Source organism: Dryobates pubescens, chromosome 5 (genome assembly GCF_014839835.1).
Source record: "Dryobates pubescens isolate bDryPub1 chromosome 5, bDryPub1.pri, whole genome shotgun sequence".
NCBI lineage: Eukaryota > Metazoa > Chordata > Aves > Piciformes > Picidae > Dryobates > Dryobates pubescens.
The window spans coordinates 30,636,932-30,925,289 of record NC_071616.1 but is presented as its reverse complement, the minus strand read 5'-3'; the positions used below and the strand labels follow the sequence as shown (position 1 = coordinate 30,925,289).

Sequence of the window (288,358 nt, the reverse complement as noted above, 5' to 3'; positions counted from 1 at the left end):
GGTCAGGGACAGCTACTAGACCATGCAAGACTAATCTCTCCCTCAGGAGGGTTTTAAATTATATCTTACTTTATCTGATTGAACTTCAAGTAGAAACTGATCTATAGGTTTTGCTTGTGGACTTTGTGGCATTACAGAAATGAGGTTATTAGCAAGAGTCACCTAAGGGCTTGTCTGCAGGGGAAACTCAAAAGAGATGTAAGATTGCACCGAAAGGCATACAGTACAAGGGCAGAATGCCTGTGATTAGCAAGTTAAGACAAAGGTGTAGTGGCAGATAACTGACCCATGTCAAACAGCAAGCGTTATGACATCTTTGCCTTCTTATATTCCTGCCCTCAAGTTGATGAGGGTGGAGAAGAGGGAATGGAGGAATCTTCATCAGAAGTCCAAACTACAGGCCACATTCATTATCCTTGCGTCAAAAGCAAAGTGTGTTACCAAATTTGCTTCTTCATCCCCATCAAAGTAGTACCACCTACATTAGCAAAACAACTTTGCATAAAATAGCATTTGTTCTGTGGGGCTTGGAGTAGAAGGGTAATGACAAGAGCCTAAGACTGCCATGCCAAGTTATCATTCAGTCAAAAGCATTCTTAGCTAGAAAGGAACTTTAGTAGAAGAGGCAGTAGTTCATCAGATATTAGAAAGCAGTCAGGTGGTCAAGGGGAAAAGGTCTACTTCCAGCACTATGTAGAAATCTTTTCTGATGTTTCCTCCCTATCATGGATGATCTCCATCCCACAGCAATGAATGTCTCCCATTCATTGGCAGCAATGACAGAAACTTCAATGTACAAGGAGTTTGCGAGTATTTGTACTACACGTTAATAGAGGGGATGAAGGGCTTTTTTCCACTCTGCTGTGTGGACTCTCTGAATGTCAAGGTAATAATAGATGCACCCCTGAGGAACTAGAGAGTTCACTATTGTTGATATCACCACTAAGACCTTATTAGGAATGATTTGCAGCTCAGAAACTTGCTAGTGTGATTGTGTATCTGATCTCAGGATTCAACGGAGTCCTCTGCAGTATTTACTTTTCTTTGCCCACCCAGCCTCAGATGATTCTTGTGACTGACTAAAATTTCAATTAATTCTTTCATCAACTTTAGGATGAGAGAACTTCTGGTCTACTCTGCAGTATTTCACTGTCCTAGCATTTGCAAATTTGTATGGAGGAAGTTACACTAGAATTTAAGTTTGAAATATAGGCTATGTATATTAGGAATTTAATTATAATAACCTTGGGGACAGTGTTTTGAATAGTTCTCTTGAACTAATTAGTTGACTGGCTTTTTAAAGCTTAACTGCTAATAATTTTATTGTCACAGATAATAATTTGAAATGCAGCTAACAATGAGTGCAATTACATCCTTCACTATTTTTTCAATAGGTAAGCTTTATCAAGATAATAGGTCTGATCATTCTTTGCATTAGCTGCCACGCTGCATTGTTACTGTGGTTTGCGAGTGTCAGGAAAAAGTAAAAACTACCTCTCAGTGTCTGCAAGGTTTCATTTTCTTTGTTTTCTCACCATGACTTTTTGCTATCACAAAACTCTTTGGTGCTAACTGAAATATATCAGAATAGATCAGAAACATTTTCAGGGCTTCTTTCAGCTAGCCCTGCTTTCAATGCCAGCATTAGTATCACAGTATCACAGTATCACAGTATAACCAAGGTTGGAAGAGACCCCAAGGATCATCAAGTCCAACCTGTCCCAACAGACCTTAGAAAGCATTTTGTGTTGTAGGAGCTGAAAAGAGAGGCAAGGAAATATTCTGAGGGACTTTTCGGTGGTTTTTTGGGTTTTTTACACAAAAATTAGAGAAAGTTGGGGGGCAGTATTAAGTGAAGTCAAAATGATTGTGCATGGGAAGGTAATGAATTAATTAAGAATACATACAATAACCTTGATTTACCCAGGAAACAACAGTTTAACCAATTACTAATTTTTGTTACCCGTAGCAGCAGCTTTGTCAAAACCACATCTCAGAAATTCAGGGTATGTAATAACCAAAACTGGGCACTGCCTAGAACGGGACTTAGTGACTTTCCACTCTGCTATTACAAGTTTAAAAGCTGTAACTTTTCATTTACCATTAAACATAGAGATTTTGCAGAACTCGCAGTGTAATTCCCACTCTTAGTCTTGCACGTCACTGACATTCTGTGTCAATACAGTTCCTTTTATCCATGCACTTTTTATATACAGACTGATGAACCTGCACTCAGAACCGAATACAGAAGTCCTTAGTTAGCATCACAGTATCACAGGATGTTAGGGGTTGGAAGGGACCTCAGGAGATCATGAAGTCCAACTCCCCTGCCAGAGCAGGACCATAGAATCTATCTCAGGTCACACAGGAATGCATCCAGATGGGTCTTGAAAGTCTCCAGAGGAGACTCCACAACCTCTCTGGGGAGGCTGTTCCAGTGCTCTGTGAGCCTCACAGTGAAGAAGTTCCTCCGTATGTTGAGATGGAACCTCCTGTGCTGTAGTTATATCTATTGCCCCTTTTATAAATATTTATTAAATCCCCTCTCAGTCTTCTCTTCTCCAGACTAAAAAGCCCCAGGTCTCTCAGCCTCTCCTCATGGGGCATGTGCTCCTGTCCCTTAATCGTCCTCGTAGCCCTCTGTGTGACTCTCTCAAGTAGATCCCTGTTCCTCTCGAACTGGGGAACCCAAAACTGGATGCAACATTCCAGGTGAGGTCTCACCGGGGCAGAGCAGAGGGAGAGGAGAATCTTTCTTGATCTGCTGGACCCACTCCTTTTAATGCACCCCAGGATTCCACTGGCCTTCTTGGCCACAAGGGCACATAGCTGGCCCATGGATAATTTGTTATCCACCAGGACTTCCAGACCTTCTCCATGGGGCTGCTCTCTTCTAGCAGATCACCTCCTAACATGTACTGGTGCAGTTTATTATTCCTTTCCAGATGAAGGACTCTGCACTTATCCTTGTTGAACCTCATTAGGTTCCCCTTTGCCCAGCTCTCCAGTGTGTCCAGACAGCACTTCCTCAGGATGAAGTCAGTGGAAGCTGTGTGATAGGTAGGGGTAAAATGCTGACTGAAGAGGCTGCCATGGAGCAGAAAATATACGTGAATTGACCTTGCTTTCATTTAAATGAAATACATTGAACCAAGAGGCTGAATGAAGTAGGTCTCAAATTCCAGTAACCCAGTCCCATCCCAGTGGACTTTAATTTTCCTACTCAGTTACAGGACTTTAATTCAATTACTATGAAATAACTGATGCCAATGTCCTTTTGACTCAAACAGATATGACATAACTTTTATGAGACAAAATAATACGTCACCATAATCTTATTTTTGGATTTTATTTCTGACTTAAACTTTGTAGGCCATAGTGGGCAGCTGTATTAAGGAATCTGGGGATTGTTGATAGCAGGAGTTGCTTCAGGAAAGTTTATTAAAAAGAATCCTTGGTAAATCATCTAGCAGAGCACTGAGGATTAAGCAAACTATTCAGCCTGAATCCCCATCGTCTGCAAAACTGATATTTATAGAGTTCTCTGTATTGCCTAGACCTTTAGCAAACTATTTTTAGTGGCTAATTGTCCAGCTGCATTACATCTTCACCTAGATTCTCTTTCTTAGCCAAAAGGAAATTGAACCCCTGAGAAAGAAGAAAAAAAATTGGAATATTAAATGACATTGGAAATGCTGGAGTAGTAGAACATTAATGTCTTGCAAAAAATCACAGGAAAATATATCTTTAAAAAGATAAAAATTAACTTGACTGTGAGAGTGTGTTGAAAAAAGCAATCTAAGGGCTTTTGCAGCGAGGTTAAGCAACAAAGAGATATAAATTAAGGATTGCCTTTTAAAAAGCAGATCAGAACACTAAGAGATAAATGCAAATGAAGGGTAGAAGCTGCATGAAGCCAAGAGAGCAAGAATATGTGGAAAGCCCAAGGGAGGATGGATAAATGGATAAAAGACATGCTGGATCAGAGGCTTCAGCTGTTATAGCAACATCACTGAAGGCTGGATGAGATACAGGCTGCTGTCAGTGGTGGTTTAGGCATACTAGGTTTGCCTGAACCAGTCTGACATTTCCTCAGATGTGTTTATCAACTCTGTTTGAGGGCAGCTGGCCCCTGGCACTTTGCAGCTCTAAGGGGAGGAGCAAGAATTGATTCTTCATGATTGATGCTGCTGTGCTTGAGTGCAGTCACTAATTCCTCTGCACAGCTGCACAGCAAGTCCCCTCATCCCTGAAGCACAGCTGGAACACAGCCTGTCTGTGCTATGTTGGGCTGTATACTGTTAACAGTTCCAGTTTCTGAGGGACACCTGTAATACTCCAGTACACTGCTTTTGCATCAGCTGGGTGAAGGTGAATTGAGCAGACATGCTAAGAAAGCTATGCAGAATGGGTCAGAGATGAAAATTGCGGTGAACACTAGGCATTAAAAATCCCTGATTCTAATGTCAAGGGATTATCTGAAGTTTCTATCCGGTTTAGACTCAGCCCTTTGTTTTCTTCTCTGCTACTCAGAACTTAGAATGTGGGCTATTTGTGTTAGCACTTTAATTATAATAACCTCACAGGCAATGTTTTGAAAAGCTTCACTGAACTTACTGGCTGACTGACATTTTTAAGCTAAGCAAGCAGCAGTGGTGTTGCAGTATGCCACAGCTAGCACACTGTCTCCAGTTACATCTCTGCTACCATTCTGACTCAGGTCTCAAGCGCTACAATAAACACTAACTGTTTTATCATCCACAAGATCCACATCTTTGAATTCTTCCTGGCTCAAATTTGGAACAAGCACACTGCTTCACCAAAGCCCAGAAGGGCCACCTCAGGCTGACAGGCAGCTTGTTAGACCCAGTGAGTTCAAGCTTCCAAAAACCTGCCAAAAGGTACAGCTGGAGCAAAGTATGACAGGCTTAGCTTGGGCTGAAAAAAACAGTCCATGGTGGTGGACACTGACCCAGATAGCAAGCTCCTGAAGTCCAGATTGCTTCATTTTCCCAGATACTGGTACCTAACATAGGCAAATTACAGCTTATTCAGGTGTTACTGCACTTGTTGCAACACAAAAGTTATCACAGAGCCTCTGAAATGTGGTCTGAGTTTTGAAAAGAAAGCAGACATGTTTCTCCTCTGAGTATACAGAGCAGGCAGCAGGGACACACTGCTCAAGCCAGCACCCAGCAGAAATATTTTCAAGGGGCAACCAGATGGTTTCAGAGCAGTCATGACAATGCTTTCTACTTTTGCTCCCACTGTTCTACTGGTAAGGAGTCTGCAGTTATGAAGCAGTTAATTATAACAGCTGAACAAGCTTTTTTTCCCTCCACCAATAAATCCAGTCTGTCTAGTTAAAAAAAAAATCTAGTAGCCTCAGATGGCCCTTCTTTGCAAGCTGAATACTCTGTTGGCACACAGATATCTGACTGACCTGGAGATCTGCTGTAACATGCACTGTGATTGTAATTTTTGAAGTTCTACATTGAATAACAGTTGCTATTATTAATTGAAAGAGGACCCAAATGTATCAGCATTTCCATCAGCCTCACAGGAGAAGAGACCTGCAGAGCCCAGGAAACTTGTTAAATATAAGGAAAAGTATTAAAAACAGAGGAAAAAAAATCCCTTTTGTTCAAAACATAAAAGAAGCAGGAATAACTGCTTTAGTAGTCTGCCAACTGGCAGGGTATGTTGCCAAAGGCAGGGCTCTTTGTACCAGAAAGCAAAACTCTTTCCAATTCACTGAAAACGTTTACAGTTTAACTAATTATCAAAAAGCGGTGAACAATGTATAAGACAAACAATGAATACAAAACACATAATGATAGCTAGATGCAAATACTACTGTTCCTTTGCAAATCCAAGATTTAAGAAGAGCCCTTTCTATATTGAAGGTCATGTTGTTACTCTTCCAGCTATTCATAATCTTCATGGAAGCCCACTTTGCAAATATGGTAGATACTTTTCATGTAGCCATTTCTATGATCCTAGGAATTCTTGGGGATTTTTTCATCTAGCTTCCAGAATAAAACAAGTTACAAGTAGTAACTGCATTTATCTTGCTGCAAATTAAACATGCACATCCCAAGTTCTCACACAGATAATTCTAAAATGACAAGCCCAAAGAAAAAGTGATAATCAAGTTACTCAGTGCTTATAAAGTTATAAATCACTGAGGAATTTCTAATCTACAAGGGAAGTCTCTCATGGATTACACTTCAGCATTCTGAGATTAAAACTTTCTCATGTTATTTAGTTTAATTTATAATACAGTACTTTCAATAAAAATTAAGCATAGAAACCACATCCTTGTCTTGAGGAAGCCTCTACAGGAAGATATGTTCGTGTTTAAATTATGGTCTCTTTATTGCATAGTTCAACAGAATAGCTTTTCAATGGTGTATTTTATCAAGCTAAACAAATATTAGCATGTTGGTAGAGACTATTGTCTCAATACAGCTGCTACATGCAGAAATATCCTTGTGGGTTTGCCCTTTATTAATTTCTATTACAAATGGCATTTGGTATGGATTAAAGCTCGTGCTATGGTGATGTAATCAACAATACCAGGCCTCTTAAAGGACCAAGGAGACATATTTGTAGCCTCTTTTCAGGAGGGAATATATCACGTGATTTGAAACTGTTTATATGTATGGGTACCAGGGTTATTTGCAAGTCTCACAATCACAGCAGGGGGATTACAAGCAAGAGCATTGTTGTCCAAAAATAGCCTGTAGCTTGGTGACCAAAAGGAATAACTCCTCTGTTTATCTTCAGAAGCAAAGAACGTGCTTTGCTTGTGAGAAGCCTATGCACCGGGTCTGTCTGAGAGGTAATCAGATATAGCCAGATGGGCAGTCAGATACATGCAGCATTAGGCAACATTCTGCCTGTTCTGTTGTCAGCAGAGCAGCCTCTTTGCTTTGAATAGAGATGGACACAGTTGAAAATAACCTTATTTTAAGGCATAAATTCTCCATTTACAGTCTCCAGATTAATTTATGTTCACATTAAAGTAAGATGCAACTGGATACATTTAGAGAGCCAGTCACAGAGAAACAGGCAAAAAAGACAAACTGTCATTTTGGTTTTCCAAATTTAGGGTTACGTTTCTAAATTTTATTCCAGCTTCACCTTGTCCTGAAGACTAGTTCTACTTGCATGAAGGCAAGAAAGATTGTAATAACCTGAAGAATCCATTTGGTTTAGTGATGCCAGCAGGGATTAATTGTCTATATGTAAGATACATAGATTCTAAATGAACAGTGCTTCATCCTTTCTAAACTCAAACTCTCTTGCTCTTTTTCATCCTCCTTCAAGTCACAATAAATTACACACAAATAAGATTTTAAAAGGATTCTTCCTTCTGCTCTATGCATTTCATTAAGTTCAAATGTTTTGTACTGCACCTTCAGTCTGTACAGCCAGGACCTGGTGTTCCCATCACTGGATTATAAACTGCATGGTAAAAAGGCCATATTTTATCTCTGCAACATCTCTCTTTAGCACACCATCAAAGCCTATAGACAGACATCAGTATAAAAATGCAAGCAAAGTTAGTATCACATCTTGCACAGATAGTTAGTTAAATATCTTGGGGAGTTGCAGTAAGATATTCCTGGTTGATTTCCTTCTGTGATTCAAGTGTTAGGAAATATTCCCTGAAAATATAGAAAACATTATTTTTCTTTAAACACAACAGTCACTCTCCTGGTAAACAGTGAAGAATTTAATTCACCTGCACTTTCTCATTACCAAAGAGGCCTCTGTTCTTTTAAAGCATCCTTATTCATATGCTGACAGCACAGCAAATAACATCCATACTAGAAGCCAAACAGATTCATTAGTTGTCCTTCCACTCATAGCTAACTGGCTCCAAAATATGATCTCTTGCCAAGAGATCCAGTAAGCGTGGATTTACCTACTGTTACTCCCTTGTGAAGATTGCCTTGCATCATCATTCAAAATCCCAACACACTGAGCTCCCTCTTCATCTGGGGATGCATTTGGCCTGTGTCCAGTCTTGAACATCAGTATTTTAATTGCTTTCTTTTAAAAGGGAGAGATTTAATGACAAAGGAGCAGGGGCAAGGAGAAGCTTGATCTGGAGGTCGGGACACACAGAACTGGGTCAATATTATAGCTGCTGTCTGTGGTGTTCAAACTTCTTCCTACTCACCTTCAAACAACTCTTGCAATTTTTTTAATAACACTCTATGAAAGGAACTCTACACAAATTAACAGGAACATTAAACTTGTGAAATAAGTGATCAGGCATCAAAGTGTGGAACACCCTGGAAGAGCCTGACATGATAGCATGATAGCTTGTTATGCTCAAGGAATTCTGTGTTGTTTTAGCAAGCAGAAGAGAATTAAAAGAGCAATGTCTGATTAAAAATAGTATCTTTAGAAGACAAACATATTTTTCTTTTTAGTGTTACTGTTAACACCTCAGGTTATTACAAGTAAACGTCTTCACTGTTCATTGATGGTTGTCAGTTACTTTCTTGATGGCTGTATTGCATCAGGTGAGGAAAAAAAAGGTCTCAGCTTTCACTTTTTGGCTTTATCTCACTGGCACAAATCCAGAGCCATCAAACTTATTTACTTGCAGAAAGTCTAGAAACATAAGTCAGAATTTCTTCACTTCTTTTCTGACTAAAGAAAAGTAGACTTTTTTTTAATCCTTAGATTTTGAAAGTGCTTGGAGTTAGATATGAGAGATTGGGTTTTTTTAGAAATGTATGATGTTTTAGCAGAATCTGTACAACATTAAAGCATGTGGTATATTGAAAGATTTTATATTTAATTTCTCTGCTGGCTCAACCAAATTAAAAATTATTGACTCTGATTCCCTATTCCCATTGTCAAAAATGATATCACATTGCCATAAGCTATGCTTAGATATGTCAATTTTTGTTACATATCTGGAAAGCAAATTAGTAGACTTGTGAAGAAAACAGTCTCTTCTGTAAGATCTCCTGCTGTTGAACTAAGCAAGAGGAGTATAAATTTTCTTCAAAAAAACATAATAATAAATATCTCTGAGATGCGCTCAGAATGCCTGGAATGCTACCAGTCCAGAATGAAAATGCAATTGGTACTCTCCAGGCCCCTTACCACAATCTGGAGAAACAAACCATGAAGACATTTATTAATGATCTCGCCAATGACTATCACCAGACCTAGAGTATCACCTCAGCTTTTTGAGCAAAGTTTTGTCGTAGTTATCACCTTCAGTAACAACAGCTACTAATAAAGCTTCCTTTGTAGTAAGAAACAGAGTGCAGGTGACATCACTTACAGAAGATGGGAATGTAATTTTGGGGTAAGTCCTTGGCTGGAATCAGGGAATGGTATAGAAGTATCCTATGCTGTCTGGAAAAGGCAGGGAAAATCAGCGTAAAGGAAGCCTGGGCACATCTGCTTTCTATTCACGTGTGCACTGGGGGCAGGGAAGGCGATAATGGTTGCTTCTGCCACTGGGCAGAGCTAACAGGCAGGTCCAGCAGGACATGCAGTGGTGCCTTACCAAGACTAACTGCCCCCAGCCCTGGGAGCAGCCATTTTCACCGAGGGGCCAGCATAACGCCTGGTCGCAGTCTCTGTCCCCCACTGCAGGAGCCTGCAGCTTTCTGCTGGGTTAGGTCTGCTGTGTGTAATTTGACAGTAGAACAATTGTAAAAGACTCTTAAGTTCGCCATCTGAAAATAGGCCCTGTTTGTTTGCAAAGAAATATCTTTGAAAAAATGGAATCCCAACCACGTTAGTGGAAAGCTCGGAATTTTAGGCAGTACCCAATGCAGTGCCTCTTCCTCTGCATGCGAGCGGCACTGCGGGTCCTGCATCCAGGCCCGCGGGTGCTCAGCAGCAGCAGCCGTGGAGGCTGCTTTCGCCGTAAGCTCCTACCACAGGCACCTCGTAGTGCTGCGGCTGGCCGGGTCCATTACCGCCCCACAACGCAGCACCTGCCGCTGAGGGGATTTCAAACGCAAATCTGACGGGGTGAAAGGAGGCGTATGCTCCCGTGTGCGTTAACTAATCCCGGCTCCCTCTCCTTTCTACTTGTTAAGACCCACACCGCCCGCTTTGGGCCCAGTTCTCAGGAGCTCCCGCGACCCGGCTGCAGCTGGCCTGAGAGGGGTGACAGCCGAGAGCGCGGCCGGCGCGGCCCGCTCGCTCCGAGGAGCTGGCTCTCCCTCTGGAGGCCTCCGGCAGTATCGGCCGCCCTCCGCCGCTTGTGTAACCACCGCATCCAGGGTGCCCAGGGCTCGTTCGGCCTGAAGTGAAAGCGCAATCTGCATGCTAACACTAGGCGGTTTAGCTCCCGCTCCCACTTCCAAACTGCTATAGCGGCACACGCAGCGACCTCTCAGCCGTTTAGAAAAGCCTCCGTGGCAGGTCAGATACACAGCTAAGACAAACAGGAATAGCTGAATCCTATTCCTAAACCAGTGAATGGATGTGGAGAGCACAGCAGCCAAGAGCTGCGTGCATGATCTTCCTTTCTACGGCTACAACGTTACAGCCCCATACCTGAACACAGGTATCAGTTACGCTGGGCTGTTGCTCGGAAAGCTGCAGAGGCAGTTCTTGAACGTTTGCTCTGGATGAGCCTATGAGAATAAACAATGCAGCCTTTAGAAGCACGCATGTCTGCTTCTTGAGACCATCTGTGGCATATGTAGTGCTCTGATTGGTCACATGGTGAAACCCAGCTCCCTGTTTTCACTCTGAACGTCCTCTCGAGGGATTGGTTTTATCACCACCTCCATGAACCTGCCCCAAGGCCTCTGGGAGGACTGCCAAACCAAGGAACTGTCTAGGATGATAGTCAACTAGTAACACTGAGATTAGAGCCAAGCACTGTTTTCCCAGATGGGATGGGGAGGCAATGCTGCAAACAAGGAGTCATTCCAAGCAAACTCTTATGAGCAAGAACCCCAACAAATACAAGCATTTTTTGGGCCTCATGGTGAAAAAACGAATGCATATTTTTAAAGCATGGTGCAAAAGAGGATTTGTGTGGAGGTTTCTATCTCTTTGTATATTTAAAAGGGGAAAGGAAAAAAAAACCCAACACCCCCCAACAACAACCCCCACCCCCACCCCACCCCCCCAAAAACAAAACCTCAAAAAACCCCGCAAAGGATTATTACACCTCCTCTGTCCAGCCTCCAGCAGGGAAATAAAACTAACAGCTCGGCTTGCCTGACAAGCTGTGAAGAGTCAGATAATCCTGTCCAGTTTATTCTCCACTCAGGGGCAATTTGTTCCTTTTAAACCCCTTAACAGCATTTTGCCAAAGCTTCCATCAGGGAAATTGTGATGCGAGCTGTACACACATTGACTCTGCCATCCCCCCACTGCTCCACCCAAGTCCACAGCTGGCACAAACCCATGGGTTAGCTCAGCGGCCAACATTATTGTTAACACAAGTTTAATCAAGTGTTCGTTTCCAAGCCGTTCCCCTTCATTACCATACCCCCACACACCGCCCACTGTAGCTCCTCCGCCACCAAAATACCCCAAAATTATTTTTTTTGCTCATGGGCCCCCGGGATAGGGGCACCTAAAGCATAATTAAAGGCCCCAGCGAGGATCGAACTCGCGACCCCTGGTTTACAAGACCAGTGCTCTAACCACTGAGCTATGGAGCCACCGCTAAAAGGTGGCCCAGCTGTCCCTAACAGCCCGGCATAGGCCTTCCCCGCCGCCCCTGGCTAGGCCCTACGACCCCGCGCGGCCCGGCGCAGCGCCTGCAGCCCGCCGGCCGCGGCGGGAGGCGGCTCGCGCTGCAGAGCAGCATCTGGGCCGCCGCCGGGAGGAGCCCGCGGCCCGCCGACAGCCGCTCCTCGCCCGGCGGGAAGGGGGCGGTGCCCCGGCCGCCAGCACCCAGCGGGCGCTCACGGCGCTTCCGGCCGATCGACGCCGCGGCTGCGTGGGGCGTGCCCGAGCTGAAGGCGCGGTAGGGCGTTCGTGAGGCGGGAAAGCCTTGGGGAGTCCGCAGCCGTTCAAGGAAAAAGCAAAAACAAGGCGAGAATTCAGAAGTAGGTGAATGTTTGAAATACAGCCTGACTTTTGCAGGTTAGGAGTAAAAACTGCCGCGATAAAGCTGTGCGAGATGGTCCAAGTTGGTTTTTTTCTGAAAAGGCTTGGATCCTCTTGGGAAGTTTGAGAAGCGGTGCTGCAGGACTGAGGTATTACCTCGGCCTCTCCAAGTGTCACTTGCCCGCTGACCCCCAGGGTAGGGCTGAGCGCTAACCTTAGGGGAGATTTCTAGCTTGTTCTTCCTCCTGGTACCACAAAGGGTGGAGGCTGTGGAGTTCGGACGTAGAAACTGGAAGCTCCCGCTAGTAACTGGAGGGTGGAAGATGGCAATGCCGCAAGGCCTGTGTAAGGGTACCCGGATCCAGTGCTGGTGCCTCGTATCATCACTGGGTATCATCGCTGCACACGTTAAAGCAGATGCCTTGCATCTGGATCATATTAATTACGTGTGTAGTAATTATTGTGAAAATACTCAGTGAAAATGAAGTGTTTAAATCCACTAAGAGCTTCCTTTTAATTATGTGTTCTGAAAATAACAAGAAAGTGTAAGCTGTGTTTCTAGTTATCAGGACAAAGATATTCTTGTTAAAATTGCAGAACTATCTGTTAATCAGACATTATTTGCTGTGTTGTTTCTTGCTAGGGATATGTCTTCTCTGAGATACTATCCTTGATAATAAGCCAGGTTGCAAGCTTTTTGATCTTTAGGATCAATGCCAATGCCAGCATTCATGGTTTTCTGGATGGCAGAGATCTTGCCAGAAGGTTTTATAAGATGCGTGCTGACATGTGTCTATGTACACCTCTGTAATGCACTGGAAGTTTAAGAGAACTACATTGTAGAAAACAGATTATTCATTATCATGATAGCATTGACATGATTAGTTGGATACCCTGGAAAACAGAAAATATCCTATTACCTTTTAAAAGACTGCAATTGTCTCCTGTGCAGCACTTTTTCCACTCAGCCTGACTTACCACATGCCCACCTGTGAAGACAGGAAAGTCAGTGAAATCCCCACTGGAGGCTATTATGCAAATGCATCAGTGCATAGCAAGTCCAGAACATATTTTTAAGCATTATTGAAAACAACACACCCTCCCCTCAAAACACCAAAAATCCAAACCAAAACACATGCAAAAAAATCCAATAAAAAGAACCCTTTATGAAATCTTGTAGCACGTTACTGTATTGTTCTATTAAACCTCCCTTGTGTTCTTCTGCCACAGCACATCACTGCTAAGGCAGAACAACCAAAAAATATTTCAGGAATTTTTTTAAGTATTAATGGGGATAGACCTGCCACCCCTAGGGCAAGAGCTGTCCCAAATTCCAGCTATAGGACAAAGGAACCCTCTTTGAACAAGAATAATTGTACAGAGTTTAGTGTTATAACCCTTACACCCCTGAGAAAGACAGTCCTCAAGAACTAATGGGCACTTCTGCTGATTAAATTAACCTGAGTAAAGCAGACAAGTATACACTGAAAAAAACGCAGTACAGAATGCAGCTGAGACTCACAAAGACAGGATTGTAGAAAACCTGTGTGAGAGCTAGCAGCACAGCTGAAGTGACGGGCATTTAGCTTCTCACTTCAGCAGTGCCTGACTGCTAGAGTAAAAGGTGTTCACCTCTCACACACCAAAAGATACTGGAGGAGAACAAAACTGATAGTGGTAGCACGTATCAATGGGAGCAGTAAAGTATTTTCTGCATTCTTCAAAGGGAGCGTTATGTTAAAAAACCCCAACCACCACAATGATAATTGGAAATAAATTCTTACCTCTCTTATCAGCATCTTAAATGACTGACAGTAAGAGTTTGAAAGCTTGGCTTTTTCTGTCCCTGTTCTCTATTCTAAGCTCATTTACAACAGTAAAACAAGATTGGTTTTCATTTGGTCCTGGAGGACATGCATCAAACCCCCACAGCAAGAATACTGAATCTTGATTAAGCAGTTACTTAGTCCAAAAATGAGTGACAATGTCAGAGATGTCTGAATCCAAGATAAGTGAACAGATCTGGTTCTCAAAGTGGAGCTAACTGCGCTTTAAAATGTTCATGCACTGGCACTTTGTTGCTATGTACACATCACTTTAGGGAAGTACAAATCATCTCTAAACCCCCCTTCTGATTACTATGGAAATACGAATCAACAAATAAACCGATACATCATTTGCATTCATATCATTACTCTTCTATTCCTCTACACTGCTCTATTTTATCTCTCCTCCCCATCTTTCAGACATTTTCAGAGCCAAACCAGTATCTACTTGGCAGTATTCCTTTAAACACATATTCTTATTTCATGTCAATATTACTGAGTATCCCATCCTTTTATAACAGAGGGCAATTCTTTGCATTTGAAGTCTACAAATGCTTGTCTATATTAAGCTCCTAAAATCTATTATTGCGGTAATCTCTGCCTCACTAAGTCTGTACATCAGTGCCTGAGCTGGGAAAGCCTCTGTTTCTTCAGTGCATTAGTATTGACAAAGCTAGTCCTTCAAATACATTTTTAATAACCTTTTTATATAGTGCAATATCACTGAAAGTTCACTGCATTTATTTTTGTCAGTTCAGAACATTGTGATTTCAGCTGAGAGGATGGAAAATACTTTTGTATTAGTGCTCATCATTTTAAGGGCCCCAAAATGTTAATATTGTGAACATTAATATTCTGTCTTCATAAGTAAGCTGGTTCTGCACATATTGCAGTTGGACTAATGGGAGAAACCAGAAAAGTAGCTTTGTGGATCAGGAGCACTACCAAATTGCAGGGATCTCCTCTAAAGTCACTGATTTCTCTCCTTTTTGATTCTTTTTTAATGTCACTGTACCGGAGTAGTAGCATAGTCTTGCCTTTCATGTTACTTGAGACATCAAAGGGGAGGTACTGAGCATCTGCCTCTTTGCTGTTTTCCACCTTTTCCAGGCACTGACATCTAATGACTACAACACACTGCAAAAATAGAATAGCATCCCTATGCATGAGTGGCATGCTGGTCTTTATTGTGCCAGAGGCTTCAGCTAAGATCTTTCCAGCTGCTAGAATCTGTGAGAGTAAGTCTAGTCACATGGTAAACACACTCATACCCTGGACCATGGTCTGGTCCTGCTCCTGAGCTCACCAGGTCATGGCATAGGTTAGGACCCGTGACAAGGCTGTGGGCAGGAGAAGAAAAGCACCCAGCTAGCTGCCTCTTTCCCATAGCAAAACCTCCTGTTCTGGGAAAGTGAGGTGCCAAAGCAGAAAGTTGTGCTAGAGGTGTGATGAATGTCCAGCTGGGAAGTCTCAAGTCAATGAGGAAGAGACAAAGTCCACAGGAATGAGTTTTCAGAGTCAGCGCATGATGCTCCAATGGTCCGCCTCAGGCAGTTGCCTAAGTTCCCACTGGAGTAAAGGAAGAAACAGCTCTGAAGTGCCAAATTGGGTGGTCATATCTCTGAACCTGTATGTGTTTCAGGAGCCATTAATGGGGCTGGCACTGACTGGGATTCTTCCTGGCAGTATGAGTAGATGAGACAAGCAGTAAATTGATTTGCCCTGCACATTTACAACAGTTTACCGATCTTGTCCCTTGGTCTCTGGTGAGGGCCTTGGAAGAGGATATGCCTGTGTTGTGAATCAGCAGAGGATTTTGACATCATCCATTGTCTTTCAAGAACATGAAATTTGTTTCCCAGATGTCCCTTACAATTAATCTATGTATTCATGGGTAAAGTTTAATTCTCTCACATTATGCTGCAATGCAGGTCACCTGTGTGTTCTCTGTGCCAGTCTGTTTCCCAAGTGAAGAAGGAATTTCTTAAGAGTGGACCAAGACTCCTTCCTGCAGGGGGCCTGCTGCAGTCTGTTTCTCATTGCAATGAAGAAAAAAAAATACTTTGCATTTCCCCCTCTTTAGTTCCTTCAATATTCACTTCCATTATGGGCTTATTTTTTCATTAGGAGGGTAGGCCAGGAGGAAGGCCTACCAGACAGCTCCATTGTGTCTATGAGATAATGCTGTAGCAAATGAAAACACCAAAGTAAGTTTCTTTTTTCAATAGGCAAGCTGGTAGGAAATGGGTTCCCAATGGGACAGAGCTGGGGCAGAGTGGAGTTCATATAAGATTTTCCACAGCATTTCATAGCTCTCCAGTTAAGAACAGGCATCAAGCTACAGCAAGGGTCAACACGTAATTTTCTCTGACACAAAGTGCATGCTGCTCATGCCATTAAACCATGTCAAGGTAATGCAGTGAATATTACACTGACTTGCCAAACTGCATTAACTGTAATGCTTTCTCTCCAAGACTTTAAGGTGATGCCTGTGGAATAATAGTTGCATGAGGCTGCTGGGAAATCTGACCTAGTATTAGCATCTTTGCAAAGGCTCAAATCCTTCAGCCCTCTTGAAACAGGAAAAAAAAAATTCATTCCTGTGAACAAGCACCCTAATATTAATATAAAATACTACATTACACTTTCAAAAGGGAGAAGAATGGGTTATTAAATAGAGCACCTCACCAAGAACAGAGCAGGTCTGGTTTTCCTTAAAAAGGAAAGAAACTGTCAGAAGCTTGAATATTATTTCAGACAATCCTGGCTGTAAAATCAATGCAGGGACCAGTCTCATATATAATTTTTATTTTGCACTGTGCAATATTATAAGGAGTGGAAGCAACTCAATCTGCCATTCCTATGAAAACATCATTGGGCATTATTGGAAGACCAGGAAAGTATGACAGTCTCTTTGAGAGCACTGAGAGCAGAGGCCTATTTCAGTTTTTATGGAATTTCAATGTAGCCAGTATATTTCATCACAAGCCCTATCATATCTCCAGATTCCTGAGTTATTTTCACTATTTGGGAGGGGGATTATCACTTCCTCCAGTCCTTTGTTTGATTTCAGCTGAATCCCCCAGAAAGCAGTACATCACTCTTCTCTACCTACATTTCATCTTGACATCCTCCTGTGAAAAATGACAGGTTTTCTTGCTTACGCAAGACTTCTTTTATAGTGTAATAAAATTTCACTGCTTTTAGGTGGCTTATTTAGAATCCTGGGGCTATTCTAGTTGAAACCTAGGAGCTCTGTGTTCCAGTAACAGGCTCTGAACCAATAGCACTCTATTCTCTTGATAAAACATTTCATTTTTGTTTGGGAAAAGAATTCAAGTGTTCACTTAGGCCGTTTGTTGAAACTTCAAGCAGTCTTTTGCTCCTGCTTGCTTATTGTCAACAGGAGTATCTATTGCAAATTGAAACTCCACCAACTCACTTAAACAGGCTGCAAGAGTGATGACTTCATCATCACCAAGTTGAGCTGCATCTGAATCTCAGCCCAGTTGTCATATTCCTCCACTGTGTGACCAGGAACCCCATTTTTATATTCACAAATCACTAACAGATTTAGAGGCCAAAGCTAAGCAGTGTCAACACAGCCCAATCTCAGTGATCTGGAGTTAAGGCCAATGTGAAGTCTGCAGGAGGAAAGAGGTAGCATTTTTCTCTCTGTTCTTAGAAACGGGACACGTGGTCTCAGAACTTTCTGGGAAAAACTAAACATTAGTTTTCCATCTGGAATTTTGTCTTACAGAAATCACAGCTTCAAGTATTTAGTTATAATAATGAAAAAGAAAGGCCCTAAACCAGAAATTAATTAATATGGAAAGATCTGGCTTTCTAATTAAAAAAAAATAATAAAAGGGGAGTTTGCAAATAATTACTTGAGTTTCTAAAGTAAATAGATTTCATTGTCCAAATATGTGTGGAGATTTGCTTTTAAAGCTGGCACTTACACATGCCAGTATAATTTTCTTATCATTAATGCACTTCTAAAAAACATTCTCTGATCATTCATTCACCTGGTTTACATCCTAGTGGTAGATACTGAGCCTTGAAATGTAGTTCTTTGGGGATGCTGAGCAGCGATATGCTGGAGCTTTTCATATATTGCATTATTATTCTTTATTAACACAAATGGCAAAAAGAACTTTATATTACTATCACAATGACTCCATTCTTAGGGGGGGCGTGGGGGGGAAGGGCAAAAAACCTGACAGAAATCATCATAACAGCTCTTGGCAGTATCTTCAGTATGAGTTATTAAGGACTGCTCTGTCAAGAAGCCAAGTTTCTTGTTTTGAAAAAAGCCCAAAGAATTCATTTAAAATTACAGAATAAAATGGCTTGGAGAAGCTATTAAGCATTGTACAGTAAGTAAAATCAGTCTGTTTTAATATAGTAAATACTGTTGGCTGAAAGTCATATTTTAGCATACATTTATTATAAGAAACTACTTAGATAATGAAAGTAAAGGAAGTCTAATTTTGTTTTCATCATTTATGCAGTTTGCTTGCTTATTTCATTTAATTCTGCTTGGAAAATGGAAACAGACCGCTTTTTTCCCTTGGCAATATCATTTTTCTGGTGGTCAGGCACTTACCAAGGCTGCAGTGATTTGGTTTCAGACACCTCAGGGAAAATGGTTAAATCCTGTTTTCAGTGGAGAGATGGGAAGGGGTATTCTTGGAAACACACATACGTAATTTGTCAGCTCAGAGCCTGCCCATGAACACTTTGCTGACCGTAAGCCAAACAGCACTTACTAGGCCATGCTTTGGGTCTAGACCCAAGGTTTCTGTCACACATTCTAACTCTCCGAAATCAGTGCCCTCTAGAAAATGTGCCCACAAACCATTCCCATGCCATATTCTCAGCCAGGAGCCAGCACTTGGGTTCAGTTTGGTTCCAGGAGCGCCTGCATTTTGATCAGGTTCCAGACTTCTACTGGACACGGGGCACTGAACTGCCACCATGGGCCCCAACCTAAGGCAAACTCGGTTGGCTCCTATCAGTGACTGATTCTTCCCTGTTTAACACAATGAGGAGAATTTGGCATAAGTGGAGTCACATCTGAAGAATAAGGAAGCAATCCACAGCTCTGAGAATTTTTTCAAAGGTGTTTTAAGACCCAGCTTCAAACAGTGCAGTGCAGGCCACTATCAGAAGTTAGAAGCCTATTTACTTGTGAAAATCTGGACAGTAGTTATTGGAGGCCAGTTAAGCACATACCTCTCTTTTTACAGTTCCTCTTAACTGGAGTAAAACTCAGATCCAAAGATATCTATCCATCAGTGAAACACAGCTACAGACTTTATCTCACTAATGGGCTGAAGCTCGATCTGACATCCTTGAATTTCAGGGAGACCTCAATCTGAATCGTCTGTTTTCAATACAGTCTCAGGTTTTTTTATTGCAAATCCCCAATCTTCCAGTGAGATAAAAATTCAGCTCAGTAGAACACATTTTCTGGTCCTACATTTGCTGAGTACAGGGATGTGAGGGATTACACCTAAGGCAATCTTGGAGTTTACACTCCTTTCTCCAGGAGTTGTTAAGATTGTAACAGGGAGATTTTATTACAGTTTAATATTAAACATCTTCATTCAACTAAGGTTGTTAGAAGAACCTTATTTCTTGCAAATTCTTATACACTAGAGGGTGCAAACATCCTTGTAATAAGTCCAGAAATAAGTGGTCTTACCAGTAGCAGCAAGGGAAGTGCCTGGTCCTGTACTAAAGCTTGTGTGGAAGATACCTAATTTTTAAGTGATGTTTGACTCATACATATGAGTAAATAAGAGCACTGCTTTCAGTAGCAGCTTTTTGATGTTTTCTGGGTTTATATGTGGAGAAGAGAAAATGCTAATTCAGGAGTTACGTAAGAGAAGTCAGGCTGAGCCTTCTATGCCATTGCCTGCAGCTTTTTCATGTTCTGTGGTGACTCAGACATTGCCATAAGCTTTGTGAAGGGACAGTCTCAACTTTTTACCTCTACATTTTCGTATATTTGTGTCATGAGCTGGGCTTCTAACGCAGGCACTGGCTGAAGTCCTTGTTTCAGAGCACGTCCTTCTGTTAGATTAAGATCTGGTTCTTGCAAGTCATGGTGTGAGATACAGTGGACTAAGCAAGGCAATGTTATTCCACCTGCATGAGTTCCACCTGACAGTGTTGATTTTCTCAGCCTGTGCCAACAGGGCATTTAAGCACGCACTTAACAAGAAGCAGTAGTGGTGTGCTGAAAGTGATGGGATTGCTCACATGCACAGTCATTAATCAGGTGTTTATGTACCTGTAAAAGCAACAGAGCTGTGGTGGGTACAAGCACAGAATCCCAGCTCCAGCAGCAGTAAGCCCTGAGTCCCTCTTCTTATGCATCATTACTAATGTGCCTTTACTCACAGATAGGGAACAGAGAGCATCTGAAGAAATATCACCCTCTCATGATAACGTATTCTCCTTTTAGGTCACAGAAATCATTCTGCAGCTACAAAGAAATGCTTATGAATGCAGGATCCTCTTGTGCAACATTTCTTCCTTTGCATTTATTCATTTTCCCATTCCTTATCTCAGTAACGCATGATCAGAGTCAGAAAGCCCCTTCTCCTAAATCATGTACACCAATGACTAAAATCTGAACTAATAAATTAAGGTTGGAAAGAAAATCTCATGGTTTAATGCACTTAGGCTTTTACATCTATCTTGCCTGGATTCCGTTTGTCCAAATGTATGGGAGTTTTGTAGATGTCTTTGCATCTCAGACACAAATGCTGCCTTGTGATTTATGGAACCCTACCTAAATACTTCAGACTCTCTGCCTGCAACTTGGTACCGTTCATGCCATCAGCTTTTATTTACGCAGAGTGTTTCATATTACCCTTTTTGTTTTTTTTTCCCTTGTGATACCTTCTATGCCACTTCATTACATCAAAATAAAACAAGTGGATTAAAGCAATTTAATGCATTATGGTTATTTCTTTCTAAGGGAGAGTAGATAATTCAGAACACCATTAAGACAGAATCCTGATTGAATCTGGTGCAGCCATAAACTATCTTAAATGAATGTTAATAGAGAAGGACAATTATTGTTGACTTCAGAATGCAAACAGGAACTTCAGATTGATCACTATCAGCCCATTAGAGCTGACTGAATTCTGCACAGTGTTTTAACAGTTGCTTGGCAATGGTAAATAAGCTCCTCTGTCTCTTATCAGTAGAGGTATAGTTAGAACAATACCTATTATTGAACTGAATAGGTATGAAATTAGCTTATATTGTGCCTCTCTTTGAGATGGCACTTGGCAGCAAAGTGAGTTTAGGCTGCAGGCAGAAGCAGTGTTGGTTGTTTTTTTTTCTGGGAGCTATCTGTGGAAATAAAATGAAACTGAGGCATTGCTGTGGCTGTTTATCAGAAATCATCATCAAAAAACTTTTCTTGTGTTTGTGTGTGCAGGAAGAAAGAGGTTCTCCTTCAGATGTCTTCTTTGGGTGAATTTCCAGGGATGTGACAACATTAATGACTAGAGCCTATCCAAAAATGCAAATGCAGCAGTACTGCACAGCCACCTCCTCTCCTTCCGCCCCAAGCACATCCAGTGAAGTGCTTCAGCTCTGATCTGGGGCAACATACTGGAGATTAAGTCACCAAAGACAAGAATCAGAAGGACAACTCAGGCACTTGTTATTTACTGTTGGAACTCCTTTCTTTTAAGTGTGCACCTTAAGTGTTCACACAGCTGCAAAAGTCAACATCTGCAGCAACTTTCACGCTTAGCATGCAGGGTGCACAGTCATCACAATAGGGAATGTTTAGCAGAGCAGTGTGGTGTAACTCGTGACTCTGTGAGGTCTTAATTATGTCTTTCTAGTTAGAATTCATACTTGCAGCTCCTGCCTCCCACATGAATACCCCAATAGAATCACAGAATGCCAGGTTGGAAAGGACCCCAAGGATCATCCGTTCCAACCTTTCTAGATTGTAGTGTAGTTTAAATGAGATGGCCCAGCAGCCTGTCAAGTAGAACCTTAAAACTGACCACCGTAGAGGAATCCACTATTTCACTTGGGAGATGATTCCAATGTCTAACTGCTCTCATTGTGAAAAATTTTCTTCTGGATTCTGATTGGAATCTCCCCAGGAGTAGCTTTTACCCATTAGACCTTGTCTTTTCCATGTGACTCCTCATAAAAAAAGAGGTAAATAACATGGTTGTAGGCTGCTTTGAGCTAGATACTTTAAAAGACAAAGTGATCTTAGACAAGGGCTGTTTACCCAAACAAAAAATTCAGATTTTAGGCCAGCTTGTCTGGTGTCTTGTCCAGGCATGTGTGTGGAAATGAAGAACGCTTCTACTTTGCAATAGACTGGTTTGTATCTAGTACTTTGGGGCAGTGGAAGGTTTGGGTCTGAGTATCTCAGTCTGAGGAAATAATTTATCTTGCATCTTTGTGAACTCTCTTAACAGAGAGATCTGCTAAGCTACTGCAGAGATAACATGGCACTGCTTGCTCTTTCTCCAGCTACACTTCACAGAAAACAGGACCCACATAATTGATCTGTACCAGGTTTAATCAGGACAGTCTAACAAAGGAATCCCTGCTTCTGAAACCTGAGTGTAACACTCTGTGATTTTATGTACCTGGCTTCTGAAGCTTCTCAGTATTGAAGCACTTTTTTGCACAGGCAGAAGCAGAAGTTAAGCACTCTGCTGACAACACTGCAAAGAGGCCAGGAAGCAAAGGGACTGTCAAGTTGTTGGATGCAGAAATACAACAGAAGACAGGTCATGTACCAGCTGAATTTATGCAGCAGCTGAATCCAGGATCCATGGAAGTGCAGAATGTATGATTTTTGAAGGGACCTTCTGAGATCATCTAGTCCAATGCCTCTGCTCAAGCAGAGTCACCTGGAACCAGAACTGTGTCTGGTTGGGCTTTGATAGATCCATAGATGCAGACATGACCTCTCTGTGTAACTTGTGGCAGTGGCTGACCATCTTCAGAGTTAAAAATAATTAAAGACTTCCTGTGTTCAGTTTGAATTTCATGTGGTTTAACTTGTATCACTGAGCACTACTAAGAAGAGTTTGTCTCCCTTGCCTGCCTGCCTTCCTTCTGAAAATTTCTTCAATCCTTTAGTCACCTTCATGTTAAGTCCATATTTGTCTTGTATGAGGAAACCCAGAACTGAACACAATTCTGATGTAGAATGCGGGCAACTCTAGTTCCTCTCTTGACTTGAGCCTCTGTATTCTCGTTCATTAATTTGTTCAGTCCTCAGCCCTTTGTTGCAGCTTCTAACACATGTGGAAAGGATAGTAGTGACAATTTATGGTTTGCACACCTTTCAGTCAGAAGTAGGTTTGAAACTGTTGGATTCATTATGCCAACAAGTACACATAATCTGTGAATGACTTAGGAATTCTTGCAATGCAAGTTACTCTCATGTTCCATAAAATGAGCTTTGTTACCAGCCTTGCTGCCTTCCAAAAAGTGCCAAATGCTCCCTCTTTCATTAATCATCCATGTAACTTTCCAGTGTACTTCATGGGAAAAAAAATAATAATTTTTTTTCTTGAGATGCTGGGTTCTAAAAATGCCTATGGTAATAATCAGTCATTTACACTGATTTAAATTAGCCCAGTTAGTATTTTTCCTAATAATTTGATTGCAATAACCAGACACAGTAAGAGCAGTTTAACCTGAGCTTAAAGCTGGAGTCACAGATGAAAGGTTTGATCACTCATTCTTCCCTGAATTCCTGTCCCGCAGCTAAATAACTACTTTCAGCAAACTAAATGAAAAAATGAAATTCTCAAGTAGAGATATAAAATGAAGTGGAACTACAAAATTTCCCATTAAAAGTATAAAGGACTCCTTATGAGAAAAGCACAGCTGGGAAGATGGGCAAGTTGAAAAGTGGCTTTGGCTGCCTGGTAACCAAGCAGTCATGTCCTAGTAGGAGCTGTCCAGGGGCCAAGCAATAGTGGAGCCATCTCCCCATTTCCCCAGTTGTGTGGATTAGAAAATTAGATGTGGGCTTCCTGCTCGTGAAGAGTGAGTGGTATTTGTGGTGGATTAAATAAAGAGAAAATATTTCAGGGTGCTTGAAAATGACTGTAACTAAACACTGGGGGTTTGACCCATCACATAATCGTGTGCCCTGAATAATGCCAAGGAAGTCATCTAAGGCTATAAATGGATCTGTTCCTAAATGCCAACAGATGCTGCATCTCCTCATCTCTTGCCTTCTGTTGTGAAAATTCTTCACCAGAACTGTAATCTCACTAATACTTACTCTTGAGGCTTGCAAACTAGATTATGGTTTTAAAATACTAGGCTTCCTGGTATCTCTCTCAAATCCTACACCATCTCTGTTGTTGTCTCACATCCCTGAAGAGATTAACAACATTTCCAAGGTTTCAAATATAGATATTTCTTTCCAGAGCTGTCTGCTTTGCCTAGTATGAGCAATGTTGTTTTCATTTAAATAGCTCTACCCACATCACTGTTTTTAAAGCTATGACAATTGTTGTCATACCACAACCATTTAATGATAGGATCTAAAGTTCTGGGCCTAATAGCTGTCATCTACCGCAACCCAACTGAAAATCCTGATGAGATCCCCTCACTTAGAGTGACCAAGACTCTGGCACACAGAAGTCATGTATCTTAAATGCAGTGTAGGATCCTATGTATATTCAATATAGGAAATAGATTAAAAAACCATACCAAACCAAAAAACCAACATAGAATCCTGCTCATGCAAAGCCAGCAACAATTTCACACTCCATTCTCCTGGACTGGGGTTTCACAGTGAGGATTAAACTTTCTACTTTCTCTCTAAAATCGTCTGCTAATGTTTCACATTTTATAATACTTTTTATTAATTTTTCAAATATTGCCTTCTGTTTCATGAGCTCTTAAACAAAAAAATCCTGAAAGTGGAGGAGGATTTGTGTCACCCACCATCACAGAGTGAATAGGAACCTCATACAACATTCAGCAGATAATCAGCTCCAAGAGTTTGCAATATTTTTGTCATGGAGTAGCTCTAGCCTGCAGTTTGATCCTCTGCTTTCTCATCTTCTGTGATACGCTTCTTCTGGCTGCAGGAACTTGAGTTAAAAAAAACTCAACCACAGAAAACTTGTCTGTATGCAAACTACTGTCAGTGCTGCAACAGATCTTCCTCTCCTTTAATGTGTTACATGTAGTTCTCTCAGGTGTTAATTAAATCAGCAGAATGAGCGTTGAGTAAGTTTTGGGGGAATTTAAAAGATTTTTTTTTTTAGTAAAAAGGTGAGTGCCTCTTTGAATCAGTCCTGCTATCAGAGTGCAGTATTAGCAGGAGGTTTTTTTCCCTACCTTATTATACAATAAATGTTACACACAACATCCTTTGCAGTTTGAGTTCCTGTCAGAAGGCAAAAATGAACACCAACATTTCCTAACAGCCAAGCATCACATATACCAGGATTACAAGCTATGTTACTATTTCCCAGACTCTAGCATCTAAGCTTGGCCTTATCCAACTTCCCCATCCATCACAGCACACTACTTTTTTGGTATCATGTCATCATATTTCCATAATCATTAATCATGTTATCCAATAAATCCTAGAGCTATTATTTAAGCTGCTCTCTTAACAGCTGTCCATTCACATATTGCCAGCTTGGGTGCTCATTTACCAGCGTGCCTTTGATCTGGGAACTGTTCAATCAGATCAATAGAATGTAAGGGAAATGCAAATGGTTTGAAACAAGAGAAATTCTTTCATATGCAATATTCACATTTGGAACAAGCCTTTCAACTCTGCAGCTGAAGCTTTTCTTTATAGTGATAAAGTTCATTATAACGATTTAACAAATTACAGCTAGGTAATGGCAAAGCATACTGCATTTAGCAGCAGAGCAAGTGCTGGCTGTGAGGAGGAGCTGGTAGCTCCCAGTCACACATGCGCTGGCAAGCCCCCTCCTTCTCAGTGACCGAGGAGATGGGAAACCAGACTTTTCCCTGTGGGAGACGGATATAGTGAGAGACAAAGGCCATCTGCATGTTCAGGTCTGTGAGAAACTGTTTATCCCCGTGCTTCCCAGAGGTCTCAGACTTGCCTTCTGCATCCCTTTGTGGGTCCTGGTCCACCCTTCAGATCCTTTCCCATCAAACTCTTCCACTCCTTTTCACACCCTTTCTTGCTCTCCTATGTGTTGCTATCACAGAACTATTGACTTTGGGTGATCATTTTTATTGGCCTGGTTTTCATGATAGGTTTTATCATGTATGAGAGGACCTCTTTGGCTTCAGGGAGATGTACAGCTCCCATCTGTCTGTCAAGAAGATGCATGAGGAATGAGCAAGATTACTAAACACAGTTTCCTGTCTGTAATGACCAAATGCCAAATGCAGATATAAATTGTAGTGCAGCTGGAAAGCTGATTAATTAAAAAATCCTAATGCCACAGACAAATACTCAAGTGTTGAATGGTATTTTATCAGCATCCTAGAATGAGGGTAGATTATGATCAAATATTTTTCAGCTTCCTCTAGTGAAGCTTTCTTAGGCATTTTAGTATTGTGAAACAATACTTTTTCTGCAGCCCTCTTTTTTTATGGTACCAACATTCTTAGTCACAATTTACCATGGTGTTGTATAAATTTCCCCTCTAAAGAAGATGAAAAGGGAGGAAGAACAAGTAATACACATCTCTATAAATTATTCTATTCCATGCTTTGTTTGTTGAAGTGAAAGCTGTATGATAAATGATGCCACATGGCTGTGCAGTTCATCATTTTACCACAAACCTGCACAACCTAACATTTGTATTGTAATACCACCCCTGGGCCTCCAGTGGGGCAACCCCCCTGTGCTTGATGTTGTACACGTATAATGAGTGGCAGGCCATTCCTCAAAGGCTTTACAAGCTAGAGACAACAGATTCCTACTAATCAAAGATGCCTTCTTTCTCCAAACAAAGAAGCAGCACATTTTTTTTCCATGACACTTGTAGCTGCAGATACGTTTGGCAGGGGGTTGGGAGATGGGGACAATTTTTATGATGCTGGAGGTAGAAGCTGAAGAAAATAGTCTTGCTTCATGAGAGACAGAAGGGATGCAGTGGAGAGCATTTATAATTATCTTGAAATAGCCAAAAGCAATCATCCTGTGGTACATACGGAGTTCAGAGTTCTGTGGTGCAGCGATATGGTTTTAACGGCCTTCATTCAGGACAATTTATTTCCCTCTTACCTGTCTACCCCTTACCAATAATTTAGTCCCTAAGTTCCTATTGGTAAATACATGATATATATACATGTACATAAATAAAGGATTGAATCCACAACAGAGGAACAGGTGTTTGACCACAACTCAATCTTTTAATATAAATAGTTACTATGATATGATTAATGAGTGTCTATCTATCTATGCATAGCATCATCATTGACTAGTAAATGTAAGGATATACTTGATCTCAACTTCAAGATTTTATTGAGGAGGGTTAGCAAAATCTGGTGCAATTTGGTGCTTTTCTCTTGAGAAGGTACACTGTAACTTGCTCTGAAAAGAATGGAAGAACTTGAAAGACTATCAAAAGGTTCTTGTTACATGTAATTTGTACATGAAGCTGAAATGCAGTCCACCTTCCATTCAAGGCACCGTGAACACTATCACTTAGTTCAAAATGGGTAAAATAACCTCCAAACCGAATGTTACAGAATGGTTAATCAAGTGAGAGAGACAAATAGGTAAGATGAAAACTGATTAGTTGTGATTTAACTCTATCCAGCAACTAAGCACCACACAGATGCTCACTCACTCCTCCACCCTCCCAATGAAACAGAGAGAACAGGGGAAAAAAAATTGTGGGTTGAGACAAGAATGGTATAACAATTGAAATAAGATAAAATAACAAGTTGTAATAAAAGTATCAGTAGAACATACAAACAAGTTATATGCAATGCTATTGCTCACCACCCACCAACCAATGCCTGGTCCATTCCCAGCTAGCAATCCCAGAGGAGAAAAACCTGAAACTGCAATCTGGAAGAGAAAGAGCTTCTTGGCCAACCCTCACCTAACCTATCTACTGAGAATGATGTTGTATGATACGGAATATTCTCTTGGCCCATTTGGGTCCGTTGCTCTGGCTATGCTCCCTTCCAGCTTCTGGGGCACTTGCAGACTAGTAAGACATGGGAATTTGAAAAGTCTTCACTTTCTTAGCAGAAACTAAAATTATCAGTATATTGTCAGCATTCTTGTCGTACGAAATCCCATACTGAATCCAAAACACAGAACTACTCTAGCTACTAAGAGGGAAAAATTAAATCTATTCCAGCCAAAATGAGGAATAGAATAGAATAGAATAGAATAGAATAGAATAGAATAGAATTAGAATAGAATTAACCAGGTTGGAAAAGACCTTTGAGATCATCAAATCCAACCTATTATCCAACACCATCTAATCAACTAAACCATGACACCAAGCGCCTCATCCAGTCTCTTCTTAAACACCTCCAGTGATGGTGACTCCACCACCTCCCTGGGCAGCCCATTCCAATGGCAAATCACACTTCCTGTGAAGAATTTCTTCCTAACATCCAGCCTGAACCTCCCCTGGTGCAGCTTGAGACTGTGTCCTCTTGTTCTGTTGGTGGTTGCCTAGGAGAAGAGACCAACCCCCACCTGGCTACAGCCTCCCTTCAGGTCGCTGTAGGCAGCAATAAGGTCTCCTCTGAGCCTCCTCTTCTCCAGGCTAAGCAACCCCAGCTTGCTCAGCCTCTCCTCATAGGGCTTGTGCTCCAAACCCCTCACCAGCTTTGTTGCCCTTCTCTGGACACCTTCCAGCAACTCAACATCTTTCCTAAACTGAGGAGCCCCAAACTGGAGACAGGACTCAAGGTGTGGCCTAACCAGTGCTGAGTAGAGGGGCAGAATTACTTCCCTGCTCTTGCTGGCCACACTATTCCTGATACAGGCCAGGATGCCATTGGCCTTCTTGGCCACCTGGGCACACTGCTGGCTCATGTTCAGCATACTGCCCCTGGGTCCCTTTCTGCCTGTCTGCTCTCCAGCCATTCTGACCCTAGCCTGTAGCACTGCATGGACAATCCTTTGGGGGATATACTTGAGTTTTTGTTACTCACACCTTGTGCTGAGAAAACCATCCTTATTCCAAGGATTTTGCTCTTAAGACATGCACCAGCAACCTGTGGACATAAGAAGATGCACACGTTTACAATAGCAGGTCAAGTCATGGGCTGACATAATAAACAGCATAGTTGCTTGGGCTTTGGCAGCTTCCATGAAGCTTCTGTGACTGCACATGAGCAATGAGGATTTCTACCACTAAGATACTTCCCACTGCATGTTTGTGAGCAATACTGGACATGACTAAGTTATCAGATCTGATAACAAATGATAATGTGGAATTCTGGGGAAAGAAAGTGTCTGATCACAACTGGGGAGTCATTTATGTGTTGAAACATGGGTGCCTAGTGCTACTTTAAAATCCTTTAAGATTTCACAAGATGATGGCCAATATGATTCAGGTGAACTGTATCCTTGTTAAAAGGATACAAAGGAAGGACAGGTGATACCTCTTAGCATATCTTAGCATATCTGACTGCAACAGCATCAGTAACTACTACTAGGAACCCAAACCCCACTGCTGACTTCCCATGCAGAAGAAAGAAACATGTTTTGAAGTGCTAGGAAGCAGCAGATCAGCAAAACACAGGAAAACATGAGTAGTGGAAATTAAATATGGGAGGAATATTTAAATTGAAAAAACAGAGACTGGGAGCAGGAGGGAAGGAGAGAGATACCTTGAGAGAGGGAGGAATAGCATGAAATAGATGTTCCTTTTGTGGTATGTATAACACTACCACTACAAAACCTGCTTCAGAGAGAAACGTGGCCTAAAATCAAAAGGGACCTCCTGCTGTTGCTGCTGCTGATAGGGTGGCTACAAATAACGTGTGGAAAGTGGCATAGGAGAGGGAAATGAAGCAGTGGCAAGGAATGAGGTATATCTGGAGAATGAGAAGTAAGAAGTTTAGGTCCATCCCATCTTGTACAGATTGCAGTGGGAGCACGGTGTCTTCTAATGATATGAGCCAGAATTCAGCAGTCTTGGCTGATGGAAATGAGCCCATGCTCCTGAGGGAAAAACCAGCCTGACCTTCTCCCTGTCTTTATTCCTACAATTCATAATCACAGGTATGTGTTCTCTTCATTACTTTCCAGGCAGGTGACAGTAAAATGACAGTGGCTGACAGTCTTTTAAATAGAATATGTCAAGAGTAAATGTTCCAAAGAACATGCACAATTGTTCAGCAACAACAAAAATAGTTAATGTCCCACTTTCTATTAAGCAACTGTAAAATATTTTAACCCCTTTCAGATTTTTTTTTTCCATTCTGTAATTCATCTGATTTCCAAAACTTATTTGGAACCAGTCCCAAAACTTCAACAATGTACACATAGTTGCTGTGACTGGATCTCATTTAACCTGGTGAGAAGCTTTCAAAGAGCTGGTTCCTACCAGTGCTCACGGCAGTATGGGCATAACTGTTGATACCATGCAATCTGGGTTGATACAGGCTGGCATGTGTACTCCTGGCTCAGATTTTCTCCAGTGGCTCATCTTCTTAAGTTCTTCTGAGATGCAGCTCACCCAGATGCTTAGTTTCCACTTGTGGTTTACCATTGCTACTAATGAAAGGAGTTTATTTCTAAAAAATGGGTTTGCACTGTGGGATGTTAATATGTCTTCTGTTTAGAATCGATGATTCTAAACAAGAAATAAAAGGCTGCCATGCAAAACCAGGGTAAAAGTAGCAGGGAACTTAAGGGGTATGGCTATGAGAAACTAGCCAGAATTAATCCTTCTGAAAATGTCCTAGTAACAGTAACTCCTCATCCATGGACATACCTCATCCCACCAGGAAAAAAGCAAAGCACCCTTAGGGCTCACATGCAAACAGACACATGGGAATGCAGTGTAAATATAGACAAGACATAAAACTGCTTTAGAAATAACTTCCAGCAGCAGAAATCTACCAGCAGGGAAAGGTCATTTGTAAGGTTTGTTTACAACAAGGCAAGACTAAACACTGTTGTGCAGTCTCCTGGCTTTCTGAGTCAGAAGAGGTTTTCCACAGGCCACTGACTCCTCCTTTGGGAAACATGGGCAAGATATTGCAGAAGTCCTGTCTAAACACTGGCCCTGAAGAGTGTAGAAAGTAATACAATAATGTATTGAGTCACACATGGGTTGTAACAGGGAAGTTTAATCCTATTTCTCAGCAATGATACGTATAAATAAGTAAATAAAAGGATCTTGGAGAGATCACAAATGGCTTCTAGAATTACCTATCTCTACCAAGTAAGTGGAAGGTGAATTTGCTTCATATTCTGCTGCAATTTCTTATGGAATTGGAAGTCCTCTTCTTCAACAACCATCTCCTTTGAAAAGGAATTTCCTTTCCTCCCTACTGCAGTTTCTGCATGCCCAGGGACAAAAACTCCCCACATTAACCTGCTGTGTCAGGGTACTGGTTGGGAAAATATGACCTTGAGTGCCTGAACACAAATGACTACCAGGTTTTTCCTCACACCAGTAACCCTGGGAAGCTGTGTCTTTCAGTGAAGTTGACAGAAAAAAAGCTTTTGTGGCCTCTGTGTATCTGTATTTGTGTGAATTGTATGCTCTCTGCCATAGATCTCCACCCCCTGCTGTGGGATGCCAGCACTCACAAATACCAACTTTTTGGAGGAGCTGCCCATGCATCAGGACCCCTCTCACACAGCACACCTGGGTAAGGAGGAAGCATGGGCATTTTGGCCCACGTAGGAGTTCTCTTTGAGCGACCAGTCTGGCATTCTGTTTTGATATAGTAGCTGCTACTTTACAGTCATACCTCATGCCATCCATTTGTGTTGCAGATGTCCTTAAAGTGGAAAGTCAATCTGCTGGGTGCCAACACTCAACCCTCAGAGCAATCTGTGCTGTGCAGTGTCAGTAGCCATGGCTTCAATGTACACGAGACAGGTAACATGGATCGTTATTTTTTCCATTGAGTGCTCAGCCAATTTTGGCTTATTTTTGTTGTTGGACATGCCTCTTATCTACCTGAGATGTATGCATCTCACATGTTCAAAATAAATAATTGGATCCTGACCAGACAACACTAAACAATCATATTTTTCACTGATAATCAAAATTTAGTTCTAATATGAAGGAAATACGGATTTATTATTAACATATGAATTTATTTCTAATATGGATGGCTCTTCTGTCTGTATGCTTTAGCCAATAATCAATAGAAGGCATAGGACTATTCAGGGTCTCATTCCTCAGACTCCACTTTTTATGTCAGTCGTAGACAAATTACAAATACGTAACAAATGTTACCAAGAAAAAATACATTTAATTTACACTGCAACCCAGCTGGAGAAGCAACACATAAGCCATGCCAGGAAAATGTTCAGAACAAGCCAGTGATTCCCATTTATCATTTGCTTAGTCATAGTCAATATTTTTTTTTAACATGTAGAATATCTTTTCCTTTAGTTGAAGTGTTGTTTGTTTGTTGGGGTTTGGTTTTGTTTTGTTTTTTTTCTGAAAGGCTGTGGGGTTTTTTGTTCAGGAAGGCACAACTATTATATTGTTGGTCATTTGCTTTACAGTGATCTCATGTTTCAGAATACAAATTCAAATATGGGAAAAAAACCCCAAACAACCAATTACCAGGGCTGAGACACAAAAGATTCTGCTTATTTGCATGGAAGCTAACTAAGTTGCATTTACAAATTTTCTGAGCACACCATGAGTGGTAACATATCCTTTAACCTGTTTCCATCCCCCCCCCCCCCTTCTCTTTTACAGACAGATTGCTGCATTCATTTAACAACCAAACCAAACCTGGAATTTTGCTTCTCGTCATTATTATGACATTTCATGAAATTAATCTTACCTATTAAACAAGAATAAATAGGTGAAATTATGTACTGTGCTATTTAATTAGCCATCTAATAGTTTTACTGACCTGCTGTATTTCTTCTGTCCAGGCTGTTTTTTAAGTTTTGTACTTGCATTGATTGTTCTCTGTTTATACTTTCTATTTCTTTTGTGTATGAACAGGCTTCAGTACACAGGATCCTGCCAACTTTTTTTTTTGACAGTACCATCCCACCTTTGTGCAGTTCAACAGGAAAAGAGTTAAGGCTGGGTTGCATCACAAACACCTCGTGTTCAGGTATGCTCTAGTCACTGCAGACTATTCTGCTAACTAGACACTCTCTTCTACAGGAATAAAAATCTTTTCATTTCCCTACTCAGGCACAGGCTGTTGTTAATCCTTCCTGTACAGATATTAACTCAGTTGAGAGAAAGAGGGCCAGAGAGATTGTGGAAATAAAAACCTGAGAAATAGTCTGAGGAAAGCATCTGAGCTGGAGCAGCCCAGAGGTGGTGGTTGACACAGGGGCAGTTACAGCATACTCCATAGTGGATACCCACCTGCAGCCAGAATCCAATACACAGTCTTCCTGTGAAGCACTCAGTGTGAGAGAAAGAGGCTGAGTGTCCTTTTTCCATAAGTGGTAACTGCAATCAGAGGACCAAAACAACAATTTTGTTGCGTGTGGCAATTCCTCCTTTCAATCTGCAGCCCCCTGCTCTCAGTATTCCTCCTACAGGAATTAACTCTGCATTGCACGAAAAGAGACCTATTGTTGTGCTGCCCGCTGGCTGTGCGGTGCAGTACAGACCAGGAGGAATCCTTTCCCTTCAATGTTGTCTTAGACCACTGTGAGGACCATATTCCAGCATGGAAGCCAGTAGACAAATATGACATCTCTCATGACAGAAAGACAGGGAGTGCTTTAGCAACACAGTCATCCACTAAACAAATACAGACACAGTGTATGGGGGAGACAATGTTGCATTTGCTGTTTGGTTTTGGAAACTTGCCAGCATAGCTATTTAATTCTGTCTCCTGATGTCCTTATTCCTCACTTTTAAGTAAATTTTGTTAGAAGATGGACTAATTCCAAGTGACCTTTCCCTTGTTTTTTTTGGTTTTGAGTGTTAGACATTTTTGATAGAAGCCAATGGCCAAAAGGCAAAAAAAAAATTAATTAGCTAAGCATGCCATTTGCCCTCAAAACACCTTCACAGATACACTTGTGCAAAGTGAAGAACAAGAGGGAACCAGATAATAGAAAGACTTTGGGATTTTTCTTTTCCCATTGCACAGTCAGAAGAATAAAAGGAGATATTTGTGAAAAGCCACCACGGACTGAGCCTGCAGTCTGATAAACAACAATAACCTTTTCTTGACACTAATTCCTTTATTATATTTTTAGAAGAATTTAAAAGCCACTTATTTCTGAAAACTATGATTTCAGGAAAAAGTGTAATTTTCACATTTCCTCTGATGTCTTGTATGCCCTGCTGTGTTATGACATTTCAAGTTTCATCAAGTCACATTAATTTACATTCTCACATGTTTTCTCAGTGGAACCTGCTCTTTGGGTCAATTTTCATTCATTGCTTGATCACTTTAATGTATTTGTATTGCTGAATACTTGGGCCATATTAACTGATCTTTCCCTACCCCATGCTTGCAATTCATTAGCAATCATTTCTCTTCTCTGCACGAAGAAAGGAAAAAAGAAATGAGACAGAGAGAGAGAAAATGAGAGAAAGACAAAGACTTGGAAAGAAAGTGAACAGCAGTTCAGTGTGCAGCCTGCTCTGTTGCTCAGGATTTGGTTATATTAGCTGTGATCCTGGTGTGATCAATGTAGATTGGTGATCCAATAGAATGCTGTATAATAAATGCAGTTAACTGGTTGTAAGATATTTATTTCAGCCTTCTGAGCTTTGCTAGGTGTGTTCAAATCGGTGCGGGTAAGCCTCTGTTTAGAGGTTTGTATTGGTGTTAGGTAAAGCAATCTGTTGGATCCCACCAGTGTGGGAAGCTGATAAATTTTCCAGGTTCATGCAATTATGAGGTAGAGCCCCATTTGTGGGCTTGTTCCTTACAGCACTATTTCAGTTGTCCATGCCTCAACTTGAGCTTGAGAAGAAGCCCAAATTTCCAAATATGAGGCCCCTAAACTGAGTTTGTTTGGCGCTGCCAGCACAACTGAGTGGAGCACCTCTCCTGTGAGGACAGGCTAAGGGAATTGGGGTTGTTCAGTTTGGAGAAGAGAAGGTTCTGAGGAGACCTTATTGTGGCCTGAAGGTATCTGAAGGGGACCTACAAGAAAGCTGGGGAGGGACTTTTTAGGATATCAGGCAGTGACAGGACTAGGAGGTTTGGGTCCAAGCTAGAGGAGGGGGGAGATTTAGATTAGACATCAGGAAGAAGTTCTTTACTATACGGGTGAAGAGACATTGGAACAGATTGCCCAGGAAGGTGGTGGAAGCTCCATCCCTGGATGTTTTTGAAGCCAGGCTGGATGTGGCTCTGGGCAACATGAAGGTGTCCCTGCCTATGGCAGGGGGGTTGGATCATGTAATATCCTTTGGGTGCCTTCCAACCCTGACAATTCTGTGATTCTGTGAAAATATCACCATTCATCTCCTGACACAGATAAAGGTCAAATGTTGAAGCATTAAGTAAAGAAAACAGCCAATTTTGTCTACCCTTTCCTTGTATTTATTAGATTAATGACTGAATGAACCATGATGTTTCTCCCCAGCTCTTGCCACTCTCTGCTTGAGGGTGGCACTTTAATACAAATGAGTAATAAGGCACTTAGAAAACTTTGCAAGCCCTCAGTAAACTCTCATTTCCTCTTCAATATTAGGAAACCTCCTCTTCTCTGGTACTGCTCCAATACTCTTACTGCCAGCCACAATGAAAGTCAGGTAAAATGGGCTCTGATGCACTGTGTAGGTAGCTGCTAATCAGCAAGGGTTGCAATGCCTGCACAAGATAGGAGTCTTTTTTTTCAGCCATGGTTTAGCCAAACATGGTGAGGGCCGGAAGCCTCACTTTGGGTGAAAGAAAGCAACCTGCACTTAAACAAATCATGTTGCCTACAGCTCTCTGTCAGTGAGGATTCATATGCATATCTGATAAGATCATGCATCTTAATCAGTCCTCTCCTGCTGATAACATACTCTCTAGACTTACCCCATAGTGAGATTTTGCCTGTAACCCCATCTTATGGAGTTTGCAACCAAACCATAGTCTCCACAGGTAAGTGGAGCCTGCAGCAACATAGCAAGTGCAGCTATGTTTATCCATGTGGATAAACACCTACCCCTCCCACACCTACCCTGAGAAGTGAGGACGTTGTAAAAAATCTAGCTGATGACTAATCTCAAGCTGTATAATTCCATCTCCTATCCTAAAAGCAGCTCCACCAGTGGAAGGAGGGAAGGCTGGAGGTGGGGAATTGTCCAAGACAAACATTTCTGGCACTTTAGTTGCATTGTCATTAAGTTGTTTGAAGCAATGAGGCCACATGGAACTTGAGTGGTAGCTGGATTTCATTTCAAACCTCTTCTCCAAGCTCCAGCAAATGCTGGTGGAGTTGCCCTGAAGGTCTGACACCAGAAAACTCTAAGGTCAGAGGAGAGACTTCCAAACGTGACCACAGCTACAAAGAGCCCAGCCTGCCCATAGTGATGTCCTCCTGTCCCTGAATGAGTAGAAGGATGATGCTAAAGCTTCCTGTAGAGAGTCGAGTGGAGCAACCTGATAGATCAAAGCCTAGGAGAGCAGGGGGCACAGAAGGCTTATCCCAGTCTGTATATCAAGTGGTCCAGTGCCATGTGCTCAGTGGGAGAGCTATCAGCACAGCCCAGGGAAAGCAGCACAGATCTGACAGCACAGCTGTTCCCCACTGAACACTGGTGGCAGAATGGAATGTAATCTGCGTGCTCGTGTTCAGAGATTAAAGAAAACAACTGGCTCGACAGGACATGTTGTCCTGCCATGGAGAACAGAAAAGGATGCTTACATAAAATGGCCTGGCAGCGGCACACGGGAGGTACAAGCAGACTCATTTTCTCCTGCAGGCAGCGCAGAAAGGGATTACTGTTTGTGGGGGGAGGGAGGGAGGCAGGCAGAACAGGGAGACAGAAATTAGGAGTCCAGATGTCTGTTCTCTATATACAGTTTCCAAGGGCTTTGGAAATAAAATAGAATAAAGCATACTGTGCCACAAAGTCAGACATGTATGCAGGACTCCACATCTGTTCACGACTGAGTTTGTGTTACATGACCTTAAGCAAAACTAACCAGCTGGACTGAGTCTCCTCAGTCTTCTCCAGCACCTGTGAACCTGAGAGGCAGGTTTTGCAGAGCTAAAAGTCAGTCCTTCCCTTCTACTGAGATGCAGCTGTCTAAATGTCTTGGTGTGTCTTAAGAGATCTCTGAGTACAGGGTGGGAGAACTGCAAGGGAAGAAGGGGCTAGTGCAGCTAGCTGCACAGCTAGCTAGCTGTAGCTTTGGCAGCTACAGTCCATATTAACTCTGCTTCAGAAAGGTTAATCACTGGCTATGGAATAATTCATCCTATTCTGGAACCTAAGTGCAAAACGGGGCAAGTTTAGGCTGGCCAAAATATAGTAAATCAGAACTGAAATAGTATTATAAGTAGTATTCAAACTATTTATATTCTTTCAAACAGAGAAACAATGCCAAAATGCTAGAGGCTGCTTTACCTTACCCCTTAGAGGAATATGATTCTCAGCACTAGGAGACTGAAAGAAAGAAACAGTTTAGAAGTCCTGATACCTTCCAAACACCAGATGCAGCATCTTACCTAGACCACCTTGACTTTTTAGCTCCATGTTGTGTCTTTTCTCATGGGAGGTCATCTCTGCTGTGATAAAAATAGAAAACTTGCCATCTGCATGTGCCCAAAGTTAAGAAATAAGAATGTAAGAAACAAACAAGCGACACTCTTCTTGGTATTTCTTCCCTGCTTCCTTCTTGAAGCCATTTTCTGTGTTCTTAAGGATGCTGTCTGCTGGTGGTAAGCAGCAAGATGGGAGCCTGTCACAGGAAAATGTGCAGAAGTTTCCTATTTTACTTACTGCCAGTTGCCAGCAGGACAGAAAATCATCCATAGCCAGTCAGCATAGGAAAATTACTTTTTAAATGATGTGCACTGCACAGTATGTGGAGACTGAGATCAATGGAGGACAATAGAAATGTAAATTGACAGATCACTAATAATTGTTGGCATTAACTAATCAGATGGGATTTTAAAGTTCACACTGTGAACATTGATATTTTCTGTGTGATGGGAAGATGGTTTCAACTGATATTTTTTCTATTAATAAGTGTTTGAAAGGCTGTTGGAAGAAATTATTGCTGTAGTAATCAGAGCTCTCTGTGTGAAATCGCTTCATAGGCTTTGAGTTTCATAAAGCAGGAGACAGTCTGTATTGAAAATAGTGTGAGCCTTTACCTGGCTACCTAATAACAAAGTTAAATTTATCTTTGCTCTTTTCATTCATTCATCAATATGCTGTTTTCATTATAATCTCTGGAAGACAGGCAAAGCCACTGAAGAAATTCTGGGATTTACCTGGAGAGGGGCTTCTGCCACCCACCAGTGCTGAACAAGAGTTCTGCTGTGCTGCCTAGACCGTCTGCAGACTTCACCAGACAGTGCTCTGCCAGGATGGGACTACCCATATAGACTCTCCTGGGTTGCTGCCAACGGGAACAGAGACAAAGGATGCCAGCTCTGTGTCTTTCTGATAAAACTGCTAGATGCCACTGGCTTACATGTCTGCAGCCCCGAGGGATCCTGCATCAGCCCTGCAGTGAGTGCAGTTATATTTGTTTAAGCAAACACTGACATATTTATCTTCTCACTAATGAGGGTCAAGCCATATCAGATTTAATGGCATCTTTAGACTATAGTGCACATTGAGTTAGACATTTCCCTGTGTTTGCACAGGTGTTCAGTGCATCAGCCAGGGCCTATGGAAGAGCCCTGCTGGTTGTTACAAATGTAAACACGTTGATTTGTAAAGATGAGAATGTTCTCAGAATCATAGAATCATCTACACTGAAAAAGACTCTTAAGATTATCAAGTCCAGCTCTTAACTACTACCAGGTCTGTTTTCTGAGCATGCATCAGTTGTGTGATTAGTTCATGTAATTTATCATGAGATGACTACACACCATGGTTTCTGGCTCTCACTTGGACTGGGAAAAACTCTTATTCCCATTTCCCAGAGTGGAGCTGAACTAATAGTGTCACTTGTAGTGATATGCAGCAATGCTGTGCTAGCTACTGTGTGAAATTCAAACCAACCTTCCTTTTGGCTAAAGAGCTGTATTCATGGCATAATACAGATACAATATTATGCAAGGAGTCTGGAAATCAGTGTTTGGCCCTCAGTCCATAATAGAATAGATCTTTGGTCAAGAAAGACAATAGCTCTTAACACCTTCTGATACTCTTTCCCTGCAGCCTGCTCCAGGGGTGAACAGGTCCACTCCCACGTCATATCAAATGCTTTTGTTTCCTCCTCATGTTCCCCACTCTCCTTTCTGCTTTTACCTTATGATCAATACAGCCTTAAGCTTAGGGAATATTATCAGAGCCATGATTGCAACCTCTAACGTTATAATCCATAGGGTTGCTGGGAGCATTAGAACATCCAGGATAAATTAATTCAGTGTAAGTAAAAGCTTTGAAGCTAGGAGCATCACCAGGCTTTTGAAGCTTAAGCCCTGTTTAGATTACTTGATTAAAGTAGGTCCAAAGCTTCACCAGTCAATATATTTTGCTTGGGAGCAGTGTTCATACAGAAGCATGTTTAATTGGATCTGCAGAACCCCACCCAGAAGAGGTCCTTTAGAGCAAAATGAGATAATGTGCATGGTGGGGAGAGGGGCAAAATCATTGCTGTGGTTTTGTGTGTGCCTGTGGAGATTACTTGCAGCAGTTGAACAGAATAGCCTGTGTAAAGGGAAAGGGAGCAGGGAAATGACTAGAAAATTATAGGCTTGGAAAAGAAATAACAGAATCTTCTCCTGAAAGTGTCTTCCTGCTGAGCTGTTCTCAAGGTAACTGAGTTCTGCTGCTCACAGCACAGCACAGCTGGGATACCCTGACCTGTTCACTTGGCACCAACTGCCTTGTGTACCTGCACCCAGGGTTCCCACCAGCTAACCAGTCTCTTATCACCCCAGTTGCTGAGTGGGCTTAGCTCTGTCAGGCTGAAGATTTTCCTCACCAGTTAGGAGTGGAAAATGGTTTGCATGTTGCACCATATGCCCACATGCCTCCCCAGATACATAATGAACGTCCGCATTCAGGCTCTGGGTAAGTGTGAGCCACAGTACAAGGGAAAGCACAAGTCTCTGTTGCCAGAGGTGGCTAAAACCCAGCCAGGATGTGCTGTGTATTTGAGGCAATAAATCCACCCAGTATTTGCCTCTGTAACAGCCAGAGACTGAGACCAAAAATTTACAGTATGAAAGCTCCAATTCAAAGATAGACAGGCAGTGAGATGTCTTGGGTAATAGTGAGACTGGGCTGGGGTCTTTTCTGTCAGTTTATATATCAGCAGATGAAACCCAGCAATTTGCTAAGGGCCACGGCAAAGGAGAGGCCCAGATGAAAATGTTGTCAGGGCAGGACCCTTTCAGCTGATTATCCCTGTTGAATGCCCATTCACACCTCAGCTCTAGGCTTCAGCTGTTTCTCTACCTAGGCATGGGCTGAGGCTTTGCTCTAGAGTCCCAGCCCTGACTCCCATGAAAAATACCAGTCTTGTCTACATGCTCCTTTCCTTTGGCAGCTCCTTTGCAGCCTGAGCTGTACCAGGCCTCCAGGTTTTTTCTTTCTCCTAACACTAACTTTAACATTAGGAGTGAGCTAAATCTCATCCAAAAACCCTGGCCATGTCCCAGGCAGAAAGTCCTCATGGCAGCTCACCCATTCCTTTGGCAGTCACTTCCAAGTGTCTCATTTTTTTTCTCAAAATCTGTGTTTTCTACTAACGTCTTCTTTCTAAAATGAAATAGGTTTGTCTTTTTATAAGCACCACGTATTTTAGTGGCATTTACAGTGTGCATGAATAAACAACTGGAGGCACTTGAAGGGATACAAGCTTTGCCTGCCTTTGAGCAAATAATCTTTTATTCTGCCCCTGAACCAGAAATAATTATAATTCTACCTTGCTAACACAGCCAGGCACAAGTTATTGCTTTCCTGTTTCAAGATGAATTGCTAAAAAAATTTAAAATCTCCTAACTCTTGGAAATAATGAATCCTTTATTTTTATTATTTTTTTTAATTTGCCACTACTGCCTAACCCTAAACCTGAGCACCCAATCTAGGCTTCTCAGCCCAGCTGTTCGTGGCTTCTTGTCCATGCTCAGTCCTTCTTCAGTGGTGACTTGTCCTACAGTCAGGGTTCCTGTATGATGACTCCATTTGCTGTAAACACCATGTTGAGGGAGAGGATATGACCAGCGTGGTGGAGGTGACTGATTTGCTTCCAGTTAGATACATTGTCATAGACTATTAATTTTACTGCAGCCTCATTTCAAGGAGTGGCAAAGCAGAGGGCAAGCAAACAGCTACCATCTGCATGGGAGCATTAAATGCCCAGGCAATTAGACTTCTTATTCACCAAATTTCAGCAGTCCCCTGTTTTCACATTTGTTTACACTGCAGCTTACTAAGGCAAAGACAGTGCCTGTGTGAGGCCTAAGTGGCCAGACACCAGGTTAAGTCAGAGGGCTCTGCAAATAGCTGCAGAAACAGAGAGGTGAAAGGTACTTAGTACCCAGATTTCATGTTTCAGGCTGCCTGCCACCACCTAGGATATGGTTCAGTTGCCTGAAATGAAGCAAAAAAAGATAGTGAAGAAGAAGAAAGGAGATTGGAGACGTGATTTTTCAGCAGCAGAGGTGTATCCTGACACAGTACCCAGGAATCAGTTGATGATTCTCTTCTGAATCATTTAACAAGTGGAATAATTTCAAGGCAATTTTGTTCTCACTCACATCAGCATTCATCAATCTCCATCCAGCCCACTGGAGGTAATGGCATTTAATCTAACTAAGGTTCAGGAAAGCCTTGTAGGCAGTTTTAAAATATCATTTAACTTGGTCCAGCAGATGGGAGGAGGTTCTCCTCACTCTCTGCTCTGCCCTGGTGAGACCACACCTGGAATATTACATCCAGTTTTGGGTTCCCCGGTTCAACAGGGACAGAGATCTACTCGAGAGAGTCCAGAGGAGGGCTGTGAGGATGATTAAGGGCACATGCCCTTTGAGGAGAGTCTGAGAGACCTGGGGCTTTTTAGTCTGGAGAAGAGAAGACTGAGAGGGGATTTAATAAATGTTTATAACTATGTGAGGGCTGGGTGTCAAGAGGGAGGGGACAGGCTCTTCTCAGTTGCACCCTGTGATAGGAAAAGGGGCAGTGGATATGAACTACAGCACAGGAGGTTCCACCTCAACATGACGAGGAACTTCTTCACTGTGAGGGTGTGATGAAGAGGTTATTAATTATAAATAATGAAATATTATAAAAATAACGGTTGTTATTAAAAACTATCAATAACCGATTAATTACTATTTTATATACAGATTTTAGTGCGTGATTGTGAAATATACCCGATAACTGGTTTAGTATTTACAATTTGAACCCAATTAGAATATTTACAGAATTAATTCCTATTAAAGGAACGAAGGGTGCAATTCCGCCGCTTGTCCACCAGGCGGCGACTCGGCAAGACGCTGGCGGCTTAACTGTATGCAGCGCAAGTATTACAGCGTGTCAGAGGCAATTCGAGCAGAGGCTTAAGTCTCTGACATGATGCTAGGCGCGGGTGCTTTAAACTGAATGTTAGTGAGTGCCAGCATGTGAAAGATACACTGAGTCTTCTGTTTGTAGCGAGGTTAGTTGCTAGGCTGCGGCAGGCTGCTGTCCGCCCGGGGCTGGCTCCTGGGCTGCTCCGTTCCGCGGGGGACTCTCGGGGGGAGGGCTTCCCTCCGGAAGGTGACGGTGGGGGGCAACCTTCTTCCTCCCGCGGCGGCTGAGAGGGGTCGAAACACAGGCTAGCCCGTCGGCAGGCTCCCTTGGAGAGGCAGGGAGCGGTCCTGCGGGGCTGGCCCTAGCGGAGTCGGCCCGCGGGGCCGGGTGGGGCCGGGTAGGGCCGGGCGGGGCCGGGGTCGGCCCTCGCGCGGCAGCAGGCCTCAGGGCCGGCGGGAGAGGCGCGGGCGCGAGCAGCGGCGGCTTCGCCTTTGCTTGGCTCGAAGGAGCGGGAGGAACTTTCTGGAGGCGTTCCCGGCTTTGGGTTACCCTGGGATTTGCAGCTCACGGAGCGGCGGCAGCGGCGGCTCCTCTTGTCTCCTGCAACGGCGGGGTCAGGCAGGTACGCCTGGGGCATCAGCCTTCACCACAGAGGGTCATGGAGTACTGGAACAGGCTCCCAGGGAGGTTGTGGAGTCTCCTTCTCTGGAGACTTTCAAGATCCACTTGGATGCATTCCTGTGCGACCTCAGATAGATTCTACAGTCCTGCTCTGGCAGGGAGGGTTGGATTCGATGATCTTCGGAGGTCCCTTCCAACCGCTAACGTCCTGTGTGAGCCTGTGTGAGCTTTGGTGCCTAGGTGAGGAAGTTACACAAGGCAGCTGGGCCTCAGGTGGCCGGGGAGCGTCACGCTGCCAGGACAGTGGCAGTGGTCGCATGGAACACACAGCCATGGTACTTTGGAATAGGCAAAAAGTGATGAGGGAGAAGTCCCTCAGGAACAAAAGGGCTAGCAGAGGCAAAGCCACATCGGCTTCCTACATCAGATGCTTATCATGGAACTGCCCAGTTAGAAAAAATCCTTAAGATTATTGAGTCCAGCCATACCCTAGTATCCCCCTGTATACAACTGTTAGGGTCAGAACTTCTAACAGAGCTTCTCACCCAGTCCTTTCCCTATGGCTCCTGGATGCCTCAGGTAGCACTAGGAACCTCCCATGCTATCACTTTTCCTCCTTGGCAGCCAGTGGGAGCTTTTCGTTCCCTTCCCCCCTGCCTTGCTCGCACAGCTCAGCAGTTCAAAATGGCTGACTGAATGCTCTTTGCAGGCTTGTAGACAATATTCCCCAAATCCCTTTTTTTTTTTTTTGTGAATCACCAGCTAGATTTCGCTGCAGGGGCACAGCTCCTCCCCACTGCTGCACCAGGAGGAGATAGCAGGTGGTGGCTGCCAGGAGCAGGGTTCTGGTCTCTCCTCCTGATTGATGAGCTGCTTTGTACAACACTGTCATACGCCAAGCCAGTTCTATTTGATTACACCCCAGGTAGCGTGGCTTCTGTAACTGAGATGGTGAATGAACTAAGTTGGAATGAGCAAGTGTATTAATTAGTATGCTGATAGCAGAATAAAGTTATTTTTGAAATCACTGAACAGCACTGCTCTTTACTATGATTGCAGGGATTATGTAAGATGATGATTAAAATCAGGTCCCTGCATCACAGTCTGATCCGTGGTTTAGAGATGCAAAAACAAAGCTGCAAAGGAACGAGAGGCAGTTGTATTATTTTAAAAGGCTCTCTGTTTGCCTGTCCTAATGAAGGGGCAAGCAGCTATGCCATCCACCTCTTTGTTGCCATTCTAACTCACCATACTTTTTCTATTATATTTTGCTAATAAGCCATTTGGGGGTTTTTAGACTAGGTGCATACATCTGGAAATGTCGGCTCAGGAGGAATCTGCTGCATCATCCCACAATTCAGAGATGAGTTACAGGGTGTCCCTAATGCACAGCTTCTGACCCCTTAAGTGCTTCTAGCAAGGGTGGTTTCTTCCTATTTGTTGATGTACTAAAATTCATTTCAAAAAGCAGAAGAAAAATGTAATCACTGTCTTTGTGGATTGTCTAACTGATTGCAAACAGTTAATGAGAAGTTGTGTCTCAGCAGCAGGACCAAGCTACCAAAAAAAAGATGCTGTTGCTTTCAGTGGCAGTTATTTGGGAAAAGCCTCTAGAAATTGATTGTCATTAAAGACCTGGAGAGAACATTGCTTATGACGATAAGCAGAGATTTTGAAACACTGTGTTTACAGTCTCCTGCACTGTAATGCTCAGATTGCTGTATGTACACAATCATCATCTGATTTCTTACACCGTGGTGAATGGCAGCACTGCTGATCAGACAGAAAGCAGCAACCAATCCTAATGTGAAGAGAAATACAAACAAAATCTGCAGATTTATAGGCAATCAAAATTATGTCAAACAGCATAAGATTAAGAGCAGTGTCTGTGTTTGTTATTAATTTTGACAGATGTTTGCTGTAGAGTATTTTCCACGGAGTTTCTCACCACTGTTAATCATCTGTATTTTATGATGACGTTTAAAAACTCTCTAATTATCTTGTGTGGGTTGAATGTGTCCAGTCAAAGCACCACACTGTGTTAAAGCTGAAGATTTATTGCTTTATAATATTTCTTTAAGAAGCAGACCTCACAGAAATAATTTCCTGTCGTAACAGAGGATTTGCAGTACATAGAACAAAGCTTTTGTTGTTATTTATGTTCTCTTCTTTCTTTCTAGGTAACTTCACCAGACTCTGCATATGACAGCAGAAGGGTCAAAGGCAGCCTCTTCACTGGGGAGCCCTTGTATGAAGGAAGGAGGCCATCTAGACCTAGGTATTTAGTGCATACTCATTAAGTACCTACTTCTGCACACAAGCTGGGGGAGCCTGGGGAGCCTGCATGGCTTCCCCTGAGTGCCCTGACTAGGCGAGGTCTGTCTTGCTTGCTTATTAGAGTCCCTCAAAGCCTTGCACCTCTGGCTGCACAGCTGCTGAACTTCAGCAAGGAGACTCCAGATGGGGACATGTGGTAGCTCTGCAGTCTCAGTGGGAAGCAACCTGCTGTGCAACTGTATTCTGTAGTAAAATTTGCAATGTAAAAGCTCAGTCCTATACACACCTTGTGTTGCACACTGGTACAACCATACATGTCCCCAGCCACATCTGTTTCTACATGGTGAGGAGGAGCAGGTGCCCTGCCAGCGCACTTTACCTGGAGAGTACCAAAGGGGAGATGCACAAGGGGGACTGCCCCTCTTGTGCACAGCACAGAGGCAGCTGCCCCAAGGTGTCTGTCTGTACCAGTGATTGTCATCTTGGCCACGAGTTTAGGTTGGTGCTTTCCCTCTAGCCCATGCAGCCCCTGAGGGCTCCATTCTGGAGTACAGCCATGGTTCCTGCCCCCTGGATTTCTCAGGGCCAGAACAGGTCCTGAGTGGGCCAAGCTCAACCACCACCACAGGTGAGGGGGGTGATGAGCTGCAGAGGCTAGGAGATTGCAGCATGGGAGCAGCAGCACCAACCTGATGGGAGCCCGGGGTATGACCCTGAGATGGTCACAGCTGGCAGATTTGGCAGATTAAGTGTAACCTATGGGTGCTGAGACTGGAGAGGAGGTAGGACAGGTGTTTCTCTAAGTGGCTGGCTTTTCATGTCCATTCTGAATACCCAAATGAGTGATCAAAAGTCTCTGTTAATTGGCAGTGAAGTAAATCTTGCCACTTTGGGTTGCTTTGCCCATGGCAGGCCCATTGCAAGGCTGTACAAAAAAGCCTTTAGCAGAACTGGGATTAGCTACTGAAATAGCATACCTGGTCTAAGAGGTTTAAGGCCCTCAAGTCATGCCCTACACTGAGACAAGCCCAAGCCTGGTCTCTTGGCAAGCTTGCTGGCTTGCATGTAAAGGCTCAACCATTTTCTATGGATCCATCCACAAACAGTGCTTCATGATACATGCTTAACTGGCAGTGGATGGGAGGGGGGATCTGTTAGAGGAAGACGATGGTCCAGAGCACAGTTGTTTTTAATCCTTTTCACCAGTCTCCTCTCGTCTACATGGCTGAGGTGTTTTGTTGTTATTTCTGGTTGCTGAGGATAGGTTATAAGCAGACTTTTCCAGACAATATATTAAAGTATGAATTGCCTGGTCAGATACTGGCATTTTTACGCTCCTTTCTGTGTATCTTGGACATTTACTGCTTCTACCCCACTTGCCCTAGGACCTGTTGACACCCACCTTGTTCCTCAGATGTCTACTGTAGTGGTCTCCAATACAAACCACTCAGGAGGTGTCAAAACAAGTGAGGGGGAGGCTTTGATAGCTCTGGGTCAGATGGAGTTCCAGCTTCAGCAACTGTACATTGTCATTACACAAGTGAGAAAAGACTGCCCTGCTTCAGCATCATCTCAAAGCAGGTGTGGGCAGGCTGTGGGGTGATGAAGGAGGGGCTTTTTCATTCTCAGCCCTTTAAAAAGTTTAACCTATAGATATGTAGGGCAGTTCACAGAACACTTTCAAACCAGTATTTTTAAGATTTTACTATTTAGTATAACTGGAGAAAGCTATGAGGCAAGCACAATTTTTTCTTATCCACTGTCTGAAGAGATGACTTTTGCCCTCTTTTCTTTAACTCCAGACAGATTGAATTGCTGGATCTATTGAAAGAGGTGCTGAACAGGCTGATTTTAGCACTGGTGAACAAAGACCATTACTGATTTCTGCAACAGCCCAAGGTAACCATGGAAGGCATGAAGTATCTGAAGAGGAGGCTACTTCCTAGCTGGATACAGACTGAGTAAGTTGAGGCAACTAGCTTTGCAGCTCTTGGCTCCACAGGATTTCCTCCTGCAAAATGTCCCTTCATCCTGCAAGGTAAGACGGTAAAGTAATTTTGAGTTCTGGTGGTACAGAAACCAGAAAAAAACCTAGGGAGATTCGAAAGTGGTGCTTTTCAGGATGCTATATATATATATACTGTTATATATGTCTTGTTACTGAACCTGACTGTTGCTAATTAAAAAAAGAAAAAAAAAGAAGATACACCTCCCAGTGAAACCAGCTGTTTCCAGGCTGCAAAACTGATGAGAAAGGAAGATGAGGCCCTAACTTAACAGCAGTTTACTATGTCTGGCCATTTGCACAACAGCAAATTAACAGGTGCCGATACCTGCTGCTGTGCAGGTACAGGTACATCCCACAAGGACCAGAACTATTTAATCATGAAAGAAGTAATTCATAAAGAAAAAAAAAAAAACAAACACAAAAAAATCACAGTTGTTCCTCCTTGCATTGGGGCATATTTTGAAGCCAATATTCACACAACTACAGTTGTTCAATTGATGCAACTCAGTAATTTTTATTGCAACTGGAAGACAATACATCACAGAAACTTTATGGTAGGTTTTGGGAAAGTGTTATTTACAATAATAATTGATGAAATAGTTTGTCTTTGGCAATATGATTACACATCAAGAAAATGTAAAATGCAAGTATGCCTCTAAATCAACATTTTCATATTTCCTAAAGATCAGTTGATTGCACTTGCCTTCGGACTGCTCGTTTAGGTAAACACAAATACAACTTAACATCACTGTTCATTCCCCGTCACAGTTTGTATTTTAATATTGATGAGACTGGCAGTTTCAGATGCCAAGTACAGCAAAAAAAGCTGGCTTATCACTGTACTAAATTAACTTATTGGCCAGTTAAGGTCCTGTGACCCTTAAGCATTAATACTACATCTCTTGGTCTTTTGATTGCTTTATCACTTTTTTTTTTTTTTCTGTAAAACAAAATAGTTCAGAAATTACAGATCAGAGTATAAAAAAAATGTACAAGTCCATAATGCTTTTCTTACACACACAAATCATTCCCCCCGACATTTTACATCATGGCAGTTTTAAGTAGTGAGTGTGAATGATGCAGGCATGGAACTGGTTATCAAATACAGGTACGACTTTAAATTGTTGTCCCACACACATACTCAGGAAATGCACAGTGCTCTAGCAACTTAAAAATGTACTTGAGTTCAATGTTATTTGAACAAAAAAGGAAGTCTTGGGATTTCAGGCCAGAGTAAACAAATGAAAAAAGATTCCTATTTCTGGATTATTTGCCACCCCAGAATCTAGCACGTAATTTTAGCATCTAAAAATCTCTTCCAGCACTGAGGACCAGCACAAGTTGTCATTTATCCCTTAAACCCTCAGATGATGAGCTCTTGTAACTTCTGGCCTGATCCAAAGCCCAATGAAATCAACTGAAAAAAACACAAGTGAAACAACCACCCCCCTGCCCCCCCTTCCACTGATTGTGAAAGGATGTTATATTGGGTTGATTTCCTCCTCTTTGCAAAGGAAATGTGATACAGTAGAAAAAACATTATATAGCTTCAGATAAATATACCTTGTTTCAGTACTAAAACAAAACCCAAACTTCCCAAACCAGGAAAGGCTACTTATTAGTACAACTCAAAAGTGACCTTTAAATCATTTCTGGTTTTAAATGTACACCAGCAAAATACAGCACCATAGACACATTAGGTTGAGACTTTTTTTTCTTTTGGTCAGTGAAGCTAGTACTTGCTTGCTGAACTGTGGAAGAATTATAAGGTCATGTACATGATCAAAGATAAAGCAACCCAGCTGACAAGTCTCTGCTTAATTCAAGAATAACCAGTACTAAAATTAAAAAAGCAAAAATAAAACCCCCTAATAAACCACCATCAATTAATACTTCCTAAATAAAAGGGGATCAACAGATGAATTCACAAATGTATGCAGAATTTATACAGAACACCGAATGTTGTGTGTAAATCTTATAAACTCCAGCTCAAAACAGAAACACACAAAATGTATAGTTTGACTTACACATCCCATTTCAAAGGAAAAGAGACATCATTACAACTTGGTAACTGTGCTAACTGCAATATAAACCAAACAGAAATTCAGAGTTTGGCAGATAACTAAGAAGAGGGTTATCACTTAGGTTATATAGCAAAGTGTTGATGTATATTACATAGAGTAGTATAAATAATAAAAAAGTATTATTTAAATTAGATCACAGTGCTGCATTATGTGCATAACAGTGTTTGTTATATTACTGGAGGGCTGTGAAGAACACTACTAAAACTTAACTGGTCAGACAGTCAACACTGATATTCTGTTACAACCAGGAGGATGTGTGGTGTAAATGCTCTTTTGGTGGCAAAGTCAAGAAAATGTTTTAAAATATTTCTGTAAAATATGCCAATGAGCTTCTCAGGTGGTAGTGACATACCTGAAGGACCTGGGTTTGCATTCTCCATGATGTGAAGTAAACTGCATCTGAAATTGGAAATTCATTCTCTAAACAGTTTTAATCTGATCCTGGAACATAGGAGAATAATGTCTTCAAAAATGCCTATGGTCAAATCCGAGGAAAATTGGTACTAGTGAAATGGTAAAGATTTCCAGGAGCACTTGGGTGTCTATGGCTCTACTGACTGCAGAGGAGTTTAGACACCCTCAGGTTTTAGAAAAGCTCAGATCGTGCCTGCCTGCATCTTTAGATCTAGATTTCAGAGGCAAAATCTCAGTCAAAATCAATCACAGCTAGAGAGAAGCTAGGACAAAATGTAGTTCTGATCATTTTATCCATGGTGCCATTTGTTGTACAATTCCAGACTACATTCTCTGCTAATCTGTGTTGATGAAACTCTACCTCACCCCAGTGAAGAATGCAGCCCCCAGAATGTCTCTGTATCTTTTCTGAAGATACAAAGTAATTCAGTCAAATAGTGGTATCCGATGCACCTCTTTTGGGATTCCCTTCTCCCAGTACGGTAAGAGAGGAACCAGAATAAGGACCTCAGCTGAATTTCCAGAGAGAAGAGAACACAGCCATATGACAGTTTTCTAGTCCTGCATCAGCCTTTTCAGCTGTAAACCTCTGTGATCTTGGTAGAACTACTGCTGGTTTTGCCAGAACACCAGAAATAGACTGCTTTCAGAAACATTTATAGGGTGATACATTAAAGCTGCCCGAGATCTGTGCTTGGACTTTTAAATGCAGGCAAAATCTGCATCAGAATGCAGCAGGACATTCAACTGCTTGAAGAATGCAAGCAGGACTGGCAGATTTCACCTTCCCTGCAGACACTGGTGAAAACTGCTTGTGGCATTAGCTCTGGCCTGTAAGAGCTCTTTGCAGCAGAAGACATATTCTAATGGAACCCAGCAGTCCTTACAATTCATGCCTATGCAAAACTCAACACTAAGTGCTTGCTGACCTGCTGGGATTCCCCTAGCCTCCACTGAAGAAATGCTAATTTGGCAATACTGATAAAGTGAGGAAAATAGAAAGTTACAAGATCTGACAACTTCTCACCCCAAAATGGCTTAGTAAGGAAAGCAAACAAGCAAAACCATGCTACCTTATGTCTGGCAAGTGAGAGAGTTCATAATACAGTGCAATTTCCACTCTGGTTTGGCATGATTCAGTCAAAGTGGAGACAACTGGATTCAAACGCTGACATGTTTTCTGGAAAACAAATCAGTCTCAATTCTTATGAAAAAGAGTAGCTCCCTGATGGAACAGAACCAGTTTTGACAAAGCCACCATTGTCAGCCAGGCACAAAAACTTTTCTAAACCTGACTCCTAAATGTTTTATTCCAATACAAATTATGTAATTCTCAACAATAGTTATGAGTAAGGGTCAGGAAGAACAAGTTGTTTGTAAACTCCAGAAATAATCTGTCAATGGCATTAGCCCTCAACTGAACTGCTTGGTTCCTCTATGTAACTTTGTGAACTCCTACTGACCACCTCCTTAGCAGACCAGACTAGGAGCAACAAATTTTACATGAAAATAGATGCTTGCCAACATTTTAGGTTTACCAGCAATTTTATAAAGGAGTTGTTGAAGTCTTAGATAGATACTATTTATATATATAGATAGATAACTTGCCTGATTAGATCTTTATGCAAAATGACTGTTTTCTAAGGTGAGTAATACTAGTGGTAAATATGTATTTAGCCACCAAGAGTCCACATTACTGAATGGTACTGTTCAGCAAACATTGATCTCATTGCATTGTACGCTGCAATTGTTCCAGTGAATTTGCTCCAGAATAAGCGTCCTGACTGTGGACAGAATCTGGCAACTGGCACACAACCACATCACTCTCTCTAGATGACAGAGATGGATGAGCCACAGTTTGATTGTATTTCCTGTCACTAAATTTGACTTTTCAATGTTGCTTTTTTAGTAAATACTACACCACTCTCAAGCTGGTACAACCATGCATTAATGATCAAAGGTGGTGGCAAGCTAATACTATAGCACTTTATATTTCAAATGATTCTTCCCAAAGTCCATAAAAAGATGAAGGACCAAGTGTTTTTGTGCAGGGGTTGTGTGGTTCATTGCCTGTAGACTCTGGCTGCAGGGAGCGTGGGTCTGGGAAGAAACTGATTATCCTGGTGCAATCACACAAGGGAAAAGCTATGGCTCGCTCATCCCTGTGCTACCTAACCAAGAGACTGTTTTTTCCTGCTTTTGCCACCTGTACTCCCTCTAATGTTGGAAATCAACCTTGCATGCATCAGTCCCAGCAAATGAAGGGAAGTGCAGAGCTGTTCCTTGCACTGTCCTTGGCTCTCTCCTTCCTTATCTGCATAGCTGGCAGTTGTGCTGGGCTATGGCACTTGTCAGGCAGCTCCTGGATCACACTGGGCGAGACGGGAGAGCTGCTACGCTGTCCCTAGCGTGGGCCTGTTCTCTACTTGGTGAAGTGCTTGCAGAACGTGTGAACAGGTCCGCACAAATCTGCTCTCCGGTCCTGCTGTTTCCTAACCAAAGGCACACCACAGGCATCTCCAAATGAAATTTTTAGTTCACTGACTGGGAAGTTGAAGCCTTCTCTAACTCACTCTTTATAAACTAGATCTGTCTTAGTGAAACTGCTGCCTGAAACAGTTGTTAGCGATAAATACAAGTTTGTAGTTTATTTAAGAAACAGACTGTTTTGTTCTGTTAAATGCTTGGTTCCTGGGATTTTCTTTTTGCTTCTAGGATATTCTAAGTGTAGAATTTTTCATGCCAAATTCACAAATCAAGGTGAGAGAGACTGTCTTACTTATTTCACAGCTTCCCTCTGCTGCCAGGATCTCCTATCTAAGAGTGGTCACTACCAGGAGAGTAGCACTGTACCTGAATTGCTCTCTCTGTAACACTGTTTTGTTCCTCTGGACACCTCAGTAAGGCTCTTTACTAACTTCATTTTCTCATGGCAAATTAGCAAAGCTATTTTCTTGTCTACTTATTCCTGAATCAAATCAGATAATTTACCTCAATTACCTCCCATTATTCTCTTGATTCTGTCATACACACTCACTACTAAATTTGCCCTCAGATTATTGCGTCATGTTACACATGTACAGACGAAGAAAGGACACACTTTTACTTTTTTTTTTTTCTACTTTTTTAAAACAGAAGTAGGGAGAGGGGGGCTGAATGTGCAGACAAGGCAGTATAATTCAACCATCCAAGCCCTACCAGAGCATGAAGATTTTATTTTTTAATATTGCAGAGTAAGTTCCCCAACAGTCAGTGTTTGTCCCTGAAGAAGGTTAAACCTTAAAACACCTGCTTCAAAAAAACCTCAACAACAACAAAAAAAAGAACCAAAACAAAACCATAAACCCAAAACAAACAAAAATAACCCCCCCAAATGCTAAGCCTAAGGGCTTAAAAATTAGAGGCATAGCCTTTTTCTCTGTTTTCTATATTTATATGAAAATAATTCATGCTTCATGCTAAATACATTATTTACCTTACAAGAACTTTGTAATCTTTGAATTAAAAAAATGGTTTGCTTTTTGTATTCACCCCCTCCCAAAAGGAATCCATGTAATGCAGATCAAATTTCTTCTGCTGGCTACGCTGGTTGAATCTGAAAATCTGTTGTCATTTTTGCACAGACGAATCCTGACTGATGGCAACTGCACTCTCATTTCTGAGGGCAGCGCAGGAGCTCTTTTGCCGAACTTCTGAATTTTGCTGTTCACCAATACTCTTTCCTTTTATTTTTATATTTATTACTAATGGCAGGTTTTGTAGCTTTGTTTTCCCAATCAGATCAAGAATTTGATCCACAGAAAAAGATTCTGATGAATTTCCTTCTTTAGTATCTACTGTAATTTCTTACACTTGATTGCTTTTCACTCAGGCAGTTTAGAAGACATAGCTTGTTTTTCCCTATTATTATTTTTTGCACGCAGTGCCAATCTTTGGGCTTATGGCTTTTTGAACATTGTTTTAATTTAATGTAGAAGACGGAATTCAATGATTAACGATGCTACTAACAGTGACTCCCCTCCCGTTTCTTGTTATTTCACTGAAACCCATTGCATACATAGTTCAAATTTCCTCAAACTTTAAGTTGTCAGTCTTCACATTATGAGCCACATACAGTATGTGAAGCACTGAAAGTGCATTACGGTTTGCACAGTTGCCACCAGTGGCTGTCCAAAGACTTTTATGGCACAAAGTATGCAAGTGCCACTAGATCTTGGTTTGGTGTCGAGAAGTACATGCCTCCTCTTTCCCCCAAACCTCTTTTATTCACATTCACTTCTAACCCAATCATAAAAACAATTTCTTAAGGGCCAGGCCTGAATGATTACCAAATTCTGCACCGCTCTTCTAGTGTAAGAGAGGTTTCAAAGTGCCGAATTTTACTCCCATCACATTAATGTTGATGTCACTGTGTATTCAACCATGCATTTTTGACAAGCTGGAGAAAGCAATGGCGATTTTTTTGTTTTCCCTGTTAGCTTTTTGTCTTCAGGTAATGAAAAGCTTTTGTAAATTAGCTGAATGTCAGTATGAGTTCTATGGCTTCAATCTCCTTTAAAAATAAAAATCTTAAGGGTCCAAAAAAACTAAAAAGGAAAAAGAAACAAAAGAAAAATCAAACAGAAAGAAAAACAAAAAAGGAATAAATTGCTGATATTGCCACAAATCATTAGAATTCACCTGACGTGCTGAAACAAAACTTTGAAAGTTCAAACAAATCATTGATTTGTTCTAATTTTTTGTGGTTTCCTTTTGCTCTTTTTGCCCCTTTGCCGTCCGATTGGTGATGTTATTCAAACAGGATCGAATTCCTGCTAAATGCAGGAGAGATCCTGCTGCTTCTTTCATCTCCTCATCATCACTCTCAGGGGGCTTTTCTGTACGTCTCTTTTTAAGAGGCAGTGTGTCACTTGGTACTTTTTTCGCCTTCATTAAATGTTGCCTTTTCTTATGCTGGGATGCGTACCCACTGTCAGCTAAGGAATCCTTGGTCTCCTTCCGATTTTGCCTTTTGTCCTCCTCCTCTGTTTCACTATGGCTCTCGTGGCTCTGGAAGCTAACTTCACTTCCTTCACTGCTGTCTTGGCTACCTTTAGTTGCAAATTCATACTGGTCGTCAGCAGATGAAGAGGAAATGGAGTCACTAGCAGGTGACGTACTCCTGTGGTTGGAAGATTTGGCACTGCTGTAGTTGTGATCCTCCTTTGGGTCACCACTTACAACTGGAGAGCCACAGCACTGCTCACTTTCTGTCCGCATCCGGTAGTTTGTTACTCCATTCCTGTAAAAACAAACCAAATCAATCTTAGAGGCCATAGAGATGTGATCCTGCTTTGCTGCAAAAGCCAACTGACAGACAATGTAAAATCATGACTGTCAAAGTAATGTCCATGCAAGTTGTTTTCAAAGTTTGACTCAAAATGTTTGTGGACTGGACCCCATGTGTAAAACAAGCTGGAAGACATGTAATGGCACAAGAGGCAAGAGCAAGTAGGGGATGGTTATGACTAAATGATGTCTGAACAGTCTTGATATACATTTGAAATAATAGTTTACACTTGCAAAAAAAGTTACAAAGAAAAAAACCCCACATTTTTTCCCGCTGGATAGTAAATTAACTCTGATAAACTTGCCTAAATATTCTCTCCCCATTTCCATATCAAATGATACTCCCAAAAATGTGGGTAAGAGACATTAGCTTTCTGGAGTAGTTGCTTGCCTCCTTTCAATGACTCTTCTCCAACCCTAGTCTTCTAAGGGTAAGGGGACATTTTACCTTGAAGCAGCACAACTTCCATTTAAGGACTCCTTCCAATAGAAGCCGCAACTAAGTATAAACCCCCATGTCAAGTTTGATTATGTTCAGTTTTTGAATAACTTTCAAAGCACTACAATCTAAAGCAGCTAGCTGCCAACAAAATAATACAAGATGTTTAAAAACAAAATGATATCTGCTTTTGCTCTAGAAGGTGTCATTTTCCCCTTCAGTTGTACTGCACTTGGTGCTGTGGGAACTACTGCAGCACGATGTATTTACAAACCAACAGTCTTCCTTTCCTGCACTGGAAAGTATAATAGCATTGCCACTGACTTTACAACACAGAATACAAAGCTTGCAAATCTGTAAAAGAAGGGACAGACTCTGTGAAGTGCTTAACTCCTGCTGAAAAAAAGGGAGACTATACTTATCACCGAGTAAAGACATCATAGTCACCTGCCAGTCCACCAGCCTTGAACCCCTGTATCAGTTAAAAAAACCTTCCAAGCAAGACTGTTTTAACTACCACATGATAAACTCCTTTAAAATCTAGCTTTGCCATCTTCAGGCTACCACTGGGGTGCTTTTGCACATGCACAGCAGTATTAGATTAAAGGCTTTTCTTAAATGTATGCACCGAACACAGGTATTTCTTAAGAGGAATGGCACTGGCAAGTCCAGAATATTACTGCTCTTCTACCCAAAAAAGGGAAAAGTGCTTTAGGTTCCAGGGAATGGTCCTCATGCCTGGTTTCTTTATAGAAACAGCGGAGCATTATCTATTTCTGAAAGGGAAGCCTGAAAGATGGAAAATATAAGGATGATATACAATTCCACAGTTCCTATTCATCTAAATGCACAAGAAACAAGCTTTTGTGAGCCAGTGACAAGACAATGCTTAGAAGGTAGCAAATTAATCAGTCATTCCAAATATTTTCATTTACAGTATTTTCAAAGATATGTATATGTATGTAATAGAAGGCTCAGCTATTAGCAAATAAAGCCACTTGCTCCACAAAATTATTTTCCCCTAGATTTTTGAATAGCTTTATGATCCATAAATTATACACAGAACCCAGAAGGAATACACAAAGCTTCTTCAATTATTAATAACTAAATGCAATGTCATTCATGATTGTGCAGCAAGCCAGCTGCATTTACTCTTGTGATGGTTTGACACTGCAGGGGTTGCCATTACAGGATGCCTAATGCTTAAAAGAAATCATCCATACTAAACTAGTTGTAAGGTGAATTTATAACCAACTTCTTAAGATCAGTCATTACAGGGAGGCATGTGATGCATTTTAAGTGACAGATTCTTCATTTTTAGGGTAAATTTACATTTAAAGATGTTAAAAATTATCATAAATTAGCATAAAATTAAAGTGATTTGATTTTACTAGACAGCTAATAGTCATAGCACTGTGGCTCAAGAAAAATCACGTGCTACTAATTTTCCATTAAGAAATGGGAATAAATTCATGCTCCAAGGAAATAAACGCAGGACAGAATTGGTGGGAACTCAAATGAGATTCCTATTGACTAGGTTATTAGTGAACAAAACTTCTAATGCACAGGGTATCAAGATGCCCATTTTCATGTTTATTAGAGATAGTCCTATTTTTTAGTTTGTACTGAGACTATTAATGAACGTAAAGCTACAGTTCCACGGAGCAGAGCAACCATATGCCAAAAAGATAATCCTGATTTGCCCCACTCCTGAGTCTCTTGTGTTTGCTTTTACATAAAAGGGCTATAATTTGGATTCGAAAGCTCTGCCCATGGGACTTACTCTAGGTAGTAATGAACAAAGAATGAAAGGCAATGCCCAGGGAAAAGGTGTACTGCTATAGGGTAAGCATCCCATAGGGAGAAACTGCAAATCGGGATAATGATAAAGAAAAATAGAAATCCACAGAAAGGTGCAAAAAAGAAACCACTTAAAAAAATGAGGTAAGGAAATACCAATACACTTTGGAAGAAAGGTATCTATGGTGGAACTGGTCAGGATATGGGACAGTATTTGCATCTCAGAAAAATATTTGGTTTTCACTTACATTTTGAAAGATTTCCAACCAGTTCTGCTTGGGTACATAAAAAAGGGAAGAGAAAGCATGTCAAATAGAGAATTATCAAAGGACATCTACAGAAATGAAAATGAGTTATACAGGCAGAGCGTTTTAGGATATTCTCAAGATCAAAAGTCATGAACCCTGAAAGTAAATTAATCTGATTTTTATTTTGATACGCAATAGCTTAAACATAAGATATAACAAATTACTTGATACAAGGAGAGAAATAAAGAGCTGAATAAATTAATATTGAAGTAATTTGCATTCTGCACGCACTTTTGGGATATCCTAAAGCTTTATATTGTACATATACACTCACATACATAATTGCTCACGAATTAATCTGTGATCCACTTAATTCAATCTAGATCATCAGTGGACAGAACAGCCCTAGCTTTCAGGCGATAGCTGAATCTATTTTTGCTCATGGTTCTGATTTGTTACTTAAGCTATAGCGGATTTTTAAAACAAGTGCTTGCTCTGGTGTGTGGAGAGGGGAAGAATTAGAGAGGGGAAGTAAAGTTATTTAAGGACTCTGTGCTTATTTAACAGTGGTGGGAAATTTGCATCAGGTCATACCTTAGTTTTTCCCTGTTTGTTTTATTCAGAACTTTATTTCAAAATTTCTAGAAACATATTTTCAGATGCTTTAAAGCAGTGGCTTGCCCTTTCAGGAAAGTCCATGTGACAGTCTTCTAGAGAGGATTTGTTTGACAGATCTTATCTGCCGTTACACAGAGGTAGAATGCACAGATTCTTCTTGAAATATTTCAATTTGTCTGTAGCACAATGTCACAACCTTCAAGCACTGCAGAGTTAACTAAGCCTGACTCCATTCCCATTGTTAATGAATGGGAGTTCTGCTACTAACATTGTCAGGAGCCAGACGGGACTCACAGAAGCTAGGGAAGTCAGTAAGGAAATAATGTCCTTTCCACACTGTTAGTGCCTCTGCCTTTCAGAGGAGTCTTCCTCAGGATGTGACAAAAGTAAGTCTGTCATTTCACCAGATACAGATGTATCTTCCTTAAATTTCTTTACTAGCTTAAAAAAAAAAAAAAGATACATAATCACACTCTGAAAAATAGCAATAAGTTTTGCTGAAAAATACTGTATTCCACACCAGAGACAGGTATATGCCTTTGATGAGAAAAGCAAGCCTATGTGGACTTTAAATATCACCTTATCTATTGCCCGATCCTTCTGGATGACAGCTATTGTGTACCTATAGGTGACAGCTTTGGTATATAATTGGAAACATCCAGTTAAAAGATACAAAGAAAGCAGTACAGGTAAGTTGGGTTTGTGGATTTTGACAGGTTTCAGGTTTGCTAAAAAACCCCAAAACTAAACCAAACCAAACAAAAAAAACCAAACCCACAACACTTTTTGTACTGTACAGGTAACACAATTTCAAAGGGAAATTCAGGACAGTCAGAACTTTCAGCTACAGGCAGTTGAACACAAAACTACTTAGTTACCACTATGCGCCAGCAGACATGAGGACGAGCAACCATATGAAAAGGAAGTGGTGCTCACTTGCTTTATGATGAGAGTCTGTCAGGTGTTATTGTGTTAAAAGTCAACAAGTTGGTTACATTATTGATAGAAGCTCTTAAAAGGTACTTCACAGCATAATTGTATGCAAAGGACCACAATAAATGTGGGTCATGAACTGCCAGTAGCAAGAGCACTGTCAGTAACAACAGCAGATCTGAAGTTAAGACAAATGCAGCCCTCTGCATTTTACTAAAAATAATAATCATCGAGCCAGCCAGTTATTTTTTCATTTAGTTAAAGCTCCCTTCAGGTCTCAATGATATCTCATCCTGCTTGTTACAGGTGGAAAGGGGGATGGAATGCAACCAGGATGACTGGAGCTTTGTTAAACTGATTGTGGCAGTGCTAAGCAAGAAAATAATACACAGTTACGAATTTATTAAAGGAAGCACCTACCGGTTCCTTTGCTTAAGCAAAAATTCTAATTGACTGATAACGTAAGCATAATTGTACTCATGCTTTGGAATCTACGCTGCACATGTTACTTATGATCGATTTAATCACTGCTTGAACGGCTGCTTCAGGGCAGTAAGAAACAAGGAAAAATAAAGCCAGCATGAGACAGTAAGTCACCATAATGAAAGCTAGGCCCAAGGAATAATCTAGTAATTATCCTGTATGTTTATAGTGAAAATAATAATAAATAACAACCTTGTATTTTTAGCAAATACTACCGAAAGTAATTTAAGTTACTACCTAGGCATAGGTGGCACATAAAGAAGTTTTGCCAAGGTTTTCAACTAGCCTGAAATAATAGCTTAGATTCTTTCTGAGGAAGTAGAAGCCAAAACAGGCAGTTAAGCAAAAAAGTCTATGCTATCCTTCATCCTGAGATTTTTGATGCATTGACAAAAAAAAAGCAGATCTGGCCAAAGCATCTTTACTAGGACTGACTCATTATCTCTTCCCAGATCCTAAAGGTTTTACTCAGTTCTTAAGGCTTCCTATGAACTGCAAACTCTTCTTCCCTCTTTTTTACCTCCATCTCTCATGCATTTCCTGGCTAGTGTTATAGGATGGGGTTTTCACCTGGCCTTCTCATCAGAAAAGGTAACACAACAGACCATTAGGGCCTTCTGGCCAGGACTAACAGCACCTTAATCTGGCCATGGAAATGAGGAAGCCTAGCCTACACAGTACAAAATGCACTCAAGACCAGAACTTCATAATCCCTGGATTCCCTGAGAGCCCATATGAACAATGTTCAGTGGCCTCTGTAGCAGTGAACATTTGGGGCAGAGAAAAAAGAAGGCCTATTACATAAAAATTACCAAGGATATTTTACAAAACATCTTTCACTGAACTGGACCAGCTTAAAGGCTACACAACTGGTGGGGCCCTCTGTGGACTGGAATTTCATCAATCTCACCTCAGTGTATTTGCCCACTTCAGGGAGATGAGGCTTAAGCTCAGTAAGTCTGCTGCACTGCGTCAGAATGTGGACACTAACACAAACCACTCATGCAATAGAGATAATCCAAAGTAACTACAAACATCCGGGTGGAAGATGTCTGCTGAATGTACTGAAATCATATCTCAAACAGCTCTAATATGTCAGCTTCCAAGACTGTGCTCTTTCAAAAGGTTAGTGTAATTGGTGACACCATACTCATGTGGAAGGTGATCATACATGATAAAGCTTCTTGAATGTTAACAGATGCATTGGCCACTTTGATAGAGACCATGCCTACTGATGTGGAGTAAGTCCTTCTAAATAAACATTTAAAAGGTGTTTTTCACCTTTAGATACACATAGTAAGAGCAAGGGCTCACCTTCAAAGCACAACCAACTCCTTGCTGTGTACGCAGGGCTCTACTGGCTTTGCTTGCTTCCATTTAATACCTTTGTTAAGTCAGCATTTTATATACATCCAGACCATCACTGCATTTGCTTTTAGATTCTCTCAGGGAACTATATGGGGATATGGTCTACCAAAAATGTATGTGATGGATCTCATGTTAGAGACACGCTGTGCAGCTTTGAAGCGTTATTTTCCCCTGCTGTCTTCGGGTGGGCTTTAAACGTGTCAGCCACAACAGGGAAAATATAGATGGTAAACAAGCTAAAAGTGGTATGAATAAAGTAAATAAAAAGCTACTGTCAAAACACATTCAATTATGCTCTGCTGTGGAGATTTAACACCAGAGGATGATTTTCAAAATAAAAATAGTGTGGGATGGCTTTGCCATTTGTAGATTAGCTTGGAACGAAAGGCCTGTTTGTGCAATTTAAGCCAAATGCGCTACAACATAATGATGCTCTCCTCAACTGCTTTTCTTTATTCATGGAAAGTGATGGATTTGTTGTGTTTGTTAAATGCTTCTCAGTAGGGTTTTATAAAATCCAAACTATTTAATTCAATTGCACTTTACTTTATATATAAAAATTGCATGTAAGTACATAGCAACAGCAACACAGCAATACATTGTACATCAGCAAAATGTGCCAATACATTCATTCACACTCTTAAAGAACAATAGCACAATAAACTTTACAACTGATGGAGCTAACACATCAGAAATCACAGATTTCAGCATCTTAGCCCAGTTTTATGGTTTTGGCCTCCTTTCTCAGTAACAGATTAGTCAAAACACTCTACCAAATTACAACTGCATATATAAACCCAGGCCAAGTTTTCTGTTACTCTGTTTTGACAATAATGGCACAACAGGACAACACACTGCAAGTTATTTGTGTGCAGTCTGGGGGGCAGCAAAACCAAAGATCATTAAAATATTTAGAAAATTAACATAAAATGAAACAAACAGCTCAGATACCAAAGAAATGCCAAAAGAAGACCAGCACCTTACAGAAGAATCTGCAACTCATTCCTCTATATAGTAACTAAAGAAAGCCAGTTATGAGGTTTTATTTATTATGTGAGCATCTACTGCAACAAAACCACTACATCTTATGTGAATGATGAACCCACCTTTTAAAAGCAGGTTTAGGCCGGTCATTTTGAGCACTGAAGGAACTCTTCCCAAGAAAATACACGTTTGAGTAAAAACCTCTTGTAAAGAAGCTGCCTGGCTTCTCAATATATAGGCAGAGGCACATAATTTCTGCAAATAACTTTTGATAGGAGACTGCACCATCTCGTGTAGCTGCCCAGAAGACCTCTCTCCTGGTGAAAGCTGGAAGGGGAAAGCAAACTTCCTGCACCTGAACAGCCCTGCCAGCCTCACTGGAGTATCTCCCTCTATGTAGGAATGATAGCTCCGTGAGAGCAGTACTCCTATTCTTAACAGCCACAGAAGGTGGCTGCACAGATCCTGTGGTAAATTCCCCTTCCTGCACATGATAAGCAGAAGTTATGAGATGCATTGGAAGTTCAACATGACAGGCCCTACTTAGCCCTGTGTATCTGAGAAAGGAGTAAGTACCAAGAGACAGGTGTCTTTTCTACAGTAACTGGTAACAGAATAATACAGTTTTGAGAGGACCAGATGATCCAAGAGGGATCATGCATCCAGACTGACCTTACTAATTAGAAATTCTGAACCTTACTCTCACTGAGAGAAACAAGACAAAACTGCCTGCTGAACTGGTTCTATTGCAGAGTCCCCTAACTTCTCAAAAGCTTTCAAAGCTCCTTCTGCCCCTTTGCTGCCCCCTTTCAATTACTGTAAGGAGGAACCTTTAAATATGAGGAGACATCATGCAGACCAGGAATATATTCATAGCAAGCTATTTCCTTTCCCGCCTTAGGCAGTATTAGAGAACAAAAAGAATTAGAAATGTCTGCATTAGCTTATTATAAATACTTTTCTCTGAGACACAGCAAAAAGAATGTAAGCGAGGGAGGGCTAAAATCCCTTATTTCCCAGTTCTATAATAGCAGGTAGCTTGTAAAGACCCTATTCTTCCTGCTGGAAAAAATAATGAGAAGTAATCCTGAGAAAATATGTAAAATTTAACTATATACAGCCTTACAGCATAGCAATTTGAAGAAATTATGAAGAAACTTATGAAAAATGGTCTGAGCATTAAATGCAGATAAACTCAAGAAAGAACATTCAGACTACTACGTCCTTCCATGTAGCTTGGACACCTCATTAAAATTATGTATAATTAATGATCCAGTAGTCCCAAAGCTCTGTAATTCCCACTGGAGCAGAATGTAACTCCTGGCTAAAGCCAGTGGCAAAGCTACTGAAGACAGTTGACTTTCAGTGCTAGCAAGACCAGACTGTAGTAAAGAGAGATGTGGAGGAACTCTGCAGACTTTCAGAGGGTGATCCTCAGGGTTGTATCCCTTCAATGCAGCAAGTATGAAAACCAGCTGAAACAGCTGCCCAGAAATTACAGATTTTACTGCAATTAGTGTCTTTCCCTCCATGCATTTTAAGCATCACGAGTACACAAATGTCATAGGTTCTCACTTTTCTCTTGAAATACTGTGCTCAAAGGGTTAGACACTGGTTCTGAAAGGGATAAAAAAATCAAGAGCAAATGGGGGGAAAAATCCCAAATAAATAATAACAGAGCAAGTAGCTGCCAAGATACTTTTATTTCACTACCTTGCAGCCATTTAGTGAGATACGAGGGTGCAATTGGAACAGCCCAGTAAAGTCAGGTCAGTGCCAAGTATGAAACCCCACCCAGAATACCCAACTGCCTGGGCTGAAATGACTTTTGCAAATACTGGAAGTTCAGAAAGATAAGAGCACTGGCAGAGCACTTAACTAAATTAAACTACTGGACTGATGGAAAATTGAGCTACACCAGAGGCAAACTGTTCTTCCACCGAACCACAGTTCTTAATGCCATCACTAGATGTCTCTTACTGCCCTGCTTTCTGAAAAAGCTGAGTATCTTCAAACAACATTTTACCCTTGAATATTTTTGTATAACCTTGAAATAGAACCTGTAGTGAAAGAAAACTGCCTCAGAAAGACCTAAATTAATAACAAAGTAACAGTTTTATGTTTAGGTATCTTTCAGAATTTGTTTTAACATTATTGTCACTGGCGTTTCATACAGGAAATGGTTTTCTGGAACAGTGAGGAGCATGAGAAAGCATTTGCACTTAGAAAAAAGGTCGCTGAAGTAGGTTCTCCCTATAACCTGCTTTTTACAAATCAGTGTGCAACAGACAGACATGCCACAACTATCCTGCAAATAACAATAACCCAAGAATTTTAGGTGGCAGAATTTTACTTAATTTAGAACCGCAGAAATATTAGCAAGCAGTAAGTATCTGCTGACCAGAGCTTACATACACTTTTACTGATCTATTTCATAATGGTGCCACAACGAGCCACCCTTACCTTACGGCAACAGCCACGCTTCCTATAGGGTTGATTGGCAATGGCCTGGCTCCAGGAAGTATTCCTCTGCTCAGAACTCGAGCTCCATTTTGTATCACTCCCGCAGGAACTGAAAAAAAAAAAAGGGGGAAAAAATAAAGAAACCAAGAGAACATTTTTCCCTTTCTGAAAAGTTAGAAAAATGAAGGAGCAAAATGTGGGCCCGAAGCTGTTCAGTGACTTGAGAGAGGCTTTTGTAGTACACTGCTTACCGTGAACATTGCAGCCTTGCCTCTCGTGGATGCCACGCTATTTCCAATGCTATTGTCATGGCAAAAAGTTAACAGCAACCAATGATAACATGGCTTGTGGAAGCCACTGCCTGACCTAGGTTGCTACAGACCATTCTTTGTACAAGCAAATCACTTTTGTAATCACCATTCTGCTGGGAATGCATGTGCTTAAGAGTCAAAACCAGCTACAAGCATTAACATAAAAATGTCATCTACAGTAAGAAACGATGTCTCTTCACAGGTGAACAGAATACAAGCACTGCACAGTAAAAACATAGGTATATCCTTTTATCATCCAGTGTACTTCTTGAGCAGCAATTTCTTGACCTCTGTCTCCAGCAAAATAAAACATTAACTACAAATATGGATTTACTAGTAAGGGAAGGAGGCTAAAAAGGCATTAGCTCCATACCACTAATTAGCCCAGCTCTTTTGCCAGTGATGACCTCTCTCACCCAGCCTGATAGCAGTTATGCTTCTCCAGCACACAGCTGAGTCACAACCAAGTCTCCCCTGCCCAATGCGGAGTGCTGATGCCACTGACACTGAACTACAGGTAGCGGCCACTAGAGAGGAGAGATGTCACTGAGGCCTTTTAGCTGGGCTGTGCATCAAACCCTGCAGCTCTGGACAGCAAGATTTTAACCTACAACCAAATGCTGCTTTTCTATCCAGGCATAATCCCGTGTGCTGCTCAGCCTAGGGCAACCAGCTGAAGGAGTAGCAGAGCAAGCACTACAAAGACACCACCAAAGGAAGAGTCTGTCCTTAGCAGATCTTAAGCATTTTCCTCCTCCACTGTGGGATGCAGGACTACTGAAGAATTTCTTATCCTAGGCACTTACAACTTATGTGTAGTGCCACTTGTTTGCACAGTTATTCTGTCCCCTCAATTTGGAACAGTAAGCTCCAATAGCCTCAACCTGTCCACAGCTAGATAATTCACTGGCTTTTTCTTTATGTCATCATTCACACTGTAACTTCCCCTGATGAGGAATGTCCAAACCCGGAACGGTCATCATTACTCTGGATGTGTTAAACACAATAAATACCTCAGAGAAACGTAAACCACATCACTTTACATACGCCTACAGAATTGTATGTTTAAACAAATAACAGGCAAACTAGAGAAAGCATTCAGCCTAAGAATCAAGACACACTTTACACGCCCAGATGCTCACACCCAGAAATGTTAGTGTATTCTGAGGCAGAGAAACAGAGGCTCAGAACTACATTATTTCTAAACTGCTGAAGGTACATTTCAACCTCCTATCAACACCAAGCCAGATTTACACATCCCTTCCTGCTATCCTGATGCTCACCTTGCTTTACTCCAGACCACACAGGTTAGTTTTGAGAAAATAATCTTTTCCCTACTGGTGATAGCACATCACCCCCTAATCAAATCCTGTCACTGCATTATACCCACCTTTGCTTTTGGGCCCCTCTAAAGAACAAGTCACTTATATTTAGGCATTTTAGTACAGGCTCAAATGGCCAAAATTACAGGACCCACTTTATAATAATGAGAGATAGCTTTCACGACCAAAATAATTAAAAAATCTTTTATCTTCTATTTATACATCACTACACTGTGCACTTTTCCCTCCAGCACTAGATTATAAGAAATTGATCGAATCTGAATGTCGTCTTATATTTGTTTCAACAGCATGACCTTTAGTTGCCCAAATTCCAGTGTCATGAAAGAAAAGCCATCTGCTCAAAGATATGGCTAACCTAACATGAACAGATAAAAGGTGAATTCAAAGCAATACATACACCTGCTAAGTATCAAAAGACTGACAAAAAGACAATTTCCAGTGGGAATGGTTTTTCCGATAGGCTTTCAAGAGGGACAGATTTTGTACTGCAATACAAAGTACAGTTTCTCCACATTAACAAAGTCCTGTTAGAAGAAATGAACTAGTTTTGACCAAGACAGATCTGGGGATTTTCTCTTTACTCTGATAAAACCACAGAGTTTTATATTGAAATTAAACATGTATGCATACACTCAGAAGCATGTCAGTTAGCTATGGATGTTGTGTAAATATACACATATGTAAAACTACAAAGCAAGCACACTTAAAGTTCTGTTGCAGAAGGAAAGCGACAGGCTCCTTGATGCCCAGACTCTTCCTACTATGGTTACACCATTATCCTAGTTTGTTGGCATTTAGCTGATGCATACCTTATCCCTTCTTCTGTCCTACTCTCTCTTTCTACCTCATGGACAACTCTCACTACTTGTTTAAAAGATAACCTGTTCATTTCCTCATTAACTTCTCTGAAAAGAACGTCTCATGTCTTTCCTTCTTTACCTTCTCCAAGTTTCCTATATATATGTAAAATACGCTGCCAAGTGTCATTGCTTAGACTCCTATACACTGGCATCCTCACTGGAACACACCCTTGACCCAAGCTTGCTGTTTTGCAAGCCCTGGCATGCTATTTGGGAACATGATGTTGTCCTTCCCACCCCACCATTAAAAAATACAAAACAAAAAAAGAGAAGAAAAAAGTAAGTTAGCTGTCCTCTTAAAATGTCCCCAAGGATACAACTTGGTATCTACTGCCTATGAAATTCACTTCACTTACATCTGGACTCTTCATGCCAGAGGAGGCCTTAACTGTGATTCTAACTCTTTTGTGAAGTACACCACAGCTCTGTACATTGAATCACCGCTCAGAATTCAGTTAACTGTTTCACCTTGAAGCAGCAGTGTTACTGTTACTGATTTTTATTGTTTCCCTAAACTCTGAATTATGATGCAGTAGTACCACTACACATCACCAATTAAGTTATGCAGACAGTCAAACAGAAAGGTCGTATGCAAGGGATCAACTGAAGGACACTGGATGATGCAGTAAACATCTGGAACCATAATGAAAAACACACCAAAACAACCCACCACAACTGGCTGGTAAATTAATTTCTGTAGCATTTTAACTGAAAATGAAAACTGGGATCAAAATACTTCAATGGTAACAGGTATTAATTTCTAGTTATCCACCTAGCTAAAGTATCATTGTAAGACTGATACACTGTTCATACATCCCTGCTTACACCAATTAAAGCATCAACACTCATCCTTCCCCTACCAAAATGACAGTAATTGTTTTTCAAATTTCTATGTACACAAACTGGAAATACACTTCTCCTGCCTTTGTGCAGGCAGTATGAGGATGTTTGCTTATTAACCAAGGGATCACTTTCACATGTTGGTTGGTACTTTTGAAGGGATGTGGATTATTTACTAGAAAGTACATGATGCTTTTATTCTGAAGTTGTATTTATGCCCTACGAGCTTTAACTATGTTTCAAAACCATGTTTGGAGGCATTTTTATTTTAGATTGAAGACTGAAGTTGTGGAGGTAAGGAAATTTACTCTAAGCCCTATCATCAATCAGTGCCAGTGTGGACTAACACCTTACAGTCCAGATTCTTCCTTTTTTCAAATGCTTCTTTAACCAACAGTACAGGCAGGTCACATGGTTCCCAGTTCCTGGGTGGAAGTGTGAAATATCGTTTAGACCCTTTCTATGCAAGTGCCAGACAGGTGTTTACGTCTGAGAAACTCAGCTCAAGAAAACCATGCAAAAGGATCTGCACTCGTACTCAAGCCTCTGGAGGAGCATGGCCTTGTACATACATTAGCTGAGTAGAATAACCCAAACTATGTACTTCTTTCATCACATTCCTCAGCAGATTGCATCCATAATATCTTACATCTAAGCATGCATGCAAGTGAAGAGAACTTCCCCCTTCCAGGTGAGCTAACTATATCATCCAAGCCCTTCATAAAAATCAAACCCATGTCAGACTGGGTCCCTTCCTGAAGATTTGATTGTCTAAGATGCAACACAGCAATTTGACAAAATTGACACAGAAAGGAGGAAATACTTGATGAAGAGAGTCACCAGGCACACTGACACCCCAACAGCTCACAAGTAAGGAAATCAACTTGCTGGTTAAATGTTGGCATGTGGAAGTTAAACTGTAAGCACTGCGAGTGATCGGCTGTGAACCAAGAAAATTAAAAAGAAAGGGGTAACAAGCATGTTCTTCATGTCATGAGGGAAACAAGCATACACTCCATTAAACTGTCTAGCTCAAGGTAGCCAATATTTAAACTGAGAAAGGTTGAACAATATTTACTGAAAATGAACTTTAAAAACTTGAATGTCAGAGCATGAAGGTATTCTGAAGGGACAGAATGGTTCTCTGCCTCTTCTGTCATCTAGTGGCAGATGCATTTACCTCAGGGCTGTCTTCTCTGAGCCATCTCTTGTAGCACAGAAGAAACCATTACAGACATGAGAACCGAGTTTCTGCTATGATCTGTCAGCTTTGGCTTTTTTCTTCCCATTTCTCTTCCGGGAGAGTGTTTATCGGAACACCTTCTGTCAGGTTACAAGAATGGAACGTAGAGAATTGCTAATGATCTATAATTGATGGGACATTAGAATTTGCCAAAAAGCAAATGTTACTTGCCAAATAGACAACTTTATTCACTTCAACTCTCTTATCTGAGGCATAAATCTGATGCCACCAACCTAACTTCTGTTTTACTGCTCAAGGACAGTTTTGCAGCTCTTATATTCCATAGTCTGTAGTCCTAAAACTGCAAATCAAGGATGCATCCAACAAGCCGCTTACTCTAAACAAAAATCTGAGTGGGGAGGAGGGAAGTATATCCTGATAATCCTATGACATTCATACCATGTCTAAGGACATTTAATAAAAATAATTCAATATCCTGAGTTATTTTCTGTACAAACAGAAAAACAGAGAGTAGCAATTCCTTGTTTTGATAATGCTGGAACTGCTCAATCACAATCTAAACCATGCTGCTAAATCAAAACATGAAGAGTAAGAATAAAGAAGTATCATAGAATTGCCTGGCTGGAAAAGAATAGAATAAACCAGGTTGGAAGAGACCTTCGAGATCATCGTGTCCAACCTATCATCCAACACCACCTAATCAACTAAACCATGCAACCAAGCATCCTGTCAAGCCTCGCCCTGAACACCCCCAGCGACGGCGACCCCACCACCTCCTCGGGCAGCCCATTCCAGTGGGCAATCACTCTCTCTGTGTAAAACTTCCTCCTAACCTCCAGCCTAAACCTCCCCTAACACAGCCTGAGACTGTGTCCTCTTGTTCTGGTACTGGTTGCCTGGGAGAAGAGACCAACCTCTGCCTCACTACAACCCCCCTTCAGGTAGTTACAGAGAGCAATAAGGTCACCCCTGCGTCTCCTCCTGTGCAGGCTAAGCAACCCCACTCCCTCAGTCTCTCCTCATAGGGCTTATGATCATCACGTCAAGTCACAACCAAACATCTTCCTGGACACAACTGTTAGAAACTATTAAAAAAAGTAAGCTTTCTTTCAGATTCTATTTCCCCACTTTAATTACTTAATACTGAAACACTGAAGTAAAAACAAAAACCAAAAAATCCTCTAAATTAGAAGCTGAGGATGCCATCCCCCCACCAAATCCCAGTAACTGCTATGGAAAGTTTTAAACCTATGCAGATGTTTTTTCCCCAATTTTCACTTGATACAGAACTGTCGCAAAAATAGCTTCATGAAAATTTTCCTGTCAATGATTTATCACTTTCTGATATAAAAAGTTAGGCTGGAAGCTGTCTAATAATCAGTGACTCTTCCACAAGCTGTACAAATAGAAGATTATCAGTTTTCATAAACAATTAAAAATGTTCATGAAAACCAGCATGTTCTAGTTGATCCTGTTTGGAGTATTAAAGTCTGTTAGTAAGGCAATTTTGTATATTTTTCTCTTGATTCCTGTAAATACATCTTCCACATATACAATCCCCTTACATTAGCTTAGAAAGCAAATTTCACTGGGGTACAATTTTAGAAGCATAGAGACAGAGTATTAGTAGCTATCTCTTTAGGGAATTATTTCTCCCATCAAATGTAAAATATATCCTGGAGTTTATACGCTTTGAGACAAAGATTAATAAAGATTTCCAACTAGGGAGATGCTAATCTCAGTCTTGGAAAGTATTTTATTTTTAAGAAGCACCCAGCAAAACTATGCTCACTACTTTCCCAAACATCTGTACCACAGAACTTCAGACTTCTGTAAAGAAACACCTTCCAGAAAACCGGTGTTGCAACGTCTCCTGAATGCCACCACTTTCCAGCTAACCTGGGTGAATTGTGGTGAGCAGTATCAAAAACCAAAGATGAATGTTCAGAGCTGAGAGGACTCAGTTTCCTGGTTTCTACCCAAACCCTTTCTGGAATCACTGTTTGCAGTTGTTTGTTGTATTTAACTTCAGCTTGTGCCATGTGCTTCTATTTCTGTGCAACAGGCAAAGGACTACTCATGAATTTGAAGCCATGGATGATATCACTGAGTTTGGAGCTTCTTGAATTAAATCAAGATTGCAAGTATAATGAGTTTGACCACAGCACTGTTTCACTAGCAGTACACTATACACACTCCCTTCTGGTCTTTCCTGAATAGCCAATGGTTCCACATTCAGAATGATCTCACTATTAAGAAGGTATTGCTACTTAAAATGCTTACAGTGACTTGAGTCTCAGGAAGTCCAAACACATTGCAAACCCACCAAAACTAATCTCCATGTTATCAATGGCAAACCACAATGGTTTGGTAAAACTGAATGACCTGCCCAGGACACTGCATTCTTAAGAGTCTGGAAAGCTGCAATAGAGTGAGAGCTGGCAACACTGGGAAGAACTGAAGTATTGAAAATGTTAAAAAGATGTACAAAACGAACGAAGGAGCTAGCAGCAGTGACTTCTAAATTGAGCTTTATCATTTGTTCACCTTGTCCTCTTCCTCTGTCCCCTCCATGAATCAGATTTTCATCAGGCAATACAGGCCCAGAAAACGGATACAACTTGCCCAAGATGGCCCAGCCCAAACCCAGTTCCCTGCAGGCTGAAATAGTTTTCAGTGCAAGTCATGTATTTTTAAATATTCATGTACTGGCTACTACTAACATCCAAAGTACTTGTGATAGCTACTGCTGCAGAAAGCAGACGTTTCAGTTGCTGTTTCTTTCTAAACACAATCAAACCATACAAAACTTAACAAAATACACAGATTCACCTAAAATAAGGCCTAAAAAAATTTAAATCTGTGCTCCATAGCATGGCTTTCCTTAGGCTATCAACAGTATCTTTCATGCTTTAGTTTTGGTGGCAGGTGGATTGTCTATTTCAGCAGTCTTGCATAAAGCTGGCTACTTTGAACTTCTACCTTGAAACACCTGGGCTGTGAAAATACTGCAGATTTCTGATGTCAACACATCAACTATAACTGTATTATTCCTAGCCTTTAATGACAATGTAAACAAACAATTTAATGAATCTATAAAGGAAAACCTGTCCAGACACAAGCCAATCATATTAATGGTGGTTTAGTCTTTTATTCTGCCGTTTTTTCTGTGCATGGAAACTAAAGCATAGTGTGAATGGGGTAAATGGTAAGAAATGTATGTGCCAGACCAGACTTCATACAAAAGCAAAAGCTGATTTTAAAATTCATTTGTGGTTGTTATCAGCTTCACATTGGATATGGTATTGTAAATGGCCATTTAAAACTGTAAAGCTAACTGATCAATCTGTTACAAAGCAGGAGTAGTTTACTCTGGATTTTCTAATGCCACCGAGACACTTTCTGACAGACTATATTAAAAGACTAGATTTTAATAAGACTTTGATTTGTCAAGGTGTTACAGTGAGAAATGACTCAGCTTCTGCCTTCATCTGACCATCTTTGTTGTGGAAGTAATTGGCACACTAAGTCAGACATTCAGACTGAAAGGGTGCTCACAGTCAGGTATGAACACCTCTGGTCAAGCTATGTCTCTCTCTCTGCAGATCACTTCCTGACAAGTTTATCTTCAGAAGACAAGGCGTTCTGCAGCCCCCATGGCTTGTGCACACTTGACACCATAGTCTGATATGACAAACAGAACTCTAAATCTTCAAGCCATCAAACAGCAGCAGCATGCTTACTACCCTGATCATTCACAGCTTGATTTACAGACCACCATAGTCACTGATAGAGCAGAGAATAATCTGTGAGCTTCCAGATGATGCTGAGCATCGTGATGAAATTTTTATAGCCTTTTACTTGAAAACTGATTTTAAATATGATTTTTCATGCAATTGTTTCTTAATGTGCAGTAGTAACTAATTTTCTTTAAGCTGCTTTTAATTTTCTTATTATGGTGGGTAAATGCGTCTCAACTGAAGTTCACAGGATAGGTTGATTTAATTCCTCAGGTATCCATACACATGCACACAATAATATTTCTGCTTTGCAAGTTAAAGCAACTCTGAGGTTACAATAAAAGGTTCTGCGCTTTACTCTTGGCAGTAGCCAATTCTACCCAATATCTGGAAGGACACATCAATTTCTGATCAGACTCTGCATTTCAGCTTAAAGGCACAGAGGAAGGCCTTGATATTTGCAGACATCAAGGAGGAAGCAATGTGAATGAAGAGCCATCTTACTGCTCTCATCTCTCTCTCACTTTTGACATCCTGACACAACAGCCCGCTGTGAAGGTGACACAGGGGGAGACATATGGCAAACTCATAGAAGCCCAGAATTTCGTTCTGCAGAATGATCTCTGCAATTTTAAAGAGCAATAAGCCATTTGCCAACCTGCACAATATGATCTCTACGAAATGACAATGATCAAGTCTCCAAAAAATTTCCACACTAACACCTGGAATGCCAGCAAACATGTACAAGTGATAAAAATCTGCAGCATGCTTTAGTACATGCAGCTTATTATGGATCTCCTCCCTTTGACCACAGTGTTCTCCTGCTCTCCAGTTCCTACAGGAGCTCAGATGTTTTCTCCATCCTTTTCTGTGCACATACTGATTTATGTCCTCCTTCCCCCTCTCTTATACCCTTTTACCCCTACACTCCTTCTCACCATTCCCCCCCCCACCAATTCTTTGCCCCACCAATCTGAAATTTCCTTTTTTGATCCTTTGTAGGTCTCTCCTTTCAGTCTTCCCACTATAAGCAATGATAACCTCCTCTTGTCATAAAATCTTTCTATTTTTTTTGTTACTTACACACAGCTGGGATTGCAAGCCTGGTGCAGTCCTTGAAGACTGTTTAGGAGAAGAGGGCAAGGACCATTCTTCTCTCTTACCAGTTTCTTGGTACATCCCACTCTCCCCCAAGAGGAGCTTCTCAAGAGCATTTCTCTGGCAGGGCCACAAAGCAGGCTGACAATAGCTTTCCTCAGCTGCACAGGAAATGCTTTGATGGCAACTGACTCTCTTCCCCAGGCAGAGTAACGAAGTGCGAATCAAGGCTTCCTCTGGAATTTAGATTTGGTTGCCCGAGCTAGAACAATAGAAGGGATGCTAGGCAGCCTTGATAATGGCTTCTACTTTAATTTCTGCTTTTACTTTTTAGAGCTGCCTGTCACTTGACATTACTACTGTGCTTGCTGACCAGTGATAAGTTTGTTTTCTTGTACTCCCTGCTTTTGTGCAGCTGTATTTCCCAATGAATTCCTTCATTGCAAGCTCTGTAGGGCAGGATGATTCCTGCATTATTTGCACACCCCGGTACAGTGAGGGCCAAGGACCCTTCAGTGCTGTTAATACATAACATCAAAACCTCAGGTCTGGTCACAGAATAAGGAGGACAGTATTGGCAGGAAATGAGACCTTTCCTTGCTCCCTGGAGCCTGCCTACTGCTTTGCATCAGACAGAGCAAAAAAGAGGAACAGGCAGGATGTGTGCAGGGAAGGAGTTGAAACAGTGCCCAAGTGAATGGAAGGTATCCAGATGGCTGTGGTAACTCACATGATGGGAGTCAAATCAAAACAAAATGAAAACAAAACCATATGCCATGTACACTTCATTCTCTTGCTCTTTCTCTCCCTGCCTTTCTCCTGGCTGTTGCCCCAGGTCTTTCTATCAGTATGGGTAAGAGTATGTTAGTTAATGATGTGTATGCCATGAATAACAATAAACCCTCTTTTACATTGGAGATCACGGATTATTATTATTCATGTAACAAAGAATGTAACAGGAACCACAAAATTATACTCATGTAAGGGTCAAGGAAGTGTAAGGATCTACAAGGGAAGTTAAATGTCTTCATTAAATTCTTCTTTGTATCTGGTATGCTATATACTTACAAAAGAGAATAGTAACTTTACATGTCTATGTTGCTATAGGCTATAGAAATATCTACTCACAACCTGCTTGTATCTCAGGGGGAGTATTCAAAAGCATCATGGCAGTGGCAGCATCAATGTCAGGATCTGGAAAAATCAACCAATAAATACATTATTTACAACTGGGCTAATCTTCTTGCCCCACCTGCTAAACTATAGGTTCAATCAAATCTCTTCAGTGAAAAGGTTCATTATTCAGAGGCCTTGCTGACCACACATTGAATTTACCCCCGAACTTGCATATGATCCCGTTACTGCTATTAAGTAAAGCACAGTGATGAATGTCTCCAAACCAGGGCTGTGTGTGCATGATAGCCTCACTGTTAGCCTCATGAACTTGCTGCTTAATTCTGTGGAGAGTATTTAGGTTTTGTTACAAAAGATCCATGAAAGCAGGTGCAACATCAGAATTTGGAAGCAGTACATCGAAGATAAGCTGACAGGTGAGTGGAAAAGTGTATGGGACACCTACACATAGCCAAATGCAGAAGATACTGCTCAGTCAATGTTGATATGTTGGTAAGCATTTCAGTGATGTTTGAGAAAGTGTTGGAAGCCAAACTGCTAAAATTAGGAGGGAAAAAAAAAGGAACTAGCATTTCACTGCAGTATCAACTTATTTCCATCCTCATCCATTGTTACTTTAATATAAGCAAAAATAATCGGTTGGCTGCTCTTAAATGGGGTTCTGAATCCATCACTAACAGTTAGTTGACAGATGGTAAGTTATAGAGACAACAAAATATGATCCTTTTATAACTATATTCACTTGTTCCACACACAGCAGCTCTGCTGCTATGGAAATGTAGGGTAGCTATGACAACAGTAAACAACCCCACAACGGCCACTGAATAAGCTGAAAAGAACATCTGCCCCAGCAAAGCGTCCCAGCTGCCCTGGGGCGCAACTTGCTAATCGTGCAGTGATGCCCTGTGACAGAGAAAGCCACCTATGCCATGTCCAAATAAATGAAGTGTGCAATTGAAGCAGACATAAAAATGCACACCCTGGCCAACCGCTGCCTCTGTGCTGCTAAACTGAATGACTAATGAGTATGCGTTTGTTGTCTGGCTTTGCTTTTTTCCAGCTTGTCAGTATTTATACTACATTACAGACCAAAAAATTCAATTTACTACTAATGGCTTCATGGCACTTTATTTTGGCTATTATGTCAGAAAATTACTTTTCACTGCTAAAAATATATGTATATTGTACTTTTAAATATTTCAGATCTATTTTCAGTAATGCGATGTAGTATAGAGCCCTGAAATTCATTAACAATACGAGTGACACACAGAGGATTTTGGTATCTGCTCAAGCAAAATAGAAATTCACTTGACTGGTTAAAAAAGACAAATCTTAACTAGTTTGAGTATGCACTGTATTTCTCTGAATAGCTGGAAATGAACTCTAATGGCCAGCCTATTTAATTGCTAGAACAGTAAGCAGAGCAACAGTGTAGCAAGTGCAAAACTAAAGTTGAAACAGCAGCACACTAAGTTAGCATAAAAGGTGCCCACACACAGGAGAGCAGGTGCATATCTGTCTCTTGGACAGGTCAGCATATCCTTTTCCAAAAGACCAACAGACTACTGAGAAAAGCAGCTTTACTAACTTCTGTTCATCAGCAAGTCTGGAGATACGTCAAAAGCAGTATTCCTGCTGTGAGCGTCTATGCTGGAAGTGCCATTTCCAAACAGCTTCACTCCCGAACACGTGCCATGTTGCAGGCCATGCTCCACACACCACACACAGCAACAGTTTCCCTTCAGCAAACTCACAAGGGTTAATCTATCCAACATAAAAAAGCAAGACAAAAAGTAAAGAAGCCTGAGAAATCAAGTCAGATCAAATTCGGCTTCTTCCATTCTTTCACATAATGGAATCAGAAGATTGTGAGACACTGAATTTATTGTATCATAATTCCTGCAGCCAACTCCAGTGTTTTTTCATGGCCTGTACCTAAACTCTTTTTTTTAACCCATCACCAGGTAACATTGTAGCATAGTGTTAATTCTGCTGTTGAAAGAATAAAAGGACACAACTGGAAAAAAATAATTTCCTGCTGACTTCAGGTTTTGTCCAAGTAAAAAACTCTGTGCTTTGAGATAAAATTGATGCAACCAGTGTATCTTGAAAGGTGTATTTTCAGCTTTCAGACCATTAATTGCACCACCCTATTTCTGTAATGACTTCACAATGCTCCACACATACTATGGAGTCCAGCTCTGCTTCTATTTATATATTCTCAAAAACCCACCAAACAGCTATTCTCATAAAACCCAGACACCTATTCCATAATGCTTTGTCAGAGGTAAGAGGGTTTGGTGACATGCACCCAGGGTGGTGTCAGTTGAATCCAGGACAATGTGGTTTGGCTTGTCCTGCTCAGAGAAAAGGAGGGACTAGGTGCACAAGGAAGACAAGGGCCAGCAGTCAAAGACCACAGAAGGAGGTGCAGAAGCAACGTCTCTGGGCAAACAGAAAGGTCAGTTCATTATTGTGCAGTGTTTATGCTTGCAATTTGGAGGTGCTCTCCTGAGAATATGTAGAAGAAGAACCAGGAGTGGTCATGAGGAGCAGCACCAAAGGCAAATGAAGGGTGTCTTTGCTTGGATAAGACACCTGGTACCCACTGGTGTGCCCATGCTGATGGCTCTTTCTCCACAACTGTTGTCTTTATGAAGTCTCTTCCATGTACATCCTCACTTCTAAGCAGTAAGGGCTGACCTGGTAACTGGATTCTCTCCCTTCTAACCTGCCTGTCTGCCTTCATGAAACTGTGGATTTCAAACTGAGATCTGTGCCCTACCTGAAGTCTGTGATCAACGTAAAGCTTCTGAAGTTGCTAACAGTAGGTGGTTAGTGAAAAATGATTGCCAGAGCATCTTTCCTGAGCAAACTAGGTTAAAAATAACTACAGGTAGTTTCAGGATTTAGAAAATTGAGTATTTAAATGAATGCATTCTGTTTGCAGAGATTAAGTGGTGAATTAACTGCATGCACAAACTGTATGTCCAGTTTTTCCTAGTGGAAAATATAAAATGCCCAACTTTCCCAGTGGAAGAGGACAGTAAGGAATAACAAAGAAGGAAAGATTGTGGGTGTTGTATGAAGGAGCATGTCCAAGTCTCAAACAGGAAATATTGGAGAGTGACGGAAGAATAGTGGCAAAAACTGTGAGCAGCCACTGCTCTCCCTAACAGATGACTGCTGTCTTCACACCCAGAGCTTCAGGCTGCAATTTGAAGTTATTTTCAGTGCTTGGTCCCTCACGCACCAAGCATCCTTTATAGTGTATCAGAAAGGACCTCAAAGAAATCTTAAGCACTTACAAACTCATAAGGTGTGAACGCATACATTTCAATACAGTTCAAAACCAGCAAGAGGCAGGAACTCTACCACAGCTGCCAAAGATGGAACTTTATTTGAAGAAGAAGATACAAACAAAGAGTAACAAACCTCACAGGAGGTCTGTTTGCTGCATTTTAAATTCAAATCCCTTGTTCAGAAAAGCGTTTGAAAGTGAACACCAAATCAGTTGCCAGTATCTAGTTCTTTCACTGAGGAATTAACCTACAACTTATCACTTTGTAGAGTGCATAGTGCCCAGTGCATAATGCCCAGATGAGCCTTGAGCCAAACTTCACTCTGCACATTACCTGTATAGATCAGAATCTGCTCTGCACAGACACATGAAGTGGTGAAATAGTAGGCATGAAATATTTTGGCATGAGATTACACACAAACATTGAGCAACGCAGAGGATAACTCTCAGGTATCAGACTGGTTATTCAAGAATTGACCAAAAAAATAATTAAATCCAAACAGGCATGCAAGAAAGCTGGATGTGACAGCTGTCCTTTTGCTATGTTGTGATCTCTGATCTGAGTTCACTTCACAGAAGTGGTTTATAGTAATTCATATTATTTTGAGATTTTTATTTCAAACTTTGATCTGATTTCCTTGAGTGCTTCAAATCCATCCCCTTACAATGAAATTGCAGTATAAATTAGGATAACACAGTCCCTCTTGATTTTGGCTACAGAGTATTTATTTTCATGCCACACTATAAGGTTTTAAAGAAAACATCAGTGGCATCAGTTCAAAGCAGCCACAGTTCCTGCACAGAAGCCCAGAAAGAGACATTTAAGATGCATACTTAGGTACCACTAAAATCTTACTGCCAACTGATGTAAAAAATGTGATTAGTAAATAAACTGCACCATCTGTACACTACAACCATTGCTGTGTCATCTCATCAGGAAGGAATTAAGATCTTTTAATGTGAAGTCACTGGATCTAAAATATAACTATTTTTGTACAGAATTTCACTTCACTATTCAGTATGCTACTTCCCAGTTCCTTCTACTACTGCCTCAGCATCCTGCACTGCTTTCTTCCATTCAAATGCTCTGCTCCAGCTAGAATGCATAAAACTTACTGCCACTGTACTCAGAAGATGTTAAGACAGTTTATTCCTTTTCTACAAGATCAGCCTTTTTGCTCCCTCCTCAATTCCTAGCACAGCCCATTCCTGCACATTTTTTGTGATTTGATTCTTTGATATTTTCAATTTTCAGCAGGAAGAAAATGTTGCAAAAGCAGCACTGTTTTCCACCTTTTACCTTTGTGCTTATTAAGCTGCAACAGAGCAAACAGCAACTTGCCCCTGTTTAACTTATCTGTTAATAGATGTGTCTTCTACCTTCCCACATCATGATGGTTAACCTTGGTATGAGGCAGGTTAGGTCAAAGACATAGAGAACAATTAATAGAGTGAAGGCTCCCCTCCCCACCCTTTTTTTAACATTTATTTTGCCTGCTAACAGAATAAGAACACAACAGTTAAAATAAAACTGCAATGTGCAAGATAGAAAGAAATACCTGAAGAGAACTGTAAGCACTGTAAGTGTGTCAAACTCCTTGATGTAGGATGCCCCTTAGTCCACTTCGACATATTTGACTAAGTTTGAGAAGAGCTCTTAAAAAGAGTACTTGTGGAAGCGTTTGGCAAACCAACAGGATTTAGAACCAAGATCTTGGGAAGAAACAACAAATTACATTCGACAGCACATGAAAGGCCAAGAATTAGAATTCTAGACGCTACATAATAAAGAGGCGAGGAGGAAGCAATTTCACTACCAATACACAACTGGTCTGGCAGTCACAGTGGTTCTCCCACTCCTCTGAAAGGGTCTACCATGAGACACAGAAGAAGAAAGATACTGGCCTAAACAAACCACTGATTTCTCCTGGGTTTTAAGTTCCTTTCCAGCACTGCCAAGTAAGCTATGTCATGAATTTTTCTGGGAGGTCTCATGTTAAAAAATACAGAACATTTGTAACAAACATTCTTCATGCTCCTCTCTTTTGTTACATCTGTATCATGGTGAAAGGACACACACCATCTCCATTCTCTAACAACACTGTTTGATCAGCTGAGAGTTGTTATGTTGCAACAAAGAGTTACAACATCAATTCCTGTTAATTATATTAGCTTTGATAAAAAGAACAGTAGGAGAAAGTTACAGGTCTTGCACATGCACAAACTCCAAAGAGGTTCATCTATCATTTGGAAAACTGTATGAAACCAGAACACATCATCCTAACATTTCCTCCCATTAGTAAAATTTAAGATCCATTAACTGTTAAAAGAAAGACTCACAACACTGATACATATCTTACCAGTGCAAGATCAAATCTTTTAAGAGACAGCTCATTACAGAAAGACGAGATACACATTTTATGCATAAACCTGCTGCATTTTAACACATTCTCTGCTTAAGAACAGGGTGGAGATGCTTGCTTTGCTTTTGTTCCTTTATTTCATTTTTGTTTTCATTTTGATGTGCATGACTGGCAAGTTTAGTTTTCACTGCTGAAGAATGCAAAAATAAAATTTACCCACCACAAAGGCAACAGTAAACTCCTTTTTCACTCCATCCAGCCTGTGCAGCAAGTAGTACTAAACAGAAAGTATCATCAGCAGAAAGCACTAGCCAGTAAACCTAGCACAGAAGAATTACGAAACCCAAACAATTTGCTGTTCCATCATGTACTTACCTAATTTGTGATCGGGAATTTCAACCATCTTCTTAACTGACTGCTGCAGCCTCAGCTTCTACAGTAGAAGATGGGATTATGAGGGCTTTTCCTTTCAGCTTTACAGGTTGCACACACATAATTTTTTTTGTGACCAAAGGATAAACAGACACACAAACACTCATACTTTTTGCCCTCAGTTATGCAGATGTGTGTTATCTCTAACTGGGACATCAAGGTCATCACTACTAAAGCTTTGGTAATGTCCCTGCTGTTAATAATAGATTTTTCTTCCAGCATGGAGGATTGGCTGGCAGGAGGAAGACCCCTACAAAATTCTTACAATTGAAGACCAAATAAAACATATCTTACTGTCCCATATGTGCGTTTGTTTCAAGCACTCATTTCCCTCTCATGCTGTTTCAAAACACACTCATATCCACCAGACCTTGAGAACTAAGTATGTCCTTCAGTCCAGCTAGTGCAGGGCATGGCAACTGGAAAAGAACCAACACATCTCACACAGACCATGTGGCCCTTGGGGAAATGCTTACAGTCCCCTCCTCCTAAGCCACTGTACTGCAGGAAATGGTGGCTTTTGGGTACTTTCACTGCCAAATGAGTCTTCAGGAGAGCTTCACCCAAACATCCCAACTACAGGAATCAACCTGGCACAATTCACAGCATGAAGGTGGCTGGGTGGGGTAGGGCAAACATAAATTGCATAACAGTTTCAGACTGCAAAAAACCAAAGGGGAATATATCAGATAAACATGAAAACAACATTGAGAGAGGTATTCCAGGGATTTGAAGGAAAAAATGCTACTAATGATGAGAAAACGAGTAAGGCATGTTATGCTGCCAGTGAAAGGACTGTGTATAGCCCAAGCAGTGAGCCAAGTACAGCCTAAAACAAAAAATGAGAGCAGAAAATGTGAATGAAAAGCCCTGCAGCTAAAATAGGTGTGTGCTAATAATGCAGGCAGATTGACTTAATGAAAGAGGAACTTGATGCACCAGTGTTATTACAGGAAAATTCACAAACAGGGAGGAACAGCAATTCTTAACGAAACAGGGGTCAGAAGTCTGCGCTGTTCAAGGAAAAGAAACCGATGTCTGTATGCAAAGGTAGTGTAATGCAGTAATGAAACAGCTGCCTGTGGACATAGTATCTATGGAAATGCTGTGGAAGGATGGTCAAAGAAGACTTCTAAAGAGAGAGACACAGCGTCTGCTCTTGACTCCTTTCACCAGACATGGATCTGGGTAGATGTGTGCATCATTAAAGAAATGGAAATTACATCAACATAAGAGACTATCTTTACAGCATAGACTGGGGAACAAATGCTATTAACCATGGTTGTTCCTGCATGCAACAGCTGACTACAAGTTTCTTTCTCCACATTGCTGAGTGAGTAAGAACAGATGACTTTCTGCTCTTTATCTTAAGTAAGGAGAATGACTTTGGAACAGGGGACCACAAAATATTTACTCTGCTCTGGTTAGACCCCCCCCTGGAGTACTGTGTCCAGCCCTCAATACAGGAAGGACATGGAACTGATGGAGCAGGTCCAGAGAAGGGCCATGAAAATGATCAGGAGGCTGAAACACCTCTCCTAGAAGATAAGCTGAAAAAGCTGGGATTGTTCAGCCTGGAGAAGAGAAGGATCCAGGGAGACCAAATAGCAGCCTTCCAGTACCTGAAGGGGGCCTACAAGAATGATGGAGAGAGACTATTTACAAAGGCCTGTGGTGATAGGATGAGCAGCAATGGTTTCAAACTTGGGAAGAGTAGATTTAGATTGGATGTCAAGAACAAGTTCTTTACCATGAGGGTGGTGGAGCACTTGAAATGGGTTGCCCAGGGAGGTGTTTGAGGCTCCATCCCTGGAGATATTCAAGGTAAGGCTTGACAGGGCTCTGGGCAACCTGATCTAGTTGAGGATGCCCCTGCTTACTTCAGGGTGGAGTTGGACTAGATGACCTTTAGAAGTCACTTCCAACCCAAACCACTCTATGATTCTATGAAAGTCATTCACTTTAGATTAAGTGGGAAGGTTGACAGCAAGCCTTATTTTGTTTAAGATCTATGACTTCCAAAGAGCATGTTTTGATGAAATAAATGGTTCCTGTGGAATCTCTGGGAAACAGACTGGGCTGAAGATCTCCAGACCTCAGCCTGGAGGAGGCTGCAGTTTCTGCAAGTCATTCCAACTTGTATCCTGAGAAAAGTAGGAAAAATTGTTTGAAAAAAAAAAAAAAAGAACAAAAAAGCTAAAACCACAGGTGGACAACTGAGCTGACATGGAAACTGACTTTATGAGAAAAAACATAATGGTAGGGATTGGAAGGGACCTCTGAAGATCATCTAAGTCCAACCTCTGAGAGCTTGGCTAGCTCAGGTAAGCAAAATAAAGGCAGAAAAGAAATAAGACTATCAACACAATGAGGAGTCCATGGGATGCAGTGGGAAAAAAACAAGGATGTTTAAAGATGGTTTCAGTGTATCAATATTGGCTGAAGACAAACTGGTAACCAGAACATTATGCTAGACAAAAGAGCAATGGAAAACTCTTCTAACAGGGGCTGGAACAAAGTAAGAAGTCTGAATGCGAGTTTTCCCAAGTGTAACACAGCACTGATGCTCACAATGTGACTCAGTGACTCTCTGGAAACTGCCTTCCAAACTGTGCTTCTCTAGAGCAGGTAAGGCCTCTGCAAAACTCTGACAGCATGGGAAAATATACAGAAAACACAGTAATGGAGAAACTATGCCAGTGGAAGCCTATTTGGTCAGATGTTCCTCTACATAAACCTATAGAAGCACCATGATGATGTCTGACATTATAGGACCGGACTTCTCAACACTTCATGATGAAGATGACCTTCAAAAAGCTTGTGGGCAGTGCTACAGATGCACAGGACCCATTGCCTATCAGCTTCCAGAGTGCAATGTGCCCTGAGCTGCTGAATTCAGGCAGGGTGCCTGAAGCTTGGTGGCTATGTGCACTTGGAGCAAGAACAATGCAGAGCTAGAGCCTCACAGTCAACACAATGCAGAGTGGTGCATTGCCCACAGCTGTCATAAGCAGCCAGTCTGAGCTTTGTGGCAGCAGCCTTAAGCATGTAAGTGAGACTCCTGGTAAAATTAAAAGGAATTGGCCAGAGGCTACTGCAATAGCACTTGAATCATGACACCATGAAGGAAAGCAGTGAGACCTAGCTTGTAAATGGTCTCACCTCTCCCACTGCATTTGCATGCCTGCATATAAACTTGTGCTCAGACTCCGCTGCCATCTCTCTACTGCTTTCCTCTGCAGGATGGCACAGAGATGTGCCAGCAGGCAGAACCTCATATGTAGGAGACTGGGAGAGCCAGCAGGGAATGACAGTGGCCCACAGCATACATGAGGTCAGTGCACAAGACCTTGTTGGTGAACCTAGAAAAGGCTGGGAAAATAGACTACAAGCCAAATAGTTCCCCACTCTGTTGTACACTATGCAATCCTGGTTGTGGTGGGTTAACACCCATTCTGAAAACAAAAAACAAAGCAGGGTGGAGGGCTTGTGGGTACTTTACCCTCCCTGCAGGGCGTTTTTTCCCCTGGAAAGCTGAGTCTGTTCCACTCCTCCCTCCCTGCCCAGCTAGGGTATAAAAAGCAGGACATCGTAGCTGTTAGCTCTCCTTTCAGCTCCTGCCTCTCCTGGATGAGAGCTACTGCAGCTGCCCTCCTGCTCCTCTGCCACGTGGTTGGACCTGATCTTTCTGCCTGCTGCTTCCGTGCCTCTTCAGAGAGAGACTGGTTTAGTAGTATTCTCTTTTTTTGGGTCCCCCTCCTATCCATCCTTGTTCCTTGCCCTTGTAAACCTTACCTGTTATTGTTTTATGTATATATATATTGTTTAAAGAAAAACTCTTTACCTCTCTACTTCCAAGCCAACTCCAAATTATTGTCTGGTGGATTTGCTCCTTCCTTTTTTCCCCTCTCTGTTGGGAGGGAGGAGGGGGGAGGGGGGGAAGAGATTCTCAGCCTTGCCCCCATCTGAGCTCTTAACTCCCAGTTATGACTCAAACCACCACACTGTTGTTGATGTATGCAGGGCAGCTAGACTTGCCACTAGAATATGTTAAAACCCCAAACATTACAAATTCAGTCAACTAGTAGGTACACAGATGGGCAGGCATTCCATCTGCTATGGGGCTCAACTCCAATCACACAGCCATGATGGCCAGCCCTGGCTTGACCGCCAGTTCTTAGACTAGGTATTTCCCCCCAGGATGGACAGTGGATAAATGGAGGTGTGTTACACAGGAGGGAACAGATCTTCCTGTTTGAGAAGTCACGTCTAATACAGGTAGGCATATTACATACAAAGAAAAATCAAAGTCCATACCATTTACTTCCCTTCTTCCTAAGACTGGGACCAAGAGTCACGAGCATGACTCAGTCAATAAACAAATACAAATCAAGCACTAGTTCTGGAAAGGAAAACCCTGCTGGGGCAACTGTTTCTCCCTTAGCAATCTTTTGCAAGTATATCCCCATTAAAGACCAACAGGACTAGGCACAAACCTACCCAAACAAAAGGAAGCCTGTTTTCCAAGAGTACTTGAAAATTGTTATTCTGCATTGAGTGAGCCAGCCTCACCCTGTACATTAACGTGCTAAAGACTTGCCCAGGACTGTGGATAAAGGCTGAGCACTCTCCACAGGGAGTCAAGTTCAGGATGGCTGGAACAAGATGCTCCTCTGCTTCTCAGAGCGAATCAATGGAGAAAGGAAGAAAACCCCAGCAACACTGCCATCATCTAGCAAAATGGGTTACACTCTTCCTGCCATACTCCTTCCAAACGTCTTTCATTTTCAATCAAAGGAAAATTACAGAAATGTAGTGTTTAAGGCCTTTTGATTTCTGTTGATGCAGAGCTTCTCAAATGGCCTGAGGGATGAGACACAGGCCAATGGTATGGTAGTGCAGGAAGTAATGTCATTTTTTAAAAGGATTACTTGAAAATCTTGACATTCCTACTGCAGATGTCCAGAGCAGTAGCAGAACTACCTTCTAAACACAACACTCAGTATTTTCAGACCATACGGGCCTTTGTCATGGATTGAGTTGAACCTGCTGCTGCTGTTATTCATACCATGCTCCAGCTTCAGAAATGAAAGGGCAAAGTGGAGCAAAGTATTATGGGGCTTGAAGTTCAGATTGCAACACAGAGGCCTCCTGTTCTGGTTGCTGCTTATGGGTTCTGGGTTCTTGGATGTTGGCTCTTTTCTGCAGGCATGGTGGTGGAGCAGGTGGGAGTTGGGTAGCTGCTAGGTTTGGTTTTCTGTTTTATGATCCCCTCCCTGTATTTCACTGTGTTTCTTCAGCGAAGAGACTAAGATAAGGTAATCATGCATTGTATTATTAGATTAATTAGGTTATTAGCTAAAGTAATTGTGCATTGTAATTATGATAAATTATATTTAACCCTTATTTCTTTATCTCAATCCTGAGTTTTGTGTGTTACCTTTCCCCTCGCTTTTGTGTTGCAGGATCAGGGAGTCTAGCCCTTGCACTATACCATTACACCTTTTTTAGTGAAAGCTCCTGCTTGAAAGCAGCACAATGAACACAAGCTGCCTGAGCACTGAAGAGACTCCAAAGAGTGAAATTAGTCAGCCTTAGGGTAGAGCTTTAACTTAAATAGCATATATAACAGTATTTATTTTAAACAACTTCAGCACAGTTTGTTCCATCCTAATTATTAGAGGGGTTGTGTTTCTTACTTCAATACTTAATAGAAGATATTTTGTGGAATATATGTTGCAAACCTGATAAACACCTGTGAAACTTGCTTTCTCTTCTATTTTTTCATGAATTCAGCTGGATATGCATCTCAGATCTTCCTGTAAACACTGTGCTAATGCAAAGAGTAACATCTGTGCTATACAGAAGCAAATGTGTATGTTAAATGTTGTCATTGCTCAATTTATTTACTTAAACATTTCAAAAACAGAGGAAATATGAAATGCCTTGAACTGAAATATGGTGAGAGAATAATTCACTTCAGTCTCTAGAGAGCAAGTGCTAAGGTAAGACTTTGCAGCCGAGTCACATTTATAGGCCCCTTAGATGCTTTTAACATGACAAAGTTCTATCATGTAGCTCCTTTCTATTGAAAAAAACTGAATCAACCTGTTATGTTTTGTTAATAAAGAAGAAGGGGAGAGACAGCATTCCAATTCTGCCAACCTCTGATTCTAGAAGTTCAAACTCCTTGGGACTCTGAATTGCCACTAGCTGAGAGGAGAGGTTACCAGAGGAGTAAGGAATGTGCAAAATACAACTACAATTTTGATGCAAACTTTTTCAGGACCTCATCTGAGTGGTATAAAGTGTATCTACTTCACAAGACAGTGGGTAAGCTAAAGGGCTCTTGTCCCATTTTCTTTCTTTTTTTCACTGAACAGGGACCCAAGCAGACCATGTGCTCTGTCTAAAAGAAGTTGCTGGACATGTAAGAAAAAAGGAAGAAACTCAGCTTTATCCAGCTAGTAGTGAGAGCTGTGGCTGTAATGCAGGAAAGCACCTTTATGTGTATACAAGCCAGGGAACGAGTAGTGCCTTTGGAAAAGGACCAGAGTACCAGCATCTTGCAGGGCTCAGCCCAGGCTGAGCAGCTAGGAAGCTTAACTGTACCTCAGGACAGTTTTGTTAAAAACCAGTGCTTTCACCAAGAATCACAAGTGTGATTTGCTCCATTCTAATAGGCATACAGCTAGGCTAGGAAGAAACCACCTTATAAACAGTGTTAGATCTCACGTCCTCCACAGCTCCCCAGTGCAGCTCCTCACCCCAGGCACGCATGTCCATGCTGGGGTCATCACTGCAGCCAGCATGACAAGCACTGCCACAAAGAAAGAGAGAGTTTGCTTTTAGTAAACCTAAACTCTTCTTGTAAAATTTGTGTTTACAAATAGAAAACACATCCCAGGCATAGCCTAAAACCACCACAGTGCTCCCAAAATTTCAGCAACTCTAGCGAGTGATGGTTTATTGACTTTCTGTACAGGCTCCTGCAGTCCTCGCCAGTGCTTCACACAGGCATCTTCCTGGCCTTTTTATAGAGAGTTCTACTTCATGTACATACCAGTAAACAGTTCATACTAACTCTGCCCACTCAAACTCAATTTATTTGCATGATCTGTGTGTCAGAGCTGTGTGTCTGCAAGACCAAAAAACTGTCTGTGTCTGAGGAAACAGATCTTAATAATGTTTGGCAATCAAATCAATTGCAACAAAACAGAGAAGAACAACATTCATCTTGCTCCCCTCTCCATCCCTGCCTCTCTGTGCCCTGCTCTTTAACAATTGCCTGCCCTTTCATGGGAGAGTCAAACAGACAGCTACCCACCACTGTGCAGAGGCCCTCCCAGCTCATCTCACCACCTTTCAGGGCCAGAAGATGAAGACTTTCTAAGCATCCCAGCTTCTGTTGAAGGTGTCCCTCCCTACTCTGAACCTTTCTGCTTCTCTTCTTTCTGTGTCCAGCAGGGGGTAGAAAAATCTCAAAGTATGAAGGTGGCAGACCTTCAGAACAGCAAATGCAAAAAGAAAGTAGCTCCTATTTATTTTTCTTTTTAATGCTATCATTTATAAGCAAACAGCTGTCATGCACAGAACTGGAAACCCTACAGTGCACAATGCTTACACAGTCATGGAAAACAGTGTAAAGCCTTAAAATGGATGGAGATAAGTTGCACCACACCATATTTCAGAGAAGACTAACAGTGGTAATTACACCTCATTAAAACCCAACATTGCTACAATTAATGTTTCCTGGGAAGGGCCTGGAATTCATAAACCCCCAAACTCCTAATGCTGGAAAAGCATCTTCCTTTTTTTTCAGGGGTTAATGTACGCAGCTCACTTCCGTTTATTTTCAAGGCAAAGTATCTGTCTGAGATCAATTTTCATATCATTATTGGGTATTTTAACAGAAGTGTGAGGATGTATTTGTAGTGTTCCAAAAAGCTTATTTATAAAGTTGGTTTCAGAAGTGGGAAAACTTCCTTTCCCATTCCTCTCGTCAGCCAGCAACATCAAATCTGATCTGGCCCTCAATCATGATAATGCAGCACAGCTTGCTTAGGCTTTTTACTGATGAGACTGCTTTGAAATTGCTAGAAACGATGCTGATGAGTATTAACTATGATGTCTGTCATTTTGTATCTCTGGGTAATCCTACAGCACTATCATTATGATAGCAGAGTGCCTCTCAAGAACTTAAACACAAAAATCCTCTCTTCTTTCAGAACTTTTAGATTAAATAGTTTGACTACGGGTATGCGTGTACATCAAGAAAAAGAGACACAAATGTGCATACAAGGCACCAGAGGAAAGTCACAAAAGGTAGAAAAATTAATTTTGCATCAAAATCTGTGATTGCATTGCCTGTGTATCCTACATGAACTCCACCTTCCATGGCCCTCAAAGCTAAGGCTACACTGCGACGTAATAATTACTGAAGGAGGTCGCAGCTTTTCAGGCGACGGAACTCAAGGAAAGCTCTTGGAAAGCTTAAACTATTTGGACAATAATGTTGGTTTTCCAGGCACAGCACAGCAGAAGATTTTGTTTCAAATCAGTTGAAAGGGTTCTGTCAGAGCAGCAACTTCATTTTTACTGGAAAGTCACGTAACATACTCCACCCAGACCAACAAAGAGGGCCTAAGTCCACTGTTACAGATGGATGGAGCAGATATTTCTTGCTGGCCTAGCACAGTAGTCAACGAATAGCTCCAATAAACTGAAAGGCCTCCAGAGCAGAGGCATAAGCAACAGTCTACCACGTAAAAGGGCATTCTGTTCCACCTTCTTCATCACCACACTTTCATAATTTGCTCACAGAAATCTGGATTGGTAAAAGAGACCAAAGCCCTGGTTGGAAAGAGCTGCAGGACTGCCTCCCATGTTGGCTTATGCCATCATCTCCATGGGATGAGATGCACAATTCTTGCATCACCACAGTGCCACCAGCTGATCAAATCTAGAGGAAGCTCCTCACTGACCCCACACAGGTATTTAGTCTTCTCCAAATTCCCTCAGTTACATGTACTATCTAACCAACCTCTAGGTGAGGTAAGTCTCACTTTAGGAGTGTGGCTAAGGAAGAGATGCTGTCACCTCTGAATTTCACAAGCTGGCTAAACAGTTTTCATTTCAGACACCCTAAGCATACTGCCAGCTACTGCCATTAGTGCCTTGGCTCTCCACCCCACAGAGCACAGCTGAAAACATGTTTCTGGTGAAAACCTTTCATAATACTTAAAACATCACTCCCCTCCAATTTCCCTTTGTTTCTATTTTCCAGACTTTCTCCCTTTTTCTGCACAGACAAGTGCATGGTGCCATTGCTGTGGTACCACAGCTCCTCACCACCAGACAGATGCACCAATATGCCCTGGCCAAGACTCTCAGCAAGGCTGGTACAGGGCTGGGGCCCCGGTTTCAGTGGTGTTGGAAACACAACACCTCTGGGGCAGACAGCCATAGCTGCACACTGAAATACAATGTGTTAATAAGTAGGTCAGCTTGTTCCTGTAAGAGCAACGGGTTTTACACTGACTGTGCCTGCCAGCGGAGTAGGAAGCTGCTGCAGTTTTCCCTGTTTCCCACATTCAGATCATGACACTCCCCTGCCCTCACCCTCCCCATAGCAGGGCAGGGCTTGTGGGGTGCTAGAGGCCCTGCTGTACCTTGGCCTGCAGCAACTCTGCCTTTGCAGGGCACTGCTGAAACCTTGCACCAGAAAGCAAATTCCAAGAAAACAAACACCATCACTAGGCAATTGAAATGCAGTTGGTAGCAACAAACAAACCATCTGCACCAAGTATCTAGGACTCTGCTCTTACCAACAGGTTCAGCAGGTTTTGAATATTAGGTCATCTCAAGCTTTATTAGCATCTAGAAGGGAAACACTACAAAGATCTTGTCACCTGGGGTTTCACTGCTGTCTCTGCTTTAGTGCAGCTCCCCTGCTCCCCTTCTCTCCCTTTGGCAAGGAAGTAGTTTGACCCTCTTTAAATTGACCAAGAAAAACATTTATCTGCTGTCTAACTAAAACACTTCAGTGTCCCAGCATATTGCACATGCCTATGGCAGGGCTGGCTGCAGGCACCCGTGGGAAGTAGGGAGCAGCACCCTGTCTGCAGGAGAGCAGGAACACTTCTCAGTTTGCATCAGTTGCAACAAAGTAGATGCTGGAGTGAAATGCAGTGCCAGGGCAGTGCACCGGCATTTGTACAGTAGAAGCACACCTGGGCTGCCTGCTTGCCAGGCCCACTGCAGGGGGTGACCCACAGCCCTGCAGCTGTAAAACCTGGGGCAGAACCTTACTTACATGGCTTCTTCACCTTATGACAATATAGAAAGCTCTCCTGAACAGAATGATCATCACTTGCAAAGGAACAGCAGTTGATTTTAATAAGACTGATATACTCTTGTAATTTTCTTCAAATAGAACAGCAGTCAATGGAATTTACTAAACACAGCACAGAGGGCAAGAAAGTGCATGCAAATGTTTCCTCTCAATGAAGCAGCTCACTGTGATGTCTTTGCAAATGGATCACCATGAATCAGCTCAACATGGCATCGTTTGGACTGCAAGACCACAACACAATGCCCAAACACCATCTGCTCCTCCCATGAGTGGGTCTTGAAATCCTTTAGCTTTTGTAAACAGCTGCTGGTCCGTTTTATTCTGAGATGCTCTACAATGTTGCAGAACACGCGTACAAGCTGACTATAATCTAAAGCTTTATAGTCCTCTAAACTACTTCTAAATAATGCATAAATACCAAAAAAGAAACTCTGAACTCTTCATCAGTTTTCATATGAACTCAGTTCCCTGTTGCATTTTCTGTTTATAGCATCAGGGCTTTAAACCACAGAATAAATAGTATTATTTTCTGTTCCCTTTTAACTCTGTTGCAAAAACATATATTACATTTAATTACTGTTTTGGTAGAGTCCACCTATGCAGACAGGCTGTGCTTGCATGAATGAACTGGTATCTTTGGATTCAGAGCACAGGAGAGGTTAAAAAAAAATAAATGAGGGCACTTATGTCAACCCCTCCTTACTCTCCCCTGCATTTCATCACACTGAAAGGGCTTAAAAGTAAAAAATTCCTTCCACGCCATATAATATTGGCATCTGCTGTGCAGCAAATCAAACTCACTCATTTTGCTGTGCTATTCCCAAAAGTAAATGTACAGATTTGGGTCCAGATCTCCATTTTCCACTCCCTGAAGTTTCCACATACCTGGTTTTCCTATTTAGGCACATCAGAAAAAAGCAGTAAACACAGCTAGTAAAAACAAAGCAATCTTCTCTGTCTAAGTGCAATGCTGATTGCATTACTTAAGAAATAGAATTTCCTGAGGGTTTTTAACTACCTTATTTTATGATACATGTGGTATGGTATCAATCTACCAACTTCCTTCAGCTGCCCCTTTCTCCAGCGGCCTGACATTATGTAGTTCAAATCTGAAGCCATTACTAAGATTAAGCCACAGAAGGAATCCAGTCTAGGAAGTGAGTAGGTCACTGTGGTCATGTTTATTATTTAATAACAGTGGGAATAATTCATATCACAACAACAATTCTCTACACCATTCCATTTATCAGTTTTGAAATAAAGTACATCAGACCTCCAGGCAATGACGGGAGACTGAAGGCTCAATCCATCTGGAGTCCCTCTGTTAAGCCCTGGGCCCATATTTAAGTATGTATGCTCTCTGGAGTAAGATATATGGGGACAGTCGTTTTTCACCTATAACTATGTCCAGCAAACCTGTGTCAGTAAAACCTTGGGAGTATCATGGCCTCAGATTCACATTCTATTTGCACGCAGACATTGTGGTTTCAGGTAACATATTTCATCCTCCCTTCTAAATAGAATGAAGTTTCATTTTTCTCCTTTGCATGGGCTTCTGGGCTGGTGTGCTCACTCTGTACACTTTCTGAGGTAAAGACTGGTTCTTACTACATGTCTCAGTTGACAATAACTGCTGTAGTTGTCCTGTTTACATTTTCTCAGATCTTTTAAATGTCACTGAATAAGAAATCTAATGTCCTCTCTAATATCTTTCTCAGCTATAACCTCTTTGCTAAACAGGGCAGTCACTAAGCTAACAGAATCATTAATTTTCTTCTTTAACATACTTCTCTTCACATCCCTGCTATATGATTTTCAACACATATTGCAGCTGCAGTGCAACAAAAAGGAAAAGTAAACCTGAAAACTCCCCTCTTTTCTACAGATTTCTCAGATGAGACATTTTACTTCTGGTTTGCTTCTTCCTTCATGCCCTTATCTTGCAGCCTCAACAATTGATGAACTACTGACTAGGCTTCCAAATCCTTACAACAGGGCCAATGTTTGGCTAATCTTTTCACTTCTGTTTGCTTTGCTGCTAAACTAAACAGCACATAAGTGATTTGGGTTCATTCAACAGATTCCATATTTGGAGCCTGCCTATTTTGTTTGCTTTAGGGCAAAAGGAGGAAGCAAACAGCAGCTTTTTAAGTGAAGTTCCCAATATTCTTCTCTCAATTATGGCTGTGAAAAGATAAAGAAATGCAAAATACTCTTTATAAACAGAGTCACTTCATGCTGATCCAACTTGTTTCAATGCACTTTAATTTGATTCCACCTTTAGAAGTGGTTTAACTTTGATACCTACTATGGTTTTTTTGCTCAGCAGGACCAACTACTGTTAATAAATTCCATTCAGTTTTAAGTATTTGCTTAGCAGCAGGCTGGGAGTTCACAACCTGCAAACCTCACAACCCTGGGGCTATAATCTTGGTGTCCAGTGCCATCTCATTTGTATCATCTGACCAATTTCCAGTGCTGAGACTTTTAAACAGTTTTAAGACTTTTCCATTATGGTGGAAAAGCTTCTTTAAATGCCTAAAATAACCCTCACAAAAACATTGCTTGCCATTGATGTACTGCTGTGTAATAATTTTGCAGAGGAGCTGCAGCAGGCAATCAGGTCTGGCATATGGTAGTCCAGATGCAGTTTGAAATAGGTACTGCTTTGAAGCACAGCTTCTCTGCTCCATGACTTTACAGCAGTCATTGGAAGAATTCTTACCACGGCTAAACAAAACGAAAAGAACCCACTGGAATCAACATATTCTTTAATAAAATAAATGATTTTGAAACTTTCAAAGTTCATTCAGCTTCTTCCCAGTCTGGCCCTGGCAACTAAACAAGAACAACACACACCATGGCAAGAGGCCAGAGTAATATCGCAGCTAGAAATCCCCTTTCTTTAAAAGTCCACCCAATTTCACGAATGAGATTCAGCATTTCTTATGTGGGCTTTAAAACCCAAACAATTCAGGCATCTTCACTGAAAAGAAACTGTCTCTCTCTTAGAAAATTATGCAAGGAGCAGAGTCCAAGAGCAAACGAGACAAAGAGGCTTAACTCACTTGATTCCTCTCCAGCAGAGTAGGGACATCTCCTTGTTCAGCTCCACCATAAGCACTACAGTCACTGACAGACAACTGTGAATTCAGCAACATCATGCTGGGATGTAAAACCCCACAGCTGCCAAACACAACTGTCAGAAAAAACCTAACCACTTACTACAGTAATGGCACCTCTATGATTAATTTATTGGGTTTTTATTTTTTTTAAGTAATTGAGATTATTGCTGGGGGAGAGGATTGAGGAGTGAATGAAGGGGAGAGAAGGAACAACAAATCTCTTACCTGGTATCACCACCAAGATGTGTAAGAAAAGAACTAGGAAGATGTTGCCCTCGGAAGCCCAAGAAATTCTGGGCAACTGGTCAGGCAAATACAAAAACACACAACCAATAGCAGACTGATGGACCTGAAGTGGGATGGAAGTTTGCTCCTTCGTAAGCTGAAGGTGGAAGTAAAGCAAAAAGACATGAACGGATCGCCACAAAGTTGACCCAATTGTAGTTTATGGTGTGGTTTACAGCCCTGTGGAGACATCCCACAACCTCCCACCCCTCCTCACCCCCCCATCCTGCACTTCCCACCCTAAGATTCTCGTGTTATACAAACACTACACATGATTAAAAATGACATGAAGTTTTACAAAATTACACGGCATGTGGCTGCTTCTGTTGCCAGCCCCGAAGTGTTGAGCACGCTGTTATGTTATCAAGTTTTGTACTCTGTGCCAGTCACTCCCCAAGGTGTTTATGTGAAGCAAAATGAACAGAACATCTGTATTCTATTTGCTAATGAGCAATCATCGTTTCTACAATTCTCCAGCCAGGGATTTTGCTGTTTGGAATACTAATGCCAGTTAAAAAATTAAAGGAAAAAAATAATAATGTTCTGCTCATTAGTACTACAGTTACTAAAAAATACTTCTGCACTATTTGCAATGCAACTAGACTTCTATTTCCATTGCTCTCCAGTATTTTTATACAATCAGAGCTTTCAGAAATAAAACTTTTCATGATATACACTTAACTTATTTTCAGCATGAGCACCGTTCACAGTGTAGCACTTGCTGTAATTACATTTTACCCATACACAAGCAAGGATTTAAAATAAACTATTACAAAAGCCTACTGAACATTCCCTTCGTCGCTGGCTTTTTATATAGTGGCAGCACCCACAGCAGGCTAGAAGAGGTAAAAAAAAAGAGCTATAAAAACACAGTCTACAAACTTAATTATATGAAATTCCTATTCGAGTAGAGAGCGTGAGGGAATACAACAGCTTTGCAACGGAGGACCAGTTTTGTCTGTAGACAAAAACAGCTATCAGCTTCCATTCCTAACCAGTGGATATTTGTATCACATGAGAAACAGGATTATTCTCTGATGGAAAGGCCACACTGTGAAAACAGCAACGTGCAAGGCAGCGTGCATGGCTGCCTCCCTCCACTGCAGTGCTCGGGTATTTCAGATGTGAACCTCCCTTATCATCCTGTACATCAGAAATTATTCTCCTGAGGTCAGTGAAGTTGAAGAGCAGCAAATGAGATCAGGATGGGATATTAAAGTTGACAAACTCAATTAAAGTGGCTTATATAAGAATCATATTTCTACTTGCTCACGGTGTACTGAAATGTAACTTACCAAGCAAGAGAAAGACAACTAAATACACGATTTGACTGACAGCTAAGCAAGTCTGCTGTAGTACTTGTGCTCTTGCGTGGGAGCAGGTGAGGGGAAAGAATCCCCGCTAGGCAGAAGGAACACAGTATACCAGAAATGTGTTTTTCCACACGAGAGCAGAGATGTATTTCAGTATGCTGTGATACCCTTTCAGTCTAAAAATAAGCATTCTCATCCCATGATCCACAATCTCATTGGGTAGGGTCAGTACATTTCAATCACTGATGAGATACTCCCTACAGGATGAGATGTCTCTGCCGCTGTAGCCATTTCCAAGTGATGACATCGCCATGGAGTGTTTCTGTCCTCAGCTGGGGAGGCTTTCTATTGCCATGGCAACTGGCAGTGGTCCATACACCACAGAGGACCGCATCACATCACCTTGGCAGGACGGGAAATACTGTGCTATACATAAAAGCCTTAAAGAGAAAATAACACAGAAGAGAGCAAGACCCTGACTCTTCCAGATGCTGCATGAAATAATCTGCTCATCACAAACTTCTCCATTGCCTTGCATGCTCAGCTGCAGACTGTACGTTAAATCATTCCAAGGAAGATGTTTTGTTTGACTGAGACACCCAGCTGGCCTCATTTTGGTCAGCCAGACAGAAGGCAGCCTTTGTTTTTTCAGGATTTACCTCTCCTTTCGAGAAGATACCAACCAGCCTGGAAATACCTGTTTATTCTCCTTGCAGAGCTTCCGCCTCTGTGGAGGAGTTGAAGGCCCCCGAAGCCCCACCACACATGAGGCAGATCAAAACCAAAGCTACAGAATAAACAGGAACAAAAAGCTGTTTCTTGTGCTATGATAATTTCCACCTATTCTCTTCCGCCCTCAGTGCAGGCTGCTCTAGGAAAGCCAACGAAAAATGCCCTACTAGGACTAGCTCAATTTGGTTAATTTCACTTGCCTAGAACTAATTATATACATGTCACTGGAATGTCATACATCACTCTCTTTCCACCTAGAGAATACATTTTTCACTGCCATAGTCTAACACATTCTACATTGAACAGCACTCTCTATGCTACAGTTTAGGGAATGATGTATATAAATGATGTATATATCTTTACAAATTCACCTAGAAATAACAGTGAGCCATAGTGGTTATTATTTAACAACATATCCAATGGGAAAAATAAACCACACACCTTACATAAATATCAACAGAAACCTTTCTATTGCTGTGTTAGTAGTAGCCTAAATCCACACCACCAGCAAATGTAAAGAACACAATGTACTGAAACTGCAAGTGTGCCTTTACTGTAAAGCAAAGCAAGAAGCCATGTTGAAAGGCAAACAATCTTAAAACCTGACCCATGCTAAACACAAAGCTACAGTTTGCTTGAAAGTACAAGAGTCATGACCTCACAGTCTGAGAAAACCTGAGAAATTATCTGCTATCTTTTAAAGGAAACTACAAGAGGAATGCCCCCCAAAAGCTGGAAAACCTCAGAAGCTACTGAAAGAAACTATTAAGCTGACCATGTATAAATGCCTGTGATAAAACAGTGGGGAAACACTGAACTGAAAGACCAAAAGAGAAAACAGCTTATGCAGATACGGAGTGCCCTTCATTTACATGTCAGGATTCCCCTTCTCACTGAATAAAATGGATACCCAGAGGCAAAATCAGTTGTTTTCATCATGCAATACCCAGAATATACGAGCAAAAAAACCACACCAATTATGTTTCAAAATGCACTACAATCACAAATATTGATGTGTTCTTTAACCGCAAGAGCAGAAAAACCAAAACTAGCAATGGAAGTTGAATAGCTCACACTAAAAAGTAATGAAATATACCTGACAAAAAAGCCAAAACAAACATGAAAAAGCATAGACAGGCCTTTGCCTCCTCTCAATCTTCAAACATACTTTCCTCCCCAAGCATGCTGTATTGGGCCATGTACCAGAGATACATTACAAATAGAACAGGCTGCACTATTAAATCAACATGGAGGAAGCATCTCTTAAAACTAAATTTTAAAGAAAACACTGTAATGGAAATGAAAACATACAGGGACACCAATAAGTCTGATAAATTTTTCATGTTTTACGATCCAGATTTAGAGGATGTTCTTGCAGTATGTCCACCAGGGAGGAAGTTTGACGTTTTGAGCATAAACCCCAGTATATTCAAATTTTAAGCATGGGAATAGTCACCTGTCTTCAAAGTACTTGTTGAGCAGCAGAAGCCAATGGAGTTGAATCTTGCTTTCTTCTTACACATTAATGAAATAATGACCATTCTTGTAATTGCTAAACTAGTTTAAGCAGTGCAAGATTGTAATTAGGAGAGAAAATTCCTAAGGTAGTCCCAAAAGGACAGATATACAAAGAGCATCATGCAGCTGGATTGCAGGAAACATCTGATAACCAAATGTGTGCACACAACATAAAATGGAGACATTTGTTTATTGACAGTCGCAAAGTAGGCTGAACATTTTATTTACTGTAATCTCATTTTCAGTATTACACAGATCATTTGAAAGAGGGCAACAGGGATGTAAGTTTAACAAGCATGAAGCACATCCGTGTGCATATGTTTATGCTAACAACCATGGGGAACTTCAGCTCTTTACCTTCTGTCTTTTTCCTGCACGGGGCTATGACAGCAGAACAACTTCGGTGCATGCCAAGCACGCAGAATAGATTCTCTCCTCCCGTCTTTAGGCAGCTGCTGAACCAGGCTAACTGCTGGCTGCCAGGGCCATTCCCTCTTTGGCAGCAGCACTGCCCACTCTAGGCAGGGTTTGCAGCTCTCTGTCTGCTTCCCTCTCCATCCCTCTGAAGTGAGGGTTCAGCTCATCCTCCCAATCAAACCTTGGCTCCCAGTACAGAGAACTGGCAGAGAACACTTCCGCTAGCAGAAGATACAGCCACGCACTCCGTGTTCTACAGTCCGACTTTTCAGGATGGGATAATGCACTGGTCAGGCATCTACTGCTATAGCTTGAAATACAAAGTCCCCAAAATATCCAGCCCTCTCACATTGTTTGGATCTCTTTTAAGATCAAACATTACCCAAGTAGATTTTTAAACACCAGTGCTGTGACAAGAGTCATGCTGACAGAATCAGAAGGCCAAGCCAATGCGAGTGCTGTGCAAGCAATGGAGTATGTTTCTTACTCCTTCCTGTAAGACGGAGAGCATGACTGCACAAGCCTGAAGACATAGACACCCTTCCAAACCAGCCCCTCTCTAAGCACCTCTGCTCTAGGTGTGCCTTATCTTTCAAGTGCATTAGACAATTTCACAAGAGCTACTCATTGAAATTATTCTCACTCCACAATTAGGACCTGTGTGATCATGCAAAATCAGACCTATGGCTCATGTTCAGTTCCAGGCCCCCTGTACTGAGTCCAGAAAAACAATTTTGTAACACACTGCAGTATCCTGTACAGCTGTGTCAAAATGGTGTAACACTGATTGCTTGTGACAGGAGGCATTTGTACTAAAAGATTTCTGAAAGCAGTTCAGCATTTCTTTGTGTGAAGTGGCTGAGAAATAATATTCTCAACCCCCCAACCTTTCTTTTCCTTTGTGCACTGCCAAGGAAAATGGGCCCAAAACCATGTTCTCTTTATTCTTTAACTGATGGAAATTACATTAGAGAGAAGCCCAGCACAAAGGAAGTTTTGGCAAGGAATATGCCTTTTATGTTGCATTCCATAAAACACTCGGAGATGTATCGACTGATATTTATAAAAAGATGCTCTTCATACATCTGTACATGGTGGCTGCTGCAATGTTGACTTGATCTGCACTTCAAACTGGAAATATGAATCAAAGCATTTTAAAACATATTTGAGATAAGCCATTTTTAAAGAAACAAAGTCTTGGACATAACAATCCCAAAACCTATTCTTTTGTCTATATTTAAAGCGAATTAGAATGAAAAAATTCTCACTTAAAATGCATTTGAATATTACTGCAAACGTAAGTGGCCTACAGTATAAGCAACTGGTTACGTACCACAGAATCATAGAGAATGCATTGGGTTGGAAGGGACCCTTGAAAGTGATCTTGTCCAAGGGCCCTGAAGTGAGCTGGGATAAATGTGTACGGAGACTTTGTTTCTAAATAAAAAGCACTGCAACTGAATGCATGGGGAATCCCAGTAACATCCTTTTCTGAACCCTAGAGCCAGATTTACTGCCCTTGCTTGCTCAGTGCTTTGCCACTGGTAGCATTAATTTTCTGTCCTCTTTGGCTGAGTGCTGGAACTTCAAATCCAGAAAGTATTTTGGTTTCAAACTTGTGCTCCATTTCCAGCAATAGAAACAGCGGTCTGAGTACCTTTAGCTGAGAGACAGCAAAAAGCCAACAGTCCACACAAACATGGGCAGGTGTGCAGCAGTGTGCCAGAATAAACAGGCCTTCCCAGTAAAAAACCTGTCCATCACAGGTGTGATCTAATCTACAGCTATGGAGTTTTGCTTAGTTCTGATACTATTGCTGTGCTCTCAGATGTTCTAATAGCATTTGACTGCCCACAAGAGAGTCATGAAGCTGTTCAGCAGTAGCAATGCTAAGAAATTTTCCAGTTTTAATAAGGATAAATAATGCACTAATTAGAATAAATAGAATAAACCAGGTTGGAAGAGACCTTCAAGATCATCACCCCCAACCCATCAACCACTCTAACCCATGGCACCAAGCACCCCATCAAGTCTCCTCCTGAAAACCTCCAATGATGGCGACTCCACCACCTCCCCAGGCAGCCCATTCCAATGTGCAATCACTCTCTCTGTATAGAACTTCTTCCTAACATCCAACCTAAACCTCCCCTGGCACAGCCTGAGACTGTGTCCTCTTGTTCTGGTACTGGCTGCCTGGGAGAAGAGACCATCATCCGTCTGTCTACAACCTCCCTTCAGGTAGCTGTAGAGAGTGATAAGGTCACCCCTGAGTCTCCTTTTCTCCAGGCTAAGCTATCCCAGCTCCCTCAGTCTTTCCTCATAGGGCTTGGGCATAGGGCATATTTGCCACTTCCCACTTTCTTCCCAGGTATAGTTGGTGTATGCTGGTGCAGTCTCTGATGGCACTTACCCAGCACTGCATGTCCCAGTGCAGCAGGATCTTGCCCCACTGCTAGCCAGGGACACATCCACATCACCTTAGATGAAACCAGGGGCAAGTGGAGTGCAGCAGTGCCAGAGAACTACTTTGGTGTGCAATATCTTGCACTCCTGAAGAACCAGATGACAGCCAGTTCTCATCAGGTACCCAGGCTTGAATACCACTTCAGCATAACACAGAGTCACCATGTGGATGCAGTTCTGCATTTCTTGTAGAAGATAGCACCACCCATCAAGTAAGAAAGAGTGCTCTGTACTATTTCCAAATGGGTACTTCTAAATATAGAAATTGCCACGATGCTTTAAAGAGTTACAGGTATTGCCAAATACTGCTGCTCTGCATATATATAATTTTTACTGCATGTACAAGAGTTAGAAGCTTAAAGGTCTGGAAGGTCTTTAAAGAAATGAGTTTTCAAAACAGTACAGAAATTCAATTGTCTGGTTTTCGTCAAATTGCATCAGCACTGTAACTTACACTGTGGTGGTAAATCACCAAACACAAGCAGGGATTAAAATGGGCCCAACATTTGGGAGGAGTTTTCAGTTACAGGCAAAATAAACATTTTAAAATACAGAAACTGAAGTAATTACTCATAACCCACTGCATCTCCCTAAATTTACTTCACCAATTCTATTATTTCGGGTTCTGTCTGTTGTTTCTGGAAAGCCTGGAGATGCTTGCTTAAAAGATCCAACTGAGTGACAGCCATGGGGGGTCGTTCGCTACTGTACACGTGTTGTCCCCAGTAATGTGACTGGCAGTCAGAGACACCAGTACAGACAAGAGAACTGCATACAAAGAAAGTATTTAAAGTTGATTAGCAGTCAAAAGGCCCCTTAGATAACATGAGAGTTTCAGTCTATTTATTTTTGAACGTGTGCACCAGGTGTAAAATGTACAAATATATCGTGGTGCTGCATAAAAGTCCATGAGTCACCAGGAGGAAAAGTTAGACAGAAATCTCACTTTTCACATCTTCCAAAATCACAACAAAATCTTAACTTTTTATAGCCAAAGTTATGTTATGTTCAGTAATTGATATTTGTGTAATTAACCACTCATCAATACTGTGGCAAAGTAAAGCCACTGGGAAAGTCAAAGCTGCCACTGAAGTCTTGCTTACAAATGTTGTCCCGCCACAGGATCTGCCTTGTGCAAACACCCAGCAGAAATGCAGGCTCTGTATGAGTCACTTCCCTACCACATCTCTTGAACATTAAACTGTTATAGCAAGATCATTTCACTTGCCTCCCTGTCCATTTATCACCCTGTACATCTCTGCATTAAATGCTTTTTAAACACTGCTCACACTTAAAATTCAGTCTCAGCCTATACCGTTTCCTTCCTGATATAACTTGCTGTTCAGAGTAAAACATGGAATTACTGTATAAAATTTGCACAAATATAATTTAAAATAAGGTGGAAACTTCCCCCACCCCACCCCCCCTTTTACAACATAAATACCCTAATTAAGCTTAAAGCCCCTGCTTTATGCTAGTATTTTGGAATGAGCTCTTTTTTGCCTGTTTGAACTATGGCTACACAAAGGGACTTGTCACCACTAACTCCCACAGCACACTCTAAGCCTTTCTGGGAAAATTTTCTTTAAATGTCCTTCACTGAAAACAGCACAATTGGAAATTTATTTGGTGAAATCTCTTCTAACTCAACAGACTTCCAGAGGCCAAACAGTGTTCTTCACGTGACATAGGTGAACACCGTTCCTGTCACCTGCAGAATAGCCCACCAGTGATCACACTGTGCTGTGTGCACCAGATGTGCAGGCTGGTACCAGGACTCCACATGTGGGCAACCAAGTGGTAGCTTTAGCACTAGTATTTGTGCCTACGCATGTGAAAGCTTTTATTCTGCTCTATCAGCTGATACATTGCTCTCTGAAGGTCTCTTGTAAAAGAAGGGAAACAATTAAATCCTGTAATTAGACAAGGCACCACTTTTCTCTGTATTAACTGTAAATAGTCACAGTGCAAATCTTGTGCTAACTTTTTTCTTTATTAATATGTCTGTGTGAAGTCAGGAATTCCCCCAAAATGAACCAAAACAAAACACTGGGGGTGTGTGTGACTCTTCTACCTCAAAAGAAATGGTAAAAATTACCATTTTTATTACACCCAGCACTGTTCACTGTGAACACTGCCCTAAACCAAAGGCTCCAATAAGGGGACCCTGTTTGCTTTTATTCCACTACTGGCCACAGGAAAAAATGACTGCAGGAATTATCATCAAACCTGAAGCATCATTATCTTGAATTTGTTTACCCTCTTAGGAAATCCAAATTTTTATTCATACCTCTGGATAACAAGAAGCTCTGATCTTCTCTGCAAACTCTGGAGTTAATTATTCCTGGAAAAGAAAGATTTTCAGGAAGAAATGTAGTTGCAAATTGTAAGATGCTCTGGGTTTAGTTCAACAGGATAATACTTTCTTTTCAATTATGTGCTATGTAAGTGCTTTGGGTCATTACTGATTTTCTTTGAAACTCAGGCACTAACTCTTCCTTCTCTAGCGCATACACATTTGCTTCTGCAATTTCCCTTCTAGGACAGGACATCCATCCCCTGGGAACTGTAAATATGAGTATGCCCATTCTTTCTTCAGTCAGTGGCTGCTGCAGAAATGAAGACAATTCAAAACTTCAAACATCTTGAGAGTGTGAGTCTTTCCATTTCAGGGCAAAAACTTTTAAGTTGAAGTGGCTGCTACAGCACACTAGGGACTCGCTACACAATTGCTAGATGGTCCCAGACTTTAAGTAGTTGGCACCTCATTTGAAGCTTTTGATTAGAAATCATGCTAGTTACTGATAGATCCCTCCACCAGCCGCAGCAGTGCTTCTCAGCAAATATAATCATACATTTCCTACTAAATAATCTTTTTGTAGTGCCAGTACAATGACACGTGCCTTCCTCTACAATTACATGATTTAATTGGAAGTGGTAGAACAGAGATGGGGAAAAAAGGGAAAAGCATGGCTAGGAAACTGTGATCAAAGCCAGAGTGGATCAACAATTTGCTCCTGCTGTTTGACCAGAGCAAACTGGTGTCTCCTGAAGCAGGCACGTGTTGCCCCCCAAATAAACAACCAATCTGTACTAAAACACTACCAGCCAATAAGACACAGCATCGATGCAGCAAATACTGTGTCAGGGAAGAGAATCTTAGGCTTGCAACAGACGCTGCAATTAAAATGAAAAGAGCTGCAAAGCTATTCTTAATTTCATTCCAGAAGTAAACTGTTTAACTGTAATTAATGATCAGTTTATTAAATAAGCATCAGGCGTTTACGTCATAATTCTCCTAAAATCCTCAGCTGTTACATAACACTTCAGAATGAATTTACATGGGCTGCTTTGATTGGGAAATATCAGTGTTCACTTATCCATCGGGGCGCAGCAGCATCCATTTCACCATTCCTTTTAAAGTCAAACACAATGCGATTTTGCTTGTGCTTCAAGATTAGCTTGGTGTTTGCACTTTCACCTGTCAGGCCAGTTTTAAAGACTCACAAGCCTCTGGAACCCACTACATTTATCACAGCAACAAAGGCACAGGAAAGGTCTTTTGTGTTTGTGTGGGGTTTTGTTGTTTGTTTCTTTCTTTCTTTCATTTTGGTTTTCTTTTAAATTTCATGTTAAGTCTTTTTTCTGCCCCTTTGTAAAAGTATAGTACTTTCTGGCATTCTTTTCAGTCACTTTTAACAGACCAACACTCCAACAAATAGAACACATTTCATCACATTTACTGAATCCCTGTTTTGAGGACAGAGTACAGATTTGCAGTGCTAATAAAATTTGCTCTAATACAGTGCAGTGCAAATAGTTAATCCCAGCTAGTTGCAGAACACAGTAAAAACAAGCATGTTCTCAGTGGTAACTTTGTGCTTTCCAGGCTGCTACCAGACACCTCAGCTTCAGTACTAGCACAGATAAAAGAGTCTTCAAGTTATGCTTGAAAACCCCTAGTCCATTGCAAAGAATCACAGGTTTTATAGCCCTTTCCACTAACTCCAGAGAACACGAACAAAGAACAAAATATCACCCTGTCAGCTTTGAGAGAGCCGTTATGCTCTGCTACCCATCAATGCGGAGAATGATTAAGTCTTGATTCCTAGTACCAAAGACTTCAGATAAAGAAGCAAATCATTCATTTCCAGCCATGATCACACTTAGCAAAGCAAGCAAGGGAATCACCAGTAAGGTATGCTTGGCTACTGAAGTTTATTGAGAATCACTTGGAAGTAAGATTTCCTTCTATGATGATGCAGAAAAATCCATTAAGTGGAGGCACCAGCAGATATTTATTTATCTGAGGTTAGCATGGCTTCATGAAGAAGCAAAAAATACTTACTTTGGATGACAAATCATTACACAAATATTATTAATCCTCTGAGTAGTACATATTTCAGGTTTCAAGAGCCAATTAGAAAGGTCAGCATTTATCTTTTTGTCTGTTTCTAGCCTTAATAACTTTTGCACTCTGCAAAAGATTAATCATTGAAGAGAAAGATATAGAGGTTTATAAAGATGAAAAATAAGCTAAGCATAATAATAGAGCGTCCAAACTGGACAAAAATTATCTCTACCTGTTCTGATTTTGATGACTACAGACTACCTTAATCCAAAATCTAATTATTTGGATTAGATTAGGAGAGTGGATTTTCCTGAAATGCCCAGGAAAACCACATGCAATTTCATACTTGGCACACAGGGCTGAATTTCATTTTCAAATCCCTTTTAATTCCATACAGGCATTTGTAACTCCTTTTTCCCCATGACAGGAAGTATTTGTCCCTCTGCAACAGTTAAAAAACCAAAATCCCTGCCTCTAAGCCTAGAGGTGGACTGCTATTTGGCTTTCATTGTTAATCATTTGCTGTATGTGAGGTCACTGCAATTATGATGAAATCAAGAAATTCGAGAGTTTTTCAAGTGAGAAATATTTTTCAGGGGGATTGTTTTGATTTGGCTTTTCAGGCAGTATGTGCCTATTTTCCATAAGAAGGTAAAGTAGCAAATAAAATATCAGCAGCACCTCTGCCAGGGCATGAGGTCATTTCACCTGAGACACAGAACATGGGATGCTACACTGAAGCAAGGATGCACACAAATTGGAGTCATGAATGCACCGTAGAACAGGAAAGAAAGCAAAACTGACAAGATAATCAAAATGTGTCTCCCATGTAAATATTTTCTGATTACTAAATGGAAATATTGTTGCTATACTTAGAACAAATACATAACCAGATCCATCTGGAACAGGTTTACCTCATAGAATTGAGTTCCTGGATAAATTTGTTTAAGTAGTCTTCATAATGAATAGCCATTAAGAAATATATAAAAATTCTTAACAGCTAGTAAAAATCTGCTTTTAAAACTGATAAATCTAGCATTTTTCAAACAGATTCTTGCATCTCACACTGTTAATCTCTACAAACATGATGGAAGAAAACAGATGAGAAATAGTGCGGCCAGTAGGACTAGGGAAATGATTGTGTCCCTGTACTTAGCACTGGTGAGGCTGCAGAGTGGGTTCATTTTTGGTCCTCTCACTAAAAGAAAGACAATGAGGTGCTGCAGCATGTCCAAAGAAGGGCAACAAAGCTGGTTAGGGGTCTAGAGCACAAGAGGGAACAGGGGTTGTTCAGCCTGGAGAAGAGGGGGTGGAGGGGAAGCTTATCACACTCTACAACTACCTGAAAGAAGGTTGCAGTGAGGTGAGTAACAAGCAACAAGACGAGAGGAAATAGCCTCCAGCTGCACCAGGGGAGGTTGACATTGGGTAGCCGGAAAAGCTTCAGAGAAATGGTTGACAAATATTGGAACAGGCTGCCCAGGGAAGTGGTAGAATCCCTGAAGGTAGTTTAGAAGATGTGTAGATATGGTGCTTAGGAATATGGTTTAGTGGTGACCTGGCAGTGCTGGGTTAATGGTTGGACTTGATGATCTTAAAGGTTTCTTCCAGCCAAAATAATTCCTATATGGAGGATACCCAAGATGCATTAGTAAGAACAAAACAAAAACAGTTCCCCCCAAACTACCAACATATATAAACCCCCATTGCTTGAAGAGGGCAAATAATTGGATTGTTTGCTTCAGTACCATCTTGGAGGCTGCACCAAGCAGGCATGTACAACTTGCAATTTACTTTCCAAATATCCCCTTAGGAAAAGATCCTCTGAAAGATTTCCTAAATCCTAGTTTGTACACTATGTGTTTTAATTAATGTACAGAACAGAAATTATCATTTAGATAATATAATGCTCCCCAGCCACCCCACCCTTGCATTCTGAAACTCTGCCAGGTTTCTCAGCCCCTCATCCACGCGTATTTCCAGCAGTCCTCAGGCCCTGGTTAGCATTAATTCAGCTGCAGTTGGAGAGTTTCTCCAATGCAGTCTCTTCAATTCCAAAGTGCATGAACTGCTTAATTTGACTGCTTTTTGGGATCAGTGGGATCATTGCTGGGCCCAATCCTATTAAATATCTTTATTGATGATCTAGATGAGGGGGTTGAGTCCACCATTAGTAAGTTTGCAGATGACACCAAGTTGGAAGCAGGTGTTGATCTGTTAGAGGGTAGAAGGGCTCTCCAGAGGGACCTTGACAGACTGAACAGATGGGCAGAGTCCAACAAGATGGCATTTAACAAGTCCAAGTGCTGCACTTTGGTCACAACAACCCCATGCAGTGCTACAGGCTGGGGTCGGAGTGGCTGGAGAGCAGCCAGGCAGAAAGGCACCTGAGGGGTACTGGTGGACAGCTGGCTGAACATGAGCCAGCAGTGTGCCCAGGTGGCCAAGAAGGCCAATGGCATCCTGACCTGCATCAGAAATTGTGCGGCCAGCAAGAGCAGGGAAGTCATTCTGCCCCTGTACTCAGCACTGGTTAGGCCACACCTTGAGTACTGTGTCCAGTACTCAATTTAAGAAGGACATTGAGACACTTGAACATGTCCAGAGAAGGGCAACAAGGCTGGTGAGAGGCCTTGAGCACAAGCCCTATGAGGAGAGGCTGAGGGAGCTGGGATTGTTTAGCCTGGAGAAGAAGAGGCTCAGGGGTGACCTCATTGCTCTCTACAACTACCTGAAAGGTGGTTGTAGCCAGGTCGGGGTTGGTCTCTTTTCCCAGGCAACCAGCACCAGAACAAGAGGACACAGTCTCAAGCTGTACCCAGGGAAGTTTAGGCTCAAGGTGAGGAAAAAGTTCTTCACCTAGAGAGTCATTCGTCATTGGAATGGGCTGCCCAGGGAGGTGGTGGAGTCCCCATCCCTGGAGGTGTTCAAGAGGGGACTGGACATGGCACTTGGTGTGTCATGGTCTAGTCATGAGGTGTTGGGTGATAGGTTGGACTTGATGATCTCTGAGGTCTTTTCCAACCTTGTTGATTTCCATGATTCAAGTACTTTAAACAGAAAATACTGCAGTAAGTGAGAGACCCCATACTTACTTATGTGACTGCTCTAACAGCTGTATGGACAGAGTGAGCTGCATGTGTATGTGCAGCCCCAGACGCCAGTACAGACACAGCAACAACACCTGAGAAATCTTTAGTCTCCTGGCTGAAATTTCAGAGGGTTCATGTGAATGTTCAGGATCACACAGCAGAAAGTGTCACTGGGCTTTATCACATGGAGCGTAGCCCAGATCTTACACAGCAGCTACACTTACAGTGAAGTTGTACAGATAATCAGAGATAAAGATACTCTCCCTGGCCATGGAAGTACTAATGGGATTTACAGCCACTTCACACATGGAAAGATACAAATTGCTATTTTTTCCTCCAGCCTATACACTACTTGCAGAGGACAATTCGCTAGCAGTAGCTCATTAATGTAACTAACAACCAGCTTTGTTGGTAGAATAAATTATGGATGAAAGGCAAACTGATGGGGTTCAGAGAGAGTAGAAGAAATAAGACTTGTGAAACCACCACCATGAACCAGTGCAGTGAAAACTGGAACAATCTTTGTGGTACAACAAGAACAGCATGTCAAAACCTTCCTGAACTTCAGCCTTTTGTAAACACATAAAACTGTTCCTTGCCAGCTCAGGGAATTCAAGCAGAGAAAAATGTACAACCAAATTCTCAGCCAGGTGAGTCTGACCCAGTGAGATCTTCCTAAAGATGCCTTCAATTCCAACTACAGTTTATACCATTTAGGTCTTGTCACCTGGTTTCTCCTTTCACAGGGCCCCATGCTGCTTTTCAAATTGCTTCTTTTCAAAACAGTAGCTGCTCAGATGAACTGTGGGCATTGTCTTCCTTTGCTGAGGTCAGCTGAGTATCACCACCGGAAGGCTGCCTGCAGCTCCCCAATATAGAGCCCTAAACAGCCCAGCCAGTCTCCTGGCCAAAGGCAGCCCTGGTTTATTACTTTGCATGCAGTTTGCATACCTGGAGCTACTCATCACATAGGAGTTTTTTTGCTTCTGAATGACCAAACATCATGGGGAACAACTTCTACAGGATTCAGCTTGTAGGCTTCCTATGTAAATTCAACAGAACTTTGCTTCCTAATTTTTGGTTAATAAATACTTGAGAAAGAATCAAAATGAAAGAAACCTGGAAAGATGAGGCGTAGAAAAAGATACCTTTAGTAAGAGAATTCCCCCAATGTGTTGGGTGCTGCACTTCAACACAACAGACACAGTCCCAAACAGTAGCACACGTGACTGGTTTAACTAGCACAGGCATACAAGCAGAGGCTCATGACACTAATTACAGTTGCCACCCACTGTTTCACACAATTCACATCCTTTGATATGAATATTCTATGTTTCATCAAATTATTTGTGAAATAATATAATTAAGGAATCTGAAACATGTGTGAAGCACAGTGAGGTATTACACATTTACAGACATGGCTGCTCAGGTGAGTTGGGAGTTCAAAATGAAACCATGGCTAGTAATTTTCAAACCAGAGTTTTCCACGGTGATAGACAGGCAGCAGGAACTGCTAAAGGTCACAGCTTCTCTCCTCTCTCAGGACCCTTGGCCAGCCACTGCAACACTCGGGTGTGTCCCTAATTGCAGGTTACAGGCTGTTCCAAGAAGCAGTTTTAAGATTCTTCACGTATTGTCTCCACTCTATAAAGCTGTCCCTCCTCCTGTCAGGCTTACAGAGCACACTCCCCTAGGATATTATCTGGAGAAGAATTTCAGCTTATAAAACAGGTTTACCAGCCGAATAAAACATCCCTTTAGAATCTGTTTTCAGACAACAGATCTAAGAAACATTTTTTCTTTATTACTATTTTACATCTTCAGTGGAAAATATTACCCTGCTCAGGGTACTGCCACATCTCTAACAACAACAACAAAAAAAGAAGATAAATTACTTTAGACAGACTAGTAGCTCCCCATCATCTTAAAATATTTTACTCAATCCATGGATTGCAAACCAGCTGTTAAGTACTCTTGTGTACTAGCACATCTCATTGTTGACCTTTACATTTCATTTTCCTTCTCTTGCAAAATAAATATTTAAGATTTGCTGTTGCAGTTAATCACAGAGAAGGGAAAAGATCAGTGAAAAACTCAGCAGAGTTTGTTTTACAATCTTTGCTCACTGTTATCCCAGGAGTGGAAATTAACGGCTACCTGGAAGTTTAATGTGTCACTCTTCAAGAACATTTACATGTAGGCAGAGGGGACATCTCTAAAGATAGCAGTCAAATCATGCAATGTTTACAAAATAAATCACGATGCCGCTGACCTATATGCATCTACAAGTTTGGCAGGAGAGTAACTACTAATCCTAGCAACAAAATTTCAGAGGGATTCATTTCAGACATCTTCGAGTAAATTTGGATCCTGTTCTTCAGAAGTAACTGGAGCTCTGCTAGCCCCATCGTGACTATCAGAAAAGCCAGGGAGTTGTGACCCTGCAGTATGTGTGCTTGCTAGGTTCTGTCCCCATTCAATTTTGCCCGGTCTCATTTCTGCCTCTAAGTATTAAGCTGTTCAACAGATACCATGAGGAAAATTAAGGGTTTGAGGGTATTTTGAGTAGCAATTCAAATAGACTGTGTCAAGCTACTTCTCTTGCCTTTCTGTACAAACCACCACTCCAAGCCCTCATGTCATACACAGGTTGCCTTGCCAGCAATTAATGCCACCCAAAGCACTAAAGTGTCAGTGATGTATTCCGTACCTGCTGTGCTAAACCTTCACTCAGACACCAGTTCACATGCTTCCAGTTTTATTTTCTTACCAATACTACACCAGCTTCATTTCCACAGGAAAGGAACAGCTTATTTGTGCATGACACTGTAACCCATTTAAAGGAGCAGCTAAGCTACAGACACGGTGAGAGGAGCCATCTGGACAAGCCAAAAAGCAAAAGCAAATAGACAGAACTCCTCAGACAGAACTGATGACAGCCCAAAGAAACAATCAAATAAAATTCTCCAATTTTTAACTCATGATGCATTTGGGCACCATTTGCTGTTTTATGCTTTTAAGCCACTAACTCATTTGAAAATGTTTGAAAACAGAGACCTAGTTATTCTTGTGATTTCAGTGTAATCAAGGCAACAACAACAAAATCTCTTTTAGCAGCCACTACAGCCAAGTTTGCAAGTTTGCAAGTCCAGAAGTATAGCTTGCCCTCTATGGATATCAAACAAGGTGCTTTTTATACTAAGATACACAGAGAAACCTATCTTTGTTTGGTAATAGAGTATGCTGTTATTGATGTAGTAACATCCAAAGAAATTTTGGAGGGGAAGTCCACAAGAACTCACGGTAGTGAAAGATTAAACTAATTTATTTTAAACACCACCACTACCCCTGCCGACACAAACTTACAATGCACCTAATGTTTTTTAACTTAAAACTGCTTTAAGCATTAACAATGTCAACTGCAGTGACCAAAACTGGAACTGCTTATAGAGGAGTGGTGCAGAAAAATCATTAAAGGAACAGCCTCAGATTTGCTCCAAAAGACAGAAAGGGCAGACTGACAGAAAATCATATAGGGAAGAAAATGTTTCTGGAGAAAAAATAGGGGGGAAATGGAGAGAGAAAAGATGTGGTGGGAAGGACAGTATTCACCACCGAAACCCACTAGTAAAACATAGCATTTTTTTGTATTGGTATTTCAAGCCTAGCATTTGGAAGAGCCAGAAAACATTTCTGAACAAGAATGTAAATATTCAGGTATCTCAGAAAAACACTAGAGCATATTTACAGTAAGTTTCAGTCTTTGAGAAGAGGGTGGGTGCACTAAATTTCTAGCATTAAAAAAGGATATTTTCCTACATAACTGTGTTTCTTTGTATGTGTTCAATTTATCAGACAACTGCACCAGAACAAGAGGACACAGTCTCAAGCTGTGCCAGGGGAGGTTTAGGCTGGAGGTTAGGAAGAAATTCTACACAAAGAGAGTGATTGCCCATTGGAATGGGCTGCCCGGGAATGTGGTGGAGCCACCATCACTGGAGGTGTTTAGGAGGAGATTTGATAGGGTGCTTGGTTGCATGGTTTAGTTGATTAGGTGGGGTTGGATAATAGGTTGGACACAATGATCTCGAAGGTCTCTTCCAACCTGGTCTGGTCTGGTCTGGTCTATTCTATTCTATTCTATTCTACTCTACTCCTCTTTAAATGACTGCATTTAAATATGCACACAAGCACAAAGACTTGTCACATGCAGCTGATCAGGTGGTCAGGACTTAGTTATTTTATTCTTTCCTCTCCAGAGAAACAACCTTTTGCTCTAGTTTCCCAGCAGAAACAAATTAATATATCAGTACAAGAAACTGAGTGCTGAAACGTGGTATGTGGCTCACAAAGCAGCACATCCTATTTTATAGCAAAGAAAACCAACATATGTATCTGTACAAATGGATAAAGTGCAAAAGCTGCAAAGCTGGGGAGGACTGTAGAAACGTGAAAGATGTGCAGGGAGCCTTCTTAGTATTTTCATTCAAATTGTGCATATGTGTAAAAGTCAGGACTGGAATTTCCCATTACTGTATGAACAATTTTGATTTGAATTTCACCTTGTCCTTCTCAATGCACTACAAAGCAGACTGATGGACTAGAGGCAGAAATAAATACTATCAGAGAGAAGAAGAATTTATTACCTTTACTGTATGCTATTGCAAGTATTGTGGAACTTTGACTTTTAAAGAGAAACAGCACCAAGAGACTGACGTAAGAGGAACTGAAGGATTCTGTAATGGCATGTCTAAATTGATGGAGGTTATCCTAAAATCCCTGAAAGGAAAGTCCTGTTTTCTTTATTATTTTGTGGTTGGAATTAAAAATTCTTTTACCAGCCAAAAAGTGTTATGGACTGTTCCCAAAGATCACTTTTAAGAAAATGAGCGCTTATCCCATTCTGCTGATTAGAGAGGACTATTTCATCCTTCAGAATCTGGACCCAACTTATCTTTCCCTTACAAAGGAGGGATGTAAGGAATAAGTGCTGCATGCAGCATTTTCATGTTCACAGTCTACTGGCCTTGGCAGGTGCTCCTCAAGTAGCATGAAACCAGTGGCGTAAAGCACTATTTACCACAAAAGGATCCCTAGCCTTATTCTGGGGGGTTCTGAACATACTGTACATTTATTGATAAAGAAAAGTAATTCTGCTTCCTCCCCTCTTGAAGTTCCAGTTCACTTTTGAGTCTGAAATAAATTGCAGGAAAATCAAGTGCTGCATTCACAGTTTTAAGAGCAAACTTGGCCATGCTAGAGCTCTGCATACTCTCAAGTGTACAGCCGAAAAATTTCTAGTGGTAAGATTCCAATGTCTGATACCGACAGATTTTCTTCACTTTTGTCCTAAATAACACACTGAAACGTGCAAGCCACTGTCCATCCTTCCATTTTAAGATAGTCTCTACTTTTCCAAACCATCCAAATAAAATTAAGCTCTTAGTAATATGTCATTTGCATTAATTTGCCATGTTTTTTCTTGATGGTATAAGAAGTGTCTTTTATACAAACATGAACATACCAATCTTTAAGCAGCAGCACACAGATCTGCTCTGATCAGCAGAGAGAAATCCCTAGTATGTTAGAGAGGAAAAATTATTCCCAGTGTTAACCATGAACAACATCAAACACAAATAGCATACAAAAAAACCCACAAGACATGACTGCACTTCATTACCTTCACTATTTTTCACTGGTTATGAAGTTTTGGCTTCCCCAGGGATTAAAAAACATCTAATGGTCCATCACACAAGCAGGTCATAGCAAGAGAGCATTGTAAAAACTCCCAGAGCTTCTGTTTTAATTCTCTCAATACAGTCTGCCTCAAGACACCCAACATGTAGTTAAGAACAGCTCAACTTGGTAGTATGTTTACCCTGCTCACAGCCATCTGCACATTACCAAAAACTGATCATAGCAACACAACTGCAATATTGTTCTTATTTTAGTCATCTCCATGTAAAGCACAGGCTTATGCCTCTTTTGTAGCTGTGCTCTCAAACAGACTCTAGAATTATGAAAGCCTAGATTACTTCTAATATCAGCCACCTTCACATTTTAGGAATGCCAAACATTCACAGGTTCTCAGCATGGAGCATATGTTCCAGCTCATCAGCCCAGAGATTTTGATGGCAATAATCACAATAATTTCACAGTTATGGAAAAGAAATCTTTGTATGCTCTACCATTTTTCATCTTACCATGCAAATCTTACTGCTAGTTTCTAACCATGACTTTTTTCAGAGAACTACTGTAAAATGGGAACTGGTAGTACACTAGGTCCCTGTCACAGGCAACTGGTATTTCCTACTCTTAAGTCCCATCCTAGCCAGAGGTGGCTTGGCTCCAAATTACATCTACCGAAAAGTGTTGACACTTGCTGCTGTCAGACTTGTCTCTGTATGTGTAGTGATCATGTCTAGCTACATAATGGCCCCTCAAAGAGATGCTCCCACCATGCTGCCAGGCATCCAGAGACCGTCAGCACAGGCAAACAACCCTCATGTTCTAAGCAGAATATAGTTCCAGGAAGGGAAAGGAAAACATTGGTGGAATCCTGGATGAAACATGACACTCAGCACTGGTTAGGCCACACCTTGAGTACTGTGTCCAGTTCTGGGCCCCTCAATTTAAGAAGGACATCAAGACTCTTGAACATGTCCAGAGAAGGGCAATGAGGCTGGTGAGAGGCCTTGAGCACAAGCCCTACGAGGAGAGGCTGAGGGAGCTGGGGTTGTTTAGCCTGGAAGAGAGGAGGCTCAGGGGAGACCTTATTGCTGTCTACAACTACCTGAAGGGAGGTTGTAGCCAGGTGGGGGTTGGTCTCTTCTCCCAGACAACCACCAACAGAACAAGAGGACACAGATTCAAACTCTGCCAGGGGAAGTTTAGGCTCAAGGTGAGGTGAAAGTTCTTCACAGAGAGTTGTTAGCCATTGGAATGTGCTGTCCAGGGAGGTGGTGGAGTTACCATCCCCGGAGGTGTTCAAAAAGGGACTGGACGTGGCACTTGAAGCCATGGTTTAGTAGTCATGAGGTGTTGGGTGACAGGTTGGACTTGATGATCTTTGAGGTCTTTTCCAACCTTACTGTTTCTATGATTTCTTTTGCTGTATCTAGTCTACATCTTCCTTCACCCAACTGAAACCTAAGGGCAGCACTGTTAGTTTGTAAGTCCCATATGTGTGTTTTGGGGGGTGAGGGAGTGGGAAGGAACAGTATCTCTAGACAAAAACCAACTGTGCCAATGCCTACAGAAGGGCCAGTCACAGAAAATACTTTTCCTAAAAAGGCTGAGATCAGCTGCTGGTAATTTAAAGGAAGTAGATTTCAGTATTCAAATATCAAAGCCACAGCCACATAACCTGCAGGACCAATCTGAAAAGTAGCTAAGAACATATCTGAAGCCATTTAGCATCATCCTTGGAGCAACAGTACTTGTGGATTACTTCAGCACTGAACTCTGTCTGGGCAAGGACCACCTAGCTTCTCAAATGCTCCATGCTTTGGGTTTTCTCCCTGTTGCTTCCTGCACTATGATAGTTATTGAGGTAGCCAAGCCAGAAGTGCAGGGACTCACAGCAGCAGCAGTTATTTTCTCTTTGGTGTGTACTGTGAGGTGCTGTTTTACTGTTCTGGTTCACACAGCAGCTGACACAGAAGGTTGGACAGGCAGGTACACACAGATGTATCCTCTCCTCTGCCCAAGGTTAGCACTGTGGTAGGACTTGCCTTGCAGCACTCACCTACACTCCCTAGTTGTCAAGGTAAGTAAACAAAGCCAGTAAACTTCATCTTGAGTCACTAAGAAGTAATAATTTCAAACGTCACTACATGAGACTGTTACAAAATAAGCAAAGTTATCTGTAAAGATAGCAAAGACAACTATGCAGATCCAAACCACAAATCATAGAGTTTAAACACAGTAGGAATTTAACTTCTCTTCATGCACTCTGCAATGTGATCTATCTACCATTGTGTCTGCTGCAGTCCAGTTTTCTTCCTTCTCAACTTTAGAGGCCAAAGGTAGCTCAGATATTTTGGTCATAAGGCATATAAACAGGCAGAAGATACATCTGCTTACTAATGCCTCCAACATCCATGTTAACAGGACGACACTTCAGGCACTAACTAAACTACAGCTTTCGCTATTGTCTTAAAACACTCAGCTAGAAAAACAGAAATAAAAACCCCATGAACATACTGTGCAACTGATCTGTGGATACAGCATATATAGCACCATATACACAAATGTCCTATACAGAACAGAGAGCTGAAACTGTCATACCAGCGTGACTGTTTCTGTATGAATCACTGCAAAATGCTGTTTCTCACTGAGATTTTTCATTGAATGCACAGTGTTAATGTCATTTTAAAATCCTCTCACAAACACAAGCCCTTACCAGCACCCTCAAGACCCCAGCAGCCCCACAAGGGTTTTACCCACTTTCCCAAACAAAGGAGAGCTCTGTTGTTCAAATTACTCCCTTAGGGACATGCTGCACAAGCCTTCTGACTTAATTTTACTTCTTCAATAACACCGCTGCAAACACATTGAATGCCAATAATAAATAAATTACTCAAATATTCGGTCTCTATGGAAGCACCACATGAATCACCTTCCTGAAAAGAAACTCCTGAAGAGACTGTAAGGTACCCTTCAAGGGGGAGAGAGGGAAAGAGGGGGAAAACTCCATAATTTAAATAATAATGCAATGTGAATGAAAACTGCTTTCTTGTTAAGGAGATATAGCAGCTTTGCTGTTAATTCAATAGGTTGACCAAAGCCAAGACACCAGCAAACACAGAACATGACTGTGCCCACAGTTTCAAAGAGGGTGAAACTGGAAGTTGCAAAAAGCAAAATTTGAAGAAAGGACAGGGTGAAGTCAAAAGGTTTTGCACTCTTCTGATGAAGATAACTAAACTGGACATTCAAGCCCCAGTTGTCCACACAAATTGGTCATTTATGGAGGCAATTTCCAAGTGTACTTCTCAAAGTAAGGAGCTTAATTGAAACTTCAAGGAGGAAAAAAACCTACCCACCAAAATCTAAACCACACCTCCCTGCAAAAGCTAACAAGCAGCACTGTTGCTTTATACAGTTTAGGTTCCTTCAGTTCTCCTATTAGTGGAGCACTGGAATATGAGACAGGTCCAGTATTTTGCAGACTAACAGCTCTGGGCAGTGAGAAGAACAATTACTACCCTCCTCTCAGAGAGCAGAAACCCAAGGCGTTATGACCCACGGCAAAAAAAAGTATTCAGATTCACAGGGAAGGCGAGACACCCAAATGTGCATTGGGAAACAAGTGCTTTGTTGGCCTGAGCATAAGGGTTTTCCCAAGGCTGTGTTACAGATCAGAGCACCTAAGTCTGCCAAACCTAAAGCTGGACTGCCTTCCACTCCTTTTGGCCTTTCTTCTCATAGTCATCATTACATTTAAGCATTATATAATATTATCTGTATCATACATGCTACCTTGCCATACTGGTTTTTGTTTGCACCTCTAGGCAGCAGAAGAAAACCTTTCTCTCCAAGTTCAGTTTTCTTCTGAGATGTAAGGCATGTAATCCTGAAAGTTAAATGTATGTGAGACTTACTGAATCCTCTCATTTTTCAGGTCTCCCCTGCTCCTTGCTCTTCCTCTCCTCACCCTCATGAGCAGCTCCTGTTCCAGAATGGGCTGCATCTCTGCCCCATATGCCCAGGATTTGCTCCTGTCTTTCTCAAGCAGTGGCAAGAGCAGATGAACTGAATTTCCACCAGAAGAATGAGGTCCACCTTGCCTGCTGGTGCCCTATGGTATTTGTTGGCCAGTGCTGACAAACCTCCCTATTCTTCCACATTATTAGGGAGAAAGTATGAGTGGATGTATACACACAGGCAATTTTGTACATTTGTTGTTAACTTCCATCATGAAGGTAACAAATCCTCCCAAACCTCTCCAGAGAGAAGGCTGAGTAGCTGGTATCAGTAGTACTTGTTTTCCAAAAAACCTGGTCCCTGCTGTTGTTGTATTTTTCTCCTAATATCACTATTACATAAAAATGCAGGATAGACATCTTCCTTTTTAAGAGAGAATTATTTTACTTTAGCCTTCTCAAAGGCAATGAACAACTGAACCCTTTTTCCCTTCTCCCCAATGGTTTATTTCCACCTCAGCAAGCGCTTCTACTAATACTTAACACCTGAAAATGTCAAGCCCAACATCTGTTCAATGTATTTCTTACAACTGCTCATCAGACAATGGATTAATGGCCTGTTTGGTCATTTCAAGGATCCTCAGGCTTACTAGAGAAGGAAAACATCTACTGTATAAATGTGTGAATGTATTCATAGAAGAGTTTGCTTCCCATCTTTTTACTAGGACTTTTCAGGTCCGGTCTGCTTGTATTTTGTACAAAATAAATGTTCTGAGTTAGGGATGCAATTTTCTTGCTGTCGTAAATAAATCACCATTCTCAACCAAGAATAAACTTATCTATGTGCTTTGGCAATCCCCTGATAGTCTTACATTATGGTCAGATATCAGATGTCAGTACTCTAAACATGAAAACCGCCATCTTAGATTGATGGCATCAAATGTTGATTTAGCAGCAGCAACCTGAGCGTCCATTTCCACTCTGCAATGAACTGTGGAGTCACTGTCTCATGCTGGTTTTGGTGACACCTGACCCTGTGAAGACAGCGTCTTCCCAATCTTCGCTGACAGAGCTCCTCCAGGCAGTGCCAGCTAGTGGCAGCTGGACCAAGTGAGATCATGTATGGTTTGCTGGAACCATCAGTCTGAGATGAAAATGTCTTACACAGTTCCTCCCCAGGGAAGAAGAGGCTAAGTCATTCCCATGTAAGCTTGTTCTGCAGATGATGATAGAGAGAGAACACAGCAGCTTGTGGTGTCTGGGGATGACAATCCCTCCTTTCTCAAGATTGCTCAGCCTTGAGGGACCAGAGGCCACACGCAACTCCTCACACCTTCTCTCCTTTGTCCTATGAATGGGATGTGATTTTTGCCAATCTTTTTTCCATTCTAATTAAAAGAGAAACACAGCTTCAACAAAAGTCATGAACTCGGTTCACGGACTGATGAATCCTGTTCACATGTGTGAGTCCAGGTATGCAGGATCTCTGGAGCAAGAGCTCCTATCTGATTTCATGTTTACAGACAGCATGTTTAAATTTTACTGACTGTCAGAAGAGGAAGTGGAGGACCTTGTTGACAGAGGAAAGCAGATAGCATGGCAAGGATCACGGCTGTCTCTCTAGTTGGTCAGGAACAGCCAGAAGCAGCAATTCCATGGAGGAACATGTTGTCACAATGATGAGGGCTGTCTCCATTTTCAGCTTCAACAGCAATAGGGACTGGATTACCCAGGTTCACTTTCCTTACCTGGATGATGAAGAATCCGTATCTGTGCTACCATGAAGGCCTGCTTCTTCCAGGCTTTGACTAGAAACTCAGAAAGCTTACCAAAGAACGGCATTAAGCCTGGCAGATGTGTACTTGCTGAAAATAAGAGGGGAGGCATTGCTTTATGTCAGCCACTGCCCAGTCACAGGGCTCTCAAATCTTCTGGGGCAACTCTTGCAAATTTTGCACTCTTGTTTCAATGCCCACTGCAGCATCAACAGCAGGTGCTGTATGGAGCTGGTTTTGTTCCACAAGCTCCTTCTACGCATGCTTCCATGCAACTCAGAACAAAACAAACATGATTCAAGAAGGCACAGCAATGTGTTGCATTTAGTTTAATAAAGTGTGAGGGTAAACAAGGCTACCAAGAGGGTGTGGTAGTTTTGGGGCAGGGTGTCCATTCAAAAGGAAAACTTTACTTTTAAGAAAAAAGACCCAAACCCCTCCACCATCCAGGTTTGTGGCACCGAGCAGCTGGGATCCACACAACTGCTACTGAAAGGTAATTTGAAGACGTATTTTTAATTTATTCAGCAAGAATGGACAGCATGATAGTTTTACTACTACCTGTTGCCTGTGAGCAACTGCATCCCACCCTGCCCTATGAAACTGACCTTATCTGAACACAATGCATTACTTTTAAAGGTCTTAATGTGATTATGTGGCCATCTATCTTCACCAGCACAAGTTTATGAAGAGTTTAGAAGACATCTAGATCTTTTCCACCACAAAAACTTTTTCCTGTCATACTTTTTATTAAATAATAAGGAATCTGCAATGACAGCTGAGAATATAAAAAAAGCTCTCCATGCAGGTTTAAAAAAATTAAGCCATGACTGAAACAAAAACACAGGTACAGAACAAAGTTACAAAACCTGAGAAAGAAACCTGAAAAAGCAAGACAGTAAGAGTATAAACTGGTTTTATCCTGAAGGCTACAATGGATACAGATGTATCAGTCAGTTCTGAGAGAAGGTATACAAGTCTGGCAGGGCTGAAGGTCCTACCTATATTAAGCTCTTCATCGGACTTCATAATTAGACCAAAGAGCACATGGATGAAAGGAGCAATTCTCACCTAGTAGAAGTAGCTCAACATTTCAAAGAGCACCTGAGCGGGTGACTTAACACAAAACCTAAATTTGCTAGTTTCTTTGATTACAGAATTAATGCTTGGAACACCAGTAGCATGATCCTGAAAACAGAAACAGGAGGTAGACATCTATCTAATAAAAACCTAAGCAAAAAGAAAATGCCACAAATATTTTGTTCAAAATTCTTCAGCAAAGTACAAGCAAAGACAGCCAGAAAGGAACAAAGAATTAATCCTGCTCATGTTGAAGACTTCAAGGACACAACAGCTAGAATGAATTTTAGCTTCCCTTTTTCTTCCTTTGCTATTGTGAGGTACACAAGTACCTGGTTTCTCGGTCATTTTCTCTGGAGTGATACATTAAATTCTTTAAAGCTGTTAGGGTTCCTTAACCAAATAATTCAGGTACATTATGAATGGAAACAATGAGCATCCACAAAGCTTTCTTGGCTAAAAAAAGTTACTACTTACATTGTGGAATTATTTTCTCTTCATTCCGCAGTCCAGAAGAAGAGCATTTGCTTCAGTAACTCAGAAGAAATGCAATGTGACAAGTGCACGTGAGTATCACACTTATTACAATTTCAGAATGATTCTGTACTCTTGTCTGTAACACACCCTCAACATTCTTTTCAAATGTAACAGAATATTTATCAAGTAAAAAAAAAAATAATCTTCACATCCCTTTGTTAACCAAGCTTTTCCCAATCAAAAGGCAAAACTTGAAACTAACATCTGACTCAAAAATTCATTCTCCAGTTTGCATTAAGATGGATATAAGCACTGGAAAAAAAAGACTTAAGATGGTCATGTATAGCACTGCTCAACAAACCTCCCTGCTCCTTCATAGTACACCTCTTGCACCTACTATTAGTGTACCCGAGTCTTCTGGAAAAAGACAGTCAGAAGTAGGAAAGAAGTAGGCACACTATTTTCACACAACCTGCTGAAGCTTGTACATGAAAGTGCTCATTGAAGGGAAAAAAATATAGACAGAAAGACAGAAAGGCTTAGTTGAGTTATTTTCTTGTTTTAAAGTTAAATCCAGGAAGTGTTAAAAGACTACTTTAATGAGGTTTTTCTTTACACACTTCTCATCCTTCCAACCTCAGCTGCATCGTGCATATTAGAGCTCAAATTGGCTAGGTTTTCCACTTGAAATGGCAACGCAGAATGCCAACTCCATTAAAGGTCTGTTAGGCTTTGTTAGTTGCTTGAAAAGGCAGTCATCTCTCTCTCTCTATTGCTTTAATACGCTAAAAAGTTTTTGGCCTTTAGGGTTTTCTTTTCCCAATTTGGAAAGCAGAGGAGGGCAGAAAAGAGAGTAGAGAATGGCGTACCCTTCTTTATTGGGAAAAGGCTTTAAGCAACCACTGAGATAAGGACTATCAAACAGTTGTTCTGAATTCCTGGATATCTTGCATGATAAGAAGAGGTAAAAAACATTTGTACCACATGGACTTGATAGTTTACCTTTTAGGAACTCAAACTACAAAGACTGTGTATGCGCAGGTACACAGTTAAAGCCACAACTGTTCAACAACAGGAAAAAAAAAATCAATCATATTCACAACAGTGGTGTGTTCTCCTGAAAAATAAGTAGATCTATTTTTTTCCCATTAGCAAGGAGTATAAAGGTCGCAGATCTGTCCTAACAAGACTGAAGCCAAAAGCTGACCACAGTTCATATCATCTCCTAGTGTTAAAGCGATAACCTGAATGTTGTAATGACTTTAAAATTCATTTGAAACTCAGCATAAATGTTAGACAATAGAATGATGCAAATTCTTAGATGTGTGCAAGGAGTCAGTTGAAAAATACTCTTGGGTAAACTACAGATGCCGGATTACTCTGGTGTGTGGAAGCTGAGCAGCACTGCCAAATATTTGCTTGTGATCCTCCTTGTAAGACTCCATCCTAGGTGATTTGGATAAATGTTCCAGGACATTATATAGCATTTTCTGGTATGAAAAAGGCCAGAAAACTCTTAGCATCCTAAGACTGACACACTTCATGGACAAATACTTGCATCTAAATAGTGTAAGCTACTTTTGCATCACAAACAAATACATGCAGACTGGGGAAAGAGCCTTCTGTGTTCCCAAAACACTTCCACCAAGAGCAGTGGTGGTTTGATGTACCCAATGGCAGAAATATAAACACACTCAGCAGTGGATAGTGATTTAAAAGTGTAGTAAGGTAGACTGAAAATCCTCACCTATCAAAACCACAGATATATAGCTTCTGTTTATATGGTCCATCCAATGGAAGTAAGAGATTTAATGCTCCTTTATAAATACAAATGGCATTAAACACAGTAGGTTTCTCGAGACAAACACTCAGCCAGTTTGCCCCAATACAATGCTGCTACCTACCTTTGGGTACATTTTGCTATCAGCATAATTAAGGAGCAAAAGAAAGGATCTCTCTCAAAGAACAACCTTGATTCAATCACAGAGCTAAAAAGCAACATTCATAGAACATTTCCTTCTGACTACTCTTTAGCCATACAAAGGGGAGGGCAAAAAAAAAAGACACTCTTTGCCACATTCTAAAATAAGCAAATTAACAATCCAAGGAAGGAAAAAAAGCAGCCACTTCCACAGACTACACTCACTGTATGTAATAAATCATAATTTTCAAGGTATCAGATGTGCAATAAAGGAGACAGGTAAAAGAAAAAATATTTGGTTACTTCTTGCCCACAGATTACTACAAAAGGGGTGCAATTTGTAAGAGTTATTTTTTGAAGTAGAACTGTTACTCCAAAGTGTAGTATCCATCACCTACCTTGTAGAAGGGCTCCGTTTCTCTTGAAAAAGGTGCTTCCTGGCCAAATGGGTGGACCTGATGTGCTAAAAATAACAAGAAATAACTGTAAGAAAATCTCTTTTATATTAAGCAGTTATAAGTTACTACTTGCATTAATTGTGTTTTGTTTTTACAGCTAATGTAATACCACACCACTTTTGCCTTCAAGCAAGGGTCTAAAATTGCATGTTAAAAAAAGGTTAATTTGATTCAAGATTCACATTCTTTCATAAGTAAAAACCTCCTCTGCAAAGTACATGCTTTCACTCTGTTAGAGGAAGAGAGTAAAAACAACAATTTAGAATAAATAATGAAAAAAGCCCCCACCAAATCAGTGCCAAAATACTTACTGAATTCAGTACAGCAAAATTTATTTACATTTTACTACTTTTCTGCTCAAGATCTGTGAAAAATTTTAAAGGCATAGCCTAAAACCACCACAATGCCTTTTCCCAAGGACATCTTCTAAACCCCAAAATGCTTTATGGCTTTTACTCCGTCCTAAACATTGGCTTTACTGAGCTGTAACATTGTGCTGCCCCCAGCTAATGCATCAACCTGGAAAAGCCTCAGCCGGACACCAGGTGGTTTCTCTGCTTCCAGCAGAGCACTGCTGGGTCCCTCTTTTGTTTCCTGCCCAAAGGTAATGGCCTCTGAGAGGATTCTTTACTAACAAGTGCAGCTGAATGCTAGGAACAGATTCAAATACGGGAAATGGAAGAGGAGGATAAGGAGCAAACATTGGTGTGATCCTCTAAACCTTGTTCTTTTCATTGCCTCAGAGCAGCCCATGATCCTGTGGGCAGCAACTTGCGATGCTGATGAGCTGGAGAAGAGGGGAGGCTGAGACTAAGTGCCTGATGGCTACCTGCACTCCTCGTTTCCCACAAAGGTGCCAGAGCATTGCTGCACCACCACACCAGACCAACTCTCCTTCCTACAGCAGATGCCCCCAGCCATCATTGTTGGCAGAAGGTCCTAACCTCCCAGAGAAAAAAGGCAGCCTTCCTCTTAACAGAGCAGATGACTGCTGCTTGGGCAGGATCCTCCTTCCAGCAGGGCACAGCTTGCCCTCCCCAGGGAAATCCACAGGCAGTGCTGCCCAGAGCAAGAGTGTTGCTGCTGCCACTGCTGTGTGGGGAGTCCTTGATGGAAGAGGTGCTACCTGTTGGATTTCACTGATCACACCTTAGGGCTCAGGCGCATCAGTATTTTAAAAGCACATTACCTAGGGTAAAGAACTGATAATATAGAAAAGACTTCTTGTAGCATTGTCAAAACAAGTGGAAGAGACAGACTAGCCAGGAGGTCAATTCCTGTAGTCATGAAAGATGTTTCAAACTCCTCTGAAGACAGTCATGGTTTTAGTGAAATCAGTATCATGAAACTACGCTATCAAGATGTAAGTAATTACCCTATGCCCAAATTCAAATACAAATTAAAAGCAAGGGTGTAGATACACTTTGGTAAGATTAATGTGAGGAACTCTGCCTTTTTAAGGTAATCCACCTTCCTCTGGATGAAAATTTTAATCCAATCCCACACACCATTTCTGCTCAAAGTTAACTTTGTCTTGTCTTGACTAGCACTTCACAAACCGCAATGAAATGGAAAACAGGTGTTGTCTACTACATTGACAACCTTAGCAAACATCTGATAAAATGCCATATAGAAAAGCCATACTGCTTTCACAATTATTCTGCAGAGATTCTTGTGCTAATGTATAAAAATGTCACTGTCTTAAAACACAGAATGTAAAAGGATCCAATAATAATAATATAAAAAGGCTTTTAATACTCATGAACAAAAAGAGAAGAAGGGAGAGAGGGGGAAAGAGAGAGTAAGCAAAATGGCCAGAAAAAAGTAAGTCTACATTCATAGCTGGAGTGTGCTAGAGCATGCACTCATGTGAATATGCATGCTCACTTCATAGGGTTTAATGTAACCAGTTGTTTGCATTCCTTATTGTAAGTGCAGCTCTTCAAGTGTAGCTCCTCAATGCACATGAAGGTCAAGAGCTGTTGAGGGCATTTGTACTCCTGTAGGACAGGCTCAGAGTCCAGGATAATCTCTGAGACAGGACTCATCAAGCTACACGCAGAAAGCCATAGCATATTCTTCCTACTGTACAGATTTACCAGAGAGGTCAGAAATCTCGGAATGGTAACTATGTGCCTTTCAAAATCCCAAGGGAAAAAAACATTTTAAAAAAATCTGAAATTAATCCACAGAAAAGTTTACTCCCAGGTGGCCATATACATGTATATGGGTGGAAGAGAGTTAAACAAAGAAGAGGGAAAAGTATATGTATTTGAATGGACAAAATGTCTCCACTAGAGAAACAAAGTGATAGTGATTGATCTTATTTTCCAACTTGAAAAAAAGGCCCAAGGCTCTCACAAAAACCCCCTCTATCTGATTCATCACAAACCCACATGAACTGAAAAAATTAACTGTGCCTTCCCAGGGAAGGAAGCTAAAGAATTCAGGCATGTAACTAATGTACTACAGTGACCGGTCAAGTTTTTCAAACAACAAACTTCAGTGTTTGTAGGGCTTTGCTAAGGTTTTGCTATGCCTAATCTATGTTGGATAAATTCTCCTTCTTTTCCTAAACTTTTGCACATGAAGTCTCAGATGGTATCAATTATTAAAACATACCTCAAGCTAGGGAATGACCAAGTTAAACTCTCACTTTAAAGTGCTCAAATAGCTGATTCCTCCCTCTTCCACATTACAAAACCATTTGAAGAAGTTCCTTCTTCTAAAGACCATCTAAATTAAAAACCTATTCTGTCCATCACAGGTGTTTTTTTGTAATGAATTGGATCTTCAGTGTAGTCTGTAAGCTACTGGGGAAGATTGCCAGGTTCTCCTATAGAGGTAACAGCATGCTCTGCATTTAGGCAAAATAAAAACGCACAATCTGGTTTTAGAATTCTTTTTATCAATACATGCTATAAGATTAATAGTTATGCAATTAGTGTTACTGATGGCAGAGTTTTCCCCAAACTTACCAACCAAACACAGTATAAAATAGTGTTTGAGTTCTAATAAATCCCCAGAGAGTTACTAGAAGAAAAGCAGTAACTAGATTGAACTCTGGTATCAGTGAGAAGAAACTTGTGGCCTAATACATTTTTGTTATGCACAGCTTTGGACTGACAGAATTTCCAGTAGCAGACGTGCACAGGGTATTGGGCCATGGGTATGAGTGTGAGGGGAAGATGGACTTGAACCAATCATATAGATTTGAGATTTCAAAGAAACATTTTGAAAGAACATGAATTAGTATAGTTTACAGATAAGATGACAGGTGAAACACCAACATTTATTGTTGGTTTGATCTGCAGGAAACGTTACCAGCTCAAGCATACCTTCAGCCAAAGGGGTATGCAGGCTGCAACTGGATTCCTAGCAAATGATAGGATTCAGAAGTGCCAGTTCACATCCATCCAGTGCAGGATCCACCTCTCTTTGAAGTGCAGTCATTGTCCCTGCAGCATCCATGCACCACCACAAGAAGCAAATGAAGTATTCACACACTTGCTGAAAACTAACAGCTGAGAGAACTGACAACTAACGTGCAAACCGTGAGCATCTGCTTGTGTAAATAGCATAGAATAGAATAGAATAGAATAGAATAGAATAGAATAGAATAGAATAGGTAGGAAAAGACCCCCGAGATCACCAAGTTTGACCTGTCATCCAACACTACCCAATCAACTAAACCATGGCACCAAGCGCCCCATCCAGTCTCCTCCTAAACACCTTCAGTGATGGTGACTCCACCACTTTGCTGGGCAGCCCATCCCAATGGCCAATCACTCTTTCTGTGAAGAACTTCTTCCTAACATCCAGCCTCAACCTTTTCTGGTGCAGCTTGAGACTGTGTCCTCTTGTTCTGGTGCTGGTTGCCTGGGTGAAGAGACCAACCCCCACCTGGCTATAACCTCCCTTCAGGCAGCTGTAGAGAGCAAGGTCTCCGCTAAGCCGCCTCTTCTCCAAGCTAAGCCACTCCAGCTCCCTCAGCCTCTCCTCACAGGGCTTGTGCTCCAAACCCCTGCCCAGCTTTGTTGCCCTTCTCTGGACATGTTCCAGCAAGTCAACATCTTTCCTAAACTGAGGGGCCCAGAACTGGACACAGTACTCAAGGTGTGGCCTAACCAGTGCTGAGTACGGGGGCAGAATGACTTCCCTGCTCCTGCTGGCCACCAGAAGCCACCCTTAATCAAATCCAACCTTTCCCAGTGATTCACTATTTTTTAAACAATAACTGGGACTCAATTTCCATTCAAGGCAAGTGATGAATTGTTCTTCCTCTAAGGACACAGTCCTTAGAGGATGCCCCTCCATCACACTGCTAGCCCCTCGGCATGGGTAAACTCCCTGACCAAGGGCTAGCAGGGAATTTTCAGAGAGAAGGCTCTTCCATAGGAAAATGTTAATCTGATGAAATCTAAAACATTGCATGGGAATAGTGTTGATTTTGACACCACTTGTGCTGGAAACCAAGCTGACGTGAAAGCTGGATAGTCAGCCAGCAGGGGTTTGTGACAGCTGATGAGCCTGATCAGGAGCTCCCAGGGTATACAGAAGCAGTAATACATATGAACCCCTCCAATTATTTCTACCAAAACATATGCCACACCTTTAAAAAGTGTATAGGCTTCAAGAAATTAAAAAAAAAAAGGAATTATAAATCTTTTGTCTTCTGGAATTCACAGTAGAGCAAGAAGACCACAGTTCTTAAAGCCAAGTACTGAAAAAAGGCAGGTATGACTTCTCTCTCACAGTTGCAGTATTTCCAACTATGCCAAAAACTCTCACAGGCTTCTTTGTCAGAGATGCCTGATTAACAGATTTTAAAAATCCAAGCAACTAAAAATTCAAACTAAATTCAATTGTGTGGGACTGCACACCACAATTAAGGGATGATGAAAATGCAGAAGAAAGGCAATAAATACAGGGCAATTACTGTCATCAAACACGTTCAGAGGGTGATGGTAAAGCAGGAGTCACAGAAAAGGAGGAAAACTAATAAAAAAGGCAAGGAGTCCCCATCCCCAGAATGCACACTTCAAAGGCCTCTAACATTGACTCAGTGGGGAGACAGGGAGGATGTACCACACACACACTTCAGCCTACCTGGGCAAGAGGTGGTGGGTTCAGCTGCTGGGGCATAGTTAATGCCAAAACACACCCTGGCTCCCAGGAAAGCTTTTGACTACTGGGCAGGACAGCTCAGTAAGGCACAGAAACATGAACAATGTCAGCTGAAGCTAACAAGCTGCTGCATACAACATACCCAACACAAGACTCTGCAGTAAGCAAAGAGTTCTAGACCACAAACAGGCCTCAGTGACTGAGGGCCCTTTGCTAGCCCTTACCAGTGGCAAAAAAGATGACCACAGCCAAAGATGACTGAAGTCTCTCTACATCCAGCTCAGCCTGTGGGTTTTACAAGAAGGAAGAAATACAACTCCTACTTTCTTGAGAAGCACATAAGTTCCCAGTAATGCAGAACAAGTGGATTAGAAGAGCACCCAGTTCACTGTGATCACTGCCCTTTGCACTGGGATTGACAGCAGCGGTCTGAGCAGCAATACAGTTGAAAATTCCAAGGAGCAGAGGCTACAGCTGCCAGATGAAGGGAACAAAGGCATTGCTGTACCCATGCTCTGAGTACAAAATACTTCAAAATACCCTAAGTGCAAAATACATCACTGAAAGTCTCACCAACACGTCTGATGAACAGCAAACTGAAGGATATGTACAGAACATCAGAGAAACAACCATTTTATCAGAGTAACCAATGGAAAAGTCAACTTCCAAAAGTTTCCAAGAGGAACAAAAGCACAATTATTACATTTAGGTTGCTGAGATAACAATAGCTGCAGGTACCTCCATCTGGCTGGAGCCCATGAAACCTTGCATCTAGTGGCAGCATGGAATGATGTTCTTGACAAGTACATTCAGCTCCTGGTGCAAGCTGGACTCAGACTGTTACCATAAGGTATATAAATGGATGTCTAACAAAGCTGGGAGACTGTGGTTTTTATCAAACCTTGAAAAGTAAAGTTTAGGATAGGGTGGTAATTGAGGAAAAAAGGCTTGAGAAGCATTACTGTGGTGGGAATATAGCATCCTTTGATGCTGAAGATGAACAGTACTTCCTTACAGCAGCCACACTCTGCAAGGCATGAGAAACATTCATGACCACAGCACTGAGTATCCCTCTTGACTGTCATGTTGCACAAATAGGATCTGCAGAGTGGCTGTTGGATGACAGGGCAGGAGGTCACTCAGTCCAAACCACCCCACTACAAACTAGTAGAGTGAATATGAGACAGACGGTATCTCGGTCTGGTTGGGAACTCCTCTAATGCATGTCAGCTCTTCACTGCTTGCACTGAAGAGCTTGCATTCTTCTATTGCTCTATCAGCTCCATTTTCTACCCTCAACTGGATGGGGACCAAAAAGACCACTGCACTGCAAAAGGGAGGTTAATGCTCTACACATGGGTATATGACCATAGCTGTATTCAAGGATTTATCACTCACATTACAAATTTTGAGCAGTTAGAAGGGTTTAAATAGTGCCACACCTGTAACACATGCATTTTGTTAGAAAGGGAAAAAGCAAACAACAACAAACAAAATCCACACACACAACAAAACAAATACCACCACCCCCCAAAAAAAACCCCAAAATAAAACAAAAAAACCCCAAGCAAATTATACCCCTGCCAGTAGCATTCTGGCAGTTAATATCACAATTAGCAAACACCTAGCAACAGCCAAGCTAGCTTCCTCACCAATCACAGGGAAAAACCCTCTGCTAACCTGGGCTAATGACAATACATTAAAAGTATCTGGGAAGTATATGTTAAGGTATTTCCTGATTTTAATGAAAGCTGATTACTTTAAAAATCTGTAATATAAAAACCCATTAGTCCATTTTTTTTTTTCTGTTTTCCCATAACTGACAAAAACATTACTCTTGAAGAGATTTATGAATTCACAATACTCATTTTTAATTTATGAAGGCTGCTCTAATATACTGGCAATGCTTCTCTTTCTCTTCTGCAACTCCCTCTTTTATTGTCTCTGTAACTCTCACTTAGTGCTACCTGTGGGACCAAGACTGCAAACTCCTACATGGGAGCCTTTCCTGGTTTCTCCAAGGTGTCCAGTACATTTTTGAGCAAATAACAGAATTTTGATCTCTTGTGCACTCTAAATGAGTTTTCTATATGATACTACTGCCAGCTGTATTCCATCTAAATTTTTATTAAAGATAAAAGAAAAGTTGCTCAGGAAAGCTATTCGTGAACAAAATGCCTGGAAATGAAATCTAATGCTACTTTTTGAAGGAAGAAGTGGAAAGCTGGTCCAATCATTATGTTCTCCAAATAGCCAAAGCCATCCATGTGAAATAATTAAGCAAGAAACAGAAAGAGAGAGGGAGACAGACAAGGGGGGGGCAGGGAATAAAGAAGAAGCTTCTTGAATTTCCAGGAAGAGTGATAAAAAGGGCAACTCCTAATTGCAAGAAAAAAGTGGTCATGTGTCCTTTGGAGCCTATCAGTAACTCTGCTGTGGTGATCGAAAGACACCTCACTAGTCATGTGATAGATGAAGCCTTCTTGATCCTTTGGTGAGATTCTGTAGCTTTCAGACCGAACTTGGGTCTTTGCTGAGAGCTGAATATATACTCATTGACAACAACAGAGGATTTGTTCTTCAGCTAAATGAAAACATCAATATGTTTTACAGATTTGTTGTTTTAAGTGAGATGGATATTTGGGGTATGCCAGTTATAGTGCAAAATGCAAACTTCTCACTAATCTGTGTTTAAATATTTTAACACATTTTTTGTGAACACATTCTAATCCTAGGCTGAATAGTGAAGTAGGAGAAAGTTCACATGTGTTTGAAAATTCACAGTGAGACAACTGTTCCATGTTAATTCCAAAAAGAATTGTCTCCATTAGGAATTAGGAAATGCCAGCTATCGGCCTCCAGTTCTAATTCTGCCTCAACCGTTGGATTTTACACTGACTTCAGGCAAGTCAAATGACTTTCCTTTCTGTCTATGGTGGGTAAGTGTCCCCCCAGCATTAACTTTGCCAGACCAACTCAGTTAGAAGCAAATGAAGCTGTATTTACAAGCAAAAACTACACTCTACGATGGAATGCAATGAATATGTACAAAATGTACAGTATTCACAATATTATACAGATATTTGCTATTAGCAAACAACGTGAAAACTCCCCTGGTCAGAGACCAGGGAAGCCATTCCACTGCCCAACCCCACTCCCCCCACCCCACAAGAGAGAGAAGCAGGGAGAAAGCAGTGGGTTAGATGTAACTAAACAATTTCAGCCAAGGCCAGACGACAAGCAGGTTAATCTCTCCTGAGCAAAGCAAAACAGCACAGATCAGAAAAGAAGTAAAAAATGTTTAGGTACAGCCCATCTTATTCTAGATATTTATCCAGTGAATTTGTTTAGAATAATATTTTGTTTTCCTTTTTACACCCAACAGTGATTTATTTATTTTTTTTCTACTTTTCTGCTCAAAATCTGTAACTAAATTTTAAAGGCATAGCCTAAAACCACCACACTGTCTCAGTTTTATTTTTCTTCTTTTGTGTTAAGAATGGGAATAATTCTTACTGACATAGTCTACATGTATTTGTGAGGAATAAAGAACTGTTAAGTAACAACACAAGAGGTGAGGGAATATTCTTTTGAGCTGTTATTTGCTGCTGCTTTCCTTATTTTGAAGTAAGGAAAACCACTGCAGATTACTTCACATGCTGCAGTGCTTTGTTTCTTTTTACTTTGCAACTGCTAGTAGATGGGTCCTCAACCATCCCTGGATGAAAAACATGGTGGTCATCAGGATGGGAAAACTTCCAAGGTATCTAAACTTGCTTATGTGCTATGGATCATGGCTCTGCCAGCTCATGCAGGCAGCTCTGAGACCCTCTCTTGGGCCCCAGCATTATCAAAAACTGGCATGGCCAGTGGGGAAATTGTTGACTTTGCTCTATTCCATAAAATCAGAAACAGAACACTCCTGTTTTCTGATGATAGGCTTTGTTTGCTGCAAAAACAAGTGGTGAGGAAGAAGAGGTTTGTTTCTGCTTTGGTTTTACTTGATCAGAATTGTACTGGAGGGAAAAAAAAAAAAAAAGTCTTTAATCTCAGGTTCCAGAAAACAAATGACTCCTAGCAATTGCCTGTATCATCATTTTCAACTTGATGTAAAGAGTCTGCTCTGATGGCTAATGCTACAGCACAGACAAGACTCTGGCGAAATTCCATGCCAACCACCTGAACCACAGTGAAACTGCAGAGCTGCCACCCATACACAAACTGTAAAGTTCTACCAAAAGAAGCACTTCTCCAAAATGGAGATGGATGACACTTTTCAAAAAGCCAGGGTTCGACATCAGCATGCCTTAACCACACACACAGTTGCAAATATGCACATAGGCAAGCAGGCAAATCTGATCTCCCATGAAAGCCAAATAAATGGGAGAAAGAAAGGGGAGGCCTTCAATTTCATCCCACCCCCTAAATGCTTCATACTGCTTACAGAAATCCTTGTTTATTTGGTATGGTTCAATTCTCCATTTCAACAATTTAAGTACTAAGGAAACTCAAAACTAAACGTGACCCACAGGCTGCTGCCAGTATGAACTCCCCTTCCACTACTGCTCAAAGCTGAGGCGCTTACCAGTTGAAATTTTCCATACTTGGTCCTTCTCATTAATCTTGAATGAGTGTGGTTCAGATGATTCAGAACTAATCTGGCTTCTGGAATTACAGCAGCAGAGGACAAAACAAATGTTTAACCTCCCCCTTGGAACATTTAACCTCTCCCAGATGCTGAGGATATTTTTCTCTGGGAAGCTTAATGTGCTTACAGACTTTGCAAGCACTGCTGCAGAAGAGCATGCAAAGATCTGCAGTCACTGGGCCACACACCAAAGTGCTTGAAGCACATGTCAGAAAGTTATGTAAATGTAGAAAACATGATGATAGTAATAATAAAAGTCAAGTAGTCATGTTCAGAAAGCCTCAATTACATTTTCTGATTATCTCAATTCTACCTTTTCATACATATCCACCACATGAGTCCTGCACTCAGTGGTCACACTCTTATACCCCACAAGATCAGTGTCTGATCATGCTGCACAGTGTGCCAGGGGCACAAAAGATCAATTAGAGAGAGTTTGTGGGTGCTTCTATCACCAACACAAGTTTAATGAATAAATATCAACTTATCCTTAGAGAGACATTTTTAGAAATAAACTGCTAAGGAGTAACAAATTTAGCATCAAAATTTTGTCAGCTTTCACACATATATGAAGTTACAGCACCTAACACCAGGCTTGCAGTCTGGGTCTAAAGATGTAGCAAGAGGTTAGAGAACACAGAACCTTTTGCATTCAGAAGCACTGTAGAGACATTACCTAGATCAATCCTCCCACAGAAATAGTATTTCCATTCATGGAAAGGAAAAACATAGACACAAAGATAATTATGCATCTCCAAAAGACCCAGTAAACTGTAGCAGACATGAGCTAGCCCCCACATGCCCCACCTCTCCACCTCTCAACTCCAGGCTCCTATTAACAACCCCTAATGCTATTGTCTTAGGGCTCCACATCACAGACTGACATCAGTTGCCCCTACAAGAGTTTAGTGTCTGTCCTGAATGGATCCCAAAAGTCTCAAGTTAAGCGGAGAGGAAATTAAAAGCAAAAATATAATATGCCCTCCACTATATAGTAAATTTAAAGCACATAGAACAAACTCAACTAAATTCATCCTATCAGCCCAATCCAGTCATAAAAAGATGGGAATTTTCCATTCCTTCCAGACAAATCATCAACTCAACAAAGCCTCAAATTCAAGAAGCAGGGCAGGTAAGACCTCAAAGGTATTTAGACTGCAGAAGTCTACTCCCTCTTTACAGCCTCTGCCAAAATGAAGAAGCTCCACTGAACTGTGGCTGGGAACTGCACATGGTCTGTAGCATTCTGGTCTTCAGAATGAGACCGCTCCTAGTTATCTTCACAGTACCAATAAGCACAGCATCCAAACACTAGTATCTTCTACTTCACATTTTCAAAGCAGAGCTATGAAATAATGAATTTCACACATTCTGCAAATCTAACTGCAAATAAATACTCAGAGGACTTAATTTTGACACATTGTAAAATTATCTTTAGCCACTTCCATCTTAGCGGGAAAATAAACCTCCCACCTATAATGGAAAATAAAACTCAGTGTGCATCTTTATCCCTAATTCTTACCTCTTCAAACAGCTCTTCAGCCTGTTAAGAATACTAACATTGCACTTAATAATATTTAATAATTCTCTCAAGTTACAATAACACCTGAATGAAGGAACTCACTGAGAAAAGCTCATCTTCATGTAATTTATAGCGAGAAGTCATCCTTCTACTTTTAAGGCAGCAATTCTTCATATGACTGATGAAGCTGTACCTTCCAACAACTGTCTTCCAGCATTGTTACTTCAAAAAACCCTCAGCTTCCATGCTGGAATCCACAATGTGGTCTAACTTTGCTGCTTCTCCTCAGCTGTTTGTGCAGAAATTGAATGCAACTCAGTAAGACAAGGGCTCTTCACTCTGGCATTTGCAGCAGTAGGCAGAGGTGTAGAAACAAAGGCTATATGAAAAAAAAAGTTGCAATGCTTTTCCAAAGAGATACTGGTTTCTGCACCTCTGGTCTATCCACTTCAACTTCACATACTTATTTTCACTGTTTCCACACAGAACATCTAAATAGTAGAATCATAAAATCACAGAATCAGTCAGGGTTGGAAGGGACTACAAGGATCATCTAGTTCCAACCCCACTGCCATGGGCAGGGACACCTCACACTAGATCAGGCTGGCCAGAGCCTCATCCAGCCTGGTCTTAAACACCTCCAGGGATGGGGCCTCAACCACCTCCCTGGACAACCCATTCCAGGGCTTCACCACTCTCATGGTGAAGAACTTCTTCCTCACATCCAGTCTCAACCTCCATACCTCCAGCTTCATTCCATTCCCCCTGGTCCTATCACTACCTGATATCCTAAGAAGTCCCTCCACAGTCTTCTTGTAGGCCCCCTTCAGATACTGGAAGGCCACAATAAGGTCACCTTGGAGCCTTTTCTCCAGCCTGAACAGCCCCAACTCTTTCAGTCTGTCCTCATAGGAGAGGTGCTCCAGCCCTCTGATCATCCTCGTGGCCCTTCTCTGGACACGTTCCAGCATGTCCATATCCCTCTTGTAGTTTGGCAATAACCTCATGCCAAAACATGGAAGAATCTGGGCTGTTCACTCTCTCTTGATAAAGCTCAAGAAAGTTAAAGAATAAAATCAAATAGGACAATTCAGCAATTCTGTGCTGCTCACTGAATAGCTCTAATGTAACAGGCAGCAGAGGAGACCACAAGATCTCTCCTTGACAAATCAAGAGGTTCTAGGAGTTCCATCTACTGATGGGCACCCCCAAACCCAGAAGTATTTCTCTAACAAAGAATACAATCTTTACAAGCATCCAAAAGAGCTGCTAAGGATGGGCACAGTATCTGTCAGATACTGTGCAACTCTCCTTCCAGTTGGATCAGTATCTGCCATGTGGGTGCAAAAATTCCTCATTAGTATGAACTAGCAAAAATATGCTCATGAGTGTATGTACACTCTCCCTCTCTCTTTGTAATTAATCCCTGGAGAAAAGCTGTTCCTTGGATCACCTCAAACATAGAAAATCAATGAGTTAGATTACAGGAAGCAATTAATTATGGTTCTCTGGTGTTTAGAAAGAGACACTGACACCCTGACATACCCATTTGAGCTCTCTAAAGCTGCAAATCATAGAAAGTAACAAACTATGCTTTTCAAACACCAGATGACCTCAAGCTTGCTCATTCTAGTGAAATGATACTAATCAGTCTCAGAATGAACGAGACGTAACCTTTTAAAGAGGCAATTAATTTTTATCTCATCCGTTTACTACAACAAATTAAGCAGAAATATTTTCTTCATGTGTTAGTGTAACTTCTGACAAATCACAGGGGGTAAAAATGGAACAAACGATTTTGCCACACCACTCCAGTTAATTCTCATGTTGGTGGCTTTGTTGATAGTCAAGTCTCAATTTTCAAAGTCATACACTGTGCATCACTGAATTTTCCAGCCAACACATAAAAGACTGAGAGTAAATACTCACATATTGGAAAGCAGCAAGCCCAATCATCGCAGCACTGAATCACTCGGACAGCTGCCTCTGCTAGGTGCAGCAAATATCACCTGTGGTTCTCAGTTTAGCTGGAACATGCTCAACCAATAATTCCTTTTTAGAAATCCCTGCACTTAAACTTTAGATCATAGAGAAACCTGACTTGAAGTAAAGCAGGACTTGCATGTCATCAGCAGAAATTGTTGTCATTTCACTGCACTCTTTATCCTTTTCAAACTGTTATTCTGCCCTGCTCCTAAGAGGACTTGCCATTCTGCCATCATTGCCAGTACTTGTTTAAACTGTTTCCTCCTCCACATTAATTTGTCTGCTGAACTCCTTTTGGACTTTATTACTGTCTTTATTCTTTTTCCGAAAGTTTATGGCTATTTTGTACGTCCTTTAGCATCTCAGCATGGGAGAACTTCACATCTAAAGCCTTATTAAAGCCATTTACACAAGTCCCATAAACAGGATGAGAGGTTGTGTTTCTTCATCAATTTCCATGGAAACTACTGAAAAGTTCATCTCTTGGTCTCTCTCTTTCCCTCTTTTCTTGGAGAGACTCTGGAATAGGTTGTGAAGGCTAGAAAGCAGCAAGTAAGATTCACTAGATTATATGAGAACTGTGTAATGGAATAAAAAACAAAGTGGAGAAAAATTTAGCATTTAACAAGTGTTTTAGATGGGAATTAAAATACTCATTTATAAACAAGTCCAGAGAGAACAACTCAACTCAAAGAACAGTATGCACAATGTCCTATTTTAATGGTTTTCTCTAGGGAAAAAGGGTCTCCTCTATTAAAAGAGAGGTTTTTCTCAAAGAGTACACAATAGCCTGAGTGGCAAGATGATGCCCGCTAAGCTCTCAGTGCCACACTGGAAGACAGCTTTAAGCATTTGCCTTTGAAAGCAGATTTAACAAAGGCTCTTGTGAAACGGCAGTAAGGGAAATCAAGAGCATGGCAGAACTCACTACTCCTTCATGCCGACAAACTCCTCTAAACTTGTGGGCACAGCGAACCGAATGCAAGGCTTTCAAACCTTGCCTACATAGATTTTACAGGGAGGAATTCCACTGAAAAAGAAAAGGTAAAAAAAAAAGCTGACAATAGATACATTCATAATCCCTCCACACCTTTGGAATCTAAGCCACACTAAGAGAAAACAGCTTCCGTCTTGGGAAGGGCAGAAAAAGAGCCATCATTTCACACAGGCTTTGATGAATAGACTAAACCACAACATTTCCTATTAAATCCACAATGTAATTCTGTTCAGTAATTCTTCCATTTATAATTCTCCTTCTGGAGGGAGAGGGAGTGGGAAGACCTCTCTTTGTTGTCTCCAAGCAAACTCCAGTCTTCAACCGCAGACATGCTTACTGTTACATGAGCATGTATCATGATCTCAATAGGGCAGCAAAGCTTAGTGCCGGCTGCCCTCCCAGAGGAAGGCACATACACCACTACAACACTGACAGAAGAGGTGCTTTTAGTTGAAGTAGGAACTGCCTGATTTACATCTCTGAGCAGGTCAACAAACAAAAACTGGTAGTGAAACTCATCTGTAGGACAAGCAGTGAAAGGGTGACTCCTATGCTGGTCTCATAGTAACCACCAGCAAAAAAGTTTCCCCAGAGGAAAAAAGGAAGTTCAATGTGGCTCCTCTCCTTGGCTCCCTTCTTAAAGAATACAAATAAGCTTCCTAAAAACAACAGGCCTTTTGATGAGGCAATAGCTTTCCTCTCTGTTTTTGTTTGTTTGTTAAAAAAACTTTGATTTTGCAGGAAGCACTAAGAAATGCAACCAGGGATCAACTTAAAGAACCTTAAATAGCAAAAGAACACACATCTCCTACTTCAGCCACTAAACTGGATTGTCTCACTGGCTTGAGCAAAACTGCTGAATTATTTCCCTAACAAAAGAAAGGCGCTTTTAGGTCCTATAATCTCATTTCAAATCCTTTTACCCACTCCTTACTCTTTTTGGCCTTGAAATTGCAATCCTCTTTCAGGACTAATCTTGGGACTAATTGGTGCACTCCAGTTTCTCTTGCTATTTCTTCCCCCTCCCTCCCACATTGTTCAGGTGCTGAAAAGGATGGCTGGCCAGGGCTCAGTGCCCCTGTAATGAATTTGTTCCTACAGAGTAACTGTTAATAATTAGCAGGAAGCATTTTGTCTTTAAACTGCACAGGATAAGCAGCAAGATTTCACAGAGCCAGAGAACTGCTCCACTGATGCTCAAGGAGCTCTGCAGGTTTGCAGGCGATCTGCAGCACATGGGAGGGCTGAGTGGCTTGCAGAGCACCATGCCTGGGCCAAGCCCTGTTAACACACGGAGCAGCACAGGCATTTTCCAGAGCTCCACCAGCAGTAGGAACCAAGAGGGAAGTGAGGAAGTGCTCAAAAAACCTCACTTCCAGCACTGCAACAAGGCTGCTGCTGAAGAATGTACCAATGTGAGGGGTCTGAGGCAGTATGGAGAAAGGACCACCTTTGTTTAGGAAACATTGCAGAATACAATTCCCTGAAGGATAATAAGCAATGAGGAGATTTAATAAATCAGCTAATGACTGTATTTGCAGGTAGTGCCAAAAAGGAACAATGACTTCTCTTACTGATGTACTATCAGTGTTGACCATTTCCCAGCCAGACTTTCTGGAAGCAAAATTAGTTCTTCCGTAACTGGAAACTTCAATCTAGCAAATGCATTAAAACAAAACCACAAAAAAGCTACATCCAATGGACACTTGTTTCCAGCAAAACCAAGGCTAATCTTGAGCTTTGAATCAGGCAAAATAGGACAAAAGCTTCAAAAGTTTTTCAGCTTGGTAAAACTCTGTAACCAGGAGTCCACATAAAGTTTTAACACTTTGATATTGCACAGTATCTTTACTGTCTTGAAGGACAATACAAGAAACACAATCTGATGAGATACACATTGCTTCCATCATACCTTGAAGGAGTGCTCTGGAGCTTAAATGTAGTTGTGATGACACCCACACCCTCACTCACTACTGCACACCTTTAAAGAATCAAAGAATGTTAGGGGTTGGAAGGGACCTCAAAATATCTAGCCCAGCCCCCCTGCTAGAGCAAGTCACACAGGAACACATCCAGGCAGGTTTTGAATGTCTCCTGTGAAGGAGACTCCACAACCTCTCTGGGCAGCCTGTTTCAGTGCTGTGTCATACTCACAGTGAAAAAGTTTTTCCTTACGTTTACATGGAACCGCCTATGCTCCAGCTTGTACCCACTGCCCTTTGTCCTATCACTGCACATCACTGAGAAGGCTCTGGCTTTGTCCTCCTGACACTTGCTATTCCCATATTTATAAACATTAATGAGATCACCCCTGAGTCTCTTCTTCTCCAAGCTAAAGAGACCCAGCTCGCTCAGTCTTTCCTTGTAATGAAGATGTTCCACTCCCTTTTAGGTATCTGCAAGCAGGTATCCTATGAATACATTAGCATTAACAGAGAGAAAAGATAATACTTGCCTCACCGTCCTGAGAGATCAACCCTTCCTGGGAAGCATCACTAAGAGATGGCTTGTCAGGTGCTGAGACTCTACAGAAGCCAGTATACAAGACACAAGGTTTCACTGGATTTAGGGAATCTGCTGTTAGCGCAAAGAGGCAATACCAAACTTGTTGCATAAGGCATGTGCTCTGGCACATGCAGCCAGGATCTACTATCGCTGGGGAAAAAGGCACATCTGTTATTGCAAGTATCCTCTAGAAATAGTGTGGGTACAGAGTCACACAGTGGGAACTTGTTGTGTATCTCCAATCACAGAAATAGACCGCAGGTTTGAACACAGCTGAAATTACTGATGATTTTTCTTCATTTGTACCATAGTCTTGGTGTTTTTTAAATTAAGATGGGTAATAAGTTTGCTTAGCTCTGTGCATATTACCATTCTCTGAACACTAGGCTCCCCACCACTAGAACAAGTTCATTTTAATTCTCCATCTCTTGAAAATACCATCCACAAACCTTTTGCACAGGATCCATCGCTTATTTCTGTTTGCCTTTGCATTAGAAATTTCAGACAGAGGACTCTCCTCAGGTCATCCAATTCAGCTTTCTGCCAAAAGAAAACTCCTTCCTCCAGTCAATTTTCTACAATTTTATTGAGTCTGCTTTTCAGCACTCTACCAGATGGATTTCAGACCATTTCCTTCAAGGGATTAATTCAGTCTAATAAGTTCATTATTTGTGCCTGGTCAGCGACCAAAGAAAGATAAGCCAGAGTCTATCTGCTTGCTTCCTCCTCACATGCCATCAAAATGTCAAGTTTTCCACCCAAGTGTCAATGTTCACAATAGCAATACAACTGAGCCAGAGACTTGCCTGTGAAAATCGAGCATCTGCATTAGCAGAGGGATACTGTTAATTTGTTTATAGCATCAAAGCAACCTCTCTTTTCTACCTTGCTGTTTGACAACTGGCAGTTTGAAGAAAACCTAATTCCTTGAACAAAACAATCACAGAAAAACAAATCACTGGGATCCCACTTACGGTGCAACTACAAAAGTGTCTTCACCAGCACAACTGAGATGACAGTTTGCTATTGTACAAGGACAGCAATAGCATCTTAAAATGACTTTACAAAGGCAAGGCCAAAGAAAATACAGAAACAAGGATAAAACCCCCCCAAAATAAAACCAAACACTAAAATTCTGCTGAGCAATCAGACATCACTGATCCCAGGGTTCTTAGGCAGCTGTTTGAGACCTAGTCTGGAGGCTGTCACATGTATGGTTAAAGCTCAAATATGCCTTTGTCATCTTAGACTAGCCAAAGGGCAAACTCAGTGGCAAATCCAAACAGCTTGTGCAAAGTTTCACCTGTCAGTTTTGGGTGTTTTTAACTGATCCAATGTCAACTGTTAATGGGGTTTTCAACTGTAGTGCCTGAGAGTACCACCCACAGAGTGATAGCCATTCTTCTCAAGGGCATTTCATACCCACTGTAGCAAATTGAGGGTGGCAAATGGGCACAGAAATAGGCAAAAATGAACTGCAGCACGCTCAACACAAACTGAACTCTGAGAGCTCTTGTTCCTTTATCATTACAAAACAGAGAGCTCATCAGTACAACTTGTTTTGAAAACAGGGTTCTGATGGTAATATACCCAGGGAGCAGAAAAAGATTATGGAATAAATATATTTGTATAAATACCACAGAATAAATGTATTTGTATAAAGTCTTCCATGTATATTATGTTATACTTGCTAGTTGCAAAATAAAAGCTGGCTACAGCAGAAGCTTTGTTTGTTATTAATTCCCTTTAGAAAATTATTTCATTCTAATTAATGGTTTTCCTTTTTTAATCTCGTGAGTCTTCACCTCTCATATGCAAAACAGCTAACAAGAGAACTATTCTTCATATAGAGAAGGAACTCCAATTAATAGACAACTTAAATACTTGGGGAGTTGTTATGAATTTTGCCATTGATCAGACAGCTGCCTAGGAAAAAAAAAGCCCTTTCAGGGAAGTTACATAATTGAAAATAACCCAATTTCTTTTTGCTTACATTTTTTCCTCCACCTTCTGACCCAGATCAAAATTAATGCTATAAAAATTAATGATGCCAAATTTGCTAAATGTACCTCTCTCTGTCATACACTTTTACTAGAACCTGCATCCTGCAATGACATTCTGTCTTGAAAAACTACATCACCACCACACTCACACAAAATAAAATCCAGAACTATATATGCTTCTAAACACTAAAGGGTCCAAAAAAACCTTGTTCTGAAAATCATAGTGTTTCAAATAAACCTTACTAAGTTTTTCATCAAGTCTGTAACACCATCTGAACAGAACTTATTTTGGAAATAAAGTGGAATCCTGATAAAAATAGTTACAGAAAACAAAAACAGTGAGAAGCATAGATCTCTGCAATATTTATATTATCCAGGCACACAACACAGAGAGCCCATCAGTGATGCTGAAAACTGTAGCATAGAGAACTGGGAAGAGCAGTCAAGGGGCCATATGCAACAAATGTGAAAATTCACCAGCTGTAGAAAGTTGGACACTGACTGCTACCTTTGAAAAGGGCAAAATAATAAACTACAGTTATCCCATTTTCACAAATAAAAGTCCTTGTAGTATGGGCTGTAATACCTAAAATATGTCATACAACCTAATGAAAAGAAAATTTAACAAGTGCATGCATGCTGCAGCAAGCCAAGAAAGTAATACATTTACATTTGTATTAGTAAGACCCATTGGCTGTGCAATCTTGGATGATTTAAGAGCAGAGCAATGAGTAATTACCCTACACAACTGAAGCATATGCATGAGCCTACAGAGCAAATTCTGGCAATTAAAAGGAGGACATTTCCAACAAAGTAGAAATGAGTCAAGGTAAAGAGAAAGGAAAGATATTTTATAAAACTCTGATCCATCCTCATATCTGACCAGGTCAATCTCTTCAGGCATTCCCCTTTTACAAAGGAAGAAAAAAAAAATCTTAAAACACAGAGGTGGTAAGTACAGAGGTGGTAAGTAGAGAGGTGTATGTGACAACCCAAACAACTGCACTTCAAGAGGCAGCAGAGCCAGGCTTTACATTACCAGCACTCCTTTCCTGGTTTCCACAAGTTATTCATCAACAAAATGAACTTCTCTAATGTGTTTGCTAGTCAAACTGTCTGCACAAACCTACTTCAGGCAAGCTGTCTCAAGCAATTCTGCTGTCACTGTTGCTCTAAGTACTTACTCTTTTGTAATGAAAATAGGTCACCTGCACTAAACCAGTGCATTTTGATTCTAAGTGCAAAAGACAGCAGCTTCCCTGGCAGCCAAGCTGCCTTTTGACGTAAAAAAGTGCACTGTATTTGCATATACCTGTGCACTGAAACCCCACAGGTTTGCACATTTATCACTAAAAATGCATGCAGTCATAGGGTAGAACAGCTTCAGCTGCAAAAAAACAGGTATCTTATAAAAATTATAACAAGATGAAAACCATAAAGTCAAAATTCAAATTCCAAGTGTAAAAAAAGTTTCAGTATGAAAAAACCCCCAAACCTCTATGCTTTTTATTCAGAATGAGATATTTTAATACCATTTAAGGCCAATCATTTTTTATTCCTCCAAGGCATGGGCATTCCTATGAATGGAAACAACTCTGGCAAAATAGTTTTATTCATACAAAACCCAGTTCCACCAAAATAGGAAGAATGTCACTTTCACATAGCAGGATCATACAACAGAGGACAGATTCACACACATTAAAAACTGGACACAAACAGAAATCCAGGTACCATGGTGATCAAGGGAGTCACAACAGCAGAACAAACATTGTCAGTAATCATAACCTGAAACTCTAACCCTGAGCTGAAGTTTTATGACATTAAAACTCATAATCACAATTCAAGAGTTCAAATATTAACAAACTTATCTCCAAATTTGCTTTTTTGAAATGAACCAATGACCCCCCCTGCCTTCTTCAGAAAGCATACCAAGCAAGCTACATATAGAGATACTACACTAGCAGCATACAGTATACTGTGTATGCAGCCTAAGGAACCCAGAAAAAGTGTGTTGGCTAATAAAGATTCAGACAGTCTCATCTGTGGAAATTTGTTTTGAATTTATGTGCTTTTTTTAATCTGAGAATACAACTGAAGAAGCAGCTTCAAGGGGAATCAACTCTCAGTTTAAGATTTAGGGTCTTTAGGATTTTAAAAAACGATTTGCAGAAAGACTGATCGATACACTGGCTGGGATTACAGATGCCTAACACAGGCATGAAATACAAATGTACTTACAACTGCATGTATAAAGTAACTGGAAACACTGTTGAGACAATGTGGACTGGTACAGATTCCCCTTATGACAGGGCGGTGTGGAAACCAGAGAGGATTTTTTTTTGACGACAAAGACATGCTGGCCTATGAGGTCTGAAGGTCAGTACATCTTTCTCTGAAGCTCAGTATCTCCCAACTTGCTGTCAGCTGGCCTAAGTTCCAGGCTGGGGGGTCTACTATCTAGGTCAGTGTTTTACCCCTTGATGGTTAACTCAAGACTTGGTGGTTCACCTATATCACATGGACCTCATCTCATTCAGATTTTCCAGTCACACCACAAGCAGCAATGAAACAAGACTGTGCAGAGAAAAGAGGAACTGATTCTCCCTGGCCATGCTCATCTCCCAGGATGTTTCCCTATGGACAACCAGTGTTTCTATAGTACAGCTGTCACCTTTTGTTATAACCTGGAGAGAAGGTGGGTCACTTGCAGCCAGTTTCTCCACCTCTTGGACACAACTGGACTGTCCCAAGATGATGAGGGGCTGTCACTTACACGCTTGGTCTCTTCCATTAGGCAAGGCTATTGAATCTGTGTGCAGAACTGACATTATCAGAAGGATATTACATACAGAACAAATAATTTAGACAAATGTTGGGAGTGTCACACACAGAGCAAAAACTCTCTCTTGTACTTTAAATATGTTCTCCATTCCCTAATATACATTCAAATGTCAGGTAGAAGGAAGAAAGGTCCATGCAGGCTTTTGTTGAAGCCAGAGCTGCAATTCTTTCCTATTTATTCAATGCACTTTACTTTGAGTCTAAATGAGCATTGAACAAATCACAAGGAGTTGAAGTGCACAATGTCTTAAAATCACAAGAGTAGCCTTTCCAGAAAAGTCACCCCTTCCCTACTGTTTGGAAGATTCTATAATTACCATAACTTTTTTTTTAAACCACAGTAACTTTATTACTATTAACATGACATTAGAAACTCTTCTGAGAATTTCAGTCTTACAACAGAACAGCAAGTAAGGCGATTTTCCCCTGTACATCTCACTACAGGCACCAAAGGAAAGAAAGCAAATAACTAAAGGAGAAGTGAAGAAAACCCAAAATTAAAAAATAAAATAAAATTGAGTTCTGGAAATAACATTTCCTGACTCCAAGAGCAATAAGATATGACACACTATGATACTATTTGCAGCTTCCCAAGCCTCATGAGTCTGTTTTCAAATGCAGAAGTCAGATCATTTCCACTGCTTAATACTGTTAACAAACATGATGCTCATGTCATCCACTGTTCATCACTTGCTCCCAAGTCTTAATTTTCAACTACTAAAATTTCAGTGAACTGTTACTGAATTTCCTTACAAGGATTCCCCACACATGCAACTGCTTCAAGTTATAATAGTGATGCAATGGCTATTAATGGGACAAAGGGTGAAAGATGGATTGAACCCTGCCAAGTAACCAAAGGAGATGTGTAGTCCATGCTTTCTGCTTTTTGCTGTAACATACAGCTCATGCACTGCAAAACATATGCCCTAACTGCACAAGAACACACCCTGAAGATAGCAAAGAAGAGAGATGGGGTGTTGCAGGAGACAGTCTCAGTCACTTGCTTCCAAGTTTCTGCAGTCAGCAATTTACAGCTCTGTCAATGAGGCCACTCTAACAATTCTCATAGTGAAATTTCCAGGCTTAGAGAGGGATTTATAAATAAACAAAATACATACCTAGGCTATCCTTTTCCCATGAACCAAAGTGGAAATACCTATGGTACCATTCCAAGCTAACTTTGGAATAAGGCTGTATCTACCTATAGAAGTCATAGAGTAGAGAGGAAGAAAAAAATAATAACCACCACCCCGCTCCCCCCACATAACTGGGAAGATTGTTCAACAAATGTGACTGTGAATAATACAATGTAAAGCAAAGGCTGCTCAGCATCTAAGGAAAGGATGCTCCCTCACAGTTCTTTACCAGATGTCTGCAAACATACAGCCAAAACAAAGACACAACCAAATCTTCATGTATTCCGAAAATGGGAAAAAAGACATTTGTATTATTTTGAGGGTATAGATGAGGAAAAATTGGTAACATCTCAGCTGAGCATTTATTTAATTTTGAGAGGGACAAAGACATGACTAGAGGGTTGCTTTTATTTCCACCAGCTGTTCCTGCTAAACAGAAGCATGCTGAAGAACAGATGCATAAAACTGTTGTGTGAAAGAGGGCAGACTCGGACTTTCTGCTCTTCTTTCTCTCTCTAGGCTCTGCTGCCACCTTTCCTAATTTATCTCCCTCCCCTCTGCCTCCTTCATACTAAGTTCCTTTTAAAAGGTAAGAGCTGATCTGTTGTTTTCTGAAACTATGCTCAATGGGCCACTTCTCATATCACAGAAATCTACCAGCTAGAGATCTGATATGAATATGTCAGAAAACAAGTCCTGGACTGACAAAGTCCTCAAATGCTTATGTACTTACAGCATTACAGTTATCCACTCAACAAAAAATTCTGTTTTCTTTTGTTATTCCTACCTGACATCCATTCCAGAAAGCACAAATAAAGGGGCACAATCCTGAAGTACAGATGCTCTTCAAACCTGCGTTTCCTGCCATTCTGAACTACAAAAGCAACAAAAGATTCCCCGAAGACTCCACCTTAACACCACACCAAGAGAAAAAATTCATTCTGGTGTTATTCAGGGAGCAAGTATTTAGATTGATTTTTATAAAGGGATTGTAACATGCACATAAATTAATATTAGACTGCTCTATGGTCAGCTTCATTTCCTATTGAAAGCAAAACTCAGAAATACAGAATTCAATCTGTACTTCCAGATTGCAAAGGACAACCAATCAATTTATTTTCCAAGTCCCTTCTTGCAAGGAGACATCCTGCAGTGTCTTTCATTGCCTTGAAATTTTCAGTGAATGGCAAAAGGTTGCTTCACCAGCTTCACCAAATGGCCTCAGAAGATCACTTCTGATCTCAGCTTAAAAAGTGTACAGATAAAAAGAGTGCTTATATGTTATCCAAAAGGAGCTGTTTCAATAGGAAGGAGCAAATCAACAAGGAGCCCAGCGAAGCCTTTATGAACGAGTAGACTAAGGCAATGCAAAAAAGAAACCACTCTTCAGTTTCCATCCTGGGCATGTGTGCAACTTCATCACATAGAGCAACTTACGACAGATGTGTCAACATTTGCCAGTGGTTTGAAAACTACAATTAGCAAAACACACTGTAAATACGAAAAGCCGTGCAATAACGCTCCACAGGTCTGCAAAGGGATCTACTTTTTATCCACCTGTGAAACTATTTCTGTTATTTTACATTTCCTGACAATTTTCAGCAATAGAAGAAATACAGTTGAGAATTAGCCCTGTGTAATACATACAGGGAAAAGAAAAATCTATTTAAGATCTCCTTGAAGCACTACTAGAAGAAAAAAAAAATCCTACCTACTGCTCAGTTATAGAAGACACAGACTTACATAGTTACCTAACTGATGTTGTGTCTATAAATATATTTAAGGGTTGCTATCGACAACGCTATTGTAAATATTTAAAAAGAAACACATTAGAATAAAGCACTGATTTTTCCACACCAAGGAGAGCCTTTTCTTTATAGTGCTGTGCATGAGTGCTAGTTCATCCCTGAAATTAATCCTAAGTGACATGATATATGCTTCAATTAGAAGAACCAGATAAAAATCCAAGGGCTTTTTAGCTATTTGGCATAAGTATTGTTTTTTAAGAATACACACTCAACACCCAATTAAAATGGAAACAATTCACACTACTATACTCTCCTTCTTAAAGATAATCTTCACCCTGAATTGCGGAAGCAATTCAGACACCTGTAGTCTGAAGTCCTTTTTCATGTACGAAGACTGAAAGGTTGCCCTTTTTTCCCTTGCACTTCTGCACATGGAACCCAATGTAATCCAAACCTACTGGTTTGAGTCATATGTCTGATCTCAAAACGATACGAACGTAACACTGACTCCATCATCCAGATGGGTATAACTCCTTCATAGAAGGTTCTTCCTGTCATGTTTATGCAGGACGCTCTAATGAAGTTGTAAGGTTAAATTATCTGATTTAATTAACTCTGCTCAGAAAGGGACACTTTGTCTGTTCAGTGATCATCTTGCTTGTGATATTTTTACAATACATTCCTTCACTCTGTGCTCAATTCACCCTTAAGCTGCTTATGCAGATACTAAACAGAACATGTGATTCATTTGTGTATCCTTATTCTTTTAAAACATCTGATAAAGACAAGCAATAGGTCAATTTGCCTCTGTGGAATTGTGCCAACTGATCCTTATAAACCTTGTAATACCTCTGATTAATTCCCTTCCTTCCTAGAGGCAAGAGTACTATTGGCAAATTCTCTGGTTCCAGACATACTTCATTAATATCAGGTTATACAGATTTTCGTAGCTGTGGGCTTCAGTTACATAAGATGGATGCTCAGCAAAACCTTTGCCACTCAAGGATTTTTTTAGACGTGTTATCTTCGCCATCAGAAAAGCTTTCCCTTGGAATCTGTTATTATGACAATGCATTGTTTTGGAGATCCAAGAGTGAATTCACATTTTCTATCCATTATTGAAGCCTTTGTACACATGAGAAAGAAATCACACACATATGGGATTACTGTTTATCCAAATGCAGGGAATGTTCAGCTCCTTATCAATATATCAGAAATATATTTGAAAAAAAATTGTCATGCAACTGCCAATGCATAATTAAATCAATTCAGCAGTCATTGATGGTCTAGACCAGCCTTGTTTTGATATTTTGCCAGTAATTAGTAGACAACAAATAAGTATTTTAGAAAACCATAGGAAAATTATGTTTTCTTGACAGTGGAATTTCTGAAGGACATCCAGCTAAAAATAACAGTAAGACCAAAACTTCTTCATACAAAATCCAGCCTCCTTTGGGTCTCTCTATTCATGAAGCATCTGCTACTGCAGCCACACAAGCTCTTTGGTTTGTGATGCAGCCACTACAAAGAACGACTGGAAAGCACTTAGCTGCAGAAGCAGTGCAGTAGCAGCTCTGACACCCCCTGGTTTCCGAGGAGAGGAAGTTTATCTTTTGGTTTTGGGACTCACTCATGGGTTATTTTGATAGCATTCTTCCTCTGCCTCACTCAGAAGACAACTTTGCTATTGCCCAGCTACATTTGGGCACTGGTGAATGCAGGCAGTCTTTGAAAACGCTTCTGCTCTCCCACACATGAAAACAGGTCATCAGGTTCTAGCCACCCAGGGGGCAGCATGACCTCTGCCCAAGGTCTGCAGCTCCGTGGGCATTCTTTACCACATGCAGCAAGTAGAGCAGCGGGCCCACAGTCTGCACGGCAGTCACCCAGGACAGACTCCCTAACACCCAGCCAGGGCACCTGTATGGCTCATCCCTGCAAGCACTGCTAGCACCAGCACTGCTGCATCACTTCCTTCTAACTAACCTGGAAAAGCTATCTGTGAGCTCCTACAGGCAACATCTGCCAGCAAATTTCTCAGTGGTTCTGGCAAACCTGATCCATTAAGTCAACAGTCACTTCAAACATTAAAAAAAAAAATAAATCCACCTGCTTTCAACCCTGTGTCTTTACTGGAGTTATTTGTTTGGGGGGATTAGAAGGGAGCAAAATCCTTCCATTTCTGTGTTAGATGTGCATTACACTTTTACTTGATACGACAATATTTGAATAAATCTGTATGGGCATAATTCAAATACTCTTTAAACAGAAACAATGAAGTGGTGCTCTGGATACAAGCCATGTTTAAACACACAACTTACAATTTCAATGCAGTTACTCAAATTATTTATCTATCCTTCTGCAAAACACTGTAGTAGTGAAATCGCTGGGAACTGGAGAAAATGTAAGCGAAAAAAAATCCCTTCGCTCCACACATCAGAGAAGGAGCCAGCTGCAGCTCTGCTGCTCCAGGAAACCTTCCTCACCGGCTTACCATCAGCCAGCCGCTGACTTCAAAGCGGGGGAAAGCCCTCGGCCTGCCGCGGAACACAACACCCGGTAGCGGGCCCCGACTCCGAGAGAGCGCGGCGGGGCTGGCGTCGCTGAGCGGGACCATCCGGCACCGCCCGGTACCCGCCGTTACCGCGGCAACGGCGCGCGGCGCCCCCACGGCCGGCCCCCTCGCCACACAGCGCCGCGCGGCCCCGTGACGCAACGGCTCCGCGTTGCCAGGGAGACGCCCGCGTTGCTATGGCGACCATCACGCTCCTCGGGCGGCAAGGGCGGGAGGCCGCCTCTCCCGCCCCAGCCCCGCGGCCCAGTCCTCGACCCCAGTCCTGTCCCATCGGGCTCAGCGCAGATGCTGAAACTACTCCGGAAAAGCATCATCACCCCACCTCCCCCTGCCCCCACCTCCGAACCCCAAGAGAGCCATCGCAGTCACTCAGTCCCGGTGGTGCCGTCGATCCCTGCTACGGCTGGTTAAAGACACCTTCCTGGCTTTATGGGGTGTGGTACGGCGCTGGCCATGACCGGCATTTCTGCCCCTACTGTGGCACGCTGCCAACATTTGGGGAAAGTGAAAGAAACAAGTTCTGCATTAGCAGCAAAGCAAGAGCATCCCCACATGGAGCATGGCAGTTGTAGATATACTTCTTCCTTCACTACAGCCAGATCAAAACCAAATGCAAATCAAGTTAAACCCCCCACCCCACACCTAATTTCACTGAGGCAGGGCAGAAAAATGTCTCTTGCTCTCCCTCTCACCCCTCTGGCATGACCTGGAGAGCAGGCACTTAGGCAGGGGGTGTAACTACAACAAAGACCATGGGGCTCGACTAGAAACCTGAGAGCAGCACAGGCAGCACAAGACCCATAGCTCACCTGCGGAAAAAAAACATCCCATCTCCTTCAAGTGAGGGTACTGTGCTTCTATCTATGCAAAAGTGTAAGTGGATACTTCAGAACTCTTCATCTGGTTACATGCATTTTAATTTCAGGTGTTCTTTTGCTAAAGGGCTCTGTGGCTCACATGGGAGGACTGCCACGCAGGAGAATGGGCAGTAAGGCATCTTAAATGCAGGCTGAGCAAGGCCAGGTTGCCACCAGCACTCCAGGGCTTTCTTTGCTAGCACATTTCTAAACTGCATCACTTAATTACATTTAACATCTTACCCAAGATTCATACACAACACTGGATGAAAACATTGAGAGTTGTAAAATGCATCTAGTTCTTACCTTTGATATGCCTGAGGAGATGTGGGAGGTGTATTGAACACATGCGAATATGGGTGATAGGGTGTCTTTTTCAAAGCCTGAATAAGATTTTGTCTATATTCTGGGTCTATACACCACAAGGACCCCTTTCCAATACTCTGCAAAGAAAAAAGAATTAAAAAAAAAAATCAAATATTTGATCTAATGGCATAGCCTTCTTTAGTTAGCAGTATTTGTCAGGAAAAGCATTGAGTTTGGGATTTTTGTTTTGAAAGAAGTGAATATAGTTTGCTTGCAAGAGACTATTGCTCCATCAATAACGTATTGCAACTGTACAGTTCTTGGGGTAAAAAAACCCTAAGAATGAATGTTTGGTTGCTTCCCCACTCCCCACCTCCACCCCCCGCCTTGTTACTAGTTAAGATGATTTAGTAACATCTGGCAATTTCCCCATCACCTTACACTGAAAAATAAAAAGCTACCATTACTGTTAAATGGAAACTTTAAATAAAATTGTATTATTTGTGGAAGTGTCTTTTGATGCTATACTAACAAGAAATAGGGCTAAAAAAGGAGGGGTTTAAACACCCTAGAAACTGTTTTAAAAATAAAAGGACTTAATCCTTCAACCCACGTGACATCAGTGCATTATACTACAAGAAGAAATTAATCATTCCCCTCCCTGCTGCCAGGGGGAAAAAAATACCCAAATCCCACAAAACAAACAAGCAAATACCCATGGTATAATCAGAGTCTAAACCATTTAAGGGTGTTGTGAGACTGTGAACAGTTAAAACAACAACTACTTTTATCACCCTTTCTGGACACATAGCAACTCAAGCAGTCAATTTGTAATGCTAAGACTACGCTAAAATTCTGTATTTATTCTGCAGTTACAAGCAGTGCAATTTCAGTTCTTGTCTCAGTCCTATCAGAGGTCAGGGTGAAGATATTTTTAATTGTTTTGTGTAAGTTGTCTAATAGAAAAATATCTTTCCCTCAGCTCCACTAAGAAAGCATACAAAATGATAGGTCAGGAGCAGCCTTGGTCTGCTTGAGCAAACCAAACACCGGTCCTAATTATTGACTGAACTCCACTGGCAGGCTTTCAAGGCATTACAATAAGATTTTTGGTAAATGTTGACTTTGTCTGGAACAGATGGAGGGGGCTGTGCTACCAATTTAGCCACTTTTCAGCCTAGGACTACCTTTTTCTCACTTCCAACTTCTATCAGCAGAAGCAAGGCTCTCAGTTTCATGTGTTGAAGAAAACACACACACAAAAATCACACCAGAAGTGGGATATTATTTCCTAAAGCCACAAGGAAGACCAAAACCAGACACTTATTTCTGTTAAAAACTTATCTTTGCAGAACCGTACCAACTCCTACGTGCTCCTTTGCCTCATGGATAGCTTTGGGATACACAGTGCAACATGCAAAATACTTAGAAACCTCCTTCTGAGACTACAGATACCAAATCTGTACTAAAATCTCCCTCCCCCCCCCCCCCCCCCCCCCCCCCGACAGAAGAATGAAAATTAAAAATCTTCCCCAGTATCACTGGATGACTGTGAGGGAACATCTAGCAAGTTCATGTGAGACCTGGTTTGAAAATAAAGGATAGAAGCTCAACCATCCCACAGGAGTTGTAACTGCTTTCTTTCAGAAATGAACACATCTGCTAGAGGGGACAGAGAGGAAATCATGCTGCTCTGGTGGAAGCAGAAATGTGGGGTCAAGCCTCTTCAGGATATCAGGGTTCAAGACTGTGTCTCCTCTTGTTTCCCAGGGGTGCCCCACCAGAAGGCCACTGAACAGTCTAAGGAAAGACATTTTCCAGCTCTTGAGCTGAAACCAGGTCCTTGCTTGGCCAAAAACCCCAAGACTTAGTAGGCCAGAGAAAAGGAGCAAGATATTTGTGCTTTCACTTCAGTAAAGCACTACTGCAGATGCCTAGAAGATCTACTGCTGGTGTCAGTGGTAGAAGCTATATGCCACACATCTCAAACCAGTCTGCAAAAACAAGGTTGTTAAGTTTAACCCTCCTTTAAATATGGGACAATAAGCCAGAGACTTGACACGATAAGTCTGGTAAGTGACTTTTTAGGCAAAGGACAGAGTCAAAAATAGAATCCAAACCTCTTGCATTCCACTTCCATGCTCCATCCAAGCAAGAAGAACACAAAATTTCCTTTTAAGCAAGCAACAAGCAAAACTGGGAACATTTTCCAGAGAAAACCTTTGCTGGATTCCTTACTCCTTACATCATGGGATAAGCTTTAAAAAAATAATAAATAAATAAAGTTGCACTTAAATACCATCTACCTTATTTGTACTTACTGGAACATAACATATTGTTTCCAAACCTCTCTGGGTTTTCATTTATTTTCAAGAGAGACTTTTCTTCTACCTGGAAGAGATTACTCCTCAAAACCCATCAAAGTCAGTTCAAGTTGAGGGCCTTGCAAGATGAAGTCACTACTGAACAGTAACTTCAAAACCTTTCATTACTGTTAAGCTAAATTTATTTGGCTTGCCTGTATTCTGGCAAAAGCCAAAAATAATCTCACTGAAAACCAGAAACTCTCTCTCAGAAAAAGTATTAAAGAATTATACTTCTTGTTTGAAGAAACAGTAGGAAGGCAGATAAACTGTATTTTCACTGCAGCTTAGCTGACTTATAATTTAGCAGCAAAAACAAATGCAATGCTCTCCAACCATGAAAAGTTCCTTTTTTAAGATTGTTACTTTTGTTTTTCCACAATCACACAAGAGAGCAAAAATAAAAAGAAAACAGAAGTGTCATCCAGTTAAGAATCCTTCTTGACTGACAGAGGTGACAAGAGCTCCGTTAACTCTGTTTAGATTTGTCATTAGTAGGAACAGAAATCACTGGAAATCAGATCCATTGGTTAGTGATTAATTTCCATCTTACGACACTTGGTGTGCTCCTTCACTATCTCCTCCAAGCCAAAAGTCAATAGTGGCTCCAATCAAAAAACAGCAAGGAAGGAAAAAAAAAGAAAAAAGAAAGAAAGAATAAAAATTAAAGAATCACTGGATTACATTTGTCTCCCAGGCAACAAGCAACTGAGGGGTGGATAACAGTCCCCTGACCATCTCAGTGCTGGAGTACTTTCCCATCTCCCAACATGCCATCTCCTCCCAGGGCCAGGGACAACCACCTTCCTCCAACTTACCACAGGTTACTGTTTTTGCAATGAATTTAAGTTTAAGGTTTTTAAGAACAGTGAGAATGTTACTACGGGTACCTTTCACCTTGTCCAAATGGAGGCCATAGTTGCAGGTAAGCAACATGTAGAAATTACCCCACACAAGTTTTTAACTAAATACTTTTAAAAAAATCCTGATTATCTTTTCTATTCTATCAGCATACTGTGTACTCTATCCCAACTTATTAATTCATTTGCTCTCTCATACCTCAAATACACAAATCTCACTCCTCCCCCAATAATTAAAACCAATGCATTGCCATGAATAGGTACATGATATACTCAGTGTCCAACTGATTTTTTCTAATAGACAGCATACAAAAGTTTCAAATCCCTCTTTATACAACCTATTAGTACTCTATCATATTAAGACCAAACAAAAATGCTTGGTCATCTTTTAGTATAATGGAAACAAAAGTTGGAAATTTAAAAGTAAAATCATTTAAAATGCTGCTTGCCAGCTCTTCTGGTTGTTATAGCTGAGGATAACAAGCATTATCCACTATAAACACTTCATTATAAAGCTTTTGCTTCCATACACCTCACCATTATCTGCCTGGCCTTACAAATCACCTATGATCTGCCCAAAGTGCAATAAAAAAAAAAGTTGTGCACTGAGCTCTTTCCAAGACCAATGGCTGAGAGTAAATACATACTCTGTCTAAGACACAAATGCCAGAAAACGTTTATTTGAGGATTTTTCCCCTGGTTATTTTAGCACAGACTTGAAATGTGTTAGGAACACAACTCTCTTCCAGTGTTGTTCTTTTCATCGCTGTACAAGCAGTCTGACCCAAAAAAAAAAGCTTTGGGAAGAGAGTAGATATAGGAACTGCAGAATGTGGGCTCTGAGAGATGCTGGCAATTTCAAATTGTACCTTCTGAAGCTCTGGTTACATGTTCACTTTGAATCCACACAGGACTGTGCAGCAGAAACCATGCAGAAGCAGCTCCAGGCACCAACATCTCTCACAGCAGCATCACCACCAAGAGGGTCTCTCTAACAGAACAGACCCCTAAGGGAACAACCCCCAAAAGGTATGGAGTGGTCTGACTTGCTGCTGCTGTTGTTTCCCTGGTCCTTGCTGCACTGTTGTCCTGCCTGTCTTCTTGCATGTGCCTGGCTCTTCTTCCAAAACCCAATTGCATTCATTTTCCTTGAAGAAAACTATAAGAAAACTATTTAGCTGGCAAATTTTTTTGGCATTTAAAGTCATTACACCGGCTCACATGACGGGTCTGATGAGCACCTAGCACTGCTGCAAAGCAGGGCATGGAAACTGAAGTCCAGGAGAAGAACAGGAGTTGTCTTCTCTTGTAGCAGGACTCACAGTGACATCCCCGTGAACACCTTGGAAAAGGCAGGAAAAGCAAACCAGGACTCCGGCTGGACACCAAAGTTGCTCAGAAGCAGGAATGGGCAAATTGGTGCAGCATAGAGTAGGGATACATGGACAGCTGAGCAGCAACACTGGCAGACGCAGACCCAAGGGAAGGATCAGCAAGGCCATGCAGACAAGATCAGAGACGTCAAGACGCTGGGCATAGGTTCAGAGGCTGGTTAGACAGGAACCAAAATGAGTGCACCTGAGCAACCTCATAGCTCTGCACAGGCACCCAGGCTAGGCCAGCAAACTGAGGATTACATTGAACTCTGAGTTAAGGACCCTGCTACTTCAAACAAGTTAAAGCCAAGCCAACAGCTCCACACTGAGCAGTTAGGTCCTTTTTCTTCTCGACTACCAAACCAGGAGGAGATGAGTGGGCATGGCTACACTCTCCTGAACCAAAACTGTCAAGAATATGAATTTGGAATATGGCAGCTACTCCGGATGTACACATCATCTTTGAGAAATACGACACACTGTCTACAGGCATGCTTTAGGAACTATAAAAGCAGTCCTAAGCTACCAAATTTTGAATTCACATCACTGACTTCTCGGTCCCTACCTAGCTCAGCAGGAGTTGTTGCAGTCTTTAAGACAGGACCTGCAAATAACACTTCTGCAGCAATGAGGAACGTTTTTGGTGTCACTAATCACCTTTACTGATCTAAGGTTTGCTCTCATGGATGAAACCTCTATTGTTGTGACAAATGACCTCTTTGCAAGTAATAGTGGAAGGATTACTGGGTATCAAAGGTTCTTACTCTAAAGAAAGATTTATCCCAAGCTCACTGTGCCCAGTTAGCCTGAAACAGCTGGCTTGAAGCAAGCCTTTCACATAGATTTGCCACCAGGTTTCTCCATGAGAATGCCATACGGCTTATACATGTGTCCAAGAATGCCATGCATGCAAGCAGAGAAGTGTTTCTATAGAATTAAAAATAATTGGATGACAGAAAGACCCATGTCACCACAGAACTGAAAAGCAGTTTGAATAACTATAGCCAGGACCAGAATCTGAAAAAGTAATTGGTTTAGACCAGAAACAGATTTCTGTGCATAAGGTGGAAGCATGAATGTTTCTCAGCTTCTGCATCTGCACCATATCAAAATAAGATGGCACAAAGTCATTGGCCTCCTGCGCATGAAACCTCTAGGGGTGGTGAAAGCCCGTCCAGGGCTGATAGACAGTAAGGACCCATACAGGCTCCAGGATGAGAGAAATGTCTACCCATGAAAAGAGCATAGTATTTCACTCACCACCCAACACTACAGTCACCCAAACACAGAGTAATAGAATAGAATAGAACAGAACAGAACAGGTTGGAAGAGACCTTTGAGATCATTGAGTCCAACCTATTACCCAACACTATCTAATCAACTAAACCATGGCACCAAGCACCCCATCCAGTCTCTTCTTAAACACCTCCAGGGATGGTGACTCCACCACCTCCCTGGGCAGCCCATTCCAATGGCCAATCACTCTTTCTGTGAAGAACTTCTTCGTAACATCCAGCCTAAACATTCCCTGGTGCAGCTTGAGACTGTGTCCTCTTGTTTGGGTGCTGGTTGCCTGGGAGAAGAGACCAAGCCCCACCTGGCTACAACCTCCATTCAGGTAGTTGTAGACAGCAAGGTCTCCTCTGAGCCTCCTCTTCTCCAGGCTAAGCAACCCCAGCTCCCTCAGCCTCTCCTCACAGGGCTTGTGCTCCAAACCCCCTCAGCAGCTTTGTTGCCCTTCTCTGGACACCTTCCAGCAACTCAACATCTTTCCTAAACTTAGGGGCCCAGAACTGGACACAGTACTCAAGGTGTGGCCTAACCAGTGCTGAGTACAGGGGCAGAGTGACTTCCCTGCTTCTGCTGGTCACTGTTCCTGATACAGGCCAGGATGCCACTGGCCTTCTTGGCCACCTGGGCACACTGCTGGCTCATGTTCAGCCTACTATCACCCAGTATCCCCAGGTCCCTTTCTGCCTGGCCACTCTCCAGCCACTCTGACCCCAAAAATTCTGGGAAACTTCACTACAACACATTTCTGGTTGCACTACAACACATTTCTGGTTGGTCCCTGGGGACAGCAAATGTCAGTAATTCTTTCTAAACACATCACCTTATCAAAAGATCTATCTCATCAGAAAAGTGAGGAATTTTTGTGAGGAGATAGAGTCAGGAAGATTGGAAGTAAAACACTTTTCAAGTGGAACCTCATGACACCTTGCCCCCTGCTCTGAAACATGCTAAGAGGAACACAATAATCACTCCAAAATCTACTTCAGGAGAGAAAGACTTGCTTAAATAGCTATTTTGCACTACAGAAAGGCACCTGTCAAGTGACTTGAAAACCATCCTGCAATACAACACAGTACACATCCTTCACCAAACATGCTGCTACTCCTGCAGGTTTGCAAATGTTGTGCAGGCACTATGGGAAACAACTGGTTCATGATTACAAAAATCACCAGTGGTAGAAAATGCAAGTCTACTGCAACCCCTGGTGCTGTGTTGAATCAGCACAACAGCAAGAGCAGAGAGAATTTTCAATATCCAAAGAGAGTATGTGCAACCAGGAACACTATTCAAAGGCCAGCTCTGTGCTATCATTAGCAGACAGGGATGCTGAGATGAGTTTTCAATTTAGCTACCAAGCCCTCATTATTTAAGATGACAAAATTAGTCTGCTGGTGTGTTGAAAACTCAGTTCTTTACATTTACTTGTCAGTATTTCAAGTTAGCAAGAAGGACATAATGGTGCTTCTCTGTTCATCTACACTGTTTCTTTCAGTTTAAAATAGCTTCTATGAGTGGTCCCTCTTTAACAACTATGTATCTTGCAGACAGGGCTGGTGGGCTCTCTAGTTACTTGTTTTAAAAACAAAGTAAGTAATTGGCAGAAAGACCCGGAGGATTGGAATCAGCTGAGGTCAGCTAGGGCTTGTTTGTTTGTTTAAATTAAGACAACTGCTAATGAATTCATAAAGAAAGAAAAACAAAGCCATTGCAAATAACTACTATTATAAAACACATTCCTTAGATCCACTGTACTCTCACACAAAATTACAAATAACTATTCATGCAAATGAAGACATTTTCTTCATTCTATTCCAACATTTCTGGCACTGACCAGTTGAATTCTATATGGCGTGTTTTAAAGAATTGCACTATGAACAGTAGTTGTAATGACAGTAACAACTGTATGGCAAGCATTTAATTTTCAGAAACCCTCACCACAAAACCCCCCTTACCTATGAATTCAAAAGAGAAACTTCCCCTGCTCTTCTGAGGAAGTTTGTCAAGGTTATGTAACAGCTTGATGCTGAGAAGAAACTGAAGCAGTATCTGCATGCAGCTTAACAGAATCCTCACATACATCTCCTGCACATTTTCAGCTCTTTTTTCTAGTAAACTTACAGTCCCAGCTCAGCTCATGCACAAGCTGAAAAAGAACTCTGACCAGCTCAAACACAATTTTGTGACTATAAATATATGTTCAGTGGATGCATGAATTTAAAAGTTTGATGGCAAGGCTGGCTGGGGTGCAGTCTTCAACCCCAGTAAACCAACTGCATCAAGAAATCACCAGCTTTTCTCAAGAAAACAACAAGTTGGGACTTTAAACATCTTAATTTGCTCCAAGTGAAAACACCCATTAGTTCAAATCACGTAAGTCCTAGTCTCTTCTTTCATGCTTGTCTCTCAGTATTTTAGTTCACTTGCTCAATGAGCTATCCCAGACACCAACACAGCCACTAATCTTCTAAACCTCTTGTTTGCCTTTAGGAAAGTGGCTTTATTCTGCCCCAAGTAGTGCAGGGACACGATAATTACAAAATGGGCAGTGTCTTTCCAACTGGAGAGACTGCTTAAGTAACTAACTTCACCAAGAATGAGAATCCTAGAATCAAAATTGTAGGGGGAGGAAGGGGCCTCTGGAGACCATCCAGTCCAACCCCCCTACTAATGCAGGTTCACCTAAATGAAGTCATAAAGAAACACACACAGGAAGGTTTTGAATGTCTCCAGAGGAGACTCTATAACCTCTCTGGACAGCTGATCCAGGACACTGGCTCCCTTGAAGTAAAGAAGTTTCTCTTTAAGTTCAAGAGAAACCTCCTGTGTTCTACTTTGTACCCACTATCCCTTATTCTATCACTGGCCACCACTGGGAAGAGCCCAGCCCCATCCTCATGACTTCCACCCTTTAGATATTTATATGCATTTATAAGACCCCTTCTCAGTCTTTTCCCAGCTAGAGTCCCAGGTCTCTTAGCCTTGCCTCATAAGAGAGATGCTCCAGTCCCCTAATTATCCTTGTGGCCCTTGACTGGACTCTCTCCAATAGTTCTCTGTCACTCCTGAACTGGGGAGCCTAGAACTGTACACAATAGTCCAGGTGTGACCTCACAAGGGAGAGCAGAGGAGGAGGAGGAAAACCTCCCTAGACCTGCTGGTCACACTCTTCTTAATTTACCCCAGAACAGTACTGGCCTCCCCAGGTGCAGAACTCTACACTTGCTCTTGTTGAATTTCATGAGGTTCACCTCTGCCCAACTCTCCATACAGCATGTCCAGCTGGGTCTTGCTGAATGGCAGCACAGTGTTCCAGTGTGTCAACTACTCCTCCCAGTTTTGAGTCATCAGCAAACTTGCTGAGAGTATACTCTGCTCCTTCATCCAAGTCACTGACGAAGATGTTGAACAAGACCAGACCCAATACTGACCTCTGGAGAACACCACTAGCCACAGGCCTCCAACTAGACCCTGCACTGTTGTTCACAGCCCTCTGCACTCTGTCATTCACCCAGTTCTCAATCCACTTCACGGCCCACTCATCTAACCAATACTTCCTAAGGTTACCTATGAGGATGTTATGGGAGACAGTGTCAAAAGCCTTGCCAAAGCTGAGATAGACAACATCCATTGATTTTCCATTATCTACCCAGCTGGTCACACCATCATAGAAGGCTACTGGATTGGTGAAGCATGAGTTCCCCTTTGTGAATCCATGCTAACTATTCCTGATAAATCTTCTGCATTATCTGCATGTATGATTATAGTGGAAAAGGACTTCTTAGCCTCAAAATGGAACTAAATAAAAAAAAACCAAACCAAATGGGAAGCCAAGGGCGCAAATAAACAGCGCTAAATAATAATATCTAACAATAATTAGGCCACAATCAAGAGGCCAGACCAATGATGTGAATTAACAGCTGGAGAAAAGGAAAGCCTGTGGTAATCTCGCCAAAAACCACCAACTATTTCACAGGCAAGATGCAGTCCAAGATCCTGCAACACAAGAAAGTGCTTCTGAAATGCACGCTGTTCAGTGGTCTTCCAATGATAAAGGATTTCAAGTCTCACCACCACAAGACATTAGAAATTTGCTTTATAGCTTTGGACTTTTATGTGCTACCCAAGTGAAGAGCTCTGCTCCCTTCAGCAAAATCCACAAAGAGTGCCCCATAAGTAGAGCCACAGGCACAGGCCTTGTCTACCTCACACAACCAGACCAAAGAAATAGTGGTTAACGTCTCATGGAAATGGCTGAGAGTAAATGAAGGCATTCATGGACTTTTAAGCATTTTTATACCTCAGCACTCTCTCCCATGAGTACAGAGAAGCCATAAATGCCTTCTAGGGCAAGACCTAGACACTCAGCAAGTTTGCACTGCTGCCTAGGACTACCATCCCAAGGTATGCCTCCAGACCCAAGGCTCCCGATCCCACGATGGGCCTTTTACACTGGGTCCAGAATGATTCTCTATCATTATTTCAGTCATGGTGACCCACTGCCAGATACCACCATCGGAATAGCTGGTCCACTGCTTCTCCAACACATTAGCACTTGTAGATCCATTAGTACAGGTAATCTCACTCAATACTACTGCCTACAGCTGGCAGTAGATCTGCTACACCACATCAGCTTTCCACTACCCTCATTATAAAACGATTCCTTCAACAGGCTCAGGAATTGTTGCATTATGTCACTCAACTCCAAGAGCCATATTTAGCCTGTTTATATGCAAACCACCCTAATAAAGCTATTAGGCTGCCATATGGAAATCCTGCAAGCAAATGAAGAAAGTGCTGTCATTAACTGCTCTTAAACAATGCCTGGCTCCTATGTAAAGTAGTACTACGCTGTTTCATGCTAGTGCCTAGCAACCTCAGATCTTCCTCAAAGCCTCCCCAGGCTAGATGGAAGTTCAGGTGCTGAAAAAGACACACCGTGACACTGCTAAGGAGGAACAAAGTGTAAGATCAACCAGACATAGGGAGACTGGGTTGGGAAGGCCAGAAATCCCAGAAGACAAGCCTGTCAGAATGACAGGCCGTCACATGGCATACTTGAGGGAGATTAGGTAGCAAGTGGCATTAATAATGCTGTTTAAGTCTATAGAATTTCTGTGTGTACATGGAAAGCCTAATTATCCTTACTCTATTGAAAACAAAATTTAGGAGACACAGAAACAGAAGAATAAAAAAAGAATCTAAGAATCTAAGGCTCAAGGTCACCTATAAAGCCAAAGGCAAAAGGAAAAAAAATCCTGACACTCCAGACCAATAGTCCATTTAGTGGAACGTGCTACTTTCATGGTAAAGGGACACTCAATTCATTACCCACTGGTCATCAGATACTCTTCAGATAACAGTATATTAATAATTAAATTAGCCAGCGAGTGAATTTCCAGAGAAAAGGGTTAACAGATAGTATAGACAGGTGGGAGGAAGCAGACTGCACTAAATCCATTAGCAGTGACAAATGAAAATAGAAATCAAGAATGCCTGACAAAAGGTAATCAATTTGCACCATTTCCCCCATAACCGTTTACTTAATGTAGAGTTTTTCCTTGCATTGGTCTGCGCACCAAACTGACAGGAAAAAAAAGGCAGTTGGATAAATGGTTTGAGAGGATGCCTGGAAGTGGAGTTTCCAAGTGTCCCTGCACTCTTTAAAGAAACAAAGCTCCATTCTGAGTCCTGCTCAGCAGCCTCAACAAATGCCTGTAACCTGCAGCAGGCAGACAATGAAGACAACCCATCTATCACATACATATCTGTCTGTACACCTATCAACATACAAATACCTATTTCTGTCATTTACATACACATACTCTACTCTCATCTATCTCTACAGTAAGTTGAGAGATACTTGTTTATTACTATAACTTCTCTTTCCCTCTCCTCTTTCTCATGGTTAAGGAAACCTCAGAAAGCAGAACAAAACAACCCCCATGCTGGAAACATCCCCCCAAATGAGGCAACTTCTTGACTGCATTTGAGGCTTTCACCTGGTTCACACAGCACAATGTTGCCTCAACAACCCAAATGTTACAAGTACAAACCTCATAGACTCCAAAAAACCTGGGTCTTTACCCTAACTCAGTATCTCTTCAAGCAGCCTACAGCAATCCTCTTTCCTCCCAAATGCCACAATGTCACCAGGCTCCGAGGAACACCTCCTAAATTAGTAAGTAAGAACAATGGTTCTGCAATGAGGGCAAACCAGGGCAAGACAAGTTTAGCTCCAAGACTGAACCACCATCCTGTGCAGGTCGAACTCCAGCCACTCCACCAACATGCTCCTCATCTTAAGTCACAGATCACCCTGGTGAGACTAAAATGGTAGCACCTGTGGGAGAGGGTTTTCCTCACCTTGTGGGATTTGGCACCTTGTTTTCATTGGAATAAAAAACAAGCAAGAAATCCCACTAGAGAGCCACAACACTTTAGATCTACACAGGGCCAGAGAGGGAGTAGCAAGCCCTTGCCACACCTAGCTGTGCCGGAAGAGTACCGCCACCTTCAGCACTAACCTTTTGCTGTGTTTTCTGGCCATAAAAAGCCTTCCTTTGAGAGGCAGAAACACACCCCAATTGACTCAGAGCCTTCCAGCACAGGGAGGATTTGACCTCAAGACTGTAAGGGAATTACACACCTAGGCAGAGATGCAGAGTTGGCTGCTAAGCTGCCCGCCTGCCTCCACCAACCACACTGCATGTCACTATAAAATCTTCCTCTCCTAATCCTACCTCTAAATTTCAGCTTCCCTGGCAGCTACCCTGCAGCACACCTGTGCAGAAGTGCACAAAGACTCTTCTCACTCCAGCTGGTGAGATGCCCCAGCCCACTAGTGGCAGAAGACAGACAGGGCTGTGGCATTACCACAAGTACAAACAGGAGACACCATAACGTGAGGCTTAAGCACAGTGTGTCCTCCCACCCTTCCTGCATAGGCAGCAGGCACAGTCCTTTCTCTCCCTGCAGGTTTATGGCACCTGACACATGAGCCTGAGCTAAGCCCCATGGAAGAAGCATCCTACCACAAAGGTCAGGGAGGGAGAAGTAGATGAGAAATTGTCCTCCTCAGCAGAAGGATGCAGTGGCAGGGGAAGAAAGAAAGCTATGTTGCCGAGTCTCATCAAATTCATCCTCAAGGTGAAGATAAAAGGAATAATATGAGCACTTCTCATTGTGAGATTAATGAATTTGGTTGTACTTACATTTCCTCCCATTTTTACTTAAGTTCACTATAAAGGCACAGGGTTGCAAAAATAGCAAGAAGATGAACTTGCTTAGCCTTCAAAGTTTTACTCACAGCAAGATTTGTTAAAACTGTAAGAAGATTCCCTTTAATATTTTTTCTGTGCAGCATCTCAAAAATAGAGTTGACAGTTTTAAGTATTTTTTTGTTCTTGTGCCTTGGGTTTTTTTGATGCCTGTATTTTTCCAAGCATGGCTGTGTGGCTTGCAGTTGCTGAAATGTTAAAAGCAGTAGATGCAACAAAGCTAGCATGGGGAACTTCTGCAGCATGAGCCACTCAATCAAGCATATTGTAGAGTAGATAATTAATACTGCATTTCAGCTTCCCTGAGCACCTTCACCAGTAAAACACATTTGAAACTGTGCAGACAGATTATCAAATATGGCAAAAGTGATTACTTTAGAGAATTAAAATGTAGACTCGCTGGTGTGTGTGGATTAAAAGTAGAACAACTATTTAAATCTAGATCTTTTTCCTATAGCTTGGCAAAAGTAGGATTCACAGGTTTATTCATGTTACTTCCCAGTCAGACTACTTCTGTTAGCAGAGCATTAATCAAAGTCTAGATACTTAAAGATCCTGACTCAATATAGATTCTTCATCTGTTCAAACTCCACTTCATTTTTCCAGACCCAATTCCAAATCCCACAGTGATTTTGCTATTTCATACAAAAAGCAAAGGAAAAGCGTGTGTCCTCAAATTCACAGAAGAGAATCAAAAGGCACGTGACAGAGCCAGCAGCAGAGAGCCAGCCTGCTAACTCCCTGAAAGAAACCCAACAGAAACAGAAATGTCACTCTCCAGGGCGCTCTTTTGGCTAAGCTGGTAGCAAACAGGATGTGAGCATCAGTCGCTGTGTGCAGAGAAGAGGTTATTCAGAATAGCAAGTTCAGGCACAGCCCTCATCTTTTACCCGTTAAGGAAAGAGTGGGAGGAACTGGAGGGGGGGGAAGGGGAAGCTTTCAACCCACACACCGCAGCCCTGCCTGCTTGGGTTTTCCCCCGTCTCTTTTTAACTGAACTATCTCACAAGCACTCATTCTCAAATGCATGTTCATAGGCAGCCCCCATGAAAGAGGGCTGCAGGGGAAGCCTGTGTGTGTTTTGAGTGTGCTGTAGAGGAGGAGGAGAAGTGACAGGATCCTTGGGACAATGAGATGGTGCACAGTCTCAGCAGCACCAGCATCCTAAGAGGGATTGGGACACTTGCAGATGCTGTGACAGAATGTAGTAATTACTGCTTGCCTTGAACATAAGTACATGAAGGAAGACAGAGTTTGGCACATGAGAGAGAAAAAAAGGGAAGAAAACATTGTTTGATGGAGCCTAGAAACCCCCAGGAATTAGAAAAGTAGTATCAACTTCTACACCCTCCCACTCCTTGGTGTTTACCAGCAAACTATTACCTGTTCTGATCATTGCATACAAAAAGGCTGATGATCAATATTGCACAAGGGTGATTAGCGCTCAGTGATTAAACATCGCTGTTTGAATTTATCTGACTCAACATGCTTGAAGTGGAAGAAAACAGGGAGAAAACATGTTTGAGCAGACTCCAGTAATGAAAATTGACAACTTGCAGAACATCAGTTGATGTTGTGAAGAGTTCAGAAGTAACAATGAAGAGGAGATGTACGATATTCTCAGAGGGACAGAAAATTGTTTTCCTCCAAATTATTCACAATCAAATACGCCTTTCAACAGATATACCACCTAAAGAAAAATAAAATCTCATTTAAGGATACCAAAACAAGGCTATTTTGATGACACAGGTGTCATGCAAACAGGCCTGCTGTGACCTGGGTCACTGCTCCAGGTCTCCTGTGATCTTTTTCACTATTGGTTTCATACAGGAAGCCTTCATATTTGACACACCAAAAATAGCAGACAGTTTACAAATTAAAATCTTGCTTCAAAAAGACCTGCAACAGTTTTCTTTTCCAAAATGTAGATACACTTTCAGCACAGTGCAACAATGATTTAAAGCACCTGCCCCTGCCACATGTCCTTCAGACAGGCATTTATTAATGATTCCATTTCTAGATGATGCAAGTAAGAAAAGAGAGAACTAGGGGGGAACACACACAAAAAAGCAATAGGAAATGTACACCTGAATGTGAAAAGCAACCAAAAATGATGTACACACTCTCTTACAAGAAAAATAAGTAGCCAGGAAATGAGGTCCAAACTGCTGAAGGCCCTATCCAAAACTGAGAGATCTTACCTTTCAGAGCTGCATAATGTACCAAATCCTGCTGAAAAACAGTAACCAGCCCTTGTGCGTGCCACTGGTGTGAAAATCCACCATCACTTGCCCCACAAAAGGAAACCAGATATACCAGCTCCAAATTGCCAGCCCATGGAAAAGAGCTGGCATCCTCCAGAAGGTCCTTCTTTTCTTCATAGTTGCGCCCTGTGACAACAAATGTTGACATCGGCACTGCACAGTAGAGGATTTCTCTAACTGCTGTTTTCCTTACAAAAGACTCTGCAGGGAAATACTAAACCAAAAGAGTTTGAAGAGACTTGATAGATAGCAGCTTTTTTTGCAACTCCCAGAATCTGACTTTAATATTGCAAATTCATAGAATTTTAGCATGTGGAGATTCTAGGTGCTACTACTAGAAAGCCATGAGCAATGCAAAACCACGGGGTGAAGGAGAACCCAAACCAAAATGTTTCAAACTGTCTTCTCTTCTGCAGAAAAGCCTGCAAAAAACCTTAAAGGCTCTAAAAAAAGGTGTACAACCAATCCCCCATGATTTTAAAGGACAGTGTGATTTTTAAGCCAATTTCATAACTTCTAAGGCCCAAGTCTCTCTATAAATAACCCCTTCCCCCATATCCATCCTATTTTTAACACACATCCCTGTGGATGCTAATGTTACTTGGTCGAACTTAAAAGCCACAGAACACAAACACAGAGAATTTATTTGGGCAATTACAAAATCCCCCCCCCTTTGCAAACAAAAGCCTGTTTCTGTACACAGTGTGAGAAGACCGAGGCTACACATGGCATGGACTGAAAAGCCATTTAAACCAGCTCTGGAACCAATTTATTGTTTAGCCTGATGACAAACAACAGGGATAAACAGTTAAAATGGGAAAACACTAAGCTTACTGATGAAGTGAATTATTCTTCTTTTTAATGAACATCTAGATTAAAGATTCAGAGTGTAAATCCAACAGGTTTGTGTACCCTGTTCTATAAATTGTGAGAAAAATCAATCAAAATTGATGTGGCACAGAAGTGGATAATACTACTATAATTAAGATATGGCCTCTTGTCCCATTAGCTCAAGCCTAGGCAAATGCATTTTTGGCATACTAGACACTGGAGGGTGAGTGGGATTCAAGTGCTGGTGAAGAAGCAGATGGCAATTAGCAGAAGTGGTTAGTTCATAAGCATGTTTACTTTAAAACTAAAGTAATGCAAGTGTTTTAGCTAGGGGGCAGGACATTTTCCTGTTGTTTTTCCTAGTCAGCAGAAAAAGCAGGATGAGAAAGCAACAGCTCTCCTACAATTTCAATACTACAAATTAAAATCAAAGTTTTCTAAATGAAAATTTTGTGTTTCTTCTTAAACAATAATGACAGAAAACTTTGTCTCTTAATGGAAAGGGTCATAATTACATTTCTGCTTTTCCAAATTCAGTATTACTCAGCTCTAAAAGCCATCCAAATGACACATCCAAGGGGCCATGCTAAGCCAGGAACAAGGACTTTATTGCTCTGAGCAAAAGCAGTGTGGCCCAAAAGCCAGTGATTTTTTGCAGGTGTTTTGGCAAAATCTGAAAGAACAAAAAAATTAGCCAGCATGGAGGTATTTGCCTAAATTTTAGTGCTGGTGAGCTTTGGAGAGAAAAAACCCAGACTGGTCAGCTTGGTTAAACTCTTAGAGTGATCTGTTTACACTCATTGGTAACCAGTTGTAGCAACACAATGTGTCTGTCCCAAGAAAATTTCATGGAGATATACCACTAGGACAGGGTTTTGTTTGCCTAGCACAGAGATACAAGTAGATAGAAAGCTCTGTGTAACAACCCAAACTCATACTACATTTGCTCCCATTTTACCCTAAAAACGATCAGATGATCTAAAACCCAGTATGACTATGCACTGCTTTTAGCGCATAAAATGTACTTGTAAACACATACATATAGATAGAGATACAAAAATAAAGTAAAAAAAAGAGGTGCAGCCTGAAGAATAAAATTGCATTTGTCTCAACATCTGGGAGCTAGCACTGTACTGAGTCTTCTGTGCAATCTGTCTTCATGACAGCTTCCTTCCCTCTTTCTCTGCCACACAGCCAGAAGTATAGAAAGTATTAGAACCTGACTTAAAACTCTAAAAAGCAGATCTACTCTGCTTTACAACAGTAAGGTTTGCATATTTGACCCTTAAGCACTGAGGAGGAAGGTAAAAGAGAGAAAATCCAAGTAACTTAGTGCAATGAGGTAGCTATGTAACAATAAATATGTTAATTGCCAAAACAGGAAAAAACACTTTTGGATAAGTTCATCTGCCTGCATCAAAACAAACCATACAATGCTAAAAGCACCAGCATTTGATTCCCAGCCACTTTGGCCACATCCTGACTCCCTCACTTCCCACCTTTCCCAACTGAAGACTGAAAACCTGTGCACACCATGCACTTCTTCCTGCATTAGCTGAGCATGTATTATTTAGATTGGATAGTAGGGAAAAGTCTTCAGCAAAAGGGTTGTCAAACATTGGAAAAGGCTGTCCAGAGAAGTGGTCAAGTCCCCTTCCGTGGCAATATTTAGCATAGATGTGGTGCTGAGGGACATGGGTTAGGGGTGGACTTCGCAGTATTAGGTTAACGGTTGGACTTAATGGTCTTAAAGGTCTTTCCCAACCTAAACGATTCTATGACTAGCTCCTGAGTCCTAAGGTACTTCAAGAAGGGCAGAATTATGTTAAGAATCATATCATTATTTCCAGTTAAATTTATAAATAATCTCTGAAGGGGACTCCTGCAGAACTAAATATCTTTTGACATGGGAGCTCTGCATCATTTTCTCTCAAAGTCTAATTGTAGTTCCATCTGTGCCAGCAGCATGCAGTTCTTCAAGCTGTCAGACCTTCCTCTCCAAAAGCCTTCAAAGAGCTCCCAGGAGCAGTAAGGATCTTTGAAAGCACAGTGCTTCTGTGTTATCCTAGAGCTGAATAAGGCTGCACGCAGACAGCCAGTGCAAGTCAGTGGTACTAAGGAGAATCTTACAAATACAGCTTTTCCCGCATGGCAAGGACTCTGTTCCTAAAGACGAACCATGAAAGAATGATTTTGTTTTCCCCAACAATTTAAAGAAAACAGATCTGATTGCAAAACCGCTGTGTTCATTACATTCTCTATCACTTAACAGTGATTTTTACCCACCTAATTTAAAACCAGAGCATTTCTTGACCGATTTCCCTATTTTCACTGGAACACACACAACCTAAGGAGAGGTGTGTTCCCACTCTCCACCCCAAAGAGTAAGAAAAAAAGACAATATGTAAATGAAAGCCTGTGATAAGCTATCCAAGTACCTAACCCTAATCTTGCATTAACACCCACAGCCCACAATAGTTGTTTGCTTCAGTGAGTACCCTCCCACAGTAGGCAGCCATGGGCTCTCACAAACACAGCTCTGGAAAAGAGCCTGACTTTCTGCTCATGGCTTGAATGTGAACTCAGCATTCAACTAGCTTCTCTTATGCAAAATTCCATCAGTATATGGAATGGATTATTATATCAGTATGCCTGTCACAGACACCTTTCCATCCCTTCCCCCCAAAGCCTGTTTAGTCCTCTCCTTACCAACAGCTGTCTTTCAGAAAGTTACACTGGCCTTTCAAAATCTGGATACTACTCAGATAGTGGTAAACTACTACCATTCACCGGTGCAACAAAATACAGCAGTTCAGCATGCCACAGACAGCCTCTTGGTATCTTAAAAGTCACTGGCTGAGGGCAGCAGTTTGGTTTCTCTTCTACTGTAGCAAGGGAAAATCCACTCACATTTCATATCCTTGGAATGAGTCCTCCCACAAATTCCTGCAACGTTTAGCAGAACAAATTTTTTGTAACACCCAGAACAGAATTTGAAGAACACAACTAACAAATTAAAATGTACTGTCTCCAAAATTACTCTTACAGATAATTGAGTAAAATCTGGAGACATTATTTACTGCTACAACTCCTATTTCCGTAGCTCTCAGTCCCAGTTCTGCTGTTTACTCCAGAGTAAATCAAATGCAGCTCTTCTGAAGCCAGGAGTCCAAACTGGTGGAGAACAGAAGAAAGCAAGTAACATCCAGCCTATGAAAGGGCAGTAGTGACCTGCCAAAAATTCAGGAGGGAAAAAACAAAAAAAGAAAAGCCAAAGTGGGAAGGTCACTTCACTTCTTCCTCTCTACTCTTGCTTTATCTTACTTATTATTGATGAGTCTGGCATCACTTACAGCTGTAAGAAATTTAAGACTTTGTGGAAGCTAGTTGAGTTGCCAAGAAGTAGATAAATCTTGTCAGCATTGGGACTACTATAAATGTGATTATTCTCCAGAAAAGATAACCACAGTTTTATTGCCACTGCAGGAATATGCACTAAATGACCAGACACCACAGCAATGATGAGCATGGTGTGGGTGCAGTATCTCAACTACACAGCACCTCAGCAACTCCAGCCACTTCTTCAGTAAGATCTGAAGGCAGGCTTAGAGGAATCATGGACACAATGGAATAGCAGAGCTAAGGCACTCTGCACTCCTTCGAGTAATTTAAAGTGAGAATGGCTGTAACCCGCAGTCCTGGACACCAATTTTTCTAAAAGGAAAAACATCTCTGGAAGTTCTCACTAAAAGCAGCACAGCCAAGGAAGGTGTCCCTTGTCCTCATCTATGAGTCCCAGGTGAGGCAGACTGTTGAGCTGTGAGTATCCCAGTAGTCATCCAAAGGGCCATGAAGCATTTCTGCCCTTTTGAAAGCACCACCTTTATCTCCACAATTAAAGGAAATGCAGGGTACTACTTCTGTGATTGAATTTGTCCAAACCAGAGAAAACTGATACAGGAATTAAGTCAGAAAAAACAATACACAAGACCGATAGAAGCATTCAAGCAGATATACAGATTTCCTTTCTATCTTTAAAGACATCAGAGTGCAAGCGTTGAGGACAGGGACTTGTAAGTGCACCTGAATGAACTGTCTCTTATTTTATGGCTGCTTACCAGTTAAGCACTGCCAGACAAACCATTTTGGCATCTCCTCCCACCAGTGTTAGGAAGCAAAACTGAACAGTTTTGCCCTAGAGACCAAACTTAAATACTAAATCATAACAAGCCAGTCTCTACTACTGAAAAAAAAGCAAAATTTCATTGTCCTTAAACTACTTAGTAACAAACCAACTTAAACCAAAATACCAGAAAATCAACAAGATTCACATGCATCTCGTTAAAGCAAACTGTTTTTTTTTTTCAATATCTCCTAGAAGACAGGAGACTTGACTTACACTCGTCCAAAACACAAGGTTATAAATCAAGAGATAAAAGCAAATACCTGTAGAGAGAAATCACTGTTAGCCTAAAAAACACCCCTAAGCATGCAGCAGTCCTTCCCTAGACGCTTACAGACCAAAACTCAACCAGAGGCAGCCACAGGGGGTTTGTTTAAGCAAATCTGTGCTCATGCTGTGTCGCAACATACTGCTTTGTTATAGCTATGTGCTGTGCTTGTACCACCACCTCATCTAGAAATGGTCTGCCCAGTCTTGAAATTTCAACAGAAGTCGATTACTTCTATAGGCTAAGCCATCACTGACCAACACACAAATACCTACAAACTGAATTAAAAGAAGTGTCACACTGAGTTCCTTTTCCCTAAGGATTCCAGCTTATGTTGCCCTGGACCATTTATTTGTTTTAACTAGATTTATACATAGAATACATAGAATAAACCAAGTTGGAAGAGACCTTCAAGATCATCGCGTCCAACCCATCAACCAATCCAACACCACCTAAACAACTAACCCACGGCACCAAGCACCCCATCAAGTCTTCTCCTGAAAACCTCCAATGATGGCGACTCCACCACCTCCCCAGGCAGCCCATTCCAACGGGCAATCACTCTCTCTGTATGGAACTTTTTCCTAACATCCAGCCTGAACCTCCCCTGGTGCAGCCTGAGACTGTGTCCTCTTGTTTTGGTACTGGCTGCCTGGGAGAAGAGACCAACATCCGTCATGATGAAGACACAGCAGTTAGGCGAAAGTAACACAAGAACCTGGCCTGAGCAGCCTGGCAACTGCTTTTCAGCCCACACTGGGTCAGTCATTTGAATTACTTTACCAGGAAGCAGAGATGCTGCAGGAATGAGCCAAGGTTGCTGCCTGGGTCAGCAAGTGGGACACAGCAACTGCCTGAAACAAAAGCAAGAAAAGGAAGCTTCTCCAGTACCCAAAAGGCTACTTCAGGCTGCGTGAAGAGTATTTTCAACTATTCAGTTATTTTCAACTGCTCAGTTAGGATCAGGTCTTTTAAATGGTTGTGGGTTGTTTTTTTTTTCCCCACAAGATCTTCACCCATGAAAGGAAGCCACACTGCACAATTTTATGTTTGTCTCAATCCATGTACAACATTTCACTTCCCTTTTAGGAAAGGAAGGAGAAAGTCTAAGGGAAAAGTACTTTGTAATGGAAATGTAGTCTTTGACACTTTGTTGAAGAATGGAAGTGCAGGACAGAAGAGTGAGTGCTTGGCCAGACCAGTAAGCCCAGTTCACCTCTGATGTTCATCCATAACTGGAGGTAGCACAGCCACCATGGTGCTCACTGACACGTCTTGCTTACTACCTTGGGAGTGTCATGATGATGCCCTGCCCTCATCAGCAGGCACGTAAAGTGCTCCTGTGTACTCCAGACCCATCATCAGGGAGGCCTCCTGTACTCAAACCAAAGCATGGCCCAGGGATTCATGCTTCATTTGCTGGCAGGGATAACAGCAGTTCATTAGCCCTCCAATAATTAGGAAGAAACCTAGATGGTGATGGGGACATAAAGACAGCTGCATAGAAAACCCTGACAACTGACATTATGAATATCCTTCCCTCTTCCATGAGAGCCCTTCAGAGGATCCACAGCACAGGTCCACTCAGAGCCACCTCTACTGTCAATATTAAGACTTTTGGGCAACAGAAAAAAAACAGCCTTGCAAAGATGAGAAAACATGCACCTATATGGGCACACACTCCTTGCAGGTTTATCAGAATTGTTTCACCCACGTTGTATGGGCCCAGTCTAGCACCAAGCACACACCTGACTGAACATACAAGCAGTACCAATGGCTTAGACATAGCCTGTGTTATTGAAGATAAAAGCATCTTCCCTTCACCATCTTCTGCTGCTGCCAGGTCACCTCAGAGCTGGCTGGAAGCCAGGAGCATGGTTTCATGCCAAATTAAACAGAGCTGAGCCCATGACCTATGCTGACACTGGCGCTCTGCTAACCACGGTGATGATGAGCTAAGCAGGGAGATGAAAATGAATTCAACTAAATTCATCCATTGAAAAATAAACCAATTTAAAATAAACACAAATAGTTTTCAGCCTGCTCATCACATGGTGACTCACATGCCAGTATGAGCTTGAGAAAGGCTGGCAATACAGCCAGTTCAATGCCCCATCAAAAGCAACAGGCAGCCAGGTTGGGCAGGGACCATGCCTGGTGGTGGCAGGCCCGACTTTGATCACTTTAAATCAGATGAAAGAGCCGCTAACACATGACACTTGAACAACTGTTTCTAGGGGAAAACCAAAAGAAAGGTCTCCAGCAGAAGAAAGCCTCTGATTGTATTTAAACTTCTCATTTCATCCTAGCCTTTTCCTTCTAGTTGTGAGCACCTAACCTCAATGGCTGAAGAGTGACTTACTCCAGGCTTTGCTGCCTGGCCTCTTTCAGTGCTGCTCAAGAGATTTTGTATCACCTTTGTGGTGGAGCACAGACATCATCAGTTACTCTAGTTTGTTTAACCTAAGTAGTAATTCCCCTCTGGTAGGTCAATAGCCTGTCAATGTGCAGGGCACCTGCCCACAGGCTATCTTAACCAAGAGCAAGACAACATAAATTCCTGAAATGTAATGCTCAGGGGACTCCTGGAAATTGCCATCATGACTTGAAAAGAACTGATAATGCTTTGTACAGCTTTAAACCAGTTAATACAGGCAGACTCCACTGTAAAGAGTAAGCTCTCATGCAAACTCAGCCAGCTGGAAGTCAGTGAAATGGAAGTGTGGTTTTTTCTCCACACACAGCTTCAAGAAATCTATTATTTATTCTGTATAATGTCTTGGGTTTGCACTTCAAAAACAAAACTGAAAGGGTTCAAGAAAAGCTCTCCATCAACTGGCTAATATCTGGAAACTCCACATTACTGTATGTGTCCAGAGACTTCTATGCTTGCTCTGGAATGAGATGACTAATTTCTTTACCAATTCAAGATGAAAAATACTGATGCTAGCAAGCTTCTTAGTATGACAGACTGGAGTGTAAGAAAATGGATTTCAAGTTAAACTAGAAGTATTTCTGCTTAAAACCACAACATCTTCTTTTAACAACCTGGGAAATTAACAGTTGGACAAGCGTATTTAGGACAGCGTTTTATTAATGGAGTCAACATCATCTGAAACCTTTAACATGAATCTGAAGGGTTGTTTTGCTGTGGGTTTGTTTGTTTTGTTGGTTTGTTCTTTGTTTGTTTTACACTTTAGCTTCACCAGATGCTGTAAATGCAGTGAAATTCTGATGCTTCTGTTATTTGGGTCAGTCTAGATGATAACAATATTAAAAACGGAGGAGGTAATTTCTGTCCTCAAGAGTGCCACCCATCTTTCACAGATCTTCTTGAATACTGATGTTAAAAGAAGGAGGACAAGGTCCCCGGTCCCTCACCTTTGTGAATATGCAGATTGGATTGGGAGATTCTAACAAAGAACAAGCAGGTTCCTTTTCCTCTCACTCTGGCTAGTGCTTACCTTTCTGTAAGCCCACACATTATCACATCAGAGGAAAGATGCTGGCAGGAGAGACCCCTGAAAATTCTCCTGTGCATAAAGAGTTCCCCATGGATCTTGTCTGATGCCCTGGCAGAGCACCTGGGAGAGGCAGTGCCTTAGATAAGGACAAACTGGTTGTCAGCTCTCACAGTGCCCAAGGACCACTCAGGAGTCCTCAGATCTCAGAGCCTGCTCCAGACAGAGGAGGAGCCTGGCTGGATCTCCCATGACCCAGTTATGGACCATGTACTTCTAAGAATAACTTCTACATCAAGTAAGGAGAATTTTCTTCTCCCGTCTCCATTAACATATCCTTTACCCTCATTGCATTTTTATTAAGACGTCCCTCAGTGGGACTGCCAAACAACCCTTTAAGAGACTTTAATTTCTTCAGCATGCAGGCAGCCAGGAGCACATGTGCATTTCCCTATCTCAGACAATGCAGAACAGACACAAAGAGGAACTGTCTTGATAGGATGGATGCCTGAAGAAGCACAGACTAGGGAAAAGATAACAAAACACTGAAAACAAGCATGGGACAAGAGCCTCAGTTTCTATAACTGTGGGCTGTTGACAGAGAAAAAAATGCAGAGAAGTCAATGAGGTTAAACACCCATTCCCCTCTTTTGATAGCAATGATTGAGAAAGTTTGCATTCATAAAAGGTGCAGACATACCATATGCCCTGAAAATACAACCCTACCAGCCTCTGTTCGAAGCAGAAATCCCTACAAGAATAAAACACATATTTGAGGGAGAAAAAAAAAATAAGGCTTATAACAAAATTTTTTGAGAGACCCTAAGCTAGAGCAGCACTAGTGGGCACAGCTATAATTACAGCAAACCTACATAATGCGTCTGAACTGGCTTAGCCCTTTCCCTGCAAGCAGAGAAGCTGCCACATCAGTAACTCCGTTGCTAGGGCAACTGCTTACTTTCCATATCAACTGCAAACTCGTTGCTATGGAGACACATATACAAGAAAAATTCCTCTCTATAGCCAAGGACCAGATGGTAGGGAAGTCAGGGAAGTCATGGTCTAACAGGCTGCACTAAATGGGACACACACTAGAGGACATTTAGATCTGTACATTCACAATAGGATTAATCTGAATGACTGAATTCACAGGTCCAGCAGTATAAACAAAGCCAGGGAACTCCTCATCTACTCCCCATCATGTGATACCTCATACTCTGGCCAACTATTATTAAACTGCTGAGCTCAATGCAAAAAGGTTTGTACAATCAAGCACTCAGCATTTTCCCTTCTTCAGCCTGGCTCTCTGTCTCCACCCAGGAGATCAACCTCATCATGAAGTTACATGAACAGTCACTGTCAGATTGCCAGGTAAGCCTGATGGCACTGCAGATGAAGCAGAATAGCAGTAATACATAAACAAATCCAAGAAGGAAAATGTCTTTTCCTGGCATTCCACACTCGATCTAAAAGCACCAGGACAGGGCAAGTCAAAAGCTGAAGTGTTGCAGCCTGTAAGTATTTTGCCCCTGGCTCCCCACCTCTGTTACAAGGATCTCACATCAGGAAATGCAAGCATTCGGATGCAGGCAGAAAAATCTGCATACTATTAAAGACATATTTAGTCCCATGAATATAAATTTGTGGAACCCAAGACTGAGAAAAATAGTATGCAGAGGGAATAAAAAAAATAAAAATCAAGTGTTCAGCAGAACTTTCTTTTTAGAAAAACAATTACTGAAAGGCTACACAAACACTGGAAAGCACAACTTGAGAGGAAAAGCTTCTAGCTTTTCACAGTGTGTCAATGCATATCAACTGGCAAATGCCTGCAATTTGAGCACTGATTAACTCCTTCTCCCCATACTGTACACATTGCAGAGCCTATCTTTCTAGCATTTTATAACATGCCGATTGCTAAATGCCTTTTTTTCCACATGAAAGCAGTATGACAGGCAGACTTCAAAACTGTAATTTACAGAATCTGGCATGAAATGATTCCTTATAGAAGAGAGTTCTGTCTTCCCCTGTACCACACCCCAGCCCAAAGCCAGAGAATCCTTTACACACCTTCCCTCCGAACAGCAGAGATGCTTGCTGCAAGGTACCTAAATCAACCCCAAGTGCGCGTGTGCGCACACACAAGCTTATTTTCACAGCCAGCAGATGATGTTCAGTGCTTTCCAAGTCCACAATTAGCTTTCAAGCACCTGATCCAGCAACTATTGACTGTGCACCAATTCTGTGCTTGGGACTGGCTGCCACAGCCATCGGCCAGGACATGAGAAAAACCCAGCAGAGGATTTAAACAACCTGCCTTGGCACGGTTTACCTTTGAGATTCTCACTTCATTCACCTTAAGGCCGGCTACCTGCAGTTATTAGAATTTCTTCCATCTCCTGGAGATGCTTTCTCAGAACCTAGGATTTTCAGGAATGAATAAAACCCCACCTTGTTATTCATAAAGGCAAGGTCTTCCACCCCACTTTGTTGTCTGGCTATGTAACCATGGCTCTAATCACGAATTCGAGGCGTAGGTGACTAGTCATGCATTGTGCTCTGCCACTTCCCTGTAGAGCAGCAGCACATTGTGGTATTGTTCATATGAGATCAGCAGACTGCCGGATATCTGACAGATAGACACGAAAACAAGTGCCTTATAGGAAGGAAGCTGTAATCTAAATAGTCAACTTGTAAACAGAGGAAGAGGGACTGAAAAAAACCCACAAATGGCAATGGTAAACACATGCCTTGTCAGTTACAATATTTTGGAGTTTTCTACATGTATCCTGTGAAGGTTTCTTATGGCCTGGGACAGGATCATAAAAGTCTGGTGTGGCACTTGTTATTACAGCCTCATTTCCAAACAGGAATTTAAGACTGGTTTACACAAAAATAGATCTGGTTCAGGAACAGATTTTTAAAAAACTCATATACATTCTTTTACAGCAAACCGATGGATAAAGTAATCCAACACATAACAGATCAGCAACACCTGGACAGTGGATTCTAGGGAGTAACATTTTGACATTTTTTTAAGAGAAAAGTGCTGATCATTTAAAAAATGAAAGAAAATAATGTCAAGCAATCTAAAAATGAAAACTTGCTCGTTTAGGGCAATGTATTTCTAGAGTTACTTGAGCTCCTGTTCCACAGCACTTAAGAGTTAAATTGCACACAAAATAGGGAGAACAGCACCACCAACAGAAGTCTAGTTTCAGGCTAACCAGTTACAAGACAATCACAGCATTTACTTCACTGAAATACAAAAGTTGCATGCATCTACTATTTCTGCCAGGAGAAAGTGTCCACTTTCTGATGTTCAGCCATTTTTAAGATGAACGATCAGTGATGTGATTTTACTTGCTATTTATTTCACTGACCTGTGAGAAAGCCTGTGAAATTAATCTGCAAGCTGGTATTTTTATCAGTATACTTGGACTTTGCCAAAGATGAATCCAGGGCACTGTTTCTTGAGATGGTCCCTTTTGGAAACTGATACCTGCCCCTAGGCAGGCTGAGACGATAGAAGGCTACTAAGTGGAGGACTGCCTCCATTGCTCGGCTTGCGTCGCCATACCCTTGCACATGGCCTTTTCCTGCAAACATCGCAGAGCATTCAGCAGTGAAAACCAGGAGGCAACAGAGATACAAGGGCAAAAATGTGCTCCCCAGGCTTCTGTCACTGCACCAGTCTCAGAGGCTACAAGAGCCCCAGGGAAAGAAGGACTGAAATTTTGGTGAATGGTAACTTCCACTTTTCGTGCCAGACTACCTGCTCTCTTTGAAGAGTTTCTGAAAAACCTGCCTGAAATGGAACAAAGCTTCATCACCAAATTTCAGAACTACTTCTGTTCAATAGAAAAAAAAAAAAGTTTTCAAATTACAGCACAAACCAAGGAAAAGTGATGGACTCTTACATAAGGCATACCATTTCTCTACACATTTGTATAAGCCAAGAACAGCAAGCAGCCTATTTATAACATGATTACATTCATCTAGTATAGCTAGTAACCATTACCACAGCATGATAACTAAAAACAATATTTAACCACTATGCATGACGACACCAGCTGGGGGGAAAAGAAAAAACACACACACTGAGTACTTTCTTAGAGATGTCTAGACAATTGATTTAATAAAATCAGAATGAGCCATGCTAAAGAAACATTGACTCTCTGACTTTAATGAACTATGTTACCAGGGACAGCATTGCATATGCTGCTTTTTACTTTTATGGACACATTCTGGGATTAGGAGGTGAGTATCTTCCGAGTCAGATGGGTTTCCACAGTTCCAAACTTACCTGACTCCTGTCTTTGTCCACTTTCTTAAAACACTTATTCAAGGACAGATTATGTCTCACAGAATTTTTCCATCCAGTGGGTGCATTTGCAAAATACGGAAAGTGTTCCAAGATCCAGTTGTATATATCCTTTACAGGCAGTCTTTTGGTTGGCGAGTCCTCGATGGCCATAAATATGAGGCAGCTAAAGGAGTATGGAGGTTTGCAGTTGGGGTTCTGCTTGGCATCATAGGGCATGTCAGAGTGGGCAGGAGACGGTGGCGTGTCATCACCAATGTCCTGAACGGGGCTAACACTCCTTAACACTGAGTCCCCAAAGCTTTTCAGCAAGTTCTTGCTCTCATGTAACCAGTTCAAATTAGTTAGCTCTTCATCTTCCATGGCCCCTTTATCTAATCTGATGGCAGGCAAAGAGAAATCTAGGTCCTCATCATCATGAAGTGCCTTTGATAAATCACTATCTTGGTAACGCTGGCTCAATCCACTGGGAACACTAATTCCTGAGCCCTCCGGCTTTTTACTTGGAGGCATGACTGGACCCATTTAGACAGCAACTCCTAGGAGAGCAAATCCAAAGAAAGGGAGAAAAACAAAGAAAAAAGTTAGCTGATAAAAAGATACTGTGTAACATTTCAGCAGCTTCTCCCTAACTGGTCACTAGGCCTTTAGCCATCTGTGTTAAAAATGACACACACAAACACTCATTTACGGCTGTTTAAACATAAAGTCAGGGCAAGGGAAGAAATTTCAGTTGATGGAATAAGACAATAATCCAAATACACCTTGGTTCTGTGTGTATGAGAAGCTTCACACAAAGGAAATCCTAGAGATATGTCCCTTTAACAATGAATATGTGTACCAAATCATTCAATACTTCATTGTATTACTTTAATAAGCATGCAAACTAAAAATAAATAATTTTAAAAATAAAGGGGCTTAAGGCCAGTTGCTTCAGATTAAGTTCAGCTGTTTCCCTTTCGAGGGGAATACAACAGCGCTGTGATTAAAGTCATTCTAGCTAAAGGCTAAGAGGCTAATCTGACTATAGTCACATCTGTAAAGAAACCTCAGGAACGACAGCAGAACTTCAAAACCAGCAAGGGTGAGAGAAGAAGGAAAGCAATGCACAGTAGTTTTGGGACCAGGGCCAAGACACCGGGAAACAAATGCCAGAGGAATAGGGCACTTTAAAGATGTATGTAAACAGATGATCATAATGTAAACTGAACTGTATTTCAAACATGGTAGAAAACAGTCAGAAAGGCTGCTGTCATGCTCAGTAGTGGCCCAAGAGATGTGGAGATGCTGAAGGTACTGCACTAGCAGGTCTTGACTGGGGGAGTGGGACACCTGCAGGGAGTAATATTTGGGAGGGACCTGAGCCTCTCAAAAGCTGAGTGAAGCTGGGCACCTGCCTAACTCAAGGGAAACTGACAGGAACCCAATGATTCTACTTCAGAAGCAAGAGGGGCTCCTTAGCTTCTCCATGCAGTAAAACTGCCAAGATTTAGGTCTGGAGATGTGAAGAGTAGGAAAACAAACATTTTAAGAGTGAGCACAAAATTTTAAGATAACAAAACCTCCTGCACAAACTCTAAACAAAAAGCAAAATGACTCCCTGTATCCAACACGTATCCTCAGCAGCTTCCTGAAGATGTACAGTCACATAGTCAATGAAATAAATAAAGGGCAAACAATCTGCAAATAAAACCAGAATGAACCACCCATCTACAAGAAAAAAAACCCTATTTGACCATTTTGGGGAAGAGAAATGCTGGACTTCATATCAGCTGTTACAAAAGGGCAGAAATGAAAAACTCGAGTTTCTCAGGTTTTTTCTAGAAGCACTTTGTACCGAAACAACCAAAGAAACATATAGAACTTTATGCGTAGAAGCCCATTAATACACAATCGCTCAAGAAGCTCAACAAACGTGTGGTTTCACACGAGTATCTACAGGAGGAAAAAATACCGAGGCAGATATAAACACCGAGAGACCAAACTTACGTAGGTCTCACTTCCTAGCTTTCAAAACAACGTCCAGCACAGCCAGAAGGTAAACACGAGTATCGCCGGCGTCTAGGGGCACTGGCACCGGTACTGCCTATGCTATGCCGCATACTCAACTTTGACTCCAAAAGGAAGTTATGTCCCATGAGCTTCTAAACAGGAAAATTATATGATGGCTGACAGTAAAGTAATTTAATTGCACTGTTGCTATGACAACATGGTGCTCTCTTTCTGTTTAATTTGCTTATTTGTCAGTATCCTCCCAAAGGGCCGAATCATACCATCTCTGTTTTCTTCCTTTCTTTTTTAACCCCTCTCCAAGCAGCGGTCCTCACGGGTGCCGAGGGTGACCGGGCAGCCGCGGACCTCCCGAGACCCCTCGGGCCGGCCACCGGCGTCTGCAGGACGCCCCGGCGGAGCCCGGACAGAGTGTTTCCCAGCATGGCCGCCGCGGGCGGGAGAGGTGCCCAGAGCCGCCCCCAGTGGCGCCGGGGCCCGGCCGTCCCTGCGCTCGGGAGGTGTATAGGGGGGTTGCTACCGAGGCCCGTGGCGGCTGCCGCGGCGCCCCGCCGTCAGACAAAGGAGTGCCGGTCACATGAGAGTCCGCAGTTGGGCGAACATTTTTAATGCGCTGCCAATTGCGGGTACTCCACCAAGTACCTACACAGCCAGCCAGCCAGCCAGCCAGCCGCCCGCCCGAGCCCCCTCGCCCGCGGCCCAGCGGGGGCGGGGGGAGAAGCGGCCCCGGGCCGGCCCCCCCGCGTCGCGCTCCCACCGTACTTGTCGTGCGGCGGGGTGGGGGTGTGAGGGAAGGAAGGGAGCGAGCGCCCATTGGCCGCCGCGGCAGCCAATCAATGGGGTTGCTAGGAGACTAGGGCTGCTCTGGCCGGGCGGGCGAGGGCGGCCGGCGACGCGCATACCTCCAATGCCGGCCAGATGTCACCGGCCCGCGCCGGCCCCGCCGCGCCGGGAATGCAACTTCTCCCCGCGCCCGCCCCCCCAACGCGCGCAGCCGGCGGCGCCTCTTTCTGCCTCTGATTTATACATATGCGAGTGTCGGTGTGTCTGCATATTCAAAAGTCCTTGCTCTAGCAGCTCCCGGACCCCACCGGCGGGACTACGTCGGGCTGGAGACGGCCCCCGTGGCTCGGCCCCGCGGCGCCGCCGGTGGGGCTCGGGGGGGGGCACGGCGGGGCGCGCCGCTGCCACGCACCAACTCCTGGCCAAGTTGTGGTGCGGGGCGGCCGCGGGGCCCGCGCCGGGCGAGCCATGCCGAGCCGCACCGGGCCGGGCGGGACCGCGGGGCAGCCCAGGCGGACCCGCTGGAGCCTTGCGCAATCCCCGCAAATAACAACAACTTACCTGGCGGGGAAGGGGGGGCGGCGTCGGCGTCACCGCGGTCCCTTCATGGCTGTGGCGCAAACTTTCATCTGACGGAGCCGGGCATCGCGCGCCCCCCACCTCAGCCCGAGCCCCGAGGGTGCCGCGGGGGTCCTGGCTCAGGAGGCACCGTCGCCAGCATGGGGCCCGGCTGCTGCCCGCCCCCTGCCCGCCCCGCGCTCCCGACGGGCAGCGGTCCGCCTCGCTGCGAGCCGAAGAGCGAGAAATTGTTTCCACTGCAAACAAAAAAGGCGACACATGACCAGGGAGGGAGGGGAGAGAGGGAAAACGTGGGCTGGGCCAGCCGAGACGGGAGAAGCCGTGGAAGGGAGGGCCGCCGGCGGTGGGGGAGGGCGACGGCGCGGGCGGCGCTGCTCACGGCAGGCCGCGGGCAACCTGGCCTGCGGCCACCCTCAGGGGGCACCCGCCGCCGTCAGCTGCTCGGACGTGTCGCCCCGCGTGCCCGCCAGTTCCCGCCCGGCAGCGTGGCGCAAGGCCCCCGGCGAGGCGGGCGCCGCGGGCCCAGCAGCGTCGGGGGCGCGCCGAGCCGGCGGCGTTTGCCTGGGGCGGGCAGGTATTCGAGGTCGGGAGGGAGGCGGGAAGCCCCCGCGAAAACGTCTGCGGAGTGGAGAGAACTGACAACGCTGCCCGTCCTCGCCGGCGGCACCGGCGCTCCCACTTGTACGAGTTTCTCCCTCTGCCCGCGGCATGACGGGAGGCCCGGCCAGACCCACCCCGGATAAACTGCAATGAACTACAGGGTCGCCACTGAAGGCACCACCACGTACCGGGAGTCCACAGCTCAATACACCGGAGCCTTGCTTCTCCCTTTCGCCTCAAGAGGAGCAGAAGAGACATCTCACCCGACTCCATCCTCCACATCTCCCAGCAAGCAATTAATTCCTGCCGAGGAGGGAACACCTGCCAGCCCACCACCGACACGCGACTCGAGCCTCCGGTCAGCCAATTTCAAACACAGCTGTCCCGCAAATGTGTGCAGGAGCCAGATCCTAGGGAGAGACGTGCGGGCCGGAGAGAGCTCGTCCGCCAGCAGCAACAAGCAGGGGACAATGCGAGGGGTCTCCGCTGCTGGCGGTCTATCACGAAACTACGGGTTCTGAGGGTTTGTCCTCACATGGTGCAGTAAAGAATCCTGTTACAGAAATCTGTAATAACTGCTGGGAAAAAAAAACAAACAACCCACAATTTCTTAGTCTAGGGAAATTTGCTTTAAAATTTGCTTTAAAATGAGGCCTGATTTAATTAGGAAGAATGGTGCATTTTCCTCCTCTGCTACCATATACTGACATAATTAGTGTTAACTTGAGTAAAAAACGTTACCATCAGCCAAATTAATTGCAAGAAAACTAACTTGGTTTAAAAATAAAAAAGAAGTTGCTCGCTGTAGACAGCACTAGTTAAACATACGGTCTTCCCATGCAACGCAACATGCTTCAGTGACTCATTGCACAGAATTAAGGTATAGCTGCCCACCCACAAAACAAGCACATGAAATTCTTTTGTAGCTGATCCACAAAAATCAAACATTTTCCACTCCAGGTGAACAAGGCATGCCGATTTAGCATACTTCAAAATTAGTTTTCCTTTCAGCACAGAAAATAGGTCTGCTGTAGAAATGTATAAAACCAACACAGTGCAAGTTAGAAATACACGTATATTGGTAGATCTTTTCCAGTGCAGCTCTGGTCACAGAAATTATCTCCAAGCCAAGAAGAAAGCATTTTAGTCATTTTGTTTAGAAAAGTTAGGACAGCTGTCTCAAGAACTTGAAGGAATTCTGTGCTGGCCCACACAGTCAATCTTACCCCATTTAACCAGGATCACCACTATCCTGCATGTCTGTGTCTTTGCTCAGCCATTTCCCAAGGTATGAGCTACCTCTTTTAATCTCTGTGACTCTCGGAAAATTCACATCCTTAGACAGGAGTGGCAACTACCTCATTCTCGAAGTGCAGGGCTGAAAAGCATTTTGTTGATTCTCTCAAACTAGAAATTCCTGTCATAACTTGCTAAGAACTTCTTTTTGCCGACAGCTTTCTCTCCCCTACCCAGTGAACTGATATTTCACATTCTTGCATATTTTCAAGAAGACACACCAGCAGCTGGATTAAAGAATGGGAAGAGTACCTATCAGCAGAGTATCATCATTACTCACCAGTAACCCTGCCCTCTGACTCCACTAGACCTAACACTCCAACAGTCACCAGACCATTAGTTTATACAGTTCTTATCTCATGGCCATTTGGTTTCAAACCCAAACGAAATTACCAAGTCATAACTCCACCCACCTGAATTTATTCCAAACGCTTCAGACATTTTTCCTGAGTAAATCAACATGTCTCTATCAACAAGCAAAATTTACTGCATTTATCATCACTTGCAAAAGTCAAGTGTCTCAGAGCAGACAACCAAGGCAAATTCAGTTAATGAGAAGTATTTCTGAAGTGAGAAGAAGGAAGCCTCATGAGATGCAGGGTACTATGTTGCAGCCACTGTTCAGAGGGCAGCTGCTGGACATGTGCAGAGTACACGATTCCTTAGCTGGCCAATTCCTTAGAACACTGCATAGAGCAATACTCCATGTGTGCCAAGAACAACATCCTCATGTTGGCACCCATTGACTGGAAGATGCTTCAGAAGCCACCTCCTTGATACGCTCGCACCTCTTCTTGGGAAAAGATTTTAGCTTATATATGTGGTTGGATTTTACTGGTTAAGGGCTTGACAACAAACAGTATAAAAACACCCACTCTGAGCAATAGTTACCTTCAGTTAGGGTGGTTAGGGACTACTTCTTCTGTTAGCCAATTCCTCTGGCTATGGCCTCAGTGTAGGGATGCTGTGAGGGATATGCTCGGGACTTTTGTAAGCTGCTTCGTCTGTTAAAGAAAGGCTGCTGGGACTACTTCTGTAAGTGGGACTCTGAGACTGTACAATGCTAGGGATTCTACAATGCAGCAATAAAGGACTTCTGGGATGACTTCTGAGACTCTCTGCTCTCTGCATTTCTGGAATCTCATTGCTATATGGCAGTGGGGTTCCTGCCTTCATTCATCACCCAATGGCCCCCGAACAACAGTCATACACATCCCGTTCAGGTACACAGCTCAGTTCCATCCAAAATTTCTGGCAAACTTCGCCATCAATATTGGTGGAGTACGATCAGTTCCAGAGATTTGTACTTTTCCACGGTGGGCAGACCCCAGAGTGCAAACTAAGGATTACAGTGAAGGGCCACCATGAGAGATGTGCCGTTTAGGCAGACAAGCCAGTGTGATCAAAGTGTAGGGGCCAGCTGTGGGTGACACAGAAGCCAAGGAGAGCATGGGGACAGACTGCACACTGGAAGGCTGGCACAGGGCTCCCTGCTGAGGCACCCCATGAGTGCAGTGGTGCAGAGCAGTCTCTCACTGGTTCCCACTCAACTCTGAGCTTAGCAGCAACTGCAGCTGCTGACTTGCAGTGGTAAAATACCAGCAGCAAGGTAAACACTGGCATCTTGCCTCTTTGGAAGACTGTTCCCCAGCTTCTTCTGACTCTTTGCTGGAATACTTAATACAACCAATTTAACAAAGGAGACTGCAGTCTCACACAGCACCACTGATCAAAACATCCAAAGTATGGCCATCAAGTAACTCAGTAATCTCAGGCAAGCCACCAAATTTATTAGGGTATTTATTTCCTCATTTTAAGACAGGAGAATTACAAACTCATTTAGCCAAATATCTGCAATACTGACAGATGAAAATTGTGCATCAAGACTAAAGTATTCACCATACCAAAAGAATGGAAGCACCAACAGTGAAAGAACTGCACTTTAGCCTTGTAGGCTAATATACAACAGTCTAATCTTTCCACTCAGATTTCAAAATACCAACTGCAGATGTTGCAGTATCTTATTTAATGAGGATTTCCAACCATCTCCCTATGCTTCTTTATCTCTTCTCCTCTAGACTGGAATCCCTGATAACCTCCACAGGCACAGGAAAGGTCACAGGCTCAGTATCAACCTTCTAAAGCTCATCTTCCCCCCTCCATCTCTGCTGGGAACTTTCCTCTGCTGCTATTATGACCATGCCACATGACCTTGCTAAATATTTCTACCTTCTGCCCTCTGACCTCATCTCCTTGTTCAGTCAGCTGTTCTATCACCCAATGACCTCCCCACCTCCCTGCCCTGAGAAGGGGAACTGGGAAAAGGAACACGACTTGTGGGGTGAAATGGAAACAGATTTAATAAAGTAATAATAAAACCCTAATAATCACACTAAGATAAAGCACACAAAGTTATACTCTGCCCATGTAGTGGCCATGAGCTGCACACTCCCAGCAGTGAATGCTGGATCTCAAGCGCTGCAAGCACCACAGCTCCAACAAAAGCACAACAGTCACAGCAAACAGGAGAGCAGGCCTTGGGAACAGAATGATAGATGAGACCCTCTAGAGATAGTGGCCACTGAGGGGAAGAGACCATCCCCTTTCTTTCCAATTTGTAGTGAGTTTATGGTATGGAATACTCCTGTTGGCCAGCTTGGGTCAGCTGCCCTGGCTTTCTCTCATCCTGGCTTTAGCACATAGCTACCTCAAAGCTACTCAAGACCACAATCATTATGGAAGCTCACATACGATGGCTGGTGTCATGGTTTAACCCACTGACATCAACAAAACCTCAGCTGGGTTCCTAGCTTAAAGGCACAGCCTAAACTGTCACAGTGAAAACAAAGTGTGTCATCAACTTTCTTCTCACCAAATCAGGTGCTGCAGTCTTCTCACTAGTCTCACCATGTAACAGACTTGCACTTATCTTCATGTTTAAGCCCCGCCTCCCAACCTGATCTTCAGTTATAATGTCCTCATCCACTGGCATCCTTGTCAATGTTAAGGTTCCCAATTCACAAATGGTCCTGATGTGCAAATGTTGTGGCTTAACCCCATCTGGGAACTAATCCCCACACAGCTACTCACTCACTCTCCTTCAGTGGGACTGGAAAAATACAAGTGAGAATACTTGTGGATTGAAATAAAGACAGTTTAATAGGTAATTCAAAAGCCACACATGCAAGCAAAGCCAGACAAGGAATTAATTCACCATGTCACATCCGCAATCAGGTGTTCAACCATCACCAAGCAAGTAGGGCTCCATGTTAACAGTTAATGGGAAAGCCAAATACTATCACTCTGAATGTCCCACCTTCTTCTTCCCCCAGCTTTATATACTGAGCATGATCTCCTGCAGTGTGGAATATCCCTTTGGTCAGTTGATTTTAGCTGTCCCTGCTGTGTCTCCTCCCAGCTTCTCCCACATCCTCACTGGCAGAGCATGGAAAATTGGGAAGTCCTTAACTTAGGATAAGCACTACTTAGCTAAAACATCAGTCTGCTAATAACATTATTCTCATACTAAATCTGAAACACAGCACTGTGCAGAACTGTTCTTGTCTCAACCCATGAGTTTTCTCTCTTTTTTCTTTTTTTCCCCCCTTATTCTCCTTGGATAGGGCACAAGAAGGAGTAAGTGAGCAGCTGTGTGGTAGTTAGTTGTTGACTAGACTTAAACCACTACAGAAAGGTACCTTTCAAAAACTGGAGTGGCCTGGGCTGCTGCCCATTGTGATCAGACCCTCATAGTGGACCACATCTCAGGTTCTTAACAGCATACACTGGCCATCTCATTTGGTTCCCATTTTTTCCCCTTGAAGAATGTCTGGTGTCCCCCATCAGTCTTGCCATTTCTAAACAAACTTCAAGTTTTTCTGAGGCAATGGATTTAGTCTTGTATGAAGCAGAAGCACAGCAAACACCTTTGGGCACGACTGAATACTAAATCATAAATACAATATGTGCCTGTTCATTTCCTCTGTTACAACTGTTCCTAGCACTCTTTTCCAGCCCTTCCTGCAGAACCTGCACTATCAACTCATTTACTTTTAACCATGCCAGACCATGTTGTTTCTGCTGTCCTGCTTTTGGGGCAGAGAAACAGCCATTTCTGAATTCCCAGCCAAACAGTCTCTGCCTCCTACAGAGGTAACACACCTAATCGGCTGTCACTCAGTGCCCCACTCCTGTGCAAAAGCAGCTCTTGCCTTGCAGCTGCTCCGAGCGCAGTCGTACTGTGCCTTCTTGCCCCATACCTTTTACAAGCATGCACTTCCCTTCCTTCTTCCACTCCAAGCACTAGCTAAAGATATAAGCTGTACACGCGGTGAATGCCCAGCTTACTCCAACTGGCTGATAGATCTATCTTTTGCACATTCATTTGAGATGATAAAATCAGATTAACAAAGCCATGTTCCCAACCTTTCATTTAATTGTTCTTCAAGATCTCATTTACCCTAACTGGTGAAGCCCAACAGAAACAGAACTGAATTGCTGAAAAAAGGATCACTGATATGAAGCTTTGTCAGAAGTGTGAGCAAACAAAAGTATCCACAGCATTTCTGCAGGTTAAAATGTAATCAATTTCTTACAATAAAATCCAGAGTTTTTATGTGGAAGTTCCTTTATAAAATAATGTATGCACAATTATGATGTGATTGTAGTAACACTTCCTTGCAGCTTCTAAGCAAATGAGTATACTTAGTACTAAAATTATATACAGCTGACAAGCTACCATCAAGTGTGTCTCTGTACATGAGCACGGTGGGAGGAGAGTATCATGCATGCTAGCTTGTCCTAGAGACATTTGTCAAAACAGGTCCATATGAGAAATGCTTTCCCAGTATAATTACACCAACATACTAGTACCCCATGCAAAAACCTAGCTTCTACTGGTAAATGGAAGCTTCTGCCAGTGCAGTTTATCTTAGTAGCCCAACCACTAGGAAGCAAAATATGGCTGGGATAAATATATCTTTATTGGAGTCTTCTACTCTAATTGCTATATTGGTCTGAAATCACATCTAACCTAACACAGCTGATATATTAATTGCAATACAAGCCAGTATTTCTGGTACCATTACAACGTTTGGCTGGAAAAAAAGAATTAACTGCTTTTTGGAGTTTGGAGCCTGCACTGCACTATCTGTTGCACACGTGTAATGCCACAAAATGTGTCTGGCAGTTATCTCAACATTAGTATTCACCATTTGGCAGCTGAAGTCAAACTTACAAGTAATCAGCAGAACCAGAAATCAACTGAATTTCTGTTCTTAAAAGCAAAATGGAGGAAGAACAGCAGCCAACACCACACAGAATTAAATAACAGAAGTTTGGGGGGAGAACTATAATGGAGACCCAAATTCTCTTATAAAGCTCCCAAATGGTCTTGCCAAATTTAATTTCTAAAACTAAGACAATTTTTTTTCTGGACAACATCTCAACTTTGCTGAACACAAGCCGTTCATGTCATCTAAGATTTAAGGAGTTTGTCCTTTATTTGTGTATCTATGCATGCAACCTTAAATTACAACAGTACCTCAGAGGTGGTGAAGTTTCTGTTCACATCTCATCAGCTGAGGATCTCAGTTTACTATGCACAGTTTACTATCATTAGAGCAGTATGCTACTGTTCTTTTCTGACTATTTTCTTGTGCCAGGTGGATCTCCTAGCCACGATTGTACTGAGTCCCAGCTTGATTTCTGTGCATGTGTTGAACACTGGTCCCACAGGAAATCCTTGATATGTGGGTCCAGTTTCCCAGACTGTGACAATGCACAGAAAAGTCACAAGAGCCTGTATGAGGAGATAGAGCACTGAAGCACAAACATAGCTGGCCTACAGTTCTGTCTGCAAAGAGATGCTGAGAAGATGCAGGCTTTGGGAGACATGCAGAGTGTCATACAATGATTAAGCTGATTTCTATCCTTGGTGTCATTTTACTATCACATAACGGGTTACCAAATGCACCACAGAGCAAGGCATGGAAAGCAATGAGAAACTGCTGTGGAAGGACTAAAAAAGTCAGCAGTGTCAGCAGAAAGCTCCTATGCTGTCCTCTGTTCCCTTCCACAGAGAGGGGAGGTGAGATGGGCTCCGTACTGAACCAGAGAGCAGCCATCAGGCAGACCAGGTAAGTGAGATTTGAGAAGGAGGGAAAGCTGACACAGAATAAAAGCCACATCCCAGCAGCAATTGCTGTTGCCAGCTTTGGCCGGAGAACCACCCCCTGGCTGCCACATTCATGTCCTGTGAGGTGCATTTCCCTGTAAGTAGCTTTTGGCTTCTACACACTAACAAAAGTTCATTACAATTAGGGTCTGATTTACCCACTGGGGCATTAATTTATGCCCGGTCTTTTGGCACTGCTCCAGTCTTTTTGGCAACAAGCAACTTCAATGAACAGCTGCTGTGATCTGGGAGATCCACTGCATCTGACACCTTGCTGATTTTTTGCAGGCAAATTTGTCATTCCACAGGTTTCTCATAAGGATGCCACAAGGGTGGAGTGGGACTTGGAGGCCAAAGTACCAAGATGTAATCTTGGGAATTTACTTTTTTGGGTTTTTTTTAATGCAGTCCTGTAAACAATGATAGTTGTGCCTCCTTCTGAGGTGCAGGAAGTTGTTCCAGAACAGTTTAGCACTTCCATGAGCATTTCAAGGACAAGAAAAATGGTATGACTACAAGAAAATTTTGAAGCAAGTTTGAGAGAAAAGGTCATTTTTATTGCTTGTGCACAGGTAGAGGGTTCTACTTATTCCATATCACTTATCACATAACCTTCAGCATTCTTTTCCATAATGGAAAAGAGAAATACAACAGGGAAACAAAATACCAAACCAAACACATATAACCAAAAACATGGTGACAAACAAACCAACCAATCGCACTTACCACTGGAGAAATCCCTGCAGGTTGCTGGACCAGCACTAGGCAGCAGAGTTGGGTATTTCAGTAGAAGACAAAGGCCAGTCCAGGCAGGAAGGAGACAGGCTGTTCTGCCACAAGCCAGCCAGCCAGCCGCCAAGCTGTCCTTTTGCCATACCGTTGAACAGAAGGCCCATGTAATGACAACCACAGAACTCATTTAAGCTCTGAAAAGGTGACTAATGAGCTCATTCATGCTGCCTATAAATTATTCACTACAACACTGACCCACTCAAGACAAACAGCAAAGTAAACTTTAAATAGAGGGACTAGGAGCCTCCAGTGGTGTTTGCTTCTGCCCGTAAAACTTTTCACAATCGAAGAGACACTTGCTTGCTTCTGCCCCTTGTAAAACTCCCTCGACTGTTTAGGCCTTTTTTCACTCTGGCAGAGTCGACGCAGCTGCAGCTGTTACGTATTTACTTCTCTGTTGCCAAGTCCTTTTTTTGCTAGTAGTTGCAGGTAATCACAAAGTGCTATAAATAGCTTTAAATTATATTCCTCAGAAATTACAGTCAGACTTCAAAATGAAGGTCTTAAGAAGTAAGAAGACAATGGCACACACGCATGTTTGATGAGAAGCAGCCCACCTTCAGAGATCTGTGCTTACAGATACTTCTATGAACATCTATGATTTCTGCCAAAATGAAAACACAGGACTTTAAAAGCCACACTTTTTTTAGCTGCTGGGCCAAACAAGCTTTTGATATGTTTAGAAACATCCCAGAATACTTTTGTTGTCTTATTTAGCATGAAATAGGAGCCAGGTTACAGTTCAATGTTAGTAGTGTGAGCCGTGGTGTTTGCTGCTGGAGTGGCTGGAACAGCCGCTGGCTCTCTTCAAACAGTACTTTTCTCCAGAAGATAAATTGCTCACAATATTTATAGATTAAGTTTATTAACTTGTAGCTTGTTGAACTAGCAACTACACAGTGACATTAAAGACACTGTCTTATATGACATATATCTGATCTCCAGTGGAAAAATGTTACTTGCACCTCTGGTTACACAACCCAACTCCAAAGGTCAGAAACAACTAGATAAAAGGGAAAGCCAGGAATTACACAGCTAAAGTCCGGTCACTGTGTTTAAAACAAGGAAAAGTATGGGAGACATAAAGCAGCATCACAGCAATATCTAAACATGAGAAGAAAAAGGGGCTAGCAAAAGCAGCTCACAGAGATAATCATTGCAATTTTCATTAACCAGTTCCTTCCAAGCTGGAAACACTGTAACTAAGCAGGGTATGAACTCCTGCACTATTTGAAGGACTTTACCAAAAACCATATATGACTCTTCATTTACTTACAACCATGATTCTGAGTTTACCAGAGATGCACAGAAACTCTATTGCCCTGATAGTACTGATTTTAAAATGACAATTAAAACCCACCACCACCAAACACCAAGACAGCAACAGAACAGCCTACACCACACAGCATACAAGTCTTAACTTATCAAAAACTCTCCACCTGATGAGATTCCTGAGCCTCTTGTAGCTGAAGGGTGTTGTCGAAGGGCTGCTTTGAAACCCCATTACGTGCTGGACCCCACTAACCTGTCTGGCAAGCAGAGTTCACCTCTCAGTTCAGTGGTGGGAAACGGAGGCACTTCCTGCAGCCAGCTCTCCACACCCTGCTCCTCATTTCCCTAATGAGGCTCAGCAGTGATGTCAGTTTTGCCCCAAGGCATGATTTTGTCCAAATAAAAACAATCTACAGTTGGCTGCAAAATCAGAGGAATGCCAAATCTGGGGGAGGATAAGCAAACAAACTGACGATACAGCTTTTAATTGCGTGCAACAAAGCCAACACTTGGCTACAACTGCCAATGAATCTCTTGACTGATCAAATGCTGCTACTCTTGCTGAGGGTGCCATAGACGGCTTTGATCTAAGAGGTCACCTGGATGGTTCTGAGACACTAGTCTCAGCAAATTCATGCAGGACTTACATACAATAGGTAGGGTACACAGCCAGCACCATGCAACTGGGTAATCCTAACCACCACTCTGAGACCAGACAATGCTGCTAAGATGAAGGCAGATAGATCATGCTGAGTACCAGGGCAAACTCAGCCCAATCCAAAGCCATGCACATCTGTTACCTCTATTGGAAAACCACTCCTGCATCTCCTCCTCCCCTTGCATCTCCAAACCACATAATTTCATGGCTCTTAAGACCCCAGTGTGTGTCCATCTGTCAACGAGGTTGGGCTTCTCTGTACTTTGCTCATACCATTACAACAAACTATAACTATATCTTAACAGAAATCAGCACATTCAGATGTTCACAAACTGAACATCTCAGATATTCAACTCAAAGAAAAAGCTGTGGCTTCCCTACTCATCTAGTACCAGATGCAGGTCCCAGTCCAAAGAAATTTAACATTTCTACCCTCCAAGAGCTACTGGGGAGTCAGTGGGAGAGTGCAGCTTCAAAAGCCCATAAACAGTGCCCAGATGAGGCCAGAGAGTAACACTGTAATAACCCTTACTTTTATTTTTTTTTTTAAATCTATTGTCACAAGTACTGCAGTAGTGAAGACAAAACAAATGGCCTTAGACAAGCACTGTCATCACTAATTTATGACTTGCTTTTCTGCCACAGCACTGGTCTGATGCACTCCTCATACACAGCCATGGCTGCCTCTGGATTCTCACATACACCTGTCAGATTTAGGGAGCCAGAGACATACTGCACTCACGTATGAAGTGTAGGATTGCACCCAAGCCCCACAAATCCATTGTAAGGAGTCATCCCTAGCACATGAGGTGCTCTGGGAAAGTATATCCTGGCACTTGTTCTGTAGTTATGAACCAAGAGCCTGTGGTACTAAGCAAGCAAAAGAAGAGCAACTGTCTCTGCTTCAAAATGCTGTATTGGGTTTGTGTGGCAAGGTTTTACAGGGGTGGCTTCTGTGAGAAGCTACTAGAAGCTTCCACTATGTTCAATAGAGCTGCAGGCCAAGGCTGAGCCAACCAGTACTGGTGCTAGTACTTCTGTGATAATACATGTTGAGGGTGAAAGTAACTTGTGTAGTGCCAGCCTAAACAAGGAGTGAGAATACGTGAGAGAAAGAACTCCAAGGTCATTGGAGAAGACTGGGGAGGAGGTGTTCCAGGCACCAGAACAGAAGTTACCCTGGTGAAGACCATGGTGAGGCAGGCTGTACCCCTGCAAGCCATGGAAGTTACCGATGCAGCAGATACCAGGTTGCAGCCTGTAGACAAGCCCACACTGAAGCAGGTGGATGCACTCAAAGGAGGCTGTAGGAAGCCTTTGCCTCCTAGCAGGACTTGTGGACCCATGGGGAAAGAAACCCATGCTGGAGCACCTTTGCTGGCAGGACTTGTGACCCCACAGGTAACCAAGAACAGAAGCAGTCTGCTCCTGAAGGACTGCGCTTTGTGAAAGTGACTCAAGCTGGAGCAGCTCATGAAGATCTGCAGCCTGTGGGAAGGACTCATGTTGGGGAAGTTTGTAGAGAACCATCTCCCATAGAAAGGTCACCATGCTGGAGTAGAAGAAGAGTGTAATGAGTCTTCCCCTGAGGAGAAAGGAGCAGCAGAAACAACATGTGATCACAACCCCCATTCCTCATCCCCCTGTGCTGCTCAGGGGGAAAAGGGAAAGAAAATCATTAGTGCTGCTAAGCCCAGGAAGAAGGGAGGGGTGGGGGCAAGGTACTTTTAGGATATTTTTACTTCTCATTACCCTACTTTTATTGGTAATAAATTAAATTAATTTTTCTAAGTTGAGTCTGTTTTGCCTGTGACAGTAATTGGTGAGTGATCTCCCTGTCCTTATCTCGACCTAGGAACCTGTCATTATATTTTCTCTCCCCTGTCCAGCTGTGGAAGTGAGTGATAGAGCAACTTTGGTGGGGCACATAGTATCCAGCCAGGGTTAACCCACCTCAAATGCTTATCAGCAAGTTTCAAGAGACAACAGGGAAACAACAGAACAATAAGGCAAATTTGTCCACTTAGGAACACACTACTGGATTTGGACAAGAACTGTATCATTTTATTGGATTGTTTTGGATGGCCTTCCTAGTGACAGTACACTTAGACTTGGCATCTACAAAGTCCTCTGGGCTTGCAGAACAACCCCTGTCAAGCAGCTAATCTCCACAAGTGAGCAAGCACCTGTGTGCAAGGAGGTGTGGATGGACATGCACACCATTGGAAGTCAATGGGTCTCTTCAAGATGGGAAGTTAAGTTGTCAAGTACCCAGACAAGGTTCTTTCTGAAGTTAACAGGTTCTACTTCAGCAGGGCTTTTTCCTTCATAGGTCAGGCACATGGAATAAGATTTGAAAGTGATCAGATGGAAATCTATGCCTAAGCCTATACTTGCCTTATTGAGTGGGAAGCAGAACACTGGTGCCTGCAGGGTCCTTAGGGAGGTGGGCTGAAGCTGCTCTCAGGTACCCCAATGCACTGTGGCTCTCATGCACTACTTGATTACACTAGTTTGGATTTATGCCAGCACTAACCAAATCAACATCCAACCCTCTACCATTATTTATCCTTTCATGTCTCTGTCACATAGCTCTATGTAGCCTTTACTGTAAGAGCTGAAAACAAAAGTCATGGAATCATAGTATCAGTCAGGGTTGGAAGGGACCACAAGGATCATCTAGGTCCAACTCCACTGCCATGGGCAGGGACACCTCACACTAGATCAGGCTGGCCAGAGCCTCATCCAGCCTGGTCTTAAACACCTCCAGGGATGGGGCCTCAACCACCTCCCTGGACAACCCATTCCAGGGCTTCACCACTCTCACGGTGAAGAACTTCCTCCTCACATCCAGCCTGAATCTCCACACCTCCAGCTTCATTCCATTCCCCCTAGTCCTATCACTACCTGATATCCTAAGAAGTCCCTCCCCAGCCTTCTTATAGGCTCCCTTCAGATACTGGTAGGCCACAATAAGGTCACCTCAGAGCCTTCTCTTCTCCAGACTGAACAGCCCCAAGTCAGACCAAAGCTTCTCTTGCCCATGTCCTGGTTCTAGCCATGTCTTAAGGAAGAGCAGGGCAAATGCACAGTGATGCCCTACAGCATTTGCCTGTGTTTATGGAGATCTGCTCCTTGAAAGCTTCAGCAAGAAATGCAATTAGATGCTGTGTTATGGTATAGGCCCAGGATACTTTTCTAAAAAAAGTCATGTAAGCTTCAGCATCAACAGCAGCCTATGGCAAGGAGTTCCATGTTGTAACTATTGACTATGTATAAAAAGTTCTTCCTTTGCTTTAAATTTGCCACCTGGTAATTTTCAACCCATCACATACTGAAACCCCTCTTTATTGTATTATGATAATTACTGTATATCTAGGACATATGACTCATGTCTATACAGACTCCTCTTGATTTTATAGTGCCTTTTCACTGTTCAGACAGTATTACTAATACACTTAATTCTGTATTTCATTCCTTGAAGTAACTACAGGTATACAGAAACAATAAACATACCTATCAATGACCATAATTATCAATAATTATTGTCATAATTATCAATATTGTGTCTATGCAGACAGGAGCAAAGAGTGTTCCTTTTTAGTAAGATGGTCCTCCCAATATGCCTTCCCTTATAGTCTCATGCTCTAGTTTTCCCTTTATAGTCTCATCTGAAGTACCTGGAGCACTTAGTATGTCCATACAAAATATGGAAGCAGATGACTCCAGCTGACAATATCTTTATCCATGGAGAGAACAGCAGATGGAAGATGCTACCTCACACAGGTACAAGTTGTAACAGATAAGGCCCTGTGCAGGTTCAGTTCTTAAAAAAACCCTGCAGCTTCAGAATTACCAAATTTCTCAGAGGCACTCCAGTGCATGTCACAGCCTCTGGCTTACACCTGGTACCTGCCTTAGACAGCAGAAGCATGGCCAAGGTAGAAATGGTCTGAGACCTAAGGAGGAATTGTGGAGAATGGTGGGAAGGGCTATGGTGAAGGGACACAGAGAGAGTGCTTTCAAAGAGTGGCATGGGGCTAGGTCAAGTCTGGGGCAGTGACATGGAGGCGATCGCCTTGCATCATCTTCTACTCAAGTTTCAGCTCTGGCCCCATGACAAATGGCCAACTCTTCCTCCAACAGCCTGCACTCACCATTACACGTGACCTTCTTGTGCTTGGACCAATGTAATAACTGATAAATACGGGTGAATATACATACAGAAACTTAAATTCCACTCAAAGTATTCTGAATTCTTCATGTGTGTTTCCAGCTCCTGGAAGCACTTCCTAACTGCAATGTACAGCGTGGGGCAGGAGACCTGTCCATTTTGAGGCAAAGACCAGCAGTGTTTTGCAGCTCAGCTGGCAGAATGTTTTTGAAAGCAGATCAGTTCAGTCAACAATCTCCCCCTAGAGTCCAAGTACCTCACCTCAAAAATATGTCCCAGCTCTTCTGGCACAGAGCCTGGGAACCCAAATTTGTTCCTGATCCAGGTACTCTAGCTGGCAGCCTAACAAACTCCTGCACTGCCGTCAGGGTGGATAAAGTAATTTTTCACTCATTATGTTATTCAAAAATAGAGCAGGAGCTTTATTTAAAACAAGAAAGCAATAACACTCTGCTTCAGGAAATTAACAAGGTAAAAAAGCTCTTTTGCTTTATCAACCACAAGGCCAAGAGACTGAGTCAGAACAATGAGAGTTAATAACCCAAGGAGCCTGACCAGAAAAAACATACTCTGGTTACAAATTCTAACGCTCCCAGTCTTGTGGCTAAGCCTAATGTTACATCCACGTCAGGCAGCCTGGCTTTTCCTGCACATCATGAATATTTTTCCCTGCAGTCTACAGAATGGCCTCAGGCAAAATGGTAGAGATCCATACCAGCTGCTGGATGGGATAACCTGCAGATGTTTTCCTCCATAAGAATGCGATATAGGTGAAGCATACTGCAATTAGTGATACTTCTGCTATTCTGATTGCAACTTCTTTGGGTGTGAGGCATCACTCTCCTGAGGTGCAATCCTGCAGTTGCTCCAAACAAGAGGCAGCCCTGAGAAGTAGAACTCTGAGCACAAACCCTGTTTATCTAACAAACAGCAAAGACTCCACTGGACTTCTGTCAGGGGCTTGTGACAGTGGTAACAACAGTCACTTTAAATCCAAGCTGTTACTTAACAGACAGAAGAAGAGTGGGCAGGTGTATCTTGTGTCACCCAGCTACAGCTGACTCACTCACTAGCTCCCAATGAGACTCTGCCTTCCCCTAAGCAACTCTATCTTGCACTCTCCCTTGCTGTGGTGAGGGAAGGACTGGCCACATAAACCGCTATGCCCAATTGCTGGCCTTTGCCTACAGGATCCTTCCATCCTCTCACAGCCTCTCATCCACCCAAACCACATTCCTCAAAAAGTGATTTACCATCAGCTTTTATTACTGACTGGGTTATTTTTCCTATTAACCTAAATCAATATACTCACACAGTAAACATCCCAAAACTCAAGTCAATATAGAGAATTCATAAGGTATTACAGATTTATAGATATTTACAGCTTTGATTAGAGATCCTCAGATGGATGGTGCAATGGAGGCATAGCTAACAGATTAGATTTTCAAGTACTGATGGCAACTTGTAAGAAAAGCACTGGAAAGATTTAAGAGCTCAGGTCTTGCTGACTTCTAACTGACTTTCAGGCTGGATTGGTACAGCCTTTGGGTACTTCCAAAAGTGTCATCTTAAAGCCCTGCCTAGAGGTTTGCCTGACTCCTCCCACCAACACAGAGTGCTTGTGAGAGAGGAGGGCAGATACAGTGGGACGTTCATGTTGCTTGTCTTGCCTAGGGGCAATAATCTGCACAGAAATTAGCATGATCCTGCCCTCAGCCAGGCTTCGGCTATTACACCGGCCAGTATGAACAAACCATTTGTGGCTGCTGTTAGTCTTGCACCCATCCTGTTCCAAGGCCAGCAGGAGATGGCAATGTAGATAAATTAATTGGTGTCTTCCTCTCCTCTGGTAGCTTTACTTTTAGTTTCTAACTCTGAAGGATGAGATGGTTACACACCATTATACAGTTTCTTCTGTGAAGTACTAGTTTAAAGTCCTACTCCTGAGAAGTACCAATCCTCAAAAGTGATGTGCCCAGCTCAACACCTGCTGAGAAAGCACACTCACAGGTCACCTGACAGGGAAGAATATCTATGCAAAACTTCAGTAAAGCCAACAGATTTCTGGTCAAGGCTGACATCTGCAAGAGTTATCGATTTCTATAGAGTCATTCCTTACAGCACAGAAAGCATTTGCCCATGGAAAAATCTCACATACATTAATACAAAACGTAACAACTTCCCTTCCATGCTTTTGGATCATCCTCCAGAATATCCAAATTGTACAACTCTGTAACAGAGTTCTGAAAGTGGATCAAAAGCCCTATATAAGGAGAGATTCTGTATTTAGCTTCAATTAATTTGACTTCAGTGCAGATATGCTGGAGCCAAAAATAGACCCTAGACTGTTTGACTCCCATTTTCTGTCCTAGGCACTCCACCACGCTTTGACAATGATAGGCACTTTACATAAACGCTGGTTTCTCTCAGTATTACCTATTTTCAGTTGCCCTTCCAAATGCACTCCTCTTCAAGTGCACTGCCACATGTATGTATTCTTTCATTGAAAGAGTTCAGCCTGATACACAGAACTACTTTACAACCCTTGTGATGTATCAGCTAGGACCTAAATATATGTGTTTTATCAGAAGACATCTATCAGAGTTCATTACCCTGCTGACTGCTGCCAGCTGAGCATAGTACAGGAACAAAATCTGGAAACAACTGCTTCAGAGCACAGAAACAGGAATGGGACTTCAGCAAGAAGTAAAGTCAGGGCAAACAACAGTTAGAGAAATATCCAGTATTGCTGCCACCAGCCCTATGCAGGCCAGGTCTCACTGTTAAGTGTGTTAGTTTAAGGACTTTGGGGAAAAAACCCCAGCAACTTTACTTGGATGCCAGTCTTAGGAACTGGGAAGGGCAGGTCTTTCCAAATTGGCACCAAATCCTGCACTCTTTCTTCTTGGAAAGGTTTGATTTACATTATTGCAATTCTGCACAAAGAATGCAAGATACAACTCTGAGATCAGACCTCTAATTCTGCCTCCGCTGCACTGATTGTGCTCTTTTAGACTCCAATCTCACCACTCCTGCTTAGTGCAGGCTCCTTCTGTTGAGGATGGGGAATTAAAATGGGATTCAGCTAAAAAGCTGAGGCAGAGCACTGAATGATGAAAACAGATCATCTGCCATGAGCAGCCCTTGCTACTGTTAAATTTAAAATGTAGGCTCCTCAAGCAGAGAGATGATCCTCTTTCCCTGTGGGGCACCAGTCATACAGTGGTGCACACATATTAAAATAATAATTGATGATTAATAATGGCTTCCTTCTCCTCATGACCATCTCTACTGCTATAAGAAATATTAATTTGCTTTCTTCTAGATGCAGACACCATCATTCAAAGATGTAGCTCCTTACAGAAAACTCACTTTCCCACTCCTTTTCACTAAAATATTATCTTCTGTGGCCTTGGACATGAGATTCTGGACCATTCACAGGCACTCTATTTAAGAAATAAACACAAATTTAAAAAGCTTCAGAAACCACTATAACCAAAATAAGCAAAGTTGAGATATGGGGGGAAAAAGAAAGAAAAAAACAAGGCAAATGTGTTTATTCTCTCTTGCTCTAGAACCATGTCCTCTATAAAAACAAAAGTCTTTCACTCTCTGACAAGCATCCAGGGATTCCTGCATTCCTTTGGTGACTGTAGAGACAGACATCTGACTCTGATCTTATAGCTGCCTTGTATGAGTGTATTGTTCTGGGCTTTGGTTTCCAACAAATCTGGTCTCTGTAAAAGTAGAAAGCCTCCAGAAATGCAGCAGCCACCAGTTTCTTTTGCTTATAATCTTGTTCTGCCTATCTCTTCCTAACCCAGGGCAGCTTTATCACATGTCCATCAATCAGTCTCACTTCTGCTACCAGCAGCTATTGAGCACTGCTAGTGACTGACCCATCACAGTTTTCTAGCAGACCTCCTTTGTCCTCCATATGCCATAATCTCCCAGCTCCTCAAGCTCCAAAGTTGGTTTCTGCAGCCTGAAGGCATTTCTCTCCACCTCAGCCTGCTTCCTTAATAGTAGATCCTGCCAAAGACTGTCCTTACCAATGACACTACTACTTCTCTTCCTCCTAACCCTTTATTCTGTTGGGGTTTGTTTGCTTTCCCCCCAAATAACCAGCCGTAGTGTTTTTGAGCTGCTCAGCTCTGCGGGTGTCAACCATCTAGAAATCACTGACCGAGCCTTAAATCAAAGTCTAAGCCTTGAAATCCACTTTCGCTTTTGGGATAATAAATAATTACATGTTTGTTGTGGTTTAACCTGAGACAGCAACTAAGCACTACACAGCCACTTGCCCATTCCCCTCCCTCCCAGTGGGATGAGGGAGAGAACTGGATAAAAAGTAAAACCTTGTCTCCATTTAGTCAGCTGTTCTATCACCAAATAACCTCCCCACCTCCCTGCCCTGAGAAGGGGAACTGGGAAAAGGAAAGAAGACTTGTGGGGTGAAATGGAAACAGATTTAATAAAGTAATAATAAAACCCTAATAATCACACTAAGATAAAGCACACAAAGTTATACTCTGCCCATGCAGTGGCCATGAGCTGCACACTCCCAGTAGTGAACGCTGGATCTCAAGCGCTGCAAGCACCACAGCTCCAGCAAAAGCACAACAGTCACAGCAAACAGGAGAGCAGGCCTTGGGAACAGAATGCTAGATGAGACCCTCTAGAGATAGTGGCCATTGAGGGGAAGAGACCATCCCCTTTCTTTCCAATTTGTAGTGAGTTTATGGTATGGAATACTCCTGTTGGCCAGCTTGGGTCAGCTGCCCTGGCTTTCTCTCATCCTGGCTTTAGCACATAGCTACCTCAAAGCTACTCAAGACCACAATCATTACGGAAGCTCACACACGATGGCTGGCCACAAGTGAAAACAAAGTGGCTCATCAACTTTCTTCTCACCAAACCAGGTGCTGCAGTCTTCTCAAAGATGCAATTTTCTAGAATAGGAAATCCATTCTATGATTGTATCCCAGCAAAACCAGAACTCCTGAGTTAAGATAAAGGCAGTTTAACAGGATATCATCTTCATAACAAGTGATGTACAATGTAACTGGTCACCACTGGCCAAGTGATGTTCAGTCAGTTCTGAAGCAGCTGCCCCAACCAGCTTTCCCCCCAGTTTATATAGTGGGCGTGATGCCATATGGTATGGAGTGTTCCTTTGGCCAGTTTGGGTCAGCTGCCCTGGCTGTGTCTCCTCCCAGTCTCTTGTGCCACTCCAGCCTTCTTGCTGGCAGGACATGAGAAGCTGAAAAGTCCTTGACTTAGCATAAACACTACTTAGCAACAACTAAAACATCAGTGTGTCATCAGTATTATTCTCAAATAAAATCCAAAACACAGCACTGTACCATCTTCTAGGAAAAAAAATAAGCCTGTCCCAGCTGAAAACAAGACAGTTTTTTAAACAGTATTCAATCTTGTGGAAAAAAATTAACATCATCCAGAATGTCAGCATTTATCTAGGAAATTTCTTTGTGGTATTTTTACTGATAATGAATGCCATCCCTTAATGATCCCCCAGGTCCTCTTTAGGGACAATTATCATAAAAACAGTTCTTCCTAATGAATATAGAGTTACCAAGTCCAGAAGTTCTAAATCACTAATGAGGATGGCTGTGAGACTCCGTGCAGCAATTAGTTTTAAAACCAGTTTTAAGATGAAGTTAGACCACTTTCTGAAAGGGATGCTTTAGCCCAGAGATCAGTGAACCCTGAGAGGCCCTGTGTGCTTAGAGCCATGCAACAGCAATGCACTGGGACCTACTAGGTCACATGCAGCATCTACATTGGTGTCTATGTGTTACAGCAGCACAGGAAGACTAAAAGCACCTGCAAAGATTGAAGGATGAATTAAACCAACCAGAGACCCAAGTGCAGGAAGCAGCATGGGGAATGCGTCAGGGAGTCCTGCAGCCCAACCCCACCAGGGAGACTAATGAGAGCATGTGCAGGCAGTGTGCACTGCGAAGTGTTTAGCACCAGCTGACATGGCTGTAAGCATGAGAGATTTTTGGCTTCACCTGACTGTCCTGTACACAATGAACAGCAGTCTGGATGGAGAAGACTCCCTCTGCAAATAAGTTTTTCCACATTTTTAAAGCCCATAGCAAAATGATAGCTCTTACCTCCAGAACACCATCATGACACATTGGATGACATTCAGAAACCTGTTTTTAAAATAACTGGGCAAATGAGCGAGGGCCCAAGACTTCAACCCAGCTCCTGCAGCCCCCTGTTCAGGCAGGGGGTTCCTGCATCCTTGTGGGAGGAGGGCCTCAACAAATGACTGCAATTAAAGCATAGATAATGCATCTGAACATGTGCATCCCTTATTTATTTAACAAGCACAGTTTAGCATTAATTATTTATGATAGCACTTCAGAAGAAACTAGAAAACATAGTGCAGTAGACTCTACAAAAGAAAGCAAGCCTTTGGTGAGGGAGACTGCTCTGTTACCTCCTGCTGGGACAGGGACTCAAGTCTCACTTAATAAAGGAATTACAACATGCGAGGATTAGGGCAAATAAGGAATTTAAGGTTGTATTTGACTTTTAAAAAAACCCAACTAAACAAAAACCAGTGACAACAACCAAAAAATCCCCACAAAATCTAGCATTGAAAACAGTGAGCAATATTATAAATAAAACTTTCCATCAGCACAGTCTCATTCTGAGTTGTCAGTGTTGAAATCCTCTCATCTCACCTACATGTGCAGGATGATGAACAGGTGCAAGTGACTCAAGGGATCTTTAGGTCTATTCATCTATTTGTCCTTCCTCTCCTACCAGAAAAAATAAGAGCTGTTTCAGACAGTGTATTTACTATATAAGTAGTGAAGGCAAGGGGCCCTGGTCCATTTAAGCCAGGCAATGTGGGATCAGACATTGCCCCAAAGAGGCCCATTGCCTGCATTAGGGCTGAGGACATCAGCACCCTGCATGAGCCGAGGGTCTGCAAATGTCAGGATGGTGTTAACAATCTATTAAACACAGTTGAGGATGAGCTTTGCTCATTAGAACTTAAAAGGAAAGGGCAGGGGAGGTCTGGACATGGAAAAAGAGAAGGGGAAAGAAGCCATAAGAAAGGTAGGAGCACAAAAACAGGCGCCCCAGGATTGACTGTCCAGCGTTGGCTACAGGCCAAGGGATTGCTGACCTGCTCTCACTTCAGGCAAGAGGACCTCCTGGAGAACACCTGATACACCTCTCTGGACTTCTGCCATCCTTCCAAATGCAGCTGAGGAGGAAACAGAGCTTTTCTGTCTCCCTCCCTCCTTGTTAGTAAAGCCCCTGTCCTGTGAGGGGAACCTCTTCCCTCTCTGTGCATGGCTCACTATTACCACTCTCAGAGATCACTGGAAATTTTAGTGGAGAACTGAAATTCCAGCGTTGCAGCAGGAGGGAAATGATACCAGTACCGAGGGCCTGCTCTCAGCTGCACTGCTGCCTGTCAGTTGCCATAAAACATGCTGCTGTCTCTTAGCCAGGATCAGCACACCAAAAGGTGTACAACAGAATGTCCTGAGGCTGAAAATACTCAAAAATCACAGTACTGCTCCCTGAGACAACTGCAATATGAAGAATCTGTGTTGTCTACTGAAATCCAAAAATAACTGCTAATAAAGATCATCACACAGAGCACTGCCAGGCCATTTCAGGTCATCTGAATTGATACTATGTTCAGTTGCTTCACACATACCTTTTTGAGTGGGTGAGTAGCATATCTGAAGGAACTGGCAACCAACTCAAAACTGTGCTTATGCACAGCTGTACAGAAAGGCCACGCAGCCCCTTCCAGACAGCCATGAATGAAGGCAGAGATATCCAGTCTCAGACCAAACTGGGATTGTTATTCACCAGGGAAACCTGAAACTAAGTTCAGCACTTACCTGGAATCAATTCTTTCACCCTCACTCTATAAAAGTCAAGCCTCTTCCTTAATGAAAAAGGTGCTATGCACTCTAGCTTTGCCTTTTCTGTATTTCACCTTAAGGTATCACTGGCTGTGTTTAATAGTTTTGCTCCTGCAGAGCAACCTCCTGCAAAGGGCAAAATAAAAAACACTAGGAGCCAAATTCATCGCTGGTCCAACTCCATGGAGTTCAGCAGCATTACACCTGGGATAGATCCAGCCATAACCATTTCCATTAAGGTAAGTGAAAAAGAAGTGTACTTGTTGTCGTAACTTTACTTTTCAATTGATCTGTTCTATTCTGTGTGTTTCGTTGCAATCAATAGGAATATATCTATTAGAGAGAGTTACAGCACAAAACATCTAAATAGCTTTTATAAAACTTGGCTTCTCAGTTGATAATGAATGTCAGGGAGATGAGTAGGTAGCAGACATTCAGTATGCATTCAAGTGCTTTATCTTTCAGAAGAGGACAGATGTAAGCAGCTACCATAAATATTTTTATGTATAAGCTACATCCCGGCCAACGGAGATCTTCCTTAAAGATCTGCTCCTGATAGCAGATATGAGCTGCCAGTCCTCAACAACATCAAATATAGCTCAAATATTACAAGGATGGGGGCTGTAAATGCTTATAAACAGATTAGGAAGCAAGAAACTTCTCTGGAATTTTGTTTATGCTCATGTTCTGCCCTGCACCATGTCAGCCATGCTGACATACTCCTTCTTTGAGGCAGAGGTAAGATTATGGGTATCTCAGACGTACTTTAACTGCTTGGTTTTCTTTCCAGCTTTTCAGTGGCCCTTGTTCTGCTTTATACACCATGATGGCACTTTACCTCTCACAACGGTGCCCATTGCTCTGGCTGAAACACCATCCAAAGCACCACTAAGCCATTTTTAATGAGTAATCCTGGAAAAATGCTACAAATCAATCTTATGGATCAGCTTTAGTCATTGAGAATGTCATTAAATGAGATGACATTACCAGACTAGATAGCTTCTAGCATTAAATTGGAGTCATGTGGCTATTTTAATTTGACATTTAGAATTTCATTTAAATCTTTGCCTCAGAATTACAGAAATTTCTACTAATGCCTGTCATTATTCCAGATTTTAATTTCTACTGCATTTCAGTGTCATGCATCATTGCACTGGAAGCCTCAGAAAGACGCTGCAGACTGTGCCTAGCAGTGTGCAGCACCACCCAAACTGGCACATGGGACAGGAAATGGGTGAGACCAAGAGACAAGCAAGCAAAACTAAACTGCAGTTTCATCAGACCAGCACATATATGGTACATACCACTTTCATGTGTGGGATCTATGTCACAGCACTCTCTCCTCTGCTTATGCCTATGACTATGCAAACTCTCCAAGGTGGTCTTAGTGCCCTGAAGAACCAAGCCCTAGAGTATACCATGTGCTACTTCTTCCACAAGATCACAGAACCAGAGAATGACTTATGTGGGAAGGAACCTAAATGATCATCTAGCTCCAAGCCCCCTGCCATGGGCAGGGATACCTCCCTCAAAGCCACTTCCTAATGCCTAATCTAAATCTACCCAGCTCTAGTTCAAAACCATTGTCCCTTGTCCTGTCACCAGAGGCCCTTATAAATAGTCCCCCTCCAGCTTTTCTCTAGATGAAGATTTCTAGGATAATGACCTTCTACCCCATACTGGCAACTTCACCAACCCCCAGTACAAAGACTCCACCGTGAAATTCAGAAGTATTTTACCAACTCTCTCATACAGATCCTTCACAATTTATCTTGTGTCAGCTCAGCCAGTGCCAGTGATCAGGTCTCAGGTGCTAATCATGCTTAGCTATCATTTAAAGGTTGCTTTTAATGCACAGTCAGTCAAGGAAAAAGGAATAATTTTAAGGAATACTATTGTATTGATGTAGTTTGCATCACTGGGATGTTTTAGCCTAGTGGTTAAGGTATTCATGACCAGCATGCCATGCTATTCCCTGTGAAAACATTCTTAAGATGCAAATCATGAAGGATTTGGGAAAGAGGCTTTTTCTGCTCTTCATGTTTGCTTGCTCTTCCTTTAAACTCAGTATCATTCACTTTAGCATACACATTCTGAATAGCTATGCAACTGAGAGTAATTCAATTTTCCAACCACAATCAACAAAATGTTCTTGCCTTGATCACTCCACTTTGTACATTACTTTGTGGCCACTTCAGTGGCAAATTTGGTCTTCCCTGCAATACCCAAATGCTACTAACACAATTTGTGGCCTACTCAGAAAGTACCTTCTTGGAAATAATGTTAATCAGGATAATTTCTCCCCTTACTTTAAAGAGCTCTTGATTGGGTGCTTTCAATCAGCTGTTAGCCAGAGTTACCTCAGGATTTCTCAAGTTCTTACGGTAAAATGGGACAAGGCGATTTAGCAGTCGGAGAGCATGTTTAATGGATCACGCTAATCTCAAGGAGGACCCATGAAACTCTAATTTGTCAGGTTTCATTACATTCAATAATGGCTGTAATTTTCCTGAAGCATTCTGCTCACTGGAAAATTATGTACCATATTTTTGCACCCCATTTTATCTAATTCTTTATTCAGAACAATTGAAGGCCTCTTGTTCTCCATGGCTACTACACCAAAAGGGCCTGCGGAAGAGGGGTTAAGAGTTCACTGTCAGATGTATTTGTCTCAGAAGCAGGTATAATTCTTTCGCAAACAGTTAAGTGTCAGTGCAAAGCCAAGCTGATTCAGGGTAATAAAAGCACTTCTGCAAAGCTTTTAGGTGACACTATATCCCTCACAAGCTTTCTCCACCCCTGTATCTACTTTATCATCCAATACCATCATTACCTTGACCAATCTGTACATTATTTCCTTTCTAAATGGATCGATTTCAAACCAGCTCATCTGCTAATGCTCAGCACAGGTTTGGGTGATTCTCCTATTGTTTCAATTACTTCTTTGAGGAAAATTCGATCCTGTTAAGCAAACAAAGCTTTTATCTCAGCTGAAGACGCCCAAGCTACGGTAACCACTGACAGATCAAGAGTTTCTTTTGAAACCCTCCTCACAGTTGTAACACCCTCAAGTGACAGAGATGTCTCAGGTCAGTTCATTATATGTAACAGATGGTGCTAGATATAACCCAGCTCATTAAATAGGTAAGCTATTAAAATTAACCCAGTCCTGCTTATTTCTGAAAGAATATGTGCCATCATGGTAAATGACTCGGTGATTGCCCTGGTTTTGATCTGCTGTGGCAAAGAAATGGCTTCCCAAAAAGCAAAACAAAAGGCACATACGTCTTCACCCCAATTTCTAGAGTCTGCTGTCTGTGCAGCTAATTCTGATTTGGAAGGCAAATCAGCATTGATCAAGATTCGAAAGTGAACCTGTCACATTTTCTTAAATGTCTTCAAAGATTTGGCCTGGCAGTCTATAAGTAACTCAGTGAGCAGACAAGAAAGCCCCAGGCAGAAGAAAGTGATCACAAAGGAATAAATAGAGCAAAATAGATGATCTTCCAGGCACTGCTTGTGTGGCAAGTGTACTGTACCTTCATACCCCTTCATTCCAAGGCTACAGTGCCTGTGTGCTTTATAAATAGAGGCTAGAGTGGATCTGTCCAGAGCCATTCAAAGTCCCCTTTACAAGGCACTGGACGCTGAATGCACAGAAGGTAATTTGATTATAAATGTCTGCAGTTAAATTCTCAACTCTACAATTATCTTCCAGGATAATGTTATGTAAAATTTCGGATTTGAACAACTGTTTGGTCAGAGATTCTTACTAGCGGGTTCATTACAGCAGCATTTAGATCAACTTCCTAGTCTCACTTGGATATGCATGAAGAGCCCAAAAAGAACAGCCTGAGACCAAAGAGAGTTACTTTCTGTTCAGTATTTCCCTTAATAGATCAGTCTGGTGCTGTATAGACCTTTCTGTCAGCACCAGTGAAATCCTGAGCATCAGCCATAGCTTTCTAACACTGGGTATTTAGTGCTAGTCCAGAACCTGGGAGAGAATTAACTCTGCAAAAGCGTCACCTGACAGATGCAGAGAGCACTGTTTCACCTAAATCCCTCTAGGATTCCCACAGGCACAATTTTGCACACACAGACTTTTCAGTTTTTGTACAGTAGCCAGAAGAGGGTAACTTCACATGGTACTCAACCAAATTTACTTTACAAGTGACTTATGTCCACAAGAGAGTAGCTGCTGGGGGCTAGGAAATCAGCCCTGTTCAAAGCAAGAGATTCAAATCTTTCTTAAACTTGTAGATGGCTGGAGCATGAATGCAAACTGTGTGGCTCAGCCCATCACCAGGTTATCTAGAGATGCCTTAGTACACCAAAGTAAACCCAGTAAACAACCCTATTATTTCCACACAGCATTCTCATTGATTTGAAAAAATGCTTTTCAAATGAAACATGCTTTGTGCTACCTGAATGAAGAGACAGCCCACAGTTCTGAAGCGTTCTGTAAAAATGTTTCAAATGGCCCTTGGTCTTCCCTGCCTAGGGCTGATGCACACTCACTTGCATCAGCAACTCTTAGGCTTAAGCACTCATTGATGAAAAAGCCAATTTGCTGTTCACTGCTTTACCATCAACATAGCAAGAATCAGAACACTTGAAATATCCCCCTTGATCATGTTTGTGACTTGTGCACAATTCAAGCCACTTTGAATGACGTTGTTTTATGGGGAGAACATGAGAAGCAGCAGGATGTCTTACATTGCCAGACATACGGGATCAAAGTCATCCCTGGCGGAACTCCATAACCTTCAACAGACGGGACAAATTTGGCCTCCTATGCCTGTGGCAGCTGGGGACTACGATTGTTTTCCTCTTTTCATCGGTATTTTGAAGATATGGAGCCTGATCTGCTGCTTGCGAAGCAACTTGAGATTTTCTGCATATGTGCAATGTGAGGCAAACAATTTGCATTGTCATACAGGGCCCTGGTATGATTGCTACGGTCATCTGGGGCACACAGCTAAATTTTAAATTAAACACATGACATAAATAGTCTGGGAAGAATCAAGCTGGAGATTATTTTATCACATTCGGCAATCTGTTCAACTGGCTTTCATGCTTACTAAACACGGCACCAGAATCCATTTTGAATATACAATTGTGTTTTCTTTATGTAGCATCTCCTATCATCTATTGTATTCATATATAGAGGAGCAGCTCGTAAATAGCGTTTCACATTCCAAACAATTTGCTATAGGCAACTACATCGTTGCTTTGTTCAAATAATTTACATAAATCATTATTAGAATGTTTTATCTTAGCAACTTTGTTTTGCTCCCAGAGCACAAATTAAATGTGTGCTTAAAGCAGAATATTTTAGAGGGAGTTATTCCTGAACTGTTTATGTGACAGGAATAGACATTGCCATCTATTTTTTCCATTCATAATGTAATTTATTTAGTTTTCTCTGTATATGTAAAAACCACACATCTAATTTGCAGGGGTTTCCCTGGAAGTGCGCAGTAGAATAGATGACTGTGCCACAATCTGTTCATCCATCAGACAGTGCTTCCTATGACTCACTCCACGTTCTGCTCCAAACACTTTGCAGGAAAGGCCAGGAACGACAGTAAGTCCCATTTGCTGCTTGACATGATTATGTTATGAGCAAACTGTTGTTGTTCACCAAAATTTGCAAATAAAGCCATTGGAAGATAAATCTATTTCTAGTAAATATTTCTGTGTTTGGATTAATTGAACAGAGCCAGTTCTTGCCAGCTCAGATTTAGAGCCCGGCACCCATCCATGCATCTCGTAACAAACTGCATTGTTCGTGTTAGCATTATTCAATTACAAATGCATACAGCCTGATTGTGCTTGACACATGGGCCGCAACGACTGCCTTGGACAGTAAGAGCAGAGGGCACAGTCACCCAGTAACTGTCCCTCAAGCCCAACTCTTGCCACTTGCCAAGCCTGGAGACACAGCGAACCCTTTCCACGGCTGTCGATACCCTGTGACGGGCTCACATCTGCTCACCAGTGCCACCGACAGGAGAAAGGACAACCAGCACTCGGCAGCTCCCAGCTTCACAAGTGTCCTGTCTCTGCCCATCTCCATCCAGTGCCCCAGGGCCACATCATTACTCCACACACAGGGACCAGTTTTGAGAGACTTGTCAGGCCCATGCAGGGATAGGGAGGTAGATCTGGAGACACTACATCTCAGTGCCAGGCTGCAGATTCCCTGTGACATCCTGGCTGCAGCTTTTCCCACAATGCTGCCCTGGCTCCCAAAGCTCAGTGGTGTGCTACATGATCTGGCCTCTTAGCACCATGGCTCCTACACACTGCGGACCTGTCCTAGGACAAGGTGAGCTACTCCTTCAATATGCTCCCAAACTAAAATACAAGATTTTAAACAGAACACATATTAAGCAAAACTTGATCTTTGATTTATCTGTGTCCAACATTGCTCTCACTTGCCCCCTCAACTTCATGACCATTCAGAGAGTTGCCTTATTCCCTCAAATACCTTGTAGGGAAGAACAACCCAGAACAATTGTCAAGAGCTCAAGTAAAGGCCTCAGGAATTAAGGAAACCAGAAGAATTTGTTACTCTGCACTGCTATCATAGATCACTTTTCTATATGTAAGGAACTTCTGCTGTCTGAACACATATAGCTACCTTTTTTATACCATCTCCAAAGCTATACCAGTTTCTTTTGAAATGAAACCTAGGTACATGGATAAGAAAACACCAGTCTATTTGATCCAGAAAGCTCCCAACAAGCACTGTGGACTTCATCATAATCCTAGAGTAGAATAGAATAGAATAGAATAGAGTAGAGTAGAGTAGAGTAGAGTAGAGTAGAGTAGAGTAGAGTAGAGTAGAGTAGAGTAGAATAGAATAGACCAGGTTGGAAGAGACCATCGAGATCATCATGTCCAACCTATCATCCAACACTATTTAATAAGCTAAACCATGGCACCAAGCACCCCACCAAGTCTCTTCCTAAACACCTCCAGTGACAGCGACTCCACCACCTCCCCAGGCAGCCCATTCCAATGGGCAATAACTCTCTCTATGAAGAACTTCTTCCTAACATCCAGCCTAAACCTTCCCTGGCGCAGCTTGAGACTGTGTCCTCTTGTTCTGGTGCTGGTTGCCTGGGAGAAGAGACCACCACCCACCTGGCTACAACCTCATTTCAGGTAGCTGTAGAGAGCAATAAATAAGTATAGATCTTGCTAAATATTATAATGCAGAAGCCTTGATGAGAACTTCTGTGTGACCCTTTCTTCCTTCAGAAATGTGGAATACCACGTCTGCTGTTACACTTACCCCACCTGCATGCCCTGTTGCATAGGCATCACCAGTAGATCTTGGCTGCTAGCCCATCAGCTATACATAGTTTAAATGGACATGAAAAATGCAGCAGAAACAGAGACACAGCTGAGAAGCCTGTGCCAGAATTCATTGCAAATACCACCTGCCCCATCGGTGTTTCATCTCCGTCACCATCTCAGAGATAAATTGGATTTGTGCAATCTGGAGCTACATCTAAGTCAAGTTGAGGATGTGGGAGGGGTTCAGGCCAGACGATGCTCACTTACAGACTCTGAAAATTTTGTGCCAGCATAGATAATTCTCTGCTAGTTGGGATACAAGGTGGGGGGGTGACTGCAGATAATGAAAAAACATGTTGCAGGTCCTGCCCTCACAAACCAGCAGAATTTCATGCAGAGAAAAGGACCAACCCAAATCTCTTTACTTAAACTTAATCTAAGTATACTGCATATCCTTATAGGTCTGGTAAAATCTGTTCTCAAACTAGCATATCATAGAAAATTGCTTCAAACATGCAGGCTTTCCATTCCACAGCCACAGTGATACCATGTGAATAGCAAGTAACTGAGGACTGGGAACCCAGTGAAGCTTCAGTAATACAGCCATGGAAGACGGCAATAATTTATCATCTCTGCAGTAGTTTTATCCCAGATGCACCATTTGCTAATTTATTTCCATATGTATCTGGCAGACAGATTAATCAGCCATCTCTCTCTGAAACCTAGATTGCACTTTATCCCTTTAGAAAGCAAGAGAAAACAAATGTACACAGCAAACTAAGAATGCCTTACAGAGGAGCTTCATCAACCTTTACAGCTTGCAGTTTCCTCTTCTAGTTTAACAATGGCTTTTCAAACATGTAACACCAAAATCAGCTTTCACATCAGTGCACTTCTCCATCTACTGAAGCCACAGAATCACAGAATGTTAGGGGTTGGAAGGGATCTTGAAAAATTATCTAGTCCAACCCCTCTGCCAGAGCAGGGTCACCTACACCAGATCAGACAGGAATGCATCCAGGCACTTCTTGCTAATGTTTGTGAAAACAAAGGCAGAGATAGGGAGGGGACACACCTTCTACTTCTGAAGTCAGCTGGAAAGAGAGCAATGTGGTCCAAAGAGAAGGGCAACAGCCCTGCACCCAGGGCCAAGACCATCCCCATGGTCAGCAGTGACTCCTCCAAGCTGAGGAGGCTGTTGCTCTCTGCCAGTGTTTGTGGAGTTGCAGAATTGGGATAAAAATATTTTCCCAAACATTTAGAGCTCTACTAAAATAATTACTATTATCAGCAATAATGTGCTTACGATGCACTTAGCCCTTCTTCTGGAAAAGTCTGCAAAGGGGCCACACTTGCCAGAGCTGAGCAGCTGTTAGCACTTCAGCGATGTTGTTGGCAATAAATATGGTGTCAATTCTGTGCCTCGTGCCCTTTAAGGATCTGTTTGCAATCCGCTCTTTATTTTGATTCTAAGACATTATCTGCATTAAACATAATTAGTCGTATTATATCATTTGCCAATCTAAGCGCAGTCACTTGACGAGGCGGGTTTGAGTTGAATGAAAGTGCGGCATGGACTGAAGCCCAAGGAGATGAATTGAGCGGGGGCTGTTTCAGACCCAGAGGGCACACGGGCTCAGGCATCCCCTAACTCCTTGTGAAGGGTGTCACTTGCATAGCCACACGGTGACTCTGTTCCCTATATCAGAGCCTGAACAGGCACATGCAAGATATTATTATCAAGCCATGGAAGAGTAATAAAATGATTGCTGAAAATGAAATTATTTATGAGCTTCAGTATCTGCGTAGCAGTTACAATAATCAAAATACATAAATATTTGGATATGCTACTGACAGATGGCATATACTGGAATAGTCCTACAGAACGTGTCAGTTTTCAGAATCAGCTTCTTCCAGAGTTGGCATGTTTCAGGGCTTTCTGCAACTAAAATAAGCACCTGGCATTTGATCCTCAAAAAATGTATTTTCACAAACACACAGTTGTCTTTTGAAAGAAGAACTACCGGGCTTGTCACCATCTACATATGCCACCCAAATAACCGTGCACTGCCACCACCTTCCTTTGCTTCAACTGCACATCAGCTGGAAGGGCAGTGGAGACCCATACCATTAGAGAAGGGGTTGTCAGGATGGAGTGACAGTGCCTTGCCAAAGTCTATTGGCAGTTTGGGTTTGATCCACATGTTGCCTGTGAGACAGGAAGAACAACCTGCTTCTTTTTTCTATGTGTCTCTATCAGCAAGTCTGAAAAAATCAGGGCTTTTGGGGAGTTTGCATTGGAAATAATTGATGTTGAGTAGTAATTTAACAATTAGAGGACAAACATTCATTTCTATTGGGCATCAATGAAGCAATAGTCTGTGGGGTGGGCTAAGAGAATCACATGAAGAAGACAACTCCAGGTAGAGAGCAAAGGCTGCTCCTCTGACCCTGCACCCAGGACAGCAGAAGATAGGACCAGCATGTATGCTGTCACTCCTCCAAAGTTATTACTGAATAGCAGCCACCTTTCTCCCCAGGAAAAGTGTACAAACTGGAGAAGATTGTCTCAGGTGGGTCTCAGCTGCCACTGACCCCAGGACTTCTTCAGGCTCCATACTCCCCTCAGTGAGCCTGAAATGCTTTGGCCACAGCCCTCGCAGGTAGTAATTCTGCTCCACAAATACCAATATTTTGGAAAAGCTGTGTACAGCACCATGTCACAAGCCATTTCAGTAGACAGTAGTTGGTGGCAAACAAACTCAAAAGATTAATAGGCATTCATTTATTATGTTACACACTTTTCAATTTTCCCAGACAATCGCATTGGCAAATTAGAGCCATAATTTTCCACCAATTAATACCAGATGTGACACATTTTGACATTAAAAAAGAGAAAAGAACCGTCAAATACTTCATACCCCTAATGTAATACTGCCTGAATTGAAAACCTAAAATCCCCATGCCTCAGACCTGTTCTGAAGCACGAAGGATGTTGATGCTTCCAATGACTCTGCATTCACAAGCTGCATGCTGACCCCCAAGCAGTCACTAGCACCTTTCCCAAATGTGCATTGACTGAAAAGCCCAAATCCTGAATTATTATTTACACCCATAAGACAGTACAGGACATACTGGTTTAATATAAAGGGAGATGCAAATAAAAAGTTACAGAAGAAAAAAAGACAAACCAGGGTCATTGCACATTTTCAGCACAGTGCAGGGAAATGAAAGTTACCAAAGCTTTCAGAAAAATCTTGATTTGGCTGCATTTCTGGTCAGCTGATCTGGTCCTTCTGCTTTGCAACAGTTTCAACCCTGGGACACTGGAGCATCAGTTACAGGGTGATCTGCAGCATGCCACGATCCTGGAGTCAGCCAGAATCTGTGTCAATATAACTGACAAGCATGACTGAATCAAAGGGGCATGCCTGGCACAAGGGGACTGCAGCAAGCAGGGGCCAAGGGATGGGGACACAGACCTTCCTGCAGCTGTCTTGGCTCCCCCAGCCACGCTGGACCCTGCTGCATCAGACCAAGTGGTCCTGCCAGCGCTGTTCCAGTGCAGCTCTGCTGTCCAGAGACGAAGGACAAGGAGCTCTGGGAGCAATTAAGGCTTATCTGCTTTTGATTCTGCATCAACTACAGTTCTCGGGAGGAGGGAACATAACACACAGCAGCTCTCTTTTACTTAAATTATATATTCCCTTTTTCCATATAGTTCCAGGAGCGTGGATTTTATAAACAGGCTGAAGGTGACTTTGCAAAGAAGGAAATATCCCCTTCACAAGCTGCACGCCTCTGCCCAGACACTCACAAGTAAATCTTCCTATGAATTTTACCCACTTGCACTGTGAGTCCACCACCGGTATCTCTCTCTGTTGGTTGTCTGCCACAACCTCCAGCATTGCTTCCCAAACTCACCAGGCAGCAACAGATGCACAGACTTCAGGCTTCACCACAATTACAGTGAAAGGGAGTGAAACCAGGAGGATGCCTGGGAAAGGAGAGGCTTCTTTTCCAGGGCAAAAGGCAAAGCTCCCACTGGCAAAGTCACTGAGGTAAAATGTGTCCGGCTGCAAATTGCTCTCACTCTGGAGTCTCACCATGCTCACAGCAAATGGGCTTCTCATGCTTAACCATATGCCATGTTTTGCCAGTACAGAAACATACCTGGCAAGTTTCCTAGTGGCTACACTTAAGTGGCCAAAATCTGGTACTCACTTGACTTTTATTCCTGATTAGAAGTCACATGCTTTGCCTGCCTTTTGACTCTAATTTACTGGCTCCATCAGGCTCCAAAATCTGCTGAGACTTTCAGCCAAAAGCAAAAAAAAGCTGGACTGAAAAGGGGCTCAGCCACATCTGCAGCGATGTTACCAGGAATCTACAGATGGGTCACTGCAGGGTCCTGATTCAAAGCAGACAGTAGAAAGCTACAGTCAGCTGGCACAGGGGAAGACAGTCCCTACTGGCCTTGCAACGTTTGTGATGGGATGAAATACAGCCTGAAACTCTAGAGCAGCTACAACTCCCAGCTCAGCCTCTGCCCATACACTTTCCTGGAAAGATGTGAGGATAGGGCTCAAAGCACAATCAGGCCCGGGCAGGGATCTTCCCTGTTTCAGTCTTTTCCGATAGATGGGCAGTAGGGGGGAAAGGGGAATCGACTTTAAATGGTTTTGCTAAGGGAACCTAGATGAAAGCAAATCAGCTACAACTGAGAAAATCCAATCTACTTAACTGTCCTGCACAGAACTAATTTTGCTCAGTGCAGCTGTGACCTTCATGAACATCAGGTCAGTAGCAGCCTTACTATCTCCAAATGAAGGTGGAGGATAGTCATCCCTTAGCAGGCCACTGCAATGTCAGAGAGAAAAGAGGTCTTTTATAAAACATGATCTCTGGATCAAGAGAATGTTACTGGAAGATTACACTGCAAATCTAATCCCCTATCCCTAATGCTCAACAATCTGATAAATGAATCTGCCTTTCATCAAAGAGGCTGGCAATTGCAGTATTAGGCAATTTGAGCCATGGGTAGGGAATGAGGTTGCCAGCTGTATCAGCCAGCTCAGGTGCAGGTGGATGGCCATATCACCTCCTCCCTGTGAGGAGACCTTATACACATGTTCATCCAGGTACCTGTTGCATCACATCTGAGCAATGAGCTTTTAGAAGAATCTTAACATTTTCCATAATGCTGGTAAAAACTATCTCCTGACCACTGTCGTGGTTTAAACCCATCCAGCAGCCTAACACTGTGCAGCCACTCACTCATCCTCCCCTGCCCTAGGGAGATGGTGAGAGAATTGGAGGGGTAAAGGTTAAGAGATTCATGGGTTGAGATAAAAACAACTTAGTAATTGAAAGAAAATTAGAATTAATAATAATGACAATAATAGTAATAATGAGACATACAAATTAGTGATGCGCAATGCAATCCCTCACCACCTGCCAGACAATGCCCAGCCCATTCTCAGCTGGCAACCCTAGAGGAGAGAACATCCTGAAACCACCATCCCAGAAAAGAGAGAAAGAGCTCCCTGGCCTGTTGTATAATATGGAGTATTCCACCAGCCAGTTTGAGTCCTTTGCTCTGGCTATGCTTCTTCCCAGCTTCTGAGGCACCTGCACACTACCAAGACATGGAAGGTGAAAAGTCTTTGCTTTCTTAGCAACAACAAAAACCATCAGTATAATTCTCAGCTTTCTTATCATACCAAACCCCATACTGAATCCAAACCACAGTACTACTGTAGCTACTAAGAAGGAAATACTAGCTCTATCCCAGCCTAAACCAGGACAACCAACTTGTCTCTGAGTACTTGTGGAATGCTTATCAAAGTTGTATCTGACCACTTTCAGCCTTCAGCGTTCAAACTGCCTTCTAACAATCTCATTTTCACCTCCCAGAAAGTAGAGGCCAACCACAGAAGAAGTCATACCCACTAACCTTGGCTACCCAAAAGCCAGGTGTGTACAAAGTCACACCTGCACAAGGCAGAGGAGGTCAAAGGAGCAAAGGGGCCAAGTGACTTGGCCAGTAAGTGCTGCTTAATTGTTGATAAGTCATTAGCAGATATTACTGGTGTTGCTCCTCACCTTCCAATGAGCACCATGCTGGGGCAAGCAGAGGAGGCTATTACACATGTATTTCTAAGCTCACCATCTGGTAAAACAAAGATTTTACTTACACAGTCTTAAATTAGGAATAACCTTACCACAAGCTGACATATAATCACTACTTTGAAATCAGAATCAGACCCATGAACTACAGTAAGTTGTTTAAAAGTACTCAGAGCATACGGTCTAAGAACAGTGGTTTACATCTCTCTCCCCTGCAGAAGTAATTTCAAAGTGCACATAAACTACCTTTGTGTACCAGTAAAAATATTGAGAACCACATTTAAAGTATCTGCAAACAGTAATGAGGTGGAGCAAGCTTCTTGCCAGCAGATGTACATTCGCTACACAAGAAACCCACATCGCCATGAACAATTTTTAAGTGGCCCACAGTGGAAAGACGTGTAAAACCACTGCTGGAGATGTCTCTGTAATTGGCTATGGGACAGAGACTGCCATCTGTCTCTGCAGCAGATAATTCATTTGGATGTTGAAAACAATTTGGCCAAAGGGAGAAAACATGTGCAGAAAGTTTCATCTTAATTTTACTCATTCGGCTCCTATCACTTCCACAGAAATAAACAGCAGTTACAAGCACCATGCATACGTGGAAGCACAGTGCACAACACTACTCACCACCAGTAGTGCTAGAATAGCTTCGACTTTAGGCGTAACACTTTTTTGTCATCTGTTTTATCACACATCATCCTTATCAGGATTTGTTGCCATACGCTGTTTTTGCAGGAGCCTGCATTCATGCTCTCTGAAGACAAGTCCCATGCTGTCGTCCTGAGAGAGCAGGGCACCTTCGAACGTGTATCTCCTTGCTTTGTGGAGAGATGCATGTCAGCTGATAGCTGGAGGTGAAAATTAAGCAGACTGAGATTAAAAATAGCAGTAATTTACCAATGGAACAAACTACTGAGGAAAACAGTGATCTATGTCCTGCCATTTCTGGCATGTCTGTACACAAATCTTAATGGCAGTAATCCAGTTATTGGGAGCACTACTTGTCTGTGCTATGTAGAGTGTGATGCTGCCTAGCATATTGAGGTCTCCACTTAAAATCTGGGACTCTACAAGTCCTCATCCATGTACACAACAGAGTGACTGCTGTACTTGCTTTATGATACATTAGAGCTGTGAACCATTCTGGCCTTCTTCCAAATCAGCAAACTTTTTTTTTCCTCCTGAAGCAATCTCCAATCTGGACTTCATCTGGTTTTGTTGGAGGAGTTCTCGGTGACTCACATGTGGATTGGGAGCTTTCTCAGCCCACAGCTGAAGGCAAGGGTGTTAAATATTTAATAAAGAGACACAGCTTTTCTCCCAAATGTTTTGGATAAATAGCTGCTAAGAAAATCAAAATACAAACTACTTTTAGTTGCTGGAATAAAAATATCTTTTTTCCTTTTTTGAACAACTGGCTGCCCTTGCCTAGGTTCCATTGCTGGGTGCTCAGAGCTGTCCCCAGCTGTCACCACTGACCTACATCTGCACTTGAGAGGAAACCACGCTTCAGCCAGACTCCTGAGGCCATACATATCCTGCAGCCAGGATCAGCTTCAGTCAGGTTTAAGTAGCACAGTAGTCTAAAAGTTAGTCTGATCTTAGGAGCCCAGTGCTCCTGGTGAGGCCCAGCTGGTGCAGTGGTCATGCAGCAGAGATGGTAACAGCGGTAGGGTGCCTGGGGAATTGTTTGTAAAATACCCTGTAACTGTTGCTGCGTCACAGGGCAAGGGACACATGGACCCCTCACACGGGTCTCTTGTCTGACTTTCTTTTAACAACAGGAAAGCAGTGAACATTCAAGAACTTCCATTTTTAATATCCAATAGAGTATGCACTATATCTAAGCAACTGGACCTTCCTAGGTCTATGGTTCCCAACACTTTATCTTTATTCTGAGTAAGTTCTATGCAGTTAAAATACTGTTAAGTTGGAAAGAAAAATAAAGTGAAAGGAAGGATTGAACCCTTGGATAGTGAATTATCAACTGTTTGGTATCTGCCTAAAGGCAGAGCAGGATGAAATCTTTACTTAAGCATCAAATAAGATTTATTTCAGTATTCTGTTATCTCTGTTGAGGTATTATAACAGCACCCCATTGTAATGCCGACTTCCCCTATCGGAGTACCTGCCCCATACAGCAGTGGTAAGACGTATGCACACGGGCTGGGATTTGGCTGCTGCTCAGCTGAAAAACTGAAATGCACTTCCTCTGTGGCCGTCCTCTACCGCCACGCTCCATCTATGACTCTGAGTACATCCTGAAGGGATATACCATAATCCTTGGAGTTACTAATCTAGCAGCTGATGATCTCCACGACCCTCAATATTTCAAATAAATCCCAAAGAAGCTTTGCAACAAGCCATCCATAGCACAAACTTCTACCTCACCAGTTTATTTGCTGCAGACATAAAAACTGATGAAATTCAGCTTGCGCAGCCTCGCCCTTCCTAGTAAGTAACCTTGGGATGGTCACCTGCAATGTGCTGCTATAAAGGTTAGCTTTGGCGTTTATCATCTGCAGGACAAGAGGCAAGACTCATCTGCTTTGGTGAACCTTCTTCCAAGCCAGTGGCACTGCTGGGGTGCAATCACCACAGCCTGCTTTGTTGCAAAGCTGTCGGTATCTATCAGGAATAGCAAATTTTACCTTCTCTCATTTAAGTGAAATGGGCTTCTGTAAAAATTATGTAATAATAACATTAAGAATAATAAAGAAAATTAAGTGAAACAGCGTATCAGCGATTAGCCACAGGTCTTGTGGGGATGAGGCAAACAATGCAGCAACGTGTCAGACACAGCCTGAGCCCTGCAATCCATGGGACAAAGGCTGTGTAGCTGTACTCAGTACAATGCAGGACAGGACTCATACTTAAAATAACACTTGCTGCTGGAACTCAGATTTTAACTTCATGACAACTTTAGCCAAAAAAACATGAAGCCAAAATTTGAAGAGATCAACTTGAAAGCTTGTTACTGATACAAAACGAACAGAGCAATGATGACTAACTCAGAAACATCAAGTGGAGGTCAATATTGGCCTCTTTCTGTACCTCACATAAAAACACAGCCCTTTCTACTCACTTCAATGGCCACTTCAAATGCAGCAAGCTCTTTGAGATATTTTACTAGACTAAAATCACAAGTTCTGATTTTGCTTATCCCTTTCTTCTGCTGCCTGCAGTCTCCTCATTCTGTTTTATTACAGGATGTAACTGCAAGCAGAATGAAACCAACTTTTCCTGTGCCATGGTGAGCAATAGTCGGGATTGAAGTCCTGGAAATGAGTGGGCCAGCAGGGATGGTCAGCAGCACCTAAAAACAGAGCTAGGCTGTTGCCCATCAGTAGCCAGCAAACAGTAGCTAAGGATCTGCAGTTATATTCATGGGAACAATTAACATACCAGATATAAATTCCTTATTTTTGAGGAACTGTAAGTACGAACGGTTCATCTTCACAAAATCACAGAAACATTCAGGTTGGAAAAGACCCTTAGGATCACCAAGTCCAACTGATAACCCTACTCGACAAGGTTCACCCTAAACCATATCCCCAAGCAGCACATCCAAATGACCCTTAAACACATCCAGGATTGGTGATTCAACCACCTCCCTGGGCAGCACATTCCAATGCCTGACCACTCTTGCTGGGAAAAACTTCTTCCTAATGTCCAGTCTAAACCTACCCAGTCGCAGCTTGAGGCCATTCTCTCTTGTCCTATCATTAATAACCTGTGAGAAGAGACTAGCATCAGCCTCTCTACAATGTCCTTTCAGGTAATTGTAGGCAGCAATGAGGTCTCCCCTCAGCCTCCTCTTCTCCAGACTAAACAGCCTCAGCTCCCTCAGTCATTCCTCATAAGATTTAGTCTTCCTATAACCTCTCGAAAGACTAAAATAACAGATTTCTCTTCTTTTCCAAAAAATATCACTAGTGCATGCCCACTTGAGTCAGAGAAGATGACTTTGCTTGTACTTCCTTCAACTATTAGTAGTGAACCGCCAAGGCACATTTCTTATTGTGATGCACCTGTACAGCTCTGAGTAATTCCCACTGGCATTAATGAGAATCACTTGTATAAATCTCCTTGCAGCAGATTAAGAACCTCATGACATAACCATGGTTGTGGCTTTAAAGAGACCATTAGTGGACAGTTGACTGTGTATCCCCAGTGAAGACAAGCTACACTAGTCAAACAACAGGTTAGGGTATTGTCCCAGCTCTCTCAAGAAGCTAAACCTTAATCACTTTCCTAAGGAAAGTATTGTCCTGGATGCAACATTGTGTCTGAGCCATTGGTGGCTCTGCTTTGGGACCTCTCCTGGTTTCTGCTGCAACAGAGTTAATTTTCTTCCTAGTAGCTGGGGCATTACTGTGTTTTAGATTTAGTGTGAGAATAATGTTGATAACACACTGATGTTTTACTTGTTACTAAAGTAGTGCTTACCCTAAGTCAGTGACTTTTCAGTTTCCCATGCTCTGCAAGTGAGTGGATGGACAAAAAGCTGGGAGGGGACATGGCCAAGACAGCCAAAGGAATATTCCATACCATAGGATGTCATGCTTAGTATATGAACTGAGGGAAGCTGACCAAGAGGTGCCAGTGGCTGCTCAGGCACCAGTCATCTAGTAGTGAGCAACTGCACTGTGCACCACTTGTCTTTTCTTGGGTTTTATGTGTCTTTTCCATGGAACAGAGAATTGTTTCATTTGGAAAAGACCCTTAAAACCATCATGTCCAACCACCAACTGAAGACCACCACGGCCATTCAAGCACATCTCAAAGTGCCATGTGCACATGTTTCTTGAACACCTCCAGCGATGCTGACTCCACCACTTCCCTGGGCAACCTATTCCAACACTTGACCACTCTTTCCATAAAGAATTTTTTCCTAATATCCATTCTAAACCTCCCCTGGCACAATTTCAAGACATTTTCTCTCATCCTATCACCTGATACTAGGGTGAAGAGACCAAATGACTTTCAGGTAACTGTAGAGAGCACTGAGGTCTCTGCTCAGCCACCTCTTCTCCAGATTAAACAGTCCAAGTTTCCTCAGCCACTCCTTGTAAGACCTGTTCTCTAGACCCTTCAGCAGTTTTGTTGCCCTTCTCTGGACACACTCCAGCAGTTCAATGTCCTTCTTGTAGTTAAGTGCCCAAAAGTGAACACAGTGTTTGAGGTGTGGCCTCACAATCACTTCCCTACTCTTGCAGGCCACACTATTCCTGACACAGGCCAGGATGCTACTGGCCTTCCTGGCTGCCTGAGCACACTGATGGCTCATGTTCAGATGGCTGTCAACTACCACACTCAGGTCCTTTTCTGCTGGGCAAGTTTCCAGACACTCTGCCCCAACCTGGCAGCATTTCATGGGGTTGGTGTGACCCAAGTGCATGAACTGGCATTTGGCTTTGTTAAACCTGATACAATCAACCTCAGTCCATCAATCCATCTTGCCCAGATCTCTTTGCAGAGCCTTCCTGCCCTAAAGCAGATCACCATTCATGCTCAATTTGGTGTCACCTGCAATCTTACTTAGGGAGCACTCAATCATCTCATCCAGATCTTTGATAAAGATACTAAAGAGAATTGGCCCCACTAACGAGCCCTGGGAACACCACTAGTGACCAGACACCAACTGGATTTAATTCCATTCACCACCACTCTTTGGGCCTGGCCATCCAGCCAGTTTTTAACCCAGAGAAGCATGAGCAGCCAGTTTTCCTTACTACTATTGTTATATTTACGTTATTAAATTCTTATCTCAACCCATGACTTTTTTTCCTTTTCAATTCTCCTCCCCATCCCCCTGGAAGTGGGAGAAGCAAGTGAGTGACTGCATGGTGTTTAGTTGCTGGTTGGGGTTACACCACAACATGTTCTTAAATTCCTGGCTGGAAGGAAGAGCATAAAATGCTTATTTTCATTTACTGTATTATCCCATTATAGCGGTTCCCACTAGTACCATTTCATCTCCCCTTTCCTTTTCAGAATCACTTAGAGGGCTTTTAGAGTGAAGTAAAGCCTTCCATCTCACAGCAACAACCTCAACCTGATGTTCATCTTAGAGTGCTTCAAAAAGTGGAGAGGGCCTCCAGTACCAGCAGGTAAATTCCTGAATCTTGGTGGCTTGCAGGAGCTGCTGGCTCCTCTCCCACCCACAGACTTTCCTCAATTCATCCTAGGAAGCCCCTCTGAGGGCAAGGTTCCCCTGGTGCCACTTGGATGCTGCAGCTCTGGTTTGCTGAGCAACATCTGTCTAATTTTGAACCAAATCCATTCTTGCATTACAACAATGCTAGCTCATCTGAGTCCAATGAAACCTCCGAAAAACAATTAATATAAAAGTGAAGCATATTGACTTTCAGTTCATTGTCACACTTGCAACATGGAATTTTGGAAACTTAAAATATAAACTGCAGCAGCATGCTACAGGCTGCACACCTCTTGAGATATGCCTGAGAGAGATGTCCTTCCTTTTTCTCTGTTTTCCCTCTCTCCTTAGAGGGTAATTAAGGCAGCAGAGAAGTTTAAAACCTTTGATCTATTCATGATCTAGAATCATAGGATCATTAAGGTTGGAAAAGACCTCTAAGATCATAAAGTCCAACCCCCAACCAAACGCCACCATGTGCACTAAACCACTGTACCCACAATAGAAAATCTAAGGTAACACATGAACCAAAAGAAACTCCATATTCAACCTGGTAGACCAGATCCAGCATAACAGTTTACTCTGTGTAAGGACAAGTAGGGTCTTTAGTATTTTTTGTTTAGTATCCCTCTGACAGAACCCTGGGCTGGTGCACAAATAAGCATGACTGCATAAATGAGCCATACTTCTTTTCTAGAGTCTTGTTCTGGCAAAACTCCCATTGACCTCACAGGCAGTTGGCAGAGTGGAAACTGAGGAGCAAGAAACCCATGACCCAGATCTACAGGATGGGTATGTGAGCATAGGGCAGTGTTTAATTAAATACATCCAAGTTCTACAATGTGTGGATATTCACAATCTTCATGAGGCAAAACAATACAATTAAAATCAAAATTCTCTGCCCAGAGACAAGACAAAAGTGGTGCTGAGATGCCAGATTGCATCGTTATCAACTCTTAAAGCTCATGGTACCTTAAGTGCATTTAAAGGATAATAACTATTACAGCCCAATTACCAGTGGGATCCCAGAGCAGGTGCGTGCATCTAAACAGAAGCTTCAGAGAAAGCAATTCAAATTGAAATTGCTACAGGATTTTCAAAGTGTGAAAGGGACTTGCTGAGAGTAATTAAAGGCTCCAAGATGCAAAATAAAAGGGGTACACCATATCTGGACACAAAGGAAAGAAAGCATCTTCTCCAGGTATACAAACTGATGGTAGGAGGTGAGATCCCCAGGCAGCTAATGAGCACTGAGAGGGTGTCAGGGTAGACAAACTGGTAGGATAAGCAGAGGAATGTGCTATGTGCACCCTGCTTGATACCATGTAGTTATCATGAAATAATTAGTGTGACAATTACTGCCTAACAAGAATGCCAGTTTCAAGATAAACATGGTGTCCACCAGAGGCTGGCATGGCCAAAGGAAGACCTTGGCAAACGACGGTGGCAGCTCACAGGAAGACTGTTTCCATGGATTTAGGGTGAGACACTTTGGCGGTTATCAGGTGGAAGTGCCAGGAGGTTCCTGAAATGCAGCAGTCAGCAGCAAAACAAACTTGAGTGTCACACACTCAACTGGAGCTAAAAAAATCCTAACCAACCACCTCCCAGACAGAAAACAGAATGCAACAAAGAAACTATAGGTAGTAGAAAGGAAGAGGCTTCCCAGAACACACTGCAGGTACAGTTGGGACCCAGACAATCCTGAGCCTATCTCAAGAAATGCTCCCACTGGCAGAGCAAGATGAGAAATGCAGGACCTATTCCAATTAGGATTATGATACTTCTGATTTTTCTTCCATTAAAAAAGTCCTGAGTGTGGTGGTCTTGGTCTTGGTCTCCAGTAACCTCTGAAGGAAAAACAATGTACCATGTAAGTCAGAAGACTACAGGCCTACTCTGAGGAGAGTGTGCTTGAACTTCAGTGAGCAGCAGGCAGGGAAGAGCTGCCAGAAGCAGAGGAGCAGCAAGGAGGGAGCCACCAGGACTCTGGGGCATTGCACGTTACCTCTGCTTTGGCCACACCACAAGGACTTGAGTCTTGGTTCCCTCCCCAAGGAATAGAATTAAGCAAATAGGAAAAGGCCTTTGAGATCATCAAGTCCAACCTATCACCCAACACCATCTAATCAACTAAACCAGTGATGGTGACTCCACCACCTCCCTGGGCAGCACATCCCGATGGCCAATGACTCTTTCTGTGAAGAATTTCCTAACATCCAGCCTAAACCTCCCCTGGTGCAGCTTGGGATTGTGTCCTCTTGTGCTGGTGCTGGTTGCCTGGAAGAAGAGACCAACCCCACCCAGCTACAACCTCCATTCAGGTAGCTGTAGACAGCAATACCGAGCATCAATGACGAAAATGAGCCAAGGAAAACACCAGAGTAACCACCATCTCCTGTATTTTCCTCCTTTTCAATAGCCTGTGATGTTCCAGCTTGGGGATTTTCACAGGACACCTGGGCACTTCAGCTTATTCTCGACAGTCAAAAAGTGACTTAGACATTGGAAAAAAATGCATAGCAGTGCTACCCTGCAGAGGTTATTAAAGCATTAATTTCAACAGACAGATGGTGTGGAAAGAGAAGGCCTACATACAGAAGAGGGGAGCCAAGAGCCAGACATGAATTTTTACCTCTGACATTTTCACCCTTTTAAATATCTTCTCCTTTTGTGAAGGAGGAAATAAATTACTTTACAACACAGCTTGCACCTTCCATTTGTAGCGGTAACATGGGGCTAGAAAAGTGTTGCCATTGAAGACTGTGAGCCTGAGGTTTGCCACAAGCCAGTAAATAATGACTTTCAGAGGTGGTGCTGTAGCAGTAGCTTGTTTCCCACTATCAAAACCCATACAAAAGCCCCTACTGTGTTTTAGTGCTCCAGCAGTTCCTTGCAGTGCTGTGCTCTGGGGCAGAACACCACAACCCAAGGTACTAAGCAGGTGCACAGCAAATCCAGCATCATCTCTTTCTTCTACAGCTTGGTTCAGTTTATATGCCACCTGACTGGGACAATACACAGAAGTGAGGAAAAGTAATCTTTCAACTGCCAGAAATTCATACTTTCAGTGCAGTAATATATCTGTCACAACAGTGATCTGCCAACAGCTATTCCACTATATGCCACAATCCCATCAGATCTCAAAACCCAAATGAGGAAGCACAAGCTGAGATCAGGAGGCACCCTGGCACACATCCCATACCATTGGCCCTGACCCTAGGCCCTGAATCTGAGTCAAGGGGGTGGAGCACTGAGGATGAGGATGCACTGCCCTTCACCCAAGCCCACTGCTTTAACCACCACATTGCCTGCTCCACAACCCAGGTGTCATCAGTACTCCCATAACAGTGTTCTTCCCTGATTTCCCTGGTCCTCCCTTATCCTGAAGCCCCCCAGCTCTAAGATGACAGGGGTGGTGCTCATGCCAGCTGAGGAGCAGTAGGGAGTTAAAGTCAAGTTTTGCCAACACTGCTGAAATAACTAGATTCATCTCTGGGCATATGGTGGTATCTTCAGGGAGAAAGGAAGCTGCTGCTGCCTCCTTGCCAAATTCCTAGTATTTATGGAGTATTTACATGTTGTGTATCTCGGGTTTTTCTTCTCACTCCGTCTGCTCGCTGTGGCAGGATGACGCAGCCCTGCCAGCAGGGGCCGAGGATATCCTGCCCACAGTCCCCTGCTCGTGAACTATGGATGTGCAATTTCAGCTTCTCCAATCTACTGTGGTTTTCCCCTAGATTTTAGCAGCAGAAAAGAGCAATTTTTAAATGTATCCATGAAACATCACGGCCTTCCCCTCAAGACTACAACACAATCCAAGGAGAGTTCAGGAGAGGAAGAAACCTGTCTGAGCCCACCACTGAGGTGGGTTCCTCATCCCTGGAGGACCTCTGCAGGAAGAATGATACAGAAGAGAATCTTGTCTTCCACTAAAAAAATGCACTGCCCTTGCTCTCAGAACCAAAACAGTAAAGCTAAGAAATAAAATGATGCAGCTGACTGCCAAGGCTAGAAGCTAGGGAATCAGTGGAGATTTCTTACAGATTCTAACTTTGATTTGGGCTTCACTAGAAGTTTCACCCAGCCACCCCACAATGTGGCCCATGCCCCAGCAGCAACGGGCTACACAAGAGCTGAGGCTGCTCCTGACTGCATTTAGCTTTACCAACTCAACCCTTGACTGTGGCAATCATAGCAATAAGTAGTATGAGCAATCGGGTAATATAAGCTTAGAGCTTGATATAGTGGTACGCCATGCTTAGCATAAGTGTAGAAGTAACTAGCAGTTAAGCAAAATAGTGCTGTGCTAGCAGCATGCAACTAAAACAATGCACAGGTAGCTGTAAACACAAAGAGCTATCTTGGAATAACAGGATGCATAGTTGGTCAACAACTTTGAATGATGTTAGTAGTTTAACCAGTAATGTGTAACAGTAGGATGTGCGGACAATTGTGGGGAACCAATGAAGTTATGCCAACTATGCTCTGTGAGTCTGTGTGTCTATATAAGCTGTAGAGGTTCCTTAATTAAACTGAACAATACTTAGATCATATTGGTCGTCCGTATTGATTCCGAACTCCGTCGACAACACTTGACTTCCTTCAAAACAATGCTCACATATGCAAGCTTGTTTTATTGTAGAACACTTCCCTTCCAACTAGCAGTCCTGTGTTCAAACACAACCATCAAAAAAGACACGTGTCCTGAAATGTTCAAAACCTCAAGGGAGGCACAAGCAGCTTACAGCATTAGCAGACGAAGAACCACAACCACAGGTCACTCCATGGGAAGACAAAGAGAAGCCAGCAAGCACATGGTGTTTGGAGGCTCCTCTCTGACCCAGTGCTTGCTGATCATCAGCCACAGACTCCACCTGCTCAGCAGTTCATCCCAGGAACCCAAACACGTTCCAGAACCACAGTTTCAGACATTTCAGCTCATGTACCTTCTAGATAAAAGGAGCACTGCCATGTTCATGTAACCATTGGCAAGCACGACTACTTAAGTTTGAACTGTGAGGGGGAAAAAAAGAATAAATCACTTGAATGCCCAAACTGAAGCCAAGAACAATTTTGCCAATACATCCAGAAAAAGCACAGTCTTATGTTTCCCAAATATTTCCAGAAGATATTACAGAAGGGTCAGACTTCCATTAAAACATGACCACAGGATAAAACTACATCACAACGATAAAGAATAATACATACATATATATATCTTCTCTATACTATGTTTCTGGAAGGAAGCCAGCTGGCATACAAACAGGTGATGTATTGAACCGGTCACAAAGACACGTTCTAACAAATATGTTTGCAACTTTTTCCACCAAGCATCTAAAGGATATTCACAGCAATAATTAAGATGTTCTTTGAATATTTAACAGATCTGGCTGCATTTCAAGAAACCCACTCTCCAAATACTGCATATAATTCTGTGTGCCAGAAAGCTACATTAGAGCAACAACCAGGGCAGCCTGGTCTAGTTGAGGAAGCCCCTGCTTACTGCAGCAGGGCTTGGACTAGATGACCTCCTGAGGTCCCTTCCAACCCAGACCATTCTATGATTCTGATTTACAATACATAAATATTTACTTATATTCATAAATACATACACTTTATGCATATATATTATATACATGAAATACACATATAGAGAAACAAGCAATGTTTAAAATTAAGAAGCAGAATTCTATCAGAAGACAAACTGCAGATTAAATTCAAGAGCAATGAATCTCCCTGACATGAGGACGGGCAAAATGTTTCTGCTCCAGGTTTTTCTTTCATACTAAAATCTGCACAGGCCCTGTGGCACCAGTTTGGTTTAAATTTTACTGATTGTTTTTACAATTAGCATTTCACTCTTGCTATCACAATCTGGAAATCAAGGATTAGGGCTGGCTGACACAAGTGATGAGAAGTTAGTGAGTAACAAACTCTCACAAGGTCCTGGAAGCAGGGCAGCAGTTGGGACTTACAAGCTCTCATGCCCCATCAGGTAAAGACATACCATGAAGCCTTCACATTCACAGGGTAACTGGTAAAGTTCAGTAAAGAGACTAACCTTTATGTATTTCCCTTAATTTCATTCACAGTCCTGAGATAAATGCCTTTTCCAACACCAAATCTTCTAAATCATCCCCAGGAATTTCAGTAATTTCCCCAACCCCACCCCGATGTTTTAGCTCAACTACACTTCACAGTAATCCCCAGCTTCCCAAAAGGAATAAAGCTTTATTCCTAAGTGTCTTCATGAACTACTCCTAGAGGTCTTCATGAACTGATCATCCTTTCTAAGCCATTACAGCCCTGCACATGCCCAGATCTTCCCTGCCCCCTTAAGAAAAAGAGGGAAATACAGCAGCTTTAGCCTTCAGCCAGCCCAAGCATCACACAGCCATCACCCATGTAGATATAAACTGCCCCCATACAAATCAGGGCATAGCTATCCTGCTCCCCTCCCTATTAACTTTCTCTACCAGATCAGGATGGTGGAGATTCCAGACTTGCACTGACTAGTAAAGATGAACAGCTACTATGGGAGACCCAGGTGAAATGCAAAACTTCTCCCTCCATCTCAGTTTCATTCCAATCTCTGCAACATCCTTTAGTCAACAGAAATAGCCTAGAAACTTCTAAATTATAACATGGGTATGACAGAGTTCTCTCGAGCAGGGAAAATGAATTAAGAAGGCCCTCTCTCTCTTTTTTGCAGAAGCTCTCTGTGGATCTTCGTGAGAACTTACAAATTATTCCAACAGCAGCAAGATCAGCTCTGCCAATTATTCCTATGCCTATCTATTAAATTTAAGAAACCCCTGAGATGCTGAGCCTATCACAGACTGGGAACTGAAATTAATTCACCAAGTAAGAAAATTTTTTAGAAAACTCTTGCCACAGATTGCTGTCTTGGACCCTCACTGAAGAGGGACTGTGGTCCTCACCTTCAAGAGCAAAACACTAGCAGACCTGTGTATTTTCCTCAGTGGAGCATGACACAATTAGCAGCACTAATGGATAGATTATTCCTTTAATTCAGGGTTTTGTTCCACAAATAAAGTCTTCTAACTGTTTTGTGTGGTTTTTTTTTAATTTGGTTTTACAAATTAACCTCTTTCTTTTCTTATTAAGTAAACAATGAATGAAGGATTACTTGGTGGGAAAGATGTAAGTGCAAAGGGCAGTGGTTTTATACTGCTGAAGCAATTTCCCTTCATGCTTCCAAATAACTCTGTTCTAGAAGGCAGAAAATCATTGATGTCTAATCATTTATTTAGTAAGATACACTGTTTTCTTTCAGCTAAGGGAAACTTGTGGCTGGAAAGCCACACTAGAAGTTGGTCTGTTTATGAATGGACCCCAGTCCTTCAAATGGAAATGGAGAACCTGCTTGCACCAGACATTAAGCAGTAGGTAGTACAGGGAAAGAAAGAGCACAACCTGATGCACCTTGTTACATGGACCTGAAGTTCTCATCAGTCTCATCACAGGCATTTCTATCTTCACTGTACCACTACTGTAACATAGTTACACAGCTGAGGATCCCCGAGGCCTAGCCAAGCCATAGCTGACTCTGAGGTGGACCTCTCCAGGGGGCACTTCACTGCTGCTTTCTTTACCCCGAGGTTCACTTTGTTCTGGATGGACTGAAACTCACTTTCCCTCTATGGGTTTTTAAACAGCCACACGCTGGGATCATGCTGAGAAAAGCTAAGCTTTACTAAGCCAAATTTTGGCTTTACTAAGCCTTTTTTTTTTCTTTCCTTTCTCCTTAAAGTATATTCTCTTAAAGCATAACAGCAGGTTGACAGAAATGACCATTTGCCTCTGCTCAGCACCTGTGAGGCAACTTTACTGCACTGGCTCAAGAGACATTGATACACCAGAGCAAGTCCTGTGGATGGCCACTAAGAAGGTCAGGGAGCTGGAGGACAGGACATACATGGAGATGCTGAGGGAGCAGAGTTTTTTTAGTCCAGATAAAACAATGCTCTGGGGATTACTTATCACTGTATACAGTTACCTAGCAGGAAGGCATCATAGGCTGAGCTGGATTTCCCTTGGAGGTCTACAGGAACAGGGCAAGAGAACAGACAGAAGCTGAACACAGAAAGGTCCACACAGATCAAGAATTAAAAAGAAACAAAACTATAATGAGGGTAGTCAAATGTTTAAGCAGACCACCCAGACAGGCTGTGAAATCTCCATCTTGGAGCAAATGGCTCTTGTTGAGCCTGAGCTGACTGTTGGACTGCCAAAAGTCCCTTTGAGCCTACAAACTCTCTAATCCTGTGATGGTTCAGGTTTTGAAAATAAGGAAGGTCCCAGCACTACCTGCACAAGTCAACATGTCTGACTCAAACCACAAAAAAGAGGCAGAAGAGTTCCTCTGCCTTTTCAAAATCTCTAATGCAAAAACCTGAAGACATTCCCAGATTTTTTTTTCTGTGTACCACTTCTCTCTTGGTCTCATCAGGAGGAAAAGCCTTGGTGTGCCACAGAACACATGCCCATGCATCTGTGGTGTGCAAGTAATTGTGGATCCAAGGAGCTTCTGCACTTACAAATAGCCTCTGTTACATGCTAAGCAAACAACTCAATATAGCCATAATATGAGTATGCAGTACCTCTGTGTTTTCACTTCACTGCTATTGCCTAGATTAAGTGTGGAGGTGCTAACAGAGAATGAAAAGCCAGTAACACCAGGACAGACCTTACCCCACATTCAAGCTAAACTCTCCTCCCATGTTTCTGTGACACAGCTCTAAGGGCATCTTCAAATGCCTCAAATAGGCAAAAGTTAATGAGAAAACACACTCACAGATCTCACAGATACACAACCAAACACAGAAGTTTAACCAGTCTCAAATCCACAGTACTATGGTTGAAGAGCTGTTTCTTACAAGAAGCCTCCTCAGGGAAGCTTCTCTAACAGTAGTACTGCTGAGCCATGGACCAGCACTGCTGTCACACGGAGGCTGAGGGATCCTGCAGGTAAACAGCTTCCTCCCTAAGGAAGTCTCTTTTCTCCAGAGAGGCCAGCAGACTGAAAATGTTCTCACAAACCTACTTTTCAGGATATGCAATAGCTCTGTGCTGCACTCCTCTCCAAATCCATGAAAACTTTTTGAATTAGTTAGATTTAAAGGAAATTTTGGATTTTGTTTCAATAGGGACAACTAACCAAGTGACTGAGAGCACTGTATCCTACTGCCCTCATTCTCACTTCAGTCATTGTGTCACCCACGAATTTTATCAGAAATAATTTTATATTTACTTCCAGATCACTGAAAAAAATTATGAGTAGCATGGAAGCTCTGACTCATCCCTGCAGTTACACTAATATGTTCCCATTCAGTGATGATTCCCTATTGACAACTACTTTTTGAGGTCTGTCAGTTACCCTATTCTTAATACATTGAACATGTCCTTCAGTGAAAGTATCTAGTACTAATATTTTAGTCATAATATCATGTGGAATAAAATCAAACACCTTACAGAAGTTTAAGTGTATTATATCTACACAGTTTTCTTATCCCCCAAACTCACAGTCTCATCAGATAAATCAGGTTTGTTTGACAAGACATATTCTCCAAAAAAAAGAATGTTGAATGGCATTAATTATATTCCCCACCTTTAATTCTCTAAATCCTCTATCAGTTCTATTCTTTTGCCTGGGGCTAAGCTGCCTGCAGCTACCCAGGATCTTCCTCTTGCATAGGTTCACTCCAAATTTTGAAGATGTGTAAGAAGCTAACAAGAAGCAGACCAAAGAGCTGCATCAACCTCTTTTCAGATTTCTGACTACAAGTTATCTGGTCCAGATAACATGTTTAAACACTACCTCACATCACAATATTGTATGGACTGAGCTGCTGATGCTCTGAATACAATACTTAGCTCTACCTGGCCTTCACCACGCACAGTAACATCAGTCCACTGACAAAGATCAACCAGTCAAAGATGTGAGAAGACAAAGATGAGTTTGGTGGGAAAACTCTGCTCACACTGAGCAGGTCCCTTCATTCTAAGGAATCACCTCCCTTGCTCCCTACCCTATCCCCATCAGTCAACCAGGCCTGCAGCCAGGCCTACATTTCACACTAAGAATAAACTGAACCTCACAGCAACAAAATACTGTGTCAATTTTAGGTTAAATTGCCATGTCATTCTGGTAGATGATAACCTTGCTGCAACTTTTCGTGGTTTATCACCTCTCAATTACCAATAGCCATGCAATCTACCTAAGCATGAAGCCTTCAGAGCTATGGAAAATGCTGCTACTTGTATGAAATGCCTCAGCATACTTCTTCGTCAAAATGAGACATGACCATCCTATAATCTTTGTACCATGTAACACAGATCAGTGTCTTCCCTTCATAAAGTCCCCTGCACAATGGGTCCATGCTGTCTACAGTATCTCAAACAGTGCCTAACTGAGGGCTCTGGTCAGTAGTTTGGGTCTTCAAGCACAACTTTCTACTCCATTGGGAAAGCACTGCATGAAATGCACTTCCCAGTGAGCTGGGTGAAGTCTGAGGCTAACCTCCCAGGAATTAAGGGAATCTTACCTAAAATATATAAAATAATGCAAAAAAATCACCTACCACAAAAGACCCAGGTCCCAAAAAGGGACCTGACAGATCAATGCATCTCACTGAAAAGCCTTCTACTGCCTAGGGATAATTCATCTGACAGTAGGAGGTGGTGCTGAAGACAGCTAGGACACGTACCAGACAGGGAGCTTTATAAATACCATCAGCCTGATGTACATCCAGAAGGGAATACAGAGCCAGAGTGTTTGCTCCAGTCAGTGTAGCTAAAATAGGAGAAATTCATGCATTTAAAGAAAACTCTCCTAGCAGGAGGTACAGCAGCAGTTCAATGAGAAGCACTGAACACACTTACTCCACTTCACCCATTAACTATTTTTAATTTTTAAGCAAGTTATTACAGCTACTATAATATTATAAATATTATATTACTCATTCAAAAAGATTAAATGGTCTAAAATAAGTGAAGATATTCTTGTGGCTGCTTTAGCAGTTCGTTGCGATGAGCTACCTGGCTTCTCTGCCCTTCCCCCATAATCCTCCTGGACAACTTCTTCCATGGCACTGGGTGACCTCAAATCCTTTCCCTAAGGGAAAGCAGAAACACTAAGCACCTGAACATATTCCAGTTACATGAAACCATGCCTGTTTTGGCATTACATCTGTGATTCATATCATGAAAACTAGGATGCTGCGTAGTGCTGACCTCTGCCTACAGCTACACCGGACATCTGGGCTCCAGATGAGAGGCAGAGCAATATGGAGACAGGTTAGACTCGATGATCCTCGAGGTCTCTTCCAACCTTAGTTATACTGTGATACTGTGATCCATGGAGATGATCACCTCGTCAGAAGCACTCCTTGGGCCGAGTTGATTTGCACCCTGAGCACCCAGTTCTCTCTGCAGAATACGAGGGGTGCCAGCTGCTTGCAGCACGTAAGGTGTCAGCACATCCCTGGCCAGGTAAAGTCCGACCCTACAGGACAAACAGCAGGACTGAAATACTTCCTCTGTCTGTAGTAATGGCTCTAACCTATCAGTTTACCTGCCCCTATTACAGGATAGTTTCTTAAACTGTAAATCCTTTAGGGTGGGATATGGTCCTGTTGGGTTTGTGTTTATACAGCACTGATCAGGTCAGAAACAGGCTCCTCAGGAGTCTTTAAAATGCAAATTAATGACATACTCATTAGTATTAGCACCGACAAGGGTAAACAGGCCTGTGCAGACCTCTACTAACACTCTTTTCACTGTGTGGCTTACAGCACGTTCCCATCTGACTCCTCAGTGAGCTGAAGAAAAAAAAAAAGTCAACCTAACCATGGGAAGGAAAGTCTTTCTTTGATGTTTCTCTGAAATGGGAACCCAGGATGAGCAAACTACTGTCTCTGTCAAAAGCAGCAGGACTCATCCCCCCTCATCTTAGCTACAGAGAGGATCAAACACCAGTCCCTCTTAACTGAGTGACTATGGCAAGAGCAGTGCTTGGACTGGGAGAGGAGCAAGCCCACTTGTTCCTTGATCGCACTTTCCATTGTAAGGAATGCTTCTCACCAAGAAGTCATGATTCATTCAATTAAAACCTTAATATAGAGCCTTTAGTTGCTCCCATCTGGTAAACATGGTATTAGTTTTTCATAGTTTTTATTCACTTCCCAACAATTAAGCACACCAGCATGGTGAAAACATAACTTCTTTTGAGTTTCAGGCATCTAATGTTCTGCTTCCGGGGACTCCTCTCTGCTGCCTTGTGTACAGCAATTTCAGAAACAGCACAGACAAAAACAAAGGCAGTGTCACTGAACAAAGCTCCACTATCCAGGTGATGGAAGTTATCAATCTGGAGTTGAAGGACTTCAGCAAAATGAGAAAGAAAAAAACCCATGTAAGGTGGAGGACCAAGGAGACAGAACAGCAGTTTTTCAATCAGGAGCCACACACCACATGCTTTTGAAAATAACAAGTTCAATAGTCAGTTAATAAATAGCTTGCCACCAGAAACCGCATTTGAAATGGCATGTAATTGCCCCATATATAAGCACAGAGTAAGCAAGAGCCATGCTGAAACACTCCACATGCAGCTCCCTGCTGCTGCTTGTTTTCCCTGCCTGCTAATATAAACGCCATCTCTGAGAGCCAGCCCCTGCAACCCTCATGTCATGGGCACATCAACAGAGTCACCTCAGAACAGGGGTGCAATGAAGTGTCTCAGAGCAGCTCCATACCCACCAATAATTGCTCCTGGTGAAGCAATGGAGAGAGGAACACACATTAAAATGGGGCAGTGTTTCTTGGGTTGGGACAGATTTATCTCAGTGTAAGGGGCCACATCATGTGGCTGCAAATATTTTTCCCCGCAGGACAGTTGGTGCTTTCCCCAATGTCCCTTTCATGTTTCTACATCTGTCTACATTTAGACCATATCTGGAGCTAAACTATAGCAGCCACTCTATCACTTGTTGACTCCTCTCCAGCTGACAAGGGGAATCAGGAAAATGAGGTAAGACCTGTGGGTTGAAATGAAAGCAGATTTAATGAAACAGCCAAACTAAAAGCAATGCAAATATAAAGCATGCAAACTTATACTCAATCCAGCAAATCCACAGGAAACTAGTCCCCAGGAGAAGAAGCAGGATCAGAAGCAGCCCAAGCAGAAGACACCCCACCCCACTTCCTCAGCAAATTTCCCCTTTTATACTGAGCATGACATTCATGGTCTCAGACACACCTGTAACCAGGTCAGGTCAGCTGCACTGTCTGACTCGAAATTGCTAATGGCCTGCAGTACATGGCAGGCCTGTAATTCTATCCCAGCAAAATAAGGACAATATCCTAATCTGGTGTGGTCAAAGAACTTGATCTTACAGCATCTGAGCCAATGTAGCCCTTTACTGCCTTCCCCAGGCCTGTCCTGCTGGCTTAGCAACACTACTCACACAGGCCCAGATCCAGCAAAACACACATTTAAGTTTAAACCTATCAAAGGGTTCATTAGCTTCAATGGGACTATTAAAAGATTTAAAGCAAAGTGCAATCATTACTTCAGGTTTGATTCAGGAAAGAAGTTAAGAACTTGTGAACATAAATAAAGGCACCATAGCCAGACCATGAAACATACCCAAATTATGCAGGTAGGATTTTTGTGTGAGCTTTTCAGCACGATTTAGCTCCAATTGCTGTAAATGTGCAAGAATTTCAAATTAATTCTAGAGTGTGGGATTGGCACATCTTCTAAAGTAATATAAACAGTGATTAAATGCATCTTATAATAATTAAATATTCCATAAGATTAAAGGACACTGTCAGGTCTTACTTGACTTCAAAATCTTGGCATTACACAACTCTCCAAGAGAAAGAGCCCTCTGGTTTCTCCAGAGGCTTCTCAGGCTGAAGCCTGATGGTCCCTGCCCCACTGTGTGCACAGCCAGGAGTCCCAATGCTGGATAACCACAAGATGGGGAAGAGTGAAGGTCAGATCAGGCCCTGCCCCAGCTAAGGCAAATTCAGCAGCTAAAGAAACTACCAGAAAGATAAAGCTCAGCAGCACAACAGTTGCTGAGCTCCTACAGCCTATGGATTTATTTATTACATGCAAGGGTCTTTCTAAACAGGAGGGAGAAATTTTGCTGGCAGTGTGGCTTTAAGAGCACAAGGGAGGGGAAGAGCAATGCCAATGGTATGGACGAGCTCACAGCACCTGCTCCCAAACCTACATGATGCAGTCAGCCGAATATCAGTTCTAACAAGGACAGCGTGAAATGCATTTTATCCAGCCCTGGCACAAGCGCCGCCTCTTGAGAGCCTAGGCATCCCCCACCGGCTGAGCCCCTGTGCCCATCCCCTGGGTACATGGAGGATGTGGTACTAGGAACGTACTGCGGCTCAGCTAAAAGCAGAACGAGTGGCAGGACATCCATCTTCCTCTGGGAAGGTTGCTGGGCAACTGGCAAGCTCTCGCCTGGGCGCTGACGTCTGAGTGCACACGCAGACCTCCTCCATCACTTGCAACTAGCTGATTTTGATGGATTAACATAAAATGAAAATCTACTGTGCTTCTTTCTTCCTCCTCACCCCGACCCCAACACACAGGAATCAGTGGTACAAAGACAAATACCATAGCATTGACTTATAAAGTGTGCAGAAGACCATTCAAAGGAAAATACAGGCACTAATGAGATTAATGCTCTGAAGTGATCCCTTATTCTATGGTAGAGAAAAGATTTAGTTGGTCAAATCTTGTAATAGTCATCATCATCAAAGCAGATACAGGTCTGAACTGTGATTCTCTTGCATCTTTGACTTTCACATCCTTCAGAAGTGCTATCTTGTCTTTCACTGCTCTTTGTCAGATGATGTTTTAAGAGTATTTCCCTTCACCTGCTGGAGATGCACCACTGGGGGACAGAAGTTCCCTCTAATCCCAGCCAGCCAGGCATTTATACCACTATTATTAGCTGGGTATCCAGTACCCTACTGAGCTGCATTATCATTAATTGTTTCTCAAGTGTCAGCTACAGGCTCAGCTTTACACAGTACAAAGCAAAACCAGGATCCCTGCCCCGAGGAGTTTTACATGCTAAACAGATGGGTAATGACAGCAGTGTATGACAGCCTTTGGACTGGTAGGGGATAACATTATGGAATGGGGAATAAATTAGCCAGGATTCATGACAAACTGCACTTGCTTTTCTTGGAAGACTGAAAAATCTCATGGTTTTCCATGGTACCCTGGAAATACATACCAGCCTTGCAAACCAAAAGACAGAACCTCAGTGTTTTTTGCAAACAACAGGCTTTATTTTAACTGATTTTTTTCACTGAGAAACTGACCAATCATCTTCTACCAAACACACACAGGGTGTTTAGTCAGAAAGGAGGAGAATCTTAACCAAAGTAAAAATATTTAATGCAAAAAAGAAATTAGATATTTACCCCAAGTTTACAAAAGTTCTTCCAAAAAAAAAATAATCATGAAAAGGGAAAAATTGAAAACAACCTAAGAGCTGGACAGGAATTGGAGATTAAGGCAGCACATCATGCCAGTGGAGTGAACACTGTGCCAAGGATACAGGAACACACAAGGCTTTGGGCAGGTGCAAATAAGGAGCTGGGCAGAAACTGTTCAGTTCAAGGACAAGAAATTCAGACCAGCAAGGCAGGCAATGGAAGCTGATGAGGATAACCACACCCTGCATGCATTACTTATTTCTCAAAGTCTGGCATGAGGTGCAGTGCAAGCAGCCCCAGGAAGCAGCAGGGACACTGCTGCTGGAATTAGGCTGGGGGGTCCCATGAACATCCACCACTGGAGCTGGGGCCACCAGCAGGGACAGGCTGCTGGCTGACAGCAGCACTCAACAAACTAACCCTAGATGACTGGGGGATTTATCACACCCTTAACATCTGGTCGTGCTTCTGTGCTCCTCACCAGCACACGTTATTTGTTTCAAATATACATATAGGAAGACTATTTGCTCTTGTTAGCTAAGAGACCATAAATCCACACAGCCCAACTTGTGGAGTACCCCATGCACAGCTTGTTTACAAGGTCAGAAACTATATGAATTCTTCTAATTCCCACGGGGTTTTGCTATTGATAATGGTGCCAGTATCTTCAGTGCCAGAAAGCTATTCATAATTTGGTAATAAGTACAGGGTATTTTCATATGATCTCTAGAAGCAAATTCTTCATTCTACAGTATAACCATGTAAACATTTTTTCTACTCTGTTTTGCAGTGAAATGCACAAAACAGCTGATTTTTTTTTTCTTTCAGTCTTAACATACCCTTCTGGTATTGGGCAGGCCACATAGGAGAGCTTTTCCCCACATGCCAGTCTTCCTGCATTCTAGAAACACATATCCAGTTTCTTACTCAACAATGACTCACTCTAAAATTCCCTGTGGACTTCACAGATTTTTAGATAAAATGCTGAAGCAACAACTCTGACAACAGAAAGGCTTCTCTTGGACAGTGGAAGATCATAGTATCATAGTATCAGTCAGGGTTGGAAGGGACCACAAGGATCATCTAGTTCCAACCCCACTGCCATGGGCAGGGACACCCCACACTAGATCAGGCTGGCCAGAGCCTCATCCAGCCTGGTCTTAAACACCTCCAGGGACGGTGTCCCAACCACCTCCCTGGACAACCCATTCCAGGGCTTCACCACTCTTATGGTGAAGAACTTCCTCCTCACATCCAGCCTGAATCTCCCCACCTCCAGCTTCATTCCATTCTCCCTAGTCCTATCACTACCTGATAACATGAGAAGTCTCTCCCCAGCCTTCTTGTAGCCCCCCTTCAGATACTAGAAGGCCACAATAAGGTCACCTCGGAGCCTTCTCTTCTTCAGACTGAACAGCTCTAACTCTTTCAGTCTGTCCTCATAGGAGAGGTGCTCCAGCCCTCTGATCATCCTCGTGGCCCTTCTCTGGATACGCTCCAGCACGTCCATATCCTTCATGTAACAGGGGCTCCAGAACTGGACACAGTACTCCAGATGGGGTCTCACCAGAGCTGAGTAGAGGGGGAGAATCACCTCCCTTGATCTGCTGGCCACACTTCTCTTGATGCAGCCCAGAATCTGATTGGCTTTCTGGGCTGCAAGTGCACACTGAGAGCTCACGTTGAGCTTCTCGTCCACCAGCACCCCCGAGTCTCTCTCCTCAGGGCTGCTTTCCAGCCAGTCACTGCCCAGCCTGTATTTGTGCCTGGGATTTCCTCAACCCAGATGCAGGACCCTGCACTTGGTCTTGTTGAACCTCATGAGGTTGGCTTGTGCCCACCTCTCCAGCCTGTCAAGGTCCCTCTGGATGGCATCCCTTCCCTCCAGCGTGTCTGCTGCACCACACAGCTTGGTGTCATTAGCAAACTTGCTGAGGGTGCACTCAATTCCACTGTCCACGTCACCGACACAGATGTTGAACAAGCCTGGTCCCAGCACTGATCCCTGAGGGACTCCGCTTGTCACTGGCCTCCACTGGGACATGGACCCATTGACAGCCACCCTTTGGGTGTGGCCATCAAGCCAGTTCTTTATCCATCTAGTGGTCCACCCATCAAACCCATGTTTCACCAGTTTGGAGACCAGGACGTGGTACGGGACTGTGTCGAAGGCTTTGCTCAGGTGCAGGTAAACGACATCAGTTGCTCACCCCTCATCTATTAATGTTGTCACCTGTCCACAGAAGGCCACCAGGTTGGTCAGGCAGGATTTGCCCTTGGTGAAGCAATGCTGACTGTTCCAAATCACCTCTTCACTACTCTTCTGAGTCAATAGTGCCTCCAGGAGGATCTGCTCCATGATCTTTCCGGGCACAGACTGCTCCAGTTACAGCCCTCCAGGTAACATTTTTGAAGGCTGTTAAAAGGCAAGGTCCTTTCCCCATTCTAACTTAAGTATTTAAGATCTTATGGCTCACCAACGGCCAAAGAAACTTGGCCATTCATGCTATTACTAAACAGACCTGCATTATTATTTCTGTGTGGGCAACCAGAAGTTTGCATATGCAAATGCAAGACAAGTAAAGTACCTGCAAAAAACAAGGATGCAGAAAAAACCCAAATCCTCAGCATTAAGATCAAAAAAAGGTGTAAGCACTGAGCTTTTAAATAGGGAGAAAACAGAACCCTCTTCCCGTTTAGATCAAAATCTTTACACCTCCCAGAAACCTCAACGCAAATTCAATTTAGAACAGTTCTGAGACGATCTAAAAATGAATTTGTGAATAGAATAATTGATAAGACTCTTGAGTCCTTATTTCTGTGTGCTCTCATAATGGCAATTAAAGTTAAGCACCTTTGAACAGCCTATAAACAAGCACATGGAAATCTAGGACAACCTCTGAGTGAGGATTATGAATTAACCCAATGTTCACGATCATGCTCAGAAAGTTTGCTCTTTCAAAGCTTGAAATAGAAATGTTAATATTCTCAGGCAAATAAAAAACTTTAAGCTATTGCAAAAGGCAACTTTTGAATCAAGTATATAATAGGTAATAAAACTTCAAAGGATTCACTGCACACTGCAATTAAAATACCCAACACAGATTTTCTGAATAGCCTTCTCTTTTCTAAGGAAAATTCTTCCTCCTAATAAATGGCTAAACTCAGGTGAGGATCAGATTATTATTTACTTTAGCAATAAACAAGTGCTTTCATCTGTGCTGCAGTGAAAAGAGCACAGCATAACAGTCCAATGTGGCAATCAAAGCCAGTTCTGCCTAGTCTAATTTTGCTCTTTAAGGGTTTGCTGTATCAAGCCTCTTGTCAGAAATCTTCAGGTGCCAATGCAAACCAACGAGTGGCTATACATGAGAGCATAGTAAGAAGACTGTAGGAAAAAATTGTAGAATCATTTTGGTTGGAAAAAACCTTTAAGACATTGAGTCCAAACATCTGATTCTACCAAGCCTGGTGCCACATCTATGCACCTTTAAGGATGGGGATTCAACCATCTCCCTGGGGAGCCTATTCCAGCATTTGATAACCCTTTCAGTGAAGAATTTTCTTCTAATACCCAATTTAAATCCCCCTGGAGCAACTTGAAGTCATTTCTTTTTTTCCTATCACTTGTCACTAGGGAGAAGAGACCAACACCAACCTGGCTACAACCTCCCTTCAGGTACTTCTAGAGTGCAATTAGGTCTCCCTTCAGCCCCCTCTCCTCCAAGGTAAACAACCACATTCCCCTCAGTCACTCCTTCTTACACTTGCCCTCCAGATCCTTCACTGGCTTTGTTGCCCTTCTCTGGACTTGCTCCAGCACCTCAATGTCTTTCCTGCAGAGAGAGGCCCAGGTCTTTCTCTGTGGGGTAGCTTTCCAGCCACTCTTCTCCAAGCCTGTAGCACTGCATAGGAACAATCCCATTCCCTCCCAGATTTCCTGAGAATTAACTAGAAATTTTCCATATTTTGGAGGAGGAGAGGATGTCTTTCTGCTGCATGATGACAGATTTGAGCCACAGATAAGCAATAATTTCTGCTTAGCATGCTGAACACAGGGGGAAAAAGGAAAAAAAAAGACCATCCCTGTGGAAAACAAAACTTGTAGCTATGGTTTTACAATGAATTGCCAAACAAACAGCACACAGCAGACAACTCTCTGTCAGATCTGACAAAACACCTACAACTCTTATTCGTATTATCACAACTGCCATTACACAGCCCACAATATTGTAACTGAAGTTAATGCACCCCCACAGACCCAGCCAGGTGAAATCACCCTGTTTTGATTGCAGTCCTCAAGCTGCAGTAGCAGAATGGATGCATCATTAAGATGAGGAATCCTCCATGAATGCCTTACCCTAACAGTGGGAATAATTGTGGCATGAGGGCAGGTCTTGGGCACCAAGCAGTATTGTATCAGCCTGCAAAAAACTGTGATGGATATTCTTTAAACAATACACAAAGAAATCATAGCAGGGCAAATGAATGAGTGGCGGTTTTGTAATTCAATCAAATCACATAAAACAGAAACTGCATAGTATTTGTTGGAAGAAGTCACATACATCAGCCAGAAGGCCCTGTTTAAGAGTGGTCCTGGTTTGGGCACTCCTTACTTCTATTCATAGGTTTCAAAACACAGCTCTTTTGTAGCACAGAACTGAACAACTGGGAAAAAAAATCTGAAGCACTGTATCAAAAATCACTTGAGCTTTTTTGGTGCCTTCCATTTTTATATGAAAACATCAAGTTATTTCCAAATCACTTCGCACTTTATCCCTTGTAGCCTGTGCAAAGCTATAACAAAAATCAAGACACTTCTGTTTGTCAAAGACCCTAATCTGAGCATGACTATTTCCTCTTCTTCATTAGCAGAAGCATGCACGAGTGAGACACAAGATGAAAACATAACAATGCTTAGATCTGAGGGCAAACCAAAAAAACAAAACCAGGACAAAAGGAGCAATCAAGAGAACAAAAATTAGAGAACTACATCCCTGTGGCCTGCCAGAGTCTCTTCCACAGTATCTAACAGAGGTGATGAGGTCAGTCTACCACAGATGACCTCAGGATCCTCAAAGGTCTTTCATTAGGACTCGGATCTTATCCCAGTCTCTGATAATTTGCATCCTTTCTGCAGATGTCCTAAACAGAAGTTAAAGTTACTACCCTATCTTCTCAATCACTATTTCAGCTAGGGCAAAATCCCACAAACAAAATCTGAAATCAAAGCCTCCCATGGCCACTCACAGCAGCTCCAACAGTCCCCAAATGAGGTCCTTTCTATTTCTGCTAAGGGGAGCGACACTTTGTGAGTGATCTCAGCTACTTACCTGGACACACATGGATTTTCAAAGGACTTGTGTTTCAAAGGACACTTCTAGAAATCCCTGCTTTGCCCCAGATCGGAAGTGGCAAGGCCAGAGCACGCTGCATGCTTCACCAGCATGGAACTGCTTTCAGCTGTGAGCAGCTTCCCAAGAGAAGGGTAAGTCTTGCATCAATATCACTTCACAGAGAGAATATCTGCACTTTGCTCCAGGTGTGCCACATGCTGCTAGTAACATCCAGCCACTTCGAGCATCACAGATCCCATCTGCTGAATAAGGCATAATTGATTTGTGGGACACAAGAAATCCTATAGATATCAGGTTAAAAAGCAACTTCACTTTTTTCTTTTCCTATTGGCCACTATGCCAACGTTCTTCTCATGAAAACAAAAAATCCCAAAGTCCCCATGTTACAGCTTTGCTTCAGGAATCTGCTAAGTTTAGAGACCCACAGCAAAAACATCAGGTGTAAATGCAGAAAGTGCATTATGTCAGTAGATGTACTGTGCCAACAGACACATACCAGCTGAGGAACTGATATAAGCATATGTTTAAATCAGAAGACAGAGACCTAGACCAAAACAGAACTGAAGGAGAAGCTGTTTACTCTCTGAAAAGGCACTGTGTAGGAAGAAAATGCTTTTGGCTGTGTTAAAACATCTCAAGTTTCTTCCTTCTTGTTTTTCTTATACTTTTAAAATGAGACCTCCATACAGAACAGTGTGAGCAGAATTTACTGCATTAAAGTATAAACAGCTTTCTCCTCAGGAGCAGCCACAGGATCAGTATGTGTATGGTGGCACTGAGCTTGTGAAACTTGGCTAAACTCCTGACTACAGGCACCAGCAGTTTGCCAGAGAAAGGCTACTGAAGCCTTTTATAGCAATTGAAGCTACAAAAGGACATCCCTCTATGCACAATCATCACAGCCTGCCGTATCAAAGCACTTCGTAAGTCTTCACACTCAGCATTGTTATTTTTTACCAGTTATTGTTCTGATGAGTAACCCTTGGGCAGTGTCCAAGAATAAGGGGAATTTCTGCTATGGGATGCCTGGAGTGTTCCTTCTCTGCAAAATGAGGCTATAAAATCAGCATGTGAACGTGTCCTGAAATATTGCAACTCGCCTCTCCATTTCAGTTGTGCCCAAAGAGGTCACAGGGTGAAAAAGCAACCCAGCTAATCAAGAGATCTGCAGGAGCTGCCTCTCAGGTATCTTAGGCATTATGAAGGAGACCTAAAAGTGGGTGGCTGCTGTTCCAGGTATGTCAGCAGCAGCTGGCTTTCACTGAACCAGCCATCCAAGCGCAGGAGAAGGGGCTGGTTCTGAAAGCACATTTAGGGGATGAACCAACAAGGAAAGAAGTCAGAGAGTTGTGGCCAGTGGGATGCAGTCTAGGTGGACTCTAGCAGAGTTCCTCAGGGAATGGTACTGGGACCAGTACTATTCAATATATTCATCAAGGACTTGGATGAGGGAACAGAGTGCACTGTCAGCAAGTTTGCTGATGACACCAAACAGGGAGGAGTGGCTGACACACCTGAAGGTTGTGCTGCCATTCAGCAAGACCTGGACAGGCTGGAGAGTTGGGTGGGGACAAATTTAATGAAATAAAACAAGGGCAAGTGTAGAGTCTTGCATCTGGGAAAGAACAACCTCACGTACCAGCATACGTTGGGGTTTGTTTGGCCCTGGATTAATGAATGTACCACCTGATAAGAGCAACTGGAGATTAACAGCATGTAACTGTTTGGCTAGCTGGCACCCTATAGGACCAAGTACATTAATGTCAGCAGAGAAATAGTTTGTCTTAACCCAGCTCTAATACTACAAGGATACAATGAATTTGGGAGATATGAAGGCCAGGCTCTCAGATCCACTTTCTATCATCAAGGTTTAGTGGTGGCCAGTTCTCATGAGGGAGGATCACCATGCAAAGGGACTTCAGCTCCCCCATAGCACATTGCAGAGGGGTGTCTCAGCTGAAATGTCACCCTGCAGGAGTGTGACTGAGGCCACAGCTTCAGGGCAGCACAGGCTACATAAGTAAGAGCAGGTCATTCTGCCTCCAGCCAGTGCCATGATGGAGGCAGCCTGAGACTTAGGCAACCACAGGCATCTCTCTGACCCCATCAGTTCTTTGCTTGGCACGTCTTTGTAGAGGAGAGAAATACAGGCCACACTCTAACCTTATGCTTGGTAACTGTATTTAATTGCTAAAAATTCACTGCTCTAACATTTGCATAAATATACTTTTTGTTCTGCTTTCCAAACCTGGGGTGTTTCCACAGCAGTTGGGATCCAGTCCCTGAACAGTGGCCAAGCTTGCTGGAGCACCTGAGCTACTGCTGCATGCAGGCTATACAGTTGAAACACTGCCACTTGAAGCAGTACTCCTCAAATCTGGATCCCTATGCTTATGCCTATACATAGTCCTCAGATCTGCCTGAATTAAGGTTAGCTGATTATTCAGTCACTCTATTTGGGGGGAAAAAGAAACAACAGATAATCCAGAGATTAAACCAGAACAAGTCTTCCTGAGAATCTGCCTTCTGGAAAGCATAGTAAAGAAACAAACAAACAAATAAACAAACCACAAACAAACTAAAAAGTAACTTATACAGCTCCCAGGGGAAAAAAATAATATCCCAGTTGCCCTTAAAAAGGTCCAGTAAAAGTTGCTGAGTAAATTTGTAAACACATGGTGCTGAACCTCCTTTGAACTCCTTCAGGTGAATATTTTCCCCACATCTTTCAGGTAGCAGAAATTATGTTTGTGAGACCACTGTTCATAAGGAACTTCTAAGTATAGACAAGAGTCTATTAATACCAAAAAAAAAGGTTGTATTATCCTATGCCATGCTTTCAATCAACGGAATAGTTCAAAATAAGTTACAAAAACTCTGTCTAAGCCCCTCTGGTTTTTGGTTTCTTGTGTGGAAGGCCCAGAAGGAGTGAAAAGGGAAGGATAATCCTGCGGTGCCTCACAGGGATGGCACTGTTAATATCCACACCACAGACAGTGAGCTGCTTTGATACGACAGGAGCAGGAGCCACAGCAGCCAGGCCATCCTTCCACACTCAGCACATGCTTGGGAAGCGTGTTTTGGCTACAGAGGTCATACTGCTTTCAGAGATGCTCCAAGCACTCACAGAGGAGATGGTGAACAACCCATTGATGCCTCTCAAACACCACAGCTTCCCACGGAGCCAGCAGAAGCCACAGCTCTCTTGCAGTGGCACAAGGCCACATCAGCACCAGATTCTCCCCTCCTTGCTAACTCCAGCAAAATCCCTTAAAGAGGACCTGGGAAGAGCTACAGGTGTCAGCCCCTAAAACACTGCTATGGAGCACAGTGGAGCAAATAGATGGTAGAGCACATGAAGAAACAGGTGGTAAAAAGTGGCAGCCTATAAATGCGGCTTTTGACAATTTTTACTCTGCAGTCTCCTCAGCCAACACTGTTTTAATGAAATATAGTTAAATGAGCCAGCTGCAACCTGCCTCTGAAGGCACGCATACCTCTGTCAATGAGTGGGCACGAGGCAAATGAGGGTTTCTGTTCCAAATACCATCCCTTCTCCCCACCTTCCAAATCCTCACCTAACTTCATGTACCTGCCCAAGACAGCAAGCTCTTTGGGGCAGAAACCTTTTTATTTGAATGTCTGCAGTATGCACTCTGCAGCCAGTCCCTGAGACTCATTGTGCTTCAATCCCATCAATGCTACAGCAAGGTCCACCATAGCTGTTCCACACTCAAGTGTGAAATCAGCTGTCTAGCCAGAGAAGAGCAAAAAGAGACCAAAACAAAACCCTGAGCACATTATTCACTGGTAACTGTTCTTTCCAGAAACATAATACTGAGGGGATTTCCTGGTAGGGAGATTTTGTGCTGGCTTTTAAAAATGGATGATTAGTAAGATATAAATCCTCACAGCTAAGATCAGCAAGAAAGCCTTTCAAACACACACATATACATATTTTAAAACATGACTATTTTACCTTTCTCCAAAAAGGCAATTGCTGCTGTCAAGCACACCCTCACATTACAGCCACATGCTCTTTTTAAGAATAGCTAATCAGAAAAACACACAGAGGTATTTAACCAAGTTGCTTTTTTTTGCTTTAATGATCTAATGTTTTGGTTTGAAACCACTGCCAACTCATGCTGGGTGGAAATTTAGTACTGTCAGCATTTAATTATTATTTTAACACAGGTTGCTCTAACTTCCTACAGTGAAGAAATAGCTTGAAAAAAATGCAGCAATGAGCAGCTTTTAAAGACAGGAGACGCAATCTTCCTTGTTCAGCTGCACTGGAAATTGCCATTTAAGGATGCACAAAACCTCACTCTGCCCTCCCGATAGGGCAGATACTCCCCAGTTTACACCTCTGCAGCTGACCAGAGGGACAGGCAGGAGGGACTGCAAACACCTTGCCCTGGAAGCTGCCAAGCTGTGACCCAGCTCATCAAAATGTATGCCAAAGAACTGAAATGCAGAGTACCTGGTTTGTGTTGTACCTTGGGCCATAAACAACAAATCACACTGGTTCTTTTTGTCAGCTTAAAATCTGTTTTCCTAATTTTTTCCCTTGCTGCCTGAAATAAACTCAATTTTTCAATCTGTAACAGGCTACAGGGAAAATATGTGCATTGATCAGCTACAGACTGGAAGGCAGGTTTATTTGTTTCACACAGTGGGGGGGGGAGGGGGAATCCAAAAAAAACCTGAGGTTGTGTGAAATCCAGAGCTGTGCTGCTCACAGTGAACACCCAGCACCACACAATGGTTCCATTTTGTGGCGCTCTGGAACCCGGACAGGCGTGTGGAGTGGACCCTCCCTACACTCCTAGCCAGCCTATTGAGAGCTTTCTCCCCATTTTCTCAAAAAAACCAAGATTTAGGATTCAACCCTCACAATAAACAATGGAGGGACTGCAGCAAAGCAGGGCTCATGACAGCCTGTTAAATGGTGCAAAGCAGGAAAGGCTGTGAGGATGCAGGTGGATAACTTTATCTTCCAGAGCGGATGGAGTAGTCAGCCAGACACTTATTAAAACAAGTCTTAGTCTGTGATAACAATCTTTGATAACACTAAGAGGCCTGTCACCTAAAGGAAAAAATAAGAGACAAAAAAAATGATGCTATTGCTGGACCGGTGTCCATAGAAACCACATTTAACCTTAACAGAGGATCTCACTACACAGATGACTCCTTACTTGAGAAACACAAAAGCACCCTGACCTTTGCATACAGTCACACTCATATTTAAAAGAGAAACATGTCTATAAACAGACAAAAATGTAAGTTAGGAACAAGAAGGCAACACATTTTATTTCTCTAACAGCAAGGTAAGGCTCTCTTACCAGTTGGCAGGAATGAAGCATTGCTCTTTTCTACCTGAAAAAAACCCAAAACCGCACTCATGAATGTGGAGTTAAATATCCAGATAGTCACTGTAAGTGCAACCTATCTGTGACAGAGTGGCAGCTACTTAATATTAACTCTCCTCACAGTGCACTTTACAAGTCACACTCCTGGAGCAAAGAGCACACGCCTGACAAACCACATACAGCCTATAGTTTTGTAGAGTACAACAGAGGGGAATCAGAAAGGGTCAACATGGATTCATGAAGAGGAAATCATGCTTGACCAGCCTGATATCAGAAAGCTGCAATTCAGTGAGACCCAGACAGGCTACATGGCTGGCTGGAGAGGAACTTAATAAAGTTCTAAAAGGCCAAGTGTCAAGTCCTGCACCTGGAAAGGAATAACCTCGTGCATCAGTACAGTCTAGGGGGTGGATCTGTTAGAAAGAAGCTCTGAGGAAGAAGACCTGGAAGCGCTGGTGAACAGCAAGTTAACCATGAGCCACCAGGGTACTCTTGTGGCCAAGAAAGACAACAGTATCCAGGGGAGGCATTAAGAAGAGTGTGGCCAGCAGGTTAAGGGAGGTTCTCCTCTGGAAACTTTCAAAACCCGCCTGGATGAGAACCTGCGCAACCTGATCTAGGCAAACCTGCTGTAGCAGGGGCACTGGACTGGATGATCCCCCAAGGTCCCTTCTAACCCCTTCCATTCTGTGACTCTGTGAAATAGCTTTGGTCATTGAGAGTATCTGAATGTCACTTTGTTAGGTAGTGCATTGCATTTGACAGAGCCAGCAAAGGAAATGAGAAGTGATAACTGATAGTGCCATGATTAGATCAGCCACCTTGGGAAAGGTGCTGAAGCAGAGATATTTCACTAAAATAAGGAGAATCCTGGGAATAGATTTCTGTCAAGTGATCGCAAAGGAGATATGGCTAGAATTAGAAATGGATTTTGCAGGCAGATAAAACCTAATAGATAGGAGGTAGCTCAAAATGATGCATCGTGAGAGCCTACAGAGCAACTATGAAGTTTGTTAGCAGTTACTTAACATTCTAGCAAAATACACTCTGCTGTTTGATTAACATTAATGTACACAAATAAAACAATGTTGCAGTAAAGCGCTCTGGTAATGAAGTAAGCTGCTTCCTCCATAGCTATGCACTTCCGACTTCAGTGGCGTTGCGTTACTTCATACCACGAGACAGAAGCGGAACAGAAAGCTCCTCTTGGGCTTCTGACTGACAGAAACAAATGAAAATGCATGTTGTGTTGTTTTATCTTGAAGGAAGTTGCTTTAATAATGAAGGTTAACTATGGGTAGTGGTAATGAACAAACTCGTTATGTGTGGGAACACCAGTTACGAGTGGTGTGAGCAATCTGGCAGTTCAGGCCTGGAGCCTGACATGGTGGTAGGCCATGCTCAGTGCAGAGCCGGCTACCAGTATGCCAAAACAGTGCTGTGCCTGCAGCACTGTAACTAAAACAAGACGCTGGTAGCTAGAAACATAGTGAGTTATCTCGGGACAACAGGACACGCACCTGCATCAACAAACCATAGCTGGACCAACAATCTATGATAGTGTGATGTGTGGTCACTCATAGGGGACCAATGAGTCCATGCCAACAAGGCATACCAAGGTTATATAAATTGTAGCAGTTTCCTTGCTACACACTACTTCTTTTTCTGACTGTCCTGTCTCCTCTCCTTCCATGCTTTACTGTGCCATGCTTTCACCATAGGCCTGAGCCATAGGCCTGCAATACTGGAACAATAAAGGATCAATACCCGATCATATTGGTCAGCCATATTGATTCCAAGAACCTCCGTCGTCGCCATATCTGGCTAAAGTTATGTGCAGTAATCTTGAAGGCGCAGGAACAGGCTGTGCCAATGTGCCGGAAGGTGAGCCGCTGGGGCAAACGGCCAGCCTGGTTGGGCAATGAACTTCAGAGCGAATTAAGGGAGAAAAAGAGGGTGTATCATCTTTGGAAGGAAGGAGAGGTTACCTGTGAAATGTTTAAGGATGTTGCTAGGTCATGTAGGAAAAAAATTAGACAGGCCATTTTGAGCTTAGACTGGACACTGCTGTGAAGGACAACAAAAAGTCCTTTTACAAACGTATTAATGGCAAGAGGAGGGGCAAAGACAACCTCCACTCCTAGTGGACATGGAGGGGAATATTGTAACTAAAGATGAGGAAAAGGCAGAGATACTTAACACCTTTGCCTCAATTTTCAATAGCAGGATAGGTTGTCTTCTGGACAACTGGCCTCCTGAGCTGGCAGATGGAGTCAGTATAGTTCCCCTGTAATCCAGGAGGAAGTAGTTAGAGACCTGCTTAGCCACTTGGATCCCCCCAAGTCCACTTCAGTTATCAGCTGTCTACATGTTCAAACTCCATGCTCTTTGCTCCAGCAAAATCTTCATTGAAGTCAGCTAGGACAACCTGAGTCAGCAGATTTTGGTAGAAAAAGGAACAAGCTTCAGTTTTTGTCAGTGTTCATGCCCAAAACGGCACCAGAAGGAACAATTGGCTAGATTTTCCAAAGTGCCACACTGCTTGCTTCAACACCTGTGGAAGTCAAGTTACTATCTCACCTTCAGATGTTGCACCTGTCCCTCATGTTTGGAAACAAAAGTTTCATTCATAGCCCTAGTACCTGAAAGTATCCATCAAAACAAAGCTCTACTTTTAAAATAAAACAAGCTCTTCCCAACAGCCCATGAGCTGAATCCTGTTGCCTGACTTTGTCATTGCTGCTTTGAATGACAAGTGGGAGAACAATTTCTGTCTATATTGATCAATATTTAGATGGTTTCCCGCCCTTCATTTATGTTCTGAATGTGTTTTTGACAGTAAGAAATCCACTGAATGTAAGCAGGTCAGTAGCTACTGCTCAAGAAATACCAACAATACTGTTCATACCACCCAAATTTCCCCAATATGCATATGTTACTAGCAGGTAACAGAAACCTACAGTATATGAAGTATGAAGAAGGACAAATAATTATATTGGTGTAGACACTTCTGTCCTGGAGCAATTTTTTCTCCAAATACACTATTTAGGCTGGAGGTTCAGGGGGTCTGAAAGAAAACCTTTTTTTCACACTATGACAGAGCGGAGTGTTTGGCATGCCTGCTGCTCTGTGGTCCCAGCTCCTGCTCCCACACAATTAGCAGCAGGCTTACAGTTGTAAGCAAGAATGAACACAAGCTCAGAATGAAAATTACTACCAAAAAAATTCCTGCTCCAGATTTCAAAACAATTCCTGAACTGCCCATGTCACACAGTGAACAGGCATCCTCTTTTGAGCAGAAAATACTTCACACAAAAAAACAGCAAGGAGGAAGCCTGGCTTGAATAAACCAAGCACAGCACACATGAAGAGTGGGAAGAGTCCCACCAGCATAGGACATAACCCTTTCCAAGGAGAAAGGGCAGGTGGGCAAGACCAATACTATTCTTATCATCACTGTAGCAAAGGCTGTTTCATGCAGCCCCTCAACGAAAGGTAAAAAAAAGCCTTTGCTACTAGCACTGTGGAATTATCCCCTCAATAAGGGGCTTGAGGGCTATATAGTTGTGCCCAGCCCTTTCTATATCTGTTGCATTCCTTCAACACTTCTGTATGACTCTCCAACCTGATGGTCCAGGCTCCAACCACTAGGATGTCTGATTTTACAGCCACCATCTTCAACCAGTGCATTGATTTCTGAGGGTGTACAGCCCTGTGGTCAGCTCATGAGGAAACAGAGAAAAGCCACTTTGGGGAGCTCACACTGGTCCTCAACATCCCAGCAACTGCATGGGACCAGGAGCCACTCATGAGCCACTCAGCTCTGGAACCACTGCCAGCCATTGCCAGAGGATAACTACTGCTTTCTGGAGACAGCCCACTTGAGCAACCTGTGTTGAAAGGCTTCGCATTCCACTACTTTGCCTCTGAGCCCTCCATGTCTTTCCTTGCTTTCCCCAGGAGTCATCTCTCCACTATTTTAGCTTCAAGATGCTCAGCTTTTTTCCCCTCAAACTGCTGCAATGGCAGCAACATATGTTTTTGATAGAAGTAGGAAAGAAATAAATTATTCCATTTGGAAAGCCAAAACGTTTTCTGTTTCTAAAGACACCAACTTTCCATCTCAGGCTGCCTGCCTTTGAGGTGCTGAGCAGGGAGACCCACCAGAGTCATGAACAAGGAATGGGAATGTACCCAGCCATCAAAAATGTCACTCTGGCTTACAAATACACACATACAAAAAAAAATTGAAAATGCACTTTACTTCACACACTTAAGGCTGTTTGGGTTTTTTGGTGTTTTTTTGGGGGGGAGGGTACTTTTTCTTGTCTTGGTACAATTAAGCCAGTCTCACATCTAGACAGGCTGTATCAACTTGTTGCAGTGGGCCCCAGGACTTTAAATAGGTTGAAGTTGCTCCAGTAATGAGACCTGCTTGTGAACAAGGGTGACTACCCTAACACACAGGCCTAACTTCTACATTTTCCCTACATTTTGCTTCATTTTTTCCAGTCTGTGTTCTCTTCTTCCTTGCACAAAGTTACTCCACATCAAAATAAGTCCAGAGTGACATTACCTACTTGGTCATAACACAAGATGAAGCTGTGATATTTTTCCCAAATCTTCTTCATCACACTCGAGCTCTGCTCCCACCAGATGTCACAGGCCAGAGGGGAACAGAATGGAATAGAGTAGCGTAGAGTAGAGTAGCGTAGAGTAGAGTAGAGTAGAGTAGAGTAGAGTAGAATAAACCAGGTTGGAAGAGACCTTCGAGATCATCGAGTCCAACCTATCATTCAACACTATCTAATCAACTAAACCATGGCACCAAGCACCCCATCCAGTCTCCTCCTAAACACCTCCAGTGATGGTGACTCCACCACCTCCCTGGGCAACCCATTCCAATGGCCAATCACTCTCTCTGTGAAGAATTTCTTCCTAACATCCAGCCTAAACCTCCCATGGCACACCTTGAGACTGTATCCTCTTGTTCTGGTGCTGGCTGCCTGGGAGAAGAGACCAATCCGCACCTGGCTACACCCTCCCTCAAGGTAGTTGCAGACAGCAATAAGGTCTCCCCTGAACCTCCTCTTCTCCAGGCTAAGCAACCTCAGCTCCCTCAGTCTCTCTTCGTAGGGCTTGTGCTCCAGACCCCCTCCCCAGCTTTTTTGCCCTCCTCTAGACACCTTCCAGCAAGTCAACATCTTTCCTAAACTGAGGGGCCCAGAACTGGACACAGGTGTGGCCTAACCAGTGCTAAGTACAGGGCCAGAATGACCTCCCTGCTCCTGCTGGCCACACTGTTCCTGATACAGACCAGGATGCCATTGGCCTTCTTGGCCACACTGCTGGCTCATTTTCAGCCTACTGTCAACCAGTACCCCCAGGTCCCTCTCTGCCTGGCCACTCTCCAGCCAAGCCACTCTGATCCCAGCCTGTAGCACTGCATGGGGTTGTTGTGGCCAAAGTGTAGAACCAGGCACTTGGATGTGCTAAATCTCATGCCATTGGACTCTGCCCATCTGTCCAGCCTGTCAAGGTCCCTCTGCAGAGCTCTCCTACCCTCTAACAGATCAACACCTGCCCCCCAGCTTGGTGTCATCTGCAAACTTTCTGATGATGGACTCAATACCCTCATCCAGATCATCAATAAAGATATTAAACAGAATCCATCTGCAACCTCCCCTGCTCACAGGTGGTTCAACACCACCCTGCTCCCCAGCAAGGGGCCTGTTAACTATGGCAACCACAGATACAGTGTTGGTACATTTAATCAAAATTCTGCAATTTCCCAGCATCTGTTTGAATTTCCTAAGCAAAAAACCTGACTGTAATACCTCCCCCAGAATTCCAACTGCAGCAGGCACACCAGCCAGCTGCAGGTCCCCAGGGTAAACAAGGGCTGACAGGGCCACCTCAGCCTCCAGGACAGTGAGGCGCAGAGCTCTGCACAGAGCAGCCACTGCAGCACCACACAGCACAGCATCAATTAGAGATGCTGCTGCAACCATCCCCAGGACATTAAGGTCTGCTGCACCATTACATGAGACTACTTTGTAACAACAGAAGACAGGGGAAAAAATTAGACATACCAGTTAAGATGTTGTTTATTTATAGCTCAGCTTTTCAAAGATTTCTAATTGTAGCAGAGATTGTTCACAGCTCATGTCCCTAAAGAAGCCAATGTCATTCCCCTTCTCTTTGTCATTCCCTTTCTCTTTTCAACCCCAAATAATATTTGTTTTTTCTATTCCTCCTTCCAGACTAAAAAACTTTTGTCCCACCTTGGCTTTGTGAGACGTTGTCTTCTGGCCCTCCTTGTCCAGTGATTGCTCTGTACCTCCAGATCCTCTCCTCCAGCTCCTGCCTTGGCCTTGGACTTTCTTTACCCCTTCCTCCCCACCCTGTGTGTTTCTTGTTCACTCACACACCAGTCACTACAGTGTCAATAGAAGTGTACTTCCCATCATCAACTCTCCGCTCTCCAGCCAAGCCCACCTCTCAGCCTGCATTGACGTCTCTTGGCTGAGTATCTCATCATCAGATCAAAGCAAGTATAGCTGACATGTGCCTTTCAATCTTTATTCAATTGTCGAGCTTCTCTATCACTTCTGAAGAAACTTCCACTCTCCCTGTTGCTCAGGCCTGTAACCTCTTCCAATTTCCCCTTTCTTCACTCTTGTAATACCACCAGACAGACCATCAGCTGGTATAAGTCAGTGTAATTCCACTGACGCCAGTGGCATTACACCAATTTACAAGAGATGAGTTTCTGGTGCCTCTAGAAACAAGTATATTCTATTTGACAACAAAAAACCTTCAGCTAGGCCACTCAACATCTCCTGTATTTGTGAACTCTTGTTCTCTGGTCTCAGAACAGCCACTATTTTCAATACATGTAACCTCATGAAATTCTTGTCTGGCCCTTAGATCTTGACTGGTCACAACTCAGAAGTCTCCTTTCCACTCTCAAACCACCTAAACCTACCCACTGTCCGCTCCTTAACCATGTTCGGCTTCTTATGCCTTCCAAAGACACCATAAGTAATTTGATGTGCTAACAGTATTAAATTAGCACTAACAAATCATGCATTAATTCAGAGGTTTATTGTATGCAAAATGATGCAAACAATATCTCAACAACACCGTCTCGTCGTGCTCTCTAGATCACACCACTGAGTTTCGCAATGGTTGGAGGCTTAGCACTTAGTGGCTCCAACCTAACCAGTACAGTTATCTTTGCATAAATGTTTACATTTTGCAAAACCAAACCCAAACCAAACAAGCAAACAACAACAACCAGCTCCTCCCCCACCCACCCACCCATAAAAACAAAAAATGAACACCACCAAAAAACCCCACCCCTGCAAAACACCTTGCATGGTTTGTTCATTTTACCATCTACTGAAACAATGAGACAAGCTCTTCCCAAAAATGCAGAACAGCACCTGTGTTCAGGGGCTTCCACACCTGGAGGGGTGTGAGAGTATGGGGGCAAGATCAAGCCCTTAATGAGAGTACTAAGGAGTTCACCATATGCACAATGCCAGAATGATAAAATGTTAATGAAATGGAAGTATATTAGTGAATTATTAAAATTTTTCTCCTCTCTGCAAAGCGCAGTGTGAGAAAACCTCGGTGAAAGTAATGATAAAAATAGGATCAAAACATTTGGATCCCTTCTCTACTTTCAATAAAAAAGCTTTACAAAATCTGGTGTTAAAATTAGCATATTAATTGGGTAGCTTCTACAAATGATCTACTGTAAAACCTAGATCAAAACAAGCTGAAGTTGGGGGTAAAATGAAATTTAATCCAGTTTAATCTGGATGGGTCAGACCTTCATCTTTCTTCCCTAATAACCTCTTGTAACCCCTCTAATGCCTCTCTGCTCCTTCCCAAAGCAAGCCCAGACAGCAATTAAACTGGAAACGAGAAGACCTTACTGAGGGGAGTAACATTGAGTGCAGCTCTCCAAGGATGGATTGGACTGCAGAGTTCACATCTGCTTGCCGGAAGCTGACTTTATCCAGGGAAAAAGTTGGCCTCTTTACAAAGCCCAAGAGGGGGGAAAAAAAAAGGCAGCTCTGCGCTGAGGAGACATAGAGCTGCCAGGAGTTGGAGGGGAGACCAGGGAGCAGGGTCAGAGGAAACATAAGGCCGCTGCCCAGTTCAGTGGGGCGGGTGCAGGTCTTGCAAATAACTACAGTAAAAAGAGCAGCAGCTTTGCCACGCAGTATTAAGAAGTAGTTTCCAATAAAGCTGCCATCCTGTGAAACGTTCTCCAGAATCCAGCTTGGATTGCCTTGTACGCAAAGTCCCGTCTGTTAGGAAGTCTGGTGTATTTTCCTTTACAACAAAAATAAGTATGCCCAGACTCCATGAGTGGGCTGTATCAGCAAACAGGTGGCAGGTAAGCAGTTCGCAGTTAGGATCGCACCATGGAACCCCACACTCAGCCTGAGTAAACAGAGCTCACGTACAAGGTCCCGCCACAACCCAGCACATGGGAGGTGAGCAAAGGAAGAAGCTGGTGTGGACCAAAACCCAGAGGTTAAAACAGGTTTAAACCTATTTTCTGTAAAAGGTAAAAACACCCAGCGCTGGAAATGTCAGTGTATTGGACAGCATTGCTGTAAATTCCTGCTAATGCTGGGGGGGAAAAGTGTCACAAACAGCTAGGCAGCCCTTCTCATTCAGTGGCACCTATCAACCCTGACCACGAGTCACAACCTTGCAGTCAGCACAAACACCAAAAAAGACTATCTTCAGCAAAGAGACTCTTAAAAGTAATAAAAGACCAACAAAATACTGTCCAGCACAATAAGTTTCACCTCCAGCAGACTCAGGGTGTCCAGTTTTTGCAGACATTACAGAACAGATGAGCTTTAGGCAGAGTTTTGAAAGAGCATAACATGTTCCTCCCTAAGAAAGGGAGGCAAACAACCAGCCATCACTTCCTGCGCTGACACAAGGGACTTGGATCACCTGAAAGTTGTGTATCCTAGTCATGGTGAGTTTAGCCACTCCTCAGATCCCTCTCACCAGCCACCTCTAGAGTGGTGGGGGTTCATACCCATCCTCAAGGTGGACAACCAGAAGACAGGAAGCCTCACTTCATAACCTACACAAGCAGCCAAGGTGCAAACTTTAGGCTAGACGACCAGCCTCAGTCTAGCCTCAGATCAATTAAATGTCCCAAGACTGCTAAAGGCACCTAAAGTGTTATAGTGCAGTTAAGGAGGGTTTGAGTTGCCCTGATGTTTGGCAGCTCAATTCTGGGCACCTTAAATGGAGAATAGAATTTCCAAAGCCTTCCCAAAAAGTGCCTTTCCTTCCAGAGCTTTAGGCTGGTTTCCCAGAATCAGCTGATGGCTTCTGAAAAAACAGGGCTGAGTTTTACATTTAAATTGCCTGTTTTGTAAGAGTCCTTTTTTTTTTTCCCTTCTTTGTTATTTTGTTACAGCTTTCCTCTGGCTTGGGGAGCAGGTAATGAGCCAACTGCGGTTTCACTAGAAATATTTCAAAACTGCAGCCCAAGTCGTGCTGCACTGTGCTATGTCTGAAGTCATGAACTGGCAAATTCCAGCATCAGCCAGGACAGTCCCGTTCCAGCCCAGCTTAGGCTTCCAGACAGCCCTTATGGTCTCTTCTGCCAGGAATGGCTTCTAACTCCAAGACGACTGCTACACCAAAAATCACTGCTTGAAGCATGCCAGGCAGATTCTTACAAGTTTGTGTAACTTCCACATTTACCCCTCAACTCTGCAAAAGCTCAGCTTGACAACATAAATAGCCCATCATGAGCCAACATTGAAGATATTATGTTTATTTCCCTGCTTACTGTAACAGGAAGACCTAAATCCCCAACCCGCATCCTTAGTCTGGACCTCTGTCCAAAGATGTGTCTAAACTTAAAAGCCTCCAGCCTGACATCCCAGTCATGACAGGCCAGAGAGGGACCAGCAAAACCCTGGTATTTCCTGGAAGCAGTGAACAGATTCTCACCCTCGACCTGACATCACAAACACATACACACTGCCTCGGCTTGTTAGGAAGAGTGCACTCAAAAAAGGCAGAAGCATTTTCAAAGTTTTAATCCATTAGCAATTGCTAATTAAGAGGCTATTAATTTAACTATGTGCTCTGCTCTTAATTTGCCTTGCAACTTTGGGCAGTCCATGTGAAATGCTACATTTTGGCTTCCTATGCTCATACAACTTCTGTGGATATTAAAAAATGAATTTCTGTAAAGTGATTTATGATCCATGATGAAAGGTAGTTCAGACGTGTAAGGACTGCCCCTATTAGTAAATTAACTGGTACATTTTTTTGATCTTTTATCCTAAGGGAGCAGCGAAGCCTATCCAAGTATCATTAATGAGGCTCAAAAGGTATAAACTGCAAATAGGATACTTTTGCAAACGTGGCCCAGAGAGGCTCGTGGGGTGGTTTTTTATAACAGCAAAAATGGCCGGACAACACAGGCGTTTAACTTCTTGCTCTTCCCTTGGGAATGACCAACACCATAAAACTTTACAAACAAAAACTGTTAGGATAAATAGAGTAGACAGACACGGAGGACGACGAAGGGTAAATCTAGAAAGTACCCAATCCAGCTCATTTCCTTTGCTGTGTAAAAACAAGTAACTGACACACTTCCTGCCGGCAAACCTTCCTGCAGATAAGGGGGCTCCCGACAACAGGAAATTTGCTTCTAGAAGCAATCACGCTTTTGCTACCAAGCCAAACTTTCTCCATTTCAACTTTGCGGCAATTAAAAGCAGCCTCTCAATAATCTGAGCTGGATTAAATACACAGTTGCCCAACTCTCTAAGCCTTTCCGTGACACCAGGAGCAGGGTCCCAGCTCCCACACCCCATTGCCATCCCAGCTGAGCCATTAACAGAGACTCCTTGAGGAAAAGCGGGCACTGTTCCCTCCAAGTTTAACATTCCTTCAGGCCGCTCTGCCCACAGTTAGATTTTAAAGCCAGACCTTGGGTTTCACAGACGGCAAGATCCAAAGGTGTGCATGGAGAGGACACTGAGCACCCTCACTTCAGTGCCCTGCAGGATTTACCTCCTAATTCACAAAACCTGCTCTCCAGCCTCTGCTTTTCTTTAAAAATTGTAATGCAAAAAGTGAAATGTGCAACCAAAGGGGCAACAGAGGTCAAACCAGTCATTTACGTTTTCAAAGTGATGATTTATACAGTGGGTGAAGTGCTCAACTGCTTTTTCTCAGCTTGGTCACTGCAAAATAAAGATTAAACAGAGAAACAAAATGAAATGTTTCTGAGAAAACACAGTGAATAGATATCTCTTTCACAAACATCTGAAATCAACACCTGCTGCCCACGAAAATAAGCAAGCACATTAAAACCTTTCTTGTGTTTGCTGTGAAATAATTCTCTCCTACTCCAAAAGCAGAATAGCTCTCTTCTTTCACACACAATAAACTTCCAATAGTCCAGCAAAGTAAAATTCAAATTTGCCACAATAATAGTCTGATTTTCTCATGCCGCACTCATCATAATGAAGCGCATTTTATTCTTCTATTTCTACTTTTGTCCTCAAATAGCATGCTATAACCAAATGGTGATTTCATTTATGAAAAGTAATTGCACAGGGTTTCCCACTGCCATTTGCCTGTTTTTTGTTGTGGATTCTTAGTGTATGCAGGCAAGGCAGGGTTGTGAAAATAGCCTTAACACTCAAGTCCAAACCATTTCATTTTAATAGAACTTCAAAATGATGAGGGAGATCTAATCAATCCCAGCTTTCCCTCCCAGGTCCATAGATTCCCATGAAAAGAAACGTGGCCTAGTCATTTCATTAAAGTCACCTCTCACCGCTTCTGTTTTTAACCCCCACAGTGGTCCTGCTCTGAGTCCTTCCCTGGCTACAGCCCTGGCTGGGGCAGGAAACCCACCATACAGAGGGCAGCCAGTGGGCAAGGAGAAGGCGAGCTCTGTCTCCCAAACTCTTCCTTGGGTGGAAAGCATGGGGCAACGTCCAGAGAGGAAAAAGGAGAGAAAGCGGCACGGGGTTTCATTGTAAAATGACCTTGATTTGACAGGCAGGTTCTCAGGTTTCAACAGATGCTGTGGGAAAGCCAACGGGCAGCCAAGGCGGTGTGCCGGCATTCCTGACGCCAGGCAGGCTTTTCCCTTCTTCTTTTTTTTTAATATATGGAGGGGGGAGTCTTCTCAGTTTCCATGACAACAGTGTCTCCACTTGTCTGTTATTAGATACCATCCGCTTCCTGTGTCTAAATTTTTAAACCAATCAGAAAAGTGTTTATAGATTTTACAGCTCCTGGGACAGTTCCTCTCCTCCAAGAGCTACTTTACTGACACGTAACGCTTAGGCAGCCAGAGCTGCAAGGCCCTATATTCTCGGCTGCAAAGTGATCCCAGTTTGCGTTGTTTACTGGCAGATACATGGGCTACGCTGGAGCGAACTGGGGGTTTGCTGCCTAATTTGCCGTGCCCGTAACAGCCGTTAGCACATTGGGGGTTTTAATACCACATAAACTCATAGTCGTTGTCTGCTCATTTTTGTTTCTGATTCATGCCATGAAACAGCACGAGCCCTCCCTACACGAAAAGCCATCGCCTGAGAAACGCTGTTATCCCACCGGAGTAACACTGCTCTGACGTAAATGGCTTCACAGCAGAACATCCCCTGCTGCAATTAAAGTTTCAGCAAACTGGGCTGTAAGAGCAGTGGTGCCATGACCGCGTGAACTGATTTTCACAGACGTGTACTTAATAATATAAGTAACAACCAACAGCCACGGTTGGCAGATTATCAGGAAAACCTTCTCCAGGGTGCAGGGGTGCATGCATGTATGGTGAAGAAATTAATTAACTATAACTCCAGATAAGTTAAGAGACAGCAGCAAAGACGATCAAGCAAAAGGGAGCTACTGGGAGAATAAGAAAATACCTTTCGCGGCATCATTGACAGACCAGCCCTACCAAAGGATGCCCTTCAGGCGTGTGTGCAGACGTACACGGACCCCCTGAAGTACGAAGCGTCTTCTTCCCGGGCACGGATCTAACAGTCGGCGGCACGCAGGAACAAAAGGGAGACGGCAGGGTGGCTGCCCGCCGCCGGGGCCCGGTGCAGACACCGCGTTCCTCCCGCCCAGCCCCACTGCCGCGGCCACCTCCCGGCGTCCCCGCGGAACCGGGTTCGGCGGGGCGGCGCTGTGGGGGCACAGCCCGTCAACGATGGGGCACAGCTTCAGCGACGCGGCCGGGTCCGCCAGTGATGGGGCATACCCAGGCAACAACGCGGCCCGACCCGGGGCGCCCTTTCCCGCTGCCTGCCACCGGACTGCCACCTCCACGCAGCACTTCGCGTCCCCAGAGCAGTGACACTGCGCGCCCTGTGGGGCTCGGCGGCGGGACAGGGGCGGCCAGAGCAGGGATGCCCCGAACAAGTCCCCAGAGCGGAGACGCTGCTGGCCTGCGGCGGTCAGAGGCCCAGACACCCCAAAAGTTTGACTGAGGCTCCCTGTCTCGGGAGGGACGGGGTGCGGGGGTTGCCGCGGGGGCTGGAATCCACCCACCCGCACACGTTCCCAAGGACACCACGAAACGCCATCGCCGCGGCCGTTACCTCCTCGCCGCAGCCCTTTGCTCCCGTCGCCGCCGCGGGGTTCGGTGTTCGCTGCGGCCAGCTCCTCTCCGCGCCCCGCGGCGGGAGGCAGCCGGAGGCAGCCGCAGCCCGCGCCGCCGCCTGCCCCCCCACCCCAGCCCCGGCGGCGGCGCCGCGCCCCGCCGGGCCCTAGCACCGCCCACCCGCGCGCCCGCCCCGCCTCACCCCGCCGAGCTGCCCGCCCCTCCCTCCCGGATCCCCGGGCCGGGCGTCCGTGAACGAAACTTCGGGAGAGGGGGAACTGCGGGCGCGGGGAGCCGGCGCAGGCGGGGGACGGGCTGGAGGTGCTGCTGCCCGGGGGGTGTTTACCTGAGGACGCAGCTGCCCTGGGGCCGGGGCAGGCGGCGATGGCGTCTCCCACGCTTTCCTTACCACGGGCCCGCTATTCCACAGGGGTACCCGGTCATCCCGCCAACCGGGAGGGACACGACCCCCCGTGCATGCCTGCACACCTTGGCCGCCTGCACACACTGCAACTTCGTGCCACTGGAGCCGGACTTCTACGTGCTGGAAACTGAGAACTAAACGGTTATCTTAGTTACCGTCTTACCAGCCGGAAGCTCCAGCCGAGGCCTGGCAGCTCGTTATACTGCACTCTACAGCTGTAAACGGAGAGCTTGCAGTACGAAGGGTGCACCTTGTCTCCATGTCATCGCTCCTCTAACCCTTTGCAACTCTCATCCCATACTCGCTCCTGCTGCCCCTCCAGCCTTGCCCCCATGAAAGCAGCTGAGAGAGCTTTGGCCTGAACAGAGACCCACCTCTTGAGTGCAAAGGCTGGTAGATCACAGAGGGAGCTGGCACTATCAGCACTGCCACACACCCGGAGAACTGTCAAACATGTGAAGGGTATTTAATTATTTGTTGTAATGTTACCTTTCTCCAACCAACCCTATAGAGTGACAATTTAAGATACATGCAATTGCTCTAGTAGTTATAGGAAAAGCCTAGCTTTATCCCTTTATCGATTTATTTTGCAATACTATGGGAGTGTCTGGTTTTGGATGAGATGAGATTTCTTCCCCCCACATCCTTTCCTTGACACTGAGCCTGGACAGAGAGTAGAACACGAGCTGTGGTCTGACAACCCTTTTCCCTGCTCACACAAAATCCACTAGTCAACTATTCAGCGGTCACAACCCCAGGCACAACGCAGTTTGGTGTGGGAGTGACACAAAGAAACCCAGATTTGACATCAGTGTATTGAAAACTTCGGGGGTCAACAATTATACAAAAAGTAGCAACTCTGAATTTTGATAATAAGATTTTTTTTAAAAGTTTTTCCATATCAAATACAGATTTACTGGTAGAAGGGAATGGAAGCATCATTCCTCTGCTCTTTTTTACCTGCTGTTTCAGGATGGATTTTGAAAAGCCAGCATAGGTTGAAGTAGCAGCACGGTCCTTTCATTTGTAAAGATTGCTGGCACAAAACTTCTTCCTGCCCCCACCTTGGTCCTAGCTATATCCCTGGGCACTGCTTGTCTGCACAGATGGCCATAACCTCCTGTTGATTCCCTGATGCTCCATCTTCAATGGATGGATGGGCTCAGTTTATTTCAAAGTGAATATAAACCCCTGGGATTTCCTGAGTAAAGTTACAGTTTTCCTTTTATAGCTAGTTTTGGTGACATGGAGATGAAGGCATTCCCATCCCACAGGATTCCTGCACAGGACACATAGGTCCCCTCATTCTGTTTGGTTGAACGTTTTCTACTGACTACTCTGCAATATGCCTGAAAGTGTGGCAGGAGAGATCAGCCCTGCTTGCTGAATGCCTAACAGCACCCTTAGATCAAAGCACTGACAAAAATCTGAAAGCATGGAATAAACCCAATGCTGGGGTCCTTTTCCAGGCTTCTTTTGTAGTTCAGATGGTTAACCGTTGGTGTGAAAGCCACTGGAAATGCTCTCAATGTGGAAATACCTGTTTTTAATGAAAACACTCCCAAGAGTAGCTGAGCCTTTGGGCTCAGCTATTCATTCACCTAGAGCTGGGCACTAGAGGCACTGTGTTAGTAACAAGGTATTTATTAATTGTTTTCTAAAAATATAAATATCTGCTTGCAACATCACCTCATAAAGAAATCCCAGAGGTGCTACCAATGTGTCCATGAAGGGCAAAGTCCTGGCCCCATTAAAGTAAACCCTAAATTGCCTCACTGCTGTAGGCACTGCAGGCACCGATTACCCTTTGCAGGGCTACTCCGTATCAACATTATAAAGGAGGGCTTTTTCCTGTGCTTACCCATTAACTCTAAGCCAGATAATTTTCCTAATGAAATCAGTAGTAATGTTGCTTTGTCCTTTGATTAGGTCATCTGAATTACTCTGTGCCTCCATGCTAACCACAGCAGTTTTAGACCTCAGCCGAGTCCCTGCAAAATTTATCCACAAGTACATGCATTTCCCTTTTTCTGTTTGCTCTCTGTGATGCAAGCTTCATTATTCTTTCATTTCTTCCTCCTTCCTCCCACTCATGGATTTGAGGCATTCTTACCTGCTTTGTAGCTCTACTTCCCACCTCCTCTTCATTTAGATCCTTCCTAAAAAATAGAGTGTTTTAGAAGACCCACATTTGCAAGGGAAAAACATTAATAGTGGAAACTTTCTCAGAGATGCGCTTTTCTTATGTTTCCAAGTGCATCTTGTCTCTCTGTATCAATCTTAGCAATTAGAGGGATGCTTTGTTATCTGCATCTGCTGGATAAAATTAATGGAGATCAAATTCTTGCCTCTCTTCAAAATGAGGAGAATTTGTGGTTAATGCTTTAGAATGGATGTCCACATCAGTTCATTTTGTCTAATTTTCCTTTGAGGTTTTCATTAAGCCTTGTTTTCTTGGACAGTCTGTAAATCCTCTCCAGCTGGCAGCTCCTGGGTTATTTCTGGCTTCTTGGCCTGGGTTTACAGCCCCCAGAGCAACCCCAGGGCACAGGTGACTCTTCTATCTCAAGAAAAAGTGTCTCTGCCACATCCTCTCTGCTGCCAGCACAATGTAGTGCTTGCTCCATGGACAGATAGATGAGAGGCACTTTGCCACAGGGATAGCTCTTGGGAATGGCTCCAGTCCCAGGGGAGTGGCAGCTCAAGTGGAGCTTGACTGCCTCTACAAAGCAGATGTAGGTCCTGCTATAAAACCCCTGACATCTCTTCAAGGACTTGCTGTAGCACATTGTGATTATTTACCAAGAAGAAAGGGTTAGGAAGTGGTGTAGGGGATTTGCATAGTGCTCCTGTGCACACCTTGCTCCACAGCTCCATTACTTTCTGTTAGTACCCATTCTCTTTTTTTCACTCCAAAATTTGTTTATTGAGACTGGTATGACTGGGAAGCCCCCAGGGCAGCTACTGTTGGTAATGGGGCCCACATCAAAATGAACATAACAACGCTGGGAACTTGTTCACCATGCAACCGCTCTTTCACTTCCAAAATGGCATTTTACAGCTGTGCTCCTTGCCCTTTTTGTTTATTGAGCATATTTAGTCTCTTAGTTTGAACACAAAAGATAACAATGCCAGAGCTTTAAGTCAGATCTCATGTTTTCAAGGGCAGGAAGATGTCAGTGCCTTTTCCCCACTTAGCTATTTGCCATTCATATCTGACAGAGCAAAACCAGAAGCCAAATAGAAAAATATTAGTGTAAGTTTTCAGATATACCTAATACACCTAATCCCTCATTGTTTTTTGAGTGCCTACTTGAGTTATACCTAATATTTTCATAGGACAACTACTCACCTATGCAGTTCCAGGTCAATTTATTATTGCTTCTCAGGTGTATGGGGCATACAGCCTGCACCAAAACACTCCTGTTCCCAGCACTGTGCACCCAACCACTCCAATACATATGGCTGAGCCCCAGACAAAGTAGTGAAATATAGGGGTATAATGGTAATGACATTCCCTCTTTCATGCTTATGAATCAAGTCCCACTTGCAATCCCCATGGACAGCTGGACAGACCGCTTATGGTTACATAGGAGTATTTAACAGTGCACATACATGTGTTCTTGTACTGCTTTGATAACAGTGCAAGAGTCACTTGAGCAACAGATTTGATTTTTATGAACCCAAACCTCAGCTTCTCTGGTGGACAATGAAACTGTATTTTTCCACTCTTCCTAGTTTTACTTTTTGTTAATATCACCTTTAAACTTTGAGTTATCCTGCAAGTATTGGGGCTCATTAACTTCCTTTCAGCTTGTACTTTGTGTTAATGGGATGGGGTTCTGTAACAGATGTGAATCGCTTGAATACTAAGGCTTAAAGTTTTAATAAAAGTCATTAGCAGAATTATGTGTGAGGACTTAGATGATGCTGATGCTATGGTCCTGGTGTATCTGGCTATATGCGGCCTTTCTGACTTACTTTCTGCTTAAGCCAGCCCTTCAGCTTTTACATGGCCATGCATGGGGTAATCTGATTCATGCATGCTTAGGACAAGCTGTAGGCTACATACCCAGAACATTCTTCAAGCTCCCGCATGTGTACAAGAACAGATACCTGCAGCCTTCCTGCAGGACCCAAACAACATTTTTAAAACAGAAGCAGCATTTAACCATTGAAAGAAACCATGCCAGTTAAAAAATATTTCACATCCACTTTATCTTCTAGCTTTGCCAGCGTCTACTAGATTAAACATCTACAGAGATGAGCACTTTCAACCCCTTCTGGAGTCTTGTTCTAAAAACAATCTCTTTTTAAATCATCCACTGCAAATTCACTGGGGTCTTTCATGTCTTGCTTTTCAGGTGCCCACATTCCTCCTAGAAATCTCTCTCCAGCAAGCATAGGAGAGGCTCAGCCAAAACATCTCAGTAAAGGGCACTTGCTTTGTTTCCCAAGTCTTTCCTCAAAAAAATGTGTCTGGATCCATTTTTTTGCCTCATGGGTATGTTACTCGACAATCCAGCTATTGAAGTTCTCAATGTATGCACACAGTAAACATGTCAACACATCACATTCATAAATTATTGCAGGCAATGCCAAACCTGCCACAAAGATTTTTCAACTTGAAGCCCTAAAAGGGGATCTTCAGTGGCAGAAATGCTTGAAAGACCAAAACCAAAAAATAAGAAGGTAGTTATGTGTTGTCTTCATGCAGCTAGGATCCAAGACAGCATATGCTTTATTGCCAGTGGAAAAACAAGACTGAAGACTATTCGGAGCCAGATTTCAGAATAATGAAAAAATACCAGAAGATGTTGATGAAACTATTTTGGTACTGACAAACTTAGTCCTATCTGTCTTTCTGAGGAGGTATGGTAGTCTATGAAGTTTTGTAAAACTAATTTTCCTTTTCTTTTCAATTCTTCTAATTAAACATCCCCACATTTATACAGTAGTTACAAGTGTTGCTCTGGCTGCAGCCATGCCAATAGGATTCACTTTATTTTTCTGGTTATTCTAGGTCTAGCCTGGGGTAAAGAGATGCTCACTGCCTCATTTGCATCAGCATCAGCTCCCCAAGACTTTTCCCCATTCTCCCTCACTCTTCTACTTCTTTCCCAGGCTGCCCCTCTGTGCTATCCTTCCACCATGCTGTCAAGTACAGGCAGGTATGCTTTCCTGCATCTCAGTTGAGTGGGTTAAGAATTATGCTCCCTGGCATAGGTCTGCTCCTCTTTTGAAGTGACAGTGCTGAGCCATCATCACACCCTGTGTGACAGCACAGCAAAAGGTGCAGGCCACTTTTTCAGGCAGTTTGAGCAAATCTACTTTATTTGGCATAGAAATTTATTAGAAAGGTAGAGAACCTCAGTTCTTTGTGGCTGAAGAACAGTCAGAAAGTGCTACGATGCTGCTGCAAGTGGCTTCTGCAGCTACCCCAATAAATCTCCTGAAGTTCTTTGCCAGATCAGCAAATCCAGCTGCCTCATCCCCAAATCTGCCACAGAGGGCAGCCACAAGGCCACACACCTGGCTACAGGGGCATTTGCCTATGGCCAGAAGAAAGATCATTATCCTCTTCATCTACATTACTTGAGGATTTGTCAAAACTTGGAATTGCACATGGTGTGTAATGGCTGTGCCTGGCAGCTTCCCAAGGCTTAGCCTGGGCAGTTGATGGCAATTTGAGTTCTACCAGTGTCCAGGGCTGTGGAAGAGCAGCTTCAGGTCTGCTCTGGGGGTGTGCTCAGTAGCTGTGCACCACTGTGGCTAATTGTTGGTCCTGCAAGCCTCTGTTTTGAAATTAACACGTAGCTTCGTCTGGCTTTGCATTTCCCAGTTACATAGACCTGTATCCTTCCAGCAATGTTTTCAGCAGGGCTCCCTACAGATTATACACTTGTCATAATTTTAATTATGGCAGATTTTTTCATTTTTTGCAGCATCTTGGTTATTTTGCTGGCTTTCAAGTTACGAGGTGAATGGCATCTAATTCATTTGGTGTCTTTTTTCAATCTACTTCTGATACTCTGATGTCTTTCATGTGTGTAAAGGGTAAATGGAACGGAGAGAGATTTTTACTACCATCCTACTTGTCCAATATGCCAGTCAGATGTTTGATACTTCTTAGGCATTTAACACACACCACACCCTGGTGCCTGTATCAAAATGAAGGAAGTGAAAGTAAATGAGGAAACTTGGCAGGTATTTAGCCTCCATACCTGATACAAGCAGGTAGGACTGGAGTGTTGTACAGCAAGAGGACAAGAACCTTTTGGCTGTTCTGCCTTGAGAGGGATGGAGAACCCTGGCCACAGATTTCATAGAATCACAGAATTGTTAGGGTTGGAAAGGACCTCAAGGATCATCTAGTTCCAACCCCCCTGCCATGGGCAGGGACACCTCACACTAGATCAGGTTGCCAAGAGCCACATCCAGTTTGGCCTTAAAAACCTCCAGGGATGGGGCTTTTACTACCTCCCTAGGCAACCTGTTCCAGTGTCTCACCACCCTCATGGTGAAAAACTTCTTCCTAACATCCAATCTGAATCTACCCATTTCTATTTTTTCCCATTGCCCCTAGTCCTATCATTACCTGACACCTTAAAAAGTCCCTCCCCAGCTTTCTTGTAGGGCCCCTTAAGATACTGGAAGGCCACAATAAGGTCTCATCGGAGCCTTCTCTTCTCCAGAATGAATAGCCCCAACTGTTTCAGTCTGTCTTCATATGAGAGAAGCTCCAGCCCTCTGATCATCCTCATGGCCCTCCTCTGTACATGTTCCAGCACAACCATATCTTTCTTGTAATAGGGGCTCCAGAACTTCCTCCTAAACTCTCTTTTTCTTGCTTGGCAAAGTTTGTGTCCTGTTCTATTAATCTCACCCAAGCTGCTATTAGCAATATAGCTTTGCTGGATCACATTTAATTGTTCATATATTTGGATTAATTTGATCAAGATTCAGGTTTCTGGTAAGGTTGGAGTTCACACTCAGGTCTGGGCTACTATAAATAAAGTAGGGATTAGCTGTATAATCTACATGCAAACCCAGGTTTGGATGCTGCACCCTGTGAAATTCAGTGACAACTGAATGTCCACGTCTCCAGACATTTCCCCCTAGAACTGGGGTCTTAATAGTTTGGTGCCACCAATAGAATAGAATAGAATAAACCAGGTTGGAAGAGACCTTCAAGATCATCGCATCCACCCCATCATCCAGTACCACCAAATCAACTAAACCATGCAACCAAGCACCCCATTAAGTCTCCTCTTAAACATCTCCAATGATGGCGACTCCACCACCTCCCTGGGCAGCACATTCCAATGGGCAATCACTCTCTCTGTGTAGAACTTCTTCCTAACCTCCAGCCTAAACCTCCCCTGGCACAGCTTGAGACTGTGTCCTCTTGTTCTGCTGCTGGTTGCCTGGGAGAAGAGACCAACCCCTGCCTGTCTACAACCTCTCTTCAGGTAGCTGTAGACATCAAGGTCTCCCCTGAGCCTCCGCTTCTCCAGGCTAAGCAACCCCATCTCCCTCAGTCTCTCTTCATAGGGCTTGTGCTCCAAACCCCTCCCCAGCTTTGTTGCCCTTCTCTGGACACATTCCAGCAAGTCAACATCTTTCCTAAACTGAGGGGCCCAGAACTGGACACAGGACTCAAGGTGTGGCCTAACCAGTGCTGAGTACAGGGCCAGAAGGACCTCCTACTGTTCCTACTGGCCACACTGTTCCTGATACAGGCCAGGATGCCATTGGCCCTCTTGGTTGCCTGGGCACACTGCAGGCTCATGTTCAGTCTACCATCAACCAGTACCCCCAGGTCCCTCTCTGCCTGGCCACTCTCCAGCCACCCTGACCCCAGCCTGTAGCTCTGCATGGGGTTGCTGTGGCCAATGTGCAGAACCCGGCACTTGGATGTGTTAAATCTCATGCCGTTGGACTCTGCCCATCTGTCCAGCCTGTCGAGGTCCCTCTGCAGAGCCTCTCTAACCTCCAGCAGATCAACTCCTGCCCCCAGCTGGGTGTCGTCAGCAAATTTACTGATGATGGACTCAATGCCCTCATCCAGATCATCAATAAAGATGTTAAAGAGCATGGGGCCCAGCACGGATCCTTAGGGCACACCACTAGTGACTGGCTGCCAGCTGGACGTGGCACCATTCACCACCACTCTCTGGGCTCGGCTCTCCAATACAAATGCAAATGAATGTGTCCACTTTGTGGTGATGGTCTCTGTACCATTAATGTAGTACTTCTCAATGTTCAAAGAAACATTACTGTCTCCATTTTACAGGTAAGGCATGAAGGTGCAAAAAGACTAAGTCACATATGGAATTTTGGTACATCTACTTGAGTCCTCAATGAATTCCCTAGATGAATTTGACATGGCATGCTGCTACAGAAATCTGATACCTAAATAACACTCCCCCTGCACAGTTCCCAAAACCCTTTGTAAAGGTGGATGAATAGCCTTCTTCCCAATTTGCAGGTGGAAAACTGAAAAGAAGCAAATCCCTATGCACGGGTCTTGCCCACTGCAATGAATACTTGAACAGAAACAGACCAGGCTTGTGAAATGCTTTGAGATAGCTGGGTGGGACATTTACCAAATTTTAAGGAATAATTAAATACAGTTACTGTTTCTTCATAAACTGCTGCAGGATGCTGTATCTAATCACAGTGGAAACTCAGAAATCCCTGTGAGTCCTTGTTTGGGAAGAGTAAGAGGTGCCAGGATGACAAAGTGTTGTATGTGGGCCCATTTCGGCCACTCTGGATACATCCAGCCACGTGGAACTGATAAGAGAGCTTTGAAGCTATCTGACTGATTTGTATAGACTGTGGAGCAAGTTGTCATTTAGCCTCTTTCAGATAACTGATGTGGCCACTGGTTTTCATTACTAAGTGACCATCAAGATAAAGAGAGATTTATTGCTTTTAAGGCAATGAGGCAAGTGATGCATTCTTCACATGCCAAAGCAGATGTGGGTAGTTCCTTCAGCAACACCTGGAGGTTTATAATGGGGCAGGACTGAATAGAAGCTGCCTGCTTTAAGAGATAGCATACCCAGAGGCTGAAGCATTACAGTTTGGATCTTTCTCTTTGGTGGGTCATCTTGGAACATGGGGACTTTTTTTTTTCTTTTTCTCTTGTCTTGGACTAGCATCTATCTGGAGTGTTGCCACCAAGGCCACACAGCTCCTCCACACTACAACAACAGCTGTGTTCCTCTGCTGGGGGACAGAGCACACCCTCCCTCTGGTAGGAAGAGACTGTTTGGCTGGTGGTTGCTCTTGTGCTGTGCAACTGCATAGAGAGTGCAGGCTGGGACTGGCAGAGAGGAGGGGGTTTCCTGACTTTATGCATTTGTCTCTCTGTGTCTGGGCCCAAACAACAGGAATAACAAAATTTGTCAATGTTTTCCCCTTCAGAGTATAATTCAGATAAGATGATGCTATGATAAAACATTTGAAATAACAGGGGAACATAGGAATGCTGGTGGAGAAGGCAGGTCACAACCTATGGATTAGAGCCAGCAGGGGCTGGTACTTACTTACTCAGGAAATTTTGGTTCTCTGTCCTGCTCTATCACTGCTGAAAAAACAGACTCTCTGAGTTCTTGGGGTGGATATTTAGCCTCTTGCTGGTTCAGTCCCTCCCTGTGAAATGGGGATAAGAATTCTTCCCTACTTCACAGAGCTGCTGTGCAGATAAACACATTAACAAGTGTGAAGCCTTCAGCTACCAAAGCAGTGAAGGCCACAAGTGCAGTAAATAGAGCAGAAGATACAACATTGTGTGAGGATGCTGATTATCCTGTGTCACTCCCAAGTTCAGCAAACACCCACTGATCACTGGCCTTGACATACAGCATGGGTTGTCCCCTTCTCTAACACCAGGATCATACCTTCAGGTCACCAGAAATTCCACATCTGCCTTAGAACATCTGATGCCTAGCATCAGCCACTGAAAGTTTTTATCTACAAGCCTCTCAGCTGTGTTTGGCTTTTGCAGGGACAGACATGGAGGTCACAGGGACAGGTGTGGAGGTTGCAGGCATCTCCCAACCTACTGTACCTTGAAGCTTCTCATGGACCCGCTGAGAAACACTTGTGGAGCCGACTTCAGAATTTTCATGTACAGTATTCATTCAGAATGCTTGATTTTATGGTTGTTGTGGGAACTATAACTGGGAATTTCCTAATGTTAGCATAGACAAAAATCTCTGCACAGGGTAACATGGCCCAGCAGGGCTGTGGAGTTGGTGCTGGCATCACACACAGTTGGGGTGTGTTGTAAATCAGGGCTACTGCTGTGTTCCTGCCAAAGCTGGAATTTGACTTAGATGATCTTTCAACAAAGATGCACATTATATGTTGCCCAGCAAGCATGCTTTGCAGCCATGCAGTCCTCCATCATGGCACACTGCTTCCCCTCTTGCTCATCCCGTGGGAGCACTATGTATCTCAAGGGCTCATCTTTCCTGGGAGAATGGACTACAGTTAGATCTTTTGCTTGTAACTGCAATCAAAGATGGAAGAAGCAGCACTGGGGAAAAAAAATCCAGTTCTATTTTCCTGGAAATCTCTACTATTGGGAAGCACAATGCATTGAACATCAGTGTTTCAAAAATATGAGTGACTTGGCCTAAAGATCCTTCTGAAAAATGCTTGTTAGCTAGTGCAGGCTAGGTTGTTTCAGATAAAAATCAGAGATGCAGCAAGATTCTTATTCTTCAGAAGGATGTTTTATGAGTCCCAGGGCTAGGTCACTTCTAGCTGGGCTGGCTCAGAAGCATCTAGTCAGTCAGACTCAGGGAGAGCACCCCAGCTGCCCATCTCTAGGGATGCTGCTTGTGTCATGGTGGATAAAGCATGTATGTACTGCACTTTACTCCCCTAATGAAGACACCACTGTGATAAATATTGCTCCTGCACTGTTATACATATGTGCAAGATACACAGGGTACTGCTGTGGGTTTACTACCCTTACTGTGAATTAAGATGTCTGAGCGTCACTACGGATATATTGTCATCATGCTTGCCAGGGGGAGAAACTGAACAAATCACTTAAGGATACATGGAGTTGGGAAGGAGCAAAGAGTTTGAGTCTCTGCACTTCTCACTGAACTTTCATCTCTGGACAGTGTTGCCACTCCACAAACACCTCCTTAGGCCTCCCTGTCAGAGAAGTGCCCTCTGCACAACTTGTTTCTATCAGAATTAGCTGTATGAAATATTTAGATACAACTCCCACTTTTCTCCACTTTTCTTCTCGCCCTAGGAATACAGATAACGTCCCTCTGCAGCCAGGCTTATCAGCCAGGAATGCTTGGGTGAGCTGTGAAAAGCAGCACATCCGCTAGTTGTTAGAAAAACCTCCTAATGCTTGCACAGCATTGTTCTGAGGTGACTAAAGACAAAACACATATGGTATAGATCATTGTGGGAAATGCACCAAAAGCAGCAGTTACATTCAGAAACTGCCTTTAGAGCCATTTGCTGTGGAATTGTCAAGCCAAAATAAGAGGGAGATTTACTCATGGATAGCAGGGCTTTGCTTTGGAAGCAGACTTACTGACCTCAGTTTAAACAGGTTGGGATCAAGGACTTCTTTCACTGCAGGAGGGACGTCAGGCTTTTGCCTGAGAGATTACAGGAAGGCCAGGAAACAGAGGAAAGTGATACACTGACATGGCCACCACCAGTGATCCACCACCCATTTCAGCCAGCAGCTCAGCCAAACCCATCACCACTCTGCTCCCAGTCTGGTTTGTGTGTCTGAGCTGGGCATCTTGGGCCTGCCTGAGGTTCTGCAGAGAGAAAAGCTTTCTGCTGGGAGAAGGCTGTTTGGCCTCAGCAGCAAAGGTGTCTCAGGTTCACCTGGCTGCTGTACCATGTCCTCAAGACCTGGAAAGGGTAAGTGACATCAGGAAAAGACAGTGGCACAGGCAGAAGAGCAGGAAAACAATTGAGACTGTGGGACATGACGTTGAACCCATTTCCTCCCTGCTTCAAGTCTTGTGCAGGTAATGAAAGGAAGAGGACATGAGGACATCTGAGAAATCTGAATGATGCCACCTGCCACTTCCCAGAGACATTAAAGGCAATCCAGAATAAAAAATACTATCTCCTGGGAGGCCAAATCAGCAAGTCATTACTAAAAAGAATAAAGAGTGACATTTTTTCTCAGGAAGCAGCAAGCACAGGGTCCTCAGAGGGATCAAGCAATCAAAAATAGTCTTTTACCTTTGTTTCTTCTAGTCAGGAATGAACCAGATGCATATGAAGCATTTTTTAAAACACAACCCCCTTCAATACCCAGTATGCATTTTTGCATGGTGAAAAAAGAGCATTGCAACCAGTTACTTGCCTTAATAAGAAATGGGTCTGTCTCTCCTCACCCCTTTCCCCCTTGTAAAAAAATCTGCATGCTTGGATCTGGGTTGATTCCCTCAACTCTACACTGACATTTGCTGGTCTGTCTGAAACCAAAACTCCTAGAAGCTAAAGGAAGAAGGTCCATTTTTCACCTACCCAGAGACATGGATTCATTGTTTCAAATGAAAATTTTAACCAAAAATAATTTATTCCTTCTTTGAAAAATCTTAAAATGATAAATGGTGAATCTGGCCCTGCTTCTACCCATTGTGTCCTGAGATTCTTAAAAATGTATTTTGGCTATTATCAGGCTGGATAATGTCCTCCCCAGAAATCACATTTCAGGGTCTTTTGCTCAGCCAGTGAGTCAAGGCTGTCTCAGTTTTCTCAGACTTGCTGCACAAATGAGAGTTTCTCACTGAGGCTGTTCTGCTTTTTCCTCTGGAAGGATGGAGCATGTGGGCAGGAGAAGCAAAGGACCATTGGAGTTAGGCTGGGAGCTTCACACATTACAGATACATACACAAATATCCAAGAAGCAGCAACCTTGAACTTCAAAATTTCAAACTGGAGACTGCATACTCATAAAGCAAAATAAAATATTTTTTAATTTCCAATACCATCTACTGTGACAACAATGTATATTGAAGTGTCTGTTGTATTTGTGGAATGCAGGATGGCTGCACATTTGCAAATCAATGAGTTAAATATTTCTAATTATATGAAAGATCACAAGAGCTGTGATGGAATCACTCTGACCAGGCTCTCTTCTGCCACTCAATAAATGATGTTTCTAATTCAACAACATTCACATCTAGTTTTTATCTACATAGAAGTCTCAAAAAGTAATCTTCCATTGCCCTGCAATGAAGCTGGCTGTATTTTTTGATGAACTGCACTCTAAAAATATGTCTGCACTTGTTATCACCATGCCTTGGTTATGAAAGCCTAATGCCAAAAAAATGAACTTGCTTACTACATTATCAGGACATGCTGGGTTTTTTTTCTTGCTTTCACCATCTGCTTGCTTTCATATGCTTTCCATTACTGAGACAGCATATTACACTGCTAGCAGAATTAGGAGGAATAATTTAGCTCCCAAAACAAACATGATAGTAAATACAATGGGCAACATTCTGCTCTCCCTTCAGTCTGTGCAATCTATTGAAGTCTGTTCAGGGACATCTAACTGGGTCAAATTATTTTCTTAATCCTAAAGGTGCAGCCCCAATCGACTTCAGCGAACAAATCTGGGTATAGATGAAGGAAGAATGCAGCTCACATTGTGCCTAACATATAATTACTTGGAATAAGGGGTTTTCTTCGTTGCTGTGGTATTCTATACTTCCAAGCTACTGACTGAAGTCAGTGCAATCTATTTAAGGCTTATCTAACATACACCATGCGTGGCAATTGCAAGGAAATGTCTCACTAGGCTGGTGTGCCTGCTGGGTGAGGGCAGCCAGCAACACCAGCTTCACAGAGCAGCAGTGAGCTAGAGGTCCTTTGAAAAGCCGGCCGTAAAGGGGCGGCTGAGGAGAGGCTGTGCTCTGCACACAGGCTGGTGGAAAGAGAGGCATCCCAGCACAGCAGTCACCAGCTATCAGGGACTGCAGCTGCTTCACCCTCTTATGAAGACCTGGACCAAACAGACTGCTGACTGGCATGCCTTGGGAACCCATGCCTTGTACTTGGGCTTGACTTGTGAAGAAGGAGAGTGGCTAGACTGAAACACTGTGTTGCTTAAATGCAGAAATTTTGTGCTGATTCAGTTAGCAGGTGGTTCTGTAGAGCAGCCTAAGGAAAAGGAAAACCAGCCACACTTGAAGGTACATGACAGATTAGGAGCAGAGAGGAAGGATATACAGCAGCATTGCCACACCACTCCCCACTGAATGCTAGGAAAGCACCAGCTGTGTTGTTTGGGGAGCATAATCTGCTTGCAACAGTGGCACAGTTAGTGGTGCTGGGGTTAGCAGCATCACCCACTCACACCCAGCTTACTTCAATTAAGAATACTGGCCTTTGGAGTTATACTTTCAGGCAGGGAAGAACTGGTCCAGAAAACAGTTTGGGTACCACTCCACTAGCAGGGTTGTTACTCATATCATTAATTGATGCAAGTGCTTTCAAGAACATAACCAAAAGTTTTTCAGGGATCACAAACAAGAGTGCAGGCTTTGTATCAACAAAATATAAACCAGAGGAATACTTTTATATGCTACAACATGGAAAATAAAAGCATGCTAGCAATCTGTAATGACTTGGCCATTCCTGGTTTTTCTTACAAAGAAAAATATGGTTCTGCTGTGTATTATTCTCTCATGCTGCTGAGGAATCATGCACTCAACTTTCATGAATGCTCTTCAGCATCAAGATGATGCTATACCCCTTAGTCTCAATCACTTCCACTAGGATCTCCACAAAGAGATGATTAGTCTGAATAAAAAGAAAATAGCAAAGTGAAGAGGTTCCCTCCATTGCATAAGAAGAGCAAGGCACGAGGACTTCAAGGTGAAGCTGAACATCTTCTCTTTATTACATAATTACAGAGAACAGAGAAGCACCACTTGTTACTGGCTTATATGCTCTCCATTCTGCCACATTTACTAAAGCTTGTTTTCAGGTTTTACCATAAAAGAAATGAATGGAATCAGGTTTATCTCTGAAATGAATTGAGCACATGGCTGCTGATTCTTTTCACCCATGCAGCACCATTTTGAATGTTCTGAATTAAATCACTGCTTAACAAAATAAACCATAGTATATAAACATTAATTAATATTCATAGTATGTGAACTTCCTCCCAGATTTACTTACGGTGAATAGATCTTGGCTCTAGTCCTTGAAAACCAGCACTAAAAGAGCAGAGCTGAAGCTGTTATAAATTATTGTTTGTGATGGCAGTGTCATAGACTAGAAGTCTATCAATGTGAATCATCATAAATCAGGAAGGAACTCACACAAAATGGGCTACTGCAATAAACAACAGGCTTCTGCAACTGAAAAGCAGGATTGACATCAAGTTCTTGATTCACTAAAACATTACTTTCCTCACAAAACAAGCTTTGCTTTCACAGTATGGCCCTGCACTGCTTTGCATTAGGATGTTAGAAATGTTACTTCCTTGAGCTGTTCAACACGGTCTCTCCCTCATTTGGAGACAATGCAGGCAAATGAAACTTAATAGGAAATTTAGGACATTGATATATAGTATTATTGGTTTAGTAGGTTTACTTTGACTTCATAAGAAAAGGAAAACAATATGTCTAGAATATATATGGCTAGTATACCTAGGAAACATGGTTATCTAATGTAGCATCCAGCTTACTTGCAGGAACTGTAATGGACTCTTCCCTGTGACATGGTAAATCATGAAGAATGCAAAAACAGGTAGATCTGAAGATGAGAAACACTTTTGAGGATCTACCTGGCAACAGACACACATTGGAAAAGCAAATGACCAACGTGGTATAAATCGTTTGTTATTGGGTTGCTTGGTTGTGGTCACTTGAAAATGAATTTCATTATTAGAAAAGGGAAGATAATAACCAGGAAATATTTGTACTCAGCAAGTTGTATATATACCCCTGTTGACTTCAAAATGTGTCTAAACACATACAAATCAAATCAAGTTAGTGGCATCAGTGCCTTCATTATTCAATCCACTTCATTTTATGAACTTAAAATTAGGTCCTCACATATTTGTCATGATTAGGTTACGTTTATGAGTGACTCATAATAGATGGATAGTGGAGTACACAATAAAGGATGAAGGAAAACCAAGGAGGCTGGTGTCTCTGGTATGCCTCAGGCAGGGATGATATGTGGTAAACATGCTAAGAGCACTCCTTTCCTCCAGAGGGGTGGTGGACATTAGCATAGTATTTGTACAGCTCAGATATTCCAAATAAAGACCCTGAAATACCTGTTCCACATACAAGACAAACAGGTTTCCAAGGCAAGACTTTCTGCCCCCGCTTTTTTTTCCCCTAAACCTGTAAACAGAGAGAGAAATGTTTTGCATTGCTATTTTTGTTGGGATCTCACAGTAAACTTCAGTGCAAGAAAAGTTGTAACAGAAACTCTGCACGATTCAGCACATTGATAAAAGTATGTGCCTCGATTCCCTGTTGGCTTAAGACAGAAGATAAAGTTAAGAAAAGTTAGGGAGGGCTACTTAGCCTTTACTAGTGCAGATTAAAGGACTTGAAAGGCTTAAGGAAAAATGCTGCCCTAAAAATGACTCAATTTGGTTGTGTTTCACAAATCCTTGAAAAGCACATGCTGTTCAGGGAAGACGGAAATAGAAATCAAAGCATTCTATGATTATCAATGGCAGATTAACATTGTAATGCCACGATGCAGTAGTTTGTAAAGGAAAGAGAAAACACAGCACAAACAATGGGCTCTGGCTAAAATAAGTCCAAGAAAGGACAGTGAAGGTTGTTTCTGCTGCATCTCTAACAGCCTCCAGGAACAGCATCAGGAAAAGTTATCCTCCATCATGCTCACACAGAAATATCAGGTCTCATGCCTCAATTTGCAGAGCAAACACTGCCACCTAAATACTTGTGGATTGAGACAGGCAGATTTCTTCATCAAAGATCCACTGAATGCAGAGTAGCAGCCAGACCTGGTTTTGGTGAGCAGGGAATGAATCATGCAAGACCTAATCATAGACAAGAATTTCGCAGTGAGTGGGCATGGGCTGACTTAGTTAAAATTAAATCAAAGAATAAACAAAAATAGACCTGTTACTATTTATTGAGCTAACTACCAGAAACAACTAGTGAAAATAAGTGACCAAATAATTCAGGGACCTCAATTTAAGAAGGGCTTGACATTTAGATCAAAGAAAGCTTCAAGTAAGCTAGGGAAAAAAAACCAACAACCGCTGGTGAAATGCTTCAGATCTAACAGGATGAATAATCACTTCAAAATGGCTGTTACTCAGTGAGATCAGACATCTCAGACTGCCACCACCATCCTGAAATACAGAGATTGACCTATATATTTTGTCCTGACAAAAATCTCTGAGACTATTGAGTTCTGGAATTTCCCTTTTACCCCTCCAGGCAGTAAGAATGAACCCATTCCCAATGCCACTGGCACAGAAAGGTGGAGACTTCAGCCCCTCACCAGGTCACGCACCCCAGTGTGAGGGATGTGCCTCTTGATGCAAGACCCCATGTGCCTTTTATAATAAAGCAAAGTTAATCACTTGAAGTCTAAGTAATCAAAGCACTTACAAGAAATTGAAAAAGAGACAGATTAGCAATGAAAACTGACTTGGAGGTCAGAGAGTGTAGAAATACAGTAGAAACTGTTGGAAGTGAAGCATTACAAAGGAAATTAAAGTAACAAATGGCTCCTCAACTATATAAATAGAAGGAGAACAAGGGGAAAACGGAACTGCTCTAAACCAGGAATGATGAGAAGATTAAAGATAATTCAAGTATGGTTCCAAATCCAAATGACTACTTTACTTTGGTTTTCCATAATGACAGCAATACCAAATTTAATGGCAGAAAGCTGGATGGACCACAGGAAAGAAGGTCCTTGCCTGGAAGAGTAAGGTAGTGTGTTCAGGTGGGGAAGGACGGAACAAGAGGAGGTGCTGTCTATGCCCAATTGTGAATGATGCAGCACAGTAACCAGGACACCAAATGACACTGTCAAGGAACACTGGCTCCTTGGATAACAGCATTCATAGCACCTACAAAAAGAATATGCAAAGTAATCTGGACAATTATATGTCCTTTTACCTGAGGTCAGTTCCATGCAATTGGTTAGGACAATCTGAATAAAATAAAATTTGAGAACATGAAACTAAATGTGGTAAAATGCAACCTGAGCTTAGTCAGTAATATATTCTGGAAGGAGAAAGAGAAGGAAAAAAAATCTTACTGCCTTGACTTTGGCAACATGTTCGCAATAGCCTTATGTGGGAAATTACTATTGAAGTCAGCTCATGTGATGCACAGGAGGTTCATGCAGCAGGCAGTGATCTGGCCAGCACAACAAGACCACAGACTTTAGAAAAGGACTGTGCTGAGAGAGGCTTCTGGACAAGAGAGTGCTGGAAGTAATGCCCATGGACTACTCTTGCACAATTACTTTGTCTGAGGCAACCATGAGATAGTGGAGTTTTCAATATGCAGGGAAATAAGGAGGAGCAATAACAGAACCCTTACTTTGGACTTCCAGAGGGCAGATTTCAGCTTATTTAAGCAACTAATTTGGAGAGTACCCTGGGTAGCAGCCCTTAAGAACAAAGGGGTCCAGGACAATTGGACCTACTTCAAACAGGAGCTCTTGAAGGCACAGGAACAGGCTGTGCCCATGTGCCGAAAGATGAGCTGCAGGGGAAGGCTCTGGGCCTGGATGGGCAAGCAGCTCTTGAAGGAATTAAGGGGAACAAAAAGGGTGTATCACCTTTGAAAAGAGGGGAGGCAACTTGTGATATGTTTAAGGATGGCGTTAGATCATGTAGGAGAAAAATTAGAGAGGCAAAAGCACAGTTAGAACTTAAGCTGGCCACTTCTGTGAAAGGCAATAAAAAGCATTTTTATAAATATATTAATGCTAAAAAGAATAGACTAGACTAGACTAGACTAGAACAGGTTGGAAGAGACCTTCAAGATCATCACGTCCAACCTATCATCCAACACCACCTAATCAACTAAACCATGCAACCAAGCACCCTATCAAGTCTCCTCCTGAACACCTCCGATGATGGTGACTCCACCACCTCCCTGGGCAGCACATTCCAATGGGCAATCACTCTCTCTGTGTAGAACTTCTTCCTAACCTCCAGCCTAAACCTCTCCTGGCACAGCTTGAGACTGTGTCCTCTTGTTCTGGTGCTGGTTGCCTGGGAGAAGAGACCAACCTCTGCCTGTCTACAACCTCCCTTCAGGTAGTTGTAGACAGCAATAAGGTCACCCCTGAGTCTCCTCTTCTCCAGGCTAAGCAACCCCATCTCCCTCAGCCTCTCCTCATAGGGCTTGTGCTTGAGACCTTTCACCAGCCTCATTGCCCTTCTCTGGACATGTTCAAGTGTCTCAATTTCTGTCTTAAATTGCACTCCTAGACTCTAATAAGTGAACTCAGAAATGTTATTTCTCATCCTTGGAGAAGTGTTTGTGCCATTGTAGCCACTGAGGAGAGTCCCCTGTGGACCTCCATACTGTTCAGGTAGTGGGCGACACATGAAGAGGAATTCAGGCTTGTACAGATGGGGAAGGACCTCTGCCAGAACTGAAGGTCTGCTGACCCTGCACAGGGAGTCTGGAGAAGCCGAGGCTGCTCCGCTCAGAAACAGACAAGGCTGGGAAGAGTGAACACAGTAAGGAAGCGCAACATGAAGGAGTGAGAAGAGCTTGTTACAGTAAAGTAAATGAGTTATGCCTGGGACAATTCTGAAGGTGAAGCCATCCAGACTCAGCAGGGCCATGTGACTAGGAGCAAGGAAAAGTCCTGCAGAATGGGGCTTGCTGGCACTGGTGTTGCTGAGCCATGGGGCACAGGGTGGGTCCTACAGGATGGGTGCACAGGGCCATCTCAGAGTACTGGCCCCTCTGAGAAGGTTTTGGTGCAGATGCAATGATACTGGGTGGTAGCATGTAGCACAGAGCCCAAGCCAGGGCTCGCAAGCTCCACAGAGCCTACACTGGATTCCTGCAAGGAGACAGAAATGCCTCTGCAGCTCCTGCCCCACTGTAGACTCTGACCAGACTGGATACTGGCTAAAATCTCTCCTTTCCCTCTACATCACCCCAGATAATGACAAAACATTTTGGCAGTTGAAAACGGCACTTCATTTCTGATGACCAAAGGTTACATCCTCAGGTAGTCCAAACCAGCAAAGCTACATTAGCTTTCTCTGGATAGAGAGAAAATAGGTTAAAACTCCACAGATACTTAGCAGGGCTTTGTGTTATAGCTAGCACTCATGCCCTGAAGGCTCTGGTTCACTGAGGGATCCTGACACAGGAAAGGGAACAGCACATATTGCAGTGTTAGCTTCCTTCCTGCTTCATGGTGCTCCAAGGCCCAAATCCACAAATTTTCACAAATGCCCCAAGACATGGCTGTGTGAAGCACAGGTGAATCCCTCTGTATTGCCAAATGCTGCTGTATACATGATTTCTGAAGCCAGCTAGGCAGGTGAAATAATCCTGGCTTCTATTTCTGTGCACTTTCAGCAGGACCTGAAATATTTTAAGGACAGCCTATAAATCTAGCTGTACACACATACACATGCATTCATTTAATTTCACTGTTACGAGTAGCTATGTAAAATACTTTGCCTGATTCCTAACCCTTCTTTAGCTAGGTTATAACAGCTGGTATATGGATTTATATTTGGGGCCTAATACAGTAATTGCAACTTTAATACTGTATTATGCTTTTCCTCTTGATAGACCTGGCTAAGAGTGTCACCTTAAAATTAAATTCCATCTCTGTATACCTAACAGTCACATATTTTCTGATCTTTAAGACAAGCTCAGTGTAGGATGGATAGTGAACTCTAACAAAGTGATTGCAAAATGTCTTTTTTTCCAAGGGTTGCAATTTATAAAGTTTTACCACTGTATCCTTAGCACAAGAATCCTAGCAGCCAGGAGGAAACACACAAAATAGCTTGGCTTGCAGGAAGAGAAGGATGGCTATTCACCTGCCTACCTG

At 42.6% G+C, this 288,358-nt stretch overlaps 1 protein-coding gene and 1 non-coding gene across 11 annotated transcripts; both read right to left on the bottom strand.

Annotated features, from left to right (window-relative positions):
- Nucleotides 1–11,599: 11,599 nt before the first annotated feature.
- Nucleotides 11,600–11,672, bottom strand: TRNAT-UGU (transfer RNA threonine (anticodon UGU)). Its single transcript has one exon. It is a non-coding gene; the product is annotated as a tRNA-Thr (tRNA).
- Nucleotides 11,673–52,546: 40,874 nt separating this feature from the next.
- Nucleotides 52,547–266,974, bottom strand: FOXN3 (forkhead box N3). Of its 10 annotated transcripts, none has more exons than XM_054161925.1 (9): nucleotides 266,855–266,974; nucleotides 266,177–266,287; nucleotides 181,100–181,656; nucleotides 152,618–152,754; nucleotides 124,307–124,371; nucleotides 75,257–75,322; nucleotides 64,733–64,841; nucleotides 57,884–57,907; nucleotides 52,547–55,349 (listed from the first exon to the last, which is right to left on the bottom strand). In XM_054161925.1, exons 3-9 carry the CDS (start codon nucleotides 181,640–181,642, stop codon nucleotides 54,800–54,802), a joined length of 1,494 nt encoding a protein of 497 aa, XP_054017900.1. In that variant the 5' UTR covers nucleotides 181,643–181,656; nucleotides 266,177–266,287; nucleotides 266,855–266,974; the 3' UTR covers nucleotides 52,547–54,799. The 10 variants fall into 10 exon arrangements, with proteins under 10 accessions (XP_054017900.1, XP_054017897.1, XP_054017899.1 ...); XM_054161922.1 differs by lacking the exon at nucleotides 266,177–266,287 and adding an exon at nucleotides 253,197–253,230; XM_054161924.1 differs by lacking the exon at nucleotides 266,855–266,974 and adding an exon at nucleotides 253,197–253,230 and having other exon boundaries at nucleotides 266,177–266,194.
- Between the last annotated feature and the right edge of the window lie 21,384 nt (nucleotides 266,975–288,358).

Coding starts and splice junctions, on each gene's coding strand:
- FOXN3 (XM_054161925.1), bottom strand. CDS start 181,642: ATGGGTCCAGTCATGCCTCCAAGTAAAAAGCCGGAGGGCTCAGGAATT. Junction 152,755..181,099: donor TGGACAAAGACAGGAGTCAG/GTAAGTTTGGAA, acceptor TTTTCTTTGCAG/AGTATTGGAAAGGGGTCCTT. Junction 57,908..64,732: donor AGCGTGGCTGTTGCCGTAAG/GTAAGGGTGGCT, acceptor GTACCCAAGCAG/AACTGGTTGGAAATCTTTCA.